General features: G+C 38.8%; 13 protein-coding genes and 1 long non-coding RNA gene across 26 annotated transcripts; 8 read left to right on the top strand and 6 right to left on the bottom strand.

Moving 5' to 3' along the window:
- The first annotated feature begins 3,443 nt into the window (after nt 1–3,443).
- LOC122653548 (urease-like) lies at nt 3,444–32,243 on the top strand. Its single transcript, XM_043847408.1, has 19 exons — nt 3,444–3,577; nt 4,696–4,867; nt 5,270–5,343; nt 11,042–11,087; nt 11,622–11,727; nt 12,693–12,835; nt 18,700–18,810; nt 19,257–19,420; nt 19,580–19,958; nt 20,050–20,158; nt 22,855–22,994; nt 23,577–23,714; nt 23,803–23,894; nt 26,395–26,524; nt 26,614–26,772; nt 29,160–29,327; nt 30,965–31,099; nt 31,717–31,788; nt 31,878–32,243. Exons 2-19 carry the CDS (start codon nt 4,742–4,744, stop codon nt 32,097–32,099), a joined length of 2,514 nt encoding a protein of 837 aa, XP_043703343.1. The 5' UTR covers nt 3,444–3,577; nt 4,696–4,741; the 3' UTR covers nt 32,100–32,243.
- Nucleotides 32,244–35,871: 3,628 nt separating this feature from the next.
- Nucleotides 35,872–39,020, bottom strand: LOC122653551 (proline dehydrogenase 2, mitochondrial-like). The gene is made up of 4 exons (XM_043847411.1): nt 38,389–39,020; nt 36,933–37,578; nt 36,067–36,307; nt 35,872–35,946 (listed from the first exon to the last, which is right to left on the bottom strand). Exons 1-4 carry the CDS (start codon nt 38,944–38,946, stop codon nt 35,892–35,894), a joined length of 1,500 nt encoding a protein of 499 aa, XP_043703346.1. The 5' UTR covers nt 38,947–39,020; the 3' UTR covers nt 35,872–35,891.
- Nucleotides 39,021–40,778: 1,758 nt separating this feature from the next.
- On the top strand, nt 40,779–93,113 carry LOC122653549 (urease-like). 2 transcript variants are annotated; one of them, XM_043847409.1, is made up of 19 exons: nt 40,779–40,848; nt 42,765–42,942; nt 51,513–51,586; nt 58,086–58,131; nt 58,798–58,903; nt 69,836–69,978; nt 71,738–71,848; nt 72,203–72,382; nt 72,525–72,884; nt 72,973–73,081; nt 78,342–78,481; nt 78,948–79,085; nt 79,176–79,267; nt 87,830–87,959; nt 88,041–88,199; nt 90,103–90,270; nt 91,950–92,084; nt 92,637–92,708; nt 92,798–93,113. In XM_043847409.1, the coding sequence occupies exons 2-19, from the start codon at nt 42,817–42,819 to the stop codon at nt 93,017–93,019; spliced, it is 2,511 nt and encodes an 836-aa protein (XP_043703344.1). In that variant the 5' UTR covers nt 40,779–40,848; nt 42,765–42,816; the 3' UTR covers nt 93,020–93,113. The 2 variants fall into 2 exon arrangements, with proteins under 2 accessions (XP_043703344.1, XP_043703345.1); XM_043847410.1 differs by having other exon boundaries at nt 40,794–40,856.
- A 4,371-nt stretch (nt 93,114–97,484) lies between these two features.
- LOC122654785 (lipoxygenase 6, chloroplastic) lies at nt 97,485–105,438 on the top strand. The gene is made up of 9 exons (XM_043849033.1): nt 97,485–97,956; nt 100,993–101,270; nt 101,412–101,649; nt 101,737–102,069; nt 102,210–102,295; nt 102,400–102,507; nt 103,308–103,609; nt 103,709–103,975; nt 104,567–105,438. Exons 1-9 carry the CDS (start codon nt 97,551–97,553, stop codon nt 105,324–105,326), a joined length of 2,778 nt encoding a protein of 925 aa, XP_043704968.1. The 5' UTR covers nt 97,485–97,550; the 3' UTR covers nt 105,327–105,438.
- Nucleotides 105,439–106,673: 1,235 nt separating this feature from the next.
- Nucleotides 106,674–115,251, top strand: LOC122655731 (COP9 signalosome complex subunit 3-like). 2 transcript variants are annotated; one of them, XM_043850035.1, is made up of 11 exons: nt 106,674–106,912; nt 107,455–107,570; nt 107,665–107,911; nt 108,185–108,242; nt 108,349–108,438; nt 108,980–109,045; nt 113,785–113,874; nt 114,009–114,167; nt 114,275–114,396; nt 114,855–114,927; nt 115,023–115,251. In XM_043850035.1, the coding sequence occupies exons 1-11, from the start codon at nt 106,728–106,730 to the stop codon at nt 115,089–115,091; spliced, it is 1,275 nt and encodes a 424-aa protein (XP_043705970.1). In that variant the 5' UTR covers nt 106,674–106,727; the 3' UTR covers nt 115,092–115,251. The 2 variants fall into 2 exon arrangements, with proteins under 2 accessions (XP_043705970.1, XP_043705969.1); XM_043850034.1 differs by having other exon boundaries at nt 106,675–106,912; nt 108,977–109,045.
- A 2,883-nt stretch (nt 115,252–118,134) lies between these two features.
- LOC122655727 (protein TPLATE-like) lies at nt 118,135–127,344 on the bottom strand. 4 transcript variants are annotated; one of them, XM_043850024.1, is made up of 7 exons: nt 126,157–127,344; nt 125,429–126,025; nt 123,419–123,780; nt 121,920–122,223; nt 120,542–120,664; nt 119,077–119,535; nt 118,135–118,722 (listed from the first exon to the last, which is right to left on the bottom strand). In XM_043850024.1, the coding sequence occupies exons 1-7, from the start codon at nt 127,288–127,290 to the stop codon at nt 118,195–118,197; spliced, it is 3,507 nt and encodes a 1,168-aa protein (XP_043705959.1). In that variant the 5' UTR covers nt 127,291–127,344; the 3' UTR covers nt 118,135–118,194. The 4 variants fall into 4 exon arrangements, with proteins under 4 accessions (XP_043705959.1, XP_043705962.1, XP_043705960.1 ...); XM_043850027.1 differs by lacking the exon at nt 118,135–118,722 and having other exon boundaries at nt 119,372–119,528; XM_043850025.1 differs by lacking the exons at nt 118,135–118,722; nt 119,077–119,535 and adding an exon at nt 119,985–120,056.
- Nucleotides 127,345–129,760: 2,416 nt separating this feature from the next.
- LOC122653976 lies at nt 129,761–136,034 on the top strand. The gene is made up of 4 exons (XM_043847945.1): nt 129,761–130,198; nt 132,300–132,731; nt 133,112–133,418; nt 135,648–136,034. Exons 1-4 carry the CDS (start codon nt 129,761–129,763, stop codon nt 135,788–135,790), a joined length of 1,320 nt encoding a protein of 439 aa, XP_043703880.1. The 3' UTR covers nt 135,791–136,034.
- A 7,791-nt stretch (nt 136,035–143,825) lies between these two features.
- Nucleotides 143,826–150,376, bottom strand: LOC122655729 (cyclin-dependent kinase G-2). 5 transcript variants are annotated; one of them, XR_006332000.1, is made up of 8 exons: nt 148,064–150,374; nt 146,922–147,057; nt 146,750–146,838; nt 146,442–146,553; nt 146,175–146,281; nt 145,686–146,078; nt 145,430–145,511; nt 143,826–144,042 (listed from the first exon to the last, which is right to left on the bottom strand). XR_006332000.1 is itself a non-coding variant. In XM_043850028.1 (6 exons), exons 1-6 carry the CDS (start codon nt 149,791–149,793, stop codon nt 145,979–145,981), a joined length of 2,274 nt encoding a protein of 757 aa, XP_043705963.1. In that variant the 5' UTR covers nt 149,794–150,374; the 3' UTR covers nt 145,557–145,978. The 5 variants fall into 5 exon arrangements, 2 of the variants coding, with proteins under 2 accessions (XP_043705963.1, XP_043705965.1); XR_006331998.1 differs by lacking the exon at nt 143,826–144,042 and adding an exon at nt 144,140–144,510; XR_006331999.1 differs by lacking the exons at nt 143,826–144,042; nt 145,430–145,511 and having other exon boundaries at nt 145,557–145,825; nt 145,899–146,078; nt 148,064–150,375.
- A 5,011-nt stretch (nt 150,377–155,387) lies between these two features.
- LOC122655730 (ribulose-1,5 bisphosphate carboxylase/oxygenase large subunit N-methyltransferase, chloroplastic) lies at nt 155,388–165,478 on the top strand. 3 transcript variants are annotated; one of them, XM_043850032.1, is made up of 12 exons: nt 155,388–155,836; nt 155,962–156,037; nt 156,721–156,926; nt 157,501–157,587; nt 157,743–157,835; nt 158,492–158,646; nt 158,816–158,900; nt 158,997–159,083; nt 159,175–159,294; nt 160,126–160,227; nt 160,318–160,488; nt 165,466–165,478. In XM_043850032.1, exons 1-11 carry the CDS (start codon nt 155,468–155,470, stop codon nt 160,483–160,485), a joined length of 1,548 nt encoding a protein of 515 aa, XP_043705967.1. In that variant the 5' UTR covers nt 155,388–155,467; the 3' UTR covers nt 160,486–160,488; nt 165,466–165,478. The 3 variants fall into 3 exon arrangements, with proteins under 3 accessions (XP_043705967.1, XP_043705966.1, XP_043705968.1); XM_043850031.1 differs by lacking the exon at nt 165,466–165,478 and adding an exon at nt 160,570–160,678; XM_043850033.1 differs by lacking the exon at nt 165,466–165,478 and adding an exon at nt 160,570–160,678 and having other exon boundaries at nt 155,646–155,836; nt 155,952–156,037.
- LOC122655735 lies at nt 160,290–175,261 on the bottom strand. Its single transcript, XR_006332001.1, has 3 exons — nt 175,251–175,261; nt 170,785–170,928; nt 160,290–160,303 (listed from the first exon to the last, which is right to left on the bottom strand). It is a non-coding gene; the product is annotated as an uncharacterized LOC122655735 (long non-coding RNA).
- On the bottom strand, nt 164,845–167,116 carry LOC122655732. Its single transcript, XM_043850036.1, has 3 exons — nt 165,971–167,116; nt 165,634–165,715; nt 164,845–165,212 (listed from the first exon to the last, which is right to left on the bottom strand). Exons 1-3 carry the CDS (start codon nt 166,783–166,785, stop codon nt 165,003–165,005), a joined length of 1,107 nt encoding a protein of 368 aa, XP_043705971.1. The 5' UTR covers nt 166,786–167,116; the 3' UTR covers nt 164,845–165,002.
- On the top strand, nt 170,841–176,562 carry LOC122655733 (cytochrome c1-2, heme protein, mitochondrial). The gene is made up of 8 exons (XM_043850037.1): nt 170,841–170,864; nt 170,959–171,042; nt 174,164–174,384; nt 174,745–175,024; nt 175,104–175,175; nt 175,757–175,873; nt 175,982–176,047; nt 176,128–176,562. The coding sequence occupies exons 2-8, from the start codon at nt 170,983–170,985 to the stop codon at nt 176,242–176,244; spliced, it is 933 nt and encodes a 310-aa protein (XP_043705972.1). The 5' UTR covers nt 170,841–170,864; nt 170,959–170,982; the 3' UTR covers nt 176,245–176,562.
- A 2,559-nt stretch (nt 176,563–179,121) lies between these two features.
- On the top strand, nt 179,122–182,041 carry LOC122653594 (malate synthase, glyoxysomal). 2 transcript variants are annotated; one of them, XM_043847487.1, is made up of 5 exons: nt 179,122–179,206; nt 179,270–179,604; nt 179,741–180,066; nt 180,195–180,525; nt 181,242–182,041. In XM_043847487.1, exons 1-5 carry the CDS (start codon nt 179,194–179,196, stop codon nt 181,896–181,898), a joined length of 1,662 nt encoding a protein of 553 aa, XP_043703422.1. In that variant the 5' UTR covers nt 179,122–179,193; the 3' UTR covers nt 181,899–182,041. The 2 variants fall into 2 exon arrangements, with proteins under 2 accessions (XP_043703422.1, XP_043703421.1); XM_043847486.1 differs by having other exon boundaries at nt 179,145–179,604.
- Nucleotides 182,042–183,930: 1,889 nt separating this feature from the next.
- Nucleotides 183,931–188,227, bottom strand: LOC122653692 (uncharacterized membrane protein YuiD-like). Its single transcript, XM_043847623.1, has 6 exons — nt 188,112–188,227; nt 187,875–188,069; nt 186,856–187,012; nt 184,862–184,912; nt 184,497–184,589; nt 183,931–184,160 (listed from the first exon to the last, which is right to left on the bottom strand). Coding segments are annotated over exons 1-6 (576 nt in total). The 5' UTR covers nt 188,114–188,227; the 3' UTR covers nt 183,931–184,082.
- Between the last annotated feature and the right edge of the window lie 14,780 nt (nt 188,228–203,007).

The raw sequence follows: 203,007 nt of genomic DNA on the forward strand, positions 1-203,007 counted from the left end.
ATCGTTATTTTTGTCTTGATGTGTTTTTCTGTTCTTCTATTCGTTTCTTGCATTCCAAACATAAAGGTCTCAATCGTCCACCTCTATGGATCATTAGTTACTCATATCGGATGTCAAAATCCATTCTTCTTGGTTTTCAAGTATAAGTTTTGATTTAAGCTTATTATGCACTTTAAAGTCGAGTCTCATTTCTTGATCCAAATTGTAATGGGATTAGGTTGCACCTGAACTTTTAATAAATCCGCCTCCACCAATTCTTGTCTTCTTTTCTTACCCTTTGTAAGCTCTGAGGGCATATTGTATAACAAAATATGTAGCTTGTGTCCCCCCCTACTCTTTAAAATCACCAATTCTTGTCTCTTCTTGCCCTTGTAAGCTATGAGAGCATTGTATAATAAAATAAGGCAAAAGAATGCTAACTGGTTATGTAGCCCCTACACTAGCATGATAACCAATGAAAGTCCACATGGAAGCATTGCTTTGAATGTGATTTTTTATTTTATTGGGATTTGAACTGTCTTTTCGTGCATAGAGATATTAGTTTGTGTCTAGGTGCAAGAACCACGTCAACCACATGATCGGTTAGTAGCTTGTGTCCCCTTCTACTCCTTTTAAAAAAAAGGGGAGAGATATGGTAGTCCACGTGGGGTGAGCTTTGGATTACCCAAGGGAGGTACAATGTATTAGGGGCAATGTTCCACCCCCTATTGATGCTTATGCATGCACTCCCATTGCCTCCTATGCTGACCGAGGGCCATGCTCCCAAACCAAAAAATCCCCTATAAATTATTCTAGGATTGATGTTCTTTGTGCACCTTGACACATGGGGTTGGTATTTTCACCATTCTTGGGGCAAGATGGCCATATCGCCCACCTCATGTGTCTAGCCGCAGCCAGTGCGCCCAACAGGGAGAACATTTTCCCATTATACAAAAGTCAAAACGAACATGCTTTTGCAAAGAGTAGAGGACTACACATCGAATATACTTTTAGAAGTTGGAATCTAAGCTCCACCACTTTAGGGTTTAGCCTCAAACAGAGACAAATATATTTTATAAATAAAAAGTGTCTTTATTAACATACTACTCATAATTTTTGTCTTTTACTTTTCAGGGTTACGTGGATCAAGGATGTTGCGTGGTTTTCTCATTTGTTTCTGAATTTTTTTTTATAGGATTATGATTGGACTTAGGTTCACCATTAATTTCCACCTCCAATTGTGTGATGTCAATAATACCCGTGTATGGTCCAATGAGAGTTATATCCCATGGTTGAAGAGATGAAGAGATTTTCCAACACCCCAACCTCCCCAAAAAAAAAAAAAAAAAACAGAGATGAAGAGAAATTGGATTATTCCTTATAAATGCAAAATTTTTTCTCATAATGTTTGATGGTGAAAAAATGCTATCAAGCTGCATAGCGATAGCACTTCCTTATGTTTATCTCTCTTTCTCTATCCTATGAATGAATATGCCCCTATTGTGGGAGGATATAGATAGACATGTAGAGGTGCAAGCATAAGGAACTCAGTCCCATATTTAATTTATTGCTTTTTACTTGCATTAGTAAAATATGGTCCATTCTCCACCCAATTCATTCCCAAGACGTCTTTTTATCAGTGTGCTACTACTAACTATGATTCCCGATGTTTCTATTACGGGAAATGATTCTTCGAACCAACGTGGAGGGTACGCTAACACCTTCTCTATTTATCTCTCTCCACCTCACAAATGATCTTTTTGTACCTTTTATGTACAAAATCGTTTGGTTGTTGTATATTGGTGCGCTCCTTATACCGCTTGCCCAAGAACCCTTATTTGTTTTTATAATTAAATTTTTCGTAAATCAAATAGCTAAAATTATATTTTCATCAGCCAAAGTGGTAGAAAAAAGCGATAGGATTGCCATCCTAAGCAGTCGATGTGGTGCGCCCAGCAGAAAGAACATTTTTCCATTAATCAAAAATCAAATCGAACATGCTTTTGCAAAGAGTAGAGGACTACACATCGAATATACTTTTAGAAGTTGGAATCTAAGCTCCACCACTTTAGGGTGTAGCCATAAAGAAAGACAAATGTAATTTATAAATAAAAAGTGTCTTTATTAACATATCTACTCATAATCTTTGTCTTTTACTTTTCAGGTTTACTTGGATCAAGGATGTTGCGTGGTTTTCTCTTTTGTTTCTGAATTTTTTTTTATAGGATTATGATTGGATTTAGGTTCATCATTAATTTCCACCTCCAATTGTATGAAGTCAATAATACCCCTATATGATTCAATCAGAGAATTATATTCCATGGTTGAAGAGATGAAGAGTGGCTGAAGAGATGAAGAGAATTTTTTAACCCCCCCCCCCCCAAAAAAAAAAGAGACGAAGAGAAATTGGATTATTCCTTATAAATGCAAAATTTATTCTCACAACATTTGATGGTGAAAAAATGCTATCAAGCTGCATAGCGTACTTTAGCACTTCCTTATGTTTATCTCTCTCTCTCGCCTATGAATGAATATGCCCCCTATTGTGGGAGGATATAGATAGACATATAGAGGTGTAATATATTTAATTTATTGCTCTTTACTTCACCCTAGTAAAATATGGTCCATTCCCCACTCAATTCATTCCCGAGAAGTCTCTTTATCAGTGTGCTACTACTAACTATGATTCTCGATGTTTTTGTTATGGGAAATGATTCTTTGAACCAACGTGGAGGGTACACTAACACCCTCTCTATTTATCTCTCTCCACCTCACAAATGATCTTTTTGTCCTTTTTATGTACAAAACTGTTTGGTTGTTGTATATTGGTGCGCTCCTTATACCACTTGCCCAAGAACCTTTTTTTGTTTTTATAACTAAATTTTTCGTAAATCAAATAACTAAAATTATATTTTTGTCAGCCACAGTGGTAGAAAAAAGCAATAGGATTGCCATCCTAAGCAGTCGATGTAGGCTCCTAATTGAAAGGTTCTTGAGCAAGCGATATAGAAGAGCACACCAATGAGATGCGATGGAATACTTCCGGATCTAGTAGAGTAATGAGATGCAGAGAGAGAGACTTCTTTAATAGGAAGATAATGAGCTCATTTCGGTAAGGACGAGAGAATGAAAAATAGAGAGAGAAGGGAGAGTGTAGGCCCGCGTGGGCAGTGGTATGGGGAGCTCACCAATTTTCAGGAGTCGAGAGAGGGGGCATAGCCCACCCGACACCGCCAGTAAGCAAAATTGGCGGTTAAAAAACAGTAATCTTTCCTTCTCTTTAATTAGCTATAAACCCCATATCTTAGCCGGGATTATTTTTGAAGTCCATGAAATCTGACGTAGGCAGATGACTGGACATCCAAGGAGATTCTGAACTGAAACTTGAAAGTATCAATGAAAGAAAGAGAACAAGAAGCAGTAGATCAACAGATGCAGATGGACGGAGAGGATTTCATCTCGGATTTGCAGGTTTAGAATTTCTATTTGGGGTTTGGCCTCTTCGTCACAGTCCATTATAGCATTTACCACTAGCTAAGATTTAGAATAAGGTTGTGGTCGCCGGACTATTTTTACCTGGTCATCAGAGACTTCACTGGTGAGTGGTTACTGGATAGTAGCTTTAACATCAGGATCTTGCGTGGTTCCTCTTTATGTTTTCTCTTATTAATATCTATTGCTCATTTGAAATCTCCAAAGCTGTAAGTAAAGTCTAATCCTCTCTTTCTAATGTTTTCGTATTTTTTTTCGTTTTACAGGATTGAGGAAGTGAAGTATGGTATTTCTTTGTGGAAATTGTTGACAGAGTGAAACTTCTTAGGTGGTAATTTTTTCGGAGGATTGATTATCCCTAAGAACCTAATTATTTGTGATAAACATCTGCTGGAATATCAGATTTGGTAGAAGTCAATCATTTGGAAGACGGAGACATAGGAATCCACCCATTTGTTGGAATTTATGAAAGAGGACCCTTGAATTTGGTCTCTTGAATTAAAGAGGTATCTATTAATCAACATATTCTTATTTCAAGAACATCCTAAGCTGTATGCATACCACAGCGGAGGATTTCGAAAATAATTGATATTCAGAGACTTCCACCCGTAGTTGTAGGTTATCATTATAGGGTGTAGTATTGAGCAGAGATCAGTAATGGAAGCAAAATTCATAAAAGGAATCTATAACTTCATACACATACTTCTAAACTAAGGTTTCTCCTTAATGGTTTTGTTCAGGAGTTCTGATCACATTCTTGATGTGAGCACTTAAGAATGTTTTCATTTTGAAGAAAGAATTAACCTTTTCTATTTATTTGGGAAAACGTAATAAAAAAAAAAAGTTGGGAAAAGGTTTAGTTGAGTTGTATGTAGCTTTCACCTACCCACATATGCTCAAACAAACTCATTTGCTTTGTTGAAATATGCTGAAAACCTGGGTTCAAGATTTTTTTTCATCTGCTAACTGTGCACTGGTGGGTGCTTGGAGAAAAATATGACTACAATGAAGAAGAAGTAAATTTTTTGAAAAAAATGGGTTTTTTTTTTTTAATGAGATACAATACTTGTAACATGCACTGGCTATGCTGACCAAAAAGTAAGAAGCCAAGAACAATGAACAGACTTGTCAGTGGGAATGTTTTTTTGTTCTCCTCCATATGTCCTAATTCTTACTGTGTTAACTATTTTTCATTCATTTTTTGACCCTTCACATTGATTCTAGATTGGACATGGAACAGTTAAAGCTCTTATAGAGGCTAATTAGAAAAATGAAATTGACTCCAAGAGAGGTAGATAAATTAGCTGTCCAAAGTGCTGGATTCCTTGCACAAAAGCGTCTGGCTCGTGGCCTGCGGCTCAATTACACTGAAGCAGTAGCACTAATAGCAACTCAGGTATGATATAGTTTTTCTTTTTTTACTTGATCATTCTGTCTTGGTTGTGATTTTCATGCAAATAGTAGGAGATACTTTACAGTCTTATTAATGTCGCTGGAATCTCTATTCATGTATTCACTTATATTGGTTTCTTGGAATATCCCTTCAGGCATGTTAAACTGCTAGGTCTCTTATTGCCATTGGTAAACGAACTTCTTATTGAAGTTAACAACTTAATTTGTTGATACCATGTCGGAATTGAAAAAGATGTCGGTTTGTTTTATATAAATTTTGGAAAAGGATAGTTCAATACATTTTTCTACAATCCATTTCCAAATTCATAGGTTTAAATCCTTGCTCTTGGTTTAGGGAAAAATGAAAAGGTTTGATGCCTCTTTGGGGTTTTGCCATTATCTACAGGTCCTGGAGTTTGTTAGTGATGGTGAGAAGACTGTTGCAGAGTTGATGGACATTGGAAAACAACTTCTAGGAAGGTAGGATGTGAGCTAAGTAACTGATTTCTTATAATACTAATATTGGATATTGTTCTATGAGGCATCACACAATATATTTATATTTGAAGAACAATTTGTTCTTCCATTTAGGGAAGAAAGGAGGGGTTTCCTTCAGATATATTCCATTAGTCATCTTATACTTCATGACTTTCTTGATTGTTTATATGAACTTATTATTGACAAAATATGGTGCATGCTGGCCTACATGCATAGTTGTCAAGGCGGCAAGGCGACCCAAGGCGGTGGAGAGGTGTCTAAGCGTTTAGGCGACAAGCCGCCCACCTAGGCGCCTTTCCCCCCTTTTCTAACGTTATTTAGTGTGCTACAATATTTTAGTATGCTACAATATATACCTTATATCATAAAAAATCAACATTAAGCCTCCTCAAGTCATCAAAAATCAACATTCTGTCACCTCAAGTCATAAAAAATCAACATTAAGCCACATCAAGTCATAAAAAATAACATTAAGTCACATCAAGTCATAAAAAATCAATATTAAGCCACTTCAAGTCATAAAAAATCAACATAAAACTAGAAGACAGCAGAACTGAAGAAGCAAGCTATTGGAAGTTTGAAATAATCAAAACATACATTTGGTTTATACTAGTCTCACGTTTGGTTTGTACTGTTCTTAGAAAGTATGATCTTATCTATAAGTAACTAAATTGTTCTCGATTTAGAGAGATGTTCTTATTCTCTAAGAAGTTTGACTTGTCAAATGTTTTTATTTTTACATGAGACTTTTTGTATTAGTTAGAGCACAAAACCAGCTTCTCAACAAATCCAAAAATGCTTAAATCTGATTTATATTCAAGAAGTTATGTTCTGGTCAAACCTTATTTGGTTTGCGCGAATGCTTTCAAAATTGTTCTGAATGAAAATATTTTTTTATGTATCAAAACTAATGAATAATTTACCTCGCTTTTGGTTTTTTACCAATGTTTTACCATATTAAGATTTATAGAATTTTTAGATTTGAGAAACACCCTAGCATTTGAAAGTTGAAAATTTCACTTCCCGCCGAAAATCCAGATTTTGTTCTTGAACTGGGGGGGTTGACTTTTTATCATTTTAGAATTTGATTTTTTAACTATTTTTATTGGATTCAAATAGGGGGGCATTTGCTTATTTATGAATAATTTTTTAAGTAAATAAAACATTTACTTAAATTATATTTGGCATAAATTTGGAACAATGCTGGGTTCGATACCAATAAAAACCATGTTGCCTAGGCCCCAGCAAAACCGCCTGGACAGTTAGGCGACGCCTTGACAACTATGCCTACATGATGGGGATATTCTCATAATTGATGACATCCTATGCTGTATTGATAGGGGAACAGGTGCTAGATAGACAATGATATGAAGTGGAATTGTGGAAAATTAGGCAAATCCTTAATATAGGATTCATAGACTTGACCATGTATATGAATATAATAAACATTACACTGGATCGAAGTATCGGACACTACATAACACATTCTATTTGATTAATTTAGCCACTATCTTGTGATTCTTATCGAAAACTTCAGGGGACACTGACAAGGGCATATAGGAAATTTGACATTGTTGCCTTTTGCTACCTTGACCCTTTTCTATAGGGAAAGATTGGGTCCATAAAACATATTGGTTGGTAACTTCTCTACTGAAAAGTAGAAGTTCAAAGATGTTGCATTAGAATCCATGGAATGTCAAAATCCAACCCATGCCCCAAGGTAGTTCATTATTTTAGATGAGCCCATGCATATATGATATCTAATTAGTAAGCTACTGGATATACTGAACAGGATTTTTCTATCAGTTTATATACAATCGAGTTTACCCTCTAGGGCATTGATCATTCACTCCAAATCCTAGCCCAATCTAATGACTGGATGTTCCCCAACAACTGTCTTCAATACAGAGCAATAATAATATAAACAGGGTTGTCGCATGCTATTACACTTTACAGAAAACTCAAACTCAAATTCAACTCAGTAAACCCATCTTGTTCAGCAATGAATTAACCTCTGATTCTCAATAGAATAAGGCTTACCCAGTGCACAAGGCTCCCGCCACTGCGGGATCTGGGGAGGGTCATAATGCACGCAGCCTTACCCTTGCTTTGCAGAGAGGCTGTTTCCTGACTCGAACCCGTGATCACTTGGTCACAATGGAGCAACTGCGAATATGGAGACGTAGTTGATCTTGCAGGAATGATACTAGCAGAAGTAATAGAAAATTAGTTGCAGCCTTGTATGCACCATTGCTGATTGCAATGCGTTGGCGTGAACATTGGTGATCTGCTGTATGAACTCATCGGCCTCAACACTAACTCACACATGAGGATGGTGAGGTACCAAATCTATGGGCCTCTTTGGCTGAAGGCCAACTACTATCTCAAAAGGTGTGTGACCCGTGGTGCAGTTGACGACGGAACTATTGTAGGCAAACTCAATTGATGGCCAATTCTTCTCGTAATCTTGTACAAGACACTGTAGAAGTTTGCCTAAACTTCGATTCACAACTTCATCATGATTGGAGACAATCGATTCCGGCAGTCCATATAGTCATACCACTTCTTTGAAAAACATGGTTGCAATATGGCTTGCATCATTAAGTCTAAGAAGGTATGAAGTAAGCCATTTTTGAGAACCTGTCCACCACCAAAAAGATAGAGTTGTGCTTTTCCCTAGTAGTGGACAGTCCAAGTATGAAATCCATGCTGGTATGCAGCCATGGTGCATGAGGTACGGGCAGCAGGGAGTATAGTCTTGTATTTTGTTTTGCTCCTTTGGCAAGCTGGCATGTACGGTACCTCTTTATCACATTCTAGCCATCCTTTTGAAGATGTGGCCAATGGTAAAGACCAGTCACATGAGAATAGGTTTTATCCATACCAACGTGTCCTCCTAAGCCACCTCCATGTAGCTCCCAAATGAGGAACTGCCTCAAGGAAGTGTTGGGAATGCATAAATGAGTTCCCAAGAAAAGAAAGTCATGATGTGATGAATACTTTGCATCAGTACCCCTTTCTGTAAAGTCTGATAAACAGTTGTGTTGTTTCCACAAGCTTGGAGCAGGCCAACTTCATCTTTCTAGCTTCTGAAATGTCAAACCAATTAAAGTAGTCATCTAAGCAACACAGCCAATCATAATAGAATGTCGATGTACTCCTTCAATTCCAATATTACTTTGTGAGTGTTGTCGTGGCACCACTATGGTGTGCCGTGATCAAAGTACGGATTCACATGCAGGCATGCTCCTCAAAAGTGGGTTACGGAGGAGTGTTTCTAAAAGCTGACCGGTTCATGGTCAGACGGGTGTTGTTGGCTGTGGATTGGACCGGCTGTCCATCACTTTGTGGAGATATGGAATCAAAGCGCTGTTCCATCATGTTCATACAATTAGTCAATTGTTTCAGCATGTCGATCACTTGGGCAATGGACACGGAATTCTGATTTGAGGTATTAAAGCTACCCTCAGCCATGGCTGTAATACCAAACAATGGAGTCTGGTATAATCTTCTAACAAGTTTCAGAATCAGTCCAAGATAACGTGATTGCAACACCCTAAAGTGATCAGATTTAGAAGGAACTCCAGATCTCGAAATCCACCAATCTGATCAAGGCCAAACTCCAATCAAGTTTACCCTCTAGGACAGCGATTATTCACCCCAAATCCTAGCCCAATCTAATAGCTAGATGTTCCTCAATAGCAGTCTTCAAAACAGAGGTATAATAAAATAAAACAGTGCTGTCGCAGGCTATTACAAGTTGCTGAAGAATCAACTCAGGTTCAAGTGTTCAACTCAGATTCAAATCAGTAAACCCTTCTTGTGCAACAATGAAATAACCTCAGATTCTCAATAGAATAACAGTATTTTTTTTAATCATCAAACTCAGGAACAGAATAGGGTGACTTGAACTTGCAGGAATGATACTAGCAGAAGTATAATAGAAAATTAGAGAAGATCAGAGTTTCTTGGGGTCCCAAGCCTATGCTAGAATCTCACTAACCATCCTAGCATCTCACCAGGAACAACTTCTCATTGCAGTTCTATCTCTCACAGAAGAATGGTAAAAACCAAATTACATTCAAAATTCTGATTTCAAATGCTTACAGACAGTGCCTTTTATAAAGAGGCTGGGAGGTTTCTAAACCCTCATTGGGACTTCCTCCTAGAGTTAATGGCCTGCACATTTCCAAGGACTCACATTGGAACTTTTTTTCCAGATATTTAATGAACTTTACATTTTCAAGATATTTAATGGACTTTACATTTTCAAGGTCTTCACTACCAACAATGGAACTAAACTAAGTGACTAACCTATTGACATCCCCAAGACTTCACAACTTTAGAGGACTAGATATAACTAACCAGTTGAATTCGTATGGGCCACTTATCCCTCATATATGGGCTTTCAAAATAGACCCATTACAATAGAAAACACAAAAGTTCCCAGCTCATGGCTCATATTATCCATTAGGCTACTTATTTAACCCATTAGACTAGGATTTGGGCAATTGGGCTTGTTCCGTCATGAATACCTGTGCTGGAACCTCTCTTGATCTACATCAATCTCTTATCGTTGATTTAGAAGAGAAGGAAAGTATCTTGGGTCGTAGTTTTAAATTGGAAGCTCCCCTGTTGCTTCCGCTTCTGTTATTTGCTGCAATGTCTGACAAATTTCTCACTGAAGAAAAAAATTTTAAATTGATTAATAATTGCCTCTGGGAATATGTAGTGTCTTCAATTATTTACTTGATATATGGGTTTTTATTATTTTTGAAGTGATACATCTGAAGGGAATTGCTTAAGCCGCATCACTATACGGATTAGAGCAAAACGTGAAGTTGGTGTAGAAAATAAATTGGCATTTTATTACATTGATGGGTTCTTCTGTAAATTTGCCCAAAGTTTGAAGTATTTCAACCGTCTTTCCGTATTTATGTGTTACTTCAGAAGTTCCTCAAATTCTTTTGAAGCCCCTGTACCATTAAAGCGCATTACTTATAAGTGGGGTTGATCGATTTCCTATATGGGAGAATAGACAAATTTCAGGTGTTACAGAAAGGATGGAAATAACTCAGAGATTTTTACATACCATGTGACAAACATTACGATTTTCGGGAGAGGTGCACAGAATGTGGAAGAAGGAAATGTAGAAATATGTCACAGCCCATGGGGGTATACATACAAATTGAGCCTAGATGGATTAATTTGAAGGTTACGTGGGAGGTGATTCTGAAGAAAGTAGATATATGATTCCAAACCATGGTAAGTACAGTTGAGAGAAGAGCAGATAAGTCACATCATAAGTATTGCCTAGATCCTATTGAGTTTTCTTCTCTAGGACTCTTGATTTTCTTGGATTGGTTTCTAACAGCAACATCATCAATCCACATTACTAAACCTTTAAAAATATTTTAACATGTTTTTAAAGTGCAATATGGTAATACTGTTTAAAAATCTGTACAAGATTGCTGCTATATGCATACAACATAGATTATGAAATTTACGGATGGATATAATGATGGCATCATGGCAGCCATTTTTATTATTCTTTAGTGTATCATTTCATTTTGTGATTTTATAGACCTTAGTAGTCTCCTTTTCCACTTGTTGGGCTATGACTATTTTGGTGGAGTTGCTTGCTTATGGATTCTGGAAATGTTGTCTTATTGTCCACCAGGAGGCAAGTTCTTCCAGCTGTTCCACACCTTTTGGGCACTGTTCAGGTAACAGGCTTCATAAAGCCTGCAGTGTGTTGAAACTTTTTTCATATTATTCAATAAGCACAGTCAAAACAGGTTCCTGTATCTGCTGTCAGATTTAGCCAGTAAGTTTCACAAGCAAGCTTTATTTAATACTACTTCTATTGAGGATACTCTCATGCTATGGTTTTGTTTGATAAAAAAATTACCTTAGGAAAGTATATTTAATTCTTTACTGTTTGACATTATTGGCATTTCCATCTTCCAGTCTTCACCTCTAGTGGACTTTAAGTTAATTGAGTCTCTCAACTGTTTTTGAGAAAACAAAATCTGTCATCTTGTTTAGTTTGATAAATTGCAAGCTGTTCTTACTTCTGATCACACCCCACTACTTCAGTAATTTTCTGATGGTCTGAAAGAAGAACATGATGATATTCAATTGGTGTTCTTGGCTTGCTATTTTCTTAATTCTTACTTGATTATTTATTTTTCTCTGAAGCTCATATCATTCTTCTAGGTAATCTAATCACTGAAACTCAGCTTCTTTTTCTTCATTAGGTTGAGGGGACCTTTCCTGATGGAACAAAATTAATCACCATTGATGATCCTATTGCTAAAAACGATGGAAACTTGGAGCTAGCTTTACATGGTTCTTTCCTTCCAGGTAGAAACTGGAATGGACTTCTTTTTCAATTGATAAAACCATGAATATTTATTGTGAAATCCAGTTGGCTGTCTACATTGCCAGTAATCCTGTGTTCCATTAGCAGAGTAAACATATTGAGGTCAATTGTTCTTTTGTATGCCATGCTGTCATGAAGAAACTGATTTCTTCTCCATTTGTTAGAAATCAACTTGGTGATATGTTCACCAAAGCGTTGTTTAGACCTGCCTTTCTTGGTGGCTGTTCCAAGCTGTGCATGGGTGATATATATGCTCCAGCTTGAGGGGGAGTGTTAAGAATGTTATGTTTATGTACTACCGGTAGGGGTAGATTAAGAATTCTTTCTTTATGTACTGTATGTGTAGGGGTATTATCTGTACTAGTTTATTATAACCAAGTTTATACTTGTCTCTTTGTTCCCTTTTTTTTCATATATAAAACATTGCTCACGGTAGGGAGATAAGCTAACTGTGAGCTCTCTTTTCTCTCCCATTCTTTCTTCTTCTCTTCTCTTTTTCTCTCTCTCCTTGTTCTCTTTCTTCCTCTTCCTTGTACAGGTGCTGGTTCTAGTGTTTTTGGTAATACAACAGTTATTTTTAAAAAAAATATTGCAACAGGTTCCATCATAAATTTCCAGCCTAAAAATAAATCTTTCATTAACTGGGAAAACAATATATATCCTAGATAGATATAGACCCGTCTGTAAGAAGGTGTCTACCTTTTAATGATTTCTGAGTTCAGGATTCAGGACCTAAAAGACATTATTGCCTATCAGTACTAAAAATACTTAAAACACCCAAAAACTTTTGCTCCTTAACCTTAACCTTTATGTCTTGGTTGTGCATATTGTTATGTTTTTCTCCTTGTCTTTATGTATTCTTTGAAATGGGTTATACAAGCATCTCTCTGAATCTTGAGATGGATCTGATAAGTTAAGTACTGATGGAAAAAGTTCAATTCTGCAGTTCCTTCTCTGGACAAGTTTTTGGGAGCTGAAAATTATTTAGTTCCTGGTGAAATAAGGTTTGGAGGTGGAGATATTACGATCAATGCTGGAAGGAGAACTGTGATTCTTCGTGTCGTTAACACTGCTGACCGGCCAATCCAGGTATGCATATTTAGATTGTGATTCTTGTACTTCTTTTTTATTTTTATGGGGGTAGGGGTGGGGTTGGAATTTGTTTCTTATCTTCTTCTTGTTATCTCATTCCAAGCATCTTTGCACTTTCTATACTCGATCACGAAAGGTGGCTTTCTTATCTGAAGTGTAAGTTTCATGTAGACGTGTACAAATGTTGGTGTATCAAGATGAAAACCTGCCCTTTATCATGTGGGAAATGTAAAATTTTATGATATGTTTAGAGAATTTCTTTTTCGAATATCTCAACACATTCTTTTTTTTGGGTGAATAATATATTCATTACCAAAGGAGGAGAAAAACAGGGAACCCCCAAGGGGGAAGAGAGAAAACAATGCTACATACAAGAGAAACACCCCATTCTTATTTCTTAGCAGTAGGTCATGTTGATAGAACCAATAACAAACTCATTTCTTCCAGTGAAATTGGTTTTCCACTTTGTTCCTTTAGATTGGGAATTCCCTTGTTTCATCAGACCTAAGTATTAATCAGTTTTCATTATATTAATCATCTCTAGTTCTATTAAAAAAAGATCAATCTGGGGTTAGAAATATTTTTTTCTTGTCTTTTGTGATTTTTTCTACTTTATTTTTAATTGTGCTTATCCTGGTAGATAGATTCTTCATGTGTTTTCCTGCCTGTCAATAATTTGTCCTGTCCATGGATCTGTTTCAAATGAATTTGATGCAGATCAAAAGAAGGATCTAATATGGTAGGCTTAAGAGAGAATAATAGAAGAAGGAAGAGAAGATAAGGGGCTGTTCAGGGACTGTGAATAGTACCCGTTAACAGTAACTTGGAATAAAAAAAAGAGGAAATAGAAGAAGAAAGTGAAGCGGGAGAAGAGGTAATGCAAAAAGTCGACTCGAACTAGGGAAAACCAGTGAGAGATCGATTGCAGCCAGGATCAACACAATAATGAAGAACAAATTAACTAACTGAAACTTTTATTGCTATTTCTTTTCTGTTTACATATGAAAGAAGAAGAAGAAGAAGAGGATATGGAGAAGAAGGGGGATAGGGATAGTAGGCTACCTCAGCCTTGGGCTTCTCACACACAACTATCTCAGCTGTTGAAACAAGGATATTCTCCCATAAACGATGGCAACATGGCCTGAAAATTCTATTATCCAAAATCTGTCTCTATTACAAGAAGGGCTGCCTATTTAATGGAATAGGTTAGCTTACAAAATTAGAAACTTAAGAAATAGTAACTTATAAAAGAAATAACAACTTCTAAAAATAGAAACCTAATGAAAATAGAAACTGGGCTTTACAGTTCAGCCAACATGCAAAGAACAAAATTAGAAACTAGTAAATATAGTAACTACTAAAAAGAAAGAAACAAAATTAGAAACTACTAGATACCTAGACTTAATAACTAAAAACTATTACAAAAATAGAAACTAAGTTAATAGAAATTTCTAATAGAATATTCTGCCAGCATCCAACACCTAATCTTCACACCAGCTGTCCATATCAGCCCCCAAATCACTGTTCACGTGAACGGTAACTCGGGTACTGTTCATATGAACAGTAACTTTAAAAAAAAAAATAATTTCTGTCTTGAATCTTGATCTCTTATCCTAAATGCTTCTCTCTGGGCTGGGGCTGCCTTAGATGATGCTCCATCAAACCAACAAAAACTTGCCACATCATCAGACCAGGCTGCCTCTCACAGCAGTTGAATCCCACAACCTTGCTTGGCTGGTTTTGGGGCTTGTTCTTGCAAGTACATATGAGCTTGTGATCAACATCAGCTCTCCCCATCTTGAAAAAAACTCACCCTCGAGTTTGGTGGAGTTATTGAATTAGACTTGCATGATGAATCTTCAATTGGAAGTAGACTGCAACAACCGTCGATCTTGAGCCGCCTCTCTTTAGCTCTGATACCAAATAATACAGAAATCGACCTCGATCCAAGGAAAACCAGAGAGAGATCGATTGCAACCAGGATCAACACAATAATGAAGAACAAATTAACTAAATGAAACTTTTATTTTTTTTTTCTTTTTTGTTTACATATGAAAGAAGAAGAACCGAAAAGGATAAGAAGAAGAAGAAGAAGGGGGATAGGGATAGTAGGCTATCTCAGCCTTGGGCCTCTCACCCACAACTATCTTAGCTGTTGAAACAAGGGTATTCTCCCATAAAAGATGGGAACATGTCCTGAAAATTCTATTCTCCAAAATCTCTCTGTTTTACAAGAGGGGCTGCCTATTTAATGGAATTGGACAGCTTACAAAATTAGAAACTTAAGAAATAGTAACTTGTAAAAGAAATAGCAACTTCTAAAAATAGAAACCTAATGAAAATAGAAACTAGGCTTTATAGTCCAGCCAACATGCAAGGAACAAAATTAGAAACTAGTAAATATAATAACTACTGAAAAGAAAGAAACAAAATTAGAAACTACTAAATACCTAGACTTAATAACTTAGAAACTATTCAAAAAAGAAACTAAGTTAATAGCAGCTTCTAATAGAATATTCCACCAGCATCCAACACCTAATCTTCACACCAGCTGTCCATATCGGCCCCCAAATCACTGTTCACATGAACGGTAACTCGGGTACAGTAACTTTTTTTAAAAAAAAATTCTGTCTTGATCTCTTATCTACTTCATGCTTCTCTCTGGGCTGGGGCTGCCTCTCACAGCAGTCGAATCTCACAACCTTTTTGGGCTGGTTTTGGGGCTTGTTCCTGCAGGTGCATATGGGCTTGTGATCTACATCAAGAGGGGCTCACATGAGCAGTCAAACCACAAAGGGTTTCAACCAAACGGCGTAGGTTACAATCTTGTATTTAAAGAAAAAATAAAAGACTCCTAAGTGTAATCTAAAACTGAAATAAAATCCTAAATCGACTCTATTACTGAGACTTTCCTAATTAGACAACTAATTAGGACTCTAAATTTCCTAAACTAACTTAAAGACTAACAACTTGGGATAATAATGAACCCTACAATATGAAACCCACTAATAAAATAAGAATTTTCGTGCACCCACTTGCAATCTCACTTTTGGGCCTTATATTTCAGCCCATTACAACAGTAAATACTAAAAACTAAAGCCCAACCCAAACCTATACCATAACCCGGCCCAAATTTAAACCAAGCCTTAAATCTGGCCTGCATTAGAATGATTCATGAACAATCTGGTTTCTAATTATAGAATTTGGGGAATTTGTTCTACTCTGACTGTCACTCAATTTATATACTTTACATCATCAATACTAAGTTTAAAATCTATCTGCAGAATAGGAGCTCACTTGTGTATGTTTGGGATGCTGCATTTCTATCTCATGTTGGAAAAAAACTTATTTTGTTGGTCAACGTCCTTTCTTGCACCAAATTTTATCTGGTTATTTTGGAGCTGTCAGAAACTGGAACCCAGCTGTTTCTTTCTTAATTATTAATTGTGTAGCAAAATCAAACACAATAAACCAGAATGTATGAAGAAGATGGAGAAGAAGAGCACGATGGAGATGGAGAAGAGGAGAGAGAGGACGAACACGATAGGAATGGAATAGAATTCTTCTCTCGTGGACAGCGTCTCCCTTATACTAATTAAGCAACCAACTCTTAGTAGGAAACCTAGTAAGAGTCTAATTACAACCAAAGACTAAATAAAGTAAATATAATGAATAACTTTGGCTATGACTCAACTTAGACTTCTCCCACTCTCGACTTTACACTAACTTTGTCCCTCACGGTACAATATTCAATACTCCCCCTCAAACTGGAGTGCATATATATATAAAAGGCTCCAGCTTGGAACAACAAGAATAGGTATGAACAACATAAACACAATCTTAAATATATATATATAGCAGTCCTAGACTCCAATGAGCACAGAGAGAACTTAATTCCGGTCTCAAGCAGACCAATCATCATCAACAGTAGTGGAGAAAACTCTGTGTGTCGAATAAATCAAACAACAATGAACAAAATAAGCGGTAGAGAATACCGACCGCAATCCAAAATTTCATAGCAGCAACAACAACATCATAAGCCCTTCTCAAGGAAGGCAAGTAGTAATCTTCACAAAGAATATAGATAAAAGTGCAATATAGATTACTACGGACCACTGATAAATGTGCAGCATAGGTCGCTGCAAACCACTGATAAAAGTTCTATATAGGTTACTATAGACCATTAATAACAGCATAAGGTTGTTGGGAACCACTGATAACAACATAAGGTTGCAGGGAGCCACATAACACATCATAAGATTGCTGAGAACCACAAGTAACAGTATAAGGTTGCTGCAAATATGTTGCTGATGACACGAACAATCAAATAATAATAATCTTCAGCTGATGACTAGAGCTAATAACATAATTTTCAAATACCAGATGATAACTCCAATCTCCCCCTCATGTGTAGTACGACACTTGGACAAATAATATGGAGAATGCAATGAACGATAACGCGTCATCATATGGTAGCAAGAATCAGCATCACAAAAGACCGGCATCACTTAAACCGCATACCAGAAACAGAGGTAGCAAATAAAATCCCAGATAGGCCAAATTTAAACAAACCTGAGCACATCATCTTCAATAATAACAACAGCAATCATCACTCCATGCAAGTACCAATCCGGGGGATTGTCGAGGTGGTGACCAGGGGGAATAGGAGGTTCAAACAGGTCTCAACCAGCGACAAAGTAGATGATAGAGAAAAAGCTCTAGCTCCTCCTCCACTGTGTCTGTCGTCTTCTTCACACATGGAACATCATAAGAAAAAGAAGGTTAAGCTTGCGGAATAAGAATCTGAGAGCAGCGAAAACAAAGATGAAGCAGTGTTAGAGGATGCAAAGCCAATTGGAGAAGTAATCAAGGTTACCCAGAATCTACCACTCAGATCCTTAGCCATTGATCTGAGTTTCATTACTTCGGCAATCTTGATCATGTAATTGAGAGAGATTTTTCCAGAATGTTTGATGTTCTTTGTCTTCTTTCTCTCTCTCGGGCTCCTTGAGGGCTTTGTTGACCAAATCTGCTGCCAATGGCACCACAGAGACCTTGGCTTGTCGGTTTTGGATGGTAGGCTTCACTATCACCTGAAGGCCCTTCCAGTCCTTTGCAGTTTCTTTGGAAACGTATTCTCCGATCTTTTTGGGACCGAGTGAACTCGCCGCACCGACCTCACCCCCTTTAACTTGAACATACACATCTACAACCTGCGATGGATCAAAGTTTGGAGGCATGGTAGCACAAGAGTGAGGACGCACAATCGCCAGACAAGTAAGAGCGAGAGAAAAGCTTCAGCAGGGAGATATGTTGCTGATACCAGTAACTGAAGGCAGCAGTGAGCAGAAGAAGAAGAGAACCAGTAACTGAATTTTCCCCCCTTCTTCTTCTTCATTGCTCTGATACCATGTAGCAAAATCAAATACAATTAACCAGAATAGCACGATTGGAGCCTCCCCATACCCCACAGTGGCGGGAGCCTCGTGCACTGGGTACACCCTTTATAAGAAGAAGACAGAGAAGAAGAGTACGGGGGAGACAGAGAAGAGGAGAGAGGGTGAACACGATTGGAATGGAATGGAATGCCTCTTTCGTTGACAGCCTCTCCCTTATATTAATCAAGCAACCAAACCTACTAAGAGTTTAATTACAGCCAAAGACTAACTAAAGTAAATAACAATGACTAACTTAGACTATGACTCAACATAGACTTCTCCCACTCTCGACTTAACACTAACTCTTCCTCCCTCGCGGTACAATATTCAACAAACTATTATGTCACATGTTATTTGAAAAATTGTTTACTTAAAAGTTGATAAATCAATTTTAAATCATTCTATTTGCCTTCCTGCTTTCAGATTGGAAGCCATTATCACTTCATTGAGGCAAACCCCTATTTGGTTTTTGATCGAGAGAGAGCAAACGGTATGCGGCTGAATATTCCTGCGGGAAACGCTATCCGATTTGAGGTACGATTCATCATGGATAATTGGTTTGCCATTTTTACATGTGATTTTCTTCTTGTTCATGATTATGGTTGAGGATGTTGTCGCTAGTTTGGTTTTATTGCAAAATACAGAAACATTATCCACAGTAGATGTTCTTTATTGCCCATATTAACATGGTTATTGATCTGCCAAATAATTTATCCTCTCTTTTTCCATGTCAAAATTGTACCTGGATTTGTCAGAATTTTTTTTGCAGTAATTTGCCTTTGGTTTGACAAGGTAGGTCTTGTCATTACCAGGCTCTAGATATTATTTGAGTCCCTTTTCTCTCTCTATCTCTGTGTGCATATCTGTTCAGCTGTTTCAAAAATGTTCTAAATGCAACCCTTGGCTTGCTAATGGACCTTTACTTGCTTATCCTCCATCTCTTCCATTTTTTATATAACTAATATTATTTACTTTGACAGCCAGGGGAGACGAAAAGTGTTATACTTGTAAGCATTGGGGGTCGTCAAGTGATCAGTGGTGGGAATGCCATTGCTGATGGTCCTATTGAGGTCTCCCGGACTGCAAAGGTGATGGAAGCTGTACATTCTAAAGTCTTTAGGCATACTGCAGAAGTAAATGTCAGGTTTGGAAAATTGATGTTGTCAATACTATTTTAGGACTATTTTGCCAGTTTTGTTTCATGTTAGCAAAGTAGTTGGATTTTTTGACACGGATAATCTGAGACAAAAGAATGGAGAAATGGATATGGGGGATTCTGATCTCGGGGGGTCTGATTCTGCAGAGAAGGTGTTGTTGGAGAAGATTCTGCTCTTACTGTGGTAATTTCCCGTGAGGCCTATGTTAAAGTGTACGGGCCTACTACTGGTGACCTAATTAGGCTTGGCGACACTGAATTGTATGCAGAAATTGAAATGGATTTTACTGTTTATGGTGATGAATGTATATTTGGAGGTGGAAAAGTCCTACGGGATGGAATGGGGCAGGCTTCTGGCTATCCACAATCGGATTGTCTGGATACTGTTGTCACAAATGCTGTGATTATTGACTATACAGGAATATATAAGGCTGATATTGGTATTAAAAGAGGACTGATTTATGGTATCGGAAAGGCAGGCAACCCAGATGTCATGGATGGAGTCTCATTTGATATGATTGTCGGGGTAAGTTTCTTCTCATAGTGAAAATAGATGCATTTGATTACCCATTATTTTGGTGGCATTTCTTTTTATACTTGTATTTCTTTAATTTCAGGTCAACACGGAGGTTATTGCAGGAGAAGGAATGATTGTAACTGCAGGGGCCATAGATTGTCATGTCCACTTTATATGTCCTCAGTTGGCATTCGAAGCAATTTCTAGTGGTGAGATTTCTATATGATTGGAAAGCACCCTAGATGCCCTGTGTTTTGGTTAATCATATCATCGTTGAAGAGAAATATTGTGTTGTTCATGCCACACCACACTAAAAATCGAAGTGTTGATCTGGACCTTTTAGTCTATTGTGCAACGTGATTGGTTTATAACTGTAAGGAATCTGTTGCAAACAATTTCGAATTAATTTGAGTGAAGCTCTTTCTTGTGTATTAGAGTGGTCCTTAATCTTCTCAATATTGAGTCAAGTGACACGAACAGGAGGTTGCTCAAAGAATGATCATGCCATACAAATATTGGACTGGAAATGTGGCCTCAATTAACATTATCAACCCCTACTTGAGGCAGTAGATTCGACATAGTATATGTATTTTAAAAGGCGTGTGAAGCTTATACCAGGAAAACACTGCAAGGCTTAGTTTCACACCAAGGGAAATGTTGGGGGCCACATGATTCAGTTATAACATATTTTCTTTAATGTTTATTTCTTCCAAAGATATTTATTTTCTTTTCATCTTGTCCTTTCTTATTTTATATGAATGTTTCATATATTTTATGTATTTATTTAATGAGAAATAGTTACTTAATGACCCACTTAGTCTAGGGCTGTGGGACTTCCTACATGATCCAAACATCTGCTGTTTTTTTTTTAACCCAAATATTCTCTGGGACCCGGGCCAGCCCCTAAAATTTTATTAAGATGAATCCAAATAATAATAAATACAAAGGGGGGGACATGCCCGCCTTACCCCAACTTGAGATATACAAACATCTGCCACTTGGCAACTTATTTGGTGCTGAGTTTTGTGAACATATTGTCCATATCACATTCAGTTCAAGTTAGTGAGTTTCAGCCCAAACACATTTTGTCATGTTGCTGTATATAGCTTTGATAAATGGTTGAAAAGTTGACTTTGGAAGTTTAGCAGCTGAAATAATAAGGAGGAGAGCTTAACACATATTTGAACACACGTTGATATGGGACATGAAACTTGTCATGTGACTGAGCCAGGGGTTATACTACCACCCATCATGTAGTCCAAAACAGTGGATTGTGAAGGCAAAAATTCCTTCACAAGGCCATGTTCAGAGATTCCTTTATTTAATTACTAGAAAATCATCTGGATAAGGCTAAAGTGTAGTCATTAGGACTAGGGGCCATTTCTTGCTTTCTTCATTCTCCTTTTTTCAGTATTTCTATTTTTCCCTTTCTCCCCCCTCCCTTGTGGGGCCCCTAAGGGTTGTGGGGTGCTGGGTGAAAGAGGGCATTACACTTTTCAGGGCTGAAAACACCATTTGTTCTGAGGGGAAATCTAGTTCAGATTTCAGTTGATTCAGTTCTAATACAGGTTTGGGGATTCACAATTGAAGGGCAATGAGTCCGCTTTGACTCATGAGGCTCTAATGAGTTAGCCATTTATGTGAACATCTTTTGTTTTTTGTGCATTCAATGACCAGTTCATGGTTCACTTTGGAGGAGAGAAACTGCAGATTAAACACAATCATGGGTGGTTCAGTCAAACACGACCTTGATTGTAAAGTATTGCTCTGATTATCTGGTATTGATTGGAGGTAGTGAAGACTGAGGACAACCTATGCTTCTGTATAGATTTTGACTTCATGGTCCTTTGTTTAGGAGCACCTTCAAATTAAATTCAACAGGTGCTATTTCAGCAAAACCAGTCCCTCTGGAGTTGGAAGTACTTTCGGAGATTCATATGGCTTCACCATATGGGGTTTCTTGAGGCCAATCTGGAACTGGACTTTGTTACAGGCTTACAGCTAAATCAAGGCTGTGGTTTTTAGTAGTGTTTGTAAAAGCAAACCTGAAGGTGAACTGTATTGGTATTGATTTGACTTTCCATGGTCCAACCATCTGATACAGATGTTCTGAACACAAAAAGAATAAATAATTAATTTGTCGCGGGATATATATTATATAGCCATATAGCCTATATGTTGTTTATTAGCACTGGGCTTGTGGCATGTAGTGTTGGTCTAGTCCTTTGGAGAGGCTGCCCTCACCCCATACACCCCCCCCCCCCACAAAAAAAAAAAAAAAAAAATCGAAGGAAAAAGAGGGTCTTTCAAGAGGTTTAAATTTTGAGTCTAGTTAAACAACTTAGTTTTAAGAATTCTGATATTATTACAAAATTGCCCGAATATTGTCTACACTCTGATGCTGGTCTTACTTTCTGGTTTCATAGTTCAACTGATCAGTTAAGATGATGACAAACAATTTTCAACAAAGTTAGTTTAGGGGATGGAAAAACTGTAACTGAGATTGTTCAATGGTTCTGGATGTATAACCATATGATCCAGATTTCAAAATATAGTTTTCAGAATGTGGTATGTACTATGTAGAGCTTATTGCTATAGGGTAAGTCTGTAGTGGTTATTGGGTGGTTTTCTATGTCTTATGAGGTTCATGGAGGCTCAATCGAGAGCTAGATCATTGACATCCTAACATGTCATTTCACTGGGTGCCGAGATCATCTATCAATTTTCTAGAAGATGGCCAACCAGTGTTTGAAGGAATATGTAACTGAGGGTATTGAGGTTTAAGGGTGAAGTCATTTTCCTTCCACTGGTTATAATTCATGCATCATTGTTTGAATTTTGGTGATGTTATCTGAAGGTCAAGGGGTAGTAAGTTAAGTAATTTTATGGTTTTACTTCTACGAAGGTATCACAACATTAATAGGAGGTGGAACGGGACCTGCTGATGGGACACGTGCAACTACTTGTACACCTGCACCATTGCACATGAAATTTATGCTTCAGTCAACTGATGACTTACCTCTCAACTTCGGCTTCACTGGTAAGGTATGCTTCTGTGTGCACTTGTACTTTAAGGTTGCTTATGGACCAAAATACCTATTCTAATAATAGCTGTGGAATTAAATAAAACAAAATGTTTTCTTTGAATCAATATGGAGACACCCAATAAATTGGGATGCTATAAAGAGATTAGCATGGACTCTTCATATGGATCATAGTTGTCACAGCATCTCAGAGACCCAAGGTGTTGGAGGGGGCCTTAACACAAAGTGACACCAACTAGGCAACCAAAGTGCTTGGATGCCTAGGCGACAACTATGATGTGGATGACATGCAGAAAGTGGGACCTGGTGTTTTGTCCTTTTACAACTAAGAAATAGAAGAGTAGTGATGGTGTCAAAAATATGTGAGGCCTCCCCAACATGCTACTAACGACATTGTTTATTCTCTAGTTTAGTGTTCAGGCAGCTAACATACCCTTATAATTGGAAGGGCTAGTGTTCTGCATTGTCCCTTTCTTTTCAATTTTCTTTTTTTTTTGGGGGAGGGGGGTTGGGGTGGGGTAAGGGAAGAGGTTGAGGTTCAAAATGTATGTTCCTCTGTTGTGAATTTATCCTGCTTATTTAGGGAAACAGTTCCAAGGAAACTGGATTAGCTGAAATTATCAGTGCTGGAGCAATGGGTCTGAAGCTGCATGAGGATTGGGGAAGTACTCCTGCTGCAATAGACAACTGTTTAAGTATTGGAGACAAATATGATATTCAGGTAGCCTTTTCTTTCAGTTTGGTTTTTTGCTCTTTTGCTCCAGTTTTTTGTTTGATATTCCCATTATTTCTATAATAATTCGTGACAGGTTAATATCCATACTGACACCTTGAATGAGTCTGGATGTGTAGAGCACACAATTGCCGCATTTAAAAGTAGAACAATCCATACTTATCACAGGTAAAATTGGAAAGCTTATTTTCTTCAACTACGATTTATTAGTCAGCATGCAGTGAGCCTGTATTCTTGAACCTTCATTGTATACAGTTCACAAATGTAAGTCAGGTTGGTCCAACCTCAGACTTCTATGTTTTGTTTGGTACCTATATTTAAAGGCTTACTGCTACTGAAAAGAGAATCATGGGATGCAGCTGTAATTTTATTTCATTATGAAGTTTCGTTTTTACCTGTGTCATTAAGGATTAACAGGCCAAGGTTTAGTTTGTAACTAGACTTTCACTGACCAATATGAGGATGTTATTGCTTAGCTCCATCTCTGATCAGCTTTCCCAGGTGAATTACATTTAGATTGTTCTGACCATCTGGTTGATTTGGTCTTCAGCTGGGAATCTCCTTGTTTTGAACCATTGATTCAACAACAATAACAACAAAAACTCAGCCTTATCACAATTAAATGGAGTTGGTTACATGGATCCTTGCCCTCAGATCAGCTCTATTTGAGGTCATACTTGATACAAGGCCTAAGTTATGCATGTCTTTCCTCAGCACTTCTCCTAGGGTCATTTTAGGTTTGCCCTTGCCTCTTTTAATTCATTCAATCTGAATCAAAACACTTCTCCATATTGGAGCATCCAAAGGCCTCAGTTGAACATGATCATGCCACCTCAAACAACTTTCTCATAGCTTATCATTGGAGCTACTCCCAGATCAGCTCTAATATGATCATTCCTTACTTTATCCATCCTTGTTTTGCCAAACATCCATCTCAACATCCTCATCTCCGCTACACTTAGTTTATCTATATGATGCTTCTTAACTGCCCAACATTCCGCACCATACATCCTAACCGTTAGTATGATTGTCCTATAAAATTTTACTTTATAAGTTTTAAAGGAATACATCGATCACACAACACTCCGGATGCACCTCTCCACTTCATCCATCCCATTTTAATTCTCAGTGAAATATCATCCTCTATATCACCTTCTTTATTTATGATTGAGCCCAGATACCTAAAGTAATCATTTTGCGGAATCTCCGTCTCATCAATTTTCACCACCTCATTATACATCCTAGTGTAGCTTAAGTTACAAACCATATACTCTGTCTTCGTTCTATTTATCTTAAAACCTTTTGATTCCAAGGTTGATCTCCATAACTCCAACTTGGTGTTAGTCCCTTCTTTTGTCTCATCCACCAAACAATATTTTTAGCAAAAAGCAAATCCTAAGGAACCTCATCATGAATGTCTCTGGTTAAATCATCCATGATAAGAGCAAACAAATAAGTGCTTAAAGCTGATCCTTGATGTAACGCAATTGTAGACCTTCATAACCTCTACGATCTCTCCCAACATGTCCAGTCAGATCACCCCTATAATAATCGTTTCTCCTTGATTAAGACCTTGTGATAGTCCATCCATGTGTTCCCAAAATTGTAACTTATTACTTTCATCCAATCCTACTTGGGGTGTGTAAGCGCTAATTATATTGACAACCTCTTTCTCCAACATATCTCCAAATCTTTTAACATCCACCACATCATTCTTTAAATCTTTATTTACTACTATGCCCACTCCACTTCTATTACTTTTATCCCTTGTGTACCAAAGTTTAAAGACTTCCAACTCCTTAGCTTTTTCACCCTTCCATCTAGTCTCTTGAATCTTTACCAAAAAATATCTAGTCTCTTGAATACAAGTTATGTTAATCCTCCTCTCCTTATAACATCTATCAATTCTAGACTCTTACCCGTTAAAGTTCAAATGTTCCAAGATGCTAACCTAATCCTACGCTTTTGGACTAGTTTCTTTATCCACACTTGTCCACGGTGCAAGAACCCTTGCCTACTTGTCACCGTATCCGGGTGCCAAAAATGGCGCATCGCTTATAGGGGACGTTGTAGCTAACCTTTTGCTCACTTTTCACTACACTTGGTTCATAGTGTAGCTCGTTGTTTTGAAGAATTGATTCAGTGGATGGAAACCAATTCCTACCCTATTTGGTCGATCATGAGGAACCTTATGTTTCTTAATCATACGAGTCTGGCAGCAGAATCTCCATAGAGCTCGGAATTTTAAGGGCAAAATATGCTAACTTCTCTCAATGCTGAACTTCAAATTTTCATTGCATAGAAGGCACTCCTAAAAATTTCACTCTATTTTTTGGACCACTGAGCAAGATTGCTTTTTTCTGAGTAAGGCGCCTCTGGTTCCTTTTCTTTTCCGAATAGAAAGTAAAAGTTTTGTATTCCACCCAAATGAAAGCATGCAGATATCATACAGATGTCTAGAGAGAATAACTATCAAAATTTTCTGCGGAAGATTTGATTAGAGATGACAAAATTCTGAACTGTCTTCCCGATTATAGACGTATGTCAGTATGTGACCCTTTGTAAAGAAAATAATCAAGTTCTGTAGTCCTGTATAGTTTAACACATAGTTCTATCTTTCAGTCTATTTAATTGTGAAGTATCTGAAACTTAATGTTTTTGGCAACAGTGAAGGTGCAGGTGGTGGCCATGCTCCAGACATAATCAAAGTGTGTGGTGAAAAAAATGTCTTACCATCGTCGACAAACCCAACACGACCCTTTACTTCTAATACTGTAGATGAGCACCTTGACATGTTGGTATGGGGTTAAAGAAAAAAGAAAAAGAAAAGTATGAGTTGCATTATTTCATCATGTCTGAATCTCAAAGCTAATCTAAAATCTTGCAGATGGTCTGTCATCATCTCGATAAAAACATTCCTGAAGATGTGGCATTTGCTGAATCTCGGATACGGGCAGAAACAATTGCTGCGGAAGACATTTTGCATGATATGGGAGCCATCAGTATTATAGCTTCTGACTCACAGGCTATGGGTCGTATTGGAGAGGTCTTCAAAATCCTCTAACTACTCTGTTGTTTATAAACATTCATATTTGAGTATATCTCCAAATTGACATTCATTTATCCATCACATGTTCTTTGTTTTTCAGGAACATTTTCCTTAGAGGATGTCTTATAGATCCAATAGATCGTTGTCATGGCGTCCAGGCGCCTTGGTCGCCATGCAGCCAGGCCCCCTCCAACACCTTGGGTTGCCTAGACTCCGTGACAACTATGACCCAATGACTTTATTAATGGCTGATTGTTAATCTAATTTGTTACCATTGCATGCCTGCTTAGCAATTGGATTTTCTGAAGTAGTTGAAGAAGTGATTGATGTAGGAGATGTTTATATGAAGATACGAGGTGTCAGAAAGCAATCTAATGGATCCAAAAGACAGGACATTCATAAGCTTATCAAAGAATCGAGGAATTAAATTATAGAAGCCAGTAAGGATGGTTAAGGGGGAAAAGTCAGGAAAGGAAAATTAGGTTGTTGAGTTGGCCATTGCATCCCCACCTTTTCTAATAAATTCGTCACACTCCACCCCCCATCCCCACCCCCCATTACTGTCTTATGCCTTGGGATGTAAAGATTATTTCCTTGCTAAATGTGCAAAATATTTCTTTTTTAATTTTACTCAGTCAATTAGGTAAAAATGGGTTAGAAAGATGAGAAGGAGAAGAGAAATTATATAATTCTATTGGGCATTGGTTTTCAAAGCCACATCTGTGGCATTTAGAGTCTGAAAGACTTTGTAGAATGATGGGTGAGTAGGAACTATAGGTGGGTTGTCTTGATTTCTCAATTGTGTAACCTATTTCATTTCAGCTTTGTAGAGGGATGATATGGCCAATCAGACGGTCCTTAAGATGAGGACTTTTGGGCTGGTCATTTTTTCAGTTCCTCTGTCTACTTAAGCTGTATGGTTACTTATCTCCTAACATAATAATTCTAACAGATCAGTAAACAGTATTGCAGGTTTAGAAAATATATAACAGAAACAGAGAAATCACAGCAGTTAGGGTTAAACAGATCGGAATGGGTTCAATTTCTGTAATGGATCTGTTCTGCTTATACAACAGGTTTGCAGAATTTTATCAGAATCTGAGCACTGGATTGTGAGTTCTTAAAAAATCCTACTACTGCTATAAGAAATTTCTAATAAACTGAATCAGAACTGCAGTAAGCGAATAGCAGAATAAAAAATCAAGTACATGACATCAAATAGAATATAATCTGAAGTTACTGAAGGTAACTCAATCTAATAGAATATGATAGAACACAAAAACAGTAGCAAAACTTGAGAAATAGCAGAGAACAAAGCAACCGCAGGATATAAAATTATTTGGATCTGACCTGAATGTCCGTTAGCTGGATAGATATAATATAGGTAGAAAGGTATAAACTAACAGGTTAGGAATCCAGCTAAACCTCAGTCTAGGAATCCACCTAGAGGCCTGAAGGACTCAAACACACACGCACACACACAAAAATGCATTATATATATATATAAGCATGGTTCATCCACCTCGATGGTCCGCGAAAGGCTACTTTTTAAGTGTGTTCATCCACCTCAATGTGCTTTGTCATGTGCAACCTGACCGGACAAAACACATTGAGGTAGATCGTCATTTCATCAAGGAGAAAATTGACTTTGGCCATATTTGCACTCCTTTTGTGAAGACAGGCGACCAGTCAGCTGATATCTTCACTAAAGGGCTCATCTCTCACCAGGTCAGTACCCTTTTGGGCAACTACCTCCATGGGCCTCCATAATTGGAGCTCAACCACTTGATAACTAAGGCTGCATCCCCCTCAACAATTGGATCCATCCATGGAAGGAAGAGATCTCTAGACCCTTTATAATTGCCTTAAATTTAGCATAAAGGACACTTGGTAATTGGACCTTTGAGTGCTAGGATGATATTACTTTCGTGGTCCCTAGAAACCCCTTTTTTGCCACTGAGCCAAGATTCCCTCAAGAGCTAACATCAAAATTTAACTTGATAGTTTGAGATTTTGAATTGAAATATGACCAGAATAGTAGGCCTTTTCTCTTAGCCATCTGGTATTCAGCTGAATTGAACACACACATATCAAAAGTTATCCTGTTCCATGGAAGATTTTTGAGTTACCTAAATCTCTTTCTGTATGTATGCATGTTGTACGTTTGTATCGTTATTGACAAATAGATAGATAGAGCACTCATCCTTCCATGTTATTAAATTACTGGTCCATCCATGGGTGGCTTACTTGATGGGCTTTCCACTGAACTTCATTCATCTTTTAGATTTATCTGGATTTACAGTGGCTGATATCTTAATGAGACTTATGCATGTACTAGTTTTGTATCTCTTTGAGGTAAATTTCAGGAATACTCTTTTTAGCAGGTGATATCCCGGACTTGGCAAACTGCTCACAAGATGAAGTTGCAGAGAGGATCTATTGAACCAACCCCAACCATGAATGACAACTGCCGAATCAGACGATACATAGCAAAGCACACTATAAATCCTGCAATAGCTAATGGATTTTCTCAATATGTTGGTTCAGTTGAGGTATGATAATATATACTTTGTTATTGCCTGTAAATTCATTTCTTTTCTGAACTTGGAATGTTATATCTATAGTCTAATTTCTTTATTGTGGACCACAAAGGCACAAAGACAACTATAGAATAAGAGAACAGAGCACTTGGCGTTGCTTCCTGTTGGTTGGAATATGTTCAATGTATCCAACAGAAGATATCTCCAAAATCAAATTCCAACTTAATCACAACCATTTTAGCTATTATACAATTTTGTTGATCATTTGCCAATCGCCTCCCCCAGTTTCCCTTTTGGACTGTTTGGCTGAATTAGATATATCAAATAATGCAATTGTGTTTATTCTCGTTCTTGGTCCCCTAGATTGGACCCGCTTGTTGTAAAATGAACACTACGAACTCCATTGTTACAATCTCTCCTGATGAATATTGCCTAGAGATTTTTTTTTTTAAGTTAATGTATATAAAAAACTGTTTCCTGCACAGCACTGGAGAAATACTAAAACTGTTTCCTGCATAGGCAGTGGAGGAATTTGTTCCTTGAGGCTGGCTAATTCTGTAACATGCAGAGTGAAGATAAGATTATTTCTTTATCCACATGGAAGAGGGCAGAGACAGATGCACTTCCTATTAAGTGTTTAATTAATGATACTCTTACATCTCTCACCATAATCATCTGAAAAAACCGTGAACACCTTTTACCGTCTTTAAAAGGGTGGTAATCTGACGCAAGTCCCAGTTCAGCAAGGTCCCAAGAGGAGTGGAGTTGAAACGATCCCAACTTTTGGCATTTTCGCAGAAATTGGCCTCTCTCAAGACTGCAGCACGAGCTTTTTACCATCACACGAAGCGGCAGCCCCTCTCAATTTACCATCTTTGATTGAAAAAGAATAAAATACAGACTTTTTTATGGGGGAGAGGGCAGAGAGGTACATTTTGTATTAAATGTTTACCAATAGTACTCCTAATATGTGTCTCACACTCTCACTACAGTCATCTAGAAAAAAAAATAATAGAATTTGGTAAACGAATAGTAGAACACCATTTACTGTCTTTGTCTCTTTGATTTAAAATTTCAAATAAAGCCCAAAAAACGTGAGGTTGAATATTGGGGCCAGGAAAACATAGGAGGAAATCAACTCCCTTTCAGAATATGGTATAGATTTTTCCCTTTTCGAAGCCTTGATGAGTGCTCCAGTTTTCTCAATATTCCATTTGTGGAAATTAACTCATGTCCACAATGCATCAATTAATTTGTTTGGACTTTGTGCTTGGTTGCCACCTGGAATGAAATGGTTTCATTTGGTCTGCTGCAGCATCTTAGTGCATATTATCTTTACAACAAATGGAGTCATTTCTATACTCTTGAAGATATGAAAAAATGACAGAAAGGGCTTGGTTTCATACGAACCTGAGATGACTTCATTTCTGAATTTTTTTTAACAAAAATTGCCAGTATGACTGCAAATGAGTCATTTTCAAGCATTACCATATGCATAGAAATACTACAGGAATTCATATTAAAATGAATCCATACCAGGTGCTAACCAAAACCGGTATCTTAATTTGAACTGATTGAACTTTGTAAACTATGGTTCATGGACATTTCTGGGAAAATAAATTTTTTGTTTGGTTCTTTTCATTACACAGAAGGGGAAATTGGCTGATCTTGTTCTCTGGAAGCCCTCTTTCTTTGGAGTAAAACCGGAAATGGTGATCAAAGGTGGTACAATTGCGTGGGCTAATATGGGTGATCCAAATGCTAGCATCCCTACTCCGGAACCGGTACAATTTACTCTATTTTAGTTATGTTAGCATGCTTTGTAGCTGAGTATCTCACTTTTTCAGATAAGTCATCAGCAGATGTTTATTCAAGTTTCTTATTGATTAGATTTGAGGGCTATTGATTCAAATTTACAATCTTAGAGGTAACGCCCTTAAGATCTTAATATCTTCCCGTCTTTGGTGAGTATTAGAGTCCAAGACTGTAGACCATAATATGGTGCAAGGGGCTAGAAATCACAATACAATGGTCCAGTGGGGGAGATCCTCAATGGCAGAAACCAAGTTGCAGGAACATGATAATCCCGTCTGGGTAGCAGGTAACGGAACAAAAGGGGAAAACGAATATGTAATGGTTCAGATAGAAGTCCAGAACTTGGATGGTTTTGTTTTTCAGTCAAGGAGTTCTCTTTTCAGTATTCATAAAGATATTAATGAATAGGTGGTCCCCTTATGAGCCTGCATTATCAAGGACATTACACATTCATGATTTCTGGCAATGAGCTTTCTCTTGACTGCTGCTCATAGTCTCTTACGTGCATATGATCCATAGTGGTATATTATTATTCCATCTTGTTTTGTCCAAACCTCCAAAATAGTGAAAGGGCTAGAGATTGCAGGTGACGATGAGACCTATGTTTGGTGCATTTGGCAAGGCGGGAAACTCAAACTCCATCGCTTTTGTCAGCAAGGCATGTCCATCACTTTTAATGTTTTTCAGAATGTTATGAAGCCAACAGTACCCGTACACACAGTATTGCTGTTTGTTTCTTACTAACAGGTTGCCAAAGATGCTGGAATAGAAAAGGAGTATGGACTCAAGAAGAGGGTAGAAGCCGTAAGCAATGTGCGGAGACTCACCAAATGTGACATGAAGTTGAACTGTTCACTCCCCAAGATTGAGGTCGACCCAGAGACGTACATTGTGAGAGCAGATGGTGTGGTTCTCACCTGCAGCCCAACCACAACTGTTCCACTGTCACAAAATTACTTCCTCTTTTAATCTGGCACAGAGCAATGTCTTGAAACACCTTCAGATCATTGTTTCTTTTGTTGCAAGGCAAATGGGAAACATAATAATGTAGTAAACCTGCCGAAAATAATGAAACAATATTTATGGAATTCATAAAAAAAATTTGTTTCGATATATTTGGATATCAGGATAACCATCCAATCGTGATTCACAGTGACTTGAGGAGTAATATACTGAATGGTTACAGTCATCCAATCTGTTTATTTCAGTTGAAAGATTTATAAAGTTGAACTGAATGTGAAGGTATAGGTCCTCGTTTGTTTGAGCCACGAATGATATTTGTCTCACTTCTAATTTTTGTTGGTTTAAAGTAGACATTCGAGAGGGGAGGGGGGGTTGGGTTTCGTCCTTGCATTTTGCAGCTACTGGCACCCGCTTACCCTTTTTTCATATGCAAAAGTGCTACTATTCTTAGTACCAAAAAGTTGAACTGGTACCATTGTTAATGGAGATTTGTGAAAGATGGAAAGGATTGAAGGGGTTTTACTACCAGTTTGAAATATAATAGAGCCACATCTCTCTTGCATCCAGGGTTTCAAGGATCAAAATAGGATTGGTGGAATCAGCCGAGCCCAATCCTGATTCCGGCCGATCTATTTGTTTCTAGGTTGCAGGTGGATACTGACTGATTCGGGCTGAATCAGAATTGGAATTGGCTCACCTGATCCGGATCCTGATTCCAAGTTTAATAACTTTGCTCACATCTGAAAAGAATACACCCAAAAAAACATAGTGTGAGAAAGAAGATAGCTTTTACCATACAAAGTACAGAGATTGTTTTCAACCATATGGATGTCAGAACATGTGGCTACCTTTAAGATAGTAGGTGCGCGGTTGTATGTTTGGGGTGTACTTTTTGGGAAAGAGATCACTGCTTGGTCGTGTAGCCCTACATCAGCACGGGGGCCAATGAGAGTGCACGCAGGAGCATCAACACGGATGGATTCTTTTATTTCAGGAGGAGCTGGATGATAATTTTACACACACGTGTCTGAGTGCAGGAACTACGCGACTGAACAACATTCTTTTTCTCACATTTTAATTATGAATAGTGATTGGATCACCCACAAGGGACCCAGCTAGGTCACCTTAGAATATTAAAAGAGAGGAAAGATACCTTATTTCTCCATTGACATTATTGGGTATATGACCTGGGGATACGCCATCATTTTTCCATTATCAATCTTATGGCATTTCATGTATTGATTCCCCCCCCCCCCCACCCGTCTTTTTGCGTACAATTTGTACTGTAATGAAATGGAAGGGAAAAAAGAAAATAAAGTTTTTCCTTCACTCGATTGGGATTATAATTTGGCCAAAGAGATGGATTTTGTGTACCCTATGACTACATGGATCCAATCATAGATTAAAATTTACTTTATTCAAATAAAAAAGTTATGATAAAGGGATTGATTGTGATTCTGATATCAGTAATCACTTATGTGGTTTCTGATCTAATGGCTCAACATATGATTAAGCAAATTGGGGTTATACAAAAGTTTAAAATGAATATGTACAGGCCCCTCATCCAATGAGTTTTCAATTATTATTATGTTCAGGTACAAGACTTTCTTATTTATAGGGAAAAGAATTGTCACGACGCCAGAGTACTATTTTCTCATGTGTGATACTCTTATCCGCACTGCCATTGGTAGCATGCGTGCGCACATATATGCAAACGACTCTACAGCCCTACTTCCTCATCTTGAATGTAACCTAAGTTTGAAATGACCTTACTGTATTTTGTTGTTTTCCATTAACTTTTGATCCATCCTGTTTTGCCCTATTAGTTCATACTAATCCTCCTTTGAATGTTTGCTTGTTTGACCAAAAGAGAAAAAAAAAAACAACCAGTGTCCAATTTTATCTCAATTAAATCTTCTGAATCTTACACAACTGTTCACTACCACAACACAGCTTGTATTACTCACTTGTAATTTCTTGCCTCAATCTCACTTGTCTTCCCTGTTTATTTATCTCTTAATTCTTCCTCTCTGTCTCCTCCATCAATTCTCCAGTTCTTGGGTTCAAGCCCCAAGGTATCTTTCTTTTTCAATCCTCATTGAATTATATAAAGAAGCTTAGATATTTATTCTATTGATCTTTCTTTTCGTATGAAACTTGAATGACTGCAACTTATTAAAATCACTCCTGGCCACTTGAATAGATAAAACAAATACTGTAAAGATGATTAGTCATTGCAGGGAACTATTAAGTTTCTTTAAAGAACCACATAATTGAAAGAAGAAAAAAAAAAAAAAACAATAAATGAATCAAACTCAAATCTCTAACAACAAATTCTTTTCATATTTTCTATTCATATGAAACTTGTACAGATGATTAGTCATTGTAGGGAACTACTACGTTTCTTTAAAGAAACACATACTTGAAAGGACAAAAAAAGCAGCAGCAAGAAATGAATCAATATCAAACCTCTTAACAACAAATTCTTTGTAAATTCAGAATAATTGAATCAATATCAAGCCATTCTTTGTTTTAAAATCATCTTCTTCTTCTTCTTCTTCTTCTTCTTTTTCGTCACCACCCTGCACTGGTTCTCAAACCCTGGGTTTGAGCATAACAAGACTCTCGATGTGACTAAATACTATGCAGTTAAATGGAATTCCATGAAATCCTTGATTCCTTTGTGTATTGGTCTTGGTGTTGTACAAAACTAGCTTATTTTCAGGATAACCCTGGAACAGGATTTCATCATCGTTCCATAATTCTACCGGTAAATAGTTACAAGGATCCGAATAGAGAAGGATTAGCTGTTTAGTCCAAGACTCCTTTAACACCATATTCCTTCATCACCCACATCATGCTAAGGCATCCTCCCATCACCACTATACGTTTGTAACATTCTTCTTCTTCAAGAGGAGGTTGTGGTAACTCTCTAAACACCTCATGTACTAGATCAAAAGAAAAGATTGAGGAACCCTTCACCCAAGATGCCATCCAATGAATAGCAGCATCGACAACCGGCGGCGGTGTTGGTGAATTACGTAAGAGGTCCCGGTCTGGAACTTGTATATCTCCTCCGAGTTTTCTCCAGTTATCGGAATTCAACGAGTACACCCTCACATCACATTGCTCAATCCATGATCCATTTTCAAACACATTATAGTAGACAATCTTAACAATCTTGTAGTCTTTACCAATGGAATCAAACCCAAATCCGAACCGAGTCTCTAGGGGATCAGATATTTCATAGGGAGTATGTGGAAGCTCCTTGAGTTCTCGAGTGGCTGGATTCAATAAGTATATGGGGTCCCTCCTTTGTAATCAATATCAAGCAGCGGTGGTGATAACGAAAAGCATAACAACCCATTGCACGAACCCCCCCAAGACTCTGATTTCAAACTCGCCATTAAACAATATGGTAGAAATTACCAAAGGCATAATAATAATATCAAGTTTATGACATGAATTCTTCTCTTTTTCTACCGTGTAAAAGTCTCTTGTGTTAGCAAAGAAGAGAGAAAAATGGGTTTTCTCCCCTTTCACATGTAGCTTTGTCATACCTAGTTCCACACGTATAGAGAGATTTAACTAATAATCCTCTGGTTTAGAATAGGGAAGCTCTGAGCTCTTTTCATGAATAAATTACTAAGGGTATAGAACATAACACAGACAAATAATTATGGATTTGCCCGTGTTTGGCGCAAGGACGGCGTGCACTGTGCGACCGGATGGTGTTTTTTCTCCCACATATATACATATATTCCAACCCCTCATTGGGGTAGCTGAGAAATCATGATGTTAGTCTATTTCCCTTCCCAGGATTGCCACTTTTAGTCTCCTCTTCAACTCCATGCTGCACATATAAAAAGACCAAAAAAACTATCAATAAAAATATAGATTTAAAAAAAAAAAAAAATGGAAAAACATTCAATCAATGAATGGAACTTTTTTTAATTAGAAAGTTGAGAAATACCTCATCAACTGCCTATCTAAAGTTGAAGAAGACAAAAGACCTCTATTCTCTTCAGCTCTCCTAAGAAGGTAAGGAATGACTTTCTCTACTGGACCAAATGGCAAGCACTTGCTCACTTGAAATCCTGCATTTCTCAACCCAAAGGAAAGACCCTCTGCCATCCCCTTCAGCTGAGCAAACTGCAACCTGTGGTTTGCCTTTCCAATGCCTAAGGATTGTGCCTTCGCTGCTGCCATCCTCCCTATATCATTAATTCAACCATTAGAAACAGTGGTCATGCAAGAAATATAACATCAATTAATAGTGCAACTCTTATGCCAGCACAGAGGCCAATCACAATGTGCGCGGGAACATCAACAGGGATGGAATTTTGTATTTCATGAGAGGCACAACGGTCATTCCACCCTGGGCTGCCTGGACATGGAAACCACGTTGCCTGCTGGGCAGTGTTCTTTTTCCCTAAATCCTTATTAAACTCCAACAGGGTGGCAAAAGACCAACTACACCTCACATAAGAGTCATGAGTTCAACTCTCCTTGGTGCCTCCTACTTTAGGAAAAAATTTATCTGGGGAGTGAACTGCCCACACCCAAACAGAGAGGGGGTGCAAAATAACTACCCTTCCTTTCCCCATGAAAGGCGAAAATCCCGCCCCCATGATGCCAATGTGCATGCTCTCATTCGCTCTTGCACGCTTGTAGGGCCCATGCTCCCCCACGGAGAACATCGACCTCTTTATTATATCCTACAATGCCGATAGTTTTAATTTGTCCTTATTTATTCGGATTTTCTTATTTACAACCCCTAAGGTGTAAATAAGAAAATCCCAATAAATAAGGGTGTTGGTCATTTAGACACTGCCTTACCTGATTCAAGGTTATGGGTAGCAAGCACAACTGCTCCAGAGCCACTAGCAACCTTCTCAAGCATGAACGAAGTGCAGTCATTGTAACATGCATGTGTCTCCTGGATGCTCCCATGAATAGGAGAAGCAAAGCCTAATGAGGAAGCTATTTGTCTCTCACTAGAAATATAAGCTCCTCTCACCAATTTGAAACCCATTGAGATCCCAAATTTCTCTGCAGCTTCCATTGCTTGAACCATTCTCTGTTTTGCATCTTTCAGATAAGCTTGAATTGTCCCGAAAACAATTGGGTTTTCATCTTTGTTGAATTTGATTGCGGCTGAGTACGTAAAGTAGTCAATCGCAGGCTGCACCGATGAGTATTCTGCATCGACGAGTAATGGGAGATTGATTTCAAGGCATTTCTTGCAGAGACTTGTTAGTCTTTGTTGGGCTAACAGTTGATCTTGTTCTTCTTCTGTGGTCAATGGATCTGGTCTCTTAAGGGTGTGGTAGAGAGGGCTGGATTCACTTAACATTGGAAATGTCTGTGTCTTCCATGGAAGATGAAGAGATGGGTCTTTCTGTTCCCATCTCAGTAAGTCGCTTACTCTTTCAAGCAGCTTAATTGGGCAGATTGCAGTGATTTTTACGATTGCAAAACTAACCTGTAACCAATAAAACCCATGTGGTTAAACTCATTAATGTTGGTTTCTGATTGCTAATCATACTAATAGCAAGTAAAGAGACGGAAATGCTAACAAGAAATAAGGTTGTTGTTGGAAATGCTAAGGTTGATCCAATTAAAACCATGACACTAATCAATCATTGGATAACGGATCTCAATCTTGAACCACCCTTGATTACTGATAGGAATAATGCACCCATGATAAACTCTGATATGCCAAGGATGGTTGATCCAAGGACGGTTGATCTCGGCTCATACGAGTTTTTTGACGACCTCGTATAATGCCTTAGAACCGGAGACGACAGCTTTATTTTTTGGCCTTTGACATACTTCTAGTATGGTTATTAAGATCAAAGAAGTTGGGGTTTCAACAAAGGAGCTTCTTCACCATATTCCACAACCATGGGTTATGGTGCCTTTGTTGGTTGATCTTAATGACTATGTGCAGGATAATATATATTTCTTGATAGTACCATGTTAGTTTTGGATGATTAATTTTTCTAGGAAAGCTATGATTCACCATCAACACTTTTTGTATGAACTGGATTCATTAAAACAAAAAATAGTAAGTAAAGAGAGGATTAAGAATTATATGAAAAGAAAAAATAATAGAGAATATTTAATTTTCCTGCAAGCAGCACATGATTTCTTATACCAATAAATCAATCTTTAACCCACAGAGAAATCAAAGCACAAAGGCTAAATTAACTGAGTTTATTTGCATAAAGAAACGGTGGTTAAATGGAGGGGGAAAAAAAAAAAAAACAAAGGTGGGTTGGGAGAAGCTTACAGAGGAAAGTGGAAGGAACTTGGTGGACTCAACTGTGTTAAGATAGTCCTGCAAATTTCGATCACAAGACTCGTTATCAACGGCATCTTCCAACTCTTTATCCAAAAATCCACGCAACCCATTATCCCAAAGTCTCTGCAACGTCCGACTAGCCTCCTCCACGTTCTCCCCTGCACAGAAATGCTCGTAAAACGTGTGTTTCACAACCGCCAATATGATCTCTCTAAAGATCACAGTCTCCATCAGTCTCGACTTCATAACCCAAGTCCCCAAATCCACCATCGAATCAAACGCCGCCATATGAAGGTTCAACGACGATTTCAGCAACTGAACCGTTGAGACCGGCGAGAACAACCTCTCTATATCGTCCAAGTTCCGAATCGAATAATTTTTTGTTGAAGCAGATGAAAATCCTGGTTGTTTCACCACTTGAACCACCTCCTCCTCCTCCGTTATCGGAGAAATTGTCGCGGCAGAGAGCGAAGGTGGAGAAGAATTCAAGGATGTGCTGAAACAGGGGAGCTTTCGGAGGAGCATTGGAGAGAACCGAATCGCCATCAAATGTTCAAATAACTCTTTTTCCCCCTACGGATACTGCTTCTTCTCCTTCTGAGAAACAAAAGCTCAAAATCCAAAACCAAAATCCAATTTTTCTCCCTGAAGAAAGCTTCCTCTGTTATGAGGTAAAGCATTAGAGCTCTCCTAGTGTTATAGAGGTCCAGCTAGCGCGTGGCGGAATGGCAGTTTCGTAACTTGTGGACGAATCATGTTTGGCCACAGTGGGTATTACCAAAGAATAGAGGTCTTACGTGGGTGACGACGTGTCAAACACTTTGAGAGCTCGAACTAGAGCAATACTGTCGCCAGTACCCTGTCACCACCGTCACCACCACCGCCACTACCCCGCTGCCACCACCACCGTCATTCCCAAAGAAATATAGAGAATTTATTCTCAGAATTTGAACTATCAAATGGATTTTTTTTTATTCTTGAAATATTTCATATTGATACTGACAAAACAATTTCAATTTTTTGACCAAAAATCTATTTGTTGATTATTTCAAGAAATCAATCCAAAATTGAAATACAAATCAGGCCTTAGTCCATCTATCCAATGTCATTAAACGAGTAGAGAAAGAGCCTATGAAGGGCTATGCACATAGAGACGTAAATAGATTGAATACAAATCAGATATAATACTATCTACATTTGATTCCGATTAGCTTTCGAATGGATTCAGATAATTTTGGATACCAATTTTTCAAAAACGAATTTTCATAAACAGATACGAACATGAATTGAGTATGAATTTTGAGCTATCCATTTACATCCTTAGTTCACTACATTGATTTGAGGAGAACGGAAGAAGATGAAAACTCAGACTAAAGATTCCCATTGATGTTAAGAGTCTAATTTGAAATTATATAGATATTCCTATGAATATTTGTTTTTATTTAATCATATGTAATATTTATGAACTAATAAGAATATTTTAATATCATAAAGTATTATTATATTTTTAAAGGATTCAAATAATTTTAAGATATCGATTTTCGAATAATTTTGAGATACTGTTTTTTCAAATATGTTTAATAAAAATTTTCATGAGAAAAAGAACACTATCTGAGCAGGTGTGCATGGTACACTGCTTGCATGTTCCTACGCTCAGAAACAAGGGTATATGAAATGACCATTGCACCTTTTTTAGAAAGGTAAAAATTCCAAAAGATGCCATTATCATTTTGTTTAAGCATAGGAACAGCGCACCGCTAGCACCGAGGTAGCGTTATTTATCTCAATTTGCATATTCGAGTTCTTCTAAACAGGTACGAACATGAATTAGTTTTGAATATTCGACTTTATTTATTTACGCTCTTACCACTTACCTGTATGTCCTATTGTCCTACCTCTTTATCAATATTTATATGTATAGGGATTAGCGAAGTGGATATCATAGGATACTTATTACCGAAAAAAACCGAAAAGATATTATAGACTACAGGAGTGATGTACTGCACCTCTCAGCATCGGAGTGTTTTCTATGTATGAAAAGCTGATAAATACAAAATTAATACGGTATTTGCAAGCACTGGAGCTGGAGCATGTTATCAAGATTCTATTGGTGGGTTCTAAAAGTAATTAGTTACAATACCCAACGATCTGAGCGGGAAGATGTTTGATTGTTTTTTGGTAAAAAGGGAAGTTGTTTGATCGTATCTGTGTGATACGGAGAATCAGAACTTATTATATTACGAAGAAGAAGTAGAAGAGAGAGAGCAAGCTCAATTGCTCAGCAGATACAGATGCATTAGAAAACATGGAAATGATCTAATCTCGATTCTGGATCAACAGGATTCCATGAATATTTTGACTAGTATCTCTAGGGTTTAGTTTAGTTAAGAAAAGGTCGGAGAAGCCGGAAGTACGATTTACTCATCGAAACGACTTCACTTGTGACTGGTGAATTGGTGAGTGGCCACTAACACTGTTGGTCATTCATATGTTGTTTGCTTACGTTCTTCCCTGCCAATCTTCTTTACCAGCAAATGATTCTATGTGTAGTTCTATACCTGTTTCCATATTGATATTTTTTCTTTTGGTGTGTGTAAACATTTTGAGTTAAACATTCGAAATTCGAATGGGAGAGATGTTAATGGTATGAGCTCTATAATTGAGAAGAAAAATCATATAGTGGAGTGGAAATTTTGAGCAAGATTATGTTCTGCGATTTCATTATATTTAATGCAGTGCGGCTCGTTGATTCCACAGGGTTCCGTATTTAGTTCTTACATTTAATTCTAGAGCTGATTCTTATTATGGTGTCCATTCAATAATGATAACATGTTAGAGGTGACGGGGGAGAAAAGAAAAAAGAGAAATCCATGTCTGGGAGGTCTTCTGAAGTTCTAATGTGTCTTGTGATCTTGCCGTATGTGCTAAAATGATAGAAGTGAGAATAGGAAGCCTATGTAAGACTCTGAACATGGGTGTAAAATATTACCAAGAATTTGGGTAAGAATGTTTTACTTGTGATGTTTGCATATTTTAGAACGTGTGATATTGATTTGTTCCCTACTCCAGTCAATGAAAATGTGTTGCGTGCATGTTTCCTTAAAACTTTTATGCCATGGGTTCAGCCCCTTTTTTCTTTCCTGTGTCTCTGTTTTCTCAGATCTGATAGCATACATCTAACAAGCTCCATTCCTATTACTCTATCTCCAGGCAATGAAGCAAACCTGGGAGCTCTAGACACTGATTCCTCAACCCTACATGAATTCCCTTTTCACTTCTTCCTTCTGCCTCAGAAACTCCATAAGATTCAATCCAGATTCCAGTGTTTAAAATCTTTGGTCAACAATTCCCCTTAAATACACAGGAAAACCACTTTGTTAAGTTCTGCAACTGACAACATATTTGAAATACCTTCTTACTCAGTCCCTTGACCACCATATGGTTTGCAGTTATCCTTGTCTTATGTTTTCCTAATCATCAAAGTGATTGCTCTCCATTACCTAGAAATATCTGGGTTTAAGACCTGCAACCAACAGCCCAGTCAAACTACCTTATTATCTAGTCCCTTGACCTCTATGTGGATTACGGCCTACGGGTTACTGTTAACTTATCCTAGTATTTCATTAGCATCCAGCTGAAGAAAAGGCCAGAGTTCATCTCAGGAGTTTTAGTTGGCTCAATTATAGTAAGCTTTAGGTTGGACTGATGAGGCTTATAAGACTAGTGCCTATCTGTTACTTACCCCTTTTTGCCTGTTTACTTGATTGGTAGGATTGCAAGAATCAGCACCCCTCCTGTTTTTGTTGGTGGGGGGTTTGTAGGTCCAAGTTCGAATCAAAGAACCTTTTGTATTTCTGTCATTTGCAGTCTAGATTCTTTTGGCTGCGAAGTCGAACCAAAGACAGTTTTGCAACCTGTCGAGATCCACTAAGGAAGTTATTCCATTATTGTTAACTTTTTATTTGTTTTGATGTTGAATCTGGGACTATGATAAGATTCTAGGAAGATCTATGGCAGGGATGAGTACTTCAGTTCTAAGTAATTGGATCTACAGAGAATTTCTGAGTCCAAAGTTTTGTGACTGCTTACCACTGGCTGCCATAAGAAACAAAAAATAAAATTAGGTAGGCATAAATTTTTGGAAACACTCACTTTCCTCTTAACACACAGATGTCACATGGGCTGGCAATGCTGACCAGGAAGTAAGTAGGCAAGAATGAGGGACAGACTTATCAACTTGAGATGTTCTTTTTATCTCTCCCCACCCTTCCTTCCCCCCACTCTCTCTCACTACCCTCCTTTTGAATATGTGTTATTTGCGAAGCTATTTTAGCTCACTTTTCTGATTCGTGACATTGATTCAGATTTCAGACTGGAATTGGGATAGTCTTGCTCCTTCAGAGACAAATCAGAAAAATGAAATTAACTCCAAGGGAGGTTGAGAAATTAACTCTCCACAATGCTGGATTTCTTGCGCAAAAGCATCTGGCCCGTGGCAGGCGGCTCAATTACACTGAAGCAGTTGCACTGATAGCAACTCAGGTACTTGTTTCCAGAAATGTTTTTGATTTTTGCACTAAATAGGGTTTTTGATGTTTGCACTAAATAGGGTTTTTTGTTAGGCACTTTTGTAATTGTACACGTGGTCGGGATTATCACTTAAATAGTAAGCGAATCTTTACAATCTTATTGATGTGGTCAGAATCTAATTCATGTTTTGGCTTATAAGGATTGCTTTATAATCCATCTGGGCATCTGAGCTGCAGGTTCTTTATTCAAATGAGTAAACTAACTTCTTATTGAAAGTTTGCAGCCACATTTGATGATTTTATAGAAAGTCGTGGTTGATGGCATTACGTAAGTTATTATTATGTATTAACGATAACAACTTATTTGCTATCAACCACAACTTTTAAGTTGTTGGTAACAATTAGTCACACTGAAAAATCTCTTAAACTAGCTTTCTCTCCTCCCCTCTCTCTGGCCCTTCCACCATGGCTAGCCGCCCCAACTTGTTTCTGCCGCCACCTCTACCACCTTTCACCCTCCCACCTCCCCAGGTAGGTTTAGCCTGGAATTCCCTCTTTGGCCAGTCCAAATCGCTTATGGGGGAGGGTTTTCCCCTCCACTTTGTGTCCCCATCCATGGTTGGGACCTCTAAAGTTTCCCTTTGGCCGTTTGGTTTACTAGATAATGAAGCAAGAAAGTGGCAGAACTATTTGGTCGGCCATTTCATTGGCAGTCGACCCCGTTCAATATTGTCAAGCTTTCCCTGTCTAAACAATGGAAATTGCATGGGATCTTAGAGACTTACCTGATGTATAATGGCTTTTTCATATTCGAATTCTCCGAAGAAGATGACAAGGTCCGTGCCCTTGAGGGAGAGCCTTGGTATGTAGGCCGCAAACCAATTATGCTCCGGCAAGGTCCGTGCTCACTGTTCACGTTACTGTTCACGTGAACAATGCCACAACCCCTTATTTTGCCTTGGTGGAATATTATTAGAATATTCTGTTGGACCCAAGATCAGATTGCATGGTGCTTTATGTGTGGGGATTTAGGAGTAGTTTAGTTTCTATTTTAGCATAGATCTAGTTTCTATTTTGTTAGTTATTTGTTTCTAAATTAGAGTTTCTATATAGTTGCTTAGCTGAGCCGGATTTTCTATTCTAATTACTTTATAGTTTGGTTCCATTACTTTAAAAGCAAGTATCAGCCATATAAGAGACTGCTATTTTATTTCTTTCTATTTTTGACTCATCCCCTTGAGTCTACAAACAACAACCATAACCTTATCCCAACTAAATGGGGTCAGCTACATGGATCCGATAGAGGTTAAAACAATAGTAGGAAAAAAGAGAAGTAAAAAGCAATAAAAAAAGAAGTAAAAGGAGGTAAAAAGGAAAAAAAGTAAAGGAAGAAGTCAAAGCAGCATCCCAGAGACATCCTCCTACAAGGGTGGGTTGGCTACACGGGTCCTTGTCCTCCAAACAACTCTATCTGCGGTCATAGTAGGATTGAGCCCTATCAGACGCATATCCTTTCTTACCACTTCTCCCATAATCATTTTAGGCGTGCCCCTACCTCTTTTAGCTCCGTCAAACTGAATTTGGTCACTCCTTCTTACTGGTGCATCCATGGGTCTCCTTTGTACATGACCATACCACCTTAAGCGGCTCCCACGGAGTTTGTCCTGGATTGGTGCAACACCCAATTCGGTTCTAATAACATCATTTCTTATTTTATCTCTCTTGGTCTTGCTGCACATCCTCCTCAACATCCTCATCTCCGCTACACTCATCTTATCTATATTACTCTTCTTAACTGCCCAACACTCCACTCTATATGTCAGAGCTGGTCTTATTACTATCCTGTAGAATTTGCCCTTGAGCTTAACAGGCATGCATTTGTCACATAACACTCCCGATGCACCTCTCCACTTCATCCATCCTACCTTAATTCTGTGGGAAACATCATCTTCTATATCGCCCTCCTTGTTAAAGGTTGACCCCAAGTATCTAAAGCAATCACTTTGTAGTAGCTCTCGCTCCTCAAGTATCACCACTTGAGTCTATTTATATATATTGTAATCTTCCCATAGAGGCACCCCACGATTTTATGAATAAATGAAGCTTGCTTTTGTGCAATGTTATTGTCCTATTGTGTGGATGAGAGGCCTGCCTGGTGAGAGCCAAAACCCCTAGGGCTGAGAGAGCCGAATCTCCTTATCCCCCTTTACCTTCTATTTTCTTCTACCCTTTTCTCTTTTCCATCAATCGAATTCCCCTGCTGCTGCTTCCTATTGACTGCAACAAGCTGCTGTGAAGATTCCTTTGAACACCAGATTCAACCCCAAATTACTGCCAAGGATTGCTGCTGCTGCACACAACCAAGAGAAGGACTGAAACACTCCTGTGGCCCCGTTTTTCAGCCCAGATTCTGCTACAACTTTGGAGGCTCAGATCTCTGCAATCCTCTGCCTGATTGGAGAGCTGTTTGGAGCACAACCTATCCTTGCATAGATCCACCTTTGATCCAAGTTTGACACCATTCTGGTGGCTGGTTTGTTTGCTACAGTCTTCCTATTTTCAAGTTTAACCTTCTAAATTCTAATAATATTCCACCAAGGCAAAATAAGGGGCTGTGGCATTGTTCACGTGAACAATAGCAGGAACAGTGTTTTGGCCTCTTTTTCTTCATGTTTTGATACCAAATAATGTAAGACTAGATTAGGGTTGACCTAGTCCCAATCACCCACAACACAAATATCCAAATAGCAGCCAAAACACTGCAACTGCAGATCTGAAACAGAGGTTTAGCATCAGGAAATTGCTAACTCCAGAACCAGTAGTTCCCCAACTCGTATGGGACTGATACTCCTAACAAGTAAAGGTCCAATAGGGGTGATGAAGCCCCAGAAATCTCAGCTTCGATTGATGTCTGAAGAGGGAGATACCAGCAGGTCACTAAAATAGCAGGTAAACTCAGATTTAGTAACTTAGTGAGTAGAGATCAAACCAGCCATGGGAAAGTAACCAAATTTGGACCGAATGCTGCTTGTATGGCAGACAAATATTGCTGAAAGTCTCACTTGATTCTAATGGTTGAATTGGGAGATATGGCAGCAACACCCAAAATAGAAACTAGTTCTCTGCAGGCCAAATCAGCCACCAGTTTGGGCTCTAACTTGGATCGAGTGGTGGTCTTGTTGTGAGGAAGCTCTGCAGCAAATTGGATGTGATTCTGGACAGAAGTGGAGTGATGAGATGGGAATGGAAATAGATGGTTTAGACTTGGGGTTTAATCCAGCCAGCAGAATTGGCCAGAATTGGAATCGAAGGTGGGTCTGTGCCAGGGCAGGTTGTGCACTGAATAGCTCTCCAATCAGGCAGATGGTTGCAGAGATTTGAGCCTCCAAAGGTGTAGCAGAATCTGAGCATAAAACAGAGCCGCAGGTGTGTAGCAGCCTTCCTCTTGGTTGTGTGCAGCAGCAGCAACTCTCAAATGGGATTCTTCCAGTACTTAGGTATTCTTAAAGGAATACACCGATCACACAATACTCCAGTCACACCTCTCTACTTCATCCATCATATTTTAATTCTTTGGGAGACATCTTCCTCTATATCTACTTCCTTATTTACGATAGAGCCCACAAATCTGAAATACTCACTTTGAGGTATCTCCTTATCATCAATGATGATCTTCTCCGTAACCGCCCTAGTGTGACTAAAGTTACACACCATATGCTCCGTCTTTGTTCTACTTATCTTTAGCCCATTTGATTCCAAAGTTTATTTCCATAGCTCCAACTTGGCGTTTGTTGGAATATGTACTCCAGAATACCGTGGGGTTATTCTTATTCTGGTCCTTTTGGGGTAGTTTTTATGTTATTAAGTGTAAGTCGGCTATGTGGGTTTTAGTCCCACATCGCCTATTTTAGTCTCTTGAAACTTTCCCCTCTATTATAAATAGAGGGGCTTACCTATCAATTAAGACAAGCTATTCCATTCTCTCATTCTCTCTTTCTAACCCACGATTTTGCCAACATGGTATCAGAGCTGGTCTGATCTAGGTTAGAAAAAGAGAAAGAAAACCCTAATCCATCTCTTCAATCGACCTCTCCCTTGTTCTCCCTTTCTCGGCCTCTCCTTCTTCTGTTCTTTTTCCTCTCAACCTTGTAAAGGGGCAGCACTAATGAGGTAAACACAGCATATCAATGATTTAGTTGCTGCCCCCCTTCCTTTCTACCTTTTTTTATTAAAAATTCTGTTCGAAATCTGCTGGAGCCATACCTGCGATATTGGAGCTATCCAGAATTTTTGGAGCATCCTATGCAACCTTTTCCAGCACTCTCCTACCCTATTCAATAGTCTTCCTTCCCTTTCTTTCTTTTACTCCATCTTTTATTAACTTTTCCAGCCACCATACCCAAATCGATCTCAACTTGTCAGGGTTTTTTTTCAAAACCTTGACTCCAATCGATTTTGGGGTTTCCCTTTTCAGATGCAGCTGATTTTTTAGGGGTGATTCCCTACTACTACAAGCCTTAATCGACCTAAGTTTGGACGCTTTCTGATGGTTGGATTTGTTTTTACAGCAAAACCTTCTCAACCTGCTATTTTTTGGGTACCTGTTAAAATCCTGACTCAAATCGAAATTAGGGTTATAGGTTTCAGTTTTTGCTGATTTTTGGAGGGATGATTACTCCAACTACAAGGACCACTCGACCTCAGTATTAGCCTCTTTCCAAATGTTTGAAGACCCCTAACCCCAATCGATCCTCCTTTTTAGGGTTTTACAAAACCCTGACACATATCGATTTTAGGGTTAGGGTTGATTGCTGCTGTTGGAGTTTTTTGGAGGTGTTTCTACCATCAAGAGGGACATTCTACTTCAACTATTCATGGCTTGAAGAAGTTATATTACACAAGATAGTTGCTGCCCTATTTTTTCTGCAATTTTTGGTGTTTCTCCCACTTGAAGATCAAGTCTTAATCACCAAGGAGATTGGTTATTCGAACTGGAGATCCATTACCGCAGATGTGGTCAGCATCTATTACCAGAAGACATCACCTTTGACAAGTCATCATCACTTTTGTTGAAGCCCCCTTCCCTACAATCGATCTTCACTTTCAGGTTTTTTTACAAAACCCTGACTATAATCGATCTAAGGGTTAGGGCAGTCCACTCTTGCTGATTTTTTAGGAGAGTTTTATAACCATCAGAGGAGTATTCAACCCATATTTCAGCAACATTCATCAGTTCTTTTTGGCAAAAAAATAGGTTCATTCTTATGGCTCGGTTTTTCCAATTATCAACCTATTTTTTACTTGTTCCTATGTGGCCTGCTGCTTCAACTACCTATGGATCTGTCGGGTTCTTTATCTTATATTTGCTGGTTCTATTGAGCTTTACTACATATATTGCTGGTTTTATTGATTGGCTTCTGTAAGCATGACTGGTTGACATGTTACTGCTGCCTTTATGTGGACTACTACTGCCCTATTATTGAGACTGAGTATCCTACTATCGGAGATCGAATTTCTTTCATTATTGAAGACTCGAATCTACTACCCTGGAGATCAGCTTATTTGGATTACAACAGTGTGTTCCAAAGTTATTGGTTGCAACAACGAACCTATTCAGTTATGTGAAGCTTTTCTGGTTCATATCTGGCTCACTTTGAGAGCTTGATACTAGCATTGTTCACAAATTCAGATCTGATCCAAGTTTTTTGTTGAAGCTTCTTACATCCATTGCTGTCCAAATATCTTCGTCAGTTCTATTTAGTGTGTGGGAGTTTATAGTTTGGAATTTTGCACACTGATTCTTCCTTGTGTGAAGATCGATCGAGTTTTTGCAGAATGGTGCCTTCTCCTTCTACAAATTAGACCTGTTTTTTATAATTCAGATCTGATCATTGGGGATAGGCGTTTTGGAATTAGTTTGATCGATTGAAAGAAGGTTGTAAATTACTGTGTTGCTTTGTCCATGGTTCATTATCCCACTACTTCTTTTCACTTCACCAACTCCCAAACCATACCTTTGGCATATACCCATGACCACCTTGGAAGTTTATGGTATTCTCTAAATTGCCATTTCTTCTCTTTCCATTACCCTTAGCACGTTTTGGAAAATTCTGGAATATTATGTTTTTGCCCTATCTCTTAAATCATCACTGTTATGTCCACGTGTACTACACTTGAGGGGGGGGATTATGTACAGTATACTGCAGCCATTGCAGAAAGCAGAACTTGTAGGAACACTTGGTGCAAAACATAGAAGATCAGAGTTTTCACCATTGCCAATGGGTATCTAATTAGTTATTGGGTTGAGTTTGCCGTAAGGGGGAGATTGGTATTAAAGTATTGAAGATGTTTGGTTATTGCCTGCTTATATGAGGTTCTACAGTTGGGTTGATTTTTTCCGCTGCTTGATCTTTTCTGCTGCTTGATTCATCGGCTCGTTACCCTAGTTACTTATCTTCAAGGTTATCATTCAGAGATTCATCACTAGACAGCAATAGAAGATTGGTGAAAGCTGCCTTTTTTGGAAGACATTCCAGTCCCGGTTTGCTGATCAAGTCTGCCCTAGTTTTGAAGATCTATTTTTTCAAGTTCTTGAAGGTTTATTTGGGAGTTGCATTCGTCTTGAAGTTGGATTCTGCTACAACTTATTTTTTCCCATTTTGTTCAAGTTGGGCATTAGTACCTTGTATGCGCCAACTTGAGGGGGAGTGTTAGCATTATTATGGAGTTATTTTTTTCTTTAGTTCAAGCTGGATTTTCTTTCTTTAATTCTTTGTATAATCCAGCTTGAGGGGGAGTGTTGGAATATGTACTCCCGAATACCGTGGGGGTATTCTGGTCCTTTTTTGGGTAGTTTTTATGTTATTAAGTGTAAGTCGGCTATGTGGGTTTTAGTCGTACATCGCCTATTTTAGTCTCTTATAACTTTCCCCTCTATTATAAATAGAGGGGCTTACCTATCAATTAAGACAAGCTATTCCATTCTCTCATTCTCTCTTTCTAACCCACGATTCTGCCAACAGCGTTAATCCCTTCTTTTGTCTCATCCACCAACACAATAACATCAGCAAAAAGCATGCACCTAGGAATCCCATCCTGAATGTTTCTAGTTAACTCATCCATGATAAGCACAAACAGGTAAGGGCTTAAGGCTGATCCTTGATGTAGCCCCATGGTAATTGGGAACTCACGACCTTAGCCCCCCACAGTTCTTACGCTAGTCACCACGCCATCGTACATGTCTTTAATTATGCTGACATGTTCACAAGACACCCTTCTCTTCTGTAATATGTGTCAGATTAGTTCTCTCGGTATTTTGTCGTAAGCTTTTTCTAGGTCAATAAAGACCATATGGAGATCTTTCTTGCCCTCTCTATACCTTTCCATGAGTTTCCTAAGTAAGAAAATAGATTCCATCGTGGATCTTCCTGGTATAAAGCCAAATTGGTTCTTCGAAATAGTGGTTTCGTTCCTCAGATGGGTATCAATAACCCTCTCCCATAACTTTTTTGTATGACTCGTTAGCTTTATGCCTCTATAATTATTGCAACTCTGAATATCGGGACCACAATACTTTTCCTCCATTCATCTGGCATTTCCTTAGTACTCATAATCTTGTTAAACAACTTGGTTAGCCAGGCTAAACCACAAAATCCTATGCTCTTCCACACTTCTATTGGGACTCCGTCTGGCCCTAGTGTCTTGCTTACTTTCATCTTTCTTAGGGTTTCTTAGGGCTTTTTTACTTCAGACACCCTAACCTTGCGTATATATTTGCGGCATGTAGTGTCTCAACGAGTACAGCCCTCTATGACCCTATTACTTGAGGAGCCTTCATTTAGTAGGCTGCAGAAGTACTCTTCCCAACGCTTCTTAATGTCCTCATCCCTTATTAGAACTCTACCATCTTCACTTTTAATACATCTAACATGGTCGAAATCTCTACTCATCCTTTCTCTTACTTTAGCTATTTTAAAGATAGCTTTTTCCCCTTCTTTTGTGTTTAGATTGTTATACAAATCATCATATTTCTTTGCCCTCGCTTTCCCCACAATCTTCTTAGCTTCATTTCTAGCCGATTTATACCCTTTTTAGATCCTCTACCTCCTTAGTCTTTGCTATGTCTTAAAATTATCTTTCTTAGTCTTAATGGCTGTTTGGACCTCCTCATCCCACCACCAAGTTTCTCTACAGATATGTCGTTTACCTTTCGATTACCCCAGTACCTCCTTAGCAACCGTCTTAATACAGGCCATCATCTCATCCCACATCGTATTAGTGTCGCCTTCAAGGTCCCACTTTCCTTTTTGGTAATGATTTTTTGATTCCCCCCCCCCCCCCCCCAAAAAAAAAAAGATACTTTATTACAGTTTTATGTAGTAAGATCATCTTTATTTCTGTTTACTTTGGGGTGCTTCCTCACCTCTTATGTCAATAATCTTCTTCATTCATCAGATAAAAAAGGCCTCTTTACAAACTCAGAAACAAAAGAATGTTGCTTTACTATAACAAAGAGTTTATCCGTGGCTCTTAAATTTAGGAAAAACATTTAATTTCTGTCTTGGATTTTTCTGTTATTTATAGGTTTTGGAGTTTGTCCGTGATGGTGATAAGACTGTTGCAAACCTGATGGACATTGGGAAACAACTTTTAGGAAGGTGAGATGAGAATTTGACCTCTGATCTTTTTATGATACTCATGTGAGGTATTGTGTAATATCTATATTTGCAGGACTATCTTTGTCTCATTTATTGGAGAAAAATGAGAGGACATAAAAATGAAAGGATCCTTCATTAGTAATGTTATACTTTGTGACTGGAAAAAAAATCCTTCTACTTATGGCTTTCCAGGTATTGGTAAAGTGAGCGTATTATTGTTTGAAATTAGTGCAGATTGACTTGTGTGATGTGGATATTCTCATTGTTGAGATTAGTATTTATCATGTTGAGCTACTTGAGTATTACTACAGGGGTAGTTTGGGGAAATATTACTACTGTTAAGTGTATTTTGTGATGTCTTAATGTCTTATAGAGAGGGGTATTTATTAAAATATGTACTGTGGGGTTATTGTACTGTGGTACTCTGTTTTAGTGTTAGTGTTGGGTGATGTAAGTCTGAGTTGTGTTAGTGTTACTTTCCTTTATTGTTTCCTTATAGTTGGATTGTAATTAGATATAGTTGGATTGTAATTAGTACGCTTAGTAGGTTCCCTACTAAGAGTCTACTTGCTGATTTATAAATAAAGGAGGAAGACTACGATAGGAGTTACAGAATCCTATCGTGGCAAATTGGGTTCTATTCTCTTCTGTCAATTTCTCTCTGGTTCTCCATCTTAGGTCATTTACACTGATATCATCAAGGCAATCATTGAAAGCTTCAACTGACGAAGTATCAATAGGATCACCACCCTTTTTTTCTTGACTATAGTGAACAACATTGGAATCTCCCCCAAGTCCCCAAGGGAGGGTGCCAACTTGGAGAGCAATAGAACATAGATCACCCCATAGAGTGGAACGCTCAATGGGACAATTGGCAGTAGAGATGACTGAAGAAAAAACAATTATTTCCTTGGGTTTCGGTGATTTGGAGATGGAGGAATTGGGAGGAAGAGGATGAAAAATGAATCTGAATTATGGGAGGGTTCCAAAGCAGCCATATACGACCATTGGGATGGTGATCATAATTGGTAAGAACAGGCCAGGATTGAGAATGAGGGAGGCATTGTGAGATGAATTAGTCTCTTGGACCCTGGTTTTAACAAGGCAACGGAAAATGGCCTGAAGGGCTTTGATACGAGATCGGACTTCTGCTTGCTTTGCCGGGGAGTTGAGGCCTCGGATGTTCCAAAGGAGAGCTTGGTTCCTTGAGCAAGGAAAAATGGGTGCAACAATGTCCTGTGAGGACTAGAAGATTGTGGACGAGAAAGAGAAGGGGTGCTTTTGGAGCGAAAGGGGGTGGAGGGGAAGGGTGGGGAAGGGGGGTGGTGAGGCTAGATGAAGGAGAAAGAGGGAGCCGGAGGTTTGTCAAAGTCGGTAAAGGAGAACGACACAGGGAAAGGGAGGTCGGTAGAGAAGAAGACAAACCTGAACACAAGGGAGAGGGTCGGAGCTAGAGTGTTAGTGGAGTTGGATGGACCGACAAAGGGGGTGGGGAGTCCAGTAGGGAAGGGAGAGAAGGCCCGATAGATATTTAGGCCGGGTTGGGTTGATGGGTCAGAGGAAAAACCAGAGTCATTTAAAGGTGCGATGGGATAGTGGAGGGCCCACAAATGGAAGAAGATTTTGGGAGGGTTAAAAAGGGGGTTGGGTTGGTTGCTGCGATGCTCGAGGGAAGGGAGAGGGGCAAAGAAGAAGAGAGGGTAAGAGAAACATCGGGGGCAGAAGAAGTGTTGGGAGAAGGCGAGATAGAGGGATAACGATAGATCTCAAGGTAAGACGAATGGATGTTGATGGTTTCAGGAAGTGAAAGAGCTTCAAGGATAATGGCAGAGACATAGTTGTCAAGGCGACGCCTTGGTGGCCTTGTTGGTATCGCCTTGATTTTGGATCCTCTTCAACACCTTGGGTCGCCTAGGCGCCGTGAAAACTATGGGCAAAGATTGTCGTAGATGTCAGATGGATAGAGTCAACATTTTGCAGAGGGGAGAACCTGTTTGGTCCACCGGTCCTTGGAGGGTTTCGGACTAGAGGTAGGGAGGGCGAAGAGCGACCGCACGATGATCCAAATGTAGGGAGGGAGGAGGTGGGGGGTAAATGGTGGAGGTGGTAGCATTGGGCTGGGGGGTGATGGTCTGCATGGTGGTTGGATGTTTCCAGTGGAGGTGAGGGTTGGCGAAGGTGGAGAAACCTGGGATGGTAGTGGAGGTTGGCACATGTTACTGTCATGATCGAAGACACGGCACACTAGGCATTAAGGGGGGAGCCACTCGTCTTTTACTGTTTGGTTGAAGATGAATCCTTTATCATCAGCTACCGAGATGGAGGTAGGAGGCACAACGTCAACTGGAATCTCCATAAAAAATTTTGCATATGCTAATCTGTTCTGATTTTTTGTTTGGGCATTTGAATATAGTGGTTTTCCCAAGACTGAGCCGATGACACTGAGACTGTCTTCACACCAGAAGTGAAGGGGAAGGCCGGGGAGAGCTACCCACAGAGGGATTGAGTTTAAATCGACTTTCTGGAGGTGCAGGTATTTGTATTAGTTCCTGAGGAAGATGGGTTTCTTGTCAACCTGCCAAGGACCACCCTCAAGGGCTTGTAACTTGTCTTCTTCGGCAGAGAATCTGAAGATGAAAAAACCGTTGTCCCAAAGGTATGTTTCCAATAGCCCATTTGGTCTCCATTATTTGAACAATGAATTTTGCGCAATGGTGAATGGCGGACGGCTCCCGATGAAGTGGCCAACCAGGGCGTTGTTCCATTTGGATGCTTCTTTGTCCAGAAGACTCCCCTGGTAGAGGGCAGTCTTAGTAGAGTCAATGATCATGGGGGGAATGAAGTGAAGGGCAAGGCCTTCTTGGGAGGGAGATTTTCTTTGATTGAAGAGGGAACTCTAGGCTAAGCATTCTGGTCTATAGAGAGAAGGGGGAGGGGCGGATGTGGATGGAGGGGAGGGTGGGGGAGAAAGTGACCTGGAGAGAGAAGGGGCTGCACCAATGAGGCCAGCCATGGAGGCAGGCCTCAGGGAGGAGGGTCATGGAGGGAGGAGGGGTTGTTTCTTGTTTTTGATTGGCCGTTATTTCAATTGGATATTAAAAATGCATTTTTCTATGTTGATTCGCATGAGGTATACATGGAGCAACCTCCTGGGTATGTTACTCAGGGGGAGAATACTGGGAAGGTGTGCAGGTAAAGCGATTCATGCTTTCAAACAATCGCCTAGAGCTTGGTTTAATAAGTTTAGTTCTATTGTTGCCAGATGTGGTTTCTCACAGTGTTATTCTGATCATTCAATTTTTGTTTGTCAACGGGATTATCGGATGATTGTGTTGGTGGTTTATGTTGATGATATTATTATATAAGGTAATGATACTTTCGGTATTGCCGAGGTAAAAGCTTATTTACATCAGCATTTTTCAAATGAAAGATTTTGGGTGCTTTTCGTTATTTTCTTGGATTTGAGGTTGTTCAAAGTAAGAATTGTGTGAGTCTCTCTTTGAGGAAGTATGTGCTTGACCTTCTATCTGAGACAGGTGTGCTTGCTTTGAAACTGGTTGATACGCCTATGGAGCCGCATCAGAAGTTTAGGACATGTGATATTGAGGATTTGGTAGATAAGCATCAATATTGAAGGCTTATTGGCAAGCTTATCTATTTTACTATTACTTGATCAGATATATCTTTTGCCGTTGGTGTTATAAGTCAGTTTATGGAGTCACCTAAGAAGGTTCATTGGGAGGCTGCCTGACGGAATCTGCAATATCTTAAAGGGGCTCCTTGAAAGGGCCTCAGTTACAATGTTGATTTGGTTGGATATTTGATGTTGAATGGGCTGGTACAGATGGGGATAGGACCACGGGTTATTGTACTTTTGTTGGTGACAATCTTGTCACGTGGAGGAGCAAAAAGCAGATTACTGTGGCAAGATCTAGTGCTGAGGCCAAGTATGGAGCAATGGTCCATACTACAGTTGCATTAATGTGGCTAAGGTCTCTCCTTCAGGAACTTGGTTTTCCGGTTGCCAATTCCAGTAATATGTTTTGTGATAATCAAACGGCTATATATATAGCCAGTAATCCAGTGTTTCATAAGAGGACTAAGCATATTGAAGTTGACTATCATTTTGTAAGGGATGCAGTTTTGAGGAAAATTATTTCCACTCCGTTGTTTCTTTTGCAGATCAGTTGGCTGATATGTTTACCAAGCCTTTTATTTCATCCTGCCTTTCGAGATGGTTTTTCCAAGGTGGGGGTCCTCCCCACCACCCTCGCTTCCCTCCCCTCCCCTCCGGTCTCTTCTTCCTCCCTCTGTCCTCCCCCTCTCCCCCTCCTTCCCTTGATCATCCATCATTCCCCCTTCGTTATTACCACCGGCGTCATTTAAGCTCCCCTCCTTATCCCAAGAAGTTCTCCCACCAGGTTTCCTTGCCCTGTCTTGGGGGGCTCTTGCCGCTTCCTTCTCTCCATGCCTGATGTATATAAATCTAGGGCTAGAGACCTTGAGTTGGATGTTGGGTCATTTGTTGTGATTTAGTGGGAAAGCCTGCATTTATTTCAGCTTCACCTCGGGTTTGAGCACAGTCTCTCAAGAAGCGTCCTCTCCCTGTAATTGTCTGTATGTAGTTTTTTGGGGTGCCCCCCCTCACTCTATAAGGTAGGGTCTTGAAAGTTGTTTGTTGTACCTCCTGGCCACCCCCCTTTTTCTCTTTCTAATGGATTTTGTATTTACCCCCCCCCCCCCCAAAAAAAAATGTATAGATGCTCCAGCTTGAGGGGGAGTGTTGAAGTTTATGTTTTATATTCTAGTGTTTGCGGCAGGGTAGGGTATTATTGGTTTCTTTTATTTTGTTTTATTGTAACTTAAGCACTCGTTCTGGTGTAGGGGGATGTTGGTATGCTGTTCATGTTTATTTCACTTGTTAATATAACCCTACTGCTCACGGTTTGGCTGAATGGCCAAACCGTGAGGTGTTTTATAACTTGCAGCTCTCATCTCTGCTTCTTCTCTCCTTCTCTATATTTCTCTTGTGTTTGCAGCTGTTGGGTTCAAGTGCTAATCTCATCACAGAATGCATGGGAGAGCATCCTGGTTCAACTCAGCAATGACATGATAGAAAATCGACATTATGAAACACGAGTCATAACGGGGTTCAAGCAAGGAATAAGAGCTCCCGTTGGAAATGGTGTTCAGATCAGGTTTTGGAAAGACAATTGATGTGGGAACGATCCCACCTATGGAGTCTCTTTTCCTTTGTTCTTCAGCTTGGAAAATGATGAAGATTCTCTAATGAGCCAGTGTCTGGGTATCTCTTGGCAATAAACCTGGCCACCTACACCACGAAGAAATCTCAAGGAATGGGAGATTAATTCCCTTTGCAAGACTGCCCACTATGTTTTGCCGTCCCTATTATACAGAGGAGGTCTGGAATTCTATCTTGGTGGAAACAAGAATAACTCGGCATAGGCCCTTGCCTTCAAAGATATGCTGTATACTTGGGTCTCTTGAAATTGCTTCTGCAGAACTAGGAGATATGACTTTGCTGCTCCATGCTTTTTCTTGGTCTAGATGGAGAGAAAGGAAGAAGCCGATATTTTGAAGCCTTTTGGAGCCTGCTTTTGTGGTTGCTTAGAAGGCTAAGGCTTCTTATTGTAAGGAATTCAATTATGATACAAGATATACGGCATAACTGGCGAAACTTTTTGTATGGTGTTTTTGGTTTCACTTTCCTTTCTTGTGTTAAATTTAAAGCTTTCATTGGTTTTGGTTGGGTTTTTGTGATAAATTTATCAGCCCTTCGTCATTCCCTTTGGGGTTGATATGGAGCAAGGGGGACCCATCAGATGCAGATTTTCATTTGGCGTCTGTTTTGAGGACAGTATACTAACTGTAGATCATTCCAAGAAAATTGTGCAGTTTTGCTGCAGAATCTGCCCTACACCTTTCCAACACTGCAGGTTTTCTTTCAAAGTTTGAAGCTACATTTTGGAACCCTATGATGTGGCATGGGTCATGCCTTTTGATTTGAAGGGATTGCTTTATGGGTCACATATAAGTGGAATCAATCAAAAAAGGCCAGAGGATATGATCTTTATTCCTTCCTGTGACTTTGTGGAGTATAGTCGGCTTGTAAGTACAGAGCCTCTGAAGACTCTGTCTTCTGGTTAACGAAATTGTATCTAATGTTAAGGAGCTAGCAGTTTCTGCACTTCTGATATTGTTTGATCATTTTTTCTGGTAATCTATGCTGTTAGATTCTCCATAATATATTCGTTTATGCTATAGGAGCATAATAGTAGGTAGGATTATTAGTCTTTGTACATGGCCACTACAATTCATATACAAACAAAATTGTGAAATTCACATATTAATGACACAACCATATTTATTGTTCTTTAGTGTGACTTTTCTTGTTGTGAACTTGTGATTGTATGAACATTAATTTTGAATTGGAACTTTTGGTTATAGAGGTTGAAAACATTGTCTTCTTTCTCACCAGGAGGCAAGTTCTTCCAGCTGTTCCACACCTTTTGGACACCGTCCAGGTAATAGACTCCATAAACGCTGCAATCAATATTCAAACTTATTTGTCCGATAAAGAGTCGAAAACTTCCTAGATAATTAACAAGTGTTATTAAAACATATTCAGAATTTATTCTTGCATAGCTTGGTAATTTGTACAAGCGAGCTGTAATTACAGTGCATATGGAGATCATTTCGTTTGTTCTTCTTTGATAATAAAAGTTTCTTAAAAATGTGTTGTGTTACTGATTGAAAACTCTGCCGTTTCCTGTTCTCCAGCAATCACCTCTCTTAAACTTTAAGTTGATTGAATGTGTCAACTTGTTTTTATTTGGGGAGGGGGGAGGGTTGTTGAATTCTCTGCCATCTTGTTTGGTTGGTAAGTTTCAAACTGTTTTCTATTTATCACACCACTCTACTTCGAATTTCCTTGGACGGTTGGAATGAAGAACATGATGTTATTGAAGAATTGTTTTCGGCTTAGTACTTTCTGACATGCAACATCTATATGAAGCTCGTATATATCTCTAAACTATCCATTCTTGAAACTCAGCTTTTGTATCTTCGAACATGATGTTATTGAAGAATTGTTATCGGCTTAGTACTTTCTGACATGCAACATCTATATGAAGCTCGTATATATCTCTAAACTATCCATTCTTGAAACTCAGCTTTTGTATCTTCATTAGGTTGAGGGGACTTTTCTGGATGGGACAAAGTTAATCACCATTCATGATCCTATTGCTAGTGAGGATGGAAATTTGGAGCTAGCTTTACATGGTTCTTTCCTTCCAGGTAAAGAATGGCCACTAGATAGATAGTATGCCTATTCGATTTTAGGTGGGTGTTAGCTCTATATTGATATTGTAATTTTTTTGCTCAACACAAGAATTTTAAGAAAGTAGAAGTTTATATTATGCATGGACAGTGAACTTCGATTGTTATTTCGCTGTCTAAATCTCTTGATATTGGAGTAAAAAATATTTCTCGCGGATTGTTAGCTATGTATCATAGACATTGTAATTCTCTTGGTAAGCATGAGCATTTTAAGAAACTATGGCATCTTATTCTTTATAAACATGCATAGACTCTTGGGTTGGTTACTGTTTCCTGCTCCAAGTTTTTCGGTGCTTCAGTTAAGACAATAATTTTCCCTGGATAATATAAATATGAGTTGTTTATAACATTAGCTGGTTGGTTACCTTAGTCTAGCATTTCCAGAGTATGTTTGTATCTCATGTGGTTACAGTGTCAACCTTGTATGAGCTCTCTATTGTGTATATAACCCAAATGTCGCCTTAAAAAATGTACAGATTTTTAAAATTGATCAAAGTTGAAAGTTTATTGTGTATCATCACTAATTATTAAAATCAAAACCATTATACAGTTTGGTCTTTCTTCCTCGAGCTTTTGTGTTTGTGTGTTGGTGATGCATGTCCTTATAAATGCTTACCAGAGACACATAGGGCAGACTCTACTTCGACAAAGTTGGATTGTTTCTTTAGGAAGGTTCTAGTTGTATATCTTTTATGAAGAGTTTAATCAATCATAAGGGGGCGGGGTGGATTTCTACTTGGGAGCTGCCTCCAGTCTTTGCAGTACATCCTAAGGGCTTTGTCCTTACAGATGCATGCCATGCTTTCATGCCAATGTAGTCAGTGGATTACCTCCTGCTCATTGTCCCTCATAAGTCTTAACAACAATATGAGATATCTTCATTCATCTTTCTGCGGTGTTCTTTGTGGTTACATAATAAGTTGAATCTTCTCTAGTTTAACATTTTTTTAGGAGTATAACTTTTTATTCACTTGAGAAAAGAAACAAAATGCAACCAGATAGACAAAGAGCAATACTGTACAAAAGGGGAACAAAAGAAAAAACGAAACAAACTGAAGTAATCCCGTGGACCAGAAATAACATGGACTTAAATATCCCAAGATTGCACTAAATGTTTGAAGACTCAAAAAATCGATGCTGGATCTCAAAAGATTTAGGTCCCAAATATGATTGACCTAGTTTGACACAATCTGGGTTAGACATTCAAGAAACATCCAACTGTTCATTCACTGTTTCAGGATAAGACAATTATCTGGTTTGTTAGCCTAGATGGTGAAATACTGAAGGAGCAGAACTTTGGATGGTCCTGCATACTTTTCCTTCTCCAATATGGTTGGGGGACCTGCACCAAACTTCTCTTTAGGAAAATGCATGCTAATGCACTCAGATGCAGAAGCTTGTGAAAACTAACAATTATAGTTTCCTTCAAAGTTCGAACTGCTTGTGTGATGTTTCAATCAGTAGACATTCTGTTGTGCAGTTTTAGTTGGATTTTAGGTTATGAATGTAAGTAAGAGAAGGAGAGAAAGTTGAAGGAGGAAGAGGGAAGAAGAAGAAGACAAGAGAATAGAAGAGAAGATGGTTCGGTTGTAATGTGTTGTGTTGGAGAGGATTCTCCACACAGCTATATTACTTAATTGATAACAAGGGAAATATTACATCCTCCTCCCTAGGAGGTAAAAGGTAAAAAGGATAAAAAAAAAGGAGAAAATACATTATAATGCAACTAGACAAAAGACTAGTTCCTAAAATACCTTTATTGCATAAATTCTAACAACTCTAACACTCCCCCACAAGCTGGAGAATAAATGTCATGCATTCCTAGCTTGCATAAGAGGGTACCAAACTGAAGAGAGGTAAGCCCTTTGGTGAAGATGTCCGCCAGTTAATCACCAGTCTTCATGAAAGGGGTACAAATGCAGCTGGAGTCTATCTGCTCTTTAATGAAGTGTCGATCCACTTCAATGTGCTTTGTTCTATCATGTTGCACTAGATTGTGAGCAATGCTGATAGCTGCCTTGTTATCATAGTAGAGCCTTATAGGACCTTCAATGTTAAACCCCAATTCCTGAACCAATCGTTTCAACCATGTGAGTTCACACTCCATGAGCCATAGCCCTAAATTCTGCCTCTGCACTGGATTTGGCTACACCAGGCTGTTTTTTGCTTCTCCATGTAACTAAGTTACCTCCCACAAATGTACAGTAACCAGAGGTAGAACTCCTGTTGTGATGGATCCAGCCCTAAATTCTGCCTCTGCACTCGATTTGGCTACAACAAGCGGTTTTTTGCTTCTCCATGTATCTAAGTTACCTCCCACAAATGTACAGTAACCAGAGGTAGAACTCCTGTTTGTGATGGATCTAGCCTAATCGGCATCAGTGAAACCGTCCACTCTCAAGTGATTGTGCCTGGCATATAGCAATCCTTTCCCTGGAGAAGACTTCAAATATCTGAGAATGCGATACACAACATCCAAATGGCCCGATACAGGTTCATCATAGAAATTGGCTTATTTCTTTAGAAATAGGTCTAGGGTTGGGTTATATACATGTTGGGTCTTTGTTTCCAAGGGTTTTCTATGTATTAGGCCACTTTAATGAGCCTAAACTAGGGGTACATAGGTTGCATACGGGATTAGCCCAATACTTAGTTTATTTTTATGTTTTTTAATTGAACCGGTTCAAATTGGTTGCATCCAATTGGTTCAATTTAAGTGATCATGTGACTTGGTTAAGTGGTCATGTAACAACTTAAGTGGTCATGTGATGTAAGTTGGGCTAGATTAGGACTCTACAAGTCCAACCATGTTTTGAGTCTATTTCCTTTAGTATTCTAGTTTCCTAGTCAGTTTAAGTGACCTAATAGGTTAGGGATAGGGTTAGGCCATTCTTTTTTAGTGTCTAAGTCTATTTTTGGTCTTCTATATAAGTTTGTAAGGGAGGCCAGCATTGAATATGAATTTGATTAATAAAAATTAGCTTTATGCTTGCTGCCATTGCTGCTGCTCTTTGTAAGTGTATATCCTTGTGGATCTCAAGGTGGATGGGGTGGGTGGACTCCTGCGACTGTCTAGTACCGGGAGGTTCTTCTTCTTCTTCAATCGAGCTTCTTCAAGCTGCTGCTGCTGCTGCCTTTGAAGGAGATCAAACCAGTAAGTAATTTTAGTTTCCTGCATATATCCTTCCCCTCCATCCATCAAACCCTAACCTCCATTAAACTTGCAACTCCTACCTTAACTAGGACTCCCTCATAACTTCAGATCTGTCCATTAGTTTCAAACCAAACTTCCAGCATACGACCCCCACACTTCTCCGTACACTCGATCCTAAACCCAGCTCATAACTCCCACTCTATCCCCTCCATTCCTCTACTCCATTAAAACCCAAAACCTGCAACTCAATTCTTTCCAGAATTGCAGAATTTTAAAACCTTCCCAAATCCTATTATTTATATGCCAGAAAAGCACCCTAGACCTGCATATTAAACCTACATAAGACCCATTCTCAAATTCCCATCCTAAACCCTAGAATTAACCTAAAACCTAGTGCTGTCCATTCGAACCAGCAACCCCTTTTGCTATTGATCCTGTTATCTAGCTCCTAGTAGGTCTCCTACCTATCTAGGACTACATTATAATAGGATCAATAGCAAAAGGGGTTGCTAGTTCGAATGGACAGCACTAGGTTTTACGTTAATTCTAGGGTTTAGGATGGGAATTTGAGAATGGGTCTTATGTAGGTTTAATATGCAGGTCTAGGGTGCTTTTATGGTATATAAATAATAGGATTTGGGAAGGTTTTAAAATTCTGCAATTCTGGACAGAATTGAGTTGCAGGTTTTGGGTTTTAATGGAGGGGATAGAGTGGGAGTTATGAGCTGGGTTTAGGATCGAGTGTAGGGAGAAGTGTGGGGGTTGTATGCTGGAAGTTTGGTTTGAAACTGATGGATAGATCTGATGTTATGAGGGAGTCCTAGTTAAGGTAGGAGTTGCAGGTTTAATGGAGGTTAGGGTTTGATGGATGGAGGGGAAGGATGTATGCAGGAAACTAAAATTACTTACTGGTTTGATCTCCTTCAAAGGCAGCGGCAGCAGCTTGAAGAAGCTCGATTGAAGAAGAAGAAGAACCACCCGGTACTGGACAGTCGCAGGAGTCCACCCACGCTCTCCACCTTGAGACCCACAAGGATATATACTCATAAAGAGCAGCAGCAATGGCAGCAAGCATAAAGCTAATTTTTATTAAGCAAATTCATATTCAATGCTGGCCTCCCTTACAAACTTATATAGAAGACTCAAAAATAGACTTAGACACTAAAAAGGAATGGCCCAACCCTATCCCTAACCTATTAGGTAACTTAAACTGACTAAGAAACTAGAATACTAAAGGAAATAGACTCAAAACATGACTGGACTTGTAGAGTCCTAATCTAGCCCAACTTACATCACATGACCACTTAAGTTGTTACATGACCACTTAACCAAGTCATATGATCACTTAAATTGAACCAATTGGATGCAATCAATTTGAACCGGTTCAATTAAAAAACATAAAAATAAACTAAGTACTGGGTTAATCCCGTATGCAACCTATGTACCCCTAGTTTAGGCTCATTAAAGTGGCCTAATACATAGAAAACCCTTGGGAACAAAGGCCCAACATGTATATAACCCAACCTTAGGCCTATTTCTAAAGAAATAAGCCAATTTCTATGATGAACCTGCATCATGGCCACTCTTGGGGGCATGTATAAATTGGCTTACCACTCCCACTGCATAAAAAATGTCTGGATGTGTCATAGAAAGATAAATAAGCTTCCCCACTACCCTCTGGTACTTTCCCGCATCAACAAGAGAGGGACCACAATTTTCTCCTAGTTTGTGATTCTGCTCAATAGGAGAATTTGCTGGTTTGTAGCCTAGCATCTTTGTCTCTGTGAACAAATCAAGAACAAACTTTCGTTGGCATATGTTGATTCCTCTCTTGGACCTTGATACCTCAATTCCCAAGAAATACTTAAGGGACCCAAATCTTTGATTTCAAACTGTTGAGCCAAGTAGATCTTCAGCCTTTATCTCAGCTCTATCATCTCCAGTAACCACAATATCATCAACATAGATAATAAGGGCTGTGATGGTACCAGTACCCTGCTTGGTAAAGAGAGTATGGTCAGCTTGACTTTGGGAATATCCATTCTTCAGAATAACCTTCCGGAATTGCTCAAACCCTGCCTTTGGTGACTGTTTGAGACCATATAGTGCTTTCTTGAGGAGGCACACTTTCCCTTCAGCTGAAGGTATTTTGAAGCCTGGTGAAGTTTGCATGTACACTTCCTCTTCCAAATCGCCATGAAGGAAGGCATTATTTACATCTAACTGATATAATGGCCAATTTTTATTGGCAGCCAATGATAATAAAACTCTTATAGAGTTATGTTTAGCCACAAGAGCAAATGTCTCCTGATCGTCAATTCCATAGACTTGACTGTACCCCTTGGCCACCAACCTTGCTTTGTACCTTTCAATTGTACCATCAGATTAATACTTGATTGTGTAGACCCATCTGCATCCAACGAGGACTCGTCCCCTGGGAAGATCCACCAATTGCTAAGTATCATTCTTCTCAAGAGCCATCATCTCCTCAGAAATAGCTTGTTTCCACTTTGGGTCAGACATAGCCTCAGTGACATTATTGGGAATGAAAACAGAAGAGAGAGCAACATTAAAGGCAAGAGCTGTAGGCGAGAGAGCAACATAGGAAACAAATTGGGCTATAGGATGAGTACAAGCTCTTTTTCCTTTTCTAACAGCAATAGGAAGGTCTAAATCAGAAGGAAGAGAAGGGATGTTACCTGACTGAGGAGGATGTGGATCCAAAGTGGACTTTTGGCAAGTCTTCTTTCCCTTCAAGCATTCACCTCTTTTGTACACAATCACTTCTTTTTCGTTGTTATCATCTACACCTGATTGATCATCAGTATCAACCACATCCATAGCTCTGTGTTTTCCAATGTCAAGCATAAAAGGAGAGATGGGTAGAGGAGAAAGAAAGGGAATTGTTGGATTGTATGGGCCAGAATACCGTGGGGGTATTCTAGACTTTTTCCTATTTTTATTTCATATACAGCCATGTCAGCTATGTTGTGGACAATTTTGTCCATGTATTTTCTATCTTTTATTATAAATATATAGCTTGGGGTCTACCTTAGATCATCCAAGCATTATTCTCTAATTCTAATCTCTCAACATGTCTAGCATGATTGTACTAAGCATGTGGAGGTTGACCGACATTTTATCAAGGAGAAGCTCGAAGCCGGACTCATCTGTGTTCCCTTTGTGAAGTCTGCTGATCAGTTAGCCAATGTGTTCACTAAGGGGCTAAGTGTTTCTGCCTATCTTAGTCAAGTTGGGCATGCATGACATATATGCTCCAACTTGAGGGGGAGTGTTGGATTGTATGGGCCAAAATACCGTGGGGGTATTCTGGATTTTTTCCTATTTTTATTTTATGTACAGCTATGTCGGCTATGTTAGGGACAATTCTGTCCATGTATTTTCTATTTCTTATTATAAATATATGGCTTGGGGTCTACCTTAGATCATCCAAGCATTATTCTCTAATTCTAATCTCTTAACAGGAATATCAGCATCTTGTTCACTTCCACAATTCTCCCCCTAAAGAGGATGTTGAGAAGGGACAAAGAATGGGACAGATTCAAGGAAAGTGACATCTTTGGAGTGGAGATACCGACGAGAAGAAGGGTGATAGCACTTGTAGCCTTTGGTAGTAGAAGAATACCCAAGAAAGTGACACTTGAGAGCTTTGGGATCAAGTTTAGTGCGAGAGGGAGGATTTGTTAACATGCACATAACAAACACATCCAAAGACTTTGGGAGGAAGAGAGAAAGCAGAAACTAGTGGAGATAAGGTTTCTAAGGGAGATTTGGGACCAAGGAGTTTGGTAGGCATGCGGTTTATGAGAAAGGAAGCAGTGAGAAGAGCATCAGACTAGAAAGTCCTAGGAACATGCTTGTCAAATAAGAGACTACGGGTGACCTCCAATAAGTGACGATTTTTCCTCCAAGCAACCCCATTTTGTTGGGGTGTGTCAACACACGCTAGCTGATGGATAATACCATTATGAGCAAAGAAGGTTTGGGGGCCACTAAACATGTATTCCCTCCCTTTATCAGAACGAACAATTTTAATTCGAGTATCAAACTGAGTTAGAATCATCTGATAAAAATTCTTAAATGCATCACAAACATCACTTTAATGCTTCATAAGAACAGTCTAAGTAGTACGAGAAAAATCATCAACAAATGAAACAAAGTAATGATAGTCAAATAAAGAGGTAGTAGGGGAGGGTCCCTAAACATCCATATGCACAATATGAAAAGGAGCTGTAGATCTATTGTCATGATATGGATAAGAAGAACGACAATGTTTGGTAAACATACATGGTTCACAGTGAAAAGCATGAGAAGAAGTAAAAGATGAAAATAAATGAGGTAATTGTTTCCTCATTACAACAAAAGATGGATGGCCCGGACGACGATGCCATAACAAAATCCACATAACTACTATCATTACTTCCACACACACATAGGACTGAGCTGTGGACAAAAAAGGTTCAAAAAGGTAAAGGCCTTTCTCCTCACGTCCACTGCCAATAATCCTCTTCGTCACCAAATCCTGAAAAAGACAATGGGAAGGAAAAAAAGTGACACAACAGTTCAGGGATTTAGTCAAATGACTCACGGATAAAAGATTAGCAGTAAGGTTAGGGATGTGAAGGACGGAAGCAAGTGAAATGGATGTTGTGACAGGAATGCTACCCTTACCAGAAATGGAGGAAAGGGAGCCATTAGCTACCCTAACCTTATCCTTACTAGAACAAATGGTGTAGGAATCATAATAATGAGACGTACCAGTCATGTGGTCAGTGGCACCAGAGTCAATAACCCTACTGGGCTGTAGTAGAAGTTGATGTGGAGACCTGCAAAGCGAAGGATGAAGAGGAGCTGGCCACTGTAGGAGTAGAAGAAGATGTGCTCAGATGTGACATGACTCTGCGAAAAACTACATCCGTCAAGGTAGAATCATCCTGTGTGCTCTCTACGACCACCACGGGTACCAATAGCTCCACCTTGTGTACCAGGAGAGGACGACCCTGAAGAGTCCAACACCTATCCTTAGTATCTCCAGATCTGCCACAATGATCACATCGAAATCTGTCTCTGTCTTCCCCACGGTTAGGCCTTTGGCCTCTACCACCTCCACGGGCATCTCTGTGAGAACTAGAAGTGAGAGCAGACCTCTCAAGAGGTGATGCTGGTTCCATGGCAACACTCCTAGTCTCCTCACTTTGGAAGTAGCTACAGACTTCATCAAGAGAGGGAAGAGGGGACCGGCCTAAAATCTGGATCCTGATTGGCTCATAATCAGGGTTCAGGCCACCAAGTAAAATGAGGACACACTCCTTCTCAAGAATGCAATACACCTTCGCTTCATCCTCTGGGTTGGTTAATTGAAGGTCCTTGTAGTGGTCATACTCCTCCCAAAGATCAACAAAGGTATTATAGTACTCAGAAATAATCCTGTCACCCTGCCTCATTGTAATAATTTTCTAGAGAAGCTGGTAGACCTTGGCAGAGTCACCTACCTTGTCAAAGGTCTGAGAGACACTATCCCAAATTGCCTTGGCAATTTCCTTTCGCATAAACCTTCTCCCAATCTCGGGCTTCATGGACTAAATCAGCAAAGTCATGACTGTGGAATTTTTAGTATCCCATTTCTGATAGGCAGGAGAGCCATGCTCTGGGGCTGTAATAGCACCTGTAATATACCCAAGTTTCCCTTTGCTCCTAAGGGAAAGCTTCATGGAGTGAGACCAATCCAAGTAATTGGTGTTATCTAGCTTCACCATGGAGATTTGTGGATGTGGGTTCTCAAAAACAAACTAAGGGGCTGCCGGAGTAGGCTGTGAATCAGCCGAACCAAGCCCGGAGAGATCTGAATCAATCATATTGTAGAAGAAATGGCACTTGACCATAAACCAAGGTATCCAAATCAGGTGGAGAGTGCACACTCAACCCGAATAGGAAATTCAACACAAGAAAACAGTTCCAGCCAAGGAGAAAATAACTTCAAACTTTGAATAACTCCACCTTAACACTCTTGAAGGAGCAACACCAACTTAGACAAACTCAAAGACTCCAAACAAAGCTGTCCATAACCATTTTTCAACCAATGAAATTACACATTGCATTCCAAATGCAAGAAAAATGAAAGAAGCGGTATCGGTTTTACCTTGGCAGAGCCCATGAAAAAAGGGCAAAGCTTAAAAGACTTCTTCAATCAACAAAAAGGAACAAAAGGGGCATAACAAGAACCCTTGGGCGATTCTAGTGGCCCATCCCCAAGTCCAAACACATGCCGAGAGAGAGAAAGAGAGAAATAGAGCCTGCAACAGGGTGTTGGCGGTAACCCTAGGAGCAGCTTCAATTCTTCAAGAGAGCTTCAATAAAGCTCAAGGATCCACTTCAAACATCTAAATAGGTTGTAAAGAGCCTATTTCTTACTTCTTCAACAACTGTTTCACTTGGAAGCCTCCTCTTTGGAATCCTAGGGCACAAGCGATTCCAAAGAGAGAGAAAAAGAAGTAGCAAGAAGAGGAATATGACTCTCAAACCTAAGAGCTCTGATACCAAGTTGGATTTTAGGTTATGAATGTAAGTAAGAGAAGGAGAGGAGGTTGAAGGAGGAAGAGGGAAGAAGAAGAAGAAAAAGAAGACAATAGAATAGAAGAGAAGAAGGTTCGGTTGTAATGTGTTGTGTTGGAGAGGATTCTCCACACAGCTATATTACTTCATTGATAACAAGGGAAATATTGCATCCACCTCCCTAGGGAGCTAAAAGGTAAAAAGGACAAAAAAAGGTAAGGCAACTAGACAAAAGACTAGTTCCTAAAATACCCTTATTACATAAATTCTAACAACTCTAACAGTCTTGATATATCTATTGGTTGCATCCAGTCTTCTGCATACTCAAGAAAAAAAGATTTCTTGCCAATATCTGACAAATGATATGGACCCTAGATTCCTAATATGAATTTTGGACAATCCTGTAAGAATTTGTCAGTTGTGTACTTGTGTTAGATGGAATTTGAGTTTGTACTAATGAGTCATAGAGCTTGTTGGTTACTAAAGATTCTCTGAACAATTAGAAGCTCTTTAATAGGGAACCGGAAAGGAGAAAATAGAATCCAGAAAGGAAATCAGAATTGTAGGGGGAAAGAGAAGAAACCGTGAGAAGAAGAAGCAGTAGAAGAAGAGGGGGGATCAGAGTTGCAGGGGGGAAAAGAGAAGACGCTGTGAGAAGAAGAAGGAGGGGGGGGGGGAAGGAGAATGCACACACACACAGCCATAAACTCAATTCATTCTTTCATTAGTCAATTCTGTTCCATATTCCTTCTCAAAATACAGTCTTTTAAAAACTCAAAATAAAAAAAATTTGAAGAAAACAACTCCCTAACAACTACATCTACAGCAATAACTGCCAAATAACTCTAAAAATAAAAGATAAAACATAAATAAACTAATGCAGGGCTGGTAGGGCTTGGGCCTGAGATGTTATCCCTTGGAGTATCCAATTGGGCCTGGGCTAGGACTAGTAGGAGCAGCCCCAAATGTCCTGCATCACTCTTAACCTTGGCCTTCGTCTCTAATTGTGCCTTTGGTTATGAACTTTGTTATTTGAGGAATTTTACTAGATTATTTGTCTGAGTCAGTAATAATGATTGACTTTCTTTAGTCCGTTGAGTTAAATTGAGACAGAGCTGAAAATTTTCTTATAGATACTGATGAAAAGAAGTTCAATTCTGCAGTTCCTTCACTCGATAAGTTTCCAATGTCAGAAAATTATAGCATTCCTGGTGAAATAGTTTTTGGATTTGGAAGCATCACAATTAATGCTGGAAGGAAAGCTGTGAACCTTCTAGTTGTTAATGCTGCTGACAGGCCTATTCAGGTATGTTTAGTTAAGTCACGGTCCCTTCTTTTTCTTCCTTTTTTTTTTAAAAAATTTTTGGAAGGGGAATTGTTGGATTCTATTTTGTATTATCTTCTTCTGCCTCATTTGAAGCAACTTTGCACTTTTTTGTAGTTGAGAGATGCTTGCTTTCTGAAGATTAAGTTTGCTTTCTTCTGATCCATTTCTTTCTGTCTTCTCATTACTTCTTCTTGAAACATCTGAATTTTCTAGATGAAACTTGCATTTTCTTAAACTAGATGTGAATTTCTATACTGGATATGAAAATTGCATTGCAGAAATCTCAATTCGTTCTTGAGGATGAGGTGATATTGGTGGTACCTTTTTACTTATTCTGCTGAAATTTCCTTTCTCCTGTTTTGCTTAAATGGTGGTTCTTTTAAGCAAGATTCCAAAGTTCGACAGAACAGCCAATTTCCCACATGGTCAAAACTGAAATATTTTGTTGAAAATGTGTGAACTAGAATGTACTCGAAATCTGGGGAAATGTGAGAAATCCTTTGAAATTTGCAATGAAACTTCAGGGGATGTTTAAATAAGCATAAACATACATTTAGGAATTATTAGCAACCTAAGAAAGCCATCCAAACTGGTTTAATGGTTTCAAAACCTAAGCAAACAGTGTATCATGTAGATTTTGAGTCTGTTAACTTTTATTACTATTCTACACAAACATACGAGGCATATCACGTATCATGCACTTAAAACAATAGAAATCGTGTTATAACATATTGTATTAATTTTATCATATGAATATGTCAAATTCTCCATTTTTTTTAATAATGATATGCTAATACTGTTTACATAAAAAAAGGTGAATCTCAACACTAATATATTGGATCATGATATTCTATTTTTTTTAATAGTTAATTGCAATCATATTTGCCCCTCCCAGACCCTGCTGTAGTGGGAGCCTCGTGCACTGGGACACCCTTTTTTTTTTAATTGCAATCATATTTGTAACGTCACAGATTCTTTTTCCAATTATTATTTTTAAGGGAAAAGGCTGGGTATGCTGCCCGCATGCCGGCGCGCTAGTGGGCACTGTGCCTATCTCTCTCTTCCCCCCCTTTGAAATGACCCCCTATCCCTCCTGTATGATGCTCTGTCGTGTGCCCCCATTGGTGCTGCTCGCTAGTGTGCGGCATGCGGGTGCCATACCTATTCCTCTCCCTATTTTTAATTCATTTTGCAAAACCCACAAAATTTTAAAAAAATTCTGGTAGATTTTTTTTCTCTTAAATATTCTTCAAAGGCTAATTGTTGATAGTATTTCAGTGTATGCACCTAGAATGCAATGAGAGATGCCATTTTCTACCCATTTTTATTTAAAAAAAAAATGTTTCCTAGCACACAAAAAATTATAGGTTTCGTTTTGCCCATTTCTGACTGAAAATTTATATGAATTTATCCACATATATTTCGTTGCATCCCCTTGGGAGATTAAAATATTTTGCAATTCTTCTTTTCACTATTCGGTCGAATTTTTTGAACATTGCTTTGAACATTTCGGATGCAGCATTTATATTTTATGTTGGAAACCTTATTGATTAAGGTTTTTTCTTTCGTTGTGTAATCTATGTCTGTATATTTAGGAGTTACATCAAAAGGAAAGACCTCCACTTATATGTTTTCTTATAGATTCATTAGTTCTGCTGTAGTACGTACTGCTGTTATCTATGGAATTGTCTATTTAAAAATTGATTACAAAATTTTCTATTCACCTTCCTGCATTCAGATTGGAAGCCATTATCACTTCATCGAGGTGAACCCCTATTTGGTTTTCGATAGAGAGAGAGCATATGGTATGCGGCTGAACATACTCGCAGGGACAGCTACCCGATTTGAGGTGGGTATCATGCTGGATGATTGATTTGCAGTATGTACATGTGAAATTTCTTCTATGTTCCTAAATATGATAGTGGGTATTGCTGCTAATTTGATGTTTTCCCTGAAGTGTAGAAATGTTCTCTGTTGCAGTTTGCCCAAATTAAGATGAATAATAATCATCTCTCTCTCTCTGCTGTTGAAACTTGCCTGGTTATAGATATGATTTGAACCTGTATTTTATTTTGTTTTATTAATCTGTAAAAATGCTGCCAATGCAACCCAGGGGCACTTGCATGGGCTTTCACTTGTTCCATCATCTGTCTATTTCCGTGTATGTATCTTTAGGTTAATGATGGTGGTTTTACTTTGGCAGCCAGGGGAAGCAAAACGTGTCGCACTTGTAAGCATTGGAGGTAAACAAGTGATCAGTGGTGGGAATGCCATTGCCGATGGTCCTGTTGAGATTTCCCAGATTGCAAAGGTGATGAATGCTGTAAGTGCTAGAGGCTTTGGACATAGAGAAGAAGCAAATGCCAGGTTTGAACTTTTTGGATGTTGCAAACATTGCTGCCGAACTTCTGTCATTGTTCCTTGTCATGTTTGCAACTTAGTTAGATTCTTTAAGTATCCATAATCTGGAACAGACGAAGAAGTAAAATAGGAGATGCCTGATCCCAGAGTTCTAATTCTGTAGGGAAGATCATGTTTTCACAGTCGTTTCGCATGAGGCCTATGCTAACATGTATGGACCTACTACGGGTGACAAAGTTAGGCTTGGTGACACTGACTTGTTTGCAGAAATTGAAAGGGACTTTGCTGTTTATGGTGATGAATGTGTATTTGGAGGTGGAAAAGTCCTAAGGGATGGGATGGGGCAGGCTTCTGGATATCCACCATCAGATTGCCTAGACACTGTCATCACAAATGCTGTGATAATTGACTATACAGGAATATATAAAGCAGACATCGGTATCAAAGAGGGATTTATCATTGGTATTGGAAAGGCAGGTAATCCAGATGTCATGGATGGTGTTTTTGCTGGCATGGTAGTTGGGGTGAGTTCCCTTTCACAGTGAAATTGATCTAGTGTGGATGTGAGTTCCCATCATAATTAATGGTTTTCCTTTTCATGTATTATTTCAGGTCAGTACTGAAGTTATTGCTGGAGAAGGAATGATTGTAACTGCAGGGGCGATAGATTGTCATGTCCACTTTATATGCCCTCAACAGGCATATGAAGCAATATCCAGTGGTGAGATTCCTATGTATTATGTAAAGTATCCTAGATTAGCAGTAACTGGTGGAAGTTCATTTTGTCTGAATCACTATGCAAGAAAAGTGCCCTGTTGAGGGGCACCTAGGTGCCTTTCGTTGATTATTTAGTTGTTAATCCGCACTGTGCACATGACAAGTCCATAAAATTGATTTGCAACATTGAATCTGTGGTCCCGACTTCCTGAAGTGAAGATGACAAGTAAAACATTTGTTGTAAAATACCATATTCGAATGGAACTGAGGATTTGAGGAACGTTCTTTCTCACGTATTACAATGGCCCTTAACTTTCTCAATATTGAGAGAAGTGACACGGACAGGAGGTTGTTCCAAGAATGATCGTTCATTGCACTATGGGTGCGAAATATTTGGTTTCATTTAGCCTTCTGAAATCCCACTTGAAGCAGTATGAAAACATGCACACAGATTTGTTTTTAAAAAAGACAGGCTTATGGTTGGGGCAAAAATGTGACACTTAAGGCTGATGCCGCAAGTTTAAGAATCATGATACAATTGCCTCAAGCGTATCTCAAAATATTTATGTGAGTCGGTTGTCCTGTGTTGTCTTTAAAAATATTTATTATTGTCCAAGTATTTTTTTCTCACACCTTTGGTTTTTTTTCTTATTCATATGTGTTTAGTGTAGTCTCGGTTTCTATGTTATGTTCTAAGACGTTGCCTCCTCATCTACGGCGCTGGCGGCTGCTACCTCTACTGGCGTTTCCCCTTTACATTGGCACTACCAGCTGGGGCACCTTTCTCCATCCAAGCTACAATATATGATCCCTAGTTGCAAGTCTATTTCCCATCTTGAGTGTGAAGCTTGTGAGCTTGGCTAGAATTACCGTACAGTTTTTTTGTCACGTTGTGAGTCTATGAGTCAATCTTTATTTGATTTAGTTCATTCAGATATTAGGGGCCCATGTAGCGTCAAGAGGTGGTCCGGTTTTTATTATTTTGTTTCCTTTATTGACGATCACTCTCGCATGACATGTTGTACCTTTTAAAAAATCTTTCTGAATTTGTGTCTTCAAACAATTTTAGTGAAATAAAAGTTCAGTTTGGTGTTTGTTTGAAAATTTTGCGTACTGACAATGCTCTTGAGATTTACCCAACGAGGGATTTCATCTTTTTGTTTTGACAATGGCAGTATTCACCAAACCAACTGTTCTATTCATCTCAACAAAATGGTGTGGCAGAGCGGAAAAACCGTCATTTGTTAGACATTGCTAGGTCTTTAATGTTCCATATGATGTCCCAAAAATTTATTGGGGTGATGCTGTGTTGACCGCCTGTTTTTTTTATTAACCGGATGTCGCCTCTGTCCTTCGTAATCACACCCTCTTTTCTGTTGTTTTTCCTACCAATCCCTTGTTTAGTTTACCTCACATTTTTGGATGTTAATGTTTTGTTCATAATCTTCGTCTTGTCCTCGATAAACTATCTCCTTGGGCTTAGGTCCTATATCTCATAGTCTCCCATCTATTCCTTAGATCATTCCTCTTGAGGTTTCAGACCCCAAACCTCCAGGAGTGCCCTTATAGGTATACAAGCGCCGGTCTAAGCAACTACCGTCTACTCCTGCCATTCCTTCGCTTTCTCTATTCGACTCTTTGCCTGGAGATTCTCCTTCTGATGGTGATCTCCCTATTGCCCTTTGAAAAGGTACTCGTTCGTGCACTCAAAACTCCTTGGCTGCCTATCCAATTACTAATTATGTTTCTATTTCTCATCTACTTGCTTTCCTTCATCAATTTGCTCTATATCTCACATCTCACATCTCACTCCATTCCTATCTGTTACAAAGCTAGTTTGTCTAACCCTAGGTGAAAAACTGCAATGAATGTGGAAATGGATGTCTTGCTATCTCACAAGACTTGGACATTGGTAGCCTACCTCTCGATAAGAACCTCATACGGTGTCATTGGGTATTTGGGTGTGTACTATTAAGTATAACCCTAATGGTACACTAGAGCGGTAGAAAGCTCGTCTAGTTGCTAAGGGTTGCACTCAGAGCTATGGGGTTGACTACTTTGAGACATTCTCCCTAGTTGCTCGATTAAATTCTATGTGAATCTTGATATCTTTGGTTGTTAATCTTGATTGGTCCCTTTACTAGTTAGACATCAAGAATGCCTTTTCGTATGGTGATTTGCAAGAGGTTTATATGGAGCAACCTCCTAGGTATGTTGCTTAGGGTGGGGACACTAAGAAAGTTTGTAGGTTGCATAAAGCCATTTATGGGCTGAAACAGTCCCCACGAGTGTGGTTTGATAAATTTAGCAAAGTTGTTGCATATGGTTTTTCTCAGTGTTACTCTGATCACTTAGTTTTTGTTTGACGTCAGGACTCTAAAGTTATTGTATTGGTCGTTTATGTTGATGACATCATTATTTCTGGTAATGACATGTCTAGGATTGCACAAGTTAAGATTTACAAATACATTTTCAGATGAAAGACTTTGGCGCTCTCCGCTATTTTCTTGGTATTGAGGTCATTTGTTGTAAGAAAGGACTCAGTTTGTCTCAGCGGAAGTATGTCCTTGACTTCTGAGTGAGACAAGGATGTTAGGGTGTAATCTTATAGATATCCTTATCGACCTTCATATCAAGCTTGGAACGTCAGATGACAAGTAGTTTGAAGATAGCCATCAATATCGAAGACTAGTCTGTAAATTTATATTTCTTACCGTTGCCCGATTTGATATCTCCTTTGTTGGTGTGATTAGTTAGTTCATGGAAACACCTAAGCAAGTTCATTGGGAGGCAGTTTGCCGTATATTGAGATACCTTAAGGATGCTCTAGGGAAAGGCCATATTTATCGTTGTCATGGTCACACTAGTATTGTTGGTTATACTAATGTTGATTGAGTTGAGGTTAATGGTGATTGACGGTATACTACAGGCTATTGTACCTTCTTTGGAGAAAATCATGTTATGTGGAGGAGTAAGAAACAAACTACGATGGCCCGTTTGAGTGCTAAAGCGGAGTATCGAGCTATGGCTCACAATGCAGCTGAGTTGATGTGGCTTTGGTCCTTTGTTCAAGAGCTTGGTTATTCAATCAACAAGCCGGTGGAGATGTTTTGTGATAACCGAGTGGCCATTGACTTGCTAATAATCCATTTTTTCATGATAGGACGAAGCATATAGAAGTAGAATATCATTTTGTTCGGGACGCAGTGATGAAGAAGTTGATCTCCACTCCGTTTGTCAACTCTCATAGTCAACTTGGGATTTGTTTACCAAAGCTTTGTTCCGGAATGTATTTCTACAAGGGTGTTCCAAGTTGGCATGGGTGATGTCTGTGCTCCAGCTTGAGGGGGAGTGTTAAGTGTAGTCATGGTTTCTATGTTATGTTTTATTGTTAATCTTAGTTAGTACTTAATTAGTGAGGAGTGTTTTGAGTATTAGTTGGCACAATTACTTAAGTCGGTTGTATGTCTCTTTGGTTATTATAATTTATAAATACATTACAAGGCCCACAGTTTGAGTAAGCTGTTCACTTCTCGAACCGTGGACTGCATTCCTCTTAATTCTTCTCTCTCTCTTTCTCTTCTTCTTCTTCTTCTCTAGGATTGCTGGTTGATTAATGCATTGATATTGTCACAATATGAATGTGTCACATATATTGCCCTTATTTAGTTCTTGTACAGTCATGCTTGTGATGCGTAGGCATCGGCCTTTTGACGAGTGGAACATTTCACATCATGCCTAGGTTAAGATTATAAGGATGTGGTAAAAGCTATGGGTAGATTTGACAGGAGAGTTCATGGATAAGTTGCATGATGTCCATAAGCAAAGGAACAGAAGTTACTGGAAGAAGGCCAAAGTGTAGTCATTAGGACTGGCTCCGGATGCTCTTTTTTTCCATTTTCCTTTAGGGGAGAGGGGAGGGTGGACCCCATCCCTGTCAAGGTTGGATTGTGGGGTAAAGTTCAGGCATAGGTACCAGTTCTGAGTGAAGGGCAAGGACTCAGATTAGACTCATGAGGCTCAAAATTTTAATCATTGCTTTATTATGCATATCCTGTGTCTAGAGTATGTTTTGTGCTGTCGATCTATTGCTGCTCGGTTGCAATGCAGAATATGTTGAAATATGGGTATTTTTTGCATGCAGAGCATAGGTTATTTTAACTGTCGAGTGGAAAAATGCCCATATGATTGCTATTTTAAGACCCCATGGACTTTATGCTTGTTCAATTCCGCTATATTTACAAGTTATCCAATGTAAACCAATATATTGAAAACCAGCCTTCAAGTCAACCTGCTTAGAGTCTACATGAGGGAGTCAATTTGGTTTGTTTGAAGGTATACTTGTTGACAGGATGATTTCACACTATAAAGATTTACTTGAACAAACTTATATAAACAAAATGAAAAATCTACTTCCTAAGAAAAGTTAATACGCATTCATGGATATGCAGAAAAGTAATCCTAGCTTCCTTTCTTGTGAACTAACTGTTAGTTTGTTCCATTCTGTATAGATTTCCTTGGCCTTGTACTGTTGTACAGTATGCAGGGCCTCTTTCTCAGTGACATTTAAGTCTCTGATTTATCATTGCCAGACTGAAGTGGATAAGCTGCATCTTTTGATATACCTTCTTAGAAAAATCGGAAGGATGGTGAGAGATAAAGGGCAAATATAGATTTAGTCTCGGGAAGAAGAAAAAACAATGCTTGATTTGTTGAAGGGGATTTCTTTAATAAAGACACATTTCCAAATAATACAGATCTCATCCTTTGAATGATAGGACCTTCCCTTGAGTTCGGTCCTTCTGAAGTTTGCTTCTCAGATTAAAAGGAAGAAAAGAAGGTTTCTTGGAAATGCAGTAGAGGGAATCTATGCTGTTTATGCTGAAGTTTTCTTAAAATGTTCTCTTTTTTTTTGAAAACTATTAAAAAAAGATGTAACAGGAAAAAAAACTGGAAAGAACAGGAAACATTTAAGAAAACGCTACCAAACAGCCCCTGATGATTAGCTGTTTTCCTCTATTCGATTGAAATTTACCAAATATTCACGATGTTGTGATTTCAACTTGTATTTTTATCCACTTTTCTGGTTGGATCACCATGAGGAATAACAGAGCATGTAAGGGGTGTTAAATATAAATGGTGAAATTGTTTTCTTGGTATGCCTGCCCACTGTTTCTAATGATTATTTTGTTAAAATTCATGTGGTCTTATCTGAAGCTGAAAGATTAGTAAGTATAGTAATTGAGTTTTTACTACCTGTAAAGGTATCACGACATTAATAGGAGGTGGCACGGGACCTTCTGATGGGACACGTGCGACTACATGTACACCTGCACCAATACATATGAAATTAATGCTTCAGTCAACTGATGATATGCCTTTCAACTTTGGCTTCTTTGGGAAGGTGTGTATTTCTTTGTTTCTTCAATTCTTATTTCTAGGTATCAATGCTGCTTCAATTTCTTTAATTATTAGTATTAATCTTTCTTTGGGTGTTGCTAGGGGTGTGTTTAATGCTGCTCTTTCATTATTGGGTTGCTTATGTACCACAATACCCATGAGGTCATAATACTAGTAGTCGAGTTATTATATGATACAATAGGGTTCGTTGTGTGACTTTGTAGACAACCAATAATTGTAATGATGCGAAGGAGATGGGCATGTCACTTTGCATGCATTAATTGGGATTTGGGAGGTGATATTAGAAAAATAAGCAATAAGGTGCAGGGGTGATGTTAAAAAATGTGCTAAATATCTCCACCCTTTTATTTTTTCATTCCCATCTTGCTGGTCTTAAAGGCAGCATCCACTGTGCATTACTGCATTTTGCTTTCTGTTCTTCTGTTGTGAATTCGATTCTGCTTGTTTAGGGTAACAGTTCCAAGCCAACTGGGTTACATGAAATAATCAGGGCTGGAGCGATGGGTCTGAAGCTGCATGAGGATTGGGGAAGTACCCCTGCAGCAATAGACAACTGTTTGAGTGTTGCGGAAGAATATGACATCCAAGTATCGTCTTTCTTTTGGTTTTGGTCTCTACTTTTTTACTCAAGTAGTCGGTTTGATCTTTCCCATTGATTCTCTATTAATTGGTGACAGGTTAATATCCATACTGACACCTTGAATGAATCTGGATGTGTGGAGCACACAATTGCCGCATTTAAAAATAGAACAATCCATACTTATCACAGGTAAAGATGTGCTTGTTTTCTTCTAATATAATTTACCAGTCAACCTTGGGTTTGAGTCACCCTTTCTGTAGTTTATACAGTTCAAATATGTGAGCAAGGTCTGTCCGACCTAACTTCTTCCCTTCTCAGGGAAACATTGCTTTCATTTTTTTTCTGGCACGTATATTTAAACATTTATTTTCTTCTACCTTAAAGGGAATAATTGGATATAGTTATAGTATCGTTACATGAAGTCTTTATGACTTCATAGTATCCTTGTTTTGTACCAAGGATTTATACACTAAGTCTCAGTTTGGGACTTGAATTCCACTGCCAATACATGGCTATTATAGCTCACTTAATTTTGTTGTTACATTTAAGTTCTAATGTTATCCCCACAAATCATTCTGCCACCATGTGGTAGGAACATTAAATTGTAAGTGATATGCATCATTTAGTCAATTAGCCCAATATTGTTAAAGCTTCTCTAGTATGAGCTCTCCCCCCCCTTCTCTTCCCCGCTACCCATAGAATAGGCCACTGATGGTTTGAGAAAATGAGCTCTCCCCCACCACCTCCCACCTTCCCAACCCCTGCCGGGACTAAACTTGGTCCTCCCTCTTCTCTTCTTCTTCTCCCCCCTAGTTCTAGGCTCTCTTTCCATTATGTCAAACCTTCCACTGATGGTTCTTCAACGTATGCTCTCTGCCCTAAGAACCTCCTCTCTCCTGAAATTTCCAAATGGAAAACTTGCCTTGTTGGCCATTTACTTTGTTCTCGACTATCCTTCAATATTGTTAAAGCTTGTCTAACTAAACAATGGAAAGCTCAAGGTTCACTGGATACTTACCTCCTCGACAATGATGTGTTCATTTTCAAGTTCTTCTCTGATGAAGCTAAAGCTCGTGCTCTTGCTGGGGGCTCCATGGCTTGTTGGAACTAAGCCAATCTTCCGCTGCCAGTGGGATCTGTATATGCAACTCCACAAGGTTGACTTCAGCTCCATTCCCCTTTGGATTACTCTGCTAGGTCCTCTCCACTACTAGAGCCAAGACTGCCTTAGTAGAATTGGTTCAATCATTGGCTTCCCCCTTTACTCTGCTGCTCGCACTTTGATGATGGACCGACTCACGTTTGCTAGGATCTGTGTTGACATCCCTGCAGACTGTCCCCCTCTTTCCTCCATCTCCATTGTAGAAGAAGATGGCTACAGTTTTGAACAACCTATTAGGTATGACTGGCTTTTTCCTCACTGTATCCACTGCAAGAGCTTTGGTCATCATTCAATATCATGCTCTGGTAAGGCTACAATTGCCTCTTCGTCTCTGCTGGTCGACTCTAAAGATACAGAAGCCACCTTCGAAGTCACTGCTGGCCCTTCTGGTTCGATCTCTCCATTGCTAGATCCTCGCCCCTACTACCAGCTCATCTTCTCCTCCATCAGCTGAATTTCATGGCCCTGTTCCAACCCTAACTTCAGTGCCTGCTTCCGTCTCCACCGACTGCCACCAAGCTTCTCCAGAATCTGCCGCCTTCGACCGACGTCTCAACTCATTGGTCTCCCCTCTGTTCCCTGGGTCTACCCTCTACCCAGCTCCTCCGCCTCAACCTGTCACCTCCCGTGATCCCAGTCGAGGCCGAAAAAGGTCCCGCCGTCGTCTTCGCCGTCTCCGAGGGCAATCGGCCTCTAGTTCTCCCCCTGGTAGGAGCCATTGCTCCATCACTATTCTAGAGACTGGCTCGATTCTCAACAACGGTGCAGTTCGCTTGTCTGGACCATTGGTCCCCCTGTTATACTTGGTCCGATGGTCCCTCAACAGCAGGCTTTGTCACAGTTGCCGCTGCAGTCACTTTCCTTGTCGCAGTCGCAGGTCTAGATGGCTCCTCTTGTCCCAAGTTTTGAAATTTTTGGTTCTTCAATTGGTGCTCAAGCTTCTGGTTCGTCAAGGCTATTTGGTCCGCTCGTCACTAGGCTCCAAACTTGCCCGCCGTCGCAGGCCCATGCCTCCTGTACGTCAAGTACCTACCAGAAAGTTCTTCGATCTCACCAACGATGCCACTCCCTCGAAGGTATCCCTTCCTCTGCTACCCACCCTGACCCCTTACACCTGCAACCATCATTTGTACGGTCTCCTTTTGCCCCAGTTTCAAACTTTTTCCCCTTTTGTGCTAAAACCTCTATGACGTCCTCTCCCCAGCTCCCCCCTCTTCTACCAACCCCCCCTTCTCGACTTTCCTCCTCTTTCTCTTTTAACTAAACATAACCCTTCTCTTAACCACGGTAACCCCCGACCCATGTGTCCCAATGTCTTTGAACCCAACCTGGGCCCAAGGGCTCCCTTTTCCCGCACCCTATCTGACCCTGGTCCTAACCAGCCTACCCCGTCCCACCCTAACCCATCCCTTGCCCATCCCATGCACCCCCGACCACCTCTGACCCAGCCTCTTTCTCACACTCATCCTTACCCTGGTTTAACCCTACCTTCTCCAAATTCATTTGAACCGGCCCGACTTTTAATCCCACTCCTGAACCATCTCCTCTCTAACCTACTCTCCTTGAACCAAGCCACCCAAAATCCGTCCCCTTCACCTGACCTTTCCCTGGTTTCTTTATCCGGTGCGAGTTCCCTTCCCGATGGCTGCCCTCCTCTCAATGAGGCCCACTCTGGTGAGACCCCCCCTCCCCTAGAAGCTTTGCCAAGCCCTCCCTCCCATTCTTTCTATTGGTTCCCCCATTGCCCCGACCTCTTTTGGTCCTTCCCCTATGGCACCCCCTGGCATGGCGCCAGCTTATTGCCTACTTTCGCAAGAGATGTAGAAGCCTCCCTCCTCGGGTGTCTCCGCACAACCACATTTAGTTCTCCATGTCTATTGGATTTATTTGGAACGTCAGAGGTCTCAAATCCTTGGCCAAATATGCCAAGATTAAATCACTCATCATATCCAGTAAAGCTTCTTTTTGTGCTTTTCTTGAAACTAGAGTTCGCCAGGACAATGCCCCCCACATCGTCTCCTCTAATGCCCCCTCTTGGTCCTTCCTTTCCAACTATGACCACTCCGCTAATGGCCGCATTTGGATCCTTTGGGACCCCTCAAAAATGCATATCTCCTCCTCCTCTTCCCAAATTCTCCACCTTCATCTATCCTTCCTCAACCCCTCGTTCTCTCTCTCCCTTTCGGTTGTGTATGCCCTCAATAGAGCTGTTGATCATCTCCCTTTGTGGGATGATCTCTCTCCTCAAATCCAGGGTTGGCCCCCTCCCTTGGGGTATAGGAGGTGATTTCAACGTTGTTCGTTTCGGCTCTGAAAAAATTAGTGGCCGCCCCCTTGATCTCCCCTCTGTCAACACCTTCAATGACTGCATTGAAGACCTTGGTATCAATGACCTGAGATGGTCGGGATCCCCCCTTACCTGGCACAATAGGAGAGCGGGCCCTAATCGAATTGCTTGCAAAATTTATCATTTCCTCATCAATAACGCATGGCTCTCCCTATTCCCCAATTCTCACGCCTCCTTCCTCCACCTTGGTATATCTGATCATAGCCTATGTCACCTTCTCATTCAACCCAATTCCTCCTTTGGCCCAAAGCCTTTCAAATTCTTCGACATGTGGTCTTCTCATTCCCTTTTCCTCCCCATTGTCCGAGAGGCTTGGAACAAGCCTGTCCATTGTTTCTCCCTCCCTCTCCTTGCTTTCGCAAAACAGCTTCGTAATTCCAAAGTTGCTCTCAAAGTTTGGAACTCCACCTCCTTTGGAAATATTTCCTCCCAGCTTTCTTCCTGCCGCTCCAACCTCTCCCTTGTCCAATCCCAGCTCCAGTTGGATATGCTCAACCCTTCACTTGCTGAGGAAGAAAAAAGACTTTCCACCGAGTTATCTTCCCTCTCCTCCCAAGAAGAGAGTTTTCTCTGCCAAAAATCCTGCATTAAATGGCTTGAGCTTGGAGATCCCATTCCTTGAAAGCCCGCTCCAACTCAAATTCCATTACAATGCTCCTAGCTTCTGATGGCACCCAAATTACTGCTGCCCATGACATAAAAAATGAAGCCATCTCCTAGTTCTCCTCTCTTCTACCCTCCCCTCTCTCCCCCCCCCCCCCCCCCCTAACCTCATCAATAAATTTGTCCCCTCCTTGGATTCCCTTTAATCCATTCCTTCGGATGAGGAAATCCTAAAAGTGGTTCTCTCGCATAAATCCAATCGAGCCCCAAGCCCTGATGGGTTCAGCGTGGGATTCTTCTTGGCTAGCTGGGATATCATCAAAGATGATCTCATTAAAGCCATCTGTAGCTTCTTCGTTAATCAATGCCAGCTTCCATGCATTAACCAAACTTTTCTTTGCTTCATCCCCAAAAAAAAGGGTACCTCTTCGCTGTCAGACTTCAGGCCTATATCCCTCTACAACCTTCTCTACAAATTCACAGCGAAAATTCTGGCTAATCGTCTTCAGTTGGTTGTTCCTTCTTTAGTTAGCCCTAACTAATCTGCCTTCATCTCTGGTAGAAGCATTGTGGACAACATCCTCCTTTGCATGGAGATTGCCAGGGGTTTCGACCTTAAATCGCATTCCCCTGCTACCCTCTTGAAGATTGACATCCATAAAGCTTTTGACTCCCTAAGATGGGACTTCATTTGTGATGTCTTGACTCAGATGTCCTTTCCCCCTGTCTTTGTCCGTTGGACTCATTTTTGCATCTCTTCCCTCTTCTTCTCGGCCATTGTTAATGGCTCCCTTACCGGGTTCTTCCCTTTGAAAGTTGATATCTGCTAAGGTTTCTCCCTCTCTCCTTTCCTCTTCTCCCTTGCTCTTAAGGTCCTTTCTAGGAACATTCAGGCTAAAACTGATCAACATCTCATCTCCCCCATCCCCAAGTGCAAGAGCCTCAATCTCACCCACCTTGCCTTTGCAGATGATCTCATGATCTTCTCCAAGGCTTTACCCTCTTCTTTCTCATCCATTATGTCTTCCCTTCAACTCTTTAAATCTCTCTCTGGTCTTCGTATCAACCTCTTAAAAGCACAAATCTTTCTTTTGGGGATCTCTGAGCATGACTAAGTGTCCCTTCTCCGCCTGATTGGGTTTTTCCTCGGGTCCCTTCTCGTGAATTACCTTGGTCTTCCCCTTATTCTTGCCAGGCTGACTGGTCATCACTGCACCCCTATGTTAGCTCTTATTCGTAAGAGGCTCCACCTTTAGAAGGGCAAATTCCTTTCCTATGCGGGTAGGATTGTATTGATCAAATCCGTCCAATCCTCTTACATCTACTGGTGCGATATTTATGGGCTTCCAAAATCCACAATCAAAGCTATGGAATCTCTCTTCTGTGCTTTCCTTTAGAAAGTACAAGAGTCCTCCAAATTCCTCCATCCGATTAGCTGGGCAGCTACCTGCGGTCCCAAATCTGAAGGAGGTCTTGGCATCCGCCGAATTCGTGATTACAATATTGCAGGCCTTCTCAAGCTAATCTGGAAAATCTTCACTAAGCAGGACTCAATTTGGGTTAATTGGGTCTACTCTTACCTCCTCAAAAATGATTCCATTTAGACTGCTCCCAGCCTGCTAACCCCTTCCGGGTCTGGCATAAAATCCTTCTCCTTCGTCCCTTAGCCCTTAGTGCCACCACCTCTGTGATCGTTGATGGGACCTCCACCTCCCTCTGGCTTGATCCTTGGCATCCCTTTGGAGTCCTTTACAACATCATAGGTTCCCGAGGAGTCTACTCTACTAGTATCCCTAAATCTGCCCCTCTCCTCAATCATCTTCCATGGCTCCTGGTCCCCCCCCCCCTTCCCTTTCCCCCGGTCTCTCTCAGGTCTAGGCCTCTCCCCCCTCCCCCCCCCCCCCCCATCCCTCACATTCGAACAAAGTCATCTGGCTCCCCTCCCACAATGGTATTTTTAGCTCCCGCTTTGCTTGAGATTTTGTTAGACCTCATGGCCCTTCTATCCCATGGCATAATCTTGTTTGGTTCAAAGGCCACATCCCTAGACACTCTTTCAATTTCTGGGGAACCCTTAACCTTTGCCTCCCCAACCCAATCTTTTCTCCTTCTCCGCCACATCCCTGTCTCCCCCTCATGTTTCCTTTGCTGGAATGGTATTGAGTACGTCGATCACCTTTTTTTTTTCTTGCCCCCTAGCCTTCTCTATTTGGAAAAAAGCATTACAGTCCATTTGGCCCCGTTGTAGGCACCCCCTTCCCTTCGCTCGGGAGTGGCTATGGTTAGATATGTCCTTTTCTAGTAGCTCTATTTGTGATATTGTTGGCGATCTTGTGTTTGGGGCTGTTATCTCTCATATCTGGACGGAGCAGAATCTTCGTAGATGGACCTCCAACTTCCGGTCCCTTGACCTGATTTGGAAAGCCATCTTCTTCGATGTCAGCTCTAGACTTCATATGCTCCCCCATGGCTCTCTTATAGACTCCCCAAGGAACATGCACATTGTTGTTACCTGGGGCCTAGATTCTTCTCTTTTATGGTGTCCTAGCCACACCCCCTAGGCTTTGTGGCTTATATAGTTCCCACCCCCCTCGCTCCCTCTCTGTGTATTCCCCCTCCCCTTTCCCCTCCTTTTGGGTTTTTGGTATTGAATTTTTTTGTTCACCAAAAAAAAAAAACACTTAATAACCAGCACTTGGGTATAGCTGGAAATCAAGTTGAATAGGGAATATGTGCTGCTGCTTATGTACTCCCAAGATGGACTTGAGCCAATGGACAGATATGCAGACACAAACAAGAACTGAATTAGAAAGTAAGAGAATAGAAAATAGAAAGTAGAAGAGAACTAAGATGACCTCAGATCTGAAGGTCAGATGAGCTCCAAATCGTGGTTGAATGGAGGCCTAACAGGGGTGAAGAATCCTTCAAAAGATGGGTCCATCCAATGGTTGGATTATCTAGGAACAGGGACTGAAGTTTGGCTCCTGATTAGGATTCTTATTAGAATCTCAGGCTGCTGCAACTGAGATCAGTTCTAGGCAGAAGAAGGCGAGTATATAGTATATACTGAAATAATAATAATAACCCACGGAAAGCTTGTTTTTAGCTCTACTATCTACCACATTTGGATGGAAAGGAATCTCAGGAGATGGACTTCCAACTCTAGATCTTTTGATATGATTTGGAAAGCCATCTCCTTCGATGTCTCCTCCAAGCTCAGTTTTATCCCTCATAGATCCATTCTTGATACCCCAAGGAACAGGAATATTGTTGTATCCTGAGGTCTTGATTTTTCTCTTTTGCAGGCCCCCACCTCTGCGTAGGTTGGCTCTCGGCTGCCCCCCTCTCTCTCTCTCTCTCTCTCCCTTTCCTCTTTATATATCCCCTTCCCCCTTTTTCCCCTGCCCCCTCCTGGGGTTTGGTAATAGATTATATTCACCAAAAAAAATAATAATAATTACCCAGAGTCGCGGGAGCTTCGTGCACTGGGTACACCCTTTTTTTAATAATAATAAGAACAAGGAGAATTATTGATGTATACATTTATGCTGCCCTTCCCTAAGCCTTCCCTAACAGTTTGAGCTTTTAGGTGAAACGGTAGCGAACATGGTATCAGAACAGGGATGTCAAATGTTCAACTCCTAGGAAGTGCATCGGAAGAGTTTTCCCAACATTTCTTCTCCCTCGGTGCCACGTGAGTTCCACGTGCAAGGACAATGGGATTTTGGCCTGCACGTGCGGGGGAGTGTTGATGTATACATTTACGCTGCCCTTCCCTAACAGTTCAAGCTTTTAGGTGAAACAGTAGCGAACAAGAATAAGTGTAGAAACTAACCCTCAAACCTGAATTTTTAGTCCCTTAAACAACCATCACGCAAGCCCTTGAAGTTGCTGAAAGCAGGAGATAATGGCAGGAGAAGGAAAAATATAAGAAGAAGAAAGAGAAGGGGGAATATGACTTGGATTCACCACCAAGCCTGTGGTTAGCTTCACCACCAACCCCCTAGGTTTCACCACCTAGGTTCTGCAACTGAGTCAACACAGCTGTGTAGTCTCAATAGAAGACAGAATTTCAATCATCAAAATGTGGGCAGCATGCCCCCTCCTCTATATTTATAACTAGCAACCAACCAACTACAAAAATATTAACCTCTTATGCGTGGGGGGAGGATCACTTGGCTGCCGAGTTAGAATCTTTTAGATGAAGATCCAAAATAGAAACTTGCTAATATAAAAAAGAACTCTTAGTTGCTATTACTATAACAAAGAGTCTTCTACAAGAATAGAAACCGAAACAAAATGGAAACTAAATGAAAAGCAACTATGGAAGATTGTAGCAGCTCCACGTCTAGCTGTCCTTGGAGGAGCCCACATCAGCAACTTCTAGAAACAAAATAACAATCCATACAAGGCCCACGTGTGCTGGCCTAAGGCTGGCCCAAGTTAAGAGCAGAACCAGAACTGTGGCTAAATGGCTGGCCCTTCTTCCTATGTGAGTATACCCTTAGCTCTGCATCAATATCTGTGACCTTTTAAAGACAAATATTGAACTTTTGTAGGGTAATATAGTTTGTCAATGTTGTTCTGTCTTCAATCCCATTTAATTTTGAAGTGTCAAATTCAATATCTTGTTGAACAGTGAAGGTGCAGGTGGTGGTCATGCTCCAGATATCATCAAAGTTTGTGGTGAATTAAATGTCTTGCCCTCATCAACAAACCCAACACGACCCTATACTTCTAATACTGTAGATGAGCACCTTGACATGTTGGTATGGAGGAAAAGAATAAGAAGTATCAGTATTATATTGATTAATTTGCATCTGTTCTCATAGTGATCCAAAATCATGCAGATGGTCTGTCATCACCTGGATAAGAACATTCCAGAAGATGTGGCATTTGCTGAATCACGTATAAGGGCAGAAACAATTGCTGCAGAAGACATTTTGCATGATATGGGAGCTATCAGCATTATATCTTCTGACTCACAGGCTATGGGTCGTATTGGAGAGGTTTGTGATTCTTTGTTGGTTAACCGCAAGATTAGAGAACATGTCTCCTTGTCCCGATGATTTATGCTCTGGTTGTTAATTCTGTTGTTCATGAACATTTCCATTAGAGGATGTCTATGTGCCAATGACATATTCATGGCTGGTTGTTTATTTCTTTGCATGCATTTCTGATTCCTGCAGGACCTATCGGATTTTCCGAAGTAGTTTCAGTTCTGATTGATTTCATTGATGTTTATTAGAAGATATGATATGTGAGGAAGGGCAACACTGAGCAGCCTAACAAGGCAGAACGTCTATAAGCTTATATAAAGAATCATGTAATAAATTGGGAGAAGTCAGTGAGGATATTTAAGGGCCAAAAGGGAATGAAATTAGGTTTCTGTGATGTTAAATTACCCAATTTAGTTTGTACCTCTATTTTTTTTTTGGGGGGGGGGGGTGGGGGGTGAGGGGGAGGAGGAGGTAGGAGGGGTGGAGGTAGTAATTCAATGGATTTCTGTTCCCTTTAATCGTTTCTCTGCAATGCCTTTGGAAATAAGATTATTTCCTAACATACCTGTTCGAAACTTCTATATGTCTGAGGTCCAATATTGAAATCATTTCAAAGGTTTTCCATGACTTTGTCCTGGTGTCAACAAACAATACAAAAAGGGAAACCCTTCAGACCTAAGGTGACCAATCACCTTATGTGTTAATAACCCAGTTGAAAAGGGAAACCCAGGGGGAAAAAAGGAGAAAAAGAAGCAGCGGCAGCAACTGCAGCTCTATAGAACAAAAATAAAGACGAGGAAGGAAGCAAAGCAAAGGAGGAAGCTGACCTGAATCATTCTTCCCCAAATTAAGAAGAAGAGTCACTGTCTCCCTTTTCTCCATAAGCCTAAGCCCCAAGTCAGGCTCCTTTTGCCTATAGAATACAATATTAAAGCTAAAAGAACAAATGTTCTATTTTATCCGTAAACGTCCATTATAATTCAACCTTAATGGAGAAAAGTGTTCTATTTTACACATGAACCCTGATTTATTTATATAACTAAGGAGGAAAATTTTATTATTTTTCAAATAACCCATCCACATGTCGCCACCTAAGAATAAATGGTAGTACTAGTACCTAAGTGGTCGTGGGCCTTGGCGCAATGGTAAGGTTGCTCCATTGTGACCAAGTGGTCGTGGGTTTGAGTCTGGAAACAACCTCCTTGCGAAAGCCAGGGGTAAGGCTGTGTACATTATGGCCCTCCCCAGCACCGCAGTGGCGGGAGCCTCGTGCAATGGGTTGCACTTTTTTTGCCTAAGTGCCTGTCTGTCACCTTGACTCACCTTGGAACCATATCAACTATGGCATTGTTTTCAAAACCAACTCTTTATGGGCATTTTCAGTCCAACAGATAATTTCATCAACCGTCATGCTATTACAGCGACAGAATGATTGTTGTCTAGGAATCTAGGTGGGTTGTCTAGGTTTCTGACTTGATTATGGACCCAACTTCAGCCTTGTGGTGAGATGATGTGGCTGATCTACAAGTTTCATCAGATAGGGGGCTTCTTAATTGGTCATGTATTCAGTTCTTGGACTTTTCACCTTGTAACCCTAGTCACTAAAGTTTCAAACTTTTTATTTGAAAAAAGGACAAGACAAAATGTTGTTCTTTTACCATCTGGTGGATTATTATTCGGCGAAACTGAACACTTGACGGAAGGCTGACAAGGCCAAAGTGAAAGAGACCTTTGGGATCATCCCTGGGGGCTCATCTTTGGGGGTTTTAATAGAACTTTAATGTTAATTATTTTGAATTGAACTGCATTCTTTGATTGCTCATATTTTTGCTTACACTTTTGCATGGAGTAGTGTTAGGTTTTGTTCTGGATTACTTTGAGGCTTAAGTTGGGAGAATACTCTTCCTAGCAGGTGATAAGCCGGACATGGCAAACTGCTCACAAGATGAAGGTGCAAAGAGGATCAATAGAATCAAGTGCATCAAGCAATGACAACTTCCGTATCAAACGATATATAGCCAAGTACACTATAAATCCTGCAATAGCTAATGGGATTTCTAACTATGTTGGTTCAGTTGAGGTATGCTTAATACCATCCTTGTTATTAGTTCATTTCTGTTTGTGATTTGAACTTGGAAAGTTGGAATTTTTTATATGTATTTTAATTTTTCTACTGTGGACCACAATTGTTATGATAGAAAGAATATTTGGAACTGATGTGCTTGTTTGGGATCTATTCCATGTCAAACATATGATGTCTCCAAAATCAGATTTCGACATGATCACAATTCTGTTATCTGTTACACTCTCGATCTTTTCCAACCTCTTTTTGTTTCAATTAAATTTCCCTATAGAACTAGTGAAAGAATAAGTAGATCAATTAGTTAAAATAATGTCATTGTGTTTCTTTCTAATTTTTGTACCTCTTGAATCGGACCCATTTTTGGATTCTAAATACTAGAAGCCCATTGTTCTGAATCTCCTTGATGAACATTCCCTGTAGATTCAATTTTTCTTTTAATTATTTTAGTAGAAGTTCTTGTTTGATGGTTGGCTTCTTCTGTAGCATAATGGGTGGTCGAGTATTAACAGGATGGGATCGTTTGTACTGGTGTTCTTTATGCAATCGCTCGATGGGGACTCTCAGTAGTTCCCTGTATGACCAAGCAGGAGTTTGTATATTCCTGCTGACTGGATAAAATAATGCCGTCTTCTTTGTTTTGAAAGTTAAGGAAAAATTTCCCATGCTCTCAGACTATTCTCCTATCTACCCTGAGATATATCCTCATTGGGACAATAAGCTACAATGAAGTCCTGCAAGTCCATAACAAGTTGTTCAGTTACTTGCACTTGCATTAGAATCTATGACAAGCCTACAATGACTTCATCGTTAAAAAAAGGTAAATGACATCTGGGGTACCCAACAAATTGTAAGTGGGGTACCAACGTTTACAAACTCATCAATTAGGGTACCTCAACGTTTACAAAGCAATCTAGTGAGGTGGTTTTAATATCCAAATAATTGGGATTGTTTTTGGATTGAAGAAAATAATAAATGCAACCATCAATGGGTAGGGGAAGAAGTATACGCATATTTAATAAACGGTTAAATTCATGTGATTGAGCTCATTTTGGGTCATGATTCAGAAAGTACTGGAGAGATTAGTCAAAGAATACAGGGTATTTATAAACAGTTTTGTATACTAATAGTATATTTGTAAGGGTTTTGGTTTCCTGCATGGCCCACATATGAAGGCCTTCCTGTATTGTGTTAATATTACCATGTAGCATATTGGGTGGGCCCCACATGTTGTAGGTAGCATGCTACATGTCAAGTCCATAAAAAGTCCTGCATTTGGGAAATGGTTGAAAACAAATGGACAGTAGAAAATAGAAGGGAAAATGTGGCAGTGTATGATCGAACTTGGCTCTGAAATACTCTTTAAATAAAAGGCTCTGAAAGTTGACAAGTGGCCAATCCAGAGTTCCAGGCTCATACCCTATCTAACCAGTGGTTAGAATTGCCACATCACCTTTCTGCATGGCAAAAACTAAGTGGGACATATAGGAAGCCATTTTCAAGGTATCACCTTATGCATCCAAATGCTACAGGAATTTCAAATGAAATGTATTCATGCCAGGCAACAAAATGCGGTCCTGGTAGTTTGAATTGAACTTTTACAATTTTGTACATCATGGTTCTTTGACATTAGTAGCAGAGTATGGAATATGAATTTTTTTTGGGTATCTTCATTGCAGGTAGGGAAATTTGCTGATCTTGTTCTATGGAAGCCCTCTTTTTTTGGATCCAAACCAGAAATGGTGATTAAAGGTGGTACAATTGCATGGGCTAATATGGGTGATCCAAATGCAAGCATTCCTACTCCAGAGCCGGTAAAGTTTATCCTATTTGGCATAGTTTTATAGATGAGTAGCTTGTTTTAGTTATAAGGCAAACTTTTATTAATAAAAAAAACTTTCTTATCAATTTATGATGACTATCAATTAGAATTTAGATTCTCATCCTATTTTTGTCAGTCCTAAGGGTGACCAAAATATGGTGCATGGGGCTAGAAGTTTACAGTTCAGTGGTCCAGCCTGGGAGATCCTCCACAGTGGGAGCCAGGTTGCAGGATCATTATCGTCCGGTCTATTATGCTTCTCTTGGATGGTACGGAAATACAAAATTCCATGAAATGTCTAGAAGTAGCCTATAAATTATTTGGTTGGGATCATCTGATTAGATTAATATTAGCTCAGATTATTTGGATCCATAAAATTTAACAGCAGCTCTTATTATGACCCTGCCACACATGCATCATTGATGGCAATAAGTTTTCTATGAACTGCAATCTGATTTTGTGCGGTGTCATCCCTAGTGTTTTGTTTTTGTTCCATATGCTTTTGTCAAAACCTCAGGAATACTAATAGGGAAAGTGGTTGCAGGTGATGATGAGACCCATGTTCGGTGCATTTGGCAAGGCTGGAAGCTCAAACTCCATTGCTTTTGTCAGCAAGGCATGCCCAACTCTTTCTTCGTATTCTGAATATTGTGAAGCTAATGCTTGAACATCCACAGTAACTGTTTCTTGTATCTACAATAATAGGCTGCCAAAGATGCTGGAATAGAGAAGTTGTATGAACTCAATAAGAGGGTGGAAGCAGTAAGCAATGTGCGGAAACTCACCAAAGTTGACATGAAGCTCAATGATGCTCTACCCCAAATTGACGTGGATCCGGAGACATACACAGTAAGAGCAGATGGTGTGGTTCTCACATGCAGTGCAGCCACAACAGTTCCGTTGTCTCGGAATTACTTCCTATTTTAGGCTGGACTGGGGTAATGACTTCAATCTTAAGATCATTTTATGATTTGGCACAGCTAGGGTGGAAATAAAATCAAGCAAGTCATCGCAAATAATCTAATATATGATGTTAGACCCCACCCCACAAATCTCACATTGATCTTGAATAAAGTTTATCTAAGCTAATGCACCTTTTATCTGCTCAGAGACTATCACGTTTTAAAAGTTAAACCATGTATTGCTGGACATGTATGTTGGAAATTGAGTGATCAGCGTGGAAACCTATCTCTGTACGTTTTAGGGTTTATAGATTAGGTATTTTTTATGGAAAGGGATGATAAGGCTATTAATTATAGTAGTAACCTGACTACAATAGGATGCTGTATTGGAATCTTGCTATTTAATGGGTTTTCTTTCTCTCTTTTTTTTTTGGGTGGGGGGGGGGGGGGGGGGGGGGGACCTCGTTCACCCACTTTGAGCCCTTAGTCCTCAATGGGCCGTACTGTCATAGAACAGTTATAGCCCATACAGCTCACGGTAAGGAATCAATTTAGACTAGTGGATATCTTGGGAATAAAATGGATAGTTTGTATGTCAAATTTCAGAACCAAATTCAATGAAACCTCATCCACGGGCATATCTAGGGAATAGAATGGATAATTTTTATTTAGAATTAATGATATAATCATGTAGGGTAATGATTACAAAAGATTTTTGTTGAAGGTTAAAATTTTCATTTCCCTTTTATTTCCTTTGCAATCAAACTGAGTGTCTATATAACTATTTCAATGGTTAGTGAGCTACCCGCAATTTTTTTATTTTTTATTTTTTATTTTTTATTTTTTATAATAATGGTAAAATTTTTCAAGAACTGTGCTGTCCACTAAATTCTATGTACCTATGGTAATCTTAACCATTGACTTCGAAAGAATGATCATCAACAACCAAGAGGCACCCAGAGGATTAACGTCAGGGTTTTAAGAATCGATCGATTCGTATCAGAATCAATCATGACTGATCCCAATCCAAGAAATTCCTCTGTTTTTTTTTATCAATGACCGATTCTAGGGTTCTTAAAAGCTGATTCTGATACCAATCGGAATCATGGACTCCACAATTTAAAACTTAACTTGGCCTTCTTTTTCACCCCTCTTAAAGATGTTTTTTTGTCGCTCTTTGTAATGGCACTTTTTCTTTCATCGAGGCTGAAAAGTTTAAACCGATGTGTCAGATAGATGTGCGACAAATACAGAAAAGTGGAAGAAAAGAGAGAATATATACTATACAAGGATTCACCCCAACCGCACTCGTATGTGAGTGGGCTTAAAAAATATGAAAATAACAGATTAAACTTTTAAAAGTAAATCAGTTATCCATACCTATCACTAATTTTTTTTCCCCCTTCAAAACAATGCATCTTATTCTTTAATATTCTTGAGATATAGATAAAAATATGTTGAATTTAATATTTTACTATGAATTTATAGGTAAGGTCTAAATGACGTCTTCGTAAATGAATTTAGAACTTGACACATTTTGATTACCCCTTGCCTTATTCGTAGCTTTCAACATCAAGGTAAAAAAAGATTTTCAAAAATATTAAGAAAGTGGGTAATTCTTATATCCTTATCAAAACTTGTCATTGTCTTACAGATTTTTTTAATATACATGTGAAATGATAGAATTTTTCTTAATTTAAAAAAAAAAATGTATCATAGTTAAAGAGCAAAAAAAGTAAGGTTGTAAATTATTTGACATCTTGCAAGGGTTTCAATAAGAAAATTCTTTTAATTATAAATTTCTTCTCAAACAGAAAATGCATGAAAATTTTGAAATATGAATTGCTATTCAAATTTCAAAGATTTTTTGTTTGTGTTTTTAAATTATATAGTTAATTTAAACTCTTAGATTACCCAATTGTCCTTCTTATACATGCATGGCATGGCTTCATGCCAACATATAAATTGGATGGGATGGACCGCGCCAAGTTGACTCATGTAAATTCGCCATGTTTTTCATACTATTAATGTATGTATCGGTTGTGAATTTATATGGACCATGCCAAGTTGACTACCATGTAAATTCACCATGTTCTTCACACTATTAATGTATGCATCGGTTGTGAATTTACATGGACCGCGCCAAGTTGACTACCATGTAAATTCGCCATGTTCTTCACACTATTAATGTATCTATCGGTTGCTCTCTCTCTCTCTCTCTCTATATATCTATATATATATATATAAAAGACACGTTCTACTTTATTGTCTTTCTATTATTGAAGTAGTGCACATGTTTTTTTTTACTTTGTTTTCTTTAAAATAAGAGTCATTCAAAAATGAATTGGATTATTTACTAAAATATACTTCTTTTAGGTTCCATCCGATTGCAAGTAATAGAAAGCAAAGAAAAGTGAAGTAGGTTTAATAAAAAAAAGGGGAAACTTTTGTAATCATGATTGTGTAATTTACTTAAACCCTTTACCATATTTGTTAATTATACTTTTCAAATGTAGTTTTTATTTTTATTTTTAGATTCAAGTGTTTTGATGTAAAGTGAAATGGAAATTAATAATCAGATTTGGAGTTAGTTGCACAACATGGTATTGTCTGAGTTTCACACTCAAGGATGGTCTCTTGACCTTAAGCACCGATCAAGGTTCATCATACACTCGATAGAAAATGACCTATGGACCAATCACTGATCAAAAGATGTAAGCGATTCAAAGGTTGGTAGGGTCATAAAAGAGCTAGTAAACACTAATAGGTGGCTGAAAGTTTCCTTCACTTATGGAGGATGATGAAATTCTTTAGGACGAATGATTTGACTTTGTGATTGAACTCTTGTGTCATCAAACTTCCACCCCCGATGAAAACACAGCTCTAATGATAAAGGGATTCATCATTCGTCATAGGTTAAAGGCAAGCTCAGTCCCTAATAGAATTGAGAAAATAGTCATGTACGTCTGAAAAATGGTTACAAATAGGTTTTGAATATATTCAATTTATGCTAGAAAAGTCTATGCTATAGAGAAATGTATTGTTTGGAAGTGAATACGTGCACGTGCGGAATTAGAAATTAAATATGCTCTTTTTGTAGCATTGTTCAAGCAATTAGAAGTTGCCGTGCAATCGTTCACACATACAAACGGATAGAAATCTTTTGTAGTACCACTACATGGCTTTTGCTGTGCCATAAGATGTGCACTGCACACCCGGCAATAATACTGAGGATCCTGATCCCACCCTCCGAAATTTCATCGTGTCACGCTTATATTCGTTCTATACAAAATAAAAGGGAATTACGTATGTTGAACTTACTCACGTTTTGTTGCAATAAAAAAAAAACCAAAAACTTCCCACGTTTTGCACGACTGATCTATACTTCGATTATAACGAAACTCCCGTTTTCACATTAATTTTTAATTATAAGTCCACTCGTGTATTTCTTCGCGAAACCTCCATTTGAGGTGACGATGGACAAGTGACGACTTCTCTTGTCCTTGTTACTGTTAGAACACTTTAGCTTGAAAGGATTGGGTAGATGATGAATAAACTCCTTGCCAACGCATCAGTCAGTGCAGCATGCATGGTTGGAGTTGTCTATGTGCATTGCATTTGGAAACGGATTTCCTCCATGCTGGAGGGTCCAGTCCAGTAAAAACACTCCAAAAATAGCGGTGGTTTGGTCATTTCCACGTTCCAATTGGGGGGTTTTGGGGATCAGGACCGTCTTCAGGAACTCAGCGCCCAGGGTGCTGTCAATGGACATCCAACGGTTAAACTGTACCGCATATATTTTGGTACGTTCAACGGTTGGCAGAACCTTGGGCGTGCTGGGTTCCTTGGAGACGAACTAAATTCGGGATTTGGAGTGCTGAACCCTCTGACTCTAGCCACCGCGTTCACGGGCTGAAGAGGATCCAGATTCGAATCAAAAGTTTTACAACCAATGGAACACATTAGATCAAGTCTTTTAATCTATCTCGTTCTAACACTATTGTAATAGCCATGGAAATTGGAATCGGAGAATGTATATTACAGACGGTTTGGTGGATATGATGGAAACTGGGGGCGGCTTCGCTGCATCAGTCGTCCCCATTAGAGCCTCGGCTAGGTTGTCTCTAAGGTTGACTCTTGTTTTCTCTCTCTCAATTGAGTCTAGACTCCTCCAATCAATAGTTGGTGAATTGACAAGTCTGAATTGGGACCAACAGAAATAAAGAGAGATTGATTGTTCATTTGTCCTAACTCCATTCCATTCCTTTCTCTCTCTCTCTTTCTTCATTTCTGCCGTCTTCCTCTCTTTCGATTCTTCTAATAATTCCACTTTGAAGGAGAAAACCCAGATGGGTTTTGCACAACCACCCACCCTTTTCAATCCTTTTTTTCCACTTCTTGCTCTTGTACTTCTACAGTGTTGTTGTTCAGTATAGCAGAGCAGAGTGGTGGAAGGAAAAATATAAGTTTCAGTGTTCGCTCCATTTCTTTTTCCCTTATCGGAGCTTATTTTCCTTACACTGTAGCCTCTTAAAGTTGGGTCTCTACACTTTAACATGTTTGTGACTCAAGCTCGAGCTCCACCTCTTTTAAAATCTGAGATCAATGCTTCTCCGGTACCGCCGTCACTTTCCGCGCTTGTAGCCGGCGGCAGGAAGAACGGAATTACAAAGAAACCTGATTTCGTTGTTGGGGTCAGTGTAATTAGGCCTATTCGGGCAGTGATCAGTAGCGGCGACAAGAATGTTGAGACTACCAGACAACAAACGGTGGGCTCTGAGAGCAATGGGTCGCTGAGATCTTCCTTGTCGTCTTCTGTAATAGATGTAAAAGCTGTGGTCACTATCAGGAAGAAGATGAAAGAGTCCCTGCCTGAGATTTTTGAGGGTCAATTGCAGTCCTTCGTCAATGGACTCGGGCAAGGGATCACAATTCAGCTGATAAGTGAGGAGATTGATCCGGGTTTGTTCTCGAACTCTCACCTCAATCCTTGTTTTCTCTTGAATTAATTTGAGCTTTTATTGGCAAAGGGAATTCTTCTTCTTTTTTTTTTTTTTAATATTTCTATAAATTGTTACCTGTTTCCGATCTGGGTTGCTTCCCTAACTTTCTCTTCTTTGGCAGGACATGCTTAATATTTAACCCTTTATTCTCTAAATTTTTTTTTTTTTCCTAAATATTTGGCCTGGAAATGTTTCACCTTCCTTCGTAATTCTTTGAGTAGGTCAGAATTTGGTTCTATGAAATTCTATCTAATGATGACCATGATTCCTCTGTTTGAGTATCTTTATCATTTCCTCCCCCTAAGCTTCAGCCATAGAAGAACACCCCTCCTGGGAAAATATTCTAATAACACACTGTGGAGGACTGTGCTCATTTGCCCGTTGTTGGTACCAGAGATCGTAACCTCTTCCCTGAGGGCTTATCTGCCCAGTAATGAGGAAGATATTGGCAATCTAATAATTAGTTTAAATGAACTGAACTTGGAGATCTTAGCAAGCAGCTTTTGTCCTGAATGAAGTGCAACCCCGCGGTGTTTAGCTCTTGCATAGAAGACGGGGTTAGCTGTCATGCTTATAATGGTTACATTATATCACACAAGTCTAACTGATGCTTTCTCTCGGGAGATACTGGAACCAAATGTTTTCTACCACATTGTTTGTCCAACCATTAGATTCAGATTATGTACCAGTACCTGAGTGAGCCGCAATCCTCTGCTACTTTGGACCTGGTAAAATATGATTGTTAATTGACAAACCTTTAGGAGAAGCAAATACAGGTCAGACAGTAATATTTGCGACTTTATTGACAGCATAACTAATTTATCACTTAGTTAGAGCCGAGCGCTATGCAGCAGTGCTTTGATATTCTGTTCTTTCTCTAAGAGATTTACTTAACAAAAAATGTGATGATATTTCTTTCTTTCTTTCAACCCCGGGACATGGTTCTTGGGAAGTTATTTATATGTAAACAACCTGGTCTTAATTTGGACAACATGGACTTCATCAAGTTTCTCTAAATTTTGTATATGATATTTTGCTATGCAAAGAGGTACTGGGTGCAGAAGAAAATGAAGCGAAAAAGAGGGGATTGTGTTTTATCTTATGACTAGTGAGTGAAAAAAAGAAGAAAAAACTACTGCTGTCTTTGAGGACGACATTGAGTTGATCAATCTCTGATTATCATGAAGGGAAGTTTGGGGGAAAAATCTCACACCGGACTCTGCAGAGGAGATTGTGTGTTATGTTATAACTCCCGTTCTTCAGATCCTACAAGATTAGTTGGTTTGACACAAAAGGAAAATAGAAGGGCTGTTGGTTGACTTTTAGGGGTGAACTGACCGAATCTGAACCCAAGACTATATATGAGTGTGTGTATTAGATATTTATACTACATCATATACACCAAGACTATCTATGGGTGTGTGTATTAGATATCTGTGCTACAGTATAACATATATATGCTCGCAAGTGTGTTTTTTTTTTTTTTTTTTTGGGTGAATGGAAAATTAAATTAAAGAAAAGAGCAGAATACAGTGCCAAAGCCAAGGAGGCTAATCACAGGGGGATCTCCAACCAACTAAAACAAAACAAACTGAAGGATGATACAGGAAAACCAGGGGAGGGAGAAACAAATATCAAAAGGATGATACATGAAAAGACCAGGGAGGGGGTGAAAACAAATAACAAAAGGAGGATACAGCAAATGCTGGGGCTAGGGAGAAACAACAATTGAAAAGGATGATACATCAAAATGCAGGGGTGGGGAAGAAATAAGGGTGAGATCCCAAGAAGAGGCAAGATGTCTATTCCTTGGAGTGTTTGGACTCGCAATACGAATGGAAAGAAGCCTGTTTCGAACCTCAAAAGAAATGGCTTCCCAAATTTGCTCAATAGTATGAGGCGAGGAGGTCCTTCTTTTATTTCTTTGTGTGAGGCAAGCTTACCAATGTAATCACAGGTCAATTTGCCACTAAAATTTTTCAAGATCCACTTCCATTCTCTTTGAAAGGGAATTATATTTCTATGATGGGGCCAACACTTATTGAGGACACCTTTCCAAACAGATACTGAGAAAAAATAAGAGAAGAGGAGGTGAACCACATTTTCTTGAGAGTTCCAGCAAAGGAAACAATTGGAGATTGACATCTTTCTTTTGAAAAGAAAATATTGAGTAGGAAGGGAAGAAGTCAAAGCTCTCCAAACGGTGATAGGGCTAGAAATATTTGAGCTAAACCAGACTAGCTTGCACCAAGAAACTTTAGGAGCTTTGGATCTAATCAGATTCCATGCAAAAGCAGAGGTGAAATTCTTTGATGAGTTGGGTAGCCATTGAACAAAAATCACCTCTACCAGTGGGCCTCAATAAGCAAGTGTGTTTTTACTGTAATAGACATGCTTACTTTTAGATTGTTTACAAACATTTGCTGAAAAGGATCATCAGAACTTGGCTTATTGGATGAAATGGTATTTTAATTGGTAAAGTTATTGGGTTCAGTTCCAACTAGAACACTAATTGAAATTCAGGCTTGGGTTGGGTTAGCTTCAAGGATGGCTACATTACTGTTGAAAATTGGGCTTCTTTTTTCTTAAGGAAAGGAGGGTGGAGTGGAGGGGTATGGGTAATTGGTATTTGTTTATTTTTCTATTTTTATTTGCTTGCTGACTTTTCTTTAGTTGTTGGTCTTCACCACCCTTCTTCCTTAATGTATAATGTGATATGGTTTTTTTTTTTTCTTCTTTTTTTAACCCCGTACGTTCCTTGTTTCTTGCATGTGTTTTCTATGGTTCTTTTCATTTGGTTTTTTTTGTTTTGGGGATTTTTTTCTTTGGCTTTCCCATCAGGGGGCTGGCCCTCTGGAAACAGAACTATGGATGGGAACCATGTGTGTGTGTGCATTCATGCACACCTTCTTTCAGAGCTAATTTTTCTTGTTTCTATTTTTTTTTCTTTTTTATTTTTTAGTCTTACAAGGTGACTTATTTTATGTGTTTTCAGTTACCAAATCAGGAAAGAGTGTGGAATCTGCTGTAAGGGGTTGGTTACCAAAGCCATCAAACAATTCAAACATCGTTGAATACACTGCCAATTTCACTGTACCATCTGATTTCGGCTGTCCTGGGGCTGTTCTGATCACAAATCTTCATGGGAAGGAGTTCTTCTTGATGGAGATTGTGATACATGGTTGTAGTGACGGCCCAATCTTCTTCCCTGCGAATTCGTGGATCCACCCACGGAAAGATAATCCTGAAAGCAGAATTATCTTCAGAAATCAAGTGAGAAATGTGTTACCTTTTGATTCTATTCGGCCATAATTCTCAATGAATGCTGGCTGGGCCTATAGGGAAAAAATTTACTGGACTTGTTTGATACAAATTTTTCAATTTATCTCACTATCCCCTCCTTGCCCTTAACAGGCCTACTTACCCTCACAAACACCAGTAGGACTCAAGGATCTTCGACGTGAAGACTTACTGAGCAAACGGGGAAACGGAAAGGGAGAGAGGAAGCCATTTGAAAGAATATATGATTATGCTCCTTACAATGACGTGGGTAATCCAGACAAGGATGATGATCTTGCTAGGCCAGTTTTTGGAGGGGAGGAGAGGCCTTATCCTAGACGCTGTCGCACTGGCCGACCTCCAACAAACTCCGGTATAGTTTTTATACAATAGCAATATTCATTCCTGTTAGTTTTCCATGTTTACATCTCAACCAATTACATTTCTGTGCTTGAAACAGATCCATATTCTGAGCACAGAATAGAAAAGCCCAATCCACTGTATGTTCCTCGTGATGAGACTTTTGAGGAGATTAAGGAAGCAACTTTTTCTGCCGGGAGGTTGAAAGCTCTGTTTCACAATCTGATACCATCCCTTGCAGCTACTTTGTCAAGCTCGGACATCCCCTTCAAGTGCTTCTCTGATATTGACAAGTTATACAGTGATGGTGTCCTTTTGAAACATGAAGATCAGAAAGAACTCCTTGAGAATCTTTTGCTGCCCATGTTAGTGAAAAAGGTCATCAGTGCTGGTGAAAGTTTGTTGAAGTATGAGATTCCACATGTAATTCGAAGTATGTTGTCCTCTCTCTCTCTCTCTCTCTGAGGACCTTTCCCCACCAAAAAAAGCCTAACTCTTCTAATTTTCTAATCATCTTTTATGTTTGGAGATTGCAAGTTCTGTCTGGACCCTTATTTAATTTTTGTTTCACAGGAGATAGATTTTCATGGTTGCGTGACAATGAGTTTGCACGCCAGACATTGGCCGGGGTCAATCCAGTAAACATTGAAAGATTGACGGTACTATTGAAAACATGTTTCTGTCTTCTGTCTATTGTGATTATTTAAAGATTCTGCCTCCACCTTTGTCATTTGAGAATCCTAAATTTGGGTAGGATTTGCAGGAATTTCCAATTGTCAGTAAATTAGATCCAGCAGTTTATGGCCCACCTGAGTCAGCATTAACAAGAAAACTTCTAGAACCAGAACTGCGTGGAATGAGCATTGAGGAGGTATACTATGTACAGAAGCATGTTTATATGTGTTGACAGCAGATTGTAGGACATGCCCCTAGGCAGACATGCTAACAAAGTATCTATATGGCATGAATACTGCCTTTGGGGTCCCCATTCTGAATTACAAATTGACCAGAAACCCACACCAGCTAGCAAGTCACAAGTCAGCAGCCTGGTGTAGTGGGTGATGCACCCATCATTGAAATGCCTTGGACTGTGACCACATCTAGGGCATCAGTGGTAGGGTGTGGTAGCTGATTAGCCCAAAGAGAATCATGGGTTGAGAAAGCCACCAGCAGAGGCATTTGCGTGATAAAGGCCCTCACGGAATAGAGTGAGCTTTTTACGAGTACAATGTCTGCACATGGTTGGGGTTCAATCTTCCTCTGAAGGATCAAAATGGACCATAATACTACACTTTATGTGAAGGTCATCCAGGGTGCAATTACCCTCACTAAATCAAGGGACAAAAATTGTAGGGATTGCCTAGGCCATTTGCAGGAAATAAGCAAGGTGAAATGGCACCCTTGAGCTTAAGCCTTGCAGCTGTCCCAGTTAAGATGAGATGCTCACTTGTAGAGAACAGCATTATGCCACCAAATGGTTGGTTATCAGTTAGGTGGTTTTCTTGATCCATCTCAATTAACCTGGATCCCTGAGCGTTTAGAGGCCCCTCAGTTGAAATATCCACTTGTGGATCCATATCAGCATTATATAAAAAAAAATGTCATTAACAATACGTTTCCTATATACTTCATTATTCTTAAATGTTACCTTTCTGGTGATTCAAAATGTAGGCAATCGAGAACAGGAGACTTTTTATACTTGATTACCACGATATGCTTTTGCCTTTTATAAAGAAGATGAACTCCTTGCCTGGGAGGAAAGCCTATGCCTCAAGGACTGTTTTCTTCTACACAAATGAAGGCTTTATGAGGCCGGTTGCTATTGAACTTTCACTGCCTACAACACCTTCTGAACCCCAGGGCAAGCGTGTTTACACTCATGTACATGATGCTACAACCCACTGGACATGGAAGCTGGCCAAAGCCCACGTCTCTTCAAATGATGCTGGCATTCATCAACTAGTGAACCACTGGTGAGATGACTAAGACCATAACTAAGTCAGTATATAGATGTTTCTAGTATAGTTTGCTTAAATCCTCAAACTAATGGTTTCATGTTTGGAATTCTTCAGGTTGAGGACTCATGCGTGCATGGAGCCTTATATCATTGCTACTCATAGGCATCTTAGTGTGATGCACCCTATTTACAAGTTGCTGCACCCTTATATGCGTTACACGCTAGAAATAAATGCTCTGGCACGGCAGAGTTTGATCAATGGTGGGGGAATTATTGAAGCTTGCTTCAGCCCAGGAAAGTATGCCCTGGAGCTGAGCTCAGCGGCATACAAGAGTATGTGGAGGTTTGACATGGAGGCCTTACCAGCAGACTTGCTTCAGAGGTAAGGCCTTCTATGCATATCTATTGTCGTCTTAGCTTATTCAATTTTAAACCTGGTATTTCAATTTGTTGCTTCTACTCTTCCATAGTTACATATTTTATATTTTTGTCCCCCACCCCAAACTATAACAAAACTTAACAAAAATATTGAAGTGGGATTAAGAATAAAAAGATCCCATCAGTCAAAAAAGGAGGAATAGAATACTGTATGTGTTTCTTATCATCTATTAGGGTTGGTGTGTTGCCATGTTGAATGTTGGAAGTGGTCCTGTTGACTAAAAAGTTTCAACCCTCGTTGGATGTGTCTGATGTGTAATGTTGTGGAGTGAGAATGGGTTGTTCTTATCCTCCTGTGCTGATCTTATTGTCTTGCATTTCTCAGTAAGAATCAATATCTGAACTCTTTCTCCAGATACATCATCACATAAAAATGAAAACGTCAAACTAAGAAAAGTATAAAACCCATATTGACCTCCTCATATTCTGTGCCCTGGCAGTGTACCTAATGCACACTTGGATGTTCTTATTACTTCTCCTGTGTGTACTGCATTACATTAAAATCCAAATATGATGCTTTCTGCTGTAATTTCAGGGGCATGGCAGTTGAGGATCCTTCAATGCCTTGTGGTGTGAGACTTGTGATTGACGACTATCCATATGCTGCGGATGGGCTGCTCGTATGGTCAGCGATAAAAGAATGGGTAGAAGAATACGTGGCTCATTTCTATTCTGATCCCAGTAGTGTCTCTAAAGATGTTGAGCTTCAAGCGTGGTGGAGTGAGATAAAGAACGAAGGTCACTATGACAAGCGGAATGAACCATGGTGGCCTAAACTGAACATGAAGGATGACTTATCTGGCATAATAACCATAATGATTTGGACTGCTTCAGGACAGCATGCAGCCATAAATTTTGGTCAGTACCCTTTTGGAGGATATGTGCCCAACCGTCCTACCCTTATGAGGAAACTTATCCCTCATGAAGGTGATCCCGACTATGAGAAATTCCTCTATCACCCTGAGTTCATTTTCCTATCCTCTCTGCCAACCCAACTTCAGGCCACAAAGGTGATGGCTGTTCAAGATACTCTGTCAACACATTCCCCAGATGAAGAGTACTTGGGTCAGCAGCATCCTCTGTATTTTCACTGGATCAATGACCCCCAAATTCTAAGTCTGTTCAAAAAGTTCTCTGCTAGGATGGAGGAAATCGAGGAGATAATAAATGGGAGGAATAAGGATTTTCGTCTGAGGAATAGAAATGGTGCTGGTGTTCCTGCATACGAACTGCTGCTTCCCTCATCAGGCCCCGGAGTAACTGGTCGTGGGATTCCAAACAGCATTTCTATCTGAATGACTTTATGTCACTGTGATGATTATTGCACAATATTGACTTTGTTGAAAGCTCGTATTTTGCAGACATGTTCTCATAATCCATATTTTATGATCTTCATCGGTGTTGTAATGGGCTTTGCAATTTGCATAATTAGTGAAGGCTGTAAACTGCAGGCTCCGTCTGGTTGCCACTTGCCAGTAAAATGTAGGGAAGGGAAGTGAAATCTGTTCAGAAAAGGGAAGGGAAATTTTAGTAATCATGATTATGTAACCTACCAAAAACTCTTATGCTATTTCATAGTTATACTTTTTAGATGTAATATTTATTTTACTCTTCATATCAAAGGGAATTGTTGCCAAATAAAATTTAATAATTAAATTTGAAATGTTTTGGAGTTAGTTTCACATGATTAGTTACAAAATCATGTGAAGTATTGATAACAAAAAAACCATTTTTGTATTGATTTTATTTCACTTCTCTTTTTATTTTCCTTGCATCCAAATGAAGTCGCATGAAATTTGGGAAAAATGTTACTGTTTAGATGTACATGTTTTAAAGGCGTGGTTTTGACTTCCTCAATGAAGGTGGAAGTATAATAGTTCAATAGTCCAATTACATGATCACATCACCCAGTTGAAAAGGAATTTGGGTAAAAGAAAATTTTGTTTTTTCTTTAAAAATATGGGCAAAGTTTCATGCACACTTGCACTGTCGGCCCCCCCTCTCACAATAAGGAGTCACAATGATCAAATGCCCTTTACTTAATGCATCATAACCCCTCCCCACCTTATGCAGTCATACATGGAAACCGCTCTTTAAAGTGACAAAAAAACATAAAAAACATCATTTGTACTTGAATCAAAATACTAAAATAAAAATAAGGGAGTAGTTCTCTGTTCGGGAACTCCCATGTATCTATCTCTCTCCTTCTCAAAACAAGGGGACAAAAATGTCTTTTTATATGAGAAGAGAGAGATAGACTTAGGGGAGTGCTGGCGTAGGCCACGTTCCTAGACAAAGTTTCTTTTTCACTAAAACTAAGGAAAAAGGAAAACTAATTGGTGTTGCAGCACGAATACCTGCACCCAGACACAACTGTGTGCAAAATGATCGGCACACCCCTGATCCTTTTCATCTTTTTCAGGAGGATGCACTAGTCATTTCGCGCGCGGCTGTGCCTGGGCACAGGAAAATAATTATAAATTGGTTGAACGGTTGAACTGGATCTACAGTCGAGTCAAGCCGAACCACGCCGAGTGATAAAACCCATCCATCCTCAGTCCTCGGTTGCTTTCAAGGTTGCGGACCTGCGACTCGCGAGAGTTATTTATAGGCATTTGGGTTTCAAGGGTTGAGTTTTGAGACTTGAGAAGAGTCGAGCGAGAGAGAGAGAGAGAGAGAGTAATTGAGTCTCTCACATGGAATCCATCGAAGCTCTGGTAGCGCACATTCAAGTGCTCTCGAGTAGCGTAGATGATATTTCTCATCTTCACAACCTCTTAAAACAGGCCGAAGAATCTCTCCAATCTCAGGCATCTCGATTAGCCCCTTTTTTGGAGCAGCTTGACCCTTCCAAGCATTCTCTCGGCTATCTCTACATATTGTAAGTAAATGTGTGTGTGTATGTTTGTTTTCTCCTTCTCGCTCTCCACATCTCTCAATCTTCACTTTCTCCTTTCCCAGGGGATATAATGGGCTCTGTTTGATGATTTTCATGTTGTTCGTGTTTCATATTCGGGTCCGAAATCGATATCGACACATTGATCATGTAACGAAGTAGTCGACCTAATTGTGATGAAATTTTTGGAGGAAACTTAAAGGGATTTCCATGTACCTCTTTTCTTTGAACTGCTATTTGATTTTTGTTTTGTAGTTTTCTACCTCTTTTGGGTTGCTTCGGAAACTTAGGGTCTTGTATTATGGCGAGCATTAACGCTTTTGTATTAGGGTTTGTTACTTTCATGGCATTACCTTTGCTTCATGCATGTAATGGCATCAGGTTTTAGGAAGGAAAGAGAATCATGTGTAGTGAAAGAAAAGGAAAAGCTATGAAGAGCTCTCTATTCACATTAAGTGTTAATTGTTAGTATATCTGTTGGGTTTAGGTACATGATTGAGCTGACCTCCTCTGATTTTGTTTCGTAGGGAAGCATATACTTCTGCTCCGATCCAGACAGAGCAAGCTAGTGAGCTTACTGTTTCCATTGCGAACTTCATCAATTCTTGCTTGGCAGAACAGATACGGTTGGCACCTGATAAATGTATGTAACCCTAAGTTTGAGGGAAGTATATTCATTAAAGATTGACTACTCACCTTCGTTAACTGATGTTGGATTTGCTTTGTTGTCTCTGAAGTTACATCTGTGTGCAAGAGGTTCAAGGACCAAGTTTTGTTGCTTCAAGCACCAATACAGGGTGTAGGTCCTTTGCGAACAGCTGTCAGAAAGCTGCAACCTTCTTCTGAACAGTTAACTGCTTTGCATCCTGATTTTCTTCAACTTTGCTTACTGGCGAAGTGCTACAAAACCGGTCTATGTGTTTTGGAAGAGGATATCTTTGAGGTGGATCAGCCAAAGGATTTCTTTCTTTACTGCTATTATGGGTTAGTTACCTGGCTTATAAACTTTTAACATTCTATACTAGTGTTCTTTCATGAGAAGCTAATTATTCTCTTTTAAATTCACAAGCATATTATCAGTCCTTTGTTCTATTGGATAATGCCATAGCCCTTCTGTTAATACTACCAGTTCCATTTCTTGCCCATTTTTGTCGTTGATCATACTTTGTTTTTTATGTTTTGGTTTAGAGTAGGTGTATAAAAACATGTGACTGACATATGATGTCTACAATATTTAATATTTATAAATCATAATAGGGGGATGATATGCATAGGACAGAAGCTTTTCCGCAAAGCTAGGGAGCTTTTACTCAATGTATGTAGAAGACCTACTGCTCAATTTCTTATCATTTGATGATTTCTATAATGATAATACCAGTTAACTATTTGACCTACTCAATTGTTCATCTTTATTCAAATAGGTTGTTACTGCTCCTATGTCAACCACAAATGCTATAGCTGTTGAAGCATACAAAAAGTACATCTTGGTCTCACTCATCCATAATGGGCAGGTTATCTTGATTCTTCTTTCATTCATCTTCTTCTGGGAATTGGAATTGAGTCATTATATAAGGATTTTGGAGAAATGGAGCAGTTTCTCAATTATTGTGATCTGCAAATTTTCATGTAGGACCTTAAAAATTTACTTTAACTGGAGGGTAATTCTTTAGGTTTGATAGCGATGAAGGTCTGAAAAGAATTAAGAATCCAGGTTTGAAATTAGTACGAACATATCACATATGTTGGTGAGGCGTTGTGGTCTATTTTCAATCTGATGCTTATTTTTTTAAGTTCTGCTTTATTGAAAACATTACTATATTTTTTACAACTTATCAGATTTACCTAAGGGGCAAGTGATCTTAGAGGAATTCCAAATTTTTTTTATTTATCTCTACCGTTATTATTATTTTGCTTGGTCATTGTTACAAGTACTTAGTCTAGACAGTTCTTGATGTTACACAAACAGTTCATTGTTTTCTATTATAATATTTTCTTTTGTCTTTGATTGAAAATGATCGCCTTTATTGAGATATACTACTTCTGTGACAGTATTCTACTACTAGTTTCCCCAAGTACACTTCTTCAGTGGCTCAAAGGAATCTGAAGAACTTCTCTCAGGTAGTTATCTGAAGACTGTTGCTTCTGGTTCCATTTTATTTTATATCTTTGGTATCCTGTTCAGAACTTGTATCCATTTTGTTACATGACCTGCAAAGATGATATTTTGTTATAATTAAGAGGGAAGACAATTATTGCAGTTCCTTGGCGAGTTTTGGATGTGTCACATTCTTTTGTTATTGTTTTATCTTGAATGATGGGCTCAACGCTTCCTTCTATGTTCCCTGGCGTAAATAATGCTATGCTCCTTGTGGTAAACGAAATGCCAAACTTAAGGGTATAAGTTGCATGGTCTTGGGTGCTGTTTTTCGCTTTTTCTAAGGCTTGTTGAGTCTTCAAGAGTCCAAACTGCTGGGACTTACATTGGTCCTTTATCTCTTTGATTTATTTCCCATGACTAATTGGAGTTCAAAATCTATAGTAGCACAGGAGTTAGCTATAATAGTTGAAATCTAATCTGCCAACCAAGTTTAACCTTTTTTCGAATGATTGCGCACGTGCATGAACAGAAGGATTTTCAACTGTCTGTTTTCCATTTTATGGGACTGCCATTGCAATATCACAATCTGGTTGGGTACTCAACTCAGGATTGTGATTTCACTACCTTAAGTATCTTGTTATATGCAATCTCAATCATATATGGATGGAGTGTAATATCAGGAAATGGACCTCCAACTCTAGGTCTTATCAGCCGATTTAGGATTCCATTTCTTTTGAAATTAAGGCGAAATTATCGCCAGCTCCTCCCTCTTCTTGTCCTGACACCCCAAGGAACAAGCTCGTTGTTGTCTCCTGGGTTCTCTCCCCTGTCTCTCTTGTTGCTCCTGCCACTCATAACTGAGGTTTTGACTTCTGATTCTTTGTTTTGTTGCTTCCCTTCGGGGGCCCTGTAATTTTTTCTCTCTTTGGTAATGAATTTTTATTCACCTTAAAAAAAAAGTATCTTGTTATAAATTATCCAATTTGTGTAATTGAGAAGAGAAAGAAAAAACATTGGAGCAGCTATGGAACGCCTTATGTATGATAACATAAGTTGATATTTCAACTGAGGACCAAGTCAACCGAAACGCCTGCCTAGGCGACCAAGGTGACACTAGTTGTCAAGGCGCCTGGATAGTGGATGCCAAGGCAGTCACCTAAGTGACGCCTTGACAACTATGCTCCCAAATCATGTCTAGATTGCAAGATCTATTGTTTATTATATTGATAATTTGAAGCCTCTTCAATAGCAAAATTAAGGAGATTGATAAAATTTCGACTCTCTGAGAGTAAGGCCTGAAGAAAATTGAGAATAAAGACTATCATTCATAAAAAAAAGTAAACTTACGAAAACTCCAAATCAGAAAATCATTAACTCTGTCATTATAAAATCAACCCAAAATAGCATTGAAATTGACTAGACTCGCATCCATTATCAAGCAAAAATTTAGGTGGTAGGATTTCCCAACCACCTCTACAATCTCATATAGGGTATTTTGGGAGAAATAAGACCGCAGCTTCATGTCTCTCCCCCCCAAACAAAAAAAAATCATTTTAGCGTGATCAAGGGATTAGTGGTGTCCCTTAGGACTTGTACAGTGCTCTTGCTGCTCTTCTGTGGGGCCTTGGCAGTCACAAAAATCTTCTTCCCATAGGAGAAGTACTAAATTCATGTAGCCAACCCCAAGTAGTTGGGATTAGGTTGCTTTGGTCAGACATATACACATTGAACTGGTACCAGATTGTCGAGGCCTAATACAATTAAGAACTTGTGTTACCAAGCTGTTGTCTGTTAACTCTTGGTTCATCTAAGAGGGTCTCAAATCCCTAGCCTCGCCTCCCCCCACAGAAAAAAAAAGAAAAAAAGAAAAAAGAAAGAAAAATCTGAACTTTTTTTCAATAAGAAAGATCATCAACTGTAGCTGACATTAGTGCCGTTTCTTTTAGGCTCCATCTGGTTGGATGTAAAGGGTTATAAGGCAAAAATTCTTAAGAAGTAAAGACCAATTGCATGACAGAAAGTAGTGATATTTTAGACAGTAGCTGAAAAATGACGTAAAATTCCCTTTGCCGTATGTTTTCCAAAAGCTTAGGAAGTTTTGTGTTAATTTACATAATTATTGTTGGAATTTATTTGAGTGTTTCCATTTTGCTTTTGGTTTGACTTTTGCATTACCACATTCTTCATCCTTCCAAATGGAGCATTAGGTCTTGAAGTTGCTTATTGACATCAATCCATTATTGAAGTATATTTTTCTTTGATTGCTTGCTGTCTAGAGTAGCATTCATTCTTAGTTCGTAGATTCATTGAATTTGTTACCAGGCCTCTCGTTTCCTAATTCTGTGCCCTGTCTGTCAAACCAAGTATCTGATCCCATGATGTAATTAATCTTCCCACAAATTATAGAATTTATCATTGTGCTGACCATCAATGTGATGCAGGCCAGACCTGCATCCTCAAGAATTAGCCAAACCGAACTCAACATCCTTGCCCATGAAGCCCAAACCGAGCTCAATGAGGATTCAGCTCATTGATGTGTTGCCACATCAGCAATTTCCCTTGTCCATGTGAGATTGAGTTTCTTGAAGATTCCCCACATGTCAACATCATGTGACTCAGTATTCTAGAAGGTCCTAGAGCAGCCCCACAAATCTGGAACTTTCCAAATAACAGGAAATCTGGAAATTTTGGTATTTTGGAAAGATTGCCACAAATCTGGATTTTTGGGAACAACCATCTCTCATTGTAGAAAGTCTAGTTCAATATGGGAGATGTACTTTCCTAATTGGACGTGGTTCCTATTATGGTAATATTGGTTCGGCCATGAAGAGGAAGTTACCTTTTGGTAAAGGTCACTTAGAAGTGAAGAGCGGAAGCTTCTACGGACTTATTTCCTAATTGGGTGATGATCTATATTAGGCAAGTCTTAATTCTGGAAATTATAGCAGCGTATATACCATATGGAGATCAACATTTTCTATTTTAAATTTTAATAAGGTTTATATATGTAAAATGTTGATTTGGAGGATAACCCAATCCTAGCAGTCACATGGGTCCATAATTTGGGAGATCTCCCTCTTGTCATAATTTTGGTATGAAGCCCAACATGGACAGCATCCCTACTTGGGGTTAATTTTCATGAAGACCAGCCACCTTGCACGGTTTTTGAGCCCCCTTCCCTTGCTTTAAATACTTGGTTCTCAAGATGGAAAGCCCCTTTTAACCACACAAAAAAAAAAAAGATGGAAAGCCCCCAACACATTTGGTCATTGCTATTGGCTATCAATCAGCCTTGAACATATTTGGAAAAAATCTTTACAAAAAAAAAAAACATATTTGGAAAAAAAGAGTGTTGACTTGGAGCACTAAGGGAATGTCATCACTAAAGGGACTTGATCACAAAATCCTTGCCATGATGCGGAAGTGTAGCTCACAGTTTTGGGGGTTCTTCTCTTGAGCCATTTTTTGGTGAACTTCTTCTAAGCTGATTTTAATGACAATAATGTGCCAAGGATCCCATCTCTATTAGGGTTACCTTGTGCTTTCTTTCCTTTGTTTCACATTTCAAACTCAGTTGTTAGATTATCTTTAGTAAGCTTGAGATTTAGGGTTTTTTTTTTCTATTTAAATGTAGCTTGTTGGAACAATGGATTGATGAAAGTTTACTCAGTTGAGTATTTGGAACCTCGAAGTGTTCTACTCCGTAACCTTGGAAAGTTACGTTGCATCCTTAAAGAGTTGCAATTTTCCTTTCCCGTGTCCTTGAAGAGTCACGTTAAACCCCTTGAAACCGTAGAGTTTCACTTGCTACAGTCTAGAAGAACTGTAGCTTTCCCCTTGCGATTTCTTTTGTTCTTATGTTCATGTTACCTGTGTACACACCGGTAGAGTGTGTTCTTGACTGTCCCGATCCGTAGCTTCCAACGAGGCTGCATCACAATGGATCTTCCTATATAAGTTTTTCCACTTTAATGTAACATAGTTACCATTCCTGGCTCATTAGCTATGTAGATGCACAGAAGCTGCGACATAGTGAAAAACATTAGGACAAAATATCACTTCAATTATCAAATTGATGTTGGACAATTCTGGCTCAATACCGAATCGATGGGGTCAAATGTGGCTTGCTTACCAAATTGATATAGAACAATTTAAGGCAAGATACTTTTGGATTAGTATTTAGGATTGAGATAAGGTTTTCAAAAACTAGGAAATTTTATATGATGTAAACAAATAAAAGATTAGGGAAAAAGAACTCTGTCCGGGAGTGTGGCCTGTCCGGGAGTGTGGCCACACTCCCATGAGTCTCTCTCTCTCCTTCCCATATGAAAAGACACCTATGCCCCCTTGTTTTGAGGAGAGAGATAGACCCATCCCTACTTTGTCTTGTTTGGATCCATGTAGCCGACCCCATTAAGTTGGGATAAGGCTGAGTTTGTTGTTGTTGTTGTAGAGATAGACACATGGGAGTGCTGGCATAGGCCACACTCCTGGACAGAAAACTACTTCCCAAAAGATTAATACGAAGCAAGAAATAGGAAATTAGGGTTTTATGAAATGTGGAAATTGGAATAGATGGAGGATTTTTGGTTGAATGATTGGGTGATAAAAACTAGAAAGGAGGAATTTGATAATTGGTTGGTGTGCCTTTTTCTCTGGTTGTATATGTTCAGTTTTTTGTGTGCACATATTTTGATGGTGTTGTGTCCACGTTTTTTTCTAAATACGCATGACACAAATTATGCTATTCCTTTTGCAGCCTTATGTTGATTTGGCAAATAGTTATAGCACTGGGAAGATTGTAGAATTAGAGAGCTGTTTTGAGACAAACAGGGAGAAGTTTGAATCAGTGAGCCTTCTACGACTTCCCCCCTTTATTCTTCTTTTTGTGCCTTCAACACATGAAAACTGTCTTGAGACGAACAGCCAGAGGTTTGGCCTTATTATTCCTCTCTGTCTGAAGCCTTTGAACTTTTGTTTCAGGACAACAACCTTGGATTAGTAAAGCAAGTTGTATCTTCTCTATACAAGCGAAACATCCAGAGATTGACCCAGACATACTTGACTCTTTCACTCCAAGATATTGCCAATACGGTGCAATTGAGTACTCCTAAGGAAGCAGAGATGCATGTGCTTCAAATGGTAGCCTCTACTTTTGTTTCAATTATAAACATTTCCCTCTGCATGCTGGCTGCTGTTTATTCTGAAGCTTTTCCATCTAATATAGATAGTTTTTCCCCTTTTTAAAGATTCAAGATGGAGAGAAATTTGCTACAATCAATCAGAAGGATGGAATGGTCATCTTTCACGAAGATCCTGAGCAGTACAAGACATGTGAGATAATTGAGCAAATTGACTTATCAATGCAAAGGTATGTCATTTGTGAAATATTAAGTTAATGGCACGATGTTCTCTCTCTGGGAGTGCACGGGGGTGCAGGCTGCGCCCAGACACATGGGGCGGGACTGAGTGACCATTTCAGTCATTCAGGGGGGTGGGGGGATGGTCATTTCGCCCACCACCCCATGTGTCTGGGTGCACTCTGCACCCCCAGTGCAGAGAACATTTTTCCCTAAGTTAATATTCTAAATTCATGGATCCTTTCTTATGAATAAGAAATAATAGGTATTCATTGGACAGTCTGAGTTGGAGTAGACTCCTCTCCCCCCCCCCCCCCCCCACACACACACATACAAAAAAGACCCATCATGGGATGAATCCCACCCTAGAGAATCTTTTCATCGAACCTTGACCAAATGGGTAACTAAGAAAATATGTATAGAAGCTGAAGTTCAGTTGAAGGAATCTAATTATGTAACTTGTTTGTAGAATGATTGCATTGTCGAAGAAACTGAACACTGTGGATGAATTTATCTCATGTGATCCTATCTATTTGGCAAAGGTGTGTTTCATGGTTGATCTGTGGCTTCCACACCTGTTGGGTTAACTTTTATAATATGATTGTTAATTTGCTGATCAAAAAATGCTTGGTGTTAGGCTGGGAGGGAGCGGCCCAGATTTGATTTTGATGACTTCGATGCTGTACCCCAGAAATTCAACATGTGAACATGCAAGCCTAAATTGTATATATTTGCAGATTGCTCGAGTTGTGATTAGTTATTGAAGAAATGAGATGTATGCTACCTTGCTACTGCTGAAGGCAATGCAAGGTGCCGTTCTCGAATTAGTCCTTTAGCTGTAAGGGCTGTCTTATTTCTCGTTTTATTATTATTATTTTATTTCTTTTTTATCTTTTTGATTCTGCCAAAAACCTTTTTTTTGCGGATTTTGCATTGACATTGTAGCTGTCTTGCCTCACATTACTTGAGAAGCACATAGTAGTTATGTTATTCTAAAGCTACAGACAAGTCATGGATTCTGTGGTTGAATGGGATACCATCAAGCATGGCCATTATTGGAGTGTTAAAGTTTCAGTTTAGGGCTTGACCAGAAATATTGTTCTTGCATGCATATAGAACAATCGTTAGCAGTTCGCACTCTGATTTGAATTTTTATCTGAATGTAATTTTGTACATGGCCTTTCAACTTCTTTTGAATGATCAACTTCTCAAATCTTCCATGTGAGTAAAAGTACTAATTCTTTGTTAGGTTGGGAAGGTCAGTATCAATATCTGGACTTGTAGTCCCCATTTTACAATTTCTGGTGGTATTGGCATTCCCCTTAGCCACTTATTGTACAAAGTCGATAATGTCTTTCCACTGTTCCCGATACCCACCCCTAGGAACCCAAACTCATGGCAAGGGGATTCGTTGTTCACCATGATGGTGGAAGGAAACTGCCTCTTCTATTCAGTCTTTAGCGGTTTTCCTTTTTCTAGATTACTGGCTAGATGTGAATCCAAATATAGATCTGTTACAGTTTGATTCTGTCCATAGACTGGAAGTGGCAATATTTTTCCTAGATGATATTTAATAGGATCATTTACCCAAAAAAAAAAAAAAAGATATTTAATAGGATCAATTAAAGGGAGTAGAACTGAAGCCTAGATAGGGGTTTTAAAACCTGGAATTGGGATCCGGATCGTTCCGACCATAGTATCTGCGGGGAATTAATAAGAATCGACTCAAGATTGCCCTACCTCAAGATTTTGAAATGGGATCGACCAGAATCGGGATTGGGCTTGGCAGGATCCAGCTGATCTAATCCCGATTTTTAAAATCCTGAGATTATATATTTATGTAAAATTTGCCAATCTTAAAAGTGGTCTGGATTTCTGTAGCAGAAGAACATTATATACAAGCTTGGCTGACTCCTTATCCCAAAGGGTCCTATCTTGTGCGTGCGAGATGGTTTGGCCAAACTCTATTCCTTGGATCCAGGACTTGTGTAATCTGGACTCCTCGGCTGTTTCACGCTTTCCTTCTCAATAAATAAAAAACATTATATAGAAGCAACAAAGCTGAGGAAGAGCAAAAAGAGAAAAATAATGGTGATGCCTAACTATTGACCAATTAGATATTATCTATATTCACTTTAATTATTTAGGATGCGACCTACCAAATATTTGATACGATATGTCAACATACATACCAGGACAAAAGTATAGAAAGAATTTGAGTCATATCAAACAAACATTTTTAATTTGTTGGAATTATGAAATTTTTTTAAAAGGGGGGACTGAGGAGAATTCTCTGCTTTACATGTGAAAGAAAATGACGTCCTTAAAGAAAATTGGTGAAATGGTTTCTGCAGGAGAGTGTGGCACACTGAGGGGAGAAATGATCACCTCGTCCCTAGGAAAGGCGGAAATATCCTTTGTTGATGCTTCTGTGTGCATTCCTGTTGGTCCCGTGCATGCACAACTGCACAGAGAACTCTTCCCCATAAAAATTATGCACTCTTTTAGGAAATAAGTTTCATATACGAGAAGTGTGGGAACAGGTGGTAGTAATTATATTTGTCTTAATTATAAATACAAAATAATACTGTGAGTATTACTTCATCCTGACAGTCATTAATTTGCACTTTTCTGCTGTTCTATGTTTAATAGAACATCCGATATCCAATCCAGTATCTGAATATTCTAAAACAGATGAATATGAATCCACCAATATTAGCTCCTCATTTGACTAATCCACAGCTCTATTCACCAATCCTTAGGTGGACACTATCATTGTGTATAACATGGTAGTGTATACATCATATACCATCACTAAAACTTTTGATACCCAATCTCACTATGATATCCCAAACTGGTTCCCCTGTTCATAGGCAGGATATGACTTAACAGATCCCTTGTCATGTTGGCCACATTGGTCATCATGCACCAAGAACCTGATTCACCACTTTGGTCTTCAGACATGAACTAATAAATAAGCTGCACTATGTCTGTTAAGGGAAAATGCTCACAAACAGAAACCTTGATGATAAGTCAACTGCTTAATCAATCACAAAAATTTTCCAGTGGAAATCCTCTCTATACTGACGCACAATAATCATTAAGAGATGAACAGAACAACCAATATATGCTCCTGTTGTCAGCTCTTCTTGTCCAGCATGTATGGCAAATGGATCATGATGTGGAATCTGCAGTCATGAGGAATAAATGGAGGATGCCAATTGCATTGTGATGTGACATCAGCCGTATCTTTGATACTCTTCTTGGGCTTCTTTTTTCTTTGCTAGCTTTCTTCAGATGTCTTTCTTCTTCTCATGTGCAGTGGTTCATTCTCCTCAACTTAAGACAGGGGAGACACAAGATCACCATCAAATTCCAACAAACCGAGGGGAGGGGGTGGGCGGGGGAGGCCAAATCACCACCAATGTATGTTCAACCCAAAACTTTGCCAGTCTGAAGTCCAGGTAGAAGAGGGTTCATGTGTCAAGTCAGCAGCTGGTATTGCAGACTCCCCCCCCCCCCTCCTAGCACAACCCTTTTAAAGCTTTCTTTACTTTGAATGGTGAAACAGGATTTGTTTCATGACCCCATTTAGTTGTGATAAGGCTTGTTGAATTGAATTGTGATAACATATGTAACGCTACAATATGTGTACTTTCAAAATAAATTTCTCAATTCAAAACAAAGTAACAAACTGTTATATGATGTCCAATAGAATAAAAATGACATAAAACTGGGGGGGGGGGGGGAAAGGAAGAGGAAAACAAAATGCAACTACCAAATGCAAACCTGAAGAAAAATAAGTACAGTCAATGAACTTTTGTCCCTCTCTCTTTGCAAAGCATATGCCACTCCTGCAGAACTGCTGCCTGAAGTGCACGCTGCTCAGCTTCCTCTGCCGTCAATTTCGATAGGGTTGAAGGCCCCTTTGGTTTACCATCTTCTACGCCATTATCTTTCTTTTCCTTGTTTTTAATCTCATCTGTTTCCTTCTCTTCCTCCTCTTCTTCCTCATCTGGTTTTGAATGCTTTGGTGGTGGTTGAGCTGCCTTGAGCAAGGCTATCCGTTCCATTGAGATTCTCAGCCTCTCTGCCGCAGCCAGATTCACTTCATCTTCCGGCATGTATTCCACACCCCCATCTGTAATATCATCTAACCACCCCTGTAAATCTGATCCTATCTCCTTTATGATCAATGAATCAGAGGCTCGGACCACAAATTTGCACATCATTGTTGTCGTCTCGTCTCCCAAATCCACATTTGTGCTCACTTCACTAGCACCAAATATCATCATACCCAAAAAGCCACCAAACCAAGTTTTGGCAGCAAAACATAACTGTTCCAATACAAGAAGTAACAATTAACAAGATAGGTACTGAGAATTCAAGAGAAAGGTGCAAACAGACTGAATGTAGTGAAGAAATCAAATCTTTGCAGACTGTTGAAAAAATAAATAACAAAAGAGTTTCTGCCTCACTAGTAGTGTGGAATTAGTAGAACAAATTCCCCAAGGTCTATAAAAGTAAAGAATGTCACTAAACATTAGAATCTACCAGCACTTAGCCATCAAAGCAGAGGCATCAATTGAAAAAGAATGACAATTGAAACCACTCACATAAATAAGCATCAGAAAGGGAAACATCCAAAGATATCGAAACCACAGGAACCATGAAAGAATGGCAGAACTTACTTGAAACCCAGCCACTGTTCGGAGAACATGTGAACAAACTCTATGGAAAGGCTTAGAGGACAGGGATTTTAGTCCACTAAGAAAAGGAGAAGCACCATATTGCTGCGCAGCAGTAGCTTTGAAACCACTTCCTTCATATGTATATGCACCTGAGTACTCGAGTATAGCCGGTAAACTAGGCCATAGGCGGAAATATTCGACAGGTGAGATTTTGTGTGGCAAAAGGAGATCGGTTAGCGGAATCTTGTATGGGTGACACTTCAAGACCACTGGCTCTCCAGGTTCTGGTCTTAAGCTCCTTTTTTGCCTCATGATTTGTGTATCATCTTCAGCATAATCTCTGTCACCATACTCTACTGCAGCACCGCTCCCATCGAAAGGGTAGTACAATACTTGAACCCAAAGGGCACATCTCTCGAAGTGGGCGACTCCCACAGTCACACTGCAAAGCACTGGATCCTAGGAACAAGAACACAATTTAAGCGAACCATAAAATCTGTTAACAGAGTAGAAGTTAGGAAACTTTGTTATGGTGGGAAACAAATAAAGCAGCAGTAACGCAGATGCTAAGGAATAGGCTACCTCCTACATATTACAGCTACCTAGAAGTAAGATTATGGGCCCCAAGAGAAAATTATATATTTGGGGAGGACTATCAACTATCTGGAGAACTAATCTTGCCAAATTGGGATCAAATAGACTAATCAGCAGCTTTTACTTAGAATAAGTGCTTCAGGAATCATACATACAAGACTTTTAATATCATAAGCAGTGAAGACGATGACAGTAACTGTGAAATGTCCATTGAACGAAAACCATCTCAGCTGTACAAGGCCAACGTGAAACTAATCTTTTGTACGAATAATATACATTTAAAACACTGTATATAGAAATCAAAATTCTCCAAGGGCACAGCATGATACTGCTGCCTTAATTTTCAATGTTATTCCTTGTTACTCCTCCCTTGTGTCTTCATATCTCTGGAAGAGGTTTTCCTAAATTAGAGCCCCCTACACCACCTCAATGGTCAACCTTTGCTTCATTTGTTCATTCTCCTCCATCTCCATCCTCTCAGTTCCATTTTAGGCCAATTTTTACCACCTTTTGAGTCCTTTGTTTATTTATAGCAAACAGATGAAAATTAATTGATAAGTAGAAGACGACAAAACACACGTGAAGCGATATAAAGAATATAATCCCTTTCTCTTTCCAATACTATTTTTATTATAATTCTCTCTTTCTCGGTCTCCTTTCTTCTTCTTTGTTATTCTTCTGCTCCCTTATTGCTGCTGGTCATTAATGTACTGATTTTGTCACAGGCATAACATAAATGATAAGGAACTATTAAGAGTTCAATTAGGAGAAACAGAGTGGTCTCAAAGGATTACAATTTACTGAGTATCAAAGTGAGACACATTGTGCATATGTAGGAAAGATAAATTTTATGTTAGTCTTGAAATAGAACCTGAGAAACAAGATTACGCAATTGCCGCACTGCTAGAGGAGATCCATCCATGAAATATAGTGCACCAGATAGCCCCACTCGGATATCCACCCTATTAAGTACTAGCTCTGTCAAATTTAAAACCTGCAACATGTTTACTGATCTGAGAGAAGTTGTTTACATAAGAGTAACTAAACCACAGCATGTATCAACTTCAATGGAAGAAGTAGAATGATCATGCTTCTGCTAAATATTCAATATAGAAACCATACCCTACTGGAAGACAGAAATATCATCAACCAGGAAACACCAACCAACAGTGTCAATCCTTAAGTATAAAAGGCATAAGAAAATTGGAAACTTCTGATGAATTGGCTCCCATATTACAAGGTTCCAGTCATAATGTTTGAAAAAATATAGAAGTTGTTAGCTGAAATGTGCTTATGTGTCAACATGGTGCACAAATGTGTGCTTGTGTCTCTGGGGCAGCGATGGGTGAGGGACTCAGAGGGCTCCTACCTGTATCTTCTTTTAGTGTAAAATGAATCCAAGACCATATATAACTAGCATCACATTGAGTTACTCATCTTTCCTTCGATGATTCAATTATTTCCATATTCTCCCACACTATCTAGTATATTCTGTCTTATCAATTTTATCCATTATGCAATACTTTCAGTTGATTCTCGTATAAATCAAAACTTACAATAAGACCCAGCATAAAAGTTTAGTTCCCCATCTCCTATACCCAAGCAAAAGAAGCTAGATTAATTTCCCATTGAAGAATAATATCTGCATCATTTCTTCAGGCCTTACATGCTCACTATCTCTTTGTAACATATTTTGGAATTTAACCTAGATATATACATGGTTCCTAGGTTTAAACTTCAAACTATCAACAAAAAAATTGATGTAACCTGTTTGGCAGATTGAAGATTCTCTTCCCTAATGCCTCTCCAAAAATTAATAGTAAAATCTCTCCTTCAGTCTGGAAACAGGAGAAGGCGAAGAAAAATATGACAATGAAGAACTTGTGATGATAGACAAAATATTAATTCTATGAAGACTGAAGACCCCCACCTCCCAATATACCATTTTGCACATGTGAAAACCTAGGTTATCAGGACCTTCCTTTAGGAATAGAGACACCATAAAAGAACCTAACATGTGCTGGACAAGAGCTTCTTCCAAGATCTTTCATCATTATTTCTGCCCCTACATGAGTTTCATAAACAATTGACATTTTCAGAAGGAACAAATCTGGTTATCACCTTTCACAAATAAAAAATATAGATCGCAAAGTAAGTTTTCCAGTTATCTGATACTAATATCCTCCACTCAGAGCTCAAAGGACTCATGAAAGCCTCCAGACTTGATTTAAGTTAACAAGAGGCCTAACCTTAAGATGCAGGGTGCTCCTTCCATCAATTGAGTCAGTCAAATGATACGCTTCAATGTAGCAAGGATCACTGCTTCCTGTCAACGTATATCCACTTGGAGGGACCTTGATGTAAGTAGAGTCTATGCTTTTTGTTAAAATAAGAGTTAGATCACTAGGATTGGGCCGCCAAAGCTCTTGGATGGCCTTGTGAACCAATCCTTCCAACTTTCTGTCATGAGCTGCAGATGCTTCATAAAACTGAACAGTAAATTTGTGGTGGCTAAAAGGGTAATCTCCTCTGCTTTCGCTAACTCCAGCCCATCTGAAAAATGCACATGATTATAGAGAACTACCATACATAGAAAAACATATCTAACCTACAAAACATCTAAGCATTAAAAGCACAAGCTAATAAACCAAGGACTGCAACTCTTTTCAAGCTTCAAAATCATTGGCAACAAGACATTGAATAGAACTTTAAAACATTATATCAATAAATAAACAATTTCTAGAGACTGACTGAGGAACTCCTGTGTTCAATTTCCAAATGAACCGAATCAATTAATCAGTGCCCTAGTTTCCTTAACATGTGCCCTTTATCCACCGACTAATTGGGTCTCTGGATCCTCGACTCCATCAGCTCCGCTCTAGAACCTAGTAGCTAACAGTTCTTTCTGTAATTTTTTATTCTGTCCTTGGCTTCTAGATAATTTACAATATATATTTTCTACATCAAACTATTAATTACGAAAAATCCCTTGGGAGCATTATTTAGTGGAGCTTATTCTAGGAAACTAAGGTCGAATCCTTGAGAAATGAGTAGTACTGTCCATCTCAAGTTCCAGAAGCAAAATCTACTCAGTTGGCTGAATAACTTGATGAAGTAGTTAGTTTTAACTAGTAGATGATTGACTGGAGAGGATGCATCCCAAAGTACAATGATGGATAAGAACAAGTACGATCCTGTTGCCAGCTCAGCCTCCCAAAGTCATTTGACATGATGGAATTTGTTCCCAAATAAAAGCATGTACTGGTTTCTAAAGTGCAGTCTCAAACATGTCACAAAATTTATCAATTACTGTCTCAAATCATTTTTCATCAATTACTATGCCCTAGATGAAGCCAGAATTGAATCAACCAGACCATCCAACAATGGCTGCTATTACAGTACTAGCTCACAAGGAATGTTTTGAAATAAACATCAAACCAGGAGATCAGCAAATTCAATGTTCAGAAATTGGCACTCCTTTGAAAGTAATAACAGAACATTACATTGCACACTATTATGCAATGTTAAAGTTTAATCTCGTAAAAAAACAGTAAGTTTGAAATTGTTCTCCTTAATGTATTAAATATGCCTGCAAAATAGCCAGCGTCCCGCCAACACAGTTCTCCTAATATGATTATATATAAAAGAATTAGCAGAGTATTAGCAATTGGCAGAAGTTTTGCTAGTTTCAAGTTTCAACACTCCCATCAGAAAAAGTAAATGAAATCATAGTGTTGTCAATGCTTACATGCTTTCAGGATGACTTTTCACATATTTAATTCTCTGCAATATAAGATGACACTGATGCTTGTTTACTGAGTCAGCAAGGCTGTTATTTCTGAAGTCCTCTAGTTCTTTAGTCAAAAGTTGCCCTGCCCTAGGATGACGTGATCCCAGACGTTGGGCACATAGAAGAACTGCCTGCACATCCTGAAGCATATTTGATGTAGTTGCAGATGAATCTCCATTGAATAAGACTTTGTTGATTGTAGTAACAATAATGTTCAATCGATCCTCAGGATCATCGGCTAGGAGAGGATCCAGACCATCCAGATTGATGTGCTCTGCAACAGCCCAAATAAGCCGGGCACATATCCTTGGTGTGTTCACCTGGCGAGTAGACAAAGACGAACAAGGATTAAGGAAGATAATGAAAGGATCTAAAAAATCATAATGCTTCAATGACTTGAGACATGAAGATAAATTGGAAATACAAATCAAATAAGGTAAACATTGGAAATGGAAGCACCTCAGAACAAGAAAGATACACAAAACTAAGGGGAAATCTCTAAAGAAAAGGTTAGTAATTAGCATTGCCCCTGACTCTCCCTAGATGAAATTGCCCCTAGCTAAAAAACAAAAAAGGCCCCTTTATTTTAAGTGTTAATATTTGTGAAGGACCATTTTCAGTCATTTTACTCGTATTGCTTTCATTTATCTGTTGATCAGACTAGACATCTGTTGATAACATGAACGAGTAATGACTCAATCGACCAAATTCCACTAAAATAGCAGCTTCAACAATGGAACCATACATTTAAACTTTCTACTACAATCTCAAGGTGTCCTAATACTTTATGATTTTCAATCCCTTAAGATTAGTTATACAATTTGAGGGCACAAGTGGAGAAATGCTTTTGGGCTTATGGTACTCTAAGACTTGCATCTCTGCAAATTCTAGAGGATCATAAATAACTGGAATAACAGAGAATTGTGAGAGGCTATGGAAAACCAGACTAGTTTGAAGAGTTTTTCAGATCAATCCAACAGTTCAACTTTTTTCTTTCCTTTTTTTTTTTTTTTTTTTTTTTTTTTTTTTTTTGTGGGTGGGGGGGGGGGGGGGGGGAGAGGACTCAGAGGAGGTAAGAGGGTTTACTTTTCTGATCTATTGAAGGTGTTCCCTGACCCTTCTTTTTTTGAATCTTCCTTTTCACTCAACCAACAAGTTCAAATCCATGTTTTCATTTCAAGTCTACATCCCTTTTAGTCTCACAAAATAAACAGAAGGGAGAAGAGAGAAATGTGTATGCTTATGAAATACTGTGAGAATTTGATTAAACTTCTGGGTTTCAAATCCGTCCTTCACACTATATCTCTCAACAGAGAATAAAACCAGCTCAGATATTACCTGGGGAACAACTCCAGACTGGAGACGTCACTTACAAGCGGGGAAGATTTTGGTTCTTTCTCTTTGAGGTTTCACTAGCCAACTACCACCCTCATCTGAGAAGGTACTGGAACAGGCAGTAGCTCAGAGTGCTCAGAGGTGGAAATAATAAAGTAGAAACCAGTGAAACCAACAAAATAGGTCGAAATTTCGACCCATTAAAACTATACATTTTATAGTAAAGGTTTCTATCACTTCGGTTGAAATTATACCGAAACCACACATATCGTCAAAATTTTGCTGAAATAGTGAAATTTCGACCAAAACCTTGCACTTTCTACCTGTCGCATGGAGTTTTATTTCGACATCTTGCGAAACCGAAATATTTCAAAAAAATTCAGTGAAACCTTGAACATTGAACTGAACACAGCCTTAGAGAAGTTATTAATCTGTTTAATAATTTCTTACTCTTCACCACCCATGATAAGTATTGAACTCCATATTTTTCAAACTGGAGTAAATGAAACAAGGAATAGACTTTTGAGCATGTCCATAGTTAACAAAGAACAAGTAGTTTTCATATATGTAATGCCTCAAGATGGAAATAATAAAGTATGATACTTTCCTGTTTGAAGGGAAAAGTTTACTAACCTCACGCAGGTCTTTAACCAGTTCTTGTTGCAAATTTTGTAATCTTGTCTCGTTTAGAATCTGATCCTGAGAAGCTCCATCTTTAACCCTTTTAACACCTCCTCTGGTATCATAGATATGGCACAATCTAACAAGTAACTTTAAATAACAATCTATGGCATAAGTCCGGCCCTCACAGTCCCATTTAACACAAGGTCTACAAATTTCCACCACATCCAGAGCTGGTTCTGTCCAGTTTAATGCACCATAACCAGTACCATAAGCTAAGGCTCCAATAACTCTACCCTCTGTACCTGAATTATTTTGCTCAGGCAATGGAAGAGACAACTGAAAACAACTTTCCACTAACGAAGCAACTAACTCCTCTCGAAATAAGCTTTTACTAGTTACACTTTTAAGGTCATTTTTTATACTCACATCCTCAAAAAGTGAAGCAATATCAGTTCCTGCAAGGGGTTTCTGTCCTCTTCTAACACTTTCCTTTACAAAGAGATCAACACAGAGAGCTGTGCGACATATACATGCAAGAGCATGCATACGATCTGATTCTGCTCGCAGGTTTCTGACCATATGAAGTAACCTCTTGAACAATGAAACCTGCAAGCATAACAAGTATGATATCTAGCTAGTTACACTCATATCTTTGAGCATGACAACACTAAGGACTAGTTTACTACTTCAGCTTGAAGGCTTGAAATTTTACAGGGATAGAGAGAGAGGATTCCAACCTGCATGTGAAGATCAAGGAGATGTAGATTTGTCACAACAACTCTGACTATACTTTCTCTAGCAGAAGAGAACTCTTGTCTATCCCAAAGAGTGAGAATGGCAATAATGGATTGAGAAGCCCATTCAGGCTTACCTCCAGGGACATCAGCTAGATACAACATATTAATCCCTACTTCAAATATTAAAGCAGGATCCAAAGATGATAAGAACGGTACCAAATGGGTTACCACATCTGAAACACCCACAAGCTTCTCGGCATTACCCAAATCCAACATATTTGCATTACTACTAATACGGTTTCCAGAAGATTTGGAAAGCTTCCTGATAACCTCTACTGTACCGGAAGCCACGGCCTTCACTGCAAAAACTAGAGGAAATACAGTTACCCCGAAATTCTCAATCAGTAAAACCAGAGATCTGGCCATCAAGGCATTCCTCCTCCTCCAAATGTAATCAATCATCAAAGAAACCCAGTTCGATCGGATCGCAAGCGAATTCTCGCTATCAACAAGTTTATCACCTGCCAATCTGCTCATCCTCTTTGAATTGAACTCCTGAAACAACCTTCCCACGGACTCAAATGCAATTTTCGAAACTGCATCAGATCGATCAAGCATGTTCTGGCCAATCCTTCTCCACCAATTTGAAATCCTATCGAGTAAATTTACATTGTTCTCGCACAGAGTGACGAGATCATCCCGTGCTAGAATGCATCCAAGCGTTTCAGTGATTGAATATCGTAGATTATCACTGTAAGAATCAAAGCAATTGGAGATTTCCTTATTGCAATCGGCAATAAGCTTGCCGAGTCGATAGGAAGGTATAGCAGCGAGGATGGAAACAGCAGCGGCAGTGACAGCTGGGTCTGGGAAGTCGAGATCGGCGCGGATACCAGTGCAGACAATCTCCCATAGATCAGTGGTGAGTCTAGTCGAACGGATAAGATCGAAAGCGAGCTTTTTGCAAACAGCGGAGGCTGGAGATGCAACTATCTCTTCGCAAGCGGATTTTGCAATAACGGAAATGTCTCTGCCGGCGGCTGACTGCTGAAGAGCTTGCAAAAGGGCACCGGACTGACGAAGAGCATCATTAGAACGCAGATCAGCCTGGATCTGAGCGAAGAGGATGTCCATTTATGGAATATCCAAAGCTGGAGTTCTACTTTTCTTCTGCGCAGATGAGCTAAGGTGGTTCAAATGGCAGCGTTAGATAAGTTTTCCGGCATTGGGTGCCATTGTCTACGTTTTCTGAGATTTGATATCTCTCTCTCTTACACATGGCTTATTCAGATCAATTCCCTGCGTATTTGCCGCATCACTGTTATACGTGGTGAAATTAAGAATGTCCATCAAAGAGAATCCTTCGGGACGTTTGTTCAGAATGAATCTCCTTGATTGGCAACAACGTTAAATGGCAAATTTATCTATCTATTGCCCCCAAAAAAATTCTCTCTACTGAACAGTATTTTTAGTCCTTTTATCTTCAATAAACTAGAGGAGCACAGATTAAATTCAAATTTTTGTTGAGATCCAATTCAATGTGGGTGCTCCAATGCAGAGTTTGTTCATGATTAAAACAAGTTCTGGTATGAAGAAGATCAATGTTGGCAAGATTTTGTTAATTTGTTTCCATGAATCAACTGTCAATTCTGAGTTATAAAACTGAGAAAAGGGGAGGGGGGGGAGATTCAAAGCAGCTTTATTCACACAAGCATTTAGTGTTTGGTTTATTGGTTAAGAGTTAGGACACATCATTCTGTGGAACTGCAGGAAGAGGGGTTTGCAGGTTGCAGAGGGAGGGGGTTGGGGTAGGTGGAGCTGCAGGAAGAAGAAGAAAGGCAAAGGGTTCGTTGATGTGGGTCCTACTATTTTCTATTTTAAAAAGAGAAAAGATAGAATCGTCAATTTGAAATTATAATATATTTTACCCTGACGTCATCTACGAACTGTAATACTAATAGTTAGGGGCTGTCTGTAATAAGGAGTCAGTTTGTATTTCCCCAAGTCCCTCTAATAGGGGTGAAAATGATCACTCTACCCCAGGGTGGTCAATTACAAAGAAAATTATCCCACCTGGGTAGTGTTTTCCAGCAAGGGGATAAGGTGGTCATTTTTTATCCACCCAATTAGAAGAACTTGGGAAATTGAACAGATAATGATCCCCTATTAAAGAGACTTGGGAAATTAAAACGGACAAAAAATAGAACAGATAATTTTTCCCGTTGAATTTAACCTAATACAATATCAAACCAATTCAGTCCGATCGAAAACCAGTTCAAACTAATCCCTTTTACGATGCCTTTTGACAATAGGAGCAAACGCCACATATTTCATATTTATGTCAATCTTCAACTTGCTACTAGACTCCTTGCTTCTTTCTTATTAGTAGAAAAAAAAATTTGTAATCTTTGATCTTTTGTTCAATTTTTTTTAAATTTTATCTTTTCATTAAATATATGAATTTTTTATTAAATATATTATTTTAATTTTACTATTGACTTAACGTACAAACTGACGACATCAAAAAAAATTAGGTAAAAATGCATTCCCCCTCTTTTTAATTTTTTTATAATATTTCGGTAACTAGTCTCCGTCAAGCCTTGAAAGCACCCTCGGCTCTCATGTGGGCCTACCGTCGACATGGATATGGACCTTAATAATCGTTTGGACCCGCCTGTAGAGAGACCAACATATTTGATTTTTTTTTGTTTCAATTTTCAACCCCTCTTTCCATGCTGCTTTTTTAACTTTCTCCATTAGAAAAATATTTTCCATAGCCTCAGAAGAGTAATAAATATTCTCCCAAAAATAAATAAATGGGATTGGGAAATTGATCTTTCGCTTTCGCCCCACCCGACTTCGACTTCTCACATCCCAAATCTCAAGTTATCGCCTTGTCGGATCCGGATTCGGATCCAACGGCTGGAGGATTTGGACACGGATCCCAACACCTGTGGATGTGTGTGTACATGTCCTCCCTGGAAAATTATCACCTCCAGTTTGCTGACCGGCCCAGTTCCCCAGTTCCTCTAATAGGGGGATGGTGGATCTCACCCGAGCAGGGTGTTTGGGCATGGGTAGAGAGGTCATTTCAGCCTCCCCTTTGTTAGAGGAACTGGGCCGGTCAGCAAACTGGAGGTGATAAAGATCCGTCTTCCCTCGTTTCCCACCTCGCCTCGCCTCGCCTGTAACTCCTGCTTCTGGCACCAAAAAGCTAAAGAGTCCTCAATTCCCAATTAGCAAAGAAGAACGATGGAACACCAATGGGAAAGGGGGGAGAGATGAGAGAGATGAGTGTTTTGACTGGTTGATTAGGAAAATCTAGTGCGCTTTTTACTAGTTTCTCTGAATATTATTGTTAGTAGAGTGACCAAGAACAACTCACCATCATCTAGATCTTCCCTGGTTCTGTTACTTCTCCATTTCTGTTTCTTCGATTCCATATGCTGTTTGCTCACCCGTAAGCTGAGATATTCAAACTTCCAACCTATTACCTCCATGGTTGTACCTCCACAAAACCCTTAACCTTTTGTACTGTGGCCGTGAGTGTACTTCAACTTCAACTGCTGCTGCTGTTGCTCTATCATTCTCCTAGGTCACAGTAATGGGTGAGCCTCATAGCCGAATAGAGGAAGAATCTCCTGCCCAGCTCCCCCTCCTTGTTACAACGCAAACACAAGAAGAAGAGGAAAAGGATTACCATCTGGATCGAATTCTTCATCGTTTAGATGTTTTCCTATGTTTCTTCGGCTTCCATCAATCCTCTGTACTGGGCTTTCTCCTTTCTTGGGCTGTATTTCTTCTCTTTGGTGTTTCAGTCCCAGTTGTGATACTTAAGCTCTTAAGTTGTTCCAACTGCGAGAAGTATCAGATATACAACTTCGAGCTCGACATCATCGTCTCTCAGTCTTGTCTTACTGCTGTTTCCCTTGGTTGTATTTCTCACAATCTTCGTAAGTATGGTATTCGGAAATTCCTCTTTGTTGATCGGTTTCACGGCCATATGCTCAGTTTCCGCAAGGAGTACATCGAGATGATCGAGGTGAGCAATTCAAAATCTTCGCCTTTTCTCTCTCTTTTTCCCCTCTTCTTTGTCTGCTTAAGTTTGAACAAGACTGCTTATAAGAGATTTGAGATCATTAGGTAGTTTAAACATACAGATTGATCTGAGTATTAAGCGGCAACCAAGATATTTTTAAAAAAAAGGGAGGGAGGGGAACCTTCTCCAACTATTCCTTGCAGTACTACTTTGTAGTTTGTAATCCTTTAGCTGATTAATATTGCCAAAAACATCAAGCAAGCATTATCTCAAGCAATCCCGTTATTTCATACTAAAACTTCACAACTTTTATTGTTTTTCCTTGATTTAGAATTTTCTTTTTGATTTGTACTCTTTTTCATTTTTGTTTGGGGCGTTCTTTTCTAATGCAAACCAGTCCCAAACTAGAGAACTAGAAAAAGACTAGCAACCACAGGATCTCCAAAACCGATAAACTAAGCAGTTCAAGGAGAAAATTTTATAGCTTGGATTAGTAAGGTCAAATTGTCCTGTTATTCAGTTCGAGTGCAGCTCTCAGTTAATAGAACCTGCCTGCAAAAGATCTCAGGAATCAGAGACCTGTTCAGTGGTGCTCAGGGTATAAGTGAACACTGTTTCAAAATTAGAATGGGGTCAATCAAATAGGACCGTTCCTGATCCTGTATGTTTTGATCCAGCCAATTCTAGGGTTTCTCAGATCAATTCTGGCCGATTACGATATGATTTGGGTCAGAATCGGCACTGACCCATTCGATCCCCAATTCCGAATTTCATAACCCTGCTAATGAAACTAGGAAAACAGGCAGGGTAGTAGCAGATTTTGGACAGGCTAATGCAAGTTTTGAGACAATAACACGAGAAGATCCAACCAGAAACCAAGCAGGAATGAGAGATGAAATTAGAAAGCAAGCTGAGATAAGAGCTAAAAACAGGGGTGCTGCGGATTGATGAAAGTAATGGAAACTGATCTGTGGAATTAGAATAGATAGTAAAAGGAGAGAATAGGACAGGAATCCACTTGAGGCCCCCTCCTTTTAAATCCACCAAGTAAACACTGTAAATCTCTCACACTAGCAGTTAAGAAACTAGACTATTGCCTCCAAATTGTGGTTATTGCGTAGCCCTTTACATGTATATATAGGCTTGATTCTGGCCAGAATGAAACACTGAATTGGACTAACTAAAACCAATTCCCAAACTGAAACTGAAAACAGAACTAAGACTACTAAATAAACCTGTCGGCCAGCTTAGAAGGACTGCCTATTCCAACTAGGACTTATTAAAACAATCATAAACTGAGACAAACAAAATCTAATTGAAACACCCCTAAGGCTCCACACACACACACAAAAAAAGAACGTCCCAGTGCACAAGGCTCTCGCTACTGCGGGGTCGGGGAAGGGAAAATGTACACAACCTGATGGTTGCAATAGCATAACTTAACTGTTGCGCCAAGGCTCGCCCACTGAACTTAAAAAATAACAATTGTGTCTTCCAACTGATGAACCCACAAACAGACCTGACCACAGACTCCAAACTAGCATAGAAAACATTATATGCGGGTCAGAAATCAAGCTCTTCTTCTCTTCTTCTTTGCAACTGTATCTAGAAAATCATTGTTCTATCAAGCACTAACATCTGGAAAATGATTCTTTAACTGATTTATGAACAGTAAAAATGATGCAAGGAAAAAAATAATAGTTGAGAGTGGATTGGTCGAATTTCTTGAATTAGAACTAGGTTTCACCAAAGGAGGTAAGATTTTTGTGCTCCTTCAAGACTTTTTACTTTTAAAATTCTCACTTATTAAGTTATTCAATTTACCAGGTATATTAGGTGATCAAGATCCTTGTGTCCCTTCAAGGCTGTTTACTGTTTTTAATTCTCAGTTTTTTAAATTATTCAATTTACAGGTATATTATGACAAATTATTTTCCAGATATTATTCCAGATTGTTGTTGAGTACAAAATTATTAAATCTAATGATTTAATATCCTGCAATGGGTAGTTGATTAATCAATAGATTTATTGTTTCACAGTATCCAAACATAAAATGCTGAGATAAATGAAATCTGATCCTTTTTTTTTCTTAAATATTGTATAGGGCTTCTTCCGCTTGCTTGTTTACTGGATGTTGCCCTGCTTCCTTCTGAAGATTGCGCATGAGGTGATTCGTATTATATATGTGTATCATCATTCCTGGTGGCAATCTGTTGGTATGTTTCTAGCCATGATTTTATCATGGGCTTATTTGACCACGATCTCTCTATCAGCTTGCCTATTGTTCAACTTGGTGTGCAATTTGCAAGTTATCCACTTAGACAATTATGGGAAGCTTTTGGAAAGGGATTCTGATGTTTCAGTCTTCATCGAGGAGCACCTTCGTCTAAGGCATCATCTCTCTAAAATAAGCCATAGGTTCCGGATTTTTCTTCTTCTGGCATGCCTAATCGTGACGGCAAGTCAAGTTGTGACTCTCTTCTGGGTTACAGGATCTAGTGGAATCATCAATTTCATCAATGGGGGTGATTTTGCAGTAAGTATAATAGTTGTCATTTCTCTTTTATGAGTAGATGGTCAAAGAATCTTTAATCCAATGCCATGCTGCCGCCATCTTATAGGCTGTAAATATTGTTGACAAATGATGTAAGAGATTCCAATGAGCCACCAGATGTATAGTTTTATTTTCCTATTGTTTGAAATAATATTATGTATCTGAATGTCACAATCATCCTATGTTCTTGATGTTTGAGTGTGGAAGATTCTCTTAAAAACAATTATTAAAAAAAAAAAAACTGTGGGTGATGTACAAAGCCTAGTAAGTATAACCTTATTCCTGATATATTTCATAACCTTTCCTAGACTATGGTCTATCTATTCAAATCTCTTATTCTACTTTGGCTTTAATGTGAGCAGGTCGCCTCAATTGTTCAGGTTGTTGGAATAGTTCTTTGCTTGAATGCAGCTGCCAAGATTTCCAGTAGAGTTCAAGGCATCGTATCAGTTGCATGTAGATGGCATGCTCTAGTAACATGCAATTCTACCGATGCTTCTGAATCAGGGTTCTCAAATAGTGCGGGGAACTTGGAGGCCATGAATTCAGCTGGCTCATTACGTATAAACTACTCTGAAAGTGATTTGGAGTCGGTAGATTATTTTGCACCTCCCATGAATACACGACCAGTGTCCTATTTATCCACTTACCACAAGAGACAATCCTTTGGTAAGTAAACTAGATCTAAATCTCTGTGTATATTCTTTTACTTAAAATTCGAAGAATTTACCATTTTTGACTAAAGATCAATAGAACTTGTGAAATCTATGGGCCCGCTTGATAACCTTACCAGGTGTTTCTGTTCTGGAACTGTGCTGGGAAACACCCAAACAGTTTTTTCTTTCCCAGCACAGTTTTTTTCATTTTCTTTGCTGAGAAACCGTTTTTTATCCGCTTGGTAAACCTGTTCTGGAAATTTGTTCCCAAGAGACTCCCTCTGCAATTTCTTATCCTCTTGCCTGCTTCTCCCAACTCCAAAATAAGCCCCAAAATGGCATTGGCTCGCCCCATTTCTCTCCCAAAACACACACCCACCACCCTCCTACACTCCAACTTCCTCCCTCCTCCACCTTCGTCTCTCAAACCCTTCAACAACAACAATAGAAACCAGAGCCCAACTCCTTCTTGCACCAACCTTTTTTATTTTTTGCACGCCTCTTGCTGATCAGAGCATCTGCAAGTGTTCTGTTCAAGACACGGGAAATCTCGGAATGATTGGAAGAAGTATCCGAAACTCTTCTTCAGGCTTTTCACCTTGCAAAACGCGCTGCTCTTCCGCGAGAACCACTGAAAAGTGACAAAAACAAGAATCTCCGTCGGAATATTGAAATTTGAAGCTGCCAAAGCTGCTTCAAAAACGCCTTCTTGTCCGTAGATCTGAACCGAGCTTTTCGAATCCCGTTGCATTGACTGAAAAAAGAGAATCTCTCGAGAAGAAGCATATCGAAGCACCTGAACCTCTCCAGAAGAAGCAAATCGAAGCAAATGTTCCGTTTCTTGGCAGCTGGATGGACCTTCATCGCTTCGATTGCTTTCGGTGGATTTACAGAAAAAGCAAAGAGAAATCCTAGTAAAAACAATATCAAGGATGCCCTGATCGAATTATTGCACGAAAAACTATGAACCATCAATAATGGTGAAAATCATAAACAATAATCCTCTCCAATAGAACCCAAAGAACAGCTCACAGAAAACAAGGAGAAATTTTCTTCAATTTCTCTTCAATTCCGACTTAATTCCCAAACAAAATATACATACAACAAATTCCCCTTTATTGGTGAAAACCAAAGCTAAAACCTAGTAAACAAATTGAAGGAATCTGTCTCTTGGAGAGACTAAAAACTATTCCAGAGACAGGAAACCCTAAACCTAACTCTAGAAAGAAGCAGAAGAAGAAAGATATTCTTCTCTTCGGTTTGTGAAGAATGCTTGGAAGGAAGTTCACAGTTCTTGGTTTTGGAGGTCGTTTTATACACGAAACAAAGATAGAATCTCTGTTTCTTGAGCTCCTTCTCACCCGCCATGATTGAGAGATAGAGATTTTAGTTTCAGAAGAGTAAACGAAGAAGGGAGAAAGCAAGAAGGAGAGGACTTCAGACTTGAGAGAAAAGCACACCTTGCCTGCGACAACCTGCAACCCTCTCCAAGACTCTGCCTGCAACAGCCAAGAGAGCGAGCGAGTGAGAGTGCTTAGGTATAGATTTTATCGGGAACAAGTTTGTAAATTTGTGCTGAGAAACGACTGTCAAAAGTCTTCCACAGCTCATAAATTTTGATTTATTCACCCAAAAACAATTTCTACAGAACACTGTTTATCAAGCACTTTTTAGGTGTTTTTCCGTTTCTCAGAATGGAAAAACACCAAAAACTGTTTCTGGTAAGGTTATCAAGCGGGCACTATGTTATTAGATTTTGTTCTCTATCCCCGACTAACTTTGCTTGGTTACTTTTATCATGCAGAACACCTTCTCTCTTTTTATCTAAAAAAAAAAAGTAATTATGCTTAAATTAATGCTCTAAAAATTCAAACCATAATGGACCTTCAATATGTGTTAGTCTGTTAGAAAAATTTTACTATAATGCTTTTAGATCTGCTGCTCATATATCATTTTCATGATCCTTTCTGATAATGCTTCATTAACTCGTGTATGAAATATAGAACCTAATACATTGTTCTTATGCAAGGAATTCTCTATTCCAATCACCTTATTTTTAACATATGCTGAGATTGATGTGTTACTTGCCCCTACGCATTCTTTGAATCCTTGAATACTTGTCCCATGTGCATGTCACAATTCCTACTTCATGTTCATTACTGTTTTCTCTTGACATAAGCTTGAAGTCTTGATTTTGTCTTTCCACAATTCACAATTTCACTTGATATTCTTGGCTATGCAGTGACATATTTGCAGTCAAATCCTGGTGGGATCACCATTTTTGGATGGGTAATCGACCGGGCACTTATTAACACCATCTTCTTCCTTGAGTTTTCATTGGTACTTTTTGTACTTGGAAAGACGTTAGTTTTGACTACGAAATGACAGCCCTATCGCCACCATATCTTTCCTCCTAGAACATGATCACTTGGCAGACAAGAATTATGAAACCCATTTCCAGATCGTGAAAGCTCCAGTCCTGTAAAAATCCCACCTTTGGGGGTTTTTTTTTCCTGATATTTATGGCATCTACCAGAAGAAGGTGAAGTACCTGTGCTGCATTTTCTTGTGTTTTTTGGACTTTCAAGTATGTCCTACCCAGGTGGCATGATTACTCACCTACAAGATTGCTAGAGGAGAAACATAGGCTGCTGTCACAGTTCGAGCTTTTTGGTCTTGAAGATGATGTATTCAATTTTGATTAAGATTTTAATTTCCCAACGAACTTTTGCAACCTAACCATCAATCCTGCAGGAGGTTCAATCTCCTAGCCCTGGCCTAAGTCCAGGGAGAGATCGCATCTTCAATTCTCCCTCCATCATACACACCCTGTTATTCCCTCCTCCAACCCCCCCCCCACCCATCCCTGACCATCCTTCCTTGAGCTGGGACAACAACCCCTAGTGGCCTAGGTACATCCTACTCCTCCCCCTCTCCTCGCCCCTCCTTGAGTTGGGACACCAACCCCTAGTGGCCTATGTACATCTTATTATTCCCCCACACCAACACCCTGATGATCCCTGGCCGCCCTTCCCTGAGTTGGGACACCAACCCCTAATGACCTATGTACATCCTATTATTCTTCTCTCCTTGTCGGCCATTCTGAGTTGGGACACCAACCCCTAGTGTCCTATGGATCCTTGATAGGAGATGAACTAAAAAAGGAGGGGGAGGGGGATTATCTCCTCTAGTTCCCTGCCTGGTCCAGTTCCTCTAATAGGGGGTGGTGGATCCCACCTGGGCATAGTGTTCGGGCAGGTGTAGAGTGGTCATTCCAGCCCCCCTTGTTAGAGAAACTAGGGAACTGGGCCGGGCTGGGCAGGAAAGTGAAGGAGATAAAGATCGGAGAGGGAGGGGATCCTTTTTTTTTTTCCTTGCAAGAATTGGGATCCCAATCAGAGTGGAATCTGCCCCGGAATTGTTCTTTAATGCCTTTTAGGGTTTTCATACGAGGGTCGGCCGAACCAGATCAGCCGAAATTGGGAATTTGGGATCAGCTTTGGCAGATTCTGATCCGATCCCAAGTCCCAACTCTTGAAACCCTAAGTGCAGTGGTCCCAATCCTCACATCCTCTCCCCCTTTTTCACCAGAATAATCCGAGTCCGCAAATTATGCACTACCAGAAAACAGATAAAGATCGGTGGAGAAATTAGTCAGTCATCTTTGCCAGCTATCTATTTTCTTTGTTAAAACCTTGGATATATTCCAAAAAGGAGACTCTAGTCCTTGGGTTATATATTCCCAAACATATCGAGTATGACACAGAGTTTAAGTAATCGAGACCGATACCGATCTGGATCAGCCGGATCTGGATCGGTTCTGTTTTCATCCAAAAAATAGTTTTTCTTTCTTATTTTACCCGTGTCTATACCGATCCATAGGTATTGGTACGACTGATCCAATACCAATTCTTTTTTTTTTGTAAACGATACCGATATCTCAAACCATGGTGTGACATGTACTTACATTGCGTAAACACCAAAACAGACGTCCTACGTGATTCTATGTCCCCAGTCCATCAGTTTGGAGTCCGTCTTTTTAGGGTTTTAAAATGCTGGATTGGAATAGAAGCGGTCAGTGCCAATTACGACCCAATTTGGATCAGAGTTGGCTTGAATCAGTCTTATAAAACCGTAGAATTAGCACGTTCGAGGAATATTTCAATGCTTCTAATGTTTTTATCCAGAAATCCATCGTATTGAATTGTCAAGAATCAAGATCGATGACTGTCAAATTTGATCTGAATCAAACAATTTCCAATCCGATTCACGGATTCTTAAAATTCTGCCATTGTTGGAACAGCAGACTCAAAGTGGAAAACAAATTTAAGTGGACCATTGGAAGCCTGAAATCATCGACCGTTTTCCCAAGGAAACCATGACAATCTGTCACAGACACATGTGACACATATACTCCTTGGCTAAGTGCTTAGACAAAAGGTACTGAGAAGGATTTGCAAGATCTGTGGGTGTCAGTATCTTTTAAAAACCTAAGGAGGATTTGGTATAATCTTGCTATCTAACAGAGGGTGGTGACCTCCTAGCAGAGTTCCAGATTGGCAGGTAAGTCAACTCTCTTCCCTTTGTTGTAACCGACGAAATTTAAGAAAATTTGGAGTCCCGAGTTTGAAGAGCTTTGGAATAGCCAAACCTCCTTGATCAGATGGGGGTTCTAATAGAAGTGTGGAAGAGTTTAAGAATCACTGGCATTCTTTGGTTAACTAAACTATTTAATAAGATTACGTGGATGAGGTTGCTTAGTGCTTGTTTTTAGCTAATGATGAGTAAGATAGCAACTAAAAGTAACACCAAACTAGAGTTATGGAGATCAACCATGGAATCAAAAAATTTTTAGATAAGTAGAATGAAGACGGAGTAAGGCTGCGTACATTATGACCCTCTCCAGAAACCGCAGTCACGAGAACCTTGTGCACTAAGTACACCCTTAGAATGAAGACGGAGTATATGGTTAGTAACTTTAGCAACCCTAAGATTGATATGAGGAGGTAAAAGTTGATGAGATGGAGATTCTGCAAAATGACCATTTCTAGTATCTAGGATCAATAATTAGTAAGGAATGTGACATAGAAGATGACGTCTCTCAGATAATTAGAGTAGGTTGGATGAAGTGGAGAGGTGCCATCCGAAGTGTTATGTGATTACGGTTCCTATAAAGCTTAAAAGAAAATTTATAGGACAATCATAAGACCAGCTACAATGTATGACGCAGAGTGTTAAGCTGTCAAGAAATGTCATGTAGATAGACTAATCGTAACGACAATATATATGTTGAGATGGATAAGTGGCGAAACCAAGAAGGATAAAATAAGGAATGATAATATTAGAATCAGTTAGAGTAACCACGATTCAAAATAAACTTCATTTGGTATGGTCTTGTTTTAAGTATGATGCCAAATAAAGCTGATTGAAGGGAAATGACTCGTGTAGCCAATCCTGATTAGAATCTATTAGACTGATTTGTTATTGTTGTTGTGCCCCTTTTTTTATTTTCCTTTATTTTTATTAGAATCCATGTAACCGGCTCCATTTACTTGGAATAAAGCTTTGAGTCAAGGTTCCCCAGTCCCTCTAAAGGGCCTTTAATCGCTCTTATCCTCTTCTGCTCTGCCTTTCCAAGCTGCGATGGTGATGCCAATGGTAAAGAGCATTGTCGGTCTGCTCCTGCTTACGCATTCTACGGTCATTCTTATCCTCGTCTTTCATACTGCGTCTTTACCTCATCTCCAATCTCTCTGTCTCTCTCTCTCTCTCTCTCTCTCTCTCTCTCTCTTGGGGTAGAAGAATCACAACAGGCCAAAAAACCCAAAATTCCGAAATCCAAATTTTTACAACAAAACTCAATCCCTGAACTCTGAAGTAAAAAATATTGGATCGTTTAAGGGTTTCAACAGATTCGATTGTAGGCGAATGTGGGAAATCACAGATTCAAAGAGTTAAAAAACAGAAATGACACAGTAGAAATTCAGGCTAGCGTATTACGTATCCTTAGTGGGCAATGTTTGAGTTTGGTGTTTTGGTCTGAACAATTGCCCCAGTTGGAGTGTGGCCTCAAAATGGGGAACGCCTGCTGTCAAGCAGGGAGGAAAGAACGGTGGCCTAACTACGAGGAAAGAAAGGGGACATTTAGGTTTAAAAATGTACAAAATAAAATACCTAGAATTTGGTGGTGAATACTGTTTAGACTAGTTATGTAATATCAGTATTTGTTTTGCGTAATTTAGTTATAAACATGTACAAAATAAAATACCTAAAATTTGGTAGTGAATACTGTTTTGGCTAGTTATGTAATATCAGTATTTGTTTTGAGTAATTTAGTTATAAATGATAGAGAGGGTGGCTAAATTGGTAAACTGAAACTCTTTTTTAAAAATCACATACTTTTTCCGTAAAATCAAACCACTCAAATGGATATAAGATCTTTTATTACAAAGACGGGTTAGATACATTCAATAATAGGCGCCTATTGGCATTCCTAATTTCCTTCTACTTCCAGAGCCAAAGAGAATCAAATACCTATTGGTAGTGAATATCCGGAGAGATCTTGCAATGGTTGCTTCACCTCGGCAGTCAGGACTTGAATAGTGCAAGATTAGTTTCAACTTTCACCCATAACTAAATGAACGCCTTGACATGACACACCATAATAGGAATCATTAGCCATAATAATATGTTGGCCATCAAAGAGAGATGCTCCGATGGGAAGCAGTAATCCTAACTCCGGAGAAAAAAATGAAAATGTATAACAAAAGGAGGTAGCATGGAAGAAGTAAAATAACCAGAGCAAATTTTAGATTTCATGATGACATACAAAATTCTAAATACACAAAAGTAAAAACTCACGGATGAAACAGGGCTTGGCCTAGGTTTTCCTAAAGTCTCAAAGGCTAAACTCTGGCCTAGGTACAGGTTTATTATTAGACCATTTAGTATTAGACCAATAATGCCCAACTTATTTTTTTTTGATAAGTTGTGGGGAACTTGTGCCTTTAGTAAAGAATAAGCTTGCCAACAAAGTAATCATTTTAACACCAAAAATGAAAATATCCACCCTCCCCTCAAAGGAATGCATTCTCTTAGTCCCTCCTCCCTTGGAGAGAAAGGATATTTTTTGTTCTACACAGAAGACTTGGAGAGAAGGAAAAGAAAGAATGTGCTGCCTATGAATAAAGCAGAATTCAGAACCAATGATGGACCAATTTGCCCAGCCAAATCATAACCAACCAATGATGTCCATTGTTCGAGAACACCCTCTACATTTGCACAACTGAAACTGTTTAGTTCGGACTGCAGAATTCATCATTTCTTTATAGTGCAGTCACCTAACAGTGCAAGAAAAACCAGTCAAAAATCAAATTTTGGATTTCACAGTATATTTTTGCAACTTTAGAAACAGATTACCTTTATTTGAAATTGGTTAGAAGTAACAGCAAACTGGCATTTTGGTCCTTTAATTAAAGGAAACCTCAACCATAATTCATGTATGAGACTTAAGAGTCAAACGAGTAACGCCTCAAGGTGACTCTTTAGTGATAGAATGTACTGGGGTGGTCACAATCACCATTCCCACATCTTTCCTGCAGACAGACTACTGAAAACACCATTCTTTGAGAATGAGCATCTTGACATTTAAAAGAGATGCAACACAGAGAATACTAAAAGTTTGTCCTACTACCCCCATAAAGGCATAAATGACATTGTTTTTAATCAACCCCTACGCAGCAAACCAAACTTTTAACGACCACTACTAGCTTTGGGCTCCTCTGTAGCACGACATGATGTGTAGCGCACATCCAACGGCCCACAGTGCTTGGGCACGCAGCCCAACACCCCACCTGTGTGTTGGGCTGTGGGCCGTCGGATGGTGCGCTACACACCATGTCGCGCTGCAGAGGACCCAAATCCCCACTGCGACTAGAAAAGTCACGGAGGGACTGAAAAAAGACACCCCATCTCCAACCAGCAATATTCTGTCTTTTACTAAGTTTCTGTTCAGGCAACCCATGACAAAACAACATGGGAATAGAAATTATGAAAACAACCAGATACAGATCTTCAACAAACAATAGTGATTCACCAATTACAGATACACCCAAGCATTATGTACTAATACATTATGAAGGACAGTGGAACATGAAAAGTGACCCTACTGTTATAAGCTCCTTATGAGCTAAAGAACAAGGAAAAATGATAGCTATGAAAACAAAAATATGGAAGTAATATAAACATTAGCTCAACTACACGGAGCGAACACAGAGACGGAGGGAGGTAATCCATGTATGTGAAAACACAAATATGTAAGTAATATAAACATTAGCTCAACTACACGGGGCGAACACAGAGACAGAGGGAGGTAATCCACGTATGTGAATGAACTTTAGAAATAACGAAGTCAATTTACACAGGAGTTAAAATTCAAAATAAATATTTATTTCTTCTGACAATATAATCACAACAATCAAAAGAAAGTATACATCTGTCAGTACAAATTATTGCCTCCTTGACGTCTAATAGGTTAATACAAACGATGCTAAATGTAGGGAAAGTTTTAAGGACTACATTGTAAGGGGCATATGCTTGACTTCTTTTCTTAATATATTAAGAGAGAATTAAATTAAATTTGAGCAAAAACTCCATAACACCATACTGGCTGCACATAAATGGAAACATCTGTTGTGACAGCATCCAAAGGAGACTCATAACTTCGCTTCTTCTCCAACTTGAGCTCAGTGGGATTACTCTCTTAAATAGAAGAAAGATCACTGACAGCATTGTAGCCTAACCCATTATAATTACTCAAAACAAATAGCCTGTTAACTTCAAGGGAACTAGTTGCAAAGCTTAGGTATAAACAAGAGACAATTTATTATAGTAAACTGAGATTTGCAAGAGCTTTGATTGACACAGAGTCTTAGAGGAACACTTCCATTCTACCTATACAAGTAGACAACCAGTATATTCTTGACCAAGTCTCAGAGGCACAATTACAACAGACATATCAGTGTCCAGAGGAGGCTAGTACAGAGTCTCACAGGAACGTTTCATTATGCCTACCAACCACAATATCCATTACAATCTGATGTATCCCCTACCATCCACACCTTAAAACCAACAAACCAAACCCCAAAAATAAAGATATGTTCTCCTGCACCTTAAAACGAATAAACAAACCCCCCCCCACCCCAACCAACCCTCCAAAAGAAGATATGTTCTCCTCCATTGCTCTTTTCATATAATTTAAAATTATTTAATCATTAATTGTTATATATTACTTGCTATAATGCTAACAGTGCTCCTGTAGAAAGCAACTCAAACATAACAAGCATCTAGTGGCAGATCAAGCATGCCAATTGTCAAGAGGGGTTCAATTAAATTAAATTTATTATTTTTTGTTACTTTTGATCTATAGGACATTTTGGGCCCATCATATTATAAATGATACATTACAGCAACAATGTGATGGCAAACCGAAATTATTCCCATACAGGGATCAACCTCCTACTGTGTTTAATAAAATCATTTCCTACATAATAGATTATTGGCAGCTGTGTTCATTTTATAACTCATCTAAGACTAAAGAAAAAGTGATACTGCAACTGAAGACACGCTTATTTTCCAGGAAAATGGAAATACAGTATTAGGATGTATATCGGCAGAAATTAGTATAAGATATTTTTATTTGCTCCTCTCTTTTTGTACATATAGGGACCCACCTCCTACTGTGTCCATTCTATAACTCATCTAAGACTACAGATAAAGTGATACTGCAACTGAAGACAAGCTTATTCTCCAGGCAAATGGCAATACAGTTTTAGGATGTACATCGGCAGAAATTAGTATAAGATATTTTTATTTGCTCCTCTCTTTATGTTCCTATAGGGCCATCACTTGGTTCAATGGCAAAAAGCTAACTGTCAGTGGGAAGACATGTGTACAAGTCTTGAGACCAACTTTGTGCTAAGACACCCAAGAGTGCACCACTTTATGACCCTGTATAAGCAGGACTTGCACAGGTTATGGAGCAAACTGTTTTTCCTATCATAACCATAACAGCAATGTGTTCCATCTAGACGTAACTCAACGCCTGATTTCATGAGAAAATACTTTCAATGTTATACATGAACATAAACTGATCTCAATTTAACTAATCTTGAAAAAAAAATGAGAAACAAGACAAGCTCCTAGATCATATTTGGAATGCACTGTGAAGTGACATTTACAAGTCAGCTTAGCACTTTCAATATCATTACTCAATAAGATGAATATAAATTTACTTTCTTTATTTTTTAATCAACTAACAAATAATAAAAATAAAATTCATTCTTTAACAACAACATCCAAATAGATCGATAGAGTGAGATGGTCAAACTAATTCTAGGACAAAAAAAAAAAAGTTTAATATAAAAAATTCAATCATTACAATTCATTTTAACACATTGGTTTGTGATTACCAAAAGAAGCTCAATTGTATTACCAAAAGTCCAGGAAGAGCAAAACCAAGGCTGGCAATAGTACCTCTATTGAACCCCATCTGAAGAAATCAAATTGTGGACCACCAAAACACAATTGTCTATAAATTGTTGAATGATGGAAACCTCCTCAACTGCTTTGCTCTGATACTGCAGTAACATTTGTAGACAACTGTCATGAAAGCACCAGAGCCACCGAAATTTTGAATTTGTTCACACCACAAAGGTAAAACAAATGACAAAGGGATTGCAAAAATGTAGTTCCCAACCATTTTATCAAGAACCAGTTTTTCCAAGCTCTAAAAACCAATCTAATTGACAGACTAGGTGCAAGGAAGCCCACAAAAGTCATACTAAGAGTCGAGGGGCCATTCATAAGGACACGCACGAACAGCATCGATCCTTAATATTAAGACAAAAAGATTGCTAACAAAATAAATGACCTTCTCCTGACATAGGAGGGGCAGTGGTTGGATACTGACCACAAGAACACATCTTTGCAGCAAAATGTTACTGGTGTTCATTCAAGAGCTTCAAAGAGTTGATCACTATGTGCATATTACTCAGGTTAGTAACCATCAAAAGCTTCATACTTTTTTGAGGAAGCCACAACTTAAGCTGCAGATATATGGAAAAATATGTTTTAATAAGCAAGTTATTTCTTTCTTACATTCAATTCATGAGTCTCGCATATTTTCTTTGCACTGCAAATATCGAATTTTAACATAGGAAAAAAAAACATTATATAATTCCTACGCAGATCACTTGTTCCTCCCCAACCCCCCCCCCCCCAAAAAAAAAGAGGAATGTCAAAATATTGAAAAGGGGAATAATAAAAGAAAAAAATCACAATTAAGAAAAGCAAGAAGATTTTTTCGCAGGTAATGGAAAAGGCAACAAGTTGTAGGAACATTTTGAATCAATTTATTGAACAAAGGCAGCACATGATCATACAAGGCTCAGTTTGGATCTTAAGAGTCCTAACTGCAAAGAATTGATCAACATTTATGATTAACCAATTAATACAAATGAGCATCCTGGGATTAGACAGCACATGATCATACAAGGCTCAGTTTGGATCTTGAGAGTCCTAACAGCAAAGAATTGGTCAACGTTTACGATTAACCAATTAATACAAATGATCATCCTGGGATTAACCAACTAAGAAATTTTGAGATCCGTTAGGGGGGTAATATAATGGTTAAATTGAAATGCCTGCACGAACACAAAAACCATACTCTGAGAAATATTGATGGGCCAGTCTCTACAGCTGCTTTCAAGTAGATGCACTAGCAAAGTTTTACCCCCCTATATGGCCAGTAAAGAAGAATCAGCTGACAGAAATTATGAGAATTCACTAGCTTTCCATTGCTTAATGAATTGAATTTATAGCACGTCCACTTAATTTTATCTACAACCACTTCAAAACCATGCTAATGATTGTGATACTTGCAATTGTGAGAGAATCCAGAAGGATGGAAGGCAAAAAACCTGATCTTTGCTTACACATTCCACAAATGACAAATTGGTAATTTACCTTTGGAGTGGAATTTTCCCGTCAGTTTCTTCTGCAATGAAAAAGCAAATAACACGCTCCCTCCGCTTCACACCAATCGTCTCTTGCAAACACAATTTGAATATTAAAAGAAACAGCACTGATACTAAGCAATAAATCCATATAACATGGTATTTAGAGCCAAATTTTAAGAGCTTTGTTTACAATGTGCCAATGGAAAATATGTTACATTCACAAGTTCCAAATTTAACCAGAAAAGAAAGGCGTTATGCCACACCTTGCGATGAAAGCAGGGTAAAGGAAGGATGCACTTTTTTTTATGATCACCAATGCTTGAAGTGATAGAAAATATCCTGCATCACAACTTGGTTGGTGGGAGAGAAGAGAATATTTTTCTCCACCCAAATCATCAGGGGCCTGCTAAAGAACATCATCAATGGTCGTCTCACAGAGAGATTTCGCAACTGCACACTCAGTACATAATTCTCACCTAAACCACGTCCATCATAGGTCAATGCTGAGAAAACTAGAAGTTTGTAGCTCAAATGTCACTGTTCAATGTCCTTTTCCCTAGCTAAACAAACCTCCAGTTCCTAATTCCCCTTGCTGCAATTCCTTTCTCCTCTGTTCCTCCAATGGATCTGGGCTTTTCATAATTCGTCGTAGACGCCTGATAATCAAATCATATAAAGTTTATTAAAAATAATATGGAAGGGAAAGTCTTTTATTTACTGATTAGACTTCATAAAGATCAAGATCAAAATACCTGTCTTGAGCATGTTGGGCGGGAAATGTTGGCATAAAATCTTTGGATTTGGGAAGGGGAACCTCATGGAACCATTCATGGTTAAGCGCCGCTTCTGCTGTTATTCGCTGCATAGGGCATGGGTAAAACATTACAAATCACTCACTCGAAAACATTAAATTTTTTATAATGGACCTCCCAAGACTCTGACAGATTAAAATTTTAAAATATATATATATATAGAGAGAGAGAGAGAGAGAACAGAGAAATGCTCGGAAAAAAAATTACCTTCTCAGGATCATAAGTTAGAAGTTTATTCAACAAATCAAATCCAGCATCTGATAGAATTGGAGAACCAGTGAAAGATGTGGCCGGAAATTTCTTACGGAGCATATTATACCTGAAAGAAAAACATCAATGGTTACTAAAACAAAGAAAGTACATATTGTGCAACTGAAAACTGCACCTAGGCAACCCAGAAAGCCTGAACAGAGTCACCCAAAGCTGGAAGCCTGGGAAAAGAGTGGCAAAAAATAAGAAAACAAGATATCATAGTCAGCTAGAATACACAGCAGAAACACATAAAAGTTACTTACCGGTGCTTAACAAAGTTGACCTTGACTCCAGGCAATTTTGAAAACCCAGGCCAAATTGCCTCATTTGGCGTGCCAAGCATCTTGAAAATCTGCAATCAACGTAAACCATGAAAAATGATTAGCTATAAGGCAGATCTCATAAGGTAAAGTGGTTAAGGGGAACAGTAATCACCTTGTCAAGCTGGTCAACCTCAGCTTTCCCAGGGAATAATGGCTCTTTGGCTAAAAGTTCGGCCATTATACAACCCAATGACCACATGTCAACAGCAGTCGAATATAGTTTAGCTCCTAATAGAAGTTCAGGTGCCCTGCAGAAGGAAAGGAAAACAGAAGACGAGTTAACTATTTGACCTGTAATTAAAAGGTGAAATTACAGGTGACCTAATATACACTTGTACATTCTCATGACACCAGAAGGTATATAAAGAAATGAATATGCCATGGCATCCAACCAAGGAGCACAGCAATCCCCAATGCACGAGGCACCTGCCACTGCAGGGTCTGGGGAGGGTCACAATGTACGCAGCCCTACCCCCACTTTGCTGAGAGGCTGTTTCCCGACTCGAAATGAAGCAACCTTACCATTGCACCGAGGCCCGTCCTCACAACCAAGGAGCACAAAAACCAATTAATAAAATACAAAATAAACTTAAACAGATTCATAAAGATTCATGATTACCAAAACACAGAAGGGGGGGAAATATGAAATGAGATGTGCCATCAACCAAAAAAAAATAGTAAAGAATAAATAGGAACAGGTATTGGGAAAGCCTCCATTCCTTAGAAATAAAGACTTATCAAACCTTAACCCCTCAAATATCAGAACTGCAATGAGAAATGCAGAAAAAGCAATTAAACAAGTAAAAATATTTGCAACATAGACTCTACCATGTTGGTAGATCTGTGCCAAGCACAACTTCCAGGGAAACAGAAGCCACTGGCCCAGACAATATAACTTTTCACCACCACAGTGAACATAAATAACTGATGTAATGACACTGAGCAAGAAATCATGGCATTAAAACACAAAAACAAAATCAAAATATCAAGCACGGAAATAGAGAGAATTAAAATTTTGGTTTTTGACCAAGCTCACTACAAAACCCAGGAAAAGAAAATGTCACACAAAAGCATTCACTCAAAGGCACTAAATAGCCTATAACTACTAGCATATATAAACATAAGAAAGTACAAGAAAATAGAGGAACGAACAAAACTGGAAGATACAAACGTAAATCAAAAAGGACTACTGTGAATAAAATATTATAAATATACATTAAATAAAAAACGGTCTGAAAACGTTGTGGGGCTCACCTGTACCATAGAGTAACCACCAAATGGGTATAGGGCTTCAATGGGCTCCCATATTGACGAGCCAACCCAAAATCACATATCTTCAACTCACCCCGGTTATTCAAAAGAAGATTTGATGTCTTCAAATCCCTATGAAGAACCCAGTTGTCATGAAGATACTTGACACCCTCCAACAGCTGTAGCATCAAGCATTTAACTTCACTTTGGCTAAAAGGCTGCTTCATTGTTTCCATCAACCCTTTAAGATCATGTTCCATGTACTCCATTACCATAAAAATACTGTCAAGATTACTACCTACAACAACTTCCTTAACATCCACAATTGATGGATGGTGGAAGGACAGAAGAATGTTTATTTCCCTCAAAGAAGTCAGTGGGAAACCTTCCCTTTCCTTCTCCATCTTCACCTTCTTCAATGCTACAATTTCTGATGTCTTCTTATCCTTGGCTCTATATACAACACCATAAGTACCTTCATCTATCTTGTTGAGTCTCTCGAATTCGTCAACACTTCTACACCCCTGAAGCATGTTTATATTTCTTTGTTGCAGAATTGGAGGCTCTGGTGTTTTACGGGGATCATCTTCCGAACCAGAATCTGTATCCGACTGGTTATCACTAACATTTTTGCGGTCATTTTCCCCATCAATGTCCATATAGTCATTATTATCCACTTCGTTTTCTCCATGTTCATCTGCAGAGGAAACATGATGTACTCCATCATTAGAGTCAGATGATTTAGCACGAGCTCCTTCAGAACCTTCTCTAGGGAGTTCCCCAAGCTCAGGGCTTGATGTTTTTGGATTTAACCTGGTGTCCAACATATCAGACATAGGCATCTTTTTCTTCTTCTTATGCATGTCTTTGTCATCAGATATTTCTCCTTCATCCGCAGGAGAATTGCCTTCATCTGCCCATCGGGATGATGAAATGTTCCGTGTTGGAACAAAGTCTTCCTCCTCCAGCTGCCCCGGTTCCCTATCATTGCTCCACTGCTGCTCATGTGGGGCAAAAGATAATCCTGCTGGTGATTCAGATGCAGCAGACCCCACTGACCCAGTCACTACTGAAGGCTTGAAGGGTGAAGACTGTGAGCTCTGAACGTCACTATGATTGATGGGAGAAATTTGCACAGCCCCTTCAGGAACAATGTTTGGCGACTGGCGGGAAGATTTTGGCTGCAGTGGAGAAACAGTACTCGTCAGAGCAATTCTATTTTTAGAAGAATTGCTCAGCTCTTTCTCTTCTCTGTCCCACACAATAGGGGAGAATTTTCTCTTTTTTCCTTGAAGAGACCTAAAACCATTTTCATTCTTCGAAACCTCTACATCCTTAACCTGCGATTCAGAAGCAACAGCACCATCAGATCCACTCCCACTTGACAGCTCACCAGGTTCACGGTCTGCCATTCTAACAGGAAAACTACCTCGTCCGTAACCACTTCCACTGCTACCTGAGTTGCTAGTGCTTGATGAAGAATGGTAACCGCCATTTACTACTTCTCTCTCTTTAATATCCTTCTGTCTAACTCTTGTCCTATCCCTGCCATCTCGCTCCTTTCCACGTTCAAACTCCCGATTGCGACTTCTTCCGCGGTCATGTTCACCGATGTGACCGCGATCATAATCTTCCTTCGCGTGATAAAAATCTCTCCTCCTTGAAGCCTCGAGATCAGATTCACGGTCTCTGAATTCGTTATCACGGTAGCCACCATGTCTTCCTGCCGCCATACACTCTAAAGCTCTTTCGTCCCTCAAATCAGTGATAAAGGGATATAGAGAAATAATCGAATTGAACCTCTAGTTCCACAAAATTAAAACCCTAGATAACCAACAACAAAACCCTAACAGGAAACCTATAGAGTACCCGTCCCACCCGAGCGTGAACTCGTTTCTCGGAAAACCCTAGTTTCAAAAATATCGAAACCAAACCCTAGCAAATCGAAACACACGCATCAAATCTAATAACAATAAAGAATCATTCGGAAATCTTCTCTACCGGTAACATAACACGAAAATATACACTTTGCGACTGGAATCAGCAGAGATATAGCAGATCGAGAAAGCGAACACCGATCAATCGAACTGCTAATCCAAAAATATTACCAGAATATAAAACTCAATAAATCTTCTCAACTTTCCTCCTCGATACGGAATAACAGTCAAAACCAGAAACCAGAGATGATAAAAGGCTTACCGACGATCGAAAGAAAAATAAAGAGAACGCCGGCACCGCTCCTTCCAGGAAAACCCCAAATCGTCAATAGATATGCGAAGTCGGCAACCAGGGAGTGTTTATGTGTTTTATAAAGCGGATATGAATGGCAACTTTCGATATAATAAGGGTATTTTATTTTACGAAGAAAGTTTCACTAGACGGCCAGCTTTCTCTTTAAAGTCCCGTTTGTTTAGTGGGAACTAGGGAGCGTGGGATGGAAACGCGTTGGGGAATTTGGCTCGAGACGGTGATTTAAAAATAGGATCGGATTCGTCCGAGGCCGCTGGATCTGAATCACTGGTCCCTGTTATTTACTCGATTTTAAGGTTTTCCCTGCCGATTCCGATTAGGATTGGAATCGGCATGTGACCGATCCAGATATCTATTCTTGGTTTTTAAATCCTGATTCAAGGTGAATAACAAGGATGGCAAGGTGGTGCAAAATGGAGTAAGTTTTCTTTCACCACTTTAACAAACAAAAATAAACGAAAATCGGATACCCCTCCTGTCTCCCCAAAAAAAACAACAAAACAAAAAAGTTTTCAGCCGGAAATTCAAAAAATTGGTCACTTTTGGACCGATATGACCAATCCATGTCAATATCAATTTTTGATGCTATCACTATACGAATATGATACCAATACCAATTCTGATACCGATACCTAAAACTGTGATGACCATATGACCTAGCCCCCACCTCGACCACATGCTTGTAGAACCTCCTCCCCCCTCACTAGGTTCTCCCTTGACGTCAACCTCTCCTCAGGATCGTTGGCCTCCATTGCATGTTTTTCCATTCAAAATTTTTATCCACATATTCTAGTAAAGTAGAAATCACAACTTGCTTTTATTTTGAGCTCTCGCTAGCGATCTGGTTGAGCGTTAGATTCATCGACATACTAATACCCATGTTTGATGATGTAATTAATCTATTATCAAAGTTTATAAAAAGAGAGATGAGCGGTCAAAGGGAGACAAAATGCCACTGCCTCATAGAGGAGTGAGTAGAAAAGAGAGATGAGCAAAGAGCAGGGGTGAAAAAGACTCTATATAACATCACCATTTTCTTCTCTTGGGCCTTGTTTGTTTGACGGGGAGGATGGGGTTTATTTTAAGGACTCAGAAAGAAAGATGGAATCCTAACTACATAAAATGGATGGTGTTAATCTCCCACTAACACTATTGAACCAGCCTAGCTCACTAATAAGTTCAGTTTAAACTTTAAAGGTGTTGGGTTGGTCTGGCTATGCCCGCCTATCGAATTACTAGGCTCTTTGTGTACAATACATGACAAATATTATTATGGGTTATTTTCAAATGCCCTCCTAAAAATGGCCAAATTTATAGTTGTCCCCCTAAACGTTCATTAATTCCATGTGCACCCCTGCTTTCCAAACTAAGTACCACTATAGTCCTTGCTGATAGATAGAGACATTATAATATAACAGATCCCAGTTTTTTAACTTCGATGAACCATTCTACCCCTGGATAGGGTAAAATGACCAAAATGACTTTACCTGGAGGAAAAAAAAAAAAAACCTGCAACTCATCTTCCCCAAATCGTTTATGGTTTGGGGAAGATGAGTTCTTGAATCATAAATCAATAATGGAACGGTGACTCAGAGAACCTTTTCCCATATAATAAGGGAATCCATAAACTAATTACTCCAATATGTGTCTCATGATTCAGTTTTGAACTCTTGTCAAGAATTAAACATAACCTACATAACGTAAATTAAGCTTTTTTTTGCCGGGTTCTGCTGGAAGTTCTTATCGAACAATTCTCCAAAGAACAATCTTCTAATTACGAATGGACAAGGAAAACAAATTTAAGACATGAATACTACCATCTTGGGAACACTTCAAAAGCTGAAAAGATAAATTTTCCCCTTTCACCCTTTATACCTAATCCTCCCAGGGGGTGGTTTGGGGTGTGACATTATTTGTCAAGTTTACCATGCCTAGTTGAATTTCATCTATTGTTTCTAGGTTTTGGTTGAAGTAAAATTCTCAAATTCTCAATACTTTGGGAAAACTCTTCAAAGGCATACGATTCAATGAACAAATGGTTTGATATTGAACACTTGTTGGGTCATTTCGTGTTTAAGGTTGGGTAAAAATAAGATAAGGGAGAAAGTTCTCTGTCTGGATGGGGTTTTTTGTCAACTGTAAGTTTTGATGTATGGATAGAAATTTTCCATTTTTTTTGCCAAAAATAAATAAGAAAAGGGGGAAAGAAAAGGAAAAAGAATGAGCAATACTAGGGCACCAGCTGAGAGAGGTGGATGGGTCCTTGTCGGCTAAGAAGACGATGAGATTGAATTGATTCTTCGGTGCTTCAGGCATGAACTTCTCGAAAACTTGATCGAAGCTTGATATTGTAGCGTCTACCATCTTCGAAGGCATCAAGAATGGAACGGTGACCAAATCAAATACCCTTTTAATGACTCTTTTCCGTAAACCACTTTCATTCTTGATTTCTGATTCAATAATGAAATCAAGAAGAAATTCAATATAGTTGGGGGTTACTAACAGTTGCTGTTTAATCTTGATCGAGTTGAAAAATTCTGCAATTGAACCAGGCTCCAAGACCTCCCTCTCTTTTCCCTTTCTCTTCTTTTGATCAAGAAGAAATTCAATTTTCCAAACTGATACCTCGGCAGATTCCTGAGTTTTCCATGAGAAAATCAAGAGGGGTAGAATTGAAATTCTTCTTGATTTTTTATTCAAGAACTCATCTTCCCCAAACCCTAAACGATTTGGGGAAGATGAGTTGCAGGTTTTTTTTTTTTTTTTTTTTTGAGGTAATATCATTTTGGTCATTTTACCCTATCCAGGGGCAGAATGGTCCATCAAAGTTAAAAAATTGGGATCCGTTATGTTATAATGTCTCTGTCTAACGGCAAGGACTATCGTGGTACTTAGTTTGGAAAATAGGGGTGCACGTGGAATTAGTGAAACTTTAGGGGGCAACTGTAAGTTTGGCCATTTTCAAGGGGGCATTTGGAAATAACCCTATTATTATTTGGATTAAAATTGACAAGTAGAAAAAACCTGATACAACCAAGGACTCTAAGTTACAAAGATCTTGGATCTGAGGAGTAGAATTAGACCAAACTGTCTCACATGTTATTGACAGTACCCTCCTGGCTCCCTAGCTAGGGAGCCAATAACACAGTTAATCTCCCTACAAACATGGGTGACGGTACATTCCTCAACCAGAGAAGACAGATGACAAATATCATGGAGGATAGGAGACACTTCCAATGGAATGGGCTTTGAGGGTTTTTTTTATAAGGTCTACCAAATACATATTATTTGGCTCCACATTAATCTTGTCAATGTTGTAACAATAATAAATATTTGATGGGAAAAAGAAGTCGTGTGGTTCTGTGCTCAAACATAAGACCATTTGAAATTCCTACTCAGTCTTCATCAAACCCAAAAATCACATTCAGTTAAATGCTCCTACATGCGTTTTTATTGGCCCCCGTGTTGATGCACGTGTTACATGTCCAGATAGCAATCTTTTACCCGTATTTTATAAACCTTTGATTTATGGAAGTAGGATTTGTTATTTTTAATAAACTTAAGAGGAAGAAAACATACATACACATATAATTTAGGGCCCGTTTATTTGCAGGAGTTTTGGTGTGATGGGAATGAAGGAGACCAACCTCATACTCACCTGCAAACAAACGAGGGCCTTAGTTTTGAATACATAACCAATGCTTTAATGGCACAATTCTAAGTTAACTTGGGAAAATAATATTTGAAAAATCTCATACAATAAAAAAGCAAAAGTTGGAAAGTTTGGGTTGACCTTAATGGCCCACATTAGATGCCTAACTCGGTTTACTGGACCCATGGCGCGTGTAAATGGCTAGACATATATAGTGGATTCCTATTAGGGTTGTGACAAATCTAGTCATGATTTTTAAATTAATTCATATGTTCCACGGTACCATATATTTAACATTTTCGATACTTAATTATCTAAATGTTGACCAAAATCATCTAATTGATTGTGCTACAAGGGATAATGCTTCTGGAATTTATTTTTTTTGGGGTAAGAGCTTTTGGATGAATGTACAACCATGGCGTGTATAATATGATCCATCATGTTTTATTCAATCCTTTATCTTTAATTTTATTTTTAATAATATATTTTATATGATTATCATCATCAACATAATAAAGGGAGATGGTTTTTTGAGCAAGCGGCATAGGGAGCGCACCAATATTGTGCGATAGAATAGTATCATACAATGGAAACAGCAAAGTCATTTGAGAATAAAATAGATAAACACAGAATGCCAGAACTGATAGCATACCCTACCTTGACAATCCCGATAATTTTCTCTCTTAATTGTATTTGAATTTTGTAATAATTTCATAGAGTATAGAAAATTATCAAGTATTAGATTATGAATTTGTAAATTGATTTTTCCATTGATTCAAATATTAGTGAAAAGATTTTAGAAAATTTGTTGGATTAGTATCGACCAATACCGATATTGTATCAATCACTAATTCCTAAAATCATGTACCATACATACAATTATTAATTGCTGTTGGAGCAGCGGTATCTTGTAGGTTTGGATTAGACTTGGTGATACCAAACCTCTTAGGATAGTATTTGGAAGCTAAAGAAAAGAAAAAAATAAAAAATATTTAAAAAATTTTGAATTTGAGGAGAGAGATAGAAATGATGTCATCATGCATTTTCTTGGCTTCCAAATATAGTTGAGTTTCGACCAGTTATGAAGCGATTCATTAAAGTACACAGCTCAAGATGATTTCTAATACTATATATATATTTTTGGTTAAAAAAGTACATAGTTTTAGATTATTGTATATTAACGGTATACAATAATAATGGTCTAATAGAATATCATTATAGATATTAGTGACAATAATCTTTCATTTTTTTTTTTCTTCTAAATTTTATGGCTAAAGCCGCTAAAGTGTCACAGTCACCGAAGATAAATAAGAAAAGAAAAAATAAAATGAAAAAACGCACCGAAATAGAAAAGAACAAGAAAATAATTGGGCTATCTCTCGTCCATCACCGATTACTCTTTGGAGCTCTGCAACTCTCTGCGTATTCATTGGCCGTTTAACGTAACAATAATCTCATCTATTGTATCTTCATATTTTAAGGGTTTGCAGTAAAGAGAAGAAGCCATGGTCGTTGCTTATCAGCAGAACAATTGCATTTCGTCTCTCACTCGCTCGTCTCCACGTCCTCTTTTAGTTCTTCCTAGGGTTTCAAGTTTAATCATCAAGAATCCAAGGCGTTCGTCTACATTTCCATCCATTGCTCGCAGAAGCCATTGTTTAGCATGTGGTGCCGATACCTTAGTCGCTGGCTCGCGTAAAGAAGATGGGAAGTCTTATGGAGTTGCCAGCAAGAAAGAAGAGGAGATTGGAGATCTAAAATCTTGGATGCACGAGAAAGGACTTCCTCCTTGCAAGGTTGTTCTCAAGGAAAGGCCCTCGCATGATGGGAAGCATAGACCGATACACTACGTTGCAGCCAGTGAGGATCTTCAGGTAACTTCGTTGCTGGTCGTATTTCGAAGTGCTTATTCTCAACATGGTGTTTGAAGTTTAATTTCCTTCACGGATTTGTTGTTATGTTTATATTAATCCGTTTGAAAATTTCAAGTTTATTGCAGGCAGGAGATATTGCATTTCTCGTCCCGAATTCGTTGGTTGTAACCCTCGATAGAGTTCTTGGGAACGAGACAGTGGGTAAGGTGTAGTGATTATATCTAGATAATCAATCTCCTGATTTAGATGCCGTACAGTTGTGATTAGTACAGCACTAATGACTTTTCCAAATTGGGGTGTGATGGTTCATGTCGTGAAGGGATAATTTTACTCCCAGTTTCTTTAGGTTCCGTATGGTTGTAAGGGAAGTGAAGTCAATTTTTAAAAAGAAAATGGACATTGTGTAACTACTTTAAACTCTTACTAAATATAGTAACCATACTTTTCAAACAAAATTTTATTTTCCTTCTTAAAACCAAAGAACTTGATTGTAAAATGTCGCAAAATTTAATAACCAGATTTAAAATGTTGTAGAGTTAGACAATTAACAGAAGTTTTCATTTGATTTTACTTCCCTTCCCTTTATTTTCCTTGCAACCAGACGGAGCCCTAGAGACTACTTAAAATTTAATTGAGAACGTTTTGGAAGTCCCAGTTCTTTTTGTTTCATTCTCCATGTAGTCGTGCTTTTGGGAACTGTTGAACTGAAACTCATGCAATTGAATCAAATATTGCATTTTAAGAAGATTTTAAGATCAATAATTATGGATATTCTATTCAATAAGTTTCATCCTCATGTGTTCTTTTTGAATATCAGGATTGGGACCAGTGTATTATGGTTTCACGTCCTAACTTATATTGACTCATTGATTTTTCTTATGCAGCGGAATTATTGACAACAAATAAGCTCTCTGAACTGGCCTGCTTGGCATTGTATCTCATGTACGAAAAGAAGCAGGGAAAGGAATCTTTCTGGTATCCATTCATAAGGGAGCTTGACCGCCAACGAGGGAGGGGCCAGCTAGCTGTAGAATCTCCTCTTCTATGGTCAGAGACTGAACTGGCTTATCTTAATGGGAGCCCTACAAAGGTATTTTCTGGTCTAGTGACTCAAACTAGAAATTCTCTGTACATGGTTCCGGTATCTTTTTTATTTTGGGGGTGGGGGGGGGGGGGTGGTTTAGTTTATAGAAAAAGTTATAGAATCACTGTTGTGACTTCTTGTATCCATCATTTCCGTAAACAAGTGTCAATGTGTAGGAGGGTATAAAGGGATGGCAGGACGTTTGCAAACAAATTGTTTTCATCTATGTCACTTTAATTTAAATTTTACGGAATTATTTTTTTCATGGGTCAACACCTCTAAACAGCTGTGGAACTAACATTTGCCTTAGTTTTCTAGAGGGATCAATAATAAACTGCCAAATTTTTTTTAATTGACCCCTTTATCATGCAAATTTGATATTTCTTCTCTTGTTTTTTTTTTTCAAATTGCTTTTTAATTGGGATAAGGCTTGGTTGCGAGAGTTTAATTTTTTTTTCTTTAATACATTGTGTTTTTTCTGCTTATTGTTTTGGGTGTTCTCAAGCTTGTGAATGTGCATTCATTCCAAAATTAAAGTTTATGACTAATACTTCATGCGTTGTATGGAATAATAATCTAGGCTGAAGTCCTTGAACGAGATGAGGGGATCAAGAGAGAATATAATGAACTTGACACGGTCTGGTTTATGGCGGGGTCACTATTTCAGGTCAGTCTATCTTGTAGCTTGAAATGTCATTAAAAATCATTTTATGAAGTCATTGGGCAATTTTGTCCATGGAACATTATTTTATGGTTTCATATAGCCATGTATATGAGGTTTGATATTATATTATTGTAATTATTTATTTTTGAGTTTTACAGCAATATCCATATGACATACCAACTGAGGCCTTCCCATTTGAGATTTTCAAGCAAGCTTTTGTTGCAGTTCAGTCATGTGTGGTGCATTTGCAGGTACTGTCTCATCATTTTATTCCGACTGTTGTTAAATGTTCAGAGACAAATGGGTTAGCATTTAGTTGGATATGATTTCGGCAATGATATTATGGTTTAAAATGCTTGTGATGAATTTTGCATCATTCTTTGCTGCCATTTGAGTAGCATTATGTTGAACCAGAGAGGGATTAGGATGGAGTTTAATGTGCCCATTGCACTTTCTTATTCTCCTCTTCCTCTGCCTCCTGTCTATTTCATTCTATGATGGGGACATCATGATTGATGCACATGGTGAGCTGATTAGAGTAAAACTCCATTTGTATGTTCTATGTGATGGGATTACAAAAGAGAGCTGTATCCATGTAAGCCTGTGGAGAAGGAAGTGTAGGATGTGAGGACTGTCCCTTGCTTCAGAGCTCACATGTGGACGAAACCAGGTTCCATATAGAGGTTTAAAGGGCAATTCGGATGGGCAAGGAGAGAACAAGAACATCATTTGTTCTCTGCCCTTCTGACCATTTAACCAGTCACCTTATGAGTGCTTTTCAGTTTCACTTTTTCATTTAACCTAAGCTTCTCTCCCCCCCCCCCCCCCCCCTCTTTTTCTTTTTAAGGAAAACATTAGATTCTATTAAGGCATCTGGATTGATGGTTTAATTTTCTGGTTGAATCAGAAAGTGAGTTTGGCAAGAAGATTTGCGTTAGTTCCTTTAGGTCCACCTCTTCTTGCGTACAAAAGCAATTGCAAGGCGATGCTGACACCTGTAGAAGATGCTGTTCAATTGGTAGTTGATCGTCCATATAAAGCTGGGGAACCAATTGTTGTCTGGTAAAGTATTTGCTTACTTTGTAGTTTGTACCAAATAATTATCCTCAACCCATAATTTTGAGTCTGCACTAGCATCCCATGTTGACAATCTGGTTGCTTTGCCAGCATTGTTGTCTTTGCACTCTATCAAACTTTCACTGATGCATAATGAACTTTGAACTTCATGTAGGTGTGGTCCACAGCCAAATTCAAGATTGCTTCTAAACTATGGTTTTGTTGATGAAGATAATCCTTATGACCGTATGGTGGTTGAGGTAGAACCCTATTTCCCTGCTATTTACGAGGCTACTGTTTCACTGCTTTGCTATTCTCTTTATCTCATTTACTTCCTCTGGTCCTTATTAATCCAGGCCTCCCTGAACACCGAGGATCCTCAGTATCAAGCCAAGAGATTAGTTGCTCAAAGGAATGGAAAACTAACTGTACAAGTTTTTCACGTATGGATATTGTATTCTCTCATTGAGATGAGATTGTAACTTCTATTGATTGACTTGTTTGTGTAATCATCAAAGCATTCTTCTTCTGTAGGTGTGTGTAGGAAAAGAAAAAGAAGCTGTGTCAGATATGCTTCCTTATCTGCGACTAGGCTATGTTTCTGATCCATCTGAGATGCAGTCAGTTCTTTCTTCTCAAGGCCCCATATGTCCTGTGAGTTCATCGCATTCAACTTCCTTTCTAGATTGTGTCTACTATGATTTCCTTGTAGTACTGGATAGGGACATGATCTGAAAACTTTGCAAAAGCTATTGTGCATTTTTTCTTTGCATAATTTGCTTTATTGTAGGTTGTCAAGGAGGTGGTTAAGAGCAAATCTATCCCATGTTTTTAACTTTATATCAGCTGACGATTATATTAATGGGATATTCAGCAAGGACAAGTAGGCTGGGCAATGCTCAGCTCTTTGAGGTTTTTCCTCTTGGAGGATATCTCTATTTATTTATTTTTTAATTGATAGACCGTTACTTATCACCCAAAAAGAAAAAGGCCTGGATAACCAGATTGCCACTAAATATTTGTCATGTAGGTGTTTTTCTCTTCCGAAGCCTGACAAGTCTTGTCAAATCCAACTACGTTCTTATGAAAGTGCTTTTCCGCTGTAATTTTCCTTCTAAAAGTTATCTGGAAAGTAGCTAGTTATTTAGGACATTCAAACACTACATTGGTGTGTTAATCCTATGTTGCCATTTTTCCGGGATGCAAAAAAATTATTGAATCTTACTGCCAACTAAAGTCCTATCTCAGAAAAGGCTGTTGTGGGCTTGAAATTTTCCTTTTCTTTTTTAATCATGAATATTGGGTATTTGACTGATTGTTTTGATCTCGAGTATGAATAGTTGCCATTAATAAATCATCTCAGCTTGGAAATTATTTTTTCTCTTCTTCTAACTTTCTTTTGGTTGGAACATCTTATCGAATAAGCCTCCAATCTAGCTAATGGTTGCAGAAAATTCTCATGGTACCATTTATTAAATGCAACAGGTGAGTCCATGTTTGGAGCGAGCAGTTTTGGATCAACTTTCTGATTATTTTAAGGATCGGCTTGCTAGCTACCCTACTACTATGGGTGAAGATGAAGTTTCAGTATGTAGAAAGTTGATTTCCCCCCTAATATAAGTCTAGTACTCTATGCCAAGTCTCTGTTGTGATACTTTTCAATCTGTGATATATCAGTTGGCAGATTGCAATTTGGATGCAAGGAAACGAGTTGCTACCCAGCTTGTCAGGTTGGAGAAGAAAATCCTGAATTCTTGTCTTCAGGCTACAACTGAACTAATAAATCAGTTACCTGACCACACTGTATCTCCCTGCCCTGCTCCTTATGCTCCTCTACTAAAATAAACGGTACGCTTCCTCCGTCTACCTCTCTCTCTGTCACTTGTACATGTCCTTTTACATTCATTTTGAACTTCTTACTGATTGCAGGATTTCTCAATGAGGAGGTCTACCAAAATAAATGGTAGCCTTTGTTGTATATGATCTTGCTGAGCCAATCCAGATTGCAAAAGGATGAATTGTTGGTTGTATCAATTCTTTGATGAGTTTGAATGTATGATTTTATCAATTCCGTGGTGAGTTCGAATGTAAGCCAGGGAGCCAGATGTGAAATACTCTTTACAGGTTTGTCCATGTTCATGTTTCTGCTTGGATTCAATTTTTATGTGGCCATCTGGCAGCATGTCTCATGCATCGATTCTAGTACTAACATGGAATATACTTATATTGATATATTGGTTCTCCTAGTTTTATGATAGTGCAAAAACTATATTGGCAGTTATTATATATTCATCGAGTGGATGGATTCAATGTCTCATTGCGTTATATTTAATTATTTATAGAACATGACTGGTAGACTTCTTTGATGTGATTTAAGAAAGAATATGCATTTAAAAGGTTCAAGTGGATTGACACTTGATGTTGATTCACTTCATGCCAAACTAGGAACAATTTACCTATATGTTGCAAGAACAGAACCAGTAAATAGTGATATTCTGTTGGAGTTTTGGAGAAAAATATAGTTGCATGAGGAAGCAGATATAACAGGCCAAACTTAATCCAGATTTGAAATTTTCTTCTTCTTCTTCTTTCTTTTCTTTTCTTCTGAAATGATTTTATTGATCAAACAAACTAACTGGGATTCAATCCCCTTGCAGACACAAAAGTGAATAGAAGAATTAGGAGGTGTTTGTTGCCACGACACTCTTGAAATAGAAAGAATAGAAATCAACATACATGCTTTACACAATGCAGATTGTTTCTGATAACAGAAAAGCACTGCATAGGTGGATGGCTGTGCATGAGAATTGGTGCTGTTTCTCAGTAAGGGTCTGAGAAACGCATCTGAGTATTTATTGTTTACTCTGTATGAAGCTATCTTCTGGACGGTTTGGTTGCCATATCAATATGCCATTGAAGAGTTCTGTTTCTGACTTTCCTGTAGTTTTGAATTTCAAATGTTGGGACTGTGAGTTTAATTTCAGTGGCAAATTTTCTTTCAATAGTTGCAACAGCTCTTCTGCTCAAGTCCTAAATAGGATCTTTTTGGAGTTTGATTTCAATTGGCAAATTTTGAAACAGCTCTTCTGCTTAAATCCTAGGATATTTTTGCACTCTATCTTTTCTTCCCCTTCCCCCAACAAAAAATTCCAATTTTCATTTTATTTAACCTTTTTTTAAAACAAAAACCTTGTTTTCAGTGAAAAAATAATCCACAGATCACATGAAGGACACCCCTGTATTTTTTCATGTTTTCTTGAAATGGCAATTGTTTCGGCTGGAAACTCTTATTTATGCTCCTCCCTATAGCTCAACATACAACAGAATGATATGCTAACCCAATTTCAACTTGTGTTGCTGCTGCTTTAAAAGATTAGAGACACAATACATGATGAATAATGCGCTCGAGGGTTTGAGAACAGTCCGAAATACAGAGAATTGTTTATAACTCTGATATGAGCATGTGTTCTATTGTTATATTTTCTTATACAATGTTACTTAATTCTGTAAAGCTTGCATTCTTTTAATTTTTTACTATTTTCATTGTTTTTCTGTGATTTGCTTTTATTTTCTCTAATTTTATATGATTTAAATGAAAATTGTGTATTAAATCATGGCTTGATTTTGGTTGCTTTCGTTTATTACGTTGCAAACAATAAAGGTGGTATAATACTTAATGAATTTCAATGAGCTTTTCACAAATTATAGATCTTTTCTTTTAAGATCTTCTCTCTTGATTTTCCTTCACCTTTGTGCACTTATTCATCTTAAATCGTTATCTTGATTTTCTTCTATTTTTATTTTTTAGTGCAGAAACTCATTGGGTTTGAGGGGGTAGGATGGATTCATGCATATGTTTGACAATTTAATTCGTCTTCTGTTTTTTTTTTTGTGTGCGTGACATATTTTGGTTATTCGCGTTCTTGGATGATTTATCTACGTGATCTAGTGTGCTATTTTCGGTAGTTTTAGTGGTTGTTTAAGTTTTTATTTGCTTGCTTTTAGAGGATTTAATATACTAACTGTACAATACATGGTTATGGACAGAGACCAGTGTTAACTGGGTGGAGTTGGTATGTCACACATTCCAAAAGTCCATAACCCTATCATGTACCCATTATTAACGGGTGTCGGTGTCTTAGTTAACCATAGCTTAAAGGTTTTCCACTTTCCAGTTACTCTACCCATCCATTCAGGAGAATTTATTGTTGCTGGATCACTGCTCAAGATGAGCAAAGCAAATGATTAATTACCACCCCCTCCCCTCCAACAACAAAAAAAAAAAAAAAACCAATTAGGAAACTATTTGCCTTTTTTTGAATCTGTGTGCGCGCATGTGCACATGTTAATTTTTTGGTTTCTTGGGTTCAACCAAGTTGCAATTCTGAATTCATTCTCTCCAGTAAAGCTGATTTTTTCATTGGTTTTTTTTTTTTTTAAACTAAATAATTTCCATATGATGTTTGCACCTAGACTTCTGCGTTTCTTATTTGACATTACGTCTGCCAGGTAGGTTTAAGAAGTTGGGCACAATTATAAGGATGGATAAAACCCAAGCAAAGGATTAGAGTTCATGATCAACCTATTTGCTGGCCATGGTAGCATCATACCACTCTGTCGAATGTGGTTATGCATGGTGAGGAATATGAAGGGCAGGGCAGTTGTTGAGCCTCCATAAGTTTTTCTTTTTGGTCCTGAAGCATTTCTGTCTTGTTCACGTACAGTGGAATGTATAGAAGAAAACCTTAAAAAGTCTTTTTTTCTTTGTCTGGAAGATCTATTTCAGTTCAACCTCAACTTAATCTCAAACAGCATTTTGATGTTGCATTATGTGCCGTGTAGATCATTACTGAAGAATAAGTAAGTGCCGTATAGATCATTACTTGATTTTTCATGTGTTTCCTTTCTGACCTGTTCAGAGTTACATGTCGTGCACGAGTAAATGAACAAGGAAGGCTAACATAAGTTCAACATGACCTTGCAATTTTAACATAGGATGGTGTGGTGATTGGTGAAGGGAAAACTTTCTCCATTGTATAAATGAGAAAATTTCTCTTCATCCCATGGTGAAGATGATCGAGGGTCATAATTATCTTGGTTTCTACTCGCACTCTCTTCATCCATGTTGAAGATGATCGAGGGTCGTAATTATCTTGGTTTCTACAAGCACTTCGTTTACAATGGCAATTCACACCCAGATTACCCAATGCTCATTAGTTTTCAATGGAAGTCACACCCACGTTGCATATGAGATGGCTCTTATACTACCATGGCCGTTGGATGATTGAGTTGCTGTTGGCATCTCCACCTAGCATTGCAGCATTGCACACTTTTAGGAATTAGAGAGGATTGAAATCCAATGATAGTAATCTTTCTGAGTTTGTAAACCCTAGGATGGTGTGGCTTTTCCTGGTGAAGGAAAACTTTCTCCATTTTAGAAAGGAGTAAATTTCTTTTTATCCCACGGTGAAGAGGATCGAGGGGGTCATAATTATCTTGGTATCATACACTTCGTTTTCAATGCAGATTACCCTATGGGGGTGTTATGAGCTTGGTTCCTACAAGCACTTGTTTTCAATGGAAGTCACACCCAGGTTGCGTATGAGCTTGGTTTCTACGTTCCATTGATGGTAACCTTTCCTACAAGTCTACAATAAAAATCAACCACTACCATGAGCCTGATCAAATAGGATCTAAATGTTGTTCTCTTATTAGGTCGCCTAATCGTATGTCAAATTTCAGCTATATTAGAGTTTTTCACATGAAAAAACATAGCTTTAAAGATCAAGGGCCATGGGAGAAAGCGCAATAAAGCTTGCACAATGATTGTTGAAGAACCAGACATGCATGGACATATATAAGATTCATGCTAACACATGGAGGGTATTTGATTGAATTAAACTTTAAAATTTGACACATGATTAATCTAATTCGTGACCACTGTCTATCCAATGTCTCTATCCAATGGTCTGGAGAGTCAATGAATGCATAAGAACTTATTTTTTCCTATTTTTATTATGAGGAAAGGATCTACACGCTGCCCACTTGTATTGACATCTCTCATACCAAACCAATTAACGTATGAGCTAGAAAAAGTGCAGGGGATCTACATAGATGAAGGAGGAGAGAGATTGTTGGAGAATAGAGTGTGTGTGACAGAGCAAGTACTACCAGACAGGAGTTACATTTCCCAATAGTGAAAAATGAAAACAATCTGCATTAGATCCAAAGTTCTGCATAACAGAATGAAGTAATACAACAAGAATTACCAACGATCTTTTATTCTCCCTCTCTCTTGGGATGGTGAGGGAACTAAAAGAAGTACCAGCTGATTGATAATACCACAGTATACTGTTATGTCCTCACCAGCAGAGTGAAGGCAGCTTAAAGGAGAAGGAAGAGGGCAAATGACCCGTCCTCCTTATGTAGTCTGCCCTCTCAGAAGTCCTCACAGCTTGCTCATTCAGTTTAGCCTCAGCATTTGCTCGTTTTTCTTCTGCTATTCTGCGAGCCGCTGCTACCTTGTTTGCTAACCTCTCTTGTGCTCTAGATTTCAACCTTTCAGCTTTCACCTGATTGTATGAAAATTTTAGTCTTGTGTGGTACAAATAATAGTTATACCGATACGGATCAGCTGGAATTGGCCTGTATCAGGGCAGATCAAGCGTCAATTCAAAAACGTGGTATTATATCGCTGTCGAGTATCAGCTGATACGGCCCATATGATACTACTGATACCTTGAACCATGATAAGAGGTGTTTGATGAAACATAAACAGCTCTCACCTGGAGAAGAGGGTCCCTCCAAATATGGTTTGAGATGCAGGAATTTTCAGGAAAAAAAAATGTGACTTTTTTTTTTGGGGGGGGGGGGGGGGTACTAGATACTAGTAGTCCTAATTGATTAGCAACGACAATATTGCATGAATTCTGCTGCAACTGTTATATTATAAGATGAGATTGGTAAAATTTTTAAGATTTGGATTTGAATTACCTCCATCCTCTTCATTTCCATTTCTGCTTTCCTCTTCTCATGGTTTTCCCAAGCCTGTATCTTCACCTCTTCACGCTTGTACCTGCAAATACAATATATACACATCTTAGAGAAAATTATGCTTTTTTTTTTTATTGGGAGATTAGTTGTAAGAGATGGGATTTGATCCAATTCTTCAAAAAAACTCAGAGAAGTAGATTTCAGTCAATTAAAGATGTTTTTCTAAAACAAACCATCATACTGTGCTAAAGGTTACTCTGCAATTTGGAAAGAACTGCCTACAGATTGAAGATGAAGAACATTTAATAAACAATGGGAAAAGATTACAGCAAATCACCTGGCCATGTATTTTGCTCGTTCAGCTTCATCCCAGGCCATGGCCCGGGTCTCTAGAGGACTGGGCTTCCTTGCTTGCTCACTGTTCTTATACTCAATTACCTTGCAAGCATTGGCTTCTTCTTCCTCTCTGTTAGACCACCTGGTTGCACCCCCTGCCCTACCAAAACCTGCAGCTTCATTTCTGCATTCCAATGTTGTGAGACCTGTTTGGTAGTTTTCAAGAGCTTGTGCACCTTGTCGACACCTTCCTGGAGTTGATGATCTAGAAGAGATAGGACTCCTTGCTGCTGGTGTTGTGGCTCTAATGGGTGTAGCTGTCCTTGAAGGCTCTTGACTTGCAATGGGGGTCATCTCTGTTCCCATGTCTCTCACACAAACAGATCTAATGGCTGATGATGGATCCTCCAAATGCTTGTTGATTCGCCACAATGACTCGTTACAATCGACCTTCTTAGTCTCTCCTTCATCCTGAATGGAAATTGCAGGGCATGGGCTTCCATCTTCGATACCTTCATCTGTGCTACTAGAAGAATCCTTCTCCATTTGTGGAACAGGATCAATTAATCTCCTGTCATCTGCATTTGAGTTTCGAGGTTTAGTCTTGGAACGATTTCGATCTCCTCTTGACAATCCAACTACCCACTTCTGTGCATCATCCCATTTTGATGGAGTTGGTTTCCCCAAGGCTGTCCTAGGATTAAACCCCTGATTTGTACCATTTCCTTTATGGAACTCAAAACTAATAGCAGAGCTGCTTGAAATCTCCTGTGTTGATCTATAATTATAACAACCCTTGTCCTCTGCAGGCCTCATTCTCTTTCCTTCCTTTCGATATACCCAGAAACAGGAGTTACCTTACTAGTGTTTCCCCACTCTGATCTGATAACCAGTCTCCATGACCATCAAAGTGAAGCTTCCAGGGTAACTCTTAACGTGAAATCTGTTCAACCATTAGATTTGTACTAAACTACCTGTGTACAACTACAGCAGTGATTGGAGCTAGCTGGAACAGATATGAATCAGATCTTATATCTAAATCTCTAACTTTTATTTTTTTTAAATGTAAATCTAAATTTCTAACTTGCTAAATGCTAACAACCTCAGATCTCTTAACAGTTTAGAAGAGTTTCTTACAAATGACCCAAAATGAAAGTAAAACTCCAACTTAAAGCATCGATTCCTTAGGAAAAATTAGCAGAACAATATAGAGAACAACTACGAAAACTCAACTCTCAGTCTACAGAGAATCCCTCACCAATGAACTTGCTAGAGTTCTACACAGTATCATCATACCTTAAGAAAAGATTAGCAGAGCAATGAGAACCAAAGCTCAAACTCTCAAGAACACCCTTCAGAGGGTCTGTTACCTCTACAAGACGTATGGACAACAAAATTGGTACCAAAGAAACCCAACAAACTAGATTAAAAACCCAGCCCTGAGGCACCAAACAAAGTAAGGAATAAAAAAATAAAAAAAATAAAAAAAAGAGAATCTCACTAGTGGATGATGTAGAGTTGCATTGAACTACAGTAAAATTCCCAGATGGGAATTAAAACTGAAACTGGGGACTTTAGAGAGCCGCAGCAAAGCTGAAAATGAGATCAAGATCCATTGTACCTTTCACCTTATGAGTTTCACCATTAAAAAACAAAAGAAAGAGTCACACCCACACATGATGCTGGTAAAAAGAATAAGGCGAGTCTTGCCTGGGAAATGATAGATTACTTACAGAGTACAGACGAGAAAAAGACTGAAAGAGGTTGTGTTTGGATTAGAAATTTAGAACAACCCACCTCATCTTCCATCACAATGGAATCTCGGGAAGAGTTGCAGTGAAATAAAGAGAGAAAAAAAATATAGTACCGTACTGTCTTCTGGCTCTGCTCCCCATATGAGGTGGGAGCAGGGAGTGAGGAATAAGAGAAAAAATATTTTGAAATACAGTTGTCTTTATATAACAGCTATCGAGTTCCAATAGTAGCCGTTGGAACTGACACGTGGGTGATTTCAGTTGATTGGTGACAGGTTTTCGTCTGGAATGACTAATGGAGGCCTGAAATGGTTCCTGCGCTTCACGTGGTCAAGATGGGTCAGAGCCAAAACTGGTGGGACCTCTTCTCACTTCTGCTCCTGCAGTCCTGTTTCACTCTAATGGAATTCTAGTTACTAGTTAGTATGGTGACTGGTGACTGGTGACCGGTGTGATTGGTGACAGTCCTAGATGGCAGTAATTGGGTAACTAACGCGAGGTGAAGGTCTATGACGGTTGACTAAGCGTCATTGACGTGTCTGATCACTTTGAAGTCTCAGCCTCTCTCATGAAAGTATGAAACTACCATCCCCCCGTTGAAAAGGAGTGTCCTGCAAACCCTGCGCTCACGGACCATGGAGGCTTTTCTCAGCAAGGGTGAGTATTTCTTGGGATTATAAAAACTGACCAACCGCATTTGAAAAAAAAAAAATGGAAGGCAAAAAAATAAATTGCTACATGGTCTTATAGAAATTGGTTTATACCCATAATAAATTGTGGGATCCATATTGATATTTTTTTCTAATAAAAAACCCCTTTATGTAAGAAATTATTTTTCAATTCTTCATTGGGTGAAATATATATATTATTTTAGAAAAACGTTTTTTGTGGAAGTGCAAGGGCCATGTGCGTATGACAGCCAATGAGAGCGCTACTGATGCCAATTATCGAGCCAAAGCCCCACCGTAGATCATACCCATCAAAGTCTAGCAGATTCTCCACCAATCACTAGCACCAGAATTGGCATGGTCCATCAAAGAAAACAGTCGTATAGAATTATTCCGACCAGTCCAGTCAGTTTCAATATGTTATTTATTTCTTTTAATGGTCTAGTATTGGTCTTGGTTTTTCATATTTAAATGAAGGGCAAGAGATCGTAGCTTGGGCCAATGAGAGTACACACACGGTATCAGACTAAACCCCTCCTCGGCTCGTACATGACCCCCGCGCCACGCACGAACCGGGAGCTTCTGGGCCCTAGTGAGCCTCAAGCGGGTGGCCCCAAGAAATTATGCAGCGGCAAAGGTTTGATCACGAGACCTTGCTTCCTGAGGCGGAGTCTCATGTCCTCTCCAAGCCAGCTGCACTAACCCCTTGAGCTTAGTTTTATGTATCTTTTAATGTGCTAGATCCGGCCTAGATCCGGATCCTCTCTAACTACTTGGGCGTTCAATTCTTCTCCAACCACCTATTGACAAGGGTATGAAAATTGATATCATAACTCTTATGTGGAAACAAGAATTTTTAACCGGGAATAGGGGATTGAATCGATCTTTGCTGATTTCAATCCGGATCGAATATGAATTAGCTGAAATGGGACCCAAAAAACCCCAAAAATGGCCCTGAGGCCCATGACCCATTCAAATCTGATTCGATTGATTTAATCCCAGTTTTTTAAACCATTTGTCGAGCTCCCCAAATTGTATCGAAGAAAAAGGTGGAATTCCCTAATAAGGGTCAGAATAATTTTGTTTTTCAATTTTTTGTATTTCATATCAATAAAACATTTTTTCCTATTTTAATGATGAAAAGAGGTTCTCTAAGCCGTTAGGGTATGATACTTTAGCAGTTAGCACCTCTGCGGCTATCTCTCTCCTCTTCAAATAAAGTGACCTCATTGCCCCTCTTATATAGTATACCATTTTGTCTCACCTCATTGGTGCATTTCTCTGATGCTGTTTGCTTAGAAAACCCTTCCTAATCATTGTAAAAATTTGTATTGGTTTCCAATTATGACAAAACAAAAAGAGTATTACGTGGCTTGTAAATTATCTATTCTTGCTTGTTCTCCTTGTTTTAAAGATCCTTTAATTATGGATGTCTTCTTAACCATTTTTCTTAAGTTGATTTGTTTTTCTTAACCATAAAGAAAGACAAGCGATCGTTACCTGGCCACATAACCCTTGCACCAATGTGGGGCTAATGAAAGTGTGCATAAAGACATCAATATGGATGAGATTTTTTATTTCATAGGGTGGAGTGGTAATTTTGCATGGTCATGTGTGTGGACATAGGAGCCAATAGCCATGGGCCACTAGACAAGTTCTCTTTCACAAGAGAGAGAGAGAGAATGCATGGGATCAATTTTGGTGTTGATCTCCTCTCGAGCGACCCCATCTTCCATAGAGTGCTTAGTAAGCATCCAACGGCTGGGCTGATTGGGCCACATTGGGATGTGTGCCTACATGCATTCTGGCGCATGTCCAATCAGCCCAGCCATTGGATGTCTCACTAAGCGATGGACTCCCTAGAGAAGAGTCAGATCCACAATTTTGGGCTCACTTTCAGACCAACGGCCTGGGCATGACCATTGTCAAGTTCAATTATTGGTCCCGTCAAAATTTCACTTTCTTAGCCTAGGCCCACCATTGAAAATGCTAGCCTGAGTGATCCAACAGTCAACCTATTTCCACTATCTTAAAGAACTCGTACCATCGTTAGATTAATGATCAGAGATGATCACAAACAGCCAATCAGAAGGAACTTTATTAAGCTAACTCTGATTTTTCCATTTATTTGTTTTTTTAGGATAATAAGAGGTTATTCATCCATGCACGCCCAACACCCAACAAAGGAAATCCAAACACATAAGATAAATAGTGCACATGATAAACACGAGTAACAGAAATACAATATCCATTAATTTTCCATTTTAAAACCCTAGTGATGTGGCTCAACTGGAAACATAAAATCGTCTACTTTATTTTCCTTTGAATTACAAAACTACCCATGATTCTTTCTCTCTCGTGTGAGTTGCATCGTCTCCTACACTTTCGATAACTTTTTTATCATTTCCCATTTGGGGATCCAATTGCTATCGCTCGTATTTTTTTTTGTTTCAAGTCCGCCAATCCTCAGCAGGTAATGGAAGTTAATTCCTTCTTCAGATCTCTGTGCTCTCTGTTTATTCTCATTGGATCTCGGTCTCTCACGCTTGTTGCTTCTTTTTCTGAAGAAATCGGCCTGAAAATAGATTCAAATGGCTGCGGGAAGAGCGATTAAGCAGTTATTGAAGGGGAAGTTTCAGTCCCAATATACTGTAATCTAGCTCTCTCTCTCTTTCTTCTTTTCCTTTCTAGCGTATCGTCTTTGTTAATTCTATTTACATTATGTCGCTTTATTATAGAGGTTTTCGGGGGAAATCGAGAAATTATCTAATGATATACATCCATCAAACATTTGAGATTCCATTGGTGTTTGGACAGATCGATAGTTTTCCTTTGCCTGTGTAAGAGTTCCGATTTGTGATGCGACTTTAGCTAAGGAGCATCGTTTTCCCATCCCCTTCCCCCTCTTTATCTTTTTCCTTTTTGTTCCGCTACTGTTATGCGTTGTAATATATATTTTCAATTTTAATTTAATTTTTAGAGTACCTTGGTTTAAATTATACCCATTTCTATCTTTGATTAATCTTTTGAAGTAATTTTGAATAGAAATATTTTTATGGTTAAATTATTATCTGATGTAAATGCTTCTAGGATGGTTGTGTTGTTTATTATCATGATTACGACCATCACCTTCATCACAATAAACGATATTATTATTATTATTATTATTATTAGTATCATGATCAGCATCATTATTATTATTACCCCATGATAATATTAATAGTTTCATTTGACAAGCCAAAGGTTATATTAAAAACGAAATTATTAGTATAAGAAAAACAAAGCAATCAATCAGATTTATATACTATAAATATGAGTTATACCTTGGAACACATCAATGAGGTAGGAAACAACCAAAAATAGACTCCTGCTCCTCACAGACATATCTAATACCTTTGTCTTTGAGTTTTCCTTAAAGCTAAATCCCCCCCCCCCCAAAAAAAAAAAAAAAAAAGAAGAAAAAAAGACTTGAATTGTACCTGCATAGTCACAATGAATCGGTAAGTGATGGCCATTCTCCTCCCATTTTAGGCGCAGAATGCACACATTGGGGATAAGCCATCACCTTGGAGTCGGATGCTTCAAGTAGAAAATCGTACCCCAGATGGCAGTCCAAACAAATAACTGAATCTATAGTAGCACACACCACACTCATTTTTTGTTTAGTTCATGCTTTATTACATGTGTATCTACAGAACAATGTTGTTCCTGGAAATCTATGAGATGAGTATTACAAACTTCGGTATTGAGATTCATGAAATTGGCCTTAAACATTCAAAGAGAGCTGATATTTCAATAATTTTCTTCTCTCTAAATATGCATGAAAGTGTACTAATGTAGAAAGAAGGTTCTTAAAAAGACGGTGATACTTGAAAATTACATACATGATGTATAATGTTTGAAAATAATGGAAAAGAAAACTATAAACTAAATTTTTTGAACAGAAATCTTGCTGTTTGTCTTGTGTGATTATGTATCACGTTTTGTATCCGTGGTGGTATATAAAGTTCATTTAATATCATACATCTTAAGAGAGTTCCAGTTTTTCCCCCTGATATCTTTGGGGGCTTAAGTGCAGTTGATACTAAGCATATGACCGACCTTTACAATATGCTGAAGTTCTGTTTTTCTAGTTTTAATGGTAAAATTTCATTTTTTTTCCTCCTCTTTTTCTTCTTCCGTCTAAGGGAACATTTTTAGATTTAAAATGTACTTGGAAATGAGGATTGAGGACTGTTGAATACTAGAAGTACAAACCATTGAAATAGACTGTACTCTCCAATAAACCAAATTCATAGAATGATTGAATTCCGATCAACAGCACACTAGCTTCCAGAGAGGGGAACAACGAACAAGTGCAGAAATGATGCAAGAAACAGATCTGTGCCTTAAAAATCAAATTACCAGAAAAAAACCCTGCATGGGATGGTTGAGCGCTTAGGTGGAAATGTTTGCTGGTATGAAAATTACAAATGTCAAATGTGTTTCCAGTGATATATGTTTTCATGGGAGAACATTTCTTTTGGTAGGTTGACAAGTATTTTTGGTACCCTTTCATCGTTTCTTGGAGAAAGAGGAACGAGTTCCTTTTTTACTTTCTCATTTTAACTAGTAGATACAGTTTTATAATTTTTTTTTCTCGCTCTCTCTGATTATGGGCTTAACTAATGCATGGGAAGTGCTTATGTCCTGCCTGAAGCATGGAAACAAATTTCTGCTTCAATTGAAGTTTATGTGCTTTAACACATCAAAAACTGAAGCATGGACTTAATGTGTTTATATGGCTGTTAATCTCCTTATATCAACCCCTAGAGTGCTCTTGTAATGCTTTTATGTAGAAGCTCATCTTGGGATGTACAGTCCAAGCACTGTGGTATATTTGAGCCTTTTTTTTTTAGGGGGGACCAGAATATGGGTATTATTGATTATGTTTTCGTTTTATTTGACATTCATTAAAACATTTAAATGAGTACATTGGAGTTCAATCAGGTCTCGATGTTCCATATTACATGGAGATCATTGTTTTTGTGGAACTTTATTTCTTACCTCTTTCTTGCTCACACAAGTAAAGATCTTCCAAAAATGCTTCTCCTGACTATTAAAGAAATGGGAAAAGGAGGCTTATCAGATAAAGAAAATAAGGGAGGAGTTGGGAGAGAAGAAGCACACAATAGGATCTTCAGTTGTGGAGCTTTTCTCTTATTTAGCCTTTCAAGATTAGTTAGTCTTTCCTTTATCCTTTGCATCAGTAGAATTTCTTGATGTTTTACAGTAATGGTTGTTTGTCTGTGCTTATATGCATTTTTTTAGGTTGGTACTGTAACCAACCTATATTGGACCTGCATTTGGACTGACTTTCATAGGGATCAAATCCAACAGGAGTAAAGTAAAGAAGGCAGCCAAGTGGTCAGTTATTGGCCATTTCACTAACGACTTCACAAGAATATAGCAACCTAATGGTGCTGGCCTGGTTCTTGTGGAGTAGTCAGACTGTTTCTGTATTCAGACCCTGCCTTAAAGTTTGGTTAAGCTTGAATTCAAGGATATAGGGATCAGGTTTGGAACAGTCCCAGCCAATCTTGGTTCAATCTGTGATGCATCAGCCAATTCATTGTGCTATGTACAAGGATTAGTCCTATCTTATCATTGAAACCTTGTTTCTACTTGTTTATTGGCTTTTGTTTGACATTATATATGACAAAATTCACCAGAACTTTTATCCTAGCGTAAACTTTCATTGTTATTTGCTAATTGTGTCTTGGTAATTTGCAGGCCCCTCCAGCATTGTCATCCCTTATTTCAAAGCAGGATCAAGATGGATGTGGACCTGCTGGCATGAAGTCCCTTAGAGCAATTGCACTCCTTGGAGCCGGTGTTTCTGGGCTCTTGAGTTTTTCAATGGTAGCGTCTGCTGATGAGGCAGAGCATGGGTTAGAGTGTCCAAGCTACCCCTGGCCTCATAAAGGCATTCTCAGTTCATACGACCATGCATCGTGAGTGGATGGTTCTTCTCACTATTATAAAACTTAAGTGAGATAGTGGGGTTTCAACCCCCCCCCCCTCCGTTTAACACCAAAGTAGTTCTTTTCCTAAGAATTATCATATTTTTATCACTGAACTGGCTGATATACTTAGATCCTTTAGCATAAAGATACTGCTCCCCCCCCCCCCCCCCCAATTTGGTGTATGTATTATAGTATTCTGATCTTATTTTTTTTGGGTGAATGTATTCTGATTTTATACAGTTATCAAACTGATATTTTTTTTTATTGCATATTTATAACGTTAAATTGAATTCTCGAGCTTCTTTGAATGTGATATAACACTTTTGAGCGCTCATTACATGTGAGCAGGATCCGTCGTGGTCACCAGGTGTACCAACAAGTTTGTGCATCTTGCCATTCAATGTCTCTAATTTCATACCGTGATCTTGTGGGAGTGGCATATACAGAAGAGGAAACCAAAGCTATGGCTGCTGAGATTGAGGTGGTTGACGGACCTAATGATGAGGGTGAAATGTTCACTCGCCCTGGTAAGCTGAGTGACCGTTTCCCTCAGCCATATGCAAATGAACAAGCAGCAAGGTTTGCTAATGGTGGGGCTTATCCCCCAGATCTGAGTCTTGTCACCAAGGTATTACCAGCATTTAGAATTTCAATTCCTTTCTCATATAACTGGTCAATCCAGCAGTATTCAACATTTGTCTTTTCAGGCTCGCCACAATGGTCAGAACTATGTATTTGCTCTCCTAACTGGCTACCGTGATCCTCCCGCTGGTGTTTCGGTAAATTGTCCACTTCCTTGATCATGTGGATTAATTATTATATGCTACTTTTCTTGAAGTAACAAAACCTGAAACTTCCTCATTCTGCAAAATCTGCATTTTTCTAGCCTATTTTTAGCTATATGCTTGTATTGGTAACCTGAGCGATGTTGACATTTTGAAAATCTATTGATACTTGCAGATTCTTTTTTAAGGGATTTTTTTTTTTGGGGGGTGGGGGGGTTGGGGTGGGTTGGGGACCTAAGACTGATAAACTAGAGGTGACATGGAGGTCACTGGTTGAAGATATAATGGTGGTTTATGGAGGTTTAGGGTGGGTATGGTTGGCAGTAGGTTTGTGGACATAGTTGAGTGTAAATTTCAGGCAATGAGATAAATATAAGGTAATAAAATGGATAGACAAGAAAAACTAGATAAAGGCAGTATGTACGACCAGGATGGCATCAGTAAAATGACTATGTATCACACTTATGAGGGTTGATTTGAGCAGTTTTGGTTCCTTTGTGTGTCAATGATTCTTGTCCACTTTGAGTCCCTTGTTTTACTAATTAACAATTTTCCCTTTAATTGTGGCTTTTTAGATTCGAGAAGGGCTACACTACAATCCGTACTTTCCTGGTGGGGCAATAGCTATGCCCAAAATGTTGATTGATGGTGCTGTTGAGTACGAGGATGGTACCCCTGCAAGTGAATCTCAGGTAATCAACAAAATCTAACAATGCAATATTTAAGGCCTAGTTTAAAATATGCATAGGTTTGCTTGCTAAGATCTGGAAGCTCAGATTCTTTGCACAATGTTGGTGTAGATGGGGAAAGATGTTGTCACATTCTTATCCTGGGCAGCGGAACCAGAAATGGAAGAGAGGAAACTGGTAAATGGGTGAAAGTTTACCATCTATTGCCATTTCAAATTAAAATAGTGATTTTTCACTTACTAGCTTTTAAAATGCAGATGGGATTCAAATGGATATTTGTACTGTCACTTGCACTTCTCCAAGCTGGTTATTACCGTCGATTGAAGTGGTCCGTTGTGAAGTCTCGCAAGTTGGTCCTTGATGTTGTCAACTGATCTAGATTAGATGTATTGATCTCAAGACGTCCTAGGCTGCAGTGGTGAATGGGGGCCTGAGACCGCTCCAACTATTCTTTCGAGGGAGAAATAAGCTCTGCTCTTTATACATGATCACTCGTTTATTTATTTTCCTTTTCCCCCATGAATATTTAAAGTTTGGTTTAGGTTCTTATTCCAGTCCTAAGAGTTGGGTTGGAGCACTTTCTTGCTGTTTTTTTGGCTCTTTTCTTTTTAAAGATATTATGAGACTCAGAGATCGAAGGCAGTGCATCACCTGTAAGTCCAGTCTTTCATATGGAATTGCAAGAGGTTGAAGTGTATTAATCCTACTGTACTCTCCTACTCTGTGGCTGTTATGCTTCTTACTCCACGGTGTTGATGCACTAGGTTTTGGATGCTGGCTAAATGTCCTATTCAGCTCATTTGTGCTGGATTGTTAAATAGAATTAAAGGTCTTGTGTGTTTACCACACTTTGGGTCTCAGTTGATGGTCCTTCAGTTTGAGCCACAAGGTGTGTTCTGTTTTCCATCCGATTGTTGGATAGATATGGGAGTATTGAGTTAGCCATGTGTGGCAGTGGTACACTCTTATTTCTATCTTGGTGAGTGTCAGACTTTTAGGATAGTAAGGGAGCGTACTGCAGAGTGCAGATTTTTAAGGCTCATTTGAATCCGCTGTAGATGCAGTTTGTAGAGTTCTTAGCCCTGGCTTTATGGCTGTTTGACTATCTTTAGATTGTGCTTAATACTTGCAATAAGAAAAGCCCTAACTAAATGCTTTGCTTGGTTTAAGATAAAACAATGTATAAAAGAAAAAATCAGAAAGGATCTTTTTATTGATAGAAGTTTTTCAGATAGAATCCAACTCTAGGAAAAAAAATTAGATTTTATTTCATATTTTTTTTGACAAAGCATGATTTCTGGTTGGCTCAATCAGGAAGGAATCCCTAGTTAACATGCCCATTTCTGCCATGTGACGTGCTAAAATTTGGTGGACAAGTAGACCTTGAGGTCTCCTACTCACATGCCATATTTCAGTCCAAACAAAATATTTTTTGGTAGCATAAAAATTTCTAGACTACCAAGAGTTTAACATATTGCGTGTTTAGATCATTTCCTAGATGTCCAAGATCGGAATTGTCATATCATTATTTCACCTGGCTATCGGATTGGTTTACAATAACATTGTGGCTAAAATAGTAAAAAATGTATTGATTTTTTTTGGGGTTCAGAATCCTCCGATCCAACCAATCTATATTGGTATTGATATCAGTATCGGTGATGTCCGATATCAGTGAGATAAATCACTGACTCTACATATAGGGAGATTGATGGCTAGGATCTTTTTACGCGGTACGCTATGCGTATGAATGACGAGTATGATAAAGACTTCGGTTAACCTTTTAGGTCTGGCTTGTGGTTTGTGACTTTGTGTGTTTACCAATATCAGGAGAAATAAAAAGTATGGCAAAGACTTCCATTTGGTGCAGTACTTGGTTTGATCTACTAGTAGAAATAAGGGCGGCAATTTACCAGGCCAAGGCCAAGGTCACGCCAGGGGTAATCTACTAGATAAGGGCCTCATTCAAGGCCCAGTCCCAGGCCGGAATTAGCCTGACATTTTTGGACCCAAGCCCATCCTATATATTAGCTGGGCTGGATAGCGGGCCTGATTTTGTACAGTGTCTTCTCAACTACTCCATGTGAAGAAAATTATAGGATCCTTAAACACATTTAAAATCCATAAACATCTATTTTTTAGTTCCTTTTCAATTATTCATTATCCTTTAATCTCCCCCCCCCCCCCCCATCAAACTCTAATCTTTTTTTTTTTTATGGTTAATAACCCTAATCCATTTGCCCTATATGTTGACACCCCGAGCAGAATGCTTCTACCATTGTTTCTTTATTATTAAAGAGGAAAAAAATCCTCACACAATCAATGTGGGATGATTTCGCACATCTTTTCACATGCTCAAAACATTCTCTCTTTCCTAACCATGTGGACCCTTAATGACGAAACTGTTTTCATAGATTCATGTGACATTATAGATTCCCCACATTGACCATAGCATTGAAAAAACCTCTCCCAAAATAATCAATTATCTATGGGCCTTTTGACCTTTTAATGGCCAAGGAGTCAATTTATATGAAATATAAAACATCTTCAATTTTTCTTTTAATTTTTTACGAAAGGTCAGACGAAGAATTGCTCTCTACCCAAACCTGTCAAATGGATTGATATAGTTCAGATCAAATCGAACCGAACCTGTAGCTATTTGATTTTGGATTGGAGTTCTATGGAACCAGTAAAAATTGAAACCAAATTGAACCGACTAAAACCAAATATAAGGCTGGACTTGATAAAAACCCAATTACAAATCAATTATAAAATGAACCAAATCAGACCAAAATTGAAAACTTTCCTTAATAATTTGGTTTTGAATTAGCATAGCAACGGACCAAAATCTAATCTATTCAATCCGACTGAACCCTGACCGAACCAACCTATTGCCAGTAGAGTTAGCTTGCCTTGGCATGTGTATTCTTATGTAATGTGAGGACAAGTGGCATTGTCCAGGACTGGTAGTAGAAAAGAAGCACCGTCAATGGATCATGGAGAAGGCTACACATGCCGAGGCAAGCTGCAGACACGAAGTCCAAGGTTTTATCCATTCCCGTTTCTCGACTCTCGAGGGCGTGCGCCGTGCCGCTTGCGTATGAAAAGGGCCCTATCTATATGCATATCTCATGACGCAGACGAAGCCAATGCAAATCTCTGATAGTGGAACACCCCATAAAGGTGGTGACGACACTCTGTACCTATCCACTACTCGTCTTTTGGTCTTTATATATATGGGATACTCTCTTCTTTCTTTGACGCAAAACATCGAACACAAGGAATAGAACGGAAAACAGTGCCCGAAAGAAAGAATTTGGAGAAAGATGCTGGGCGTTTCACCTCAAGCAGACAACACGGGGTCATCGACGACAAGAAAAAGTGGTGGTAGTGGTGTTGCTGCCTATGATACACCCGAAGGAGTAGAAATCAGAGGTCGGTATGATGAGGAATTCGCGAAGATCCTGAGCAAAGACGCCTTGCAATTCGTGGTGGATTTGCAGCGAGAGTTCAGAAGTCAAATCAAGTATGCATTGGAGTGCCGGAAAGAGGCACAGAAGAAGTATAATTCAGGGGCTTTGCCTGGTTTCGATCCCTCCACCAAGAACATCAGGGATGGTGACTGGGTTTGTGGGCCAGTCCCACCTGCCGTTGCCGACCGGAAGGTGGAGATCACTGGTCCTGTGGATCGGAAGATGGTCATCAATGCTCTCAACTCCGGTGCTAAAGTCTTCATGGTGAGAATTTTCATTTTAAATTTCAATATTGTCAAGTGGTAAATTGGATGGATTCCTCTTTGCCAAGTGGTCCTGTTTTGATGGCTTTTACATTAGAAATGCGTATGTGAATCCCTATTCCCTTCCTTTGCCATAGGCTGACTTCGAAGATGCACTCTCACCAACTTGGGAAAACCTCATGAAAGGCCAAGTAAACCTGAAGGATGCAGTGCAAGGGACCATAAGCTTCCATGATCAGGCCAGGAACAGAGTTTACAAGCTCAATGATCAGACAGCCAAGCTCTTCGTCCGTGCTCGAGGGTGGCATCTGCCGGAAGCCCACATCTTAATCGACGGTGAACCGGCCACCGGCTGCCTTGTCGACTTTGGCCTCTACTTCTACCATAACTATTCAACTTTCCGTCGCACCCAAGGTGAAGGTTTTGGCCCATTCTTTTATCTACCTAAGATGGAGCACTCAAGGTTAGTTCCACAACCCCCACCAACATTACTTTCTGGTTTCTACTTAACTAGCGCATCATTGTCCAGTCTTGTCTCGAATGGATTCAGATAAAAAATTAACATTCATGGAATCCTGGACATGATCACAGGGAAGCCAAAATATGGAACTCAGTGTTTGAGAAGGCAGAAAACAAGGTAGGGATTGAGAAAGGAAGCATAAGGGCCACAGTTCTGATCGAGACACTACCAGCAGTATTTCAAATGAATGAGATACTATATGAACTAAGGGACCATTCAGTTGGGTTGAATTGTGGTAGATGGGATTACATCTTCAGCTATCTCAAGACTTTCCAGGCTCACTCAGATCGATTACTCCCTGACCGTGTTCAGGTTGGCATGGCTCAACACTTCATGAGAAGCTACTCTGACCTCCTCATCCACACTTGTCATAGGCGTGGTATGCATGCGATGGGCGGCATGGTATGTTGTTCTGTTCTGTTCCTCTTTTTTCTCATGAATTCAAACTTCAAGCATATATGGGTATATGAATTCATTGTTATTACACATACCATCATGCGTCTGTGTCTCTATCAGGGTTCAAAAAATGGTAGTCAGCAATGAATCGGGGAGTTCAGATTGAGCCAGAATTGGCTAAAATCGGTTAAGAATCGGCCGGAATCTGCCTGAACCCTGGAAACCCTTCCTAAATCCGTGAATTCAGATCGTTTGGAATCAGGATTGGGCTCGGGCCGCTCGGCTGACAATCAGCCTGAACCCTTTCTAGAGCGGCCAATTTAGATTGACAGGAATCAGGATTGAATTGGCCTGAGCTGAATCAGCCAATTCAGATCGACAGGATTCAGGATTGTACTTGGCCAGAGAATCTGCCTGAACCCTAGAAACCCTTCCTGGATTTGTCAATTCGTCTTGGCAAGAATCAAGATCGGGCTCGGTTGAGTCGTGGAATTGGCTGAGAATCAGCGTAAACCTTAGAAACCTTTCCTTGATCGACCGATTCAGATCAACAGGAATCTGGATCGTGCTTGACCGATTCCAACTCTTGAAACCCTAGTGTCTCTGTATGAATGTATTCTCTCTCTCTAGGTACTAGAATTATGCTTGTCATCGTCATTAAATATGCAAAAATGAGCTGCAAATCTAAGCATGATAAAGTTTCATCTATCAATCTTTTACAGGCAGCTCAGATTCCAATCAAAGATGATCCAGTAGCAAATGAAGCAGCACTAGAGCTGGTAAGGAAGGACAAACTGCGAGAAGTGCTAGCAGGTCATGATGGGACATGGGCAGCCCACCCTGGTCTAATCCCAGCCATCAATGAAGTCTTCAGCAAGAACTTAAGCAACACTGCCAATCAGATCCAGACCATGAAGAGGGAAGAAGCAGCAAACATCACTGAAGAAGACCTCTTACAGAGGCCTCATGGTGTTAGGACAATGGAAGGTCTCAGACTAAACACTCGAGTTGGAATTCAATACCTTGCAGCTTGGCTTACTGGAACTGGGTCAGTGCCTCTTTACAACCTCATGGAAGATGCCGCAACTGCTGAGATCAGTAGGGTTCAGAACTGGCAATGGTTGAAGTATGGAGTGGATTTGGATGGAGATGGTCTTGGTGTGAAGGTGAGCTTGGAGCTCTTTGGAAGAGTGGTGGAAGAAGAGATGGCTAGGATTGAAGAAGAGGTTGGCAAAGAAAAGTTCAAAAAAGGGATGTACAAGGAGGCTTGTAAGCTTTTCACCAGGCAATGCACAGCTCCTACCCTGGATGATTTTCTGACTCTAGATGCTTATAACAGCATTGTCATCCATCACCCCGAAGGATCTGCTAAGCTCTGAAAGAGATCCATTTAGCCTATTTGCCAGTTTCATCATCTCCTGTCACAATTTTCTGCTGTGTAGCACCTTCATCCTGAGGCTTGTGTTTGTTTGATACCAGTAATAAAAATCTCTATCATCGAGGGTCTCAATCAGTTTGGTTCTGAATACATTATGTACAAATTGAAATCGAACTAAAATCGAATAATTTTCATAACTTCAAAGTGAAATCGAACTGAATCAATTTGGTTTTATTTGATTTTTGTATATGGTCTTTGGTAATTTAGTCTGAATTTGATTTAAATGAAAATAATCTGTTGAAACAAATAAAGTTGGGAAGGAAATTATAACCTTACGAAGATATAGTTCCACAATGTCATATATCCAAAGCACACTTGTTCGGCTGTTGTGGGCAGGGTTATAAAACGCATAATCAGTGACAGAGGCGGTCAGTGCCGATTTTGATTCAATTCAGATCGGAATCAGTTTGAATCAGTCTGAAGAACCCCTAGCATCGGCAGATCTAAAGAATATTCCAATGATTCTGGTGTTTTACCAGGAATCAGCAATATCGACTTGTCAGAAATCAGGATCGATGACCTCCAATTCAGATCAGAATCTGGAGATTACACAACTAATTTGGGTTTTCTTTCATGTAACCGTTCTATGCATCCCCTGTCTTCTCTCCAAAATTTGATTCAATAGAGACCAATTTAATCTCCACCTCTTCTCACTCGGATGAGACTTGCCTTGAAGGTGTAGAGCTTGGGAAACTGGGATTTTATTGCATTTGTAAACTTAGCTTCCAAGTCATCAAACGTGTTGACAATTGAGAATGAGATCCTGAGCTTTGAAAGGATGTTCATTGATTCCAATTTTAATTAAACATCACGTCGTGGGGATCAGGTGTTCTGAGGAAGTAGGGCAGTATCCCTTAATAGAACTCCCCTAATTCCTTGTATCCAATCAATGGGTGTGTCGAGATAACCATTTTTAGGTCAGCTCTAATCTACAAGTCCAGACCAAAGTAGAGCACAGAAAGATTACAGGTCCAGAGCAAAAGAAAGCAGAACAGAGAAGCCAGATGTAACTTATTGACTAATGACCACAGGAGGAACCAGTGTTCTAAATACGAAGAGCTTGGGAATGCCGAAGTGATGGTAGGCACATCTTTATCAAATTTTGGTGAGTTTCCTTGTGAGATCCTGGAAAGAATTGATGCAAGACCTTGGCATTGATATGCACAGAGCCGTAACCTCTATTATGCCGCAGTTGCTGGAAGGCAACAAACCTTCGGGGCTGTTTTCCACTTCTCTCCCTTGTTGATGCTGGCCAATCGTAGGAGGGTTTAAAACTCAGAATCGGGATCCGGATCTGCCAATTCCAATCTGATTTTAAATCCCTGAATCGCAGGGTCGAATTACTGATTGGAGGGAAGATAGAGGAAGTCAGGCAAAAAAAGCCAAAAGGCATATGTGCGTGGGGGAGGGGCACTGTTTTGGGTAGTTTTGTAATAGGGTGAGGGTTCCCTACACTGCCCGAATCCAGTTTTAGATAAATAAGAGAACCCTCTTTGGAATCCGACAATAAGGGGAAGGGCATTTATGACATATCATCCCCTCACATGAACAGTGATATGTTGTGTGTGCCATTTCATTTTTGAGCTGGCGTTGCACACAACTTTTATCCTCGGTAATATACTCATTTTTATTTTGAGTAATCTTGCAAATTTCCCTACATTTAAGCTCCCTGCATGCTAGTACAGTCTAGTCTAAGAAATCCACTCCTTGAATGCAAGGGCCGTACACCTAGATGATTACAAAGTTAAAAACATTGGATGGACTAGTGTTTTTTTCTTGCAGAAAAAATTGCAAGGCCATTTGCAAATCTATTCTAAAGATTTTCCTGTTTACCAGTGAAGGTTCTGACTTGCAAATAAAATGATGGTCAAGCATCATTAATATAACACAATGGCAAAAGTTTTTATGCACGGCCATGCAAACGATTTTCATTCCAATAACCATTACAATCAATAAAGTTCACTTTGAACATACAGTTAGCAGTACAGAAGGAAGCAGAGTAGTCAGGACAGAGTTTCAAAGAATATGAGCTTCACATTCAGATGCAAGTAACCAGTTCAGGTAAAAATCAACAAGTAGCTTTTCAGCTGTAGGTGCCAATATGTAAATGACATCTACAATAGCGTCAAGCTTGAGAAATGACTTTCTCGATCAAATACACAATGGTGGAAGTGACAACTCCTAGTAACCCACCAGCAATAACCTGTGACAAAATGTGACAATTGAAAACAGAAAATGTTAGGCTCTTCCATATCCATATGGTGATCCTGAATTACTGATTCTTTGCATGTTTTATTTGATTCATAGAGGATATTTTTTTAATGAACAAATTTCATGTCAGCCCTCCACAAGGAAAGACCCTCACTGCATGTTTCCAAGCTCAGAATAATAAAACTCAACACCAGTCACCTCATACCTATCCTTAAATTTGATAATCAAGATAAATTGATGGTGCAAAGTGAAGTCATTTAAGGATCACACTACTAATGTGTGATGCAAAAGCAATTCTAAATGTAGTCATTTAAGGTGTTCACCCTACCTGAGGAGGAGTGTGACCAAGAACTTCACGCAATGGTCTGGTTTCAGCCAGAGGATGCACCTCTGGAAGCTCAAATACAATTTGATTCAACACCTGCAGAACACCAAGATTGAATAATATGATCAAATATAAGATAATCCAGCTTCACATACATTGCATGTTACCTAAAACTACTATTGCAGAAACCATACATACCACCCTAATACAGTGCATATCAAAGGGATGTTTCAGCAGTTCTTCCAGTGCAATATAGCTATCTGTCCCAGGAGTTACCCTTCCCCAATAAACTGAAAACTACTATGGCATGTCCAGATCCAAAAAATGATCTACCATAATAAAAAGAAGCATCAGTAGCAAGATCATACCTCAGCCTGACGCCCAGCTTGTAATCTAACACCAGATGCATCGTACATCACCTGTTAAAGAATGCCTTGTATAAGAAACCCCCGAAATAGATCATGCCCCAACATCTCAAGGAAATTAAAATTCAGTCATGATTCAATCTAGTAAACTGTCGTAGTTTTATTTGTGAATTATTAGAAACCAATCCAATGCATGAGCACTATCAACTATTTACCACAAAGATCGTTTGGTAAAATTAGAGGCAATGAAATGTTAAGAGGTAAAAAGCCTACTATAGAGGCCAAATAAAGATACACAAGATTATACATATCCTAAGATTTTCCTTTTTTAGTTTTTAGTTTTTATGTTTTTAAGCTTAGCCTCAAAAAAGTACTAGGGCCACATTTAGAAGTACAATTGGATTGAAGGTTTCACAACATTTTAACATCAAGTGGTTCAAAAAATAAGTATAAAAGCTGAAGAAAGTTATGAAGATAATGACATCAGATAAATGTAATATGTATAACAAATCTTAGCTAACATATCTAATCTATCATAAGTACAGAACATTGCATCGTAATTGATAAAATTAAACACATCTCTTTAACTAGACAATTAGTCAGTTTTATATTGAGCACTTAGCACTAACTCTTAGTGCTCTATCAGGACCAACCAGCCTCAATCTGTCATTTTACTCAAAAAAAAAAAAAAAGAAACCACAATTTTTCCAGGCTTAGGGCAGATTTCAACTGATTGATTGACATAATAACATTAGATTTATGGTCAACCCAGTCCAACCCTTGTCAGACCTATCTTTGGCCTCTCCAAAGGATCCAACAAATACCTGAAATGAACCTATAATACATTTCTGGAAAGATTGGGAGGATACTGGAAATAAAACGTCAAAGCCTCACTTATGAAGGCATGTCATTAGTTGAACCTATACTCTTCAATTCCTATGCATTAAATATTGTCAAGTATTCGTGGTATAGTGGACACTATGCTATTTTAAAAAGAACTTCATTTAGTGGTCTTGGAGCTCCAGATGGATCAAAAAAGATTGGGAAAATATGCTCTTAATTAGTATATCAGTGACTGGATGGAATATATAGAAATTATAAACTGGCATAACGCAGAATCCAGGACCAGGGCTACCAATTGTGAGGCGTAAGCCTTGAAATTTCAACTAGATTTTCACTAAAGTAGGACTAGAGAAAAATAAAAGGCTTCAAATAAACTTGTGTGATGAACCAATATGTGAGATTTCATTGACAGAGGAATAAAATATTGCTAAGATTTAGAGAATCTTGGTATTTAATGGAAGCTCTAAATATTCACAGATTCGCATACATACATTTTGAGTGATTATTACCCCATGAAATGAAATCTCGAAGGAAAATGACAACTTGAAATGTAGTTCAATTTTAACCAGGATTAAGATTGATGCCAAAACTGAAAGATCAAACCCTAAATTTTCTCATGGTGAAGAAATGATGAATCATAGAATTGCGAGTTATTATGATCATTAAAGGAGAGAATCAGAATAGGAAGCCAAATAGCTAACAACCAATAAGCAAGTTATGTTCATGAACCATTGACGATCTCATCACCATAAGTTTTTTTAAAATGTACAACTATTCAACAAGTAAGCCAAGAAGAAAATGTAGATGATCTGTTGATTGTATATAACTACCAAAATGAGGTGCAAGCTTATGATGGGATACAAGTTGTTAAATTTAATGACAAGGCAAATTTAAATCAAAGAATACTAAGAAAAGTATCCAATAATTGTTCAACAGAACATTCAGGAGCATACATAAATAAATGAATTATTGCTATCACAAATGTCTGGACATCATATGCAGTATACACTATGTAGTTTTGAAGTTTAAGAACTTAAACCACATAGTAGCGTAGGGGGATAATGAACAGTCTGCATATGCTCTTTTGAGGTCTACTCCTATAAATGAAATTATTCTATCAAAAAATAACAATAATAAAGAATTAAGGATCATACAACACAGGCTAAGATCATTGCAGTAGCAAACATTGATCCTCCAAAGCCATCTTGGAGCCCTACAGCTGTAGCTAGAGCAGTAACTGTGGCAGAATGAGATGATGGCATCCCACCAGAGCCAATCAGTTGTTTAGCATCCCATCTTCTTTCCTTGTACCTGCAAATCTATGAAAATTCGTAACTCACAGGAGAAATTTTTTATTTTGGTCACAAGAATATGTTGATTTAAGAAAACATAGGAAAGCTAATTAGAGTATTTAACCAACATCATGTAAAAAATTTTAGCTTGGTGTTTCAGTGAATTGAATTAGATTAGGTACCACACAAGCTTATATGAATAACAAATTAGAAAATGATAGATAAATTGGACACTGCAACACCCTCCTCACCCACCATCCCAGAATTACAGAAAAAAAAAGGTACAATTGAACCACTAGTTGCCAATGGAGAGATCAGTTTTATGGTGCCTGAAAACTGATTTGCATTATTTTAGAGGTATCAGCAACGTAATTAAACAGAAAGCTCAATGAATTCCCATGCTGAGCATTGATCTAATTCAGAAAACACATACTATTTTATTTTCTCGTTTGAATGAATTCAACGGTTGTGTGTAGATGCAAAAAATTGGATCCAAAATTCAACACAAGCGATAAAAACTCATTACTTGCATCAATAAAGAGTAAGGCGACTAATAGAGCAATCCAAATCAAGGCAACATGTTCCAAAAGAAGGGGTTTTAGGCACAGAAAAGAAAATTGAGGAAAATGCTATATTATTTTTATTGGGTCGTAAACATTGAATAAACAGAGCCTCACAGAGGGATCGAGACACCTTTATACAGAGATAGAAAGGGATAGAGAGGTAGAAAAGACGAATTACCCGCGATACTGAAAATCTGACATTCACGGTGATAATAGATCTTGGGCAGCGAAAGATTAACAGATCCGAATTCTCCATTAGAAGAAATTAAAATGAATAAGGGAAATTAGTTAGAAAGAAAGAGATGGGTAAGTGAATACCAGTTGGTGAATAATTTGGTGGATTGTGCGAGGGCGAAAGCGAGAATAGCAGAGATGAGAGGAAAATTATCAAAGAGGGATGAGGACGAAGAAGAAGATGAAGATGTGGTGATTGAGTTTTCGATCAAGGAAGCTGATAAAGCCGCTACTTCATCCATCCTTCTTCTTCTTCCCCCCCAACAAACAGCCTCGGTCTTTCAGTCTCTCTATCTCTATATATTTATGTGCGATCAGGTCATCAGCTCGAATGAGTGATCTTCCCGTCCCTATCCATTAAATCCAATCTATTTCTTGTTCTTCTATTCGTACTTCCTTTCGTTTATTTGATGAATCAGTCTCTCTCTTACAATTCGAGGCAGAAGATGATGAAGAAAGAAGGGAATCCGGGAGAGGCTCGTAGAAAAAGAAGACGCAGAGCGAGAGAAAGACAGAAGACTTCCCAAATCCCAAACAACGTTTTCGGAGGGAAGAAATTGCTTTGCGGGAGCTGGACTGGCGCAAGGGAGGTTCTATTGTTCTAGGGATGCGTGTCGTTTCTTGGGTGGGTGGGTTCACCTATGTTTAACTAACGGTCTTTCATTTTGTATGATTATGTGTCCGTGCATTTTTATATTATGAAAATGGAGGTGTAGAGTATAGTTTCCCACGATGCTAGTGTTGGGAATCCCCTACATTAAACCAATGGGGTAGGGGGGGGTATAATCTAAATGGAACCCACATGGTTGAATCATAATTGGAAAAATGGGTTTTGACTCGTTGGGTTAAGTTATAAAATTTTGGAAAAACTGATTAAGAGTCATGTAAACCATGCCAGGGTAAAAAATGCCAGAGACTCAGTATTTCTATCTAAGTCATAATAGACTAAGTTTAGTAATTTTAAAAAAAATCATAAACCCTATTTACTTAGAAACCAAATTAAATAAAATAATCATTACCAAAAAAATATCGAGTAAAATAGTAAATTTGTACTCTAAAATAGTAAAAAACCTATAACTCCTCATCTCCCTGCTCTTGCTCAATGGTACAAACTTAAAATGTATTGATATGTAATTCTTTGATTTTTTTTTCTCTAATTTTCTTATATTTTTTTGGTATTTTTTCAATTTTTAACTAATTTATACATATTTATTACATTTAAAAAAAAAATGACTTGCCTTGACTGTGTTCATTAGAAAAGACGAGTCGAGTTAGAAAACCTGAATTGCCAACTATGTGTTGAACTAGGAAAAAGAAATAAAAAATGCATGTGAGGTGATAATATACTGGAATCATGGGAAACTTTTTCCTCTCTTAATCAGTGTCTAAGTCGAGCTTGAATCTTTCATCAAAAAATAAAAAACTCGAGCTTGAATCAGCTCTTGGTACGAGAATTACAGTTTCATGATGACACTATCTTTTGCTTCCACAAATTCCCCTCCACGGTGTCATTATGCACCAGCTTGTTTTGAGGGGAAGATGAGGTGGGAGAGTTGTTAAGGTGGGACTCATATGTTGGTGGGATAACCAATCGGGTGGAAAAGCCAAGGGAATATTCCACTTTCCTAATTTCACCCTATGCTGGATTCTTCGCACTTGTATGGGGAATAATTGAGCATAAAATCAAGGTGATTCATTCTTGTAGGGGCGGAGGATCATCAGGGAGAGAGAAAGTGAAGGCAGAGGAGGGAGAGTGAGTGCGAATGAGGCCAGAGAAGAGAAGATGAATTGCAGGAGGGGGAGGTCACAGAGATCAGTGATTGCATGGACTGAGGTTGTTGTGGATGGCAGCAACTTCTTTATGGCTTCTCCATTGGATTTGGATCCCCTACAGCCTGGAGTTGAGCAGTTATTCTGTTGTGTTCAATTCACAAATCACCACGTGGAATTAATGCCAATGTAATGTTTGGAAATATCCAAGAGCAAAAAATATAAAAAATGTACATCGGTGAGAGGTTGTCATACAACGGCATTGTTTATGGCAATGTCGTAATATTATAAATCTTTATTTTAAATAATTTAGTCAATCAAAAGATTAGATAAGATAATTTAATAAAATGAAACTCATTTTTGGGTAATCTGATAATTTTCTTGGTAAATTCAGAAAAAAAATAGACAAGCAAATAATTAGAAAAACAGCACATTCCTATTTTCAATTCTTGTCTAGCTAAACAAACACTACCTCAGTTCTACTCTTAGGTTGGGGGTAGGTTGATCTGTTGATGAATATTTTCGTATTGATCATTTCTTTCATTTTCAAATTTCAATTTTTCTTTCTTAGTAATAACTTAATCCTTCAATAGAATGCCTGTTTTATTGAAATCAATAGAAATTTTGACCCATATCTCTAAATGTGAAAAAGAATTAATCTTTAGCTTAATTCATGAATCATGATAAAAATCAAATCCCTATTAGTATGAATACAATACAAATAAAAAAGGAATCTCTTTTTTTTTCTATCAACTCATCAGTTAATATAAAATAAACAATTTAAAAAATTGGGTCAAAGCAAAATTTGTTCATACGTCATACAGCTCCAGATTATTTTTGTCAAGCACCATGTCAATGGGATTAAAATCCTTTCCAATTCCCTAAAAGTGCCATGCAATGCAATTCATTCGGGACTGGAAAGGTGCCGTGATTGATCCAGATTTTTTTTCTTTCTTCTCGAGATCGACACCATTGAAATTAACATTTTTCACGTGTTGAGCTCTCAGCCTCGAACTGCACTTTTAGGGACTTGGAGAGGATTTTCTCCCTGCCCAATGCCACAGTTGCCAAACCTATTGCATATAAAACAAGGAAGCAACTTGTACAAGGGAAAGGTGACATCTCATTGATTTGAAAAACTTTCTCAAGAAATTAAATTCAAACCCATTACCTTATCAAACATATACAACACCAAGAGTTCTTCCAACTGGCTGCACAAATAATATTTTCACCACTCTATCTGTTGGAACAAAACAGCACCTGAGTCGTGATTAAACTCGGATCAAATTCGGTTGAGCCAGCTGAGTTGACTCGGAATTGATTAGAGCCAATTCCAATTAAGTCTGATTCTATGTCTCCATAAAAAAAATATTAAGTCTGATTCTATGTATACTGAGTTCGATCGAGTTAGACTGAATCATAGTTAATCTAACTGATTTTGAACGAGTTTAATCAATTCTGGACCGATTAGACTTAAGGCAGTGTTTAGTATGCATTTTTGGAATGTATTCTAGGTCGATTTCTCATTCTCGGAGGATAAAAACAACTATTTTCCTCATATGAGAATGCAAAGTCGACATAGAATGCATTCCAAGAATGCATACCAAACACATCACGTAGAATCAATGCAAAATCAAAACAGGTCTGTGAGTTCAAGAAAGGGAAATAGGATCTGAGAAATTAATAAGGGGATTATTGTGGAATACCAATCCTGTACTCAATCCTGAGTTTTAAAACCTTGTGCAGAGTGCGGCTTCTATCCTATGCTGGGATGAAATTGTTACAACTCTAATGGGAAGAACACTGCCGGATCGCGTGGATTCTGTGCCCAGAGACAAGAGCCAACGAAATTACAGCCCCACCTCTGTGAAATAAAAAATCTCGTCCAGGTTGATGCTCCTGAGCATGCTTTCGTTAACCCCATACTAGCGAAGCTACACAACCAGGCAGCATTTTCTTACCCAAAATAACAGTAACCACACGTGTTACTTCCCAACACAAAAATATTGTGCAGCTAATTAAGAGAAAGGACGCCAAAAATTTTATGACATGCAGTTTTAATATTAAAATTGACCTTTGTAGGCAGGAGAAAGTTTTGTCGAAGGTCATAAATCTCCTCTTATTGTATGAAGTCCAGCACTTCCCTTAGAGTCCCATCCAACTGCAATAAAGAAAATAAGGTAAGAAACTCCGTCCTTGCAGATATGTTGTTATCAGCCAGGTATTTGCTAAATAAATCAGTTTCACTACAAAAGAATATTCAGAGAGAAATCAATAATGAAAAGAGGAAAGGAAAAATATAAGGTATTCCAGAAGACATAATCAAAACAACCTCCAACCACTAGGGGGTACTCAGACATTCTTCTGTTTTTTTTTACCTCACTACTTATGTGTAAAGCTCTATGAAATAATATAAGAGAAAATATTATTTATTGAAAACAAATGCACTACCACGAATAAGAAATTAAGCAAATAATCACACACAAGGCGAGAAATTTAACGTTGTTCGGCATGAATACTTACATCCACCCGAGAAATCCAGAGATTTTTACTGTGTCAAAAAAACTCTGTACACCACTTTCCACCTTACAAAACGATCTCCCCTTTGCTTGTGCCAAGGATTTTTCACATAGAGATAATATATAGAAAACAATTATAATTTTACCCACGTACATGTAATAGACCCAAAACTTGACTCAATTACAAATATAGATACAATAATTATATAAACCTGCAGAATACAAAACACACTCAACCGTAAAATTATTTACTAATGCAAAAACTGTTGTTTAAGTAAATTAGGAGAGTATGTCGTGGTTGGTCTGACTTGCACAACATGCCACTACAAAATGAACATACCAATGTAGAATTATGTACGGTATCAAGAGACACTATCAGCTATAAAATGCTTAAGCTTATTGAATCCAAGTTGGGCATGTGTCATAGTTGCCGGAATCTGCCCAAGGGTCAAGGACCTCCTTATTTCCATTTTTGCACCTTCAATATCAAAAAAAGATTAAGTTTTCCTTTACCCATGGTCATTGGTGATTTAATCCTGTAATTGAACTTTGTCAAGGTGAATGTCATTATTAACTCTCACCTTCTCATAAATGAGGTTGAAAATAACCTTCTCTTGCCCAATCACAGTGTTAGATCCATGGTTCAAGAGATTCTCTCTTCACTACCTTTTTCTATATAACCTAGGGGATTAAGTTTTCTTTCACTCATGTAGAAGGAAGAATCCTTTCAGCACTGGTCTCCCTGTGATTGGACTTATGTCCCATCATTCCTTCCCAAGCATGGTTCCTAATCTCGTATTGGATTGGATTGAAACCGAAACAATACACTTGTTCGGTGTCTACTGACAAGGGTAAAAAGGTTTAAGGGGGGGGGGGGGGGGAGAATGTGTCATATTTGACCTGATTTTGTGGTGATAAAGAGATTCCAAACCATGTTCCTAAGTCCCACTCCCCCAATTGTACAGAGTAAAAAATACTCTTCCTCATGTTAATTAGAGGGCCAGATCACCATGGTGAGGTTGGGAGAATCTGGCCCCAAGGAAGGAAGGAAGACATGGAACTTTATGATTCAGCACCATCTGGGCCTAGCCCCATCATTTCCCTAGCAACCCAGAACTCTAAATAACAAGATCCAAGCATGTACAAGGGCAAAAATACCCTTCCCCATGTTAATCAAAGGGTCATGGTGAGGTGGAGATAAACTGGGTCCCAGTTCCCAAGGAAGGAGATTGAACATGGAACTTTCAGATCCAGCACCTCCTGGGCCTGGCCCATCATTTCCCTAGCAACCCACAACTCTAAATAACAAGATCCAAAGCAACCTCTAATTTTGGTGTAAAACAAAGTCCACCAATCACATGGACACCAGACCCATAATCATGCACCTATGTTCAGAGTTCAAACTTCAGACCTTGGTAATCAATATCATGGAAATGTATAAAAGGAGGCATCAGAATATGTTCTTCTATTTTATTTTTAAAGTTTTACAAATCAATATTAGGAATGCTCAAAAAGAATAATGGAAGAAAAGGAACATCTATAGATAAGCATTAAGTGTTTGAGCCTACTTAAATGGGCATAGCTTCAGTTTTCAGAGTATTAGTTTGAGTTCCACATTATTCAGTGTTTTGTCTTACTAGAGGAACTCATCATAAATCAGAATTCAGGGGGACAGCATCGTCTTATTTCAGGAATCTAGATTATGCAAGAGCTCACTATTTTGGTTGTACATTAGACAAATATTAAAACGATTTCAAAAAAAAAAATAAAAAAATCGGTTGCAACAAGATTCAAATTTCCAGATTTTGAAATTGCAGAAAGGAAAAAAGAGGGAAATCTTCCTAACTCCAAATTCTCAAGCAAATATTACGAATCAAGGATAAAGGAAGTAGTGTAAGTGCGTAACCACTCACCATTCTGAAAGACTATGAGCTTCGTCAACCCCGCAAGAGGTTTTCCGCTGAAAAAAGAACACGCTACGACCGCATGGCTTAGATTACGAATTTTATGAAAGGAACAGTGAAGGATCGAGAGGCAATAAATCTTCTTCAGAAGGTGTTGTTTGAACGGAATAAAGCTCGTAACTCTAACCCTAGAGAAAGAGGAGGCGGAAGTGGTTGTCACTGCTTGAATTTCCATGGATGATCGATGCTTACTTCTAAACTCAGCAACTATAAAGTTCACTTTCCCGCCAGAAATGTTGTTGAACTTTTTGAATTGTTTGTCTGGATTAGAGTGGAGGATGCATCATGTGATGTGACAATACATCGAGTGAAGGATTCTTTTCTGCTCATGAGCGTGAGAGGTGGGCCGTTGAGTTAGCTACCACCACCTAGGCCCTATGGAAAATTCGTTTATGATTGACTGATTGTGAGGTAGCATCGGCTTGTCTGATGTCTCACATCAAGCCAGTGAAAGCAAGGTTTTAAATATCGGTTTGAGTACGGAACGGCCCATATTGAACAGAGGATTTAGGTCCTCTGTAGCGCGATATAGCGTGTAGCGCACGTCTAACGGTCTACAACGTATAGTACATAATCCAACACCCCACCAAGGGGCCCCATCCATTGAGTGGATTATATATATTTTTTTTTACGATTCTATTTTTTTCACAGACCGTATGATATGTATCGGACACGTATCGATATTGATGATACGTATCAATCATTGATGATTATTTCTAAACCATACATGGAAGGATAATTGTACAACTCTCATGTATATGAGATTTTCTTAGATTATGTTTGGCTACTGAGAAAATAAAAGAAAAAACATAAAAAGACAAAAATCAGGTTGATACAATGAATGTTATAATTTTTGCTTTTAAACATAGTCTTTCTGACATTCCTCAATTTTTAAATAATTTATAAATGTTATATTCCCTATGGTACAAAATCGATAATATTTCTATACTATTCCTTGACATCAATGCATGTCTGGGTGAAGAAAACTATCTCCTATTAAGGGTACATATTTTCATTTTACATTCTACTAAAAAAATGTGTATGCCGATGATTTTTTTCTTTTCTTTTTTGACAATGGCATAATACTAAGTCACTCTTAAATTATTTTTGAAAACTCTTTTATATTTTTAAAATAAAGAACAATGAACAATCAAACTGATTAGGGTGTAAGTTTCAAAATTTGTCTAGTTTAGCAATTGCCGTTGAAAAATAAAAATTCATAAAAAAATGAAGTTGTTATTGTTGTCTGCATCAATCTAAATTGGGTTGAAGTTTATAAAGTGTTCATCTCTTTTTTTGGGTATAAAGTTGTTGTAGTCCATCACCTCATCCATTGGTGATCCATTTAATCGATTTTCATTATAAGAAGAAGTATTTGAGTTACTAGAATAAGGGAGGGTGTTAATTTTGGATCAGAATCGATAATCAGCCTGGTAGGAATCGGAGCCTACCCATCCAATGGTGTATTGGTCCAGTTCTGGATCCATCAATTTGAAACCGGTGGAATCGGAATAAATTCATATCTTAACCTTAATTCTTATGACTCAAGTTCATGAGAGCTAAGGTCAAACCTTTTATTTTTTTTAGTTTTTCAATTTTGACTGGTACCACTTGTTGCATGTATTATTTTACCGAATATTTGACCGTAAACTTTTAAGCTACATTTAGGACTACTAACAAAATAACATACTTTAAAAATAATCCTAACTTATGAGGGTGGTGGTATTTCTACTTATTAATTAATCAAAAATAAGATGTAATATAGACTAGTTATATGTGATTTGAGACTGAATAATTAAACATATCTCATGTGCGTTTTTTTTTTTTTTTTTGCGGTTTATCCTACTCAAGGGCCCAAAAGCCAACTATAAGCTAAGGGGGGAAGGCTAAGACAAGCCCACAATCTCATGTGATTGAAATTAGTGTCTTATTATAATATTATTAAATATATGTAGCATGTGTAGATTTTTTACTTTTAAAATTTTGATTGGACTGTTTGGAACAGTTTAGGAACTGGAACTGCCCTACCCATTAGTTAATGATTCTAGATCTCAAGTTTGGAATCGATTAGTTTATTAGTCTGATTCTAGTCCTGACCCCTTTGGAGTATAACTGTTAAAGAACCGGACCAATAGCCCAGAACCGGACCAATTGACACCCCTAGCTGGACACCAGCCAAAGCATGTGTTTTTCTCTCTCCCCCTAGTGAAAAAGGCCTTTTAGCATGTTTGTCCCCTCTCCTTAGTGTCTGCTGCTCGCTAGCTTATCTGGAGCAGATAGCATGCCCAACATTCTTCCTTATAATAATGTAATACCATGTCATTATAGGACTCTCTAAATGACACCTCCTCTTACCAAAAAAAAATAAAAATGACACCTCTAATGGTATATTTAGAACTTGATACCTTTAGTTTTTTAAGGCCCTTTGTCTTATTCAAAAAAGTAGAGATGTAAATGGATTGGATCTGATTATTCCCTGTCCGGATATAGATACCTCTAAATGGATGTGAAAGCGAAATGAATCTGGATTTTCAACTATCCCTTAACATCCTTGACTTGTATAATCTGAACCTTCCTCTACCGGACAAATATGATTCCTTCCCAATCAATGTCTCACAATTGTCTTAGGTATTAGTTGGCTATCTGTTTGACTGATAGATAATGTTCAGATTATGTCAATTCGAATATAGACACCTTCTTACATCCTACCAAAAAAGGAATTTAAGTTAGGGGCATAAAAGGGTTTTCAAAAATATTTTGAAAGTGATTAATCATTATAAAAAATTATCATTGTCATGCACATTTTTTGAGTATATATATGAAATGAAAATATTTATCTTCATTGAAAAAAAAAATTTGTCATACTGAAAATACAAAAAAGTAAGATTACAAATTATTTTATATCTCAGGCGGTGCCAATAAAAAAATATTTTACATAAATACATTTGAATATCATTTTATGCCATGTAAAATGGTAGGATTGACTTAACTAGGTATTGATCTGCTCGGATTGCCAAGTCCTTGTTGGGGGTCTGTCGTCCGTTTCCTTGTTGCCTCCGAAGAATCTTCATAGCCAAGGATATTTTATTGAAAACTGATTTTGCTTTTTGCATTTTTCCACGTGGTAATAAATCTACCAATGTGATGGCTCACTCTATTTCTAATTGAGTTATCAGTTACTCTGAATAAGGGTTTATGGTTGTCTTTCTTTTCAGAGGATTTTTTGAGTATTATAAAAAACATTTATATCTTTTTTATTTTTTATTTTTGGTTGAAACATTTACGTCCTTTATCGCTTCTATCCTTTCCACCTCCTTGAAGGGGCTTTTTCACCGAGAAAAACAAATTTTTTTTTTGATGTGATGAACTAGATAGCTCATTTACCGATAATGTAGTAAAGTCTCCATCAAGAAAAGTTAATAAATCATTAACATGTCATGACCTAAAACAAAAAAGTTTTCAAAGAAATTATCTAGAAGCATGGAGAAATAACACGAGAAATGATTTTGGAGAAAGTTTCCTTTTACGGTAGTAGTTATTCATTGAAGAAGGGTTTGAAATACCTTTTATTGTGACTATCCTTGGTATCACGGTGGCTATTCGCTGCCTTCAATTAAGAAATATACAAAAAATACTAAAGAAATCAACAATTGAATAGTTAAAATGGCATGATGGATGCTGTGATCTGAAGAGCACATTGGGTTCCCGGGCAAGCAAGCAAGGTAGTCTGACCGGCCACCCTTTACGGTTCTCTAATAGTGTTGTAAAGCTGACAAAGTGCGACATGAGGTGTTAGAGTTGGGAGTAACTAAGTGAGTTCTGATCCAGGCCGCTCAGCCGTCGAATGTGCGCTGGACGACTTGGTGCACTGGAGAGGATCTGAACTAAGAGTAAAGGCCTACCATTTCATAATCCTGCTTAAGCGATAATCAATCTCACTATAGCGCAAAAAAGAAGATTTGCTCCATATGTTTATTAAGGGTGTCAATTGGTTTGGTTTTGAGAATTTGGTACGGTTTTGATTCGATTCAAGATGCAGAATGCATAAACCAAGTGTACCATATCGAGAACAGTACTTTGGTTTCGTAATCAGAATCAGACCGACTCAGTTTTGATTTGATACAATTTTTATTCCCACTCACATGTATAAATGGGGGGGGGGGGGATGCTAACCGATTGTGAGATTCTTGCGCCCAATTGAACTGATCAAAGATTTAACACTAAGGGTCAGACATGTATTTAGTATAAGGGTGCCAATCGATCGGTTCAATTGGGTTGAATTGACTTTGGCCTGGTATTAGGCAAAATCAAAACAACCCGTTAAATTGAAGTTATTTTAGTTACGGTCCAGTTTGCTCTGGGTTTAATAAGTTTTCTCTAATCAGGTTATTAGTGAGTCAATACCGATTTCAGTCCATGTCGTTTTTGTGTTACGCACAGTTTTTAAAAAAATGCATTAATCAAAACTTTTTTTTTTTGGTTTCTTTTCCCATCGCGTTTTTTATCGGTTTGCTTTTGGATTCAATCCGGTTTTCAATTCCGTTCAAGTCATTCGGGTGGTTCTTTTTTTTACCAGCCTCTAAAACCCAGTACAAAAACTGACTAATATGGTTCGGTTTTGGTTCAACACGCTATTGTTCTGGTCGATCCAACAGATTCGGGTTGGATTTTGACACCTCTATTTAAGTAAGTGCCTTAGCGGGTTGAACCTGGTATTTCTACTTTGTTCATTTGATATCTTAAAAAGGGCAAACCACATGGATATTACCAGAGAGAGTGTAAGAGAGACATTTTCATGCATGAAATGTTGACATCTATGGTATAAAGTTTTCTCAAGTAATTAACTAAATTAATAGAGTAAATAATTGGGATTAATTGGTTGGGCAGAGTTTAGATGTCACTAGCAACGAAATTGTGTTTAGAAACATGTCCAAGCAAGAGCTGCAGTTGCTGTCAGGTTGCCATTCTTCTTTATTATATTTTAATTTAAATTTAGGTACGTAATAATAATTGTTTAATAAGAGTTTTTATTGGGAGACAACTGGACTGTTTGGTAACTGAAATACGAAATTAGTCACTAGTTAATATGTCTGGAAACTGGATTAGTAGTGAACGTGAAAGAGTAATTTTATTGGGTTAAATTGGTTCTTTGATCGATAATTTAGAGGTCTTAGTTGGTGATTTGGAGAGAGAAATTATTTAATTAATCAAGTCATAGGTATCTAACATATACATACCTAATGATCTTCCACAAAGTGGTGCCAAAATATTATAATTTATACAAATCTTTCCATTTTGCCGTCTTCACGTGCCATGCCAGTGGGTCACGTGTGGATGGATATACAACCCGATCACCTAGTCACAAATTTCCCAGTATAACTACTCACAAATTCTTAAAAAATGGTATAGTAGGAGGAGTATTCCTAAAATCAACAAAAAAAAAGAGAGGGTTACCTACCCACAATGCCTGTGTAAGAAGGAATCTACATGCCACACCAAAAGCAATGCAGAGAATAATATCATTCACATGGACCCACTTGATTAAGTATAAGAGAATACTAAGAAAAAAAAAGACTAATTATGAGAGAGAAAATAATAAAAACCCACATTTGAAAAGGAAATAGTATCCAATGTCGTGGGGATATATTTTTTCCCTAAAAAAAAATTAATTACAATAAGCTTTTTTAGGGTTTAAACTTTAAAGTGTCAATTTTGAATTTGGCTTCTCTTTCTCATTGTAATTAATAAAAGCACAAAGAATTCTCTCAATGGTATAGGAACACACCAATGAGGAAATGGTTTATATTAAAAAGGGTACAGTATCATTTCATGAGAGACAGACCTCGGCGGCTCAGAGATTTTTTCAATAAAGAAATTAATTGGTTCTATATTATAATTAATGTTTGTTTGTTTTTTTTTGGGTGGGGTAAGGGTGAGAAGAGGGAAAGATGAATATCACACTTGGCGCGCTTTCTCTAATAGGGATGGTGGGGCGGTGTTGGGCATGGTGAGGCAAGCGAGGGATAAAGAGGGAAAGATAGAGTAAGAGAGTAGGGTAAGAGAGTAGGGGATGATCCCATCAGGAAACACGGATCAAGGAATCATAACGGATTGCCAAAATCATACGATTTGTATCGATATTGACAGAGGGCGATACCAATTCTAAGGTGATCCATATCGATGGATCAGTACGAGCCAAGACTAGAGAATAAGAAAACATTTTTTTAATTGAAAATTATAAGCAAACCTATCCGATACGGGTTGATCCAGAATGACATAGGCTAGAATCGATCCCGGATCTGATACCAATTCCTAAAACGGTGTCTGGAAGTGAACAACAATTCATTGACTTATAACATCTCTATTGCCTAGCCGATGTCGGGAACCAATCTTTGCTGCAAGTGTATGTGAGCATTATCCGAGCCACCCAAGTGAGGGCCATTGGACAGTGGATTAGGATCATCTCCAGGGAGTCCAGCGCCCAGGGTACTATTAGGGGACATCCAACGATTGAGCTGTGCCGCACACATCTCGGTGCATGCCTAGAGATGTGTGTGGTATAGCCCAACGGTTGGCAGCACCCTGGGCTTGCTGGACTCCCTGGAGACAAACTAAATTCTTTGGCAACCTAGTATTAGTTGAGTCGAGCAGGTTTGTGTCATTATCTACGTAGATTTATTCTGTAATATTAATTCCTACCTTGGTTTAGTTTTTAGAAAACGCCTCTCCAATCGAGTCTCTTTCACCCTTACACACACACAAGAGAGATTTGGTTAGTATTTTAAGTAGACCTTACCCATTTAAGGTCCGACCTTGATTCAACAATAGTTTTGATTGAGACATTTTTTGGGATAGTTTGTTGGATTGTAGAGTTTAACTAATTAATTTATTTCTTTAAATGTAACCTCAAAGAATTTTCAATTAGTTGGATTTTTCTTTTTCTTTTTCTTTTTCTTTTCATGAATACTAAGTAGCTGGATGGGCTGACCACTTGACCCACGCCATAATTTTTTTTTAATCTAAATTGTCCCGTGGGACTCTTAAGGCACAAGGTAAAGATAGGACCACAATTAAAATGGGAAATGATAAAAAAAAAAGCCTTGTTGAGTATGTTGCGTTTAAAATGGCTCAAAATTTGAATCAGACAAAAAAAATGATGGCAAAGATTTGAAACATTTAAGGGAAAAGTTTTCATACACGGCTGTGTAAACCATGCATGTGAGATAAACCGTGCATGTGAGAGGGTCTCTCACAAAGAGTTGGAAAAGTCATAAATCCCCACCTATTAATTAATGCCTTGAAACTCCCACTCTCTCACATACACAGTTTACACGATCGTGTATGAAAAATTTCCCCTTTAAAAACGATAAAAGTACAAAATAGTGATGACCAAAAGATGGTGTGTTCACATTTTTTAACTAACAATGGGTAGTACATTCAAATCAGTGACCTATTAGGCGCTTGCATTGTATTGATGAGGGGCCAACCAAATGTGCAAGCAGTTGTCTTCATGTGAATCAAAAGGTGGCGATTAAAACTTGCGGATCTTTCAGGTCTGATCTGCCCTCCTCTGATTTGCTTTTAACGACAGTTTGATGGACCTAATTGTGTCAATGGTGCAACTACTGGTTCTCTGATCAAGAAATGAGATAATATATACGGGTTAAGTTATACAGGACTCAAGTTTATTTCATGTGGTGGATCAGATTGCGGCCCTAATTTTACAGACAAGCAAATGTAAATGCCCTCATCTTGTGTGTTAAGTTTAAGCTCGAACAGAATTCACCAAGTGACAAAAATTTAAGGACTACCAAAGGATGCATATAATGTCAATTCTCGTGACGATATTTAATTGAATTCGATCATAAAATTTGACATGTGATTAATCCAATCAAATCCAATCCTATCCTAAATATCTTTATTTCAACATCATATTTACCACATCATTCTCAGCTTAAAATTAATGAACACCCTTGATAAGTCGGTCCCCATCAATTTTTGCCTAATAAATGTTTACAAAATTGTGAATATCACCTAAAGTTTCACATACGTTCACGTGTAAAGGGTAGAGATAAGGTGTTTGACAGAGACAAGGCATCTGTGATCTCTCATTGGATTTCAATCAATTCTTAACCTCCTGTCTTTTCTTTTCTTTGGGGTAAAGTTCTTAGCCTCTTTTTTAATACCTATCATTAAAATGGAACAAATTGGGTTGGACAAAATACACAAGCCCTTATAATGACCACATGTCTCTTGTTTCAAGCATTGAATCCCCAATTTTTGGCTGATCTCGATTTCGATTGATCTATAATGAATTTCTAAGATTAGGATATATTTTGATCGTTTTCGATTGATTCCTAATTAATATCGATCCAGATCCCGATTTCATTATTTTAAACACTGATTCTAAATCATCCTGCATATATATTGTAGGAAAAAAGGAGTCTTCTCTCGAAGCGTGGCACATGGCACAACCCCCCCTCCCGCGAAATAATCCTGCTCCTATTTATGCTTCCATGCACTCTCATTGGCCTCCTTGTGATGATGCAGAGGCCACGCTGCTAGATAGAAAACTCTCTTATTGATCAGATGGCTAAAAACCATCCATCGTACTAACTTGGATTAGACAATCTTTGAGGTGGGATCATAAAATTATGTCTCCTGATGATCTAAACACATGATCCATCAATGCTTGCATTCTATTGGCTGTTAGGGAATCTAAAGTCAATTGATGAGGTGCATGTGAACAAGATCTTGGTAGATTGGCATATCGTCCTATCCTTCACCCTTGAGAGCGTAAACTAGCTGAAAGCTGAAAACCTCAGTACCTCACACGTGTGAAAGTGCTTTTTGGAATCGAATGAGGAAGAAATAAATAAATAAATAAATAGTGGGAATTAGCTGATAATAATAAATCTTCCGGTCCGAGTCGTCCGACAGTCCAACTCCAACTCCGATCGAGCT

The sequence above is a fragment of the Telopea speciosissima genome, chromosome 3 (assembly GCF_018873765.1).
Source record: "Telopea speciosissima isolate NSW1024214 ecotype Mountain lineage chromosome 3, Tspe_v1, whole genome shotgun sequence".
NCBI lineage: Eukaryota > Viridiplantae > Streptophyta > Magnoliopsida > Proteales > Proteaceae > Telopea > Telopea speciosissima.

Bases quoted from the DNA above. Each gene is read 5' to 3' on its own strand.
- LOC122655729 (XM_043850028.1), bottom strand. From the start codon at position 149,793: ATGGCGGCAGGAAGACATGGTGGCTACCGTGATAACGAATTCAGAGAC. The intron at 146,839-146,921 runs GTGATTACTGTT...CGTTGATTGCAG, and splicing joins AGGTTGACCAGCTTGACAAG to ATTTTCAAGATGCTTGGCAC. The intron at 146,079-146,174 runs GTATTTTGATCT...TTTGATTATCAG, and splicing joins GCCCAACATGCTCAAGACAG to GCGTCTACGACGAATTATGA.
- LOC122655732 (XM_043850036.1), bottom strand. From the start codon at position 166,785: ATGAGGCCTGCAGAGGACAAGGGTTGTTATAATTATAGATCAACACAG. The intron at 165,716-165,970 runs GTGATTTGCTGT...TTGTATTTGCAG, and splicing joins CGAGCAAAATACATGGCCAG to GTACAAGCGTGAAGAGGTGA. The intron at 165,213-165,633 runs GTAATTCAAATC...TCATACAATCAG, and splicing joins TGGAAATGAAGAGGATGGAG to GTGAAAGCTGAAAGGTTGAA.
- LOC122655731 (XM_043850034.1), top strand. From the start codon at position 106,728: ATGGAATCCATCGAAGCTCTGGTAGCGCACATTCAAGTGCTCTCGAGT. The intron at 108,439-108,976 runs GTTATCTTGATT...CTTCTGTGACAG, and splicing joins CACTCATCCATAATGGGCAG to TATTCTACTACTAGTTTCCC. The intron at 109,046-113,784 runs GTAGTTATCTGA...TTCCTTTTGCAG, and splicing joins ATCTGAAGAACTTCTCTCAG to CCTTATGTTGATTTGGCAAA.
- LOC122655730 (XM_043850032.1), top strand. From the start codon at position 155,468: ATGGTCGTTGCTTATCAGCAGAACAATTGCATTTCGTCTCTCACTCGC. The intron at 157,836-158,491 runs GTACTGTCTCAT...TGGTTGAATCAG, and splicing joins CATGTGTGGTGCATTTGCAG to AAAGTGAGTTTGGCAAGAAG. The intron at 159,295-160,125 runs GTGAGTTCATCG...TAAATGCAACAG, and splicing joins CTCAAGGCCCCATATGTCCT to GTGAGTCCATGTTTGGAGCG.
- LOC122653692 (XM_043847623.1), bottom strand. The intron at 187,013-187,874 runs GTATTCACTTAC...ATAGATTTGCAG, and splicing joins ACCAAATTATTCACCAACTG to GTACAAGGAAAGAAGATGGG. The intron at 184,590-184,861 runs GTATGATCTTGC...GGTGTTCTGCAG, and splicing joins AAGCTGGGCGTCAGGCTGAG to GTGTTGAATCAAATTGTATT.
- LOC122653976 (XM_043847945.1), top strand. From the start codon at position 129,761: ATGGGTGAGCCTCATAGCCGAATAGAGGAAGAATCTCCTGCCCAGCTC. The intron at 130,199-132,299 runs GTGAGCAATTCA...AATATTGTATAG, and splicing joins AGTACATCGAGATGATCGAG to GGCTTCTTCCGCTTGCTTGT. The intron at 133,419-135,647 runs GTAAGTAAACTA...TTGGCTATGCAG, and splicing joins CCACAAGAGACAATCCTTTG to TGACATATTTGCAGTCAAAT.
- LOC122655727 (XM_043850024.1), bottom strand. From the start codon at position 127,290: ATGGACATCCTCTTCGCTCAGATCCAGGCTGATCTGCGTTCTAATGAT. The intron at 126,026-126,156 runs GTTGGAATCCTC...TTATGCTTGCAG, and splicing joins TCCTTGATCTTCACATGCAG to GTTTCATTGTTCAAGAGGTT. The intron at 120,665-121,919 runs GTTAGGCCTCTT...AACATGTTGCAG, and splicing joins GGAGCACCCTGCATCTTAAG to GTTTTAAATTTGACAGAGCT.
- LOC122653548 (XM_043847408.1), top strand. From the start codon at position 4,742: ATGAAATTGACTCCAAGAGAGGTAGATAAATTAGCTGTCCAAAGTGCT. The intron at 11,088-11,621 runs GTAACAGGCTTC...TTTCTTCATTAG, and splicing joins ACCTTTTGGGCACTGTTCAG to GTTGAGGGGACCTTTCCTGA. The intron at 23,715-23,802 runs GTAGCCTTTTCT...AATTCGTGACAG, and splicing joins GAGACAAATATGATATTCAG to GTTAATATCCATACTGACAC.
- LOC122655733 (XM_043850037.1), top strand. From the start codon at position 170,983: ATGGCTGCGGGAAGAGCGATTAAGCAGTTATTGAAGGGGAAGTTTCAG. The intron at 171,043-174,163 runs GTAATCTAGCTC...GGTAATTTGCAG, and splicing joins AGTTTCAGTCCCAATATACT to GCCCCTCCAGCATTGTCATC. The intron at 174,385-174,744 runs GTGAGTGGATGG...ACATGTGAGCAG, and splicing joins AGTTCATACGACCATGCATC to GATCCGTCGTGGTCACCAGG.
- LOC122654785 (XM_043849033.1), top strand. From the start codon at position 97,551: ATGTTTGTGACTCAAGCTCGAGCTCCACCTCTTTTAAAATCTGAGATC. The intron at 97,957-100,992 runs GTTTGTTCTCGA...ATGTGTTTTCAG, and splicing joins AAGTGAGGAGATTGATCCGG to TTACCAAATCAGGAAAGAGT. The intron at 103,610-103,708 runs GTGAGATGACTA...GGAATTCTTCAG, and splicing joins CATCAACTAGTGAACCACTG to GTTGAGGACTCATGCGTGCA.
- LOC122653594 (XM_043847486.1), top strand. From the start codon at position 179,194: ATGCTGGGCGTTTCACCTCAAGCAGACAACACGGGGTCATCGACGACA. The intron at 179,605-179,740 runs GTGAGAATTTTC...CCTTTGCCATAG, and splicing joins CCGGTGCTAAAGTCTTCATG to GCTGACTTCGAAGATGCACT. The intron at 180,067-180,194 runs GTTAGTTCCACA...ACATGATCACAG, and splicing joins CCTAAGATGGAGCACTCAAG to GGAAGCCAAAATATGGAACT.
- LOC122653549 (XM_043847409.1), top strand. From the start codon at position 42,817: ATGAAATTAACTCCAAGGGAGGTTGAGAAATTAACTCTCCACAATGCT. The intron at 58,904-69,835 runs GTAAAGAATGGC...TCAATTCTGCAG, and splicing joins ACATGGTTCTTTCCTTCCAG to TTCCTTCACTCGATAAGTTT. The intron at 78,482-78,947 runs GTGTGTATTTCT...CTGCTTGTTTAG, and splicing joins ACTTTGGCTTCTTTGGGAAG to GGTAACAGTTCCAAGCCAAC.
- LOC122653551 (XM_043847411.1), bottom strand. From the start codon at position 38,946: ATGGCGATTCGGTTCTCTCCAATGCTCCTCCGAAAGCTCCCCTGTTTC. The intron at 37,579-38,388 runs GTAAGCTTCTCC...TATTGGTTACAG, and splicing joins AGTTCCTTCCACTTTCCTCT to GTTAGTTTTGCAATCGTAAA. The intron at 36,308-36,932 runs GTAAGGCAGTGT...TTAATGATATAG, and splicing joins TACCCATAACCTTGAATCAG to GGAGGATGGCAGCAGCGAAG.